Source organism: Tamandua tetradactyla, chromosome 14 (assembly GCF_023851605.1).
Source record: "Tamandua tetradactyla isolate mTamTet1 chromosome 14, mTamTet1.pri, whole genome shotgun sequence".
In the NCBI taxonomy this organism is placed as follows: Eukaryota; Metazoa; Chordata; class Mammalia; order Pilosa; family Myrmecophagidae; genus Tamandua; species Tamandua tetradactyla.
In genome coordinates this window covers 53,337,950-53,584,606 of record NC_135340.1, presented here as the reverse complement: position 1 = coordinate 53,584,606, position 246,657 = coordinate 53,337,950, and the positions used below count along the sequence as shown (strand labels likewise).

Genomic DNA, 246,657 nt, shown 5'->3' with positions numbered 1-246,657 from the left:
GGGAAAGAGGGAGCAGCTCAGCACCAGCACTTCACAGCGCAGGACTCCGAGGGGTCGTGAGGCCTACGACTTTGGGCCTCCTTGCTCCGGGTCCCTCTGCCTCTCTCGGCTCCCCTCCGCGCCTCCCTCTCTTCCGCACTGGGGCTGGGCACCTGCTCAGGCCAGGTCTTTCTTCACATTCGTCTGGACCCGGACGCGGGTCTGCGCCGCTCAGGCTGGAAGCCGCTACTCCAAGCGCGGAGCTTCTGGGGAGGGGGGGAAAGGAAGGGAGACCCTTGGAGGATCCCCAACTCCTTTTCTTAAAGTCACCCCGATCGCCAACATCCAATAGCCACTGACCCCAGGACACTTGCTGCCTCCGCTATTATGGAGGGAATGGCTGCGAAGTTTGCGGGAGGGGTGGGTGTGATGAGCTGTGGGGCAGGCTTGCCTAGAGTTCTGTGGCAGAACTGAAGAATCCTGCTGGGGAGAGAGGGTCCCAGATGTGGGATTTGGTTGGACAGAAATAGTTTTAGAGCAAGCAGGCTGTTGAAGGCTGAAGGAATGGGCTTGGGGAGTCAGAACCCAGAAACATTTGGAGTATTGGTAACTGTAGGATGTGTACACATGCCAGTCTATGCAAGGCACTGTGGGGATTGGGAATGAGAAAATCTGGAGGTGTAAAAGTGGTGGGTCGACCCTGAATAGCTTCTAGGCTGACTAGAGAGTAAGAGTCCAGCCCATAAGTTGGTGCTGACTGGATAGACTGTGGTCAGGTCCACGTGGTAATTGATATAAGCTGCAGAGAAGGGGGCAGTGTGCAAAGAGGGAGGACCTCTCTCTTCCAAATGATCTTTAGGGAAGGTTCATGGAGATGATAGAGCTTTGGCTGTCTTGGAAGGGTAGGGTTTGAAAATATGGAGCTAGGGGAGTGGGAATGCATTTCTAGTTGAGCTGGAGAGGAACTGGGCAAACAGAGTTAAGGAAACTGGAAAGTTCAATGCATTTTCAGGGAATGGTGAGAAATCCAGCTAGACAATAAGGAGTTCCTGAAGGCTTCTGATCTGTAGAATGATGCGTGTAACATTACATTTTGGAAGGTCCACCAGGTTAGGGTGTACAGGATGGGGTATAGGTGATGAAGCCAGACTTTCATGGGTGGGGACATAAGTGAAAAGGAAAGGAGGGAGGCCTTATACAATCGTACTCAGTAGGCACCAAACTTTTGAGAAGACCAGTTGGGTGCCCCATTTTCACTAGGAAACTCAGAGACCATGTGGTCCCCTGAGTGCCAGGCTGGATGTGAAGGAAGATGGGCTCTTAGCATTTGAGGGTGGCCTCCAGAAGGCTGTTTATTAGAAAGAGAAGATTCTAGTTCAGCCTCATGCCGGGTCGGCATGGCCAGCCGCTGAGACCCCCCTATCTTGTATTTGTGTCTTATGTCTTCTCGGTGATGTGGTCAGGGATTGCCCGTAGGACTCTTGGGGACCAGGTGGTTCCACCCAGAACAAAGCCTGGGGCTATGGCCAGGGGTGTGCCCTTCCCCTTGGCAATGCCGAGACCCATGGCTGTACCCCTCCATGGCAGTGCCCTGTTGAAAGCCAAATGAACAACGTCAGAGTCAGGTATCTGTGTCCTCTTACACGAGATCAACTCCCATCCTCCCTAGAACTGGAGAAAACTCAGGACTCCTGGGCATCAGCAGGAGTTCAGGGTGAAAGGCTGGGCAGCAAGGACAGCACATGACACCTGGGTCTTTGGCTTTGATGAAGCCAGAGCTCTGAACAGACAAAAGGGGAGGAGTCTAGATTTACTGATTCCCATTCCTTGAACTGAGCTATGACTCCTACCCTCTAGACCTCAGTTTATTTTATCTAAGAGACAGAATTATCTCATCTCCCTTCCCTCATCCAGGGACCCTTGAAGAATGATAAGAGATTTTTGCCATGGGAGGAACTGCAGGAGACTGTACTTAGAAGCAAGGGTGAGACTATGGGTGGCTATAGAGGGTAGAGGCGAGGGAGGCAGCTGGTGGGTGGGGTGGTGGTGGTGATGGTGGGGTGAGATGGGGGAAGCAGGAACTGAGGAGGAGGAGGGCAGCTGGAGGGTGGAGGGAGACCAAGGGCAGGAGGCAGTAAGGTGAGTATGTGTACTCTCTATATAGAGGGGATGCTCTCTATATAGGCAAGTTGTGTGTGTGTGAGTATACAGGGGTGTGTGCTGCATTACCCACAAATAGCCATCTACATCTATGTATGTTCATGTGGGTGGATGTGTGTACATGCCTGCTGTGTGCGCAGACACATGCACATGGGGTTTGCGTGCATGACTGCTATACATGAGAATGCGAGTGTATGCTATTCTTGAGCAGGTGCCAGACATAAGAAAACAGGAAGAACAGAAAGTAAAGTTAAAGCTTTACTGCCTCAGCCTAAAAAGGCCAGGAAGAGTGTGGTTTAACCTTTTCTCTTGGCTGTAAGCACTCCTGAAGTATTGAGGCCAGAAGAGTTTCTTTGCCTCTTGCCACAGGCCGATATGGGAGGAGAGACACCATCTTGCTTCCGGTGCGAGGACACTAGGACACAATCCCACCTGGGATAACTGCCCAGTCTGCTTCTGTGCTCCTAGGGCCTGATCAGGGCTTGCTACCCGTGGGGAAGAAGCAGGCTGACTGCTCCAGAGCTGGGAGCCCCCTGTGACTCTGTTATCGCTGACTTTGCCCCATCAGGGCTCAGCAATGCCTGGAAACAGCCATGTCCCACCCTGTCTGCCTCTCCTCCTGTTGCTCTTTCTTTGTGTGTGGGGGGGGTGGGGTGGGGCACAGTCCCAGGCCTAGGAGCTGGGGCTGCTGGTGGTAGCCCATGAGAAGCAGGGTGGAGGGCTTGCAGCCTCTCTTCCCTGGCAGAAGCAGGCCTTGGGGCCCCGCGGAGTGGTTGGGGTTTGGGAGCAAGCCAGCCATCTAGCCAGCCTGGGGGTGGGGTGGGGGTGGGGAGGGTTGCAGCCAGGAAATCAGAGAAAAAGAACAGGCGGAGAAGCAGCAGGAGAGAGGATGGGCTGCTGGGGCAGGGAGGGGGTGTGGAGAAAGGAGAGAGACAGATGGGAAAACAGAAGAGAGAACGCCAAGGAGAGGGCTATGGCAGGCAGGGGGGCGGGTGCAGCCCCGCCCTGTGGGGCTGAAGCTGAGCCTGCTCCCTTCGTTTCATTTGGGGGAGCAGTGGCTTCTCCCTCAGGGTCTAGGAAGGAGACCGGAGGTCTGGAGGACATGGAAGTGGGGAGGAAAAGGGGGAGAGGGATGAGGAACTTTCCTATCTTTGGACCTGTAGGAGACAGAAGAGAAAAAAGAAAACACAGCAGCTTTGATCCCTTGGTTTTTCAGTAAGAAACCTTGTCCCCTCCCTGGTGCTCATTTTGTGCCCGTACCTCCACCCCCAACAAGGGTCCTCAGTCTTGGTTGCTTGTCTGACACTCGTCCATTGGACAATAGCTATAAAGTGAAAGCCAAGACAAAGTTCACTTGTACATCTCTGTGTGCCCAAGAGCAGGCTGACACCCCCCACCATCACCGAGGTGGGATGGAGTCAGTTAGGGCTTGTGGGCTCTTGTCCCTATTCTGTCTGCCCTCCCATCATTGACCAAATGCCATGACACTGAGGGAAGCACTCCACAGTGGCAAACCCCGATTCTTCTATCTCCACCTCCAGGCAGGCCCTTCTCAAATCCCACTTATCTCAACCCAATCTCTGCTCAGCCCTTCTGTTAGCCCTGTTATTTTTTGACCCCTGCTTGTGACCTTCTACTCCCAGCTTTGGGCCTTTGTCCATGCCTTCCTGCAACTTGGAAATCCCTCTTGCTCAGCCCTGCCTTGCCACCCTGCAGGAAACACTTAGTAGGTGGGGCCATCCTGCCTGCCCAGCTCTGGCCCCAGTGGGCTCATTCTGTAATAGGCTCATTCCTTGGTGGGAGTCCTATACTTGATGAGATTTCTATTTCTTGAGGGCCAGGGTAGTCTTTTGCTCCTTTGGAGAGAACCCAGTGGTGCAGCTGACAACCTCATGGCCTCACTGTGAGCTCAAATCCCGCACTTCTCTGGGCCTCTTATATGCAATGAGACAAGACCTGCCTGTTTTACTCCCAAGGTTGAGGATATAGTAAGGTGAAGGATGTGTGGGCATGCCAAAGGATAAAGGCCTGTTTTCATTTTGGAACCCTGCCGCATCACACAAACACACGCACACATCCACTGGTTGGTGTGCAGTAGACATGGCAGGCTGGTTGCCCCAGTCTTCACCACTCTCCTTCCTTCTCCAGGCCTTCCACTCCACAGCCTCCCAGCCAAGGTGCTTACCTGACTCCATCTTTACCAGGCAAGAGCAAGCAGTGACATAAAGCACACCTGAGGTTTACCAGGTAAAGTTTAGTGTACTATAATCTAAATCTCAATCTCTTCCTCCTTCCCTTCCAAGGAGCCCCAGGCACCACCTCTTCAAATGATTAAAGAGATAAAGCAGCTCCTTTGGCAGGAACCTTTGCAATCAGTAGGTTCCAAGCTTGAGTATTGGATGGACACAGAGGGTTCCACCCTCATGGTAGGTAAACAAAGACACCGGAGAGTACCGTGCACTGGCCCCTGGACACCACACTCTCACATTTGACACCTGCATCCACCCCAAGACTCACAAGCATATGTTAATTCAATTCCATTTGGGTCAGTTTCAATCATGTGAATTACTCATGATGTGTGCCTGACATATGCCGTGTCATGGGTCCCTGTCCCTCCAGGCAGGCTAAACAGCTGGCATAGGTGAGGAAGAGAGAGGCTTGGAGATATCAGTGAACCCAGGGGCAGGCGGGGCAGGGCGGGGCAGTGGATGGGGACTTTGGGGGACTCCGGGGATCCTATGATCTTTGTCTTCACTGCACATGTTAACAGCCAGCGTTGCAGGGTCTGAGCTGCCATGTCCTGATGCCGCCCGCCGGGATTGGATCTGAGCCAATTTGAAATTTGTCGACAACCCGTGCCCTCAAAGGATGGGGTTACTGAGGTGCCCTCATGCCAAGGCTGGCCCAGTCTTGCTTGGGACTGGTACTCAGGTCACAACTGACAGCCCTGGAATGGATGCAGTGCAAACACAGGACATTCGTTATTATTTATTTTTTTTGGCCCATAAATCAGAATACAGGATGTGACCTCACGGCTCTCTGGAATTCATATGGTTGTTGAACATACAAACTCAAATGTTCTCACACACATGCACACACACACCTCTAATACAATAGCCCCAGCCTCTTGTAAGACATGCCCTCTGCAGCACCTCCAGAGCCACCCCTTTCTGTTACCTTCTACCTGTGCCACAAATGTTCAGCTGAGGTCAGCCTCCGAGTTGTGCCCATGACCCTCCCTCCCCTCCCCTCCCCCTCCCCCTAGTGAATGAGGGGAAGGGAAGACACCCATAGGCCTGGGCTTGGGAGCAGAAACAGTAAACAAAGTCTTAGGGCTGATCAGAATCTGGGTTAGAAGAAGGAGAAAAGAGGGGACAGGCCTCAGGAAGGGAGGGGCTCCTGGCTCAGGGCTGGAAGTGGGAGCTTCTCTCTCCCCACTTCAGGCCGAGGTATGTGAAGGACAGGTGGCGGCTGCTCTGGAAGAGATGAAACGCAGTCCCATCAACCCTCAGCTAAGCTCCTCTGCCTGGGCATGGCAGAAGCTGTAAATTAAATTATAATTCAATTTGAAATTTGTCAACAAGCCATGCTCTCAAAGGATGGGGTTGTTGAGGTGCCAGCCTAGGGTAGGGGCAGGGTGGGCAGGCAGGCCCCCCTGCAGCAGGCAGAGACCCAGATCACAGCACCCAGACACACATTGCATTCTTGAGAGGCACAGATCGATGCACATGGATGCACAAACATCTGCACAAAGACACGCAATGGCATAGATCCCAGTTCACTGTGTGTACACAAATGCAGAGGTGGGTTAGGTGCACTGGGAGGGTCATAGGGAGAATGTGAGGGGGATGATAGGGGGTGGGCTAATCCATAGTTCAGCAAAGAGCAGCTGGAAGCAGGATGGATGGGGGGAGAGCTCGGGGTGGGGTGGGAGGGTATTGGGAAACAGACTGGCCTGATAATAAGATGCCCTAGAACCAAGGTGGGGGCCCACTCTAAATGTTTGTGGAGCTCTCAATGAATGCCAGGCCATGCATTAGGTGCTTCGCCCACATTAACTAACCCCTAAATCCTACGAAATAGATAAGATTATCGCCTCCTTCCACCAGGTGGAGGAAGAAACAGTGACCCTGATGGAGCAACCCGGTGGAATCTCTGGCCTGAGTTCTCAAATATGTCCCCTGAACCCGGGGAGCTCACCTGGGAGTGGAAGGTGCATGAGCCGGAACAGGGGGCTTTCAGGATGGGGTTTAGATGAGCAGGAAGGGAGCTTATGGTTTTGGAGTCCAGGCTGCCAGAGAGCCCCGCATTCTGCAAGCTCCCAAGGCCCGGCCCCTGCTGCCCCCTCGGGCCTCTGCTGTGTGGGCTTCCGCGGCTTGTTCTGGGCGCCCTAGGACTGGCTTCCCCCTTCTGGCCTGCACACAGGCGGTGCCGCTGTTTCCTCCGCTGTCTCCTCATATTCTTTCCTTGGACGCCTCTTGCTCCCACTGCATTGTATGCTCCTCGACTGCAGGGAACAAGGTGGCCCTTAGTCACCTTTGGATTCCCAGGGACTGGCTCAGTGTTGGGCACATAGAAGGGGCCCAGCAAATACTTGGTGAATGACTATAGATTTGGAGTGTAGCTATTGTTGGATAATAACTGGCCTCCATTTTCAAGTTTATATTTTCCGAGTTGATTTTTTCTCTCGAAAGTATCTTTAAAAAAAGAAATTATTGTTTTTTCTGGAAGAGAAAGCAGCTGCAGTACCAGCTTGTGCTCTCAGTCCCCGGCCGACCTGAGCTCATGCTGCCGGCCCTTGGCTCACAGTGCTGTGCAAAACTGAGGCGGAGCTCTCCACCCTCGGCTGGGCCTTGTTTCAGTCAAGGAGAACACGAACATGTGAGATGTAAAGCATGCAATAGGAAGCAGAGAAGTTCACAACTGCTACCATTTCCAGGCTTGCCTGTAAGGAGCCTGAATGAACTACCTACATTTGAACTGTATTAAATTCATTTTATTAACTTATAACATCTATAATGGCATTCTTAATAATTGCCCCAAATTGGAAGCACCCAAGAAGCCCTTCAAAAGGTGAATGTATAACATCTATCCAGTGGAACATTATTCACTGATAAGAGAAATGATCTATCGAGCCACGAAAAGACATGGAGGAAACTTACATGCATATTGCTAAGTGAGAGAAGCCAATCTGAAAAGGCTACATACTGTGACATTCTGGAAAAGGCAAAGCTATAAAGCCAGTAAAATGATCAGTGGTTGCCAGGGATTTAGGGGGAGGGAGGGAGGGAAGAATAGGTGGAGCACAGGGCATTTTAGGGCAGTGAAACTATTCTGTATGATACCGTAAAGGATACATGACATCATGCATTGTCAAAACCCATAAAGCTGTACAACACAAAGAGTGAACTCTAACGTAAATTATGGGCTTCAGTTGATAATGATGCATCGATATTAGTTTATCAATTGTATCCTACTAATGCAAGATGTTAATACTAGGGGAAAATATGGGGAGGTATATGGGAACTGTGTGCTTTCTGGGTAATTTTTCTGTAATCCTAAAACTATTGTAAAAAATGTCTAAATTAAAAATATATAACAATATATACCCCCCCAAAATTGAAACTTAGGTCCTCTCAAGGTCTATACATGAATCTTCAGCACAGTGTTATTTGAATTAGCCAGAGCTGGGACCTAATCAAATCTCCAACGCTGGATGAATGCATAAACAATGCAAGTTGTGGCACATGCCTTCAGGAGAATGATACTCACTACAACACGACTACATCTCAAAATAATTATCCAGAGTGAAAGAAGACAGACAAAAAGAATACATACTCTAAGGATTCTGTTTATAAAGCACTATAATTTTATAAAGTTCTAAAAAAATGCAAACTAATTCTGTAGCGAGGGAAAGCAGATCAAGTGGTTGCCTGAGGACAGGGGACTGAGGGTGGGGAGGGGTAGAAGGAGGGATCAGAAAGGGGGCGAAGGAAACTTTGCGGGGGGGGTGGCGGTTTGAAGCTGTATGAGCCCCAGAAAAACATGTTCTTAAACTTAATCTATTCCTGGGAACCAACTGTTAGTAGAACATTTTGATGGGGTCACTTCAGTTAAGGTGTAGCCCATTTCATTCAGGATCTCTAAATCCTATTACTGGAGTCCTTTATAAACGGAACACGGAAAGAGAGAGAGACAGCCCCAGGGAAGCATGAAGCTGAAATTCAACAGAATCCAGTAGAGATTGAGAGGCCAGGAGAGACCATGTGTGTTGCCATGTGACAGTGGAGTTAAGAACCACCCATAGCCAACAGCCTGCCCCCAAATGCCAGTCTTGGGGAAGAAGACATCGCCTTGATTAGGACTTCCTCTTAGCCTCAAAACTGTGAGCTAATACATTCCCAGGTTTAAGTCAACCTACTGCATGACATGTGCTTGAACAGCCGGGGAAACTCAGACAGGGGGTCCTGGATGTGGCCATGCCCTTGATTGTGGCAGAGGTTTCACATGTGTATACATATGCCAAGATATATTACATTGTACATTTTAAATACATGCAGTTTATTTATGTCATTTTATCTCAATGAGAGGTGAAAGAACAAAAGCCACATAACCAGATTCAAAAACCATCTGAAAAAATAAGGAGGAGGAGTTTCCTTTATTTCCAGGTACTTTTTACAGTATGGATGATCTCATATCAGCTCTTGGAGGCAAGTGTTATTATCATTCATGGAGAGAAAACACTGTGGGTCAGAGAAGTTAACAAAGCTGTCTGAGCTTGCCAAGGTGTAGCAGTCCCAGCTGGGGACCGTCTGAGTCCAGGACCTGGGACCTTTCTCCACACCATGTCGCCTCTCCTTTTAGGAACGCTCTTTTGACAAATTTCGCCCATTTCGGTAACATTATGGGCGAAAGACTTGGTTCATGACGAGGCCGGGAGTTACTGATGCGTTCCGCGAACATCTGCTGCAGGCCTGCGGGGAGCCGGGAGCCAGGGCGGGGCGGGTGGGCGGAGCCTGCGGAGGGGCGGGGTTTCGGGGCTGCCGGGGACCTGCCGGGCCGCTCCCCCTCCAGCCCACAGCGGATCAGGGCCCACCTGCGGCCCCCCACGCCGAGCTCTCACCAGCCGCCCAAACTCTTCTTCTTTCAGAAATCCCCCTTTTCTCCTCAGGGGACCCACACCATGACCTTCCCACCCCGATTCCCCAGCCTTTGGCAGGAAGCCAAAAGGAGAGGTTCGCGTCCTTCCAGACCCCCAAGGAGGAAGGCGGGGCTGCCGTGCTGAGTGGGGGGGGGGGGCTCCATGCTCCGGGCTCCAGGTTTAGGACGGCAGTTCCCGACGACGGCCCTGGAGTCAGGGTCTGAGCAGCAGGTCTGTGGGACGGCCAGGCAGTGAGACCCGAGGCCTTGGGGGAGGAAGTAGAGTCTGCCCTGGTTGGGGGACAGGGCAGCCTGAGCAGCTTGGGCTGGGGCAGCCCGGAGGTGAGGTGGTTGCCGGCAGCAGTGGGCATGTTGGAGACAATTCCTGTGATTCCTGGGCTCTCTCCCCCATCCAATCCTAAGATTTTGAAGGCAAGTAGAGCTTTAACTATTTGTATGTCCCCTCTAACCTTTGGGGCTATGCCTTCCAGATAGTGTCACCAAGTGCTTGGACTTATTGCCTGGCTGAGAGAGGGGACACTTCCCTGTAAGAAAGCCACAGAGTGGAAAAGAAAGGAGCTCTATGGAGTGCGAAGATACATTTCCAGGGCGAGAGGCTGGAATTAGGGAGAGGAGAGGCTGAGGCCCTGGGTGGGGGGCTTTAGGTGGGTGAGGATTACAGGGAAGGACAGAAGGCAGGATATTGGCTCTCTTTGTGCCTGCCCCTGCCCCCCTCCACCTCCTTGCCCAGCAGAGCCAGCAAGCGTCCCCTGTCTCCTGGGCTGCCCTGCAGGTGGGGGAGGGAGGCAGACAGCCAAGTGCCTTTATACCATTTGGGTGGACAGGTTCCCCACTGCCTGAGGACAAATATGTCCCCGCCCTGGTCGTGGGCTGAAGCGAATGTGGACTCAGCGATCAGGGCCCGCCCTGCCATGGACACACTCCCCACTCCCAGGCAGGTCACTGACCTGAGCTTCAAGCAAAAGCTATTAACTCCTGCTCAGGGCTAATTCACAGGTTTCAAAGCTTGAAGAGATCAAATGACATCACATGTGTGAGAGGGTTTTGGAAGTGTCAGCTATAGGTGCAAGGTGCTGTGATCATTGCTATCAGGATAAACATTGATGACCTATTTGCTTTCCTGGCCTCATGATTCCCTCCCTTGTTCAGTCCCGGAGAACTTCCTCCACTGCAGCCTCGGCCTCCGGCATCACTATAGTGTGGCCCTGACAGGCTCCTGAGAGATTCCCGGCCTGTCCCCACATCCTCCCTCCCCCTAGGGTGACCAAACATCCAGTTTAACCTGAGACTGAGAGGTGCTCTGGGCCTAGGACTTTCAGTGCTAAAATAGGGATAGGCAGATCTGGACAACTGGTCACCCTCCTTTCCTCCCCACCCCAGGCTGTTCCCCCTCCTCTGTGGCAGCCGCCGCACCTCTGGCCTGGTTGTCCTGTGCCCCCTCACAACTGGCTGCCCTCGCCTGTCTTGAAGCCTCTGGGACTGGTGAAAGCCACCCAAGTTGTGCTCTCACAGCCACCCCAAAGGCCGTCTCTCTTCTCGCTGGGGCCCGGCCAGCTCTCCCCCACCCCTTAGCCTCCTGTGGGACTCTTGTTCTTCCCTCCATCCCTCGAAGCTATGTCAGCCCTTTCCCTAACTTTAGAGCATGTGACCCACCACCCCTCACCTCCATAAGGGGCCTCTGAGCCTCAGCATGACTGCAAAGTTGTGTGTGGGGGTGGGGGATGGGGTGTAGGGTGGGGTGGGGACAAGGCTTTCTGTCCCGTGTGAGCCTTCCAACCTCTCTGCCTGCCCTGATTGCACCCCATCATTCTGGCCCAGGGAAAGGAATGTCCTGGGACAGGCAAACAAGCCCGTTCTGCTCCCCGCATCACAGCGGGAGCTGGGTTGGTGTAATGCTGATGGGCTCCTCCCTACCTCCTGTGACCACCCCCGAACTGTGCAGTCCTGCTGAAACTCGGAGGCCCCCAAAGTCCCGCGTCATGCCTCCCCTTGCCTCCCACCCCCGCCCTCCCCACCCCACCCCACCCCCCGGCTCAGAGCCCACTGTCCTGCCCCTGAACGCTCCCCCCACCCCCACCGCCGTGCTCTCTCTCCCTGTATTGGACTCACGCTGACTTCAGCTTCCTAGGCCGCTATGGGGCCTTATCAGCCAGCTCCTGGGAACTACAGGATAAAGCCCTCAGCCTGCCCTCAGTGGCCTCCCCAATGTGGTCCCTACCTTCCTAACCTGACATTCTCTTGCTGCCAAAAGCCATGGCCATTTCCCTGCCTCTTCCCATGCCGCGCGCCTGCCTTCACCGAATGTCTTCTCATTACCACCCCCAAATCTTGCTCACCCCTTGGGAGGCTCGTGCCCCGGGAGACCCCTCGCTGGGCTGAGTCCTCCGTGGTCCTGGCGAAGGCTGACGCTGCCACCTATTAGCAGGTGCCTCTCAGATGGAGCCTGGACCTTTACCTCTCCTTTTCCTCACTGCCTCTGCCAGGTAAAGCACACAGGAGGCGCCCTGCTCATGGTAGCATCGAGGGCAAGCCCTGACAGGTGCCACACCCAGCTTCTGGCTGCGGCCATGTCTGGACTGGGGGGTCGAGGCAGGGATTTCTGGGAAAACACTGGGAGGCCCCTGTGCGCCCCACATAGAGAACAGAGCCTTGAAGGAGGCCCCAGGGGACACCTCAGCTCCACGTCAGGGTCCACCTCCCACTGCTGGAAAACCCATGATACCCCAGCTCTGGGTGTGCCCTGGAGAGCAGGATGGAAGAGCAGGTTTCCAAAAACAGCCTTCCCCCTGCCTCCTGGTGTCTCAAAGGGCCATGACCTGGGCCCCACCCTGCTCTGGTCTGGGTGTTCTCTGGAGGTGTATGGCCTAGATTATGTCCCTGGCAGCTGGTGCCCACCCAGGGCTGCTCCCACTTCATGCACCCGGGGTTCTCCCTGCTAGGGAGCCCCCTGAAGCCTGGCCTGACTTAGAGGTTTGCGCAAAGACCTCTAGTTAATTAGAGTCAGGACACAGTTTCTTGAGATGGGACTGGCCCTGGGGCCAGGGAGGGGCAGAGAGTTTGTAGGAAAGGAACACTACTTTAAGTCCCCTCTTGCCCCTTTCCTGTCCCTTCCCACTTGGAGGGTCCCTCGCCTAGCAGGCAGGCGCTCAGACAACCCAGCTTTGCCCACCCTCTCCTTTAACACCCACCCACCCACGCAGAACTGGCCATTGGAGTGGGGGTTTTGAAGGGTTCGGCTCCCAGCCAAGAAGGATGGCTCCTGAGCACTGGGGTGTGAGCCTGGGGCAGGGGCTGGTGGGTCCGGAGGTGGGGGCGGCACAGTGCCTGCTTCCAGGAGCACTGGTGCCCGCTGGGGAGAGACTGCCCCAGAGCTGGCAGGGGAATGGGCAGGGTGCACGCCCAGGAGTGGGGGGTGGGGCGGGGGGCGGGCAGGAGCCTGCTCTTGGAGGTTTTGCTGGGCAGGGGACACAGAGAGGGTGCTGAGGGGACCTCAGGATCCCCCCTTCCAGGTAACAAATGATTCTCAGAACCCGGCTGCCTTCATTGTGTTCAGGCCCCAGGGGGCTGGCAGGAGCCGGCCTCTGTGGCCCGAGCAGAGGGCACCATGTGGGCAGTGTCCGTCCATCCACTGGGATCCAGGCTGTCACAGAAATAGCTCAGGCAAGAAGAAAACTATTTTGAGCCTTACTCTGGGTCATACATTGTTCCAGATACAGGACTTGCCTGTGCCGTTTCATTTCATCCCCCCATGGCTCCGCGAAGTAGGCACACCCTCATTCTTTTGCGCAAGACCAGAGAGAAAGGGACTTTCCTACAGTCTCACAGCCAGGGAGATGTGAAGTTGGTTTGAAATCCACCACCCCATTCTGCCTCCTCTTATGACAAAGTGGAGGAGAAAGCCAAGGGCCCGAGGGCTTCTATTTTATTGATCCACCCTGGCAGGGGCCGCCGTTCTGGAAGCAGTGAATGAGGTCTGAGTCCCCCGGCCACCCCCCTCCAGGGGGTGGGGCTCTGCCCTTCCTCCTCTGCAGGCCTCTCGCCCCCTTTCTCTGCAATGAGAACCCCCCGACTTAGCCTCAGTGGGGGCTCCGGCGTGTGTTCTAAGGACCATGTTTTCTAAGCGGTGGGGCCATGGGCAGGCGGCCGGGAGGGTGGGGACCTGTCAGGAAAGGGAGGAGACCCAGCTCTTGCCCCGAGGTGCTGGGACAATCGGCCCATCTCTCGTGGGGGGTGGAGGGGGGGGGGAGAGTGAAAGATGAGCAGAACAGAGTTGGGGGGCAGGGGGTGGAAAGCACATTGGGCTTAACCCCTCGCCCCCTCGGCCCCCCGCCCCAGGCTTGTAGACTCAGGGCTGCCGCAGACAGGCTGTGCGGCCCTGGGGAGTCGGCGCAGCCTCCTGGGGTCTCAATTTTCTCATCAATAAAATAATGATTCTACTGTTGGGTGGTTTCTCTATTCTGGGAGGGTTGGGAGCAAGTTTCGGGGACTCGGAAGACAGGAGCTGGGGAGCACGAGGGGAGAAAGGGAAATCGTCCCGCTGGGACCCCATCCGCCGCTCACCAGCCAGGCTCCTGTAACTCGGCTGCCCCCTGGTGGCGGCAAGGAGTATGGGAGACGGTCTCACCCGGGAAAATCGCACCTGTCAGCCCCGTGCCTCCGCTGCCCCCGGGCGGGCTTCTCCTCAGGGGAGGGGAGGGCACGCGTAGGGTCCCTCACCACCCACCGCCTCCCTCAGGGCTGCGTGCGTTTTGGGTGGAAAAGGGAGCCACAGCCCATGCATAGGATACCCACAGTCAGGCACAGGATCGTGTAGGTCATATGTATTCCTTGTAAGCCCTGATGGAGGGTCTGTAGCTTGGCAGGAAAGGGTGCCAGGTGCTGGGATCCAGAGGCACGTGAAACGTTATTCCTGTCCTCAGAGAGTCCCAGCCAGAGTGGGAGCAGACCGGCCGACAGCGCTCTCTGGAGAAAGTGGGAGCGTGTGGGGCTCCTCGGAGGCGTGAGTACTGCCAAGGAAGCGCCGGGCCAGCACCTGTGGGCCCCTGTCTGTTCTCGCTGTTGGTCTGTCCTGGGCACATGGCTTTCGGTCTGCTGAGCCGGGAGAACTTTGCCTCTAGGTTAGGGGAGTCTCCCCCAGCAGGGCCTTCCAGAGGAGCTGGACCAGCCGGGCCTGCTGCTCCACTGGGTCCCGGGGCCGCCCTCCCGCCCCGGGCCTGGCTGGGAACAGGCGCTGGACAGAGCTAAGCCTCGGGCTCATCCCCGCCACCTCCTCAATCTATGCCTCTCCTTCCCAGAACTGCTCTGGGGACCTGGGTGCCAAACAGGGTGGGGGACTCTAGTCTTAGCTGCCATCTCCTCCTCCCAGGCTGGCGACCCGCGGGCCTCCCAGTCCCAACGACAGGCCCTGCCCCTGCCCCTACCCTTCTGAGGCTGGGCTGGGACTCGGCGTCCGTGGGTGGGAGATGGAGTGAGCGTGTGTGAGAGAGAGGGGCGCGGGCTGAGGAGCCTGGGTGCGTCACTGTTGCTGGGAAAGCAGAGGAGTCTGACTCAGTGGGAACATCCGGCAGGAAAGGAAGAGAGAGAGAGAGAGCAGTGTCACTTCCAAGCAGGATGGGAACTCTGGGGTGACAGAGATCGGGTGTAGTAGGGTCAGGGGTCCTGTGTGAAGGCCTGGATGGGAAAGGAACAGGTCATGTGGGGAGGAAAGGGCAGTTCGAGGGAAGCAGAAGCTGGACTTCTGGTTGCCTGGGCTGTTCTGGAGAGGAAAGAGAAGGCAGCTGGGCTTTCTGCCCTGGAGACAGAAGGTCACAAGTGGTGGTATGAGGTTAAGGAAACTGAGGCCCAAAGTCAATGAAGATTTGAGTTATGTAGGGGCTTCTGATGCTCATCTCAGGGCCTGGGTGTCAGAGCTCTGTAATTACTGAAAAAGACACCAGGCACTCCTAATACAGAGAGACCCCTCTCCCCACCCCCCAGCACCCACAAGCCCCAAGTTCCAGAGGCTCTAGGGCAGGACTGGTAAGGCAAGCTGCCTGCGGGGCAGGGAGAGCAGCCTCAGCTGCGTGGGGAAGATTAGGGCAGAGACTTTCCCAAGGGGAGGAGGGCTGCTGGAGAGAGGGCAGAGGTCCTGGCAGGTGGGCAAGTCCAGAGAGGCTGGAAGGGCCTGGCCCTGGACTGCAAGGCCGGGAAGAGCCTGGAGTTAGGAAGTCCGAGGGGGGAAGGCTGCGGGCCAGCTCCGAGCGGTGGTGGCAAGGGCCCTGGAGGCAAGGGCGCAGCTCCCCATACCAAGAGGACCAAAACCCAAACAGTGAGCCTCCAGGAGTGGCTGTGTTTTAAAATACAGAAAGGACGATGTTCAACCTAAAAGAATGAATGACTAATGAATGGTGTTATTTTAGGTATGTGGTAGTAGCTGGTGATCTAGTGGGATGAGTTTCTTGATCGGTTCAGGTCACTTAAACCAACACTGATGAGGAGAGTGAGCAGGACACATTTGGGCTGGGGGCCCTCGGAGTCCTGTAGGCCTTTCTCTGCCACATGGGAGGGAGGGACGGCACCTCCACTGGCTGCCCATCTTGTGCAGGCCGGTCCAGGCTGGCGCCCTGCTGGGGCACAGGGCTTCAGGTCAAGGCTGGGTCTGGGGCAGCTACGGACTCCTGTGAGGGCCTGACCTGCCAGGGAGAAGTCCCTGCCAGTCTGTCTGGGATGCCGGGGTAGGGCAGGGAGAGTTGCGGGGCAGGGCCAGCTGGCTGCCACTGGCCTGGTCCTCGCCCTCTGAGAGTGGATGGGTGGAGGCAGCAGCCGCTGCGTTCCTGGCTGGTTGCCCAGAGGAGTCTTTTGTAATCACAACATGATCTCGTGTGCTGAGCAGCGAAGCCGGCAGGGAGAGGCCGGCAGAGGCCCGGCTTCAGTGGCTCCGGCTTTCCTCTCTCTGGCTCCCCCGGGGCTGCTCTGGAATTCTCTCGGTGCCCGCTGTTGCCATGCATTCGGCTGTGAGTGGCACCTTGCTTTTGGTGGGGGGCTTCTTGGGGCTGGGAGTGGGCTGGGATATCAGGTAGCCACACTCCGGAGGCAGCTGGGGACAGCTGGGCCTGGAAGGAAGAGGCCTGTGCCTAGGTGGGTGAGGGGCTGGGCAGAGGCATTGGCCACGCAGAGAACCTGCAGCCCGTCGGGGAGATACCCGGAATCTCGCTGCAGAGGCACAGCTTGCCCCCAGGATGGCTCCTGGCTGGGCCTACCCACCAAACTCTCTCTCCTGTCCCAGCTACCAGCAGATCATGCCTGGAGAGGCTGGGCCTGTGGGAGCAACTCTCTTCCACTGGCTGGGCCCAGGCTTGGGGAGTGGGATCCAGGTCCTGGGAGTCCAGGATGGATCAGGAACCTTTCTTCTTTCTGTGGTTCTGGGCTTGGGAGCCAAACAGCTCCCCCCTCGACCTCCCGAATCCCCTGGCAGCTTCCCAGTCACGGCAGGTTCCGCTGCCAGAGCCATTTATAACTCCCATTCCAGGCTCTGCTCAGCAGTGGAGCTCCCTGGAGAGTGGGGGTGGGGGTGGGCTGGGGAGGGCCAGCCCACTGCTGGGAGAACCACAGGCCCAGGTCCAAGCCCCTGACCTGAGCCCCCCAAAGAGCCAGAGAGACAGGCGGGCAGGCCTAGCAGGAGTGGGGCCTTGCGTGTATCCGTCCTCTCCACCCCCACCCCCTTCCCCGAGAAGCCCTCTTCCTTCCTGCCTGACCCTCGCTCAAGGCCGGGGCCGCTCCTAGGGTGTAGGAGTATGGTTGGGTAGCCGAGTGTGAAAGTTCAGGAACTATCCAGGGGCAGTGCCAGCAGTCAGGAGCCTGGTTCTGCGGCCCTGACAGGGACCTCACGGGGCCGAGCCCCCGGTGAGCAGGCAGGAGGGGAAGGACGCGGAGCTGGATCGGAGGATTACCGCCCTGCGCAAGAAGAACCAGGCCTTACTCCGCAGGTACCAGGTGAGTAGGCTGCAACGTGGGCTGCTGGAGACAGACTGGCCTGGCCCACAGGCCCGACTGGCGTCCCTCCCTGTGTCAGCGTCAGGCTCAGGAATGTGTCTCTGGGCCTGGGGCCAGGTGGGGTGGGCACGGTCCCATCAGGGGTTTATTCAGGGTCTGGGGACTCTGCGATGAGGTGCCTCTGCCCCCTGGTGTCCCACTGGCGTCTCTCCATGTAGGCCTGTCATCGTCTGGGTCTCTGTGCGCCTGGGGGGCCATGGCCTGAGCTGACCCCGGGCCCTCCCACAGGAGATCCAGGAAGACCGTCGGCAGGCGGAGCAGGGGAGCATGGCCGTAACCCCACCACAGCTCCTCCAGCCTGACAGCCTCACGGTCACCATCAGCCAGGTTCCTGGGGTAAGCCTTACCTGGGGGGTGGGGCAGGATGGGACAGAGGTGCAAGGGATGGCGGCCCCAGCTCCTCTTCCAGGCCCAGTTACAGTTCTGGGGTATACTCACCAGCTCTCAACCTCATGCAGCCCAGGCCACTGCCGCCCCAGACCACAGCTGAAAGGTCACCAAATGAAGCCCCCTCATGCCCTTTTCCAGCCTCCCTGCCCTATATCTATACCCTAAAGCATATACTGTTCCTAAACCCTAAACCTCAGGAACTAAAACCCCTGTGGGAAGTGGGGGACAGAGAAGCTGAGGCTGAATGCCAGCGACAATGTCTGAGGGACAAAGCCCCATTATCCAAGTGCCTTGGATTTCCCAGCTCAGTGATGACGGACCGCTGTGGCATCTTGAGCCCTCGGGTGGGGGGCCATGGGCCTTGAATAACCTAATGCCATTGGCATGTGAATGCCTGCAGGAGTCAGCTTCTCTGTGGGCATTCCAGGGAGGGCCAGGGCTAGAACCTGGGCCTGGGGAACCACCCAAAGGACCCAGCACCCAGCTCTGCCCAGGTGGCCTGAGGGTGCAGGCACCTCACTCTGCAGGAGAAGCGAGTGGTCAGCAGACACTGCACAAGGAGTTCCCTTGGACCTGGCATGGCCGTTGAGGTACTTGAGGATGAGGACGAGGAGGATCACACCGCTTTCTGCTTGGGGGAGTGGGTGGAGCTGGCTGTGACCATGGAAAACAAAGCTGAGGTGAGCAGGGTGGGTGGTGGACATCCAGGCACCAGGCAGGGCAGCTTCTTCTTGCCTGGCTTTGCTGACCCATCTCATCTCCTCCAGGCCAAGCGAATGGTAAGTGAAAAGCCCACCAAAGCAAGGAACCAGGGAGCAGATGGGTCACCTGCAGGGGGCGTGGGCCAGAGCACCCCCATGCAAGCCATCATCTCAGATTCTGCATGGAAGGTATATCTTCAAGAAGGGATAGGGACATGAATGTGGGAGGGTCCACATTTGGAGGAGGCAGAGAAGCTGTCAGATATGTCTCCCATAGGCTGCCTTAGGCAGCAACCCCAAGATTTCCCACCCCTCCATCCTTTACCAGGCCAGTCTCCGCTCTGGGTGGCCTCGCAGAAGGAGCAGTAAGGGACTGTAGACAGTGGAGGCAGAGGTGTGATCCAGCCCCCCTACCCTACCTGGCCTAGCTGGATCTGAAACACAGGCCCCTTCTGGACCACTGGGCTAGCGGGTAGGGGGCACTGGCTATGTGCCAGCCATGACCTCTAGGTGGCAGTAGCCCCTAGCCTTGGTCTTGCTCACAGCCTCTGGGTGCCCCTCATACCCTGGGCCTGTTGATATACCCCTAGCAACAACCCAGTCGGATAGATACTATTATTATCCTCATTTTACAAATAAAGAAATGAAACAAGGCGGTGTGACGGTGGCTCGATGGCAAAGTTCTCGCCTGCCATGCTGGAGACCCAGCTTCGTTTCCCGGTGTCTGCCCATGCAAAAAAGAAAAGAAAAGAAATGAAACAGAGAGGTCAAGAAACTTGCTCTCAAAACATACAGCTTCCATGCCCATAGCAAGCACAGCTTGTCAGAGGTGGAATTAATTTTTAGATAGAGTCAAACCTTGAGAAAGAAAGGCGGTGGTAAAGCTCTGGATCTCCATTCCAAACCCAGGTTTTTTGTTTGTTTGTTTCAATCTCATAGGGTGGCAAAGAGTTTCCAAGTCCAGGCCTGCTCCCAGGCCCAGCTCCCCGGAGGCTACCGGGGGGTGCCTCAGAGGTGGGCTGGGACTATGCCCAGTGGAAGCAGGAGCGGGAGCAGATCGACATGGCCCGCCTTGCCCGGCACAGAGATGCACGGGGTGACTGGCGCCGCCCATGGGACCTGGATAAGGCCAAGTCCATGTGGGTGGCAGGGCCGGGCACTTGCTGGGATGACACATGTGGGACAAGGGGTAGAGCTAGCTGTGGGTGTGCTTAGAGGGCTGGGGGCCCCTCCCCAGGATGGTATGGCTGTGTCTTGGCCCTCTGGTCTGACCCAAGGCTGAGGGCTCTGTGTGGGTGCTGGGTCCCCCTGCCTGTCTTGGGCCCCGGTCTCCCTACTGCCTTCAATGCTGGGGCTAAGGTGAAGGAGGTGGTGTTGGGGTGGGTCCTGCTGCAGCCTCTGTCCGCCCTGCCACCCTACAGCCTGCCTCCCGCTATATGTCTATACAGGCTACAGGACTCTGGCAAGTCTAGGGAAGAGAGCTCGGCCAAGGGGGGCAGCAAAAGGGGTGAGTCAACACCCACCTCAGTCTCCTTTCCCACCTTGGCTTGTTTTTATCCCTTACCCCACTCTTCCTCTCTTTTCCCTGTCTGTTGGTTTCTCACTTATTTTCAGAGCTGAACAGAATCACTGAAGAACATCTTCCTTCCTCACTATCAAAGATGGGCACCATGACCTCCCCTCCCACCCTCCAAACCCACAATTCCTGCATGGGCTTCTGACTCTGGAAGGTCTTGGGAGGATGCACTTGTAGAAGTCTGTTCTGGAGTGCTTTTGGGGGTCGTTCTTTCATGGGTTGGAGTCCTAGATTTCCTGTCATTGCCCCATTGCTAGGAACAGATGTCTGTGAATTGCTAGGCTCTTTATGTAAAAAGAAACTGGGGCTGGAGAGGTGAGGTTGCTTGTTAAGTCACCAAGTGAGAGAGAGGCAAAGCTAGCACAGAGACCCAGCATCCTGACTCTAAGGGCAGGGCTTTTTTTTGGGGAGGCAGCAAAACCATAACTGGATCAAGAGAAGGACTGACAACATCCTGCTCCTGGAGGAAATGGTGTTTCTACTTTGGATCTTTTGCCATATAACCTATCCCCATTTCTTTTGCCCCGTAAGGTCCCAGGAGCCATGGGAAGCTGCAGCCCCCACCATTGACCTTTGATGGAAAAGGTGAGTTGGGGATGGAGGAGCAGGCTGCCATCAGCTGGTGGAAGAGCCAGGCAGCTAGGTCTCTCTCTTCTCCTTGACTTCGTGGGTCATCTCTTGCAGGTGCTACCACGAGGGGTGGACAATCTAGCAGACTCTCACAGGCACCAGCCATAGGCAGTAAAGCCCGGGGGAAGGAGAGACTGACTGGCAGGGCCCGCAGGTAACAGGCAAGGGAAGAACCAAGGGAAGGGCATCTGGGATTCCTGATTTCCTGGCTCTCCCCTGCCCTGGGAGAGCAGGACTGGCACAGGTCAGGAGCTGATTCCAACCCCCAGGACCTCTGCCTCTTGGCTGCCTGCTGCCTGGCAGCAGGTTAATGAGATGCTGGGAGACGCCACCAGCAGAGGCAGCAGCAGTAAGAGCCTGATGCCCAGGGAGGCTGTCAGTAATTACAGCAGTTACCTATCCCCAGGGAAGACATGCATGCCTTTCCCAGGCACTGCAAGCTGGGACATGCCTAGTGTCCCCACAGAACTCAAGGTACTTCAGGCTTGGCCATAAACAGCAGCTGGGAGCCTGGGATGGGACCAGGATGGGGGATGTTCAGAGGAAAGGGTTGGATTTGGGGAACAAGGTCAGGCTGGGTGGGAAACGTCCTGGAGCCTCATTCTGATTCTGATCCCCTTCTGAGAACCTTGGGCTTTAACTTCTCACCTGGGAACATGGGCCAATGGCTATGGAGGAGATGCTATAAAGTGGGGGTGAGGTAGGAGTAGGGCCTGCCACATGCTGTGTTTTTATAGGTGGGATACAAAGGAAGACAAGGAAGAGCTGGAGAGTCAGGAGGTGGGTATTTGGGGATAGGATGGGGTGGGCTGGGGACATGAGCCCTGAATTCACCAGCCAGCAGAACCTATCTCTTATTTCAGGGAAGCCAAAGTGCCGGACAGACTCCAAGTGAGGAAGAACATGCACAGAAGCCGGACATGGGCAAGCTCGAGAGTTCCCCAGCAATTAACCCAGCCCTGGCATCCCCGGAGGTGCAAAAAGGGGAGTCAGGAGCTTCCACAGCCACTTCAGTTCCTAAATCTCCACAAAAAACTGACTTGGCTCCCCTTGACCTCTCTCCAGGAGGGGCCAGCAGCCCTGGGCCTGGGGAGGGTATGTGCAGGCTCAGCCTGAGGCCTGGGCCCCAGGAGAGCCCTGTGTCCTGGCCAGATGATTCTGAGCATCCCCTGAGGTGGAACGATCACCAGGCTGAGTCAGAAGCCCAAACTCATCCTAAACCACAGAGAGGAGCGGGGCCCTTAGAGCTCAGAGAAGATAGATCTGGCAAGGCGGGGGCCCGGCAGGGCCTGGCACCAAGAACCAGGCCCCCAAGAGGAACTGGCCAAAAAGCAAGAGGCACAGGAGGTATGAGGAGCAGGACAGGGGTTCCTAACCCTGCAGGAAGATGCTGAGTAAAGCTCCTAGAGCTGGGGAGCCAAGATGGGGAGAGAAGGAGGGAACTCAGTCAAGAGTCTTCTGTGTGATTGCTGAGTCTCCTGGTTGCTGGTGGCTTGTGCCAGGCTGGCTGAGCAGTTTGGCAAACTCTCCAGCAAAACGATGCTGGAAGGGCAAGGAGCTGTCTTCTTCCTGGCACATGTACCTGTGCACATGTATGTTTTCATGTGCAGACTGAGCCCCTGGCGTATTCCCAGGCTGGCACCTGGTCTCTTAGGTTGGCAAGTTCTGGCCTGTACTACTGCTGCCTGGTCCACGGGAAAAGGCTTGGGAACACTCAGCACCTGGTACTCCTGGCTCCCCATTATTTGCCAGGACCTGGGCTCCCTCCTCAGCTGCCAGCTTTGGGCTCCTTGGTCCAGGTAGCTTCAGTGGCTGGCGTGGCAGCCATGGCCTGGGCCCTTTTCCATGTCCCTGCCTTGCACCCAATGACTCACAGTCCCAGACTCACAGAATGGCAGAACCAGGTGAATCTCAGGAGCTAACTGCCAGCCTCCTGCTTTTCTCAAAGAGGAGGGTGAGGCCTAGAGAAAGGAAGGCCAAACGGTTGGAACAGGGTGAGAAATAGAAAAGTAGAGGGCAGGTCTGCTCTGCTAAAGGAAGGGTCTCTGGAAAGGACTCTCCTCTTTGAAATGGGGTAGTGTGGGGTTGGGAACAACCTCCTCTCATCACAGTGGGATGGGAAAACTCACCACCAGGAACTCCCTCCAGCTCATACTTGAACCCTGAAATAAGGCCCTGGGTATTTCCTACCCATTCCTCTTCCCTATCATCTTCCCAACCACGGCCATGCAAAACCACAAACTCAGACAAGGACCAAGTGAGACAGAGCAGCAACGCCTCCAGCTAAATGCGACAACAGGACTTGTCTTTCTTACTTAAGTCTCCATTCCCACCCCTCCCCTGGAGCCCACGTCTGGTGAATTAACCAGACTCCGCACAAGCTGTGGCTTCCTTGCAATTCAACAAACATTTCCTGAGCACTCACTACGAGTAATCCAGCCGGTGGGCGATGGGGACTTTGCCAGCAAGAGGGAGGAAAGAAACCCAGTCTTGCGACAGATCTAGGCTGAACAGAGGTTGCTGAACAGGCATCTTGGCTGGGGGGTGCTCAGCAGTGGTAGGGGGTAGGATAGTGGTGGGAGCCCAAAGGAAACCATCCCACCTCAGATTGGCAAACGCAAGTGCTCCTCTCCTTTCACATGCTCTTTGCTTTCAGGCCCTGGCTGGATCTTGCTACATGATCCCCTCTGCTTGCCTCCTCTCTCCTGATGGTCCTGGGTCTCACATGCCCCTCTGAGGGATCAACAGTGTGTTCAGATCATCACCAGAATTTCATTGTGAGATCTAAGCCATGGGACTCCAGTCTGGACTTCTTCTTTTCCAGGGCTCACTGATTTTGACTCTACCAGAGGATCAGACTGCTTCGAGCAGTGCTTCTTACACTTTAATGTGCAGACTAATGCAAATTCTGTCAGTACATCTGTGGTAGGCCTTGCATTTCTAATAAGCTTCTAGGTAATGCCTATGCTACTGGTTCCAGGACCATATTTTTTCAGTCGTAAGAGTTTTGGAGGCTGGGGGACAAAGACAGACTCAAGACTCTAAGGGCTAGTTGCTGGCTATGTAGAGAATGGAGTGAAGGCTGCCCCTGCAGGGACAGGTGAGGGAGATGTCTCCCTGGCTTCAAAATTGGGATGCTGAGGCTCCTGGGGACGAAGCTGAAGAGGTGGTGTCGGTTTCCTAAAGTGGAAAGTGAGGAAGCTAGTTTGGAATGGGATAGGGTGAAGGGGAGTGGAAGAGAATGGTATGGGGTCAAACAGAGGAATTTTGTTGAAAGGCTTGGGGACTTTCCTATGCATGGGGGTAGAAAACCCCTGTGAGATGTGCCTAGCCCCAGGTGAAAAACTCCAAACTTGAGTTTTCCTCTTGTCTTACAGTCACACATATATGGATTTAGAGGGTGGCACAGGATCTGGAACCCAGGACCCCTAAAGGATAGTTCTGGGGTAGAACAGGTTCAGGCAGAGCCCTTAAATTTGGATGTCTTCAAAAACTATTTTGATCAACAATTCAAATTCTAAGAGTCACATAGCAACTGCTCCCAGACCCTCAGTGCTGCCAACTAGATAGCTGCACCTCCACTAAAGGGTATATGTCAAGGCACATCTGACCAAGGAGTGGGGAATACAGGACTTGGGTGGAGCTCTGGTTCAGTCCTCACAACAGGACCTAAGCAGGAGGGAAAGCTGGGCAGAAGGTGGGGGTAAACATCCCAAAGTTTATTAAGAAAAAGGGTGTCTTGGGGGTCATACAGTTTGGACAGAATACAGACTGGGCAAAGGGCATCTTTGCTGTAGGAAGATAACTGTAGGCAAACAACGCTGAGCTTCTCTCAGAACAGAGGCACTATTCTTGGGTATCCCAAAGCAAAAGCAACTCCCAGCTGTCCATCCAGATTGTGCCCCAGCCCCATGGTGGAACCAGCTATGGAGCAAAAGGGAAGCGTAGTTAGAAACCCACACACAAACCTCAGTGTCATGAAAGGCTGGTTGTATCTCTTCCTGGCTCCTTTCTTTAAAGATCCTGTCTTTAAAGACTCCCAAGACTTTTTTTGGGAGTCTTTCTCTTAGATGCCCTTCTCCTCTCCAACCAATAGACGAGATTGCTCGGTAAAGGTTGGAAGTTCTTCCTTTGACTAGTCTATCAGAAACCCAGGCACAGAACTAAGGAAAGGAGGTCAAACAAGTACAATAAAATGAGGATCCAGCAGAAGGATGACAGCTTTACTTAAGGCCTTGGAATGAGGAGGGCAAAAGACACAGAAACACAGAAGGTATCTGCATGCTGGGCCCATCTCACCTGGGCTAAGGCAAACACAATTTCAAGGGAGGAGTATATTTTGATGACAGGCAGCATGGTGGAGTGGAACAAGCAAAGGCATTGGAGACTGGCAGATTGAATCTGAAACCCAGGTCTGCCTCTGTTAACTGGGTAATCTCAGTCAATTTTAACCTCAATCAACCTCAGTTTCCTCATCTGCACAATGGAGCTAATAATACCTATCTTGAAGGGTTGTTGAGAAAATTAGAGATAAAAATAGGTAAAATATACCCAGCGTGCACTAGACACTCACAGTAGCTTAATAGACAAAAGGCTCTCAGTAAATATTTGTTGAATAAATGAAGTAGCTATTTGGTGTGATCTCTGTTGGCTTTGCTTTTTATCCTTTCCTTTATCTTCTCTATTAGTCTCATTTTCACCAGAGGTCAATACACTTTCAGGGCAATTTTGAGGTATGGTTTGTAAAGTTTTATGCAGCCCCTACAGAACACTGAGTTTCTTTTAATGCTGCTGGGTGGTCTGGTCTAGTTAAAAGCCCTAGGAAGTGACCCTGCTTGTATTGGGAGTGTTCTTTGCCCTGACCCACCGGTCCCACCGTAAGGAGGTCCTAATAATTTTGCCCTTAACTTCACACATTGGCTCTCACAGTTCAGAGTGGTTTCACTTCTTTTCTATTTATAGCCGTAGCAATTGTATGAACTCAGACCACAGCTTCTTTAATAATTTCTAAGGAACCAACCCCCTCATGAGTTTGCTGTTTGCTTCCTAGAGTTAACTGTTGTCGCCTAAAGAAGCAGCATGACTGCATTTTCTTATGGTCAAGGGACAAATAATTGGAGACCTCTGGAAGCAGAGGAAAGATCCCAGTTATCTAACAAGACACAAGCTGGAAGGTTTGGCCACCAATCAACTCCAGCTCCAACCTTGGCCACAGAGATAGGAGTAACAGGAAAAGATGGCTCTAGCCTAAAAAAGAACAAAGGAAATGGTGAAAATCCCCATAAGGCCATATCTTTTTATTTTAGGTACTAAATCAGAGAGGTCAAGAGAATACGAGAAACTGAAGACAGCATTTCGCTTCAGACCCTCATTAAGTCATTTATCAGTGTCCACAGGCTCTGGCACTGCACTTCTTTCTTTCTGAGCAAGGGTTATCAGGGGTTATGAGGAAGGCCTGACACAGGATGGCCACAGCCTTACTGATGGAGAGAACTCAGGCTGGGAAAGGGAATGAGAAGAGCCTTAAAGCATAAGCATAAGCATGGACCAAGGCTGCTTTCTCTCAACAAGTCTGCTGGGCCTTACGTCACAGCCCCTCATTAAGCATCCACTTGACTCCTCGGAGAGTGAAAGAGTGCAGACCTGGCACCAGAAAGAATAAATGTGGCACCCACTGCTCCTTTTAAGGACTGGCTGGAGGAGCCGCAGACCCCAGGGCAGGAGTTGAGGCAAACATACCAGTACGTTTGTGGGAGGGAGAAGGGGAACTCTTTCAGGCCAGCCTCCTCCTTAACAAGCTCTCCAGGATAAGTTCTCATGCAACTGTCAAATTAACAATGTAGGCTTTTCCCCTTTTCTTGCAAACTCTGGGTACATAGTGTTTCTTCTTCCCCTAGCCCCAAGCTGAGCAGCTGGCTTCAACCAAGACTAAGGGTTGAAAGCCACCTCCATAACTATTTGTCAAAAGAGAAATACCCTAACCCTAAGTTACAGAATCAGAGGAAAAGGCCAGGCCAGTGGTTCTCAAATTCAGTGCACCAGAATCATCTAGAGGCTGGTTAAAAAAGCATGCTGAGCTCTATCCCTAGAATTTCTCATTTAGTGGTCTGGGACAGGGGATGGGGCCTAAGACTTTTGCATTTCTACTAAGTTCCCAAGTGAAGCTGATGATACTGTTCTGGACACTGGTATAATGTTTGCCATGAACCCCTTCACATTTCTTTCCATGCATCAGTTTTGCCCAAAGGGACAGGCCTCCTTTTGAAATACATTAGCTCATCCATATACAATGCATTTGTATTTCCAAGATCTCAAAGCCTTTTCACACCTATTATCTCCATTTGTATTCATAAATTCCTGTTTGAAAAGGAGAAAACAGAGCAGTCAAGGGCCTTAACCACTGTCATTGCTGAGTGGCCAAGTTTTCTATCTTCCACTTCAGGGTTCTCTCCCAAGAACACACGGCCTCCCACCCAGGTCCTCATGACACTCTGTGCTGCCTACAGCTCAGACTGGCTGCTGTGACACTGACCAGACCACCAACAGGGAACTGAGGGGGCAAGTGGCTTCTGGGATACAAGTAGGGGGACCTAAACTAATGTCTCTCAACACGGAGGTAGCAGAGAGAAGTATATTTGAAAGAAAGTTCTCAGTATCACCATAATTTCTTTTTGGACAAGTTGGTTTTAAGACCTTACATGTCATCCTTACATTCTGGTTCATAATGTCACATAGAATCTGAGCCTCAGAGTACCATGCATGAAACACAGGAGGTTTTCTCAGCCAAGTTCAGCCATTGGTTTACAGGCAGATAGTTGAGGAAAATGATTTTCATAGTCCAGATTACTGAGGCCGATATAGGAAGCTGTTGGCACACTGTAGGCACTAATAAATAATTGTTGAATTAATGGTAGTTCCTAAGGAAATCTAAAATCTTATTGCTATTTAACTGATCAGCCACTGCAGGAACAGATACTAAAGTTAGGAAAACAGGGTAGTGACAGGGAGACTCTTGTCTGGCATGAGTATAAATCCTTGAAGGCAAGAACTATGTGGTAATTTTCTGATCCCTTAGTAGTAGCTTAATAAAAGTCCACAGAATTGAGTGGGGCCCTGGGGAACTGGTTTGGCCAGTGTGCTCCTTATGAATGAGGTGACCCACAAGCATTGTGTACCACTGGGAGCCTTGGCTGTTTCCACACCTAGAGTGGAAAGTCTGGGAGAGTCTGGGTGCATGGTTAAAGAACAAGTATTTAAAAAAAAAAAAAGCTACTGGAGGAATCAAAAAAGCATAACACAACTGGCAGCAGAAAACCACAGGTTATGTCAGCAGGTGAAACAAATGTGAATAACAAAACTGGCGACAGAGCAGGTGTTTTTATAGCTCAACAAGGGGCTGTAGGGCTGGAACAGAGGAGACAGTGAATGCGTCAAGCATCGTACATTGCCTCCATTAAGTACCACATGGAATACAGCTGTGGAAATCTGGAACTTGAAAAGAACCTGAAGGCTAAGCCCGAGTCCCTCAACTTGGAAACAAAGAAACTGGGGCCAAGAGAGGTCAGTGTAAAGGATTCTCTTTAGCAACCCAGCCCCTTGAACCAGTTTATGGGCTGTGGATATGGGTACAGAGGTGGAACACGACTGAAATATCACTGTGACACCAGGGCCAAGTCCAGTCAACACAGTCAACCAAGTGATCAACAAACACTGAGTCCCAACCACTACGTGCCAGGCACTGGGTTTAATGCTGGTCTCGTAAAGAAAGCAAAGCCATTTATTGTGGGAGGCAGGAAAAAAAAAGTACCCTTTGTTTCTGAACAGCAATTCCCAAAATACCTCCAGACTCTGCAGCGAGGACAGGAAGGATAATTATTACCCCTTTTAAATAGCTGTGGTAGCCCTAAAGCTCCAAACCTGACCTTTCAGTTCCCCTTGAAGAAACATGTAGAAACAAGTAGATGTTCTCTATTCAGTATTTCAAAACAGGATATAAATACTCAACTAAACAACATACTATCTTAGAACTCCCCAGTGAAAACTGAAAAACAAGGTAGATAGAAAAGTTTCCAAAGTTGTCGTCTTTTACCATGTAGAAATCTAGAGCTGTTAAGAAGAAAGAAATTTATGCTTGAAACTTCAGAGAAACACTTCTTTTTCCACCTCAGCACCAATGGAAACGCAACTCGGTCTAGAGGGTTGAGCTACTCCGAGAGCTCCCACACTCCAAAAATTCACTCTAAAATGAGGATTCTCTCTTCCTTCAAATTCAGGCTGTCAGAGAATAAAATCACCCAGTCACTTCTAAATAAACAAACACCCAGAAATGATCCTGCTTGTACAGCAAAGCAGTTTAAGGAAAGTAACCTGTCTTGGCACAGACCTCTCCTTCCTGGTTCAAAACTCGAGGGCAGTTTTGCATAATTTCTAATCACTGAAAATAAGCCATGCCAACCACTGCTCCCCAGCCAATCGGTTTCCATTCTGATGGAACAGCGCCCTTCTAATCAGCCAGCAGGCTCTTGCTGCACACACTGCTGTATGTGCCTAATGTGTGAAGCCCCGTGACATGCCACGGTCTACAGAAAGGTGGGGCTGACTGAAAGAACCTCAGAAACTCCTCAACCCCTTCTGCTCTACCTTATCAAGCCCTCTCACAGAGAGCCATTGTGTGGGCTGAGGAGGGAAATAAAAGAAGGGCGGACTTTTTCCCTGCTCCCCTGCAGACTACAAGGTGATGTAAAAGCACAGTAGCTAGCTTCCAACAGCTCTGGTGAAGTGCAGGCCTCAGGGGGCCCCACCAACACGGGCTTCTCGTTCGGATTTGTATTGGGCAGTATTGTCTAATAATGAGCTGAGCTCAATTCTTACCATGTATTCTGCAGGATAACTAGGACCTTAAATTTGTGTTTTTCACCCACATGTCTTTTATTATTTGCTTGAGGGGGAGAGAAAGCCTCACCTTTGATGCAATCTACACCTTCTCTCAGCCACTTGGCTCTCTCACCTTCTCTGTTGTAGGAAAAGCACTGACCAGGCTGTTGCAGATGCATAGGCTTGTCTGCCATCTTGAGTGATCTAAGGGTCAAGGGTTTAAAGGTGAGAACATTGATGTTATCTGGCATTTTATCTTTACCTCAGCTCTCAGTCAGCTAATGTTCCCAGTAAATCTTAATATTCACACTTACTGGTCCCTTAGCTTCATCAGTTAAGCATCTATTCAGAATGCCAGTAAAGCGGAGCTTTTTTCAATCCTTTTAAGGGTGGCAAAAGCTGGCTGAGCTAGATACCACTCTTCTTCAAATCCCATGATTGCTTCTTGACTAAGATGGATTCATGGCCATGTTCACTAATCAGTTCGGTCAAGCCATCAGCACCAGAGAACACCAAGGCAATTGCTTTTTATCCTAAACTTATTTACCACCATCCATCCACAGCTCAAACCATTCACTCTTTCAACTCTTCCCCTAAGAACTAATAAAAGAGAAATGATCAACTTACACAGGCTTAGGCAGAGTTCTTAGAATGTATTTTTGTTCACCTGAAAAATAAAACTTTTAAAAAATATACAGAATTTTTGAGTACAGGTATATTTTAAATGGCTGAATTATAAATAATGTCTCTGGTCATTTAGGCAGCCAGAGCTGGAGTTAATGTCTCAATTCCAGTGAAGGCTTTAGAGAGTCAGAGGAGACCAGCAGCTGGACCTATGAGTGGTTTCTCTAGACTCTCTGATCCATCCCAAGGTAAAATTAAGTAGTCCAGGATGCAGGGGTCAGGAGAGTAGACTTCCAGCTGTTCTCCTGCAAGTCCAAAGGATTCTTGAAATAAGGGATCAGTTTACAAATTATTAAAATATAGGACTAAAAATTCACACAGTAAATATAAATTACACGTTATTATTGAAGTTATAAAGGTGGCATTTTATGCTTTTTCCCCACTCCCCCCACCAAAAATTTTAAAAGGCCTCATAGGCTTCCTCATGACTAAAGCCGGGGTCAGCTGCTAAGAAATCTCCTCTAGCCAAAAGACCTTGGGGATGCTACCAGCCTGCTTGTAGGCTTTGACAGCTCAGTTGCTATTATCTCACCCACAACAGGACATGGCTTACAGCAAGGCTGTTGTCCTATAAACTGTGATCAGAGCTAACTCCAAAAAACTGGAGAGACAAACTGTTTCAGGACTCAGATGGATAAGCTTTTGTCTTTCTTTTGCTTTTTTTTGTTTGTTTGTTTGGGCAGGCATCGGGAATTGAACCAGGGTCTCCAGCATGGCAGGTGAGAACTCTGTCTGCTGAGCCACCGTGGCCCATCCTGTCTTTCTTTTTAAAAATATCTTACTTCCCAAAAGGAAACACTAAGGGGCTTGATATCTTGTCACTACCCACACTCAAGTGCCTAAAAGTAAGTGGCAGAAGGAAATGGAATCCAAATTGAGGAAGTAAAATTCTTGCTGTCCCAGAGCTAGACATATGTCATTCCCTTTATGTTTCTTATCCCTCAACAAAAGTACAGGCTGCACATAATAAGTAGGGCTTTTCAGGAGAGGTAAAGACAAGCTAATTTAACTTTCCCAAGGTTGTTCTATTAATTGGTTATCAAAGCTATCGATACTTAAGCACAGTTCTGAGTTTGAAGCCCATCTTCTAGCCCTTCTGATTCTGTCCAAAATCTCAAAACCAGAGTATGGTAATCAAAGCTCTGGTTCCACAACTGATTTCACCCCAATGTCAAGGCTACTTTGTGACTACAGGCTCAGGAAAGAGAGGAAGGCAAGGGTGATTACTGAAACAAGACAAGATCTTGAGGAGCAGAAAAAAAAAAGCTTGCTCTAAATGAACTCGGTGAAGAAAGGCCAAGGATTGGAGCACAGAGGCATTGCTCTTTCCTTCCTTTCTTCCCTGGCCCAAATCCAGATACTTAGGGCTGCAACAGGAAGCCTCTTTAGGAGGGACACTAGGGTGGGAAGAGGAGGGGATTGGTACATTCCCCATCTTCCCCACTGCTTCTTTTTCTTCACAGTCATGTCAACAAGTCTAAGAATGGTTATACTCCTTTGTGTAAAAATGTCAAAAATCTATCTTTCTGACATGGAAGGGGAAGGGGGGGAGTGGGTGATGGAAAAAAACGTGTTTGTGTCTTTCTGGCTAGCTGCACTTTGAGGGCCAGTCAACATCCCTTTCCTGACCCCATTGGTCAGTAGCTACCCAGGGTGTGGGAAGTTACATATAGTTCTATGTAATTATAGCTTCTGGTGCATATGTCAGCAACTATATACACGGATCTAGAAATTAAATGCATCTGTGGCCACTGCAATAGGTTGACATACCTGAGCTCCACTATTTTTGGTGCTCTCCTCCTTGTGAGAGCTTCAGCTTACTTAAAAAAGAGCCCCTACAGCTCCATCTTTCCCCTGGGTCTTGGGAGGAAAGTCCGAGTCACCCCTGCATGTAAGCTACCCAAGAGCGAGCAAAGCGGAAGGGTTCAGTGCTGGGATCTCCCCACTCCTCCCCCCATCCTCCTTATGGCTCAGGGCCCCGGCGAGATCACAGTCCTGGGAAAACCAAGCCCCGAGACCTCCGGCGAATCGCGGTCCCTCGGCTGAAGATCACGCTGCGGATCATCTGCCCCCGGGACGAGCTGGCGGTCGTGGACCGGGAGTTTACTCGCGCGGGGTCCCCAGCCGGTCTTGCTGCAAAGTCCTGCCTCTGGGCTGGGGAGGATCGTACTCGGCCGCCCCCAGCGCGGGGCGGGGACAGAAGGGGTTCAGCGGCTCCCGGGTGCCGCTGCCGCTTCCTCTTCGTCCTGGTCGGGCCCCCGCGGCCGCTCGAGTGGCCCGGCCGCGGCGCTGTCAGCAGGGGGCTCGGGAGGGGCGGGCCGCGCCGCCTGCAGCGGGGGTGCGTCGCGCGGCGCCTCGTGGCGGGACGACCCCGTGGCGTTGGGCTCCGCCGCCGCCGCCCCCGAAGTCCCAGACGGGCCGGTCGCGTTGGAGCCGCCGGGGTGCGGGCCGGCGGCTCCCCCCGAGGTCCCGGCGCCGACTGGTTGCCAAATGAGGCTGTAGTAGACGGCGAGCACGATGGCGGCCAGAGACACGGAGAGCACGTAGGCGAACACCGTGGCGAGCCGGACCCACTTCTTGTTGGTCTTGGCCGCCATCTTCGCCTTCTTGTCCCCGGTGTAGGTGGCCGGCTTGCCCCGCTCGGCCGGGGCCGCGTCGCGCTCCTTCATGGGGGGGCCCCGGCCTTTGCCCCGGTGCTCCACGGCCCCAGCTGAAGGGGGCCTGGCGGCCTGCGAGGACTGGGCAGGGGACGACCCGGCGCCCTCGGTTCCCCGCGGCTTCGCGCTCCGCCGCCGCTCCTCACGCCGCCCGTCCGCAGCCCGCCACCGCGTCGCCGCCGCCGCCGGGGCCTGGGCCAGTCACTGTCGCCAGCGCCGCCGCCGCCGCCGGCCCGTCAGCTGCTTCCCCGCCGCCGCCACAGCCACAGCCGCCACAGCCGCCCGACCCCGCGTCCCCATCCGCCGCTGCCGCCGCCTGCCCGGCCGCCGGCCGCCCGGTCTCCAGTGGCGGCGCGGATAGCGCGCGCTCCGCTCTAGCCGGGTTCCCCCGCCTCGCGCGCCGGCAACAGGAGGCGGGGGAGAGCGCCGCTGGGGGCTGCCTCTTAAAAGGGCGACGCCGAGGTCCGGAAGTGCTGGGCCGAGAGGCGGGCGGCTGTCGGGTGCCGGGAGCCCCGCCGGGACGCCCGGTTAAAAAAGAGGTGAAGGAGGCTGGCTCTTAAAAGGGCAACGCCGCCGCAGCCCCGCGCGGACTGGCAGGAGAAGAACGGGGGCTCCCGGAGCTACTTTAAAAGGGGAACGGCGTCATACGGGGCGGAGTGCGGAACTGTACCGGCGGCGGAGAGGGGCAGACTGGAAGCCGAGCTGTCAACTCTGGTACCTCCTCTCTCATCCTTTCCCGGCAATGACGGTCCGTAGCGGCAAGTGGAATAGCTGCGGCTTTGTCCCCCCGGACCTCAGTTTACCCCGAGTGGAGATGATACCACGCTCGCGCCCTCGGATGGCGTCCCGCTCCACGTGCCCTCCAGGGGTCTCTCGGGACCTTAACATCTAGCCATCCTGGCCCGCTTCCGCGTAGGCAGCCACGGAGCCTAGTGCTCGCACTGTAAGCACGGTGGGTCGCACCCCATCCTCTCCCCATCCCCTTGGGCTGTTCTTCGGGACTCTGCTGGAATCTTCCCTATTCCCTGTCCTCTTAGAGCCCCAGAATTCGGCTGCCCCGACTTCCAGGAGCTTCTGGGACAAAGATCCAGGCAGAGCTGGTTCTCCCACCTGGATCCAAAAGTTTGCTACAGGTCCTAGATTCCTTTTATTTTTATTTTTATTTTTTTCTGGCTTCTAACTTCCAGGTTTGGGCTTGATTTGAGCCCAGGAAGTGAGGCTCCCAGTTTTTTTCCTTCTTTGATATTCTCCTGGCCTCAGAGCCTAGGCAGTTGTTCCCTACCCACTTTTCCAAGTAAGATCTGTCCTCACTTGGCTTTGCCAGCCAGTGAGTGGGTTTTGTGCTTTGGCGTTTGGGTTCTCTCCGTTGGTGCTAAGGACCCTTCTACCAGTGGACTCTCTGTAGGAATCTTCCCTGTGCCACCCCGTGCATCCGACTTCCACTTTCTTCTTCTCTCCTCCGCACTCCCTCTCTGTGAGGCTGTCCAGAATTTCTGTTTCCCTCCTCCTTGAATTCCAGTTTCTGTGTTCTGAGAACTAGGTGTGTGGACAGTCCAGGTGTCTGAATGGGTGTGGGGAGAGAACTGTGGTCATGATGGCGGTTCTGTGGGTGAGCCCTCCCTCCTGCCTCAGCATATGTGAGAATAACTCTGTGGCTGCTGACCCTGTGGGGCAGGATCCTTCTGCCTCCATCACTTCCTCCTCTCCTTCACAGGAACCTTTTGTTTCCAGACACAAATCACCCCTCTCCCTACATGAGAAAGCCCCCTCCTCACTCAGGTGCCCCTACCTTCTCAGAGACACAGGTCAGGTGGCCACCCAAGTTGAGCATGCCGAATGACTGCTGGAACCACAGACCTATAGCCCAGCCCCTCAGTCCTGTTCCTGACAGAAGCCCAGTAGTGGCCAATTGGATGCTATTTCAAGGAAAAGTCTGCCTTTTTTACCTTCTGAGAAATTTCAAGGATTTGGAAGCTTGGAATGTTTATTACCTTCCGTGGGCTGATGAGGAAAGACAACCACTTCTTCTCCATCCTGCTTCCAGGTGGATCAGAATCGGTCTAGCAGGGTGGCTTTTTGAATCACAAACTCCCTGAACTGTCTCTAGAAGTTCTTGTCTCTCTTCTCCCCTGCTCTCTGGTCTTTCTGGCAGGACTGATCGTGAAACCATACCAAGGAGAATTATTCTTAAAGAGCCCAGGTAAGACCAACCCGAAGTCTCCTTCAATCCTCTTTCTTGAATGCATTCCGTATTTCTTCTGTTGAAAATTAAATTTCTTTCTTCTTGTTTGGTTCCCACTGGAGTAGGAAAACAGCATGTTACTCTTTTCTCTACTAACAAATAATATACTTGAAGCCTTTATTTTATTCCTTTCTTCTCATTCTTCTCCAAGCTAAACAGTGCCAGATTCTTTAACGTATCATCAATAAAGACTCTTTATTATCTGAATTTACATAGTGCCTTTTACCCCAGGAACTCAAAATGCTTTCAAATATAATTGAGTCTAATCTCCCTGGTGCCTGAACCATTAAGAAACCATTAGTATATTCCTGTTGCAGGCAACTAAATGGCCCCCTAGTGGCCTGAAACTGAATATAATTCTCTAAGTGCCTCCCCCCCACCTTGAAGGGCAGGCAGGAATCAGAGAATCAAGGCAGCTTGGGGATGGAAGGGGCCCCAAAGGTCTTCTTTTGTAAATACGTCCATGGACCTTGGAGTCCTCTCTACAGCATCCCTGCAGGGCACTCTCCAACATCAGCTAAAAGACCATCCATGATGCTGGACTTTATCGTCCGCTACCTGAGGCAACCTTTTCAACCTTTTCAGGCTTTGGAAGGTTCTGACCAGTTATGACAGCAGCAGGGACCATGCCCTTATGATATGCCAAGCACTATATCCAAAGCAGTTACATTCCCTGTCTCAAGTCTTGCAACAACCTATCATGTAAGTTACTATTTATCTTCGTTTTACAGATGAGGAAATGGCTTCCAAAATGTTAAAGAACTTTCCCAAGGTCACAGAAATAGAGAGAATTCAAATCAAACTGGAGTCTTTCGGATTCCAAGGCATTAGGTTCTTCGTCCTGCTCTACTCTGCCTCAGAGAAGGAGCTGAACGCTGTCTCTGTAGTGGAGGCTAGGGGGTACCGCCCAGTCACCTTCAGGACCGTCACACTTATTCCTCCAGCTACCAGAGGTGTTGGCCACTGATGGCGCACAGCTGAGTCTGTCCCTGGGCCTCAGGTGCCAAAGGGAGCTGCCTTTCCCTCCTGGCCTATCAGACCAAAACATCAGGGCAAGTTACAACATAACCCAAACAGAGATCTACTCAGCCTGCTGGGGAAGGAAGAGGGCTACATCCTGAAGGGGCTGCAAGAGTAGCCTGTGTATGCCACCAGAGCTGGGAGAGGCCATATAGAACTGAATCCCGAGTATGCATCAACTGGTTCAAGAGGGGCTGAACATAAGTTAAATAAAGGAGCATTTATTGATACAGGATTTAATACTCTGACAAGGATCCTGATGGAAAGGAGAAAGATAATGGCCCACCAAAGTGAAATGGAAATATCAGAACTGCCATGGCAGACGGTGGAAGAAAGTTTCAAAAAGCTCAGAGAAGTGGACATGTGTGTGCTGTATTGAAACTGTTATGTACCCCTGAAAAGCCATACTCTTTTAATCCAATCTTGTGGCCACTTATTTGTGGCTGAGATCTTTTGATTAGAGTGTTTCCAAGGAGATGGGATCCATCCAATTATGGGTGGGACCTTTTTATTAGATTATCTCTATGGAGATGTGACCCTTCGCATTCCAAGGTGAGTCTTAATTAGTTTACTGGAGTTCCTAAAAGAGCCCACAGAGAGCTCAGAGCTGATACAGAGAGCAGGTGCCTAGACACAGACATTTGAAGATGCAGAAGGAGGACGCCCCAGGGGATGCCAGAAGGATCCATGAGACCTGAGAGAGGCGTTTGAAACCAGAAGCCAGGAGAGAAGGACAGCAAATGTCACCATATGCCTTCCCATGTGACAGAAACCCTGGAAGCCATCGGCCTTTCTTCGGAGCCAAGGTATCTTTCAGATGCCTTAATTTGGACATTTTTTGACCTTAGAACTATAAACTTATAACTCAACGAATCCCCTTTGTAAAAGCCATTCCATTTATGATATATTGCATTCCGGAAGCTTTAGAAAACTGAAACAGCATGCTACAGGGTATTTTATGTAGACCAAAAACCCTACTTATGTTCTATGGAAAGGTCCAGAGGATACTCTGGTTATCAAAGCAAAAAGGTACACACTGAGAGGGCACTAGCATCACTGAGAAGCTCAGTTTGGGCTGTCTTCTTTGGGCCAAATTGATGGCAGTTTCTCTAGTAAAAAGTTACAATACCTTGTCCAATTTTCAGACCCAGATTGATTTTCAGATCCAGACCCCACTGAGTCAAGGAGAGCTCAGGTCCCCAGGAGGAAGGATCCTTTAATACTATGGCAATATAATAATGATTCTCCTAGTTCTTCCCCCAGAGGGGCCTATGGCCATTTACTTGTGTAACTGTACACTGGGAAAAGTGGAATAGGCAAACATTTTAAGGTCTAGTGGGTGTAGGGTCTCAATTGACATTGATACCTGGGCACCTGAATCATCATCCTGACCCCTGGGTTGGGTGGCCCAAGGTAAAAATATATACCAGGCTCATAGGCAGTGGCAAATGGCTTAGATTGTTAGTTAAGGGCCTAGAAAGAGAAGTATTGGAGGATTGGGAACAAGAATGTTTTGAGAAGAGGCCTGTGGATGTATCTATGGGAGTGAAGATCTGCATATTTCATGTTAATGGCAACCAGAGCAAATCCACCGCAGAGGTGGCACTAAACAGCCAAGTAGATAGAATGACTTGGCCAGCTGATGCTGGGTAGTCTTTCTCATTGACCACCCAGTGCTGGCATAATGGGCACATGAATTAAACGACCACAGTGAAATATGTAGAGGATACATGTAGATGTATGTGCCATGTATTGGCAGGGATAGGCCAACAGAGTGGGCTCCCATGCTGATCCAGCTACTGTCACTCTCAGATGTCTAACCTGCCAGCCACAGAGACCAAGGCTGAGTCCCTGATATGGCAGCATCCCTCAAGAATTCACTCAACTGATGACAAGTTGGCACTTTATCTGTTCTGCGATGGAAGGGGCAGAGACTCATCATGAGTTGAATTAATATATATTCTGGCTATGGGTGTGTCTTTCCTGCTCAAAGACCTCAACTAACACCACTCTCTGAGGGTTTAAAGAGTGTTTAGTTCACTGACATGAGATTCCACATAACATTGCATCAGACCAGAAGTCCCACTTTACATCCAAAGAGTTGGCACATGATCGTGGGATCCACTTGTCCAATCACATACATCCCCACCCAAAGCTGCCAGCTGAATAGAACTGACAGATTGGTAGCCTTTCAAGGTGCGGTTGAATCACCCTTCCAGAGATAATGGGACACCATGCTCCAGGATGCAATATGTACTCTAATCTATAACCATAATATGGTGCTATGCCCCAACATGTAGAGCACATAGGCCTAGTACCAAGGGGTGGAAGTAGGAGTGGTTCCACTTACCATCACTCCCAGTGAGCCTCTTAGGAGAATTTGTGCTTCCTGTCCCCACAATTCCAGGCACTCTGAGTTTAGAGGTTCTGGTTCCCAGAGGGAAAACACATCACAGGGGACAGAACAAGAATTTCATTAAACTTTAAGTTATGGCTGCCTTCAGTCCTTTAGACCCTCTGTGCCGAGAGACCAGCAGGTAAGAAAAGGAGTCATTATCCTGGTGGGGTGGTTGATTATGATCCTTTAGAAGCTATTGGGCTGCTGTTACACAATGGGGGCAGGAAAGAATATGTTTGGCACCCAGGTGATCCACTGGGGTGTTTTTGGTATTCTCTTGCCCAATTTTGATAGTAAATGAACAAGTTTTGCAGCATGGTCTGACAAGGACTGATCTGAATAAGCCACCTAAAGTAGCAGAAGTGCAAGATGAAGATAAGAGAATCTAGACTGGGTAAATGACCCCAAGATTAGCTGTAGCAGTGGGGGATGTAGTTCATCCCACTTACTTACCTTCTTGTAAGTTTCCTAGAGAAAGAGATCAACAGAAATATGGGGGAGTTCTTCCCAGTTAGAGTGAACTTACTTTATGAAACAAGTAGATCTGAGTAGTGTAAGGGGTGGACTGTCATGGTTGTGCCACCCAGATTCTGTCTGTAGGACGAAGACACTTATCCCTCAAGTTACTAGAAGTGTTGGCTGATAATGGCTCCCACCTGAGTCTCTCCCTGGAATTTCCTTCAGCCACCAAAGGAAGCTGCCTATCTTCACTTCTCGCTAGGGGCAGTCTGCTCACTCAGTCTGGTATTCGAAGATCCAGTCTCTAGTCTTAATTGAGGCCAACTCCGATCATCCCAACCCCAGAGTCTCTGTGGAGGAGTCCTTTGTTGTGAATGCATCAGTGACCATTTCATCCTCTACTTAATTCTGGATCCTTCACTCTCTCAGAGGTGTTGTTTCTGAGATACCTCCACCCCACCCCAATAAACTACCTGCATGCAAATCTGTTTCAGAATGTTTCTTGAGGAACCCAATCTAAGCTAGGTCCTGGAAACAGGCCCAGATTATAACCTTTGGAACCTCAGAGAACAAGTCTTATTGATCTGAAAGTGGACACCCTCGCCACTTGTGTCTTCTATGCTGTGGTTCCCTCTACTGGTCCCCACACAGTGTTGTGTGCATCCTACATCCTGGCCACTCTCCACCAAATGTCCTTCAGCTTGGGTGTGTCTCCATGATAAAGCAACCTAAACTGAATTCCCTGAGTTCTTTAGTTGCCGTTTAACATGCAAAGAATGAGAAAGGGCTTGAGACTTCCTTGGTTCTAGAGCCCTGGCTATACATTGGAACCATGGGTGAAGCTTCTTAGAAATCTTAATTTCTCACCTTCCTTCCTCCTTCCCCACCAACCCATCCCATACTGCTGATTCATAGGGTCTGAGCACAGCGAGGAAGATGCAGTGTCACCGAAGCTTCCCAGGTGATTCTGATGTGATACCAAGACAGAATCACTGGGCTCAGTACTTGACTTCAATTCAGCAGCCTAAGAGCCCGTCTACTTACTTATTTATTTATTTGGCAGGCTTGTCATTTGACTCATATGGAGCTGGCTCTCAGTGAAAACCCAGTTTTATTCATGCGTGCTTCTGCTAAGCCATTGCTTCCTCACCCTGCCCTTATACACTTGGTGCCTTGGAGCCAAGCCCAGATCTCAATTAAGCTGTGTTCGTTTTACCTGCTGAGGTTCGGGCCATTGCTCCAACAGATTGAGATATTTTTGGATCCGTAGTCTCTCTCTCAGCATATCGGCTATCCTTACCAAATTCTTGCTGTTGACAAAATTGAGGGATTTATCCTCTGGTTTTCAGAATGAAAAAGGTTTGCCACCTTTCAGAGGAAAGATGGTAGCTTAAGGTGACAAAGTTGGCCCTTTCGATGGGAAAGAGAGATACTTTCAGAGCTGGTACAAAGCTTAGAAATGACTAAAAGCTTAACTTACCAAGACCACACAGCAAACTTCTGCTCAGGTTGGAACTAAAATCTGGATGTCTTGAGGATGGATCCAGTGCCCATCAGATATCCCCCCAAGTGAGTTAGGTCCAACATGGCTCTTCAAAGGAAAACATACACATGATTGATTTTTGTCCACTGCTAAATTCTAGAAGGGCTTTGAATAGGAGGACAAGCCACATCTACTTCCTGAGTATCTTACAGGGAACTCTTGATCGCCTCTCCTCTCCTACCCAAGGGTTTAGAACTTCAGCACCTGCTACCCAGCTTTGCCCCTGCCTCCAGTTACACTCAGATCTCAGAGCTCAGAGAATAGTTGGATCTGGACAGCTGTACATACAGCAGGATGACCCCTTGTCCTCCCGCTCAGATTTGCCTCATCAGCTGTGGGGGCAAAGTGGCATGAAGGTGGGGGGAGGCTGGCACTTGTCAATGATTTGAGTACAACCCTGTGCTCCTGACTTCATGAGTTCAGACCACTTGAAAGACAGTTTGCCTCAAGTCCACAGCCAGAGGCATCCCTAACTCAACCCTCCGTGGGAAGGGAGGCCTGCCCCTGGGCCACACAAACTGCTGGGAAAAAAAAAATTCAAGCAGCATGTTAGTGAAGACACTTGCATAAAGAACAGCATATATGCTGAGAAGAAGTAATTAGAAATACTGCATTTCTCATGTCATTGTCTGCTAATAATATTAACAATAATGATAATGAAATTGAATACTCAAATTATCCATTATATTACTGGATCCTTACAACACCCCTATGAGCAATTATCATCTCCATTTTACAGGTGAGGAAGGCTAGACACAGAAAGGTTAAATGGGACAAGATAAACTAACTAGTAAGTGGCTGGTTTGTAGAGTAGTGAGTGTGATTTCCTCTGCTCTACTGCGAAATAGAGCCCAAAGGGTGCAACAACTGAGCCATCTTCATTCTAAAAGTTAGCCAGCCTAGTCCGGGCCTCTAGGCTCCCGAACCCCACTGCTTCATCGGGGAAGTCATGGTATCAGGTAGGAAGCCGACCTGATCTGACTCCCTCGTTTGGCTGGCAACTGCCTCATCCAAAGATCTGAGTCCGGCTTCCACCACTAACTTCGCCAACGCATGGGTCAGGAAACCAAAGCATAGCGTCACCACACAAAACCCAAGTGAGCAAGTGGTCTTGGGAACTGCCTCCTGAGTTCCAGGCTACCAGCATCTCCCCAGGAGGCAGCACTGTGTTGAATATAATTTCTTATGGCTCAAAGCTCGCACGTGCCAAACTCTCCAGCATGCCTGTCTCCACAGATTACAAATGATACAGACCCATCTGCGACGTCCCAGGGTTTGCCGGGCTGGGCTCCCGGAGCCTTTCCCCAGGAGGCACGTGCTCCCCAGTGCGTCCAGCAGGGGGCATCCTCGCCCTTCCACCGCCACCATGGGGGGTGCATTTGGCAGACTTACCCAGCTCCATCTAACTCCCCAAAACCTCCTTTCCCAAACCGGGCGTTCGTGTAATCTCTGCGATTTTCTCCATAGCCACTCTACTATTATTTACATATCATTTTTCAGTGTCAACTCACATTCAAAAAACCTAAATATATATATATGTATATATGTGTGTGTGTGTGTGTGTGTGTGTGTATGTGTGTGTATATCTTTTTCGCATGGGCAGGCACCAGGAATCGAACCCGGGTCTCCAGCATGGTAGGTGAGAACTCTTCCTGCTGAGCCACTGTGGCCCGCCCCTAAATGTACTTTTAAAAGGAAAAAAAAAACCCTTCTTGTAGGTTTTCCTGTTTCTCCTTGGTGCCTAGATTTCCCACATTCTCGGGACTGGCTTTGCAGGATGCAGGCAGGAGAGTTGGGGTCTCAGTTGGGCCAGGCACTGCCATCATTAAATAAAGTTGGACAAGGCCTTGTCCTAATGGGATCCAGAGCCTCCTCAACATTCCTGGGCAGCCTGAGACTGAAAAGACTAGAGTGGAGAGTCCTGAAATCCCTGCCTTCCCTGTGGAATCCCTGACCCTGTGAATTGAGGAGAGGAACCTGGCCTTTCCCCCTCCCCAGCTTAGAAGAGAGAGGAAACTGTATTTCTGGGTCCAAAGCGGAGAGGTGAGCTGATGGCTGCAGGGCAGACAAGAAGGAGGTTCTCGGGTGCAGGAAGCAGGGGAGGGCTACAGGTGACAGGTGCAGGGGCTTTGGAAAGGGACAGGATTTCCCTTGCAAAACCCATTCAAACAGAGAGAGAGAGGGAACCTGAACCTAGAAAGGGAATGTGGGGCCTAACCGAGGGGATGGGAGGGGCTAGCAGGAGAGGAGGAGTGAGTCCTGAGGGCAGGAGGCCACTACTCTTCCGTGAGGCTCAGGCCTTGCCCCAGGCTCCACTCCTCTGGTCTTAGATTGCTTCTCTGGGGCTTATTTCTGTGCTAGGAACCCCCTTACCTCCAGCTTCCCCCTGCCCATTTACTAAATCTATTCTTGCAGAAGAATGTCCCTCTTCCGTCCCCCATTCTCCTGCCCTGGCCCCAGCTGGCCAGCAGAGGCCGTTGGAGGGCCTGGGTGATGATCACACAGTTCATGGTGGCGGACGGGGGCCTGTGTTAGGACCTGGGGCAGAAAGCCAGGCCCTGAGAGGAAGGAAATCATGGGCCCAGCTCCATAGGTCCACAGCTGAGCTAGGAAGGGAGATAAGAAGGGCAGGTTAGGCAAGAGGAAGTGGGCTGGGGCTGAGCTGTGTTTGGACTGAACTCAGTTGGGCCAGGGGCAGTATTAGGGTCATGCACACTGAGCAGGCACCCTGAGCCGAGGCCTCTCTGGAGCAGCCCTCCTGCCCCAAGTGTTCTTGCCCCAGGCCCCCGGGGGGGTGAGCAGAGGGAAGCAGCCTGCCAGGGGGGCTCCAGGGCGGCAGGTGGCAAAGGGTTGCTCGCGGCAACGCGGAGTGTGGCGCGCTGGCTGGTCAGTGGAGGGTCCGGGCCCAGGCCAGAGCCAGCAGGCCAGGAGAGAGAGTCGTGTGTGGGTGGTGAGGGGGTGATTGCCTCACTTGCACCTCATTTTCATGGGGAGGAAGCATTGAGAAAGAGGAGCTGGGTGTCCAGTAAGCTTTGCTTATTCAAAACACTCAGCCCCAGCTGAGCCTTGTGCCCATTTCCTCGGTGATCGCAGCCCCCTGATGCCTCTGGAAAGCCTGCCGCCCTCCCCTGCTCTGGACCCTCCTGCTTGGAGGCCCCTTCCCCTGGTGTGCTCTTTGCACCTTCCCCTCAGGCCAGGCCTGGGCACCTGTGTCCCCACGTTGATCTTTGTCTAGCCCCCCACCCCCAGCCCCTGCACCCCGGCACCTCATGTGGGTCTGAGAAGCACCCCTGCGCCCCGTCCCCAGGCCACCAGGCTTCAAGACCCGCCTCTCAGCTCTGCACAGCGCAGGGAAGGAAACCCTGAGCAGGAAGTGCTGAGGCAGGGGTGAGGGCAGGGGCCTCCAGGAGGGGAGCCGGGCCACCCTGGGTGGGAGCAGTGACCCCAGTCCCCCATGGCAGGCAGGGCGGGCCGAGGCTGATTTACAAGGCAGATGGGCCTCAGGCTGCAGCCCTCAAGCCCCGCACCCAGCCACTGCCTCCCCGTGGGCTATAAGAGCACCCAGACTTCCTGACCGCCCAGGGCGGGTGCCATGTGAGGCCGGCTTGGCTCCCCCTCCTGCCCGCCCTCCTTCCTTCCCTCCTCCTGCCTGCCTGTGTCTGCCTAGCCTCTCGGAAGAGGGACCCCAGTGGCAACATGTCTCTGCTCAACCCTGTCCTGCTGCCCCCCGAGGTGAAAGCCTATCTGATCCAAGGCGAGCGCTTCATCAAATGGGATGATGTGAGTGGGGCAGGGGCTGCGGGCTGCCCAGGCGCTGGGCCAGCGGGGCCCAGGCCACAGTGGGGGCTGTGCGGGGTGGGTGGGTTGGTTTATGTTCGCCAGGACCCAGGCGCCTGTTTGGGTGGACCAGGCACAGCCACAACTGACAGGATAAACAAACTTGGGGGAGCGAGCGTGTGCCCCGACTGTGCGAATGTGCGTCCCTGAGCCCAGGGGCTGCAGCTCCGGGGCAGAGTAGCTGTGGCTCTGTGTCTGGGTGTGAGAAGGGGGTGGGCCACCTGGGGGGGCGGGATCATGGGAGGTAGTTTCTCTGGGTCAGGGTCTGTCCTCTCCCAAAGCCCCCGAGAAGAGCTGGGGTTGTTGCTCCCTCTCTCAGCATTAGTGGGAGGAAAGTGCACCCCAGACCTGAGGCATGGCCAGAAGCAGAGGGGAGCCAGGCCCCCACTCCCAGAGCTGACACCCACTCTGGCTTTGGCTGGTGCCCAGACTGGAGCCCTTCCCTCCTCCCCACCTTGCACTGGCTCTGCCCCGCTCTGCTCTGAGCTGCTACAGGAGTGGTAACAAACAACCCCTGAACCCCAAGTGAGGGCTAGAGACGCTTTGACTCCCGGGGGCCTGCAAAGGAAAGGAATGGCTTCTGTTTCCCCTTGCTGGGTTCAGCCTTGCTTTCTGCCGCCTGCCGCCAGGGAAGGAGGGAAGGCGCTGCTTTACCCTGCACCCCTGCAGCTGCTGTGTCCCCTCCTTCCCAAGCTGGGGCCTGCTTCCCAGCCCCTGGCCCTCTTGGACGCTGAAAATGTGGCCACAGGTCTGGGGTTCCCTCGAGTGGGCAAGGACAGCAATGCGGGCTGCCTCCTTCAGAGAGGAGAGGCGGAGGGCTGGCCTGGCCGGAGAGTCAGAGCGCTGGGCTGTTCCAGGAAGAGAAAGCGAAGGCTGTTTAGGGCTGGCTTGTCCCTCTTTCGGGCTGGGGTGAGGGGGCCCTGGGTCTGTGAAACACAGACCCTGCATGTCTAGGCTCAGCTCAGGAATCTGGTCTTCATGAGTCTGAGGAAGGGGCCCTATCGGGAGACATTTCCTGCCTGCTTTGGAGTAGTGTGGCTGAGGTGGTGCGGTGCTGGCAATGGTGGTAGGCATGTCCCAGTAGCCGTGGAATGAGGGAAGTGGCTCAGAATGAAAAGTGAAGCGGTCTCTCTCAGTTCCTCTGGGGACAGTGTGTAACCCGACTAGGCAGAGGGTCGCCAGGGGTGGGGACAGGCTACGTGGCCTTCTCCCCAAGCCAGCGCCTGTGAACCTGGCTGCCCCCTCCCTTTCCAAAGCAAGCCACCGCATCCCTAAATCTTGCTTTGCCTGAGTAGGCACCTCCCGAGCTTTATCTCTAGGAACCTGCCCCTGTGAGACAGGGCTCTGCTCTGAGGCTGTCTCCGCCCAGTTAGTAGGTGACATGTGGCGCCATGTTGCCTGAGCACGGAGTACAGGATGGGACCAAAACCCATTGCCTCTTTAAAATGTGTTTTGGTGGGAGAAGCTTTGTTTCTGCCTTTGGAAGAAAACGTAACAAGCCACAAGATGTTCCATTTGATTTTTAGTAAGAGATGGTCATGTGGTCACTTTTTGTCCCCAAACCTAATCTTATTTCAGAAATTCCAACCTGAATCCAGAATGACGTTTCCTCCCCTTCTCCCTCTAGGAATGGCTTCAGGCAGGCTGCAGATCTTCTCGAAAAGGCCTGTCATGTGCTCCCCTGTCCTCCTTCCCTGTCTTCCTGTGGTTGGGCCCCTTTAGGCCTGGGTTTCAGGGAGCAAGATGGGAAAGTTTTTGATTGAATGGGTCCTATGATAAAATGGCTCATGTTCTTTGAGGCTGGGGAAAGTTAAAGCTTTTTTTTCTTTTCGGGGGTGGGCTTTTTTGAGGATTCTTGGGGAACAGTCCCTGCTGAGCTGGGAATCTCTTACTTGAGGTCTTCTTGACCTCTCTTTATCAGGTGATATTAGTTCTTCAACCCCTTGGAATCAGTCTCCTGTGGCTTTGGGCTCTGCCCCTCTAGTAGCCCACACCAGCTCTCTCTCTCCCATGGGCCCACTCTGGTTGCCAGCAAATACTCATGCATCTGTTTCCACAGCACCCTCAGGGGTGCAGGCTCGTCAGTGCACCAGTCCATTGTCGCCCACTCTATCTCCGCATCTGCTCTGCCACACAACTGTAAGGGTCATGTTTTAGTTTCCTAGGCTGCTCCAAATAATGGGAGCTTAAATTCCCATTATTTAAGCTCCAAGACCATGAAATGGGTTAGCTTAAATAATGGGAATTTATTAGCTTACAGTTCGAGGCTGTGCAAATGTCCACATCAAGGTATCATCAAGGCGATGCTGTCTTTTCAAAGACTGGCTGCTGTTGATCCTTGGCTCCTCTGCCACCTGGCAAGGCGTGGGCGATGCTTGCTCGTGTCCTCTGTCTCCTCTGTGTTTTGTTGCTTTCAGCTTCTTGATTCCATGGCTTTCTCTTTCTGTGTGCATTCCCTTCATAAAATTAATCCCAGTAATAGAATTAAGAGCCGTCTTGAATGAGGTGGGTGACAACTTACAAAAGGTCCTATTTACAATGGATAGCTTTAAGCACATGCTTTTCTGGGGCACCTACAGTGCGAAACCACCACAGGCCTCATAAGCTCTCTAAGTCCAGTTTGAATCCCTTCATCACTAGTGAGAGGCCAGTTATTCCCAACTCTCACATGAGCTTTCTCCAGATTTGGCCTCTTTATAAAATGTTCTCTTTTCCCCTGACCTGAGAACCTGTTTTTGTAAATTCTGCATTTGGTCTGGTTTTGTATGCAACAACTCTTACGCCTTGTTGCCTTGGTGAAAACTTCACTTTTAATATCTTGTTTTTTATATAGAGAGAGACCATTAAGGTAAGAGGCAGCATAAGTGCTCTGGGAGTGGAACAGGAATTTAGAAGGAGGGTTCATTTGTTCATTCATTCATTCATTTGGCAAACATGGAGCAGCAAGCTCATGGCCTAGCACAAGCGGTTTCCCTGGAGATTGTGGGTCCCTGGGGATTTCCCAGTTGGCTCTCTGGGTTGGTGAACCAACACCTCCCCCAATTTTTTTTTTTTTCATGGGCAGGCTCCCGGAATCGAACTTGGGTCTCTGGCATGGTAGGCGAGAATTCTGCCACTGAGCCACCATTGCACCACCCTCCTCCCCAATTGTTACAGCATATTTCAGGGAAGGCTTTCATAAGGAGAGAGACGTGGGCTGGTCCTTGAGTGGTATTTCAGGCAGGGGAGGGTGGGGTGCTTAGGCTGGGAGGTGGGAGTGTGCTTGCTGTCTGTGGGACAGCCCAAAGGGCTGGTGGGGGCGGTTCAGGAAGGGCAGGACAGGCATGCAGGAAGTTAGGTTGCGGCTGGATTGCACAGGGCCTTGGGGACAGGTGCGGGAGTTCAGGTATCCTGGCTCTCGCTGTGTTGATGTCTCCTAGGTAGGAGCAGTAGATCCTGGGGAGAGACACCCTACCCCTTTGGTCAAGCTGTGAAAACAGGCAGAAGGGGGAGTCAAGACCCTATTTGGGGTTTAGAGGGGGAGCCTCCACTTAGGGTTTAGAGGAGAAACCTCTCATCTTCCAGAGATGCCATCTGCAATCCTCTATCCTCTCCACCTCTGGTTCAGAGCTTTCAAAGTTGATGCCCAGGCCTTCGCTCTGAAGGAAAAGAGAAATGCCCTCAGATTCCTAGAAGGGGCACCTCCTGGGAGGGTGATAAGGTCTGAAACCACTGGCCTCCAGGGACGCGTGGCCTGAGGTCTCAAAGCAGAGAGCTGACCCCTTCTCTCTGCAGGATACTACAGTCGCCTCCCCGGTTATACTCCGCGTGGATCACAAGGGCTATTATTTGTACTGGACATATCAGAGTAAGGTGAGGCAGCCTCTACTTACCATGGCCCTGGGCTTCTGGACACCACTCCTACTTATCCATCAAGTCAAGACTGATGTGGGGGTGGAAGGGTGGATGGTGGGTCTATAGAATTTCCTGGAAGGGTGGCTCTAGGGACTCTCCTGTGGGCTTGGCGTTAGGTCCCATGCCTGGGATGAAAGATGCAGTCACTCCATCCGGGGCACAGCTGCTTTGGCCTGAGAATCCCTTAGAGAGAGACAGAAGGGAAGAGGGTTGCTGCAGGAGGGTTATCCTCTGCCTGTTCCAGGTAAACTTAAGGGCTCAGAGAGGTCAGAGAAAGGGCTTGGCCGCTGGGCAGGGAGAAGGGGAGGGGAATCTGAGGAGAGTCCAGGATAGTGGCGAGAGACACAGCTCCAGAGTAACTCCAGTAGCCAGTGAAGGGCTGGACAGAGAGGAAGGGAGCATGGTCACCATAGGCAGGGGGAAACTGATGGGGGTCGGGGCAGACCATCCTGGGATCCAGAGAGGGCAGTTGGCTAAGACACGAAGGGGTGTGGGAGTCCTCTCTTCCCTGCCCTTTGGGCCCACATTCTTTCTTTACTTCTTCTGGGGGCCCTTCAGGAGATGGAATTTCTGGATATCACCAACATCCGGGACACCCGCTTTGGGAAGTTTGCCAAGATACCCAAGGTAGGTGGGCTCAGCAGCAGGCCAGCCTCAGCATGGCACCAGCTCCACGGGCCAAAGGCAGGAGTCACTGCAGGGGTTGGGAAGCCTGATCTCTGGTCAAGGGGAAAGGTTCCTGGACGGGGGGCACCAAGGATCGCAGCCCCAAGCCCAGGAAGGGGGTGACTGCTCCAGGTCCTGCCTGAGCGTTGAGCTTCAGAACCAGGGCCTAGTGGGTGGGGACGTTGAGGATCTGGAAGGAGACCCAGCTCCTGCCCCTAGAGTGCCCCAGACTGTCTGGGAGGTGCTGTGACAGTCCCTGTCCCTGAGCTGGTTTGCCTATATTTGCTTGATGCTGGTAGGAAAATGGGAGGAAGGAATCGGTGGGGAGCAGGATTCCCTGAGCCTGAAAGCTAAGCCTCCAATTCATCTACAAACAAAAACTGCAAACAAAATGCGCTGCACTCCCAGGCCCCGTTGCCCTGGTTAGTCTCTTCCCGCAGGCCTGGCCCTCCTCCCTGCAGCCCCTGGAGCCAGGAATAGGAAGATGCTGGGGCCTGTGGTTCCTCAGGCGGGGATGGGATTCCGCCCCAGCGGGACAGGGATAAAGCGGCTGGCTGGCAGGGGACAGGGGGAGCTGGGGCAGGGCTGGGGGCGCGCCCCGATCCTCCCTGTTGGGCCCCTTGCTGCAGAGCCAGAAGCTTCGGGAAGTCTTCAACATGGACTTCCCTGACAACACCTTCCTGCTGAAGACGCTCACTGTGGTGTCCGGCCCCGACATGGTGGGCCTGACCTTCCACAACTTCGTCTCCTACAAGGAGAACGTGAGCAAGGTGCGGTGGGCCGGGGACGGCTCCCATTTCCTGGGGGAGACAGGCCTGGGCTGCGGGGGCCGGGGGGGCGCCTGACGGCCGTGCTGTGTGGTCCCGCAGGCCTGGGCTGAGGACGTGCTGGCCCTGGTCAAGCACCCGATGACGGCCCACGCCCCCCGCAGCACCTTCCTCAACAAGATGTAAGTGCCCGGCTGCCGGGTCTGGGCAGGCGGGGCCCGGCGCTTCCCACCCCAGGGCGGTGACCGGCTGCCTTCTGCCCACAGCCTGGTGAAGCTCAAGCTGCAGCTCAACCCCGAAGGGAAGATCCCTGTGAAGAAGTGAGCCTGCCCTGTCCGTCCCCACCCTGCCGCCCAGCTCCCCAGAGCCTCCCCTCTCCAGGCCCGACCTCTCTCTCTCTCTACCTGGTCCCTTTCTCTGCTCCTGCAGTTTTTTCCAGATGTTTCCTGCTGACCGGAAGCGGGTGGAAGCTGCCCTCAGTGCCTGCCACCTCCCCAAAGGCAAGGTGAGCTGTGGCCTCCTCCGGCCCGCCCCGACTCGAGTGGACCACAGGGCAGCGTGGCCAGGCATGGGGGCCGGAGGGGAGGGCAGAAATGATCTCACAGTCCAGGTCAGCAGCCTGGAAAGCCAAGGAATCCGAGAGCCACTGGTGACTGATACCAAGCCCAGAGGTGGGGCCAGGGCAAGGGAGGTGAGACCCCCCAGGCTGAGAGCAGGTGCATCTGTACCCCACCCCATCCCCCCGAGTGGCAGTGATGGGAGGGGAAGGGGGTTGGTGGAGGGCGTTCAGGGCAAGCAGTAGGGGTTTGTGCAGCTCTCCAGCCTTGGGAATGGAAATGGAGAGTGCAGGAGCAAGATAAGGTTCAGCAGGGACAGGAGGCAATCAGCCGGGATCTGAGAGCCTGCAGGAAGGAGAGAGGAGTGGAACCAAGCTGGGAAGCAGCCAGCTTGCGGAATTCAGTTCAGTAGAGGAAAACATTTTCTCCTTTCTTTTTAATTAGGTAATTAATTTTTAATTACAACAGTTGTAAAAGTGCAGGGTCATCCCGTAAAGTGCCTGTGAGAATTACAGAAAGGAACCCCTGGGCAGATGCAGCCTTAAGCCAGAGTTTGAGCCTGAGAGGTGAAGTGAGTCCTCCGCCCCCTTTCCCCATTGGCAGTGCCCTTGTATAACCTGCACCCCACAAAACAATTTTTTTTTCCTGTTATGACTTTGAAATGTTATAAATAAATAAAATAAAGACCTCTTTGATCACCTGTCTGCACAACTCCCAGGAGGAAGACCTCCCCTGTAGCCACAGCTCTCCGGAGTTGGTGGCCAGCTGGTGCAGAATCTGTCACCCGGGATCCAAGCATGGGACGGAGGAGAGGCTGGGAATAGCTCCTGCCCGCTCTCAGTACACATTCCCTCCTCTTTCTCCTGCCTCCTGAGCGCCCACCTTGGCTAAGCTTATTTGTCGGCTCTCTTCCTGGCCCAGTTGAGTCCACTGACTAATCTTTGCTCGGGAGTTGCAGCTCCAAAGCAGGTTTGGGTTTGAGGAGATCCGGTCAAGTTCCCCTCCAACTCAGACGTGCTCCAAACTACGACTGATGTTGGCCTGCCAATATGATCCTATAAAATATTTAATGTTTTATTTTTATGAGACAGAATGCAAAGGCACAGAATTCCCAAATGCCACTAATCTACTTTCTGTTTCTATTTGTATGAATTTGCTTATTCTGGACATCTTGTGCAAATGGATTCATGCACTCTGTGTATTTTGTGTCTGGCTTCTTTCGTGATGCTGTCAGGGTTCATCTTTTTATCGACGAATAATATAATTGATATACTGCATTTTGTTAATCTATTAATCAGTAATTCGACATTTGGGTTATTTCCACTTTGAGGCTCTTCTGAATATTACTGCTATGAACATTCACATCAAGTTTTTGTGTGGACACATGTTTTCATTTTCCTTGGGGTGGAATTGTTGGGTCATATGGCAACTCTGTGTTTAACATTTTGAGGAATTGCCAAACTGTCTTGCAATTTAGCTGCACCATTTTACAACCACATCAGTAATGTATGAGGGTTCTAATTTCTCTATACCTTACCAACACTTGTTGTCTGTCTTTTTAAAATTTTAGCCATTTATTGGGTGTGAAGTGGTATCTCATTGTGGTTTTCATTTGAATTTCCCTAATGACTATGATATTGATCTTTTCATGTGTTTATTGGCCATTCGTAAATCTTCTTTAGAGAAATGTCTATTCACATCTTTTGCCCATTCTTCCAATTGGGTAATTTGTTTTTTTGTTGTTGAATTGAAAGAATTTTGGATATATTCTGGATACAACTCCCTTTAGATATTTAATTTGCAAACCTTTTATCCAATTCAGTGGGTTGTGTTTTCACTTCCTTCATTGTGTGCTTTGAAGCACAAAAGTTTTTCATTTTGATGAACTCCAATACATTTACTTTTTCTTTTGTCACTTGTGCTTTTGATGTAGTATCTAAGAAACCATGGCCCAATCCAAAGTCATGGAGATTTACTATGTTTTTGTCTAAGAGTTTTGCAATTTTAGCTCTTTCATTTAAACCCTTGATGCATTTTGAATTAATTTTTGTGAGCTAGGGGTCCAACTTGTTCTTTTTCTATGTGGCTATCCAAGTTTCTTAGTGCCATTTATTGAAATGACACTTCTTTCCCTCACTGAATGGTCATGGTACCCTTGTTGAAAACCAGTTGACCATAGATTGAGGGTTTACTTCTGGACTCTCAATTCCCTTCCACTGGCCTATATGTCTGTCTTCATGCCAAACACACTCTCTTGATTACTGTAGTTTTGTAGTAAGTTTTTGTAATTGGGAAGTATGAATACTCCACTATCATTCTTTTTCAAGATTGCTTTGACTATTCTGGTTCTTTTGCATTTCCATTTGAATTTTACAATAAGCTTGTCCATTTCTGCAAAGCAGTCAACTGGGATTTTGTGGTGAATCTGTAGATAAGGCTAGAAAATAATGCCATCTTAACATTTTAAGCCTTCTGAGTCATGAATGTGAAATATCTTTCCATTTATTTAGATCTTCTTTAATTTCTTTCAACTATGTTTTGTAGTCTTCAGTGTACGTTTTATATTTCTTTTGTGAAATTTATTCTTAAGAGTTTTATCCTTTTTGATGCCATTGTAAGTGAAATCATTTTCTTAATTTCATTGACTGATTATTTATTGCTAGGGTATAGAAGTGCAATTGATTTTTGGATATGGCTTGTATCCTTCAATCTTGCTGATCTCATTTATGTTTTGTGTGTGTGTGTGTGTGCATTCCCTCAGATTTTCTATATATGAGATCATATCATTTGTAAATACAGATAGTTTTATTTCTTCCTTCTCAATATGGCTGCCTTTTATTTGCTCTTCTTGCCTAATTACCCTGGCTAGAATCTCCAGTACAAGGTTGAATAGAAGTGGCCAGAGCAGACATCTGTGTCTTCTTCCTGAACCCAGGGGGAAACGCATTCGGTCTTTCACCATTAAGTTTGACGTTAGTGTGGGTTTTTCATAGATGTCATTTATCTGGTTTGGGATGTTCCCTTCTATTTCTAGTTTGTTAAGCGTTTTATCATGAAAGAGTGTTGGATTTTTTCAAATACCTTTTCTGTGTCTATTGAGAAGGTTGTGCCATTTTTGTTATTTATTCTATTAATATGGTGTATTACATTGATTGATATTTTTAAAGTTGAACCAACCTTGAATCCTTGGAATAAATCCTACTCGATCATAATGTATTTCCTAATATCCCTTGTGATTTCTTTTTTGACTAGTTGCTTAATTTCCACATATTTGTGAATTTCTCAAATTTCTTTCTTTATTGACTTCTAATTTCATTTCATTGTGGCCAGAGAGTATATTTTGTATGATTTCAATTCTTTAAAATTTATTGAGACTTGTTTCGTGGCTTAACGTATTGTCTATCCTGGAGAATATTACATATGCCCATGAGAAGAATGCATATTTTGCTGTTGTTGGGTGGGCTGTTTTATATGACTATCAGGCCCAGGGGTTTATAGTGTTGTTCAAAGCTTCTATTTCCTTGTCACTGTCTGCTGAGCTGTTCTAGCCATTATTGAAAATGGAGTTTTGAAGTCTCCAACCAGTATTGTTAAATTGTCTATTCTTTTTCTTCCTTTGGTTCTATCACTCTTTGCTTCATGTACTTTTTGCTTTTTTTGCATGGGCAGGCACTGGGAATCGAACCTGGGTCTCCGGCATGGCGGGCGAGAATTCTGCCACTGAGCCACCGTCGCATCACCCTGCTTCATGTATTTTGAAGTTCTGTTATTAGATGCGTGCATATTTATATTTAAACGGCTTCTTTTTGAAAAATTTGTCTCTGCTTAAAACAAAACAAAAGAAAATCCACTGCCCTAACGAGCAGCACCATTAACTTCTAACCTCTTTTCCTCCTTGTTCTGGTCAGTCTCTGCTGTACCCTGCAGCCAAGGGGACTGACTAGTCATTGTCCAAGCTCAGGACAGAAGCACACCGGAGAGACATGCCGTCTGCTCAGCAGAGAGCTGAAAAGTGCCTGCTCAGGGGGACTCCGAAGCTCCTGAGTCTGCCTTGAGCTCTGTCTCTCTCTGACTAGGCCCCTTCGCCCAGGGCTGGGAGTGGCTTGTGTGGTTTTTTTTTGGTTTTTGTTGTGTTTTTTTTGCTCTGATGAGGTGGGAGCAGGGTGATAAGGTGACTCCCCGTCCCCCCAGAATGACGCCATCAACCCTGAGGACTTCCCAGAATCCGTCTACAGGAGTTTCCTGATGAGCCTCTGTCCTCGGCCGGAAGTAGATGAGATCTTCACGTCCTAGTGAGCCTCTTGGGCCGGGCTGGGCATGGGGACGGGGTGGTGGCCAGCAGTCCCCTCTTCCACCTGTCAGGCTGGGAATCAGGGGTTTCACCTGAGAAGGGGGTTGTCTGAGCCCCTGCGCCTGGGTGCGGTGGCCCCACGCCCCTCTCTCTGCCCGCAGCCACGCCAAGGCCAAGCCCTACATGACCAAGGACCACCTGGCCAAATTCATCAACCAGAAGCAGCGGGACTCACGGCTCAACTCCCTGCTCTTCCCGCCCGCTCGGCCGGACCAGGTGCAGGGCCTCATCGACAAATACGAGCCCAGCGGCCTCAACGTGCAGAGGGGTGAGGACCAGGGGAGCCCCCACTTTCCTCTGCCCTGTCCTGCTCTCGCATCTGGGCTGCAGCCCTGACAGCTGTCCCCTGCCCCCCCAGGCCAGCTGTCACCCGAGGGCATGGTCTGGTTTCTCTGCGGGCCAGAAAATAGCGTGCTGGCCCAAGACAAGCTGCTGCTCCACCATGACATGACACAGCCGCTGAATCATTACTTCATCAACTCGTCACACAACACTTACCTGACAGGTGGGTCCTGGCGACCTCGCTGCTGGCCTCACCTTTGAGGGGAGGCTGCTCCCACTCCCTGAGTCTTCCACGTGGGGGCTGCCCGCCTGCTGCCGGCTGTGCCTGCGATGATGGGGCGGGGTGGGGTGGGGGTGGGGAGAGGGCTGGGCCGCCCTTGACTAACGCTCTGGCCCCGGCCCGTGGCACAGCCGGCCAGTTCTCAGGCCTGTCCTCGGCTGAGATGTACCGCCAGGTGCTGCTGTCTGGCTGCCGCTGTGTGGAGCTGGACTGCTGGAAGGGCAAGCCCCAGGATGAGGAGCCCATCATCACCCACGGCTTCACCATGACCACAGACATCCTTTTCAGGGTGAAGCTCGGGCTGGGGGAGAGCTGGTGGCGGTAGCACCAGGAGATCTCCGGGCCAGGAGCTTTAGTTTGGTTTGTGTAGGTGAGGCTAGAGGGGAGGGATGGCCTGAGGTCCTCAGGAACCTGTGGGGATAGGGGGCCAACAGTGGCAGTCCAGTTATATATGTGCATTGAAGCTGGACAAGGGGCCATTTGGTGGGTGGTGGGGTTATTGCTGGAGTGCTGACCGCTCTCTGCCGAATCCCCTTCCCCCCAGGAAGCAATTGAAGCTATTGCAGAAAGTGCCTTTAAGACCTCCCCTTATCCCGTCATCCTGTCCTTTGAGAACCACGTGGACTCGTGCGTATCCCCTTCGGCCTCATTCTCCACCCTGTCCCCAGCCTCGTGCCTGCGCCTGCTTTCCCCTCAACTGACCCCCGCCTCTGGCCATCCCCTCGGCACCCTCCTGGGTCTCAACACAATCTCTTTGGGACCCCAGGTTCTCTTACCTGGTTCTGTGACCCCGCCTCCCTGACCTCCTGAGCCCCTGATCTGGGGCTTTAAGGGCACAAAAGATGGTTAAGAGGGTGGGGGGGTGTGAGCTTCTAAGCTCCACTCCCGCTTCTGCTCCTTGCAGACCCCGTCAACAGGCTAAGATGGCCGAGTACTGCCGGACCATGTTTGGGGATATGCTGCTTACAGAGCCCCTGGAAAAGTTCCCCGTGAGTGGAGGGAGCTTCTCTGTGGGCATCTGAGCCTGGGGGCTGGGGATCCGGGGCAGGTGGGGGCCAGGTCAGGGAAGCAGATGTCCCCAGAGGATGTGGAGGTTCCTTTGGGAAGGTTGTGGGATTAGGGTCTTGTTACCTAATGTGTTAGGCACTGTGCTGGGCTTGGGGTGTATCAGTGACCAAGATACATCCGTGCCCTGAGGCTGCAGATGCTCTAGCAGGGAGGCAGACAGATAATCAAGCCATTAAAACCCAGTGTTTGCTAGGAGGGTACTTGGGGAGACATAACCTGGTCTTGGGGAATCCGGGAAGGCTTCCTGGAGGAAGTGACGTCTAAGCGAAAACCTGAGGAATGTGGTGGGTTTATCTAGGTGAGCGTGGGGAACGTGTCCAGGTAAAGTGTCTAGGAATACCTCTGCCTAGATTACATGTGACAGAGAACATCACTGTTTGAGGAACTGGAGTAAGTCTGGTCAAGTGGGAGTTAACTTATGAGTGGGGAGTGATGGGAGAAGAGGCTAGAGAAGCAGGTGTGTTGTGGGGTGGGGGTGGGGTGCGGCTTGAGCACGACTTGGCATTAAGGAGTTTGGGCTGCACTCTGACCCCCTCTGTCCCCCCATAGCTGAAACCGGGCGTCCCCCTGCCCAGCCCTGAGGACCTCCGGGGCAAGATTCTCATCAAGAACAAGAAGAACCAGCAGCTTTCTGGCCCGGCAGCCCCCAGCAGGGAGCCTGGAGGGGAGGCTGAGGGCAGTGGCCCACCCAGTGCCCCCGTGGATGAGGAAGCAGGTGAGGCAGCCTGAGGCGGGGGGGCCTGGGGGAGCCCTGTCAGGGAGCCAGCTGGTGCTGACAGGGCTGTGTGTGGCAGGGGGGGCTAGTGAGGAAGGGGCTGAGCTGGAGGAGGAGGAGGAAGAGGAAGAAGAATCAGGGAGCCTGGATGAAGAGGGAATGAAGAAGATGCAGTCGGATGAGGTGCGTGTGGAAAGTTCTGGGGCCCTTCTGCCGCCCTCTGCAGTGGAGCCCCTGGGGTGGGGAGGGGGGCGTGGAGCCAGGTTCCTGGGCTCTGCACTGACCTCCTCCCTCCTCCCTCCTCCCTCCTCCCTCCTCCCCAGGGCACAGCGGGCCTGGAGGTGACAGCTTATGAGGAGATGTCTGGCCTGGTCAATTACATTCAACCCACTAAGTTCATTTCCTTTGAGTTGTCTGCCCGTAAGTTAGTGTGGAATGGGTGTGGGGGACTGGAAATTAGGCTAGATTCAGGGGAAGTCGCCCAAGAAGTGTGTCCTGACACCAGGAGCAGCTTGATGGGTGGGGGTGAAAGGAAAGGCGGTGCTCCCCTTTCCTCGGAATTGGGGCCCTGTCTATAAATACCCAGCAGAGGAGTCAGGCAAAGGGCTTGCTTAAGTGGCCGTGGGTCCTGGTTTCCTGGCCTCGTTCCAAGGAACTTGGCATGAAGCAGCATGCTCTGGAGTGTGTTGGCAACAGGCAGGCTGCTTATGACAGGCCATCTCAGCCGGGCTGGCCCGGGGCTCCTGCAGCTTCCTGCAGCTCGGAGGCTGCACTGTGTCCTGGGTTGGCCCAAGCCCAGAATCCTTGGCTCCAGGGAATGAGACCTCTTGGGAAGGCGTGGAGGGCAAAAGAATCACCCGTGCACATTTGCCCCCTAGTACCCTTCACCTCCTCTGTATACCTGCACTCTTTACCAGGACTATGGACAGTGTGCTCCTCTCCCCCCATGCATGTCCCTGACATGAACCCCTCTTCCTTTCCCCACTTCTGCACAGTAGACCGCTAACCCTCTCACCCCTGCACCTACAGCCCGTTTCCCACCCAGACACACCCATGGAGTACCCTCCCTTGCTGCTTATCTTGACCCAGGTGCTCAGCTGCAGCTTCGCTCACTGTGCACGTCACAGCATGTACCTGAATCCCTGGGCTCATCCCCAGCACGCTCCCTGCACCCTGTGTACCCGTCCATGGGATGTACCCCTCATTCTCTGGGACCACAGCACATACCCCAACCCTGTGCTGGGACGCAAAGCCATTCCCTGCTTGGATTGGCGCATTCCCTCAGGGATTGGCCCCTAAAGCTCTCAGTCCTCGGTGGAAATGCTGGGTCACAGGTAGCCCTACGCTGGAGAGAAGGAGGGGGCAGGCTGATGTGGAGCCCACTTCTTTCCTTCCCTGTGCAGAGAAGAACCGCAGCTATGTCATCTCCTCCTTCACTGAGCTCAAGGCTTCCGAGCTGCTCTCCAAAGCCGCGGTGCAGTTTGTGGAGTATCCTTGAGGCCTCAATTGCCAGGGTCCCTGGTTGGGGTGGTGGGTGGGGAAGGCCAGAGGACTCCCGGGCGGGCTGCTGGTGGCCTGGGGCCGGCTCCTATACCCAGGCAGCTACAACAAGCGCCAGATGAGCCGCATCTACCCCAAGGGCACCCGCGTGGACTCCTCCAACTACATGCCCCAGATGTTCTGGAACGCCGGCTGCCAGATGGTCGCCCTGAACTTCCAGACCATGGGTGAGGGCACCCCCGGGCCTCTGAGAGCTCTCTCCCCATCTTCATTCCATTTCTGGGGATGGGGTGGGTGGGTATTTAATTCTGACTGGGGTGTCCTGCTGTGTGTGAGTGTGAGCTCATGCCGAGATAGTTGCATGTAGGTGAGCATGTCCGTGAAGGTGCCAAGGTGCTGGCATGGGTTCTGGCCGTCTGCCTGCTCCACCTGCCTCAGCCCCCACTTTCTAAGCTTGCAGCCAGGTCATGGCTTTGCTCCCTGCTGACTCCAGGCTGTGGACCCCTCCTGAGAGTGGAGAACCCCTAAGGAACCAGGCTGGGACATGAGAAACCCAACAACCTCTCCATTCCAAGACAAGAAAGACTGGGAAATGTAGGAAATGGAGACTGGGTGCAGGTCCGAGACCACGCCTTTCTCAGCGGTGCCCTTGTCCCCAGACCTGCCTATGCAGCAGAACATGGCCCTGTTTGAGTTCAACGGGCAGAGTGGCTACCTCCTCAAGCACGAGTTCATGCGCAGGCAGGACAAGCAGTTCAACCCCTTCTCGGTGGACCGCATCGACGTGGTGGTGGCCACCACCCTTTCCATTACGGCAAGGCCCTGGGGCAGCCGGGCGGCCGGGAGGGCTGGGGTCTTGACGGGAAGGCTGCAGAGCGCCCACACCTCCTCTCCCAACCCCCTCCCCTGAGATCCCAGAAACTTCAGCCCCAGCCACTTTCGTGCAGTAGCAAGTTGCCTTGGAAACTGCCTCCTCCTCAGCACTGGAGGCTGCTTCTTCGTCCCCATGGAAACCAAGGGGGAAGGGCTGAGGCTGGGATGAAGGAGGGGAGGAAGGGTGGGCAGAGCAGGGCAGCAGGAGCCCCGGGCCCCAGGGTGGGGCCCTTGCCTGGGGAGGTGAAGGGGGGGAGGCCTGCTGCTCTGCCCTGAATGCCGGAAGCACCCCAGATGCTAGCGATCGGCCATAACCCCTGAGCCACACAGCCTCTACCCGGTGGCCACGGCTGAAAGTGGTGCCTCGCAGCACCCAGGGGTGGATGCCCCAGCTCTTGGGAGCCGGAGGCCCTGCGAGCCTGGGGAAGAGGTCGGGTCCACGGAGCTGATGCTGGACTCCCGTGGGCGCCACCCCCAGGTGATCTCGGGGCAGTTCCTGTCAGACCGCAGCGTGCGCACCTATGTGGAAGTGGAGCTGTTCGGCCTTCCCGGGGATCCCAAGAGGCGCTATCGCACCAAGCTGTCACCCAGTACCAACTCCATCAATCCTGTCTGGAAGGAGGAGCCCTTCGTCTTTGAGAAGGTGGGGGGAGGGTGGGGGCTAGGGCAGGGCGGGTGCTGGGCTGTCCCTTAGGTTTTCGCTTCTACTCAGAGAAAAGAGAAAATAAATAAAGGGATTTCTGGATCCTTCTCCTCTCCCACTCCTCACCTGTGCCCTCCTGAGTTTCAAGTGTTCAAACACCAAGTTTACAGCCTACTTGGTGGGCAGGTGTGTGTGTGTGTGTGTGTGTGTGCGCGCACTTCATGTGTTCACATGATTAGAGGCAGAAGGATAAACCCCCAGCCCAGTGCAGGGCCCCGTGGCATCATGGGGGTCTTTTGCCCCCACTGCACACAGGGCTGTTGGCACCAGAGCCCCCAGAGCTTGCAGCTCTTCTCCCAGGCATGGGACCAGCCGCAGCACGGGCTGGGAAGATGTCTATGAATGTGGCCCAGCGTGTACCCCCTTCCTGTCTTCACCAAACCTGGTGACACCTGCCGTTGTTTTCACTCTGACCCTGAGACTTCTGGAGCCAGGGTGGGGGGCAGGCTGGCTCCCTCTCTCCACCCCAGCCTGTCCTGTCCTGAACTCTCCCCAGATCATGATGCCAGAGCTGGCTTCCCTCAGGGTGGCTGTGATGGAGGAAGGCAGCAAGTTTCTTGGACAGCGCATCATCCCCATAAATGCCCTGAACTCTGGTAAGGAGGGGTGGGGGGTCTTCCCTCATGCTCCCAGGCGGTCTGCGATGAAGGCCAGCACGGGAGCTGTCCAGAGAGTGAGACAGCCTCAGGCAAGGAGCCCGGAGACTTGGCCCAACCCTCTCAGGTTATCAGCTTCAGGAGTGTCTGAGTTTCTGAAACAGCTGGGGCAGTGTCCTAAGAAGCTGCCATTTATTGGGCACCCTCAGGGCTCGCTCAATCTTTGCCGTGACCGCATGAGGTTGATACTACTGTTCCCCTGTCACAGATGAGGAAACAGTCTCAGACACCTAAAGTGACCTGTCCGAGGTCACACAGCCAGGAAAGTGCAAAACCAAGCTCAAACTCTGACCTCTCTGACTCTAAAGACAGAAGTCTTGAGTACCGGGCTGCTCAGTGCGTGTGCAGGGAGAGGCAGGGCAGGCTGTAGCTCACCCGTGCGCCCTGTCACGTCTGCCAGGATACCACCATCTGTGCCTGCACAACGAGAGTAACATGCCCCTCACCATGCCCGCCCTCTTCATCTTCCTGGAGATGAAGGACTACGTACCTGACACCTGGGCAGGTAGGAGGTCCCTAATGAGCTGGGAGCCCCGGTGCTCCAACCCAGATCTTGAAGAGCTTGGGTTGGCACAGCCCCAAGATCAAAGAACACACAAGCAGAGGATTAGGCGTGGATTTTATTGGGATTTACGAACAGGAGAAGAGTTTTTCCAGTGGCGGCTGTCCAGAAAGTGGAAGTCAGTGCTCTGCAAAGGGGGCGGGGAGTGCAAGGGGTAGTTTATAAAAGTTTAGGGCAAAGACATTCCATAGGCATGAGAACAGAGTTTTCACAGGGTCTTGTGACACAGGGGTCTGGAAGTTTATCAACGGTGATCTAGGGAGGGATGTTTCAATGCTTTGTTTATAATACCAGCTCTACATTCTTCCCCCCTTGAGATCTGATGACCTTTAACTTGTCCTGGTCACTGTAGGTGGCTACGTGTAGCAACTTATTCTCAATAAGGAGAGGGTGCCGGGCCCTGGGTCTCCACACCCAGGCTGGGTGCCCGCTCCCTGGCCCACAGCCTCCCGAGCCAGGGCAGGACATGGTATCAGGGGTGGGTAAGGCCAGGGAGAGGCTCCAGGTACATCTCCATGACACCCCTATGCACCCAGATCTCACCGTGGCCCTCGCCAACCCCATCAAGTTCTTCAGTGCCCATGATAAGAAGTCTGTGAAGCTCAAGGAGGCCATGGGAGGCGTGCCCGAGGTCTGTGTCATCTGGCTCACTGCCAGGGGCCCACCAACGCTAGGTCTCTATGGGGGAGGGGGCAGAGTCTTGGGAGCCGGGAGAGGGGGCTTCGGCATGACAGCCACCTTCCTGTCCTGTTCTCCCTGCACAGAACCCCTTCACATCCAGGAGCCCCGCTGCGGGCCAGGTCAACGGGGCAACAGCCCTAAGAAGCAACGGGGCAGCAGGTAGGCATGGCCTCTCACCCACTGGAAAGGGCCTCCAGCTCTCTGGCCGTTCCCATCGGCACATCCCAGTCTAATAGTAGGTCTTTAAAATAAAGGCTTTCACTTGGGGATGAGCCAAAGAGGCCCCTAGGGCCCCTTCAGCCCATGTTGTGCCTCTTGCAGCTGCGGGGATCAAGACCGGGGAAGAGGCCACGAAAGAACCCGCGGGTAAGGCCTGCCGAGCCCCGGTGATCTTGGGGATGAGCCTGGGGAGGATGCGGGGCTCCTGGGGTTCGGGGGCGACGGAGCGTGGGAAGGGGCAGCCTGGACGGCGGCGCGCCTCATCGCGGCCCCCCGCAGAGCCTCAGACCACCAGCCCCGAGGAGCTGCGGGAGCTGAAGGGCATCGTGAAGCTGCAGCGGCGGCAGGAGAAGGAGTTGCGGGAGCTGGAGCGGCGCGGCGCGAGGCGCTGGGAGGAGCTGCTGCAGCGGGGCGGGGCGCAGCTGGTGGAGCTCGGGTCCCCCGGCCAGGGCAGGGACGGCTGCCGGGGTCGCAAGCTCGGCCCCGGCAAGGGCTCCCGCAAGAAGAGGTAAAGGTGCCGCGTAGTGCCGGCGAGGGAGGCCAAGGACTCAGGGCCTGTCCACCCACCCCACCCCATGGCCTCCGCAGAACACTGCCCTGCGAGGAGCCCTTCGTGGCGGTCCCCAGCGAGTGTCCTGAGGGTGCGGACTCGCGTGTGCGAGAGCTGAAGGAGAGGCTGGAGTTGGAGCTGCTGCAGCAGGGCGAGGAGCAGTACGAGTGCATCCTGAAGCGCAAGGAGCAGCACGTGGCTGAGGTGCCCGGGCAAGTCCCTGAGCCTAAACCGCACCCCCACCCATCCCCCAGTCTCCTTGCAGACAGCCCAAACCCCGTGGGTTACCCATCATAGGGGTGGAAACTAGCCCAAGGAGTACGCATGGGGGCCCGGGGAGGATGTGGGGGCACTGGGATCTGCACAGTCCCATGCCCTACGCACAACAAAGGGCTTTTCGCTAAGCCTCTCCTTCCTCTCCGCTCAGCAAATCTCCAAAATGATGGAGCTGGCCCGAGAGAAACAGGCGGCAGAGATGAAAGCCCTAAAGGAGGTCTCGGAGAAGTATGAGTGTTTCCCTCTCAGCCCCGACTTGCACCTCCCAGGAAGGGCCCCTCTAAACATCTTCCTGATGGCCTGTCTCACTGCAGTGACACCAAAGAGATGAAGAAAAAGCTGGAGGCCAAGAGGCTGGAGAGGATCCAGGCCATGATCAAGGCCACCCCAGACAAGATGGCCCAGGAGAGGTGAGGAGGGAGGCCCAGGACTCAAACGCCAGGCCCCGGGCTAAGCAGAGCTCACTCCGGGTGGGAAGGGGCCACCCTACAAGGGGATTCTGATTCTCTCCCAGACATGTGCCTCTACCTTGGCTCTCACACATTGATCCCACCCCTGCCACCTCCGGTGGGAGAATTTCTTCCTTAGGCAAAACACAGATACCAACACTATTTGAGCAGAGAAGGGCATGTGAAGGGCAAATCAAGCATGCAAAGAGGGACATGAAACCTAGGGCTGGGGAAGTCTTGATAGTTCTGTGTCCCACCTTCCCGCAAGCCTTGAAGGACAGTGTGTTTTACATGAGGAGGAGCTCCCCGTGACGCCCCTGCCCCCATTCTCTTTGGGCCCCTATGCTTACCTCTCTGGCTAGTTCCCCGCTTTAGGATGAGTTTCCCATTTTGCCCACAACCTTAGGTGGGCAACCTTAGGTGACTTTGTTTCACCCAACCCCCTCCTGCCCTTTCTGAAGCTCTGATCACCCCAACAGGTTGAAGAGGGAAATTAACAGCTCCCACATCCAGGAAGTGGTACAGATCATCAAGCAGGTGTGCAAGGGCCGCGTGTCCTTCCCAGATGCACGTATACACACATACACACACACACACAGAGTCTCTCTCCTTAGGAGGGAGGAGGTGACCCCAGGCTCTTACTTTGACCTTATGAGATGCACAGTACAGAGCTGCACATGCAACTAGGGGTGGGAGGAGGCAGTGCAGGGGAGGGGGAGCCCCTAGACCGCCCCAGGATTCTGGCCTGTGTGTTGAGGTTTGGGTGGCAGAATTTCTTCCTTCTTCCGCGCTCTCTGGCCGGCTGCCCTGGGTGGAAATCATCTGGGCTAGCTGGCCAGGGGAGATGGGATTGGGATGGGTGGTGAAGAGGTGGGGCTTCCTCAGGGTCCAAAGGGTCAGAAAAGGAGGAAAGCCCTGCTGAGAATCGACCTAAAGCTCACCCTGAGGTTTCTTAACAATAAGAACCCCATCCCAACACTGATAGAGTTACCATCTGCTGAGTCCTGACTTTATGCCAGGCACTGTGCCAGGTGATTTATATGTATTGCTTCATTTAATCCTTCACAATCCAGTGAGATGGGGACTATTTTCCTCTTTTTACAGATGAAAACAAACAAAGAACTATTCAGAGAGGTTAAGGAATGTGTCCAAGGCCTTACAACTGTTTAGCTGGGATTGCCGCTGGGATTCCAGCCCAGATCTGCCAGTCTTTGTGGGCCTCACCCTCTGCCTCTGATCCCCGTCTAGATGACAGAGACACTGGAGAAGCACCAGGAGAAGCTGGAAGAGAAGCAGGTGGCCTGCCTGGAACAGATCCGGGAGATGGAAAAGCAGGTAACAGGCCCCCAGCAGAGCTGGCCTGGCTCTAGGGTACGAAGGGGCCCTGCTTCAGGGAGCTGCCAATCAAGGAGAGGGGGATGGGGGTGGTCATAGGTTCTGGTTCCCGCAAGGTCCCAGGGCCCTTCCAAATGAGGCAGCTCTGCACGTCTCTGCGCCTCTCCTAAGAGGCTGCCTGCCGGCTTCCCTACCCCTCGCCCAAGCCTCTGGGGAGCTGAGAACAGCCTGGGAATCTCCCTGTGCCACTCTCCAGGGAGGAAGAGTGGGCAGCTGGCCCCTCCTGAGCCAGGCGGTGGTCCCTGTTTCCCTCCAGTTCCGGCAGGAGGCGCTGGCGGTATATGAGGGCAAGATGAAGGGCCTGGAGGCCGAAGTGAAGGAGTCGGTGAGGACCTGCCTCGGGGCTTGCTTCCCCTCAGACGAAGAGGAGAGATCCGAAAAGCCGTGGGAGACCTCCGGGGTGCTGTGTGAGGAGGACCCACTCACAGCAGCTGCAGACACCCAGGAGAGCCACCTCTGATGCCACATCCCACCGGGACACTCAGCAAGGACCTCGGGACCCTTCTCCGGGACGTGGCTCCATCACCCCAATGGGAAAGGGGCCCAGCCCTCTGAGGCTGCAGGAAGACGGGCCTCTCTTGACGCTAGAGCTCCCTCCTCAATGGCCAAGCTAGAAAAAAGAGGCAGGAGCCAGGCTCCATTAGGGCAGGGGCCCATTGGGGGCCTAGAATCCCTCCCCAGAGTGACTTTCTGCTCCCCAGCCTTACGCCCCATCCCTGAATAAGTATCACATATTTGTTGAGGGCAAAAGAACATGCACTGGGAAGCGGGAAATGGGGTTCCTGGCCCCGCTCTGCCTTTCCCGGTGCTGCAATTAGGGGTGCCCCACTCTGGTCTGCTTCGTTACCTGGAGGGCTGGAGCTGGCCTCTTAGAACCCTCTGGCACTCCATTTTAGCACCTGTGGTTCAAGCAGGACCAAACCCCTAATCCCCTCGCTGCACTGGGGTGGCTCTTCCAGCTTTAGGTCCCATCTCAGGGCTGCCCTGAGTTAGCCTTTCTGTCAACTTCCTGAGGCAGGGCTGGCACTACCTCCAAGCTCCCTGGGGGATGGCAGCTCCCAGGATCTCAAGCTGAGGTCCCTCCCCTTGCCTCCTGCCCGTGGGGGACTGACCACAGGCTGACAGGGAAAAGCTGCCTCAGCTGTCTGGCCCTCAGGCTGCTGAGAAATGTGGGACTGGGGCTGGTGTTGAGAAAAGTTGGGTGGCCTCACAGGCTCCGCCCTACCCTGAGCCTGCCTCACTCCTTTTCCTAGGCCTGGTGGGGGCAGTTCCTAGCATTTGCCCTCACTCAGGCTGCCTGACAAAGTCAGGGTCATTTTCTCTTCTGAATATGTGAGGTTTATTTATTTTTTTCTCTTTCCTATTCCTACTAAAGAACCCTGTCCCAATATGTTCTGCCTCTGCCTGGCCTCTATTCTACAGTTAGGAATTGGGGAGCAGGGGAATGGAGTATCCCCAAGATGAGGTGGGATAGGGGTGGGGAATAAAAGAACTCTTGGGAGCTGAACCTGGCTTAAGGTCCCTTACAGTGCAGTGGAATGGCCCTGCCTCAGGGCTTAAAGAAGATTCACTTCCTCTTCTTTCAGCCCCTGATGCCACAACCCCCAGAAAAAGATGTCACCTCCTCCCTGCCATCCCCTACCCAGAGGCGGCCCTTCCTTGTCTCCACCCTCAGAACTGGAGGCAGACCTAGTGCAAAGGGGGCCCCACCCCCTCAGGGAGTCCCGAATCTTCAGACCATCTGGGCCCCTTTAGGAAGCCTTAGAGAGGTCAGGCCAGTGGTCAGATTCTCAGAGCCCTGAAGCAGCTATGGGTGACCCCAAAACTTGTTGTAGAGGGACCTGTGGGCAGCCATTCGCTGCACCTATGGGTGAGGTGCCAAATCCCAAATGGGGACAGCACTGGCTTGGGAGAGGTGGGGTGGAAGTTGATTCTGGGAAGAGGTTGTTTTCTTCTCAGAGAGTTATAGCAGAGCCATTAGCTGTAAGCACCTGTGGCTTCGGAAAATAAACAGGACCCCCTACCCCCACCTCTCTGGGGACCTGATTTCTGGGATTTTACCTGTCCCCAACTGCAGGGCAGGGCTCAGAGGCTGCTCATTCATAGGACTAAGGCCTGTCATTGGTCAGCCTGCTCCCCTCTCCCCTGACATACCCAGTGGATACGCTGGGGGTGGGGCACACATGCATCCAAGGCCAGTGCCCTGCCTGTGGGCCTTCAGCAGCCGGGTGCTCAGCCGCCCCATCCCGCCCACCCCCTGGATAGAAACCTGCAGGGATGAGGATCCAGCCTAGAGGCACTTACCGACCCAGGCATGTGAGGATAAACCGCAGCAGAGCCCAAAGGAGCTCATTTGGGCAGCTCCGCAGTTTTTGCCACTGATTGCTCACAGGAGAGCAAGGAGCAGGGACCTGGCCTTGCCAGGTTGGGGCCTTCTCCTGAGGCCAGGCCCCGGACACCCATCTCCCTTCTTTCTGTCCTTTGAAAAGAGGCAAGGTGCTCCCTGGACAAATGCCATGGTGTCAGCCTGAGCTCTGGAAATGAATTCATCTCTGGCTGCAGGGGATGTGCAGAGGAAGAACTGATGCCCTCCCTGGGGGGCACTGGGGCTGGTGAAGGGCACCTGGGTTCCATTCCTGCTGCCTATCTATGGGGCTGGGCCAGGGATTCCTTTCCACTCATTATGCCTCAGTTCCACCTTTTGCACAAAGAAAAGGGTCCCTACTTCCTTCCCGATCTTGTTGCTGACTCAGATGCGAGAGTCCCCTGCTGACTCACAACCCCCCCTCCAGCCGCTCCCTGGATCTCCCAGCCACGTGCCACCAGGCCTAACTCTGCCGAGCTTGTGCAACGTGACAGGGTGAGGGGGCTGGTGACACTTGAAGAGGGAAGAAATGGTGGGGGGGGAGGCAGGTGCAGACAGACGTGACAGACTGCAGACCAGAGGCGGCTGTGGAAAGACGCCCTTTTGCCAGCCTAGGGCCTGCAGGGGTAGAGGCTCAGCAGGTGGGAGGGGAGGGGGAGTGTGGCGTGCCTGCCTGCTGCCTGCCCCCTGCCTGCCTCAGCTCCATCTCCTGTCAGCCTTCAGCTCCCTAGGCTTCTAATTCCGGCTGTTGGTGCCTCTGTGCTCTGCAGCAAAGTCGCAGCTTTTTTTCAGCTTTGCTATTTCTTTTCTGTTCAGAACATACTGAGCCCACAGGGAAGTCAGAGCAAAGGTTTCAGGGCCTGGGACCTGGTCCCACGCCACCACCTCATCCTGTTACAGATTGGCCAAATTGGGGATGCCATCTGGGGCAAGTGCAATCAGCTGCTCCCCGCAGTGCAGCCAGCTTGGCACTCTCTGCCAGGCCCGGGCGAGGCTCTGAAAGGGGACCCACCTTGGCTCTTCTTCCCTGGGACTCCCTCCATCTACTACAGGCAAGAGGGGCATAAATAAGGCTGAATCCTCAGGGCTGAGTGGGCCTGGCTCTTCACGACAAAGGAGGTGCCAACCCAGGTGCAGGCTGCTTCTCTACAGACTGAGAGGAGAACGGGGGAGAGACAGCCTGGCTTGTCAGATTCCCCCAGCCCTGGAAACACAGAAAGAAGAGATAGTAACAATTTCCCGTATGCTGTAGAAAAGAGAAATTGAGTCATAAAAGGAAGAAAAGCCTTTGTCCTGCTCTCTGAGTAAAGAGGGAGAACATTCCTGCTCCCTTACTAGGAGTAGAGAGTCGGTCACTGACAAGTCCATACCCACCCCTGGGCTATGTCCTAAGGGGACCCCACGGACATAAGGGGAGTGGCTATCACAGGGGGCCTGAAAGAGTCTCCAAATGGCACTCTCCCCGGGTCTGGGGAGCGGACTGGGTTTTGGGGGCTGCACTCGGAATAAGTACAGCTCTTTCCCTGACTCGCTCTCACTTGATCCTGCATGAATCAGACAGGGCTGGAATGATCAGTTTCATTGTGCAGATGAGACTATGCAGACTAGTAAATGCCTTCAAGCTGGGACTTAACTCTGACATCAAATATTGTACCCTTTCTATGACATCACGAAAGAAAATTAGCAAAGCCCTTGGTCAAAGCTTTAAAAATGCAAAAGAAAAGAAAAGAAAAAGGGAAGGGGGGGGGAGCTTCACAGTGTGTGCAGGTGTACACCACATGCTCCCCACGTGACAGAAGGGAAGTGGTAGCCCCTGCTCCACGGTTTGGGTTCTGGATTCCCATGTGGGCAGCACTGGAGCTTGCGGCTAGAGAAAGGTGACAGGCTCACCCTGCTGGGCTGAATACCCACTTTGCCACTCACCAACCTGAGTCTACTACTTTCTTCCCAGCAGCAAGTCCTCTCCTTCCCTTACACCCTTTCCTGGGCATCTCCTGCTGCAAAATATCTTATCACTGCTCTGCTGAGGCTAAGATTACCTTCCTTTCTCCCTTAATAGGAGGGAACCTGGTAAAGCAACTCATCAACCCTTTTCTTTAAAGGGGCCCTGTTTTTCCTGCTTCCCTACCCCCTGTCTGGAATATTTCCCCTATTTCTTAGCAACCAGTTTGTGCTCAGGATGCGGGGCCGTGTATCCCCATGCACATCCTTGAATGACCAACTCAGAAATCCTATTCTCAGAAGCCTCCAGAGCTCTCCCCTTCCCACAACTCCATCATTTCTTACAAGGACTGACTTGCTTTGATATTTAGCAGATGTCCTGGTCTTTTCTTCCTGCTTGAGAGGGTAGGTCTCTTTCAGTCCAGAACCCAGCTTCTGCCTCTGTATTAACCACAGCCAGGAATCCAATGCCTGGCTCATGAAAAGTCTCAGTAAAATTTGTACTTGGTACCTGGGTCACTTGTTACTTCATGAATACCCATCCGTATTCTCCCCTTTTCACCCATCCTCACCCCCACCCCCCACTGCAGGAGCCCTGACTCCCGAAGCCCAGGCTCATGCACCTTTCTCTCCTCTCTGCCCCATTAAACACACAGAGCTGCACCCAAGAGGGCTACGGTTTTTCTCTCCCTGACCTGTTGACTCTTCCCTTCTCCTAGCGGTCAGCTAATGGTCAGGGTCAGAGCTGGTTGTCTTGGGGGCGGTTTTGTGCTCAAGAAAGAGACGGGGGCCGTGGGGGGCGGGGAACCTTGCGTGTGTCCCTTGCTTTCTCCAGCATGGCCGCGGGTCCGGGAGTCACGGAAAGGCGGCTCCCGAGGACTGCTAAGGTGCCGCCGCACCCTCGGGTCCTAAGGCGCCCACTCGTCTCTGCTCCTCCAGCTCCGCAGCCGTGGGGCGTGTTGCCGGATATTTCTGAGATTGGGGAGCGTACCCTCCCCCTACACCCGCTCCGAGCGAGCGTGTGCGGGAGGAACAATCGTGTGTGAGTGCGTGATTCGCTGCACTTCGAGTGGCAGTTCCCAGCCAGACTTAGCGCACCCCCCTCCCCCAACGCAGCTCCTGCCTCCCCCCTCCTCCATGAGTCCTAGCCCGCCTTCGCCGCCGCCCTCAGCTCGCGCGCGGTCTGTCCTGGGGTCTCAGTTCCTCCCACCCTGGACCGCGGGTGACAGCTCTCGGTCTTCTCCGACGGGCCCGAGGTCCCGCCAGTTTCTAAGGAGCCGAGGGCAGAGACTCGGTTGGGGGCGGAGGGCGGGGAGAAGACTGCGATTTTGGGATTGGCCCACTGGGGTGCATGTGGCCCCCGGCGAGCAGCCCCCGCCTCCACCCCGCAACCGCCGTCGCAGCCCTTGGGGAGCGCGGAGGAGGCGCCGCTCTCCGATTCCGCGGCCCATGGAGGGGTGGGGGTCAGAGGCGGTCTCCCGCGCCCGGTTCCTCTCGGCCCTGACGGCTCAGCAGGCTTCCAGGACAGCCGCTGCCATGGAGACCCCCGAGGTGATAAAGCCAGGTATCCAGGCGGGCTGCGGCTCCCGCGCCACGGAGCCCCCGAAGTAAGGAGCAAGCGCCCCGGCGTGGCCCGGCCCCCGCGAGAAGGGAGGAGGCGGAGGAGCGGCGCCAGCAGCTTGAGGAGCGGCGCGCCCCGCCTGGGCTGGAGGCAGGCGCGTTCGGCGGGCGCCACCGTCTCAGCAGGGGAGCGGGGGCTGCCCTGCGTGCGGGTGAGTGGCGCGGCTCCAGTCCACGAGGGACTGAGGGGCGCCGGACGCGGGGAAAGCAGCAGGAGACTCAGGAGAGGACCGAGCGTTGGCTCCCGTCGTCTTGTTGCCGGCCAGGCGGAGCGGGGAGCAGCAAACGACCAACACCTCCAGGCGGGAAGCCCAGGGAGGGAGCAGCGAGCGAGACGCCGGGCGCGCGGCCAGGAGCGGCAAGGCCGCGGGAGCCGCGGGGTCGACCCGAGTGGGACCTCAGGACGCTCACCCGCCGACGCCCCCGCGCACAGGGAGCAGTACCAGAGCGCCGGCTTTGAGTCCGGAGGCCCGCGGGGCACCGGAACAGGGGCGCCCCCGTGCGGAGCTGCCGGGCCGCCCGGTCGCTGCGAGAGCCATGCTCAAGCCCAAGGACCTGTGCCCCCGAGCGGGCACGCGCACCTTCCTGGAGGCCATGCAGGCGGGCAAAGTGCACTTGGCCCGCTTTGTGCTGGACGCGCTGGACCGCAGCATCATTGACTGCCGCGCGGAGCAGGGCCGCACACCGCTCATGGTGGCGGTGGGGCTGCCGGACCCCGCGCTGCGCGCGCGTTTCGTGCGGCTGCTGCTCGAGCAGGGTGCGGCGGTGAACCTGCGGGACGAGCGCGGCCGTACGGCGCTCAGTCTCGCGTGCGAGCGCGGCCACCTGGACGCGGTGCAGTTGCTGGTGCAGTTCAGTGGCGACCCCGAGGCGGCCGACGCGGCGGGTAACAGCCCGGTGATGTGGGCGGCGGCGTGCGGCCACGGGGCGGTGCTCGAGTTCCTAGTGCGCTCTTTCCGCCGCCTGGGCCTGCGCCTCGACCGCACCAACCGTGCGGGCCACACGGCGCTGCAGCTGGCCGCCGCCCGCGGCCACGGGACCTGCGTACAGGCCCTCACCGGGCCCTGGGGCCGTGCCGCCGCCGCTGCCGCGGCCCGGGGCTCCAGCTCCGACAGTCCCCCGGGCCGCCCGGCGCCCGTGCCCAGCCCCGAGCGCCGACGACCCAGCCCCCGCCGCCTACCGCGGCCTCTCCTGGCGCGCTTTGCGCGAGCGGCAGGCGGCCATAGTGGCCATGGGGGTCACGGTGGCCACGGCGGTCACAGCGGCGAGGCAAGCTTAGGGGGCAAGGGCTCGGCCCGGCATCGGGCTCAGGGTAGCGAGCGACCCGAGCTGGGCCGGAGCATGAGCCTAGCGCTTGGTGCGGTGACCGAGGAGGAAGCGGCCCGCCTGCGAGCGGGGGCCCTCATGGCCCTACCACACTCGCCGCAGTCTTCGGGGACTGGGCGGTGGCGCTCGCACGAGGTGCTGGAGGGAGCGCCCGCGAGCTTAGTACAAGCCCCAGTGGGCCTTAGCCCCCACCCAGAGGGCGGCCCTGGCTCGGGCCGCCTAGGTTTGCGTCGACGCTCCACTGCCCCAGACATCCCCAGTCTGGTAGGGGAGGCGCCAGGGTCCGAGAGCGGTCCGGAGGCAGAGACCAATGCTCTGCCTCTCTCGGTGCCTGGGCCGCAGCCTTGGCAGGCTGGCACGGAGGCAGTGGTGCTGCACGCCCAGCAGTAAACCTTGCTGAAGCCTGAGTCTTGAGCCCCGCTTTGCCTTGCCTCCCTCTCACCTCTCCATCTCCTCTCCACCTGGATCTCTCCCTTTCTTCCAGATCTCTCACGTCCCAGCAGCTCCCTGGCTGGACCCCAGAACTTGACCCTGCTGCCAAAGCGACTCCACCCTCAGTCCTCTCTCTGTGTCTGAGAGAGACCCCCATCTTATTTCTTTTTTGTGTGTTGGTTGGTGTTCTCTGCCTAGGTCTCTTCCCTTTTCTATGGCCTGCCTTTCCTGTCCCTGGAAGACAAGGGATAGAAGGCAGGTTCATTAGATATTCTTCCAGCCAGGAAGATGGGCTCCCCTCCTCTAACCCTAAGGCTCAGTCCTTGGCCACCTCCAGATGTGGGCCTGCCTGGGTTCCTGTCAGGTTCCCTTTTCAGTGCTAGGTTCTCCCAACACCCTGGCAGCCAAGCAGGCAGAAGAGTTAATTTTGTGGAACAAACGTGGATCTCCCCATGGGGCCCTGAGGCTCCACTCTGCCTAGTGATCTGCTGACAATAATGCCACAAACAAAATCTCCCTTCCCCTGAAATGTTGGAGAAGGGGGCACAGAGAGGGGCCCCAGAGACTTTCTGGACAGGGAGGCGAATTAGGAAGGAATTTGGAGCTTAAGTTTTTCTGGAGGAGAAACTCTCCTGCCTTGAGACAATGAAAGCAGATTCGTGGGGTGGGCAGAGCCTCTGGTGTTGAATGATTTTCAGCATTCCTTGATCCAGCTTCTGGATGATTTTAGCTGTCTGCCTCTGCCTCAGACAGACCAGAATTCCACTTCTTCATTGACTTTGTGGGGCCATGAACTGCAAGTCATCCCTCCACTCCAACCCCTATCTGAATTCCTGGCTCCTGAGCCAGCCTGCTCCCCTTGATTTAAGTTTCATCTTTGAGGTTCAGTACCTCAAGGGCTCACCAGCCACAGGCTCTATCCACCCATGGCCTGGCTTCCCACCCCCCCCCCCCCGCCCCCCGCGCCCACTGGCAGAAACCGAAAGGACTTAGCACTTCGCCTGCCCGCCCCCACCGCCTCTCAGCTCCGGGGCTCTGCACGTGGTTGCTCCCGCAGGGTGGAACGGTTGCGAAGGCTTTGCTTAATTGTATTTCTTCCAATCCTCAAAGAACTCGTGTTTCGAGCCTTTGTATATAAAGCAAAAAGCAGCAGGTCTGATCCAAGGCTTAAGAACCTGACAATGTCTCTTTAAATAGAAGCTCCGCGAGGGGGATAATTGACTGAAGTGTTTGCCGCGTTAAACGGCGGCGCGCGGGAGTCGGGAGCCCACACGAGCCGCAGGTCCGGGTTTAAATTACATCAAACTCCGGCGAGAGCTGGAAGGGGGCTGTTAAGGGCTCCTGCTTCTCGCTGGGCCGTTAATGGAGGGTTGGGCGGATGATGGATGCTTGAAGTCGAGATCAGGGACCCCTGCCTCTGCCTCGCCGCGTGGGTCACAGGCCCGGCCCAGCTTCATTACTGGGCGGATAAGTGAGTCAGAGGCAACCGCGGAGAAGCGGTCACAGGCCCTTTCTCGGCCTCGGCCTTCATCCTCTTCCTCCCCGCCCCCGTCCGCCTTCACTTTGTCCCTACCAAGTGAAGGGAGGCTGGGGGCGAGGGGCTGGGGTGGGGGTAGGGTGGTAACGGCGCTAGGACCCTGCGGAAGCGCTTGAGCACGCCTCTGTGCGCCCAGCCCTTGGGGTGGCAGCGGGTGGAGGCTCTTTTTGTGAACCACGAAGGTTGAGCCTGCAACCCCTCGCCTGCTTGCGGTAGGGTCTTTTCCTGACGTCGATCTGTTTTTGCAGAATGGAAGGTTTCTCACTACTAACTCCGAGGAACTTGCTCGGAGCGAGAATGATCCATGGTGAGAGATTGGGCCTGAGGGTGGCGGGTTGGAGGTCGGGAGCGGGTCTTTTGCGGGTCCCACACCTCCGGGAGGGTGGGCCTGGCGGCCCAGACCGGCCCGCTGGGCGTGATCTCTGGTGCCCCCTGGTGGCAGCGGTGTGCTTTCCCCTCTCCGCTCTGGTTCGGAGTTTGGGATCGCCGCTGTGTACTTCTCCCTCCGTACGTCCTTATCCATGAAGTCCTTTCCTTTTGTAGAATATTAAATCCGGATACTTGAATTCATTTAGCAGCAGTGAAGTGAGGAACAATGAATCTCGCATTCCAGGTAGCAGGCGCCAGACCCTTCACTAAGGATCCCAAGATCTTCCAAGTTCCGGCTCTGCGGTTCAGAGAAGCCCTGCCTTCTTCTGGAAAACTGGAGCTGCCAACCCCTCCTTATGATTTCTGAACCTTGGGACTTGCTAATTATGCACTGTTTTCGTTTGATGATATTTGCCTTCGTTTCTGAGGTGTTTCATCCTTTCCCCATCCCCTTCTCCCAAAACGTCTGTCTCTCTTCAGTCCCACTGTGGTTAGCTGGGTGGGTAGGTGGAAGTGCCTGCAAAGCCAGAGGGAGTGGGTCTGAGGAGGGGTGAGGGATAAGTGGATACCCCAAGTGCAAATTGCTTTTTTCTGATCTTTGCTTGCTCACTTATTCCCTTTTTGACTGTGTGTAATTTTCATGGAGTTTTAAATTGTGTAAGAATACAAGTATTTTGGCTTCTTAAGAAACACCATGTGGTTTGGGTTGCACATTGTGTGGTAGGTGCTGTCATCTTTCCAGTGTGGCTGACATGTGGCTTTCTGGTTGAAAGTCACCTTGGCTCTCCTTAATTAGGTAAACAATCATGAGGACCCCTCTTAGTGGAGTTGCCATGAGCTTGGTGGTTGAAAGTAATGTTCCTAAAAAAAACGCAGCAGATTTTTCCTGTCTGAACTGAATGGTGTTTGATTTGCTGATCTAGATTTCTTACCAAGCTCTGCTCTGTGCAGAACTTGTAAATTTCATCCCCACTTCCCTGTCCTGAATTTCCTCTCGTTGTGGGTCCAAGGGCATGAAGACTGGGCTCGTCGCTCCCTCTCTCCACTTTAGAAGTGACTTTTCTAAACATTTTGCTTTTCCGACTCTTCTTGCTTTTGTCCTTGTGAAGAGTCACCCAGGCCACTGGAGCTTGGCGCTCTGAGATCAATCTCATAATTGATCTGCTTGGGATGCTCAGTGACATATGCACACCCTTTTAGGATGACACTGTTTGGTAGAAGGACTATTAGAACTTGAAAGAAGTTAATAAATCCAGTATTATCCAGTTGAGAGATTTTGCCTTACCAACCACTCCTGACTCTTGGCTACCTTTGGAGACATGGAAGGCTGTCTTGCTTCTCGCAAAGGTCCCTGCCCTTCCTACTGTGACAGTTTCCTGAGGTTAAGTCACAGGTGCAGCTTCCCACTGAGCAGGTGGGATTGGGGAACTGCCCATGTGGGGATGCTGTGGTGAGCAGGAGGAGGTCTGAAGGGCTCCTTACTCCCGGCTAGGAGTAAGAGACAGGCTCCGAGAGGACTGTCCGAGTTTCCGTGAACACTGAGTTGGGAGGTAGGTTGAGATGTCAGGGCAGGAAGTCACAGAATCAAAGCTGGAACTAGAAATTGAAAGATATTTTCACCCATCTCCCTCCACTTCCAGAACTAAAGCCCAGGTTGCTTGATTTCCAGCCCCCTGCACTGCTCTTTCACAATTCCAGGCTGTCATCCTCAAATCTGAGAACTAATGCAGAGACTGTTCTCCTTGGAGGTCTTCTCAGGCCATTTCCTACGGACAGCTGGAGGAGAGCAGCCTCTGCTTTTCAGGAGTGAGAAGCAAATGGGGGAAGGGAGAAGCTGATGCAAAAAGTGGTCATCAGCCACTGGGACGACCAACCCCCAGGGCCCCTGTGACTTTCCTGACCAATCTCTTCTTTCCCTAGGGAAGTAGTCCTGACTATGTCTCATCTTCTTCAGTCCCAAGGGCCTTTTCACTTCCTTTTTTCCCTCCTCTGCCCTCATCTTGGATCCCACTCCTACCAGGGGGTTGGTTTGTCTGCAGGCCACAGTGACCCATGGGGAGCTCATGTGGGAGAGGAGGGAGGGCACACTGTGCACCCCTTACAGGCCATCCAGTTCCAAGGCAGCCCAGCTTCACTCCCAAAGACAACAGGAAGCCCAGAGGTTTTTGAACACCCAGTTTAATTTAAAACAGGCACAAGTGCAAACAATTCACAAGTTTCTAGGGAAGATGCATTTGTTTTTAAAACTCTGACCTTTAAAAAAGTCCTTGAATTTTTTAAATTTTTAATTTTTTGCCCCAAGGCAGGCCACTAGGGAGCAGGGGAATCTAAAAATATTATCAAGATAGGTCCAAACTCCTGAAGTTCTTCCCTGGAATTCCCTGTCTCACAGCAGCTCTGAAGTGGGGAAGGAAGGAGGACAAGGGGACAGGTATCTGAGGAGGCAGCTAGGGGCAGACAGCTTGCACAAGTGGGGTGCCCATTCTCTTGACATGATGGAACCCCAGAAGCTGGTTCACCTCCCCCAGACCAGGATTCTGAAGAGAAGAATGGATCCCTGATGAGCTGGTTATTGAGATGAATTTCACAGGTAAAACAAAGTTTCAGGTTCCTTACCGTTCCTGTCTCTGGTTCTCAGACTCCATAGTACAGGAGAGACTCGGAAAGGAAGCTGGAAGCCACTGCCGAGCTCCCAGGATGTGCTAGACCCAGTACAGCCTCTTCACTGGTCAGGCAGAAACATGGGACTGAAGTGGGGAGGAGGGGGAAAGCCAGGCCAAGAATGCAGGTCCCTTCAGAGCAGAACTTATAGGGAGAGAGGATGGGGCGCCCTTACTGAAACTGGCTGTCGGTGACCTGAAGGGACCAAGGCTATTGCCGTGACCTCCTTGCCCTTACATACACACTTACATACCGACGCACGTGCACACACACGCTGTGTCCTCTATCCTGTAAAGCAAGACCACCTTACACCAGCCCCATTCTTTCTCTTTCACCCAGAAAACTCCCCCTAAGAGCAGGCTGGGCACAATTCTGAGCACGCGTATAAGGAGGGTGTGTGTCGGTGCAAATGGGCCACGGAATGAATTCAGGTGAGACTGTGCCTTCCGGAAGTTGGACACAAGGGAGGGAGAAGGATTCGGGCAATAAAAACCTTCCCTGTGTCTCTCTCAAGAGACCCCAAGGTTTGGCACTGGAGCTGAGAACAGACTGAAGACAGGCTGTCTGCCTGCTTGAGTGGCCTGGGATGGTAGGGTACAACTACCTTTAAAAAACGAGGGCAGCTCTTTCTGCTGCTTGGGCCTCAGTGGCCAAGAGTGCTGGTCTCCGCATTTCTTAGAAATATCCCTGTGCAAATAACAAGGGGTCATCCTGCAGGAGGGGTCTCCATCATCCCAAAGGCAACTGGGGCCTCTCTTGGAGGGAGAGAGGCCGAGGGGCAGGTCCGGCCTGGCCCAGTGGACTGAGGGGCAGGAGGGACGGGTGGGGCTTCACATTCAATCTTTGGAGAAAATACTGAGAGAATGAGGCAGGCAGGCCCTGCCGGCGGGCTGGCTGCCCAGTGTCCCCTGCCTGTGAGGCCAGGTGGCAGGCACACTCGGGGGGTGGGCTCAGCAGGTGGAGGTCTGCTTGCGGTAGAGCTGGATGAGGGGCACTAGGCACTCAGGCAGCCCCGTCTGCAGCAGGAAGGGGTGGTCCAGGAGCTCCTGGGCCATGGCTCTCTCCTGCGGGTCCCGCACCAGCATCCGCTCCAGGAAGTCTCGCAGCACTGGGGAGACCTGCGGAGACAGGCCGGGGAGAGGAAGCCACAATTGTAAGTTGTGTTATTGGGGTGACGTGTTGACTTGGTCCCACCATTGTCTGAAAGTCTTTAGTTCTCTGGTTTCTTATTTCCTGGCTCCTCCCAGGGTCTGTGCTTTTAGGATTAACAGGGAGGCAAAGAAGGGCAGCATCACTCCAGGGGAGGTGTCCAGTCTGCCTCCAGGGGGCGGTGCTGAGCAATGGAATTAAAGTGTCAGGAGCTCTGGGGACCTGAGCTCCAAATCCCGTCCACTCCCCACCCCTGCTTCTCAAGACTCGCAGCATTCAGCCCCTGCGGCCCTGTGGAAGGGACATGGAATTGCCATCAGGTAATTCAATCCTCAGTCTGAATCTGATCTTGGGCAAGTTGCAATTTTCTCTAGGCCTTGATGATCTCATCTGCAAAATGAGCTAATGATAAAATGTGCTTGCCCTGTCTGCCACATAGGGTGTTAGTGAAGATAAAGAAAGAGGTCAGGAATGAGGAAGCACTTTGAAGAACAGAAAAGAACAAGATGGGACATGGAAAGGAAGATTTCTGTTGCTCTTAGCCTTACAGTTTAAAGCAAGGGTTTATCTTGGTTCATTTTGAGCCAATTATTTTGGGATGAGGCTGAATCTTGGGCTGCCACGGAAGGCTACAACCTCTGGGAAATCAGCCAGTTGGAAATTCCCCCTATCTGTAAAAATTGGGGTCAGTAGTCTAGGCTAGGGTCCGGACACTTCCTTTGTCTCAGAAGGTTTTTCCTGTCAGGGAAACACCTGTTTTCCTGTGTTGGGACCACGGAACCGTGGGGACTAGGACCCAATCCCCAGGACATTTCTCACTCTGGCCACCAGGTGGCAGTGCCATTTGCAGCCCCTCCCCCTTCCAGCGCTGACCTGGCTGTCAGCAGGGGGCGCCCACAGTCCACAGGTAAGGCCTGTGGGTTTGGGGTATTTTTGGCAGAAAATGGTATTATACACACACGTGTGTGTGTATATACACACATATAGTTTTAAGGGCAAACTGGCTTGATGTGGTCAGGATGTGCAGTGCTGGAGGACAAGCTGGATTCGCCACGACAGACTGAACACCGTGCCATGTGTTGGTATGGATCCCCTGGCAAATGGGGTGGAGTTGTTTGTGTTCAGTTAGGCTTTGCTGGACTCCTCCCCGGGACATCAGGGACCCCTGGTCTCCTTGCTTTCCCTTTTCACAGGTATCGCTGAGCTCCTTTCAGGTTCTGGGTCCCTTGTCAGTTGCAGCAGGAGTGCCTGCTGCGGTAGCGGCAGGGGGGAGGCTTGCTGGAATAAACACGAGTGTGTGTGGTAGATGTGACACCACTGTCAGGTCCAGGTTTTGAGTGGAGAAAGAGGAGTGTGTTCCAGGTGCCCAGCCACCCTGCTCTGTGGAAGGGAGAGGCTGAGGCCCAGGAGCCCGAGTCTGACTTCCAAGTCTCAGGAAGCTTAGGCTCTGTGGGGACCACACCTCATGTACGACTGACCTTGTGAGAGTTTTTCAGCTTGGGTGGGGGATTGTCCCGGAGCCTCTTCATAGCTTGCACTGGGGAGTCGCTGAAGTAGGGTGGCTCCCCGTCCACCATCTCAATCACCATGATGCCCAGGGACCAGATGTCCACCTGCAGGAGTAGAATGGCCCTGACTGCACTGGCCTGAGTGTGGCCACTTGGTAGCAGTGTGCTGGAGGGGGCAGGGGCCGGCTCTCCTTGTTGAGTCCGTCTCTTTTCTCCTCTGGCCACCTGCCCTGTGGCCAGTTACTTCCTGCCCAAGTGACCACTGACCATCGGCACCAGGTTGTCAGCCATTCTCTGAAAAAGGCCCAGTACAAATGAGGACGTCTGGCCACACCCTACTCTGTCCTTAAGCATTTCTGAGACCAGTTCCTGCAAATCATAGGCGAGCGCAGCCTCATCCAAGAGGCAGAAACGGGCAAGTGAGGACCAAGCGGGGAGCTGGGAACCAGGGCTGTTTTGGGTGGGGTGCTCTGGAGGGGCCACAGAAGAAGTGTTGTGTGCTTCTAAGCCTCTTTGGGGAGGAGTGGGAGGTGGGAGAAACGGTTACCTCAGTCGCATACAGAGACCTGGAGATCACTTCGGGAGCCATCCAATAGGGGGTACCCACCAGGGACTTCCTCTTAGGAACATCTTTGCTAATCTGAGCACAGAATCCGAAGTCTGAGAGCTTTACCTGGAGGTTGGGGTGAGAGGGAGAAAGGGGATGAGTACTGAACCAGGAGGAACAGCGCTGCTGGGAGTAGGGAAGTGGGGGGACAGGTGCGCGGGGCGGGGAGGGGTCTACCCTGCCGTCGAGGGTCAGCAGGATGGAGTCGCTCTTGATGTCCCGGTGGATGACACCCTGGGCGTGCAAGTAAGCCAGGGCCTGCAGCACAGCCTCGCACACCGTGGCAATCTGCTCCTCGTTTAGCCTGGAGGAAGGAGGCAGGGCCATCGGCAGAAGAGAATGTTACTTTGGCAGGGTTGCAGGGCAGCTGGGCTGGGCAGAGGGGGAGTCCCTGGTACTGGGCCCTGGGCAGCATGCCTGGCAGCCCAGTCAGGCCAGAGCCCTGGTGGGGACCACCCTTCTCTCCCTGACTACCCCAAGACCTCTGGGTCTCAGTTACCCTGAACGGGCGGCTAGGGTGTCGAGAACGATCTGACAGGCTCTAAGGCCAGAGGCTGCTTGACAGCTCTCCCCGGGGCAACAGTGGGGGGCAGCCGGGACTTGGGGCCCCACCCTGCTAGCTGCTCACCTGACTTGGGAGACGATGTCTGTGAGGGCCCCGCCCTGCAGGAACTCCATGAGCACCCACAGCTCCTCGCCCACCAGGTAGCTCTTGTACATCTCCACCACGTTGGGGTGCTGGTAGTCCCGCATGATCACCACCTGGGGGGCGGGTGGGGGCGCCTGAGTGTGGGCCGTGTCCAGGAGGCCTGCCCCTCCCACCTCTACTGCTCCCAGATGGCTGGGTCCGTGCTCCCCGCCCCCCCCATGCCCCCCTCCATCCACACCCCACCCTCTCCACCCACCTCGTTAAAAAGCAGTTCCCGGCGCTGCTGCTTCCTGAGGTCCATCATCTTGACGGCCACCTGGCGGCCCGAGTGTTTCTCCCGCGCCAGGCAGACGATGCCCGTGGAGCCCTCGCCGATCTTCACGTAGCTGTCCAGCAGTAGCCGGGGGTCCCCCTGGTCCACCACCATCCTGAGCGCAGCCTTGAACTGCTCGTGGGTCACGATGCCCGCGTCCTCGCCAGCCAGGCCTCCCTTGGCGGCCGCGGGGTCCTGGGGCAGGTACAGGTTGCTGGTGCTGATCTGGGCGTGCCGGGTGCGGGGGGAGCCCGCCGGGGAAGACCGGCCTGGGGGCAGGCCCACGCGGAGGGACTTCTGGGGGCTGCTGGTATCCAGGGGGGCCAGAGGGCTGAAGTTCCCCACGGACTTGTCCGACGGCAAGGACTGGGCCTTAGCCACCAGGCCCGGGGGCGAGTCTTTCTGCGGTGGTCGGAAAGAGGAGCTGAGCTGCAGGGAGAAAGAAAGAAAGAGATGGGAAGGGGGTGGTTGTGGAAGCACATGGAGCCACCTGCCCAGGAATGACCTCTGGACACTCCCAGACTGGGGAGATGCTGTGAGCAAAGACTGTCCGAGTGAGCCGAAGGCGGCCTGTAGCACTGCTCGGCGCTCAGGGATCAGCCCCCAGGCTCCGAGGCGAGCAGGCCACACAACAGGTCTTTACATCCACCCTGCTGCTCCCGGGAAGACAGAGAGAGCCGAGTCCCTGGGGTGCCCTCACACTGGGTATTTCTTCCGTGGTAATTGGCAGCTGGACCCCAGGGAGGCCTCCAGGAGGCATGGTCTTCCCTGTGAGCTACAGGGCCGCACAGGGGATCTGGGTCTGAGACGGCTACACCCAGGCTCGCCCATCCCACCTGGCCCCAGGTAGCCAAGGGCCGTGTGGAGAGGCCCTGGGCAGTGGGGTGGGGGAGCGGGGGGCAGCCGTGCCACCGCCGGGGTCTGAGAGCCCTGCCTGTGCCTCACAGCAGGGAGCCAGTGCCGCATGTCTGTGCTGGGAGGGGGTGACCCCAACAGAGTACCACAGAGCCGTGTTCCTGTCCACGGGTTCTTCGGGGTTCCTCCCGGGCTGAGGACCTGGTGCCAGAGAGATCTGGAATCAGGAGGGGAGGCCCAGCCAAACCCAAGTCTTGGGGCAGAGATGGGGAGGGAGGGGTCTCAGTGCACTTTGGGGCCTGGACCCCCCCCAGGAGCCCTGCTTAGGCCCAGCCCTGGGAGCCTCCCAAACCTCCTGCCACCCCTGGCAGGGAAGGAGCCCATCTTTGGTTCTCCCCAGGGTATTGCTGATGTACCACACAACTCCTCCTGGGGATCAGGTGTTTTTTAAGGGGGTGTCCTGGACAGGGCCATACGCAACCTCACGGGGGACACTGCAGGGGTAGGAGGTCAAGGACTGCGAAGGAGAGGACTTCTCAGAACATCTCCAGAAACTGTCCCATGAGTGGTGGCCTAGGTGCCCCGTGGGAGCTGGTCCTGATGCCCAGAGCCGAACTGCGGTACAGGAAGTCTCAGGTAGTCAGCTCCGGCTAGGCCATTTCCTCGGGGACCTGGAGCCTGGGCCTCGGGCCCTCCAGGCTCAGCCAGAGCCTTCTGACCTCTTCAACATTCCCCCGAGGCTTCAGGGCGCCCACCCCGCCCTAGTCCCTGGCCCTGCCTGCGGTGGAGCATGTCGGGGGCCTCTGCCCGCAGAGAGCCAGGCTGCGGGCAGGCTGTGCCAGCTCAGGCCCCACCTCTGCAGGGAAGGGGACAGGAAAGCCTCCAGACTGCCGCCACTTTAATCCATCCCTGGTGGGCAGATTCTCCCACGCCTCTGCCAGCCCCAGACCCTCATCTTTTCCTTCTCTGTGCAGTGGGGGGTCAGGACCTGGGCTCCAGTCCTGCTTCTGCTCTGACCTACGATGAACCTGAAGCAAGTAGTCCTCTCGGAGCCTGTCTCCTCTGTAAATGAGAGGATCGTGTGCAAGTTCCTGGGCTCCCGGGACTGGCTTGGTAGGTCTGTATTTTAACAGGTTCCCTGGTTTCTGATGTAGGGGGACCACAGAGACCCCTTTGAGCAGCTCCGGATGAATGGGCCCTGTGATTCCATGACCTCAGGGAGGGCTGGGGCTGGGGCTGGAGGAGGACCCATGCAGGCACTAGGGGAGAGGTGGGACAGGGCTCGCTACACGGCACAGCCACCGAAGCTGCCCCAACCCCTGTAAGAAGGCTCAGGGCTCTGAGGCAGCGGCCGGCTGCCTTGTGAGGTATGGAATTAACCAAAAAAAGGTGCTCTCTGAGCGGCCAAGTGGGTGGGGCAGGGTTTTGGGACCACCTGAAGCTGCTCTGAGGTTGTTGTAATGGCCCCTTGACCTCTCTCCACCCTGAAGTTTCTAACGCAGACTGTAATGATTTCCTGCAGTTTAAGGGCTGCTGGCCTTCTGGATGGGCTCTCTCTGCTCTGGGGATGTATGAGTGTGGGGTGGAAGCGGTCGAGCCACCCAGAGGTTGGAGGTGGGAGAGCCCTCCTCCCCAAGAGTCAAGGCCCTGTGGTGACTCTGCTGCTGGCATGGCTGAGCTCAGGGACAGAGCCTGCTCCTGGGCCGGGGAAGAGATGAGTGAGCAAAAGACAGGCAAGAGCCCAGCACGTGGGACTTGGAGGCGGAGGGGCTGGTTCCATCTTCACCCCAGCAGGGTCCGGTCCCAAGGGACCCTTGTTTGGCCTTGCTGTCTGTCTACATGAGGAGGAGTTTCTAGTGAACAGATGACCACAAGAAAGGACCACATGCAACTTGTTAAATCATTGCAAGAAAGGGAAAGGAGGATGCAAAAAGGGAGTTAATTAATTGCTCCAGGCTCTGGATTAATTGTGGAGTTACGTGTGTGACTGAGACCTCTTTTTTTGTGAAGGAACCGCTATTAGAGTCATGCCTGGGGCTACAATGATGACCCCTCTTCCTCCTGGGCCACGGGGACAGGGCAGGCGTCAGCAGCTGTGGGCTGGGGGCTGTACTGCAACTGCCCTTACGGCAGAGGCCATAACATAACCTTGAAAAAAAACCCAACCCCCTGCTTACCATTTTTGCAAGTACCATAAATGCATGATCACATTATCTTTGTGGATGAGGGGCTGAATCAAGAGAACCTGGAGCCACATTCACCCCCGCTGTAGCCACACCTGGCCCAGCTCAGCCATGGGAGGCTGGTCCTCCCGGGGCGCCAGGGCACTGACCGCTACCAAGGGAGTTGCTGCGAGAGCCCAGAGCCCACCCCTCTGGGATGTGCCGAGGTGCAGAGGGCTGCCCACTAGCATGACATTGTAGCCCCAGGCATGGCTCTAATAGCAGGTCCTTCACAAAAAAGAGGCCTCAGTCACACACGTAATTCCACAATTAATCCAGAGCCCGGAGCAATTAATTAACTCCCTTTCTTGCAATGGTTTAACAAGTTGCATGTGGTCCTTTCTTGTGGTCATCTGTTCACTAGAAACTCCTCCTCATGTAGACAGACAGCAAGGCCAAACAAGGGTCCCTTGGGACTGGACCCTGCTGGGGTCCCTGGGGTGGTGGGGAAGGAGGAGGAGGAGGAGGAGGAAGGAAGCCCAATATCCACCGACTGGGCAAGGGAGTACCTAAAGCAGTGGTTCTCAAGGAGGTGTGATTTTGCCTCCCCAAGGAATATGTGGTAATGTCTGGAGACATTTCTGATGATCACAACTGGGGGCAGTACTGGTACCTAGTGTTTAGGGCCCAGGGACGTTGCTAAACCTCCTGCAATGCACAGGAGAGCTCCCCACAATTACCAGCCCAACATGTCGCTAGTGCTGAGAGGAAAGCCTGGAGCATCTCAGTCCTATTTTTCAGGACTGAGAGTATTTATTTAGAAAGGCATGTGCAAGGTGCCTAGAAGGACACCACCTGCCTGGAGTTGGAACTGTCGCTTCTCTGAGCACAAAACCACCCCCTGGCTTCCACAGACATGGGATGCCAGCACCCCCAGTAGCAGGGGCCCATGGTGCGTGCTCAGTAAACTGGAAGGATGGACAGGCAGACAGAGGCCGGGAGGACAGGCCTGTTTCCTGATGTGGGGTGCTGGCAGGAGCCCAGAATGACACATCAGTACCCAGCCTAGTGCTGACACCCCGTTTCTCTAAATCCTTGACACCTACTCGGCAGGACTCCTCAGAGGCCAGAGAGGGGTCGGTGTCCAATACTCACCTCCCTAGCTGGGTGCATTTTCTTGCCCCCAGAGCAAATGTGGAGTTTTCCCAGAAATGTCTCCCCACAGGCACAGCCTGCCAGAGACCCCCCCAGCTCCCAGACACCCATGATCATCACACTGACACATCAAGCCACATCTCATTATCTGTGCATCCCCCAGCGCTCCACCGTGAGTGGCCCCAGCCCACTGTCCTCTGTCCCAGTGGGGGGGCTCGGAGCCAGCCAGAGGGCATGTGGCCTAGAGCCTTGGTGGGTGCCAGCCCTGGGTGTGGCCCTCAGGCTCTGGTCAGTGCCTGAAGGCTCGAGCTGGCGGTGCCTGGGAAGGTCCTCACGCCACCCCCTTCCCTCCAGGCTAGAGCGCACTCCAGCCATCGCCGACAGGGGAGCACCTGGGCTCGTCCTTCAACCCCGCCGGGGAGGAGGCTTGATGATGACCCCTGCCACTGTCAGCAGATGTCCCTTAGGTCTGGCTTGAAACCCTCATGCCATAGCCCAAGCCCCCTGCCGCCTGTCCCTCAAGAAGGAGCTGGACAACAACTGGCTGCCTCAGTCATGAAACCTGCGTAAGCAGGAGGAGCACTGCTCCCTCTCCTTCCCCGGCTCCCTCACCATTGCTGGGAGTCGTCTCACCCTCTGAGTCAGTCTTCTCGTCTGCCAAATGGGGCAAACGACTGTTACTGTAACTACGGACGGGAGGTCATGAAGCATGAAAAGAGTGAAAAACAATCTCCAATCTGCCTGCCAAGGTGCCAGAATACCACCATTCAGGCTCGATACCCTGTTTCCTTTTTACAAGAAAAATATGTGCCTGTGAGGCTGTCACATGTGCCAAAAGTCAGCTTTCCTGCTGCTCCAGGGCCCGGGCAAATGCAGCCCTGTAGCTTTTCACCTGGTACACACATTCAAGAACAAGTCAATAAAGAAATCTGAACAAAACAATCTTAGAAAAGGAAAGGGAGGGGAAGGGAAGGGAAGGGAGAAAATAGTCCTCACTAGGAAAGAGGGTTCACGTGAAAATGTGTGATGCCTTAGCGGGAAGGCATCGTGGGAACCTCTCTGCGGGCCCTCAGGAGAGCACAGTGCAGATGGGAAGGAGCGCAAGGCAGAGGCAGTCAGAGGGAAACGCTGCCCCCCGCCCATGGCCTGGTGGTCCTGTGGGCATTGGCGGCAGTGGGAAGGTCTGCTCTGGGCTTGTGATGAAAGGTGCTGCTTTTCCAGGGGGGTGTCTGCCTCCACTGTGACCTCCCTAGCCACGCCCCCGACGGCAGGAGTGTAAGACAACACAATTCCACAAGCTGCTCTGAGGGTCCCCTGGAAAGTGACCCCCCCTTGCAACCCCACATGCCACTCACGTCCTAAGCCTGAGTAGATCCCTCAGCTGAGCCGGCTCTTTGATCAATTTGGACCCACAGGCTCTCCCCGCCCCGGCCCCTGGAAGCAGGGATGGCCGGGCAGAGCTTGGTCCCCTGACACCCACAACCCAGCAAACATCCTGCCAGGCCCAGTCCCCTGCCCCCTGCCCCCTGCGAGTGGCCTGACCTACCTTGCTCTGTGGCGGAGGGCCGGGCTTGCCACTGCTTGGGGGGGCCGCGGCCGTGGCAGGCGTGGACAGGAACATGCTTCGGAACAGCCTGCGCTTCAGGCTGCTCTCCTGGCTCTTGGGGCTGGGGCTGCCCTCCCCGCCTGGCCTGCCCGAGGCCGAGCCCACCAGGCAGGACTGTGGCCGGGCCTCCTCCGAGCTGTGCCTGGCCATCTTGGCCCCACGCCGACCGGTGGCCACGGGGGATGAGGCGCCCAGTGGAGAACCCTGCAGGCAGGCACCCAGCTGCAGGCAGCGCTGCGTGGCACCCTGGAACTCGGTGGGGCCCAGGGACTGCGCCTTCGTGGCCAGCCCATTGGGCAGGACCCGCGGGCTCTGCGGCTCGGGCCATGGCGCCTGCCAGCGGCCTGCTGGGGTGCCCCCGTTGCAGCTGAGGTAGAGGCCATGGGGGTCGGTGCGCTCGGACTGGGGGCTCTGCAGGTACATGTCCGGGTCAGCCTCCCACTGCTCATCCCCCAGGAGCCCCAGGGACTGGGCCCGCCGCCGGCTCGTGGGGCTGCGGCCGCGCAGGGTGTTGGAGCTGATGACCGACAGCTTCTGGATGTCCTTGAGCAGGCCGGAGATGTAGCCGTCCGTGGGCGCGGAGCCGCCACGCACCACTGTCTGCAGGGGAGGAGGGGGGGGCAAGGGTCAGCGGGCTGCCCGTGGCAGGGAGGGGGGCCTGGAGGCCGAGGGCCAAAGAGCACAGCGAGAGGGGTGGGGCCGCGGGGCCTTCGGGAGGCGCACTGCCCCCTCCCCTGCTGCGGCATCCGTCCTTCAGCCACTCACGGGCGCCCATGGTCGGGCCTGTGCTGGTGCAGGGACACGGAGTGAGTTTCAGGCCCGTTCTCATGGCACGTGCAGGCCGGCAGGGCACAGAGGGTAGTAACCACACAGTCACGATCCCCATGCCAAATGAGGGTGTTGGCTGAGCTTGGGGAGCGGAGGGAGCCTGGGTGGGGCGGGGGGCTCCGGGATCCAGCCTGGGGCCGGCTGCCATTCTCCAGCTCGCCTGACTGGCAGCCCTGTGAGGAGGCAGGGACCCGCCCAGGACTCCCCACCACACACACTGACTTCTCTGTGGCCTCCGAACCCTGACAGGGCTCCTGACCCCAACCCCCCTGGGCTCCCGGACCTACCCTTCTAGACCCACACAACTCAATTCCCCTGCTCCGGAAAAGCCCGCAGCCCCTTCTGGGATTTGGCCACCTCGGATGCCATCTGCTTTGATCTTGCATGGGGAGAGAGGGAAATCGGCTTTACCTTGAGCCTATCCAGTAGGGTTGCCAGATAAAATACAGAACACCTGATTGCTTTTGAATTTCAGATAAATAATGAATACTTTTCTAGTACAAGTATATCCCCCAAATTGTACAGGACATACTTATGCTAAAAGGTCATTTGTCATCATTTGAAAGGCAAATGTAATCGAGGTCCTTCATGGTTTTTTCCAAATCTGGCAACCTTACCGTCCAGCAGAGAGGGACAAGCCAGACCCTCCTCCCTGGGTCACTGAGGGACAGAGCAAGAGACTGATCGGCAGGAACTGAAACACCCAGCTCACGGCCAGCCGGCCAGCGGCTCTTCCCAGTGGCTCTGTGGTTCATCAGGCAGTTTTCTGGAGAGTGGGAGGCACTGAACGCCCCCTCCCGCCCCTGCCTGGCCCACCCGCCGACCCCGCACCCTCCGGCCGCCCCACCCTCCGACCGTACCTTCATGGGCTGGAGCTGCACCCGCGTGATGCGCGAAGGGTCCACCACGGGCTTGGGGCGCCGCAGCGTGTCCAGGATGTTCTGCCATTGCGGGGGGAGGCCCACAAACTTGCCTTCTTTGGGGTCGAAGGAGGTGTGGACACGGTGCTGGAAGTTCTGCGGGGCTGAGATCTCGGGGCGTTTCTTCTTTTTCTTACGGAACATGGCGTCTGCGTGGGGAGGGTCAGGCTGAGCTTGGGCGGGGGTCCGCCACAGACTGGGCCCAGGAGCCGGGGGTGGCTGCCGGGGGTGCAGGGCCACCAGGCTCGGGGCTCCCTTCCTGTCCTCTGCTGGGCACAGTGCCCCCGCCCCCCACCAGGGCTCCCCTTCCCCTCCCTCTTCCCATCACTACTTCCTCAGGGGAATGGCTGGCTCTCGGCAGAGAGTCCCCAGAAACAACAAAAAGCACCATAAATAAGCCAACGCAGACTGTAAACAAGGAAAAGAGGTGTCTGTCTCCTTGTCTGTGCCAAATCCCCTGCGGAGGAGGCAGACTCTGGGGGTGGGTGTGTTTTTATAAAATCCGAAGCCCATTACAAACAGCATCTCCCTGCTGAAGAATTAGAAGAGGGAACCTAGGAGGAAAGCTAGTCAACTCATTTTATAAAGCTATCATGACCTTGATCCTTGAACCAGATAAGAACAGCACAGAAAACAAAAATTTGAACATCATGAGCATAAGCATGAACATTCTAAACTAAACTAGCATGTTGAATCCAACAGTACATGAAAGGTTTTGGGTCTTTTAAAATCACAATCAACTCAAGTTTGTCCTGGGAAGGTTCCACAACCAAAAACCTGTTAACATGATACACAACATTAATGAAGTCAACCAGCTGACTCCTAGACATGTCGCCCACTCTGGGGACCAGGGAACCCCAAAAGGGTCCTCATGCTTACTTCACTCTGAAGTTAGTGCTCTACCCTAACTTCAGAAAGGCCATGTGACAAAGGGACGGGGTTAAACTATCCAGGGAAGAGAGAGGGACCCTTTCTCTCAGGTCTCAAAACTCTGATGGCACAAGGCGTCACTCGCAGTGGAGCCTCCAACCCTCGCCCTGCTGATTTTGGGTTTGCTTAAGGAGTAGGAGTCATTACTGAGCTCTATCAATGGTTAGGAGTGACATGGGAGTGCAAAGGTTAACGTGACTGGATTTGAGAGTGGGAAACTGGAAACTTGGGAGGCAAAGTGACTTCCAAAGGGCTGCCCTAGCCTCACCTTTGGGGGAGCCCTGGGCCTCAGACCACGTGTTGACAGAGGACAGGGTCATAGGTGGCCACGTGAATGCATTTGCATCTGAAGTGGTTCAGAACAGTTCAATGGGTTCATATGTCACTTGGAAAGGCCACGACCAGGTTTTAAGAAACAATCTCAAACATGTGAGAAACTCTCCACACATCTGGAGTGCATTTGGAGTGTTCTGGAAGCTCCTGCTCTGGAAGCCGTGTTTCTCTGGTCACTTTAGCAGGTTCTCGAGCAGGTCGCAGAACTAGAGTGGTACCCACTCAGAAAGAAGCAGGACCCCCAAAGCCACTGCTTCCAAAGAAGCCATGAGGAATGGGCAAATCAACCTAAAACCATTTCCCACTTTCTGGAATGTAAGCTACTCTCAGGACCTTGAGGTTCAGGTGTCTACTAAACAGTCCCCAAGGGCAAAGCCACGTGTGCCCTCCCTGGTCCCTGAAGACCAAGGACTTTGGAGTGAAATATACCTGTTTGAGTTGCAGCTCCACCACTAACGTGGGAGGCTTTGAGCGAATTATTTAAACAACTCAAACCTAAGTTTTCTTTCCCCCATAAAATGAGGTTAATAACCAAGTCAACAGGCCAAGCCCTTGATCTTGAGGCTTGCTCTTGTGAAGCCTGTGTATGTAGCAGAGAAGCTTAGCCTACCTACAGGTACACCTGACAGTTACTTTTGGAGGACCTCTTTTATTGCTCAGATGTGGCCTCTCTCTCTAAGCCAGACTCTGCAAGTGAAATCATTGCCCTCTCCATTATGTGGGACATGACATCCAGGGGAGATAGTCTCCCTGGTGGTGTAGGACATGACTCCCAGGGATGAGCCTGGCCTTGGCACTGTAGGAGCCACAATGCCATAGTGACCAAAGGGGGGAAAGAAGTATAACAAATAAAGTACCAGTGGCTGAGAGAGTTCAAATAGAGTCGAGACTACTCTGAAGGTCACTCTTATGCAAGCTTCAGTTAGACACTGCTGCCTATCATAACTTGCCAAACCCCAATCAAAACCATTCCTGCCAATCTTAAAGAACACCTAGGGCATTATATAAGATTCTACAAATGTCCATGTGTTAGGGTAACTTTCCAGAAACCTACAACCTCCAGATGGGTCCCTGGACCCAATGAGTTCTGAAATGCAGAGAGGCCAGTCTCTCCAGAACATCATTAGTTCCACCCCCCTACCCCATATTATTGGCAGCCTCTTCCAAAATGAAAAAGTTAGAGTGGGCATAGTCTAAATACCCCTAAAGACTGGGAGGAAGATCAAAGGTGATGGTGGAGTTAAACAGAGAAGGCAGGGTTTAAGAAATGAGTATATTACTGAATTGTTATATGATATTTCTTTTAGTCTCCACTACCTTAGAGCAGCTAGAAGTGAAAACTTAAAACTGTGGAACTGTAACCCACACCAAACTCTGAAATCTGTTCTACAACTAATTGTTGTGCTGTGCTTTGAAATTTATTGCTTATTTTGTATTATGTTATTTTCCACAAAAAAGAAAGAAAAGTCTATTGTGATGATAAATGCACAGCTATATGATGATATTGTGAACCACTGATTGTACACTTTGGGTGATTACATGGTAAGTGAATATACAGCATATATTAATAAAAACTAATAATTTTTAAAATGAGGTTAATAAAAGATATCTCACAGGGTTAGGGGGTATTGAGTGAGCAATTTCCCAGTAAATGGTAGCTGTAGCTCTCGCTATCTTACCTCTCTCTGTCTCCCTCTCTCTAAGTGCAGGACTCTGCAGATGCCGGGACCCGGGGAGGGGACTCGTCGAAGAGGATGCTGAGCTCCTTTCCCCTCAGATTTACCTGTGGAGGGAAGAGGTCTAATTTCAGGGTTTGGGGGTCTGGGAACCTCACTGTATTTCCCTTATGTAGACCCTTTATGGTTTGGTGAGAATTTGATCTCCTCCGCCTTTTCCTTTTGCTATGGGAAAGTCTTCATTCAGCAGACCATCCTCACAGCCGTGGGCAGACCTTGGTCCCCGGACTAGTGTAGCAGACTGTTTCAGCCTTCTCCCCAGCTCTCTGAATTCTTCTTGAAGAGCAGAGACACACTCCAGAGTGGAAGAAGAGCTGGCCGATGCTTCTTCCCCCAGAACATCTGTCTCCCCAACCCCTGCCCGACCGCACCAGCCCTCACCCTCGACTCCACCCGGTGCCCAGCTTCTACTGCAGGAACGCTGGGAGAACACCTGCAAATGGTCTCAGTGACTCTGGAATCTTCCTCCTGAGTCCACTCCAATAGCAATCTCAGAACAAATTCTTCCTAGAGACAGCAGGAAAAACCTGAAAATAAACAGACCAGAGCCCTAGGGTGGTGGTAGTGACGGTCACAGTTGGGGAAGCAATGGACTGAGCTCAGGCTTTCGGCTGGGGGGAGTGGAGAGTCAGAAATCAGAGCTGATCATTAGGTAACAGGACGTTAGCCTCAAGGAAGGTTAACACTCATCTGAAATGTGTTACTTCCTGGGACATGATTCTACATAGAGAAAATCCAGAAGAATCTACATGCAAACTATTGGGGTTAATAACCAAATTTAGAAGATCCCTGATCAAGACAAACAGATGAAAATAACAGCAACAACAAAACAATTATATTCCTACATCCATCAAAAAACATAGAAAGTGAAAAACTTTAAAGATACCACTTAGGAGAACATTGAAAATATCAAATATCTAGGAATAAATCTAAGGAAGAATATGTAAGACCTCTACATTGAAAAGTACAAAACATTAAAGATATTAATGAATATTCATAGATGGAATTTTCATATTGTAAAGATGTCAATTATTCCCAAATTAACCTGCAGATGTCTTCCAGTTTTAATTAAAATCCCAGCACATTTATTTTTGTAGAAGCTGGTAAACCAATTCTAAAGTGTACAGGGAAACGTAAGAACCAGGAGTAGCCAAGACAGTCTTGAAGAACAAAGTTGGAGGATTACATCGTTAGATGTCAAGATTTATTATAACTACAGTAATTAATCCAGAGAGGAATCAGTGGAAGGACTGACAATTTAGACCAATGGAACAAAAGAGAGTCCAGAAATAGGCTCATTTGTATAAGCTTACTGGATTTACGACAAAGATGACACTGCAGCGTGATAGGAATGGAATGAGCTTTTCAATAAACGTTGCTGAAGCAATTAGACATCCATCTGGGGAAAAAAGTGGATCCTGACCTCTAATTTATAGAATGCTCAAAACTTAATTTGAGATAGATCATAGCCTTAGAAGTGAGGGGTAAAGAACAAGGTTTTGGGTGGGAGTGAGGGTGCCGGGGGTGGGCCGGGCATGTTTCAGTCTGGTCCTGAGGGATTACGTCGGTGACCCAAGGTGTGAGTGACAGTTTGGTCACTTTCCTGGAGCCCCTGGGGCCCAACCATGACTGCTGGGGCCCAAACCCATACTCATCGGTCCCAGAGTCAAACTAAACTTTACCGAGTTTTCTTTGTCTGAAGCAGAAATCTTGGTGTAGGCTAGGAGTAAGGAATTATTTTTAAAGATTTCGTCTCCACTAGTTTGCTAATGGAGTATGAATACAACTAATATATAAATCGCAAAAAAAAAAAAACTCATCATGGCTGGTGAGGCTGCAGGTAATTTCCCCCACTCCTCCTTTCTACTCTTCTAAAATGTTCTTAAAGCCTATGTATGAACTGCTTTTCTAAAGAAGAAAAAAGAATTTTTTTAAGTAATGAAAAAAGGGTTCATGAAGACTGAGCTCCTAAGACACGCTCATCCTCTTGAGGGCCCAGCATTAGCCCAGTCACCGGACGGGACCCCCCTGAGACACGAACACCTCTGTCCGCCCAGCAGCGGGGCCTGTGTCCTCGGAGCACACCCACCTGCTCGGCAGGGGCTCTCCAGGGCCCGTTCCGAGTCTCCACGTCCCACCCCAGTTCCCTACCCTCTGAGCAGGCCCAAGGAGCCCCGGGGCGAAGGGGAGGTGGCCTGGAGCTTCAGCCCGCCACCCTGTCCCCTAAGTCGGGGTGTCAGCCTGTGAGGCTGCTCCGCTGCCATCCCCGTCTCTCCGCAAGCACACTCGATTCGTCCCCCAGGAAGACACCCTGGGGAGGCAGAAGGGCTATCCTCCTTCGGAGAGCCAGTCCCTGCCTTTCCTTCTGCCCAGCCTGAAAGAAACGACATGGGCCTAAGACCCCGAAGCAAAACCAGGCAGACAGGGGGCAGCAGCGGAGGCGCAGGGTGGTGCCCGGGGGCCCAGGCCGCTCCCACAGGACACCCCGCCCAACACGGGACGCAAGGCAGGGGTGCACAGCGGACTTCCCTCTTCTGAGCGTGCGGGCATCGCCTTCTAGCTGCCAGCCTGCCCGGGCCTGGGAACACGGGGTGCCCGGGCCTGGGGGAAAGCCCAGCCCTGACCCGTTTGAGAAGGAAGCTTGGCCCAGCTCCGCTCCTGCTGCTGCGTCTGCTTCCTCCTGCCGGATCCCCACCACAGCGGGGCACGGCCAGGTCCGGGCAGAAGCTTTCTAGAGGAAATGCGGTCACACCCAGTAAACCCCAGGGTGGAGCTGGTGGGAGAGTGGAGGGAGCCGCGGGCAAGGGGTCACTGACGGGTGGCACAGGGGTGTGGGAGAAGCAGGAGACTGGGTGAAAGGAAGGGAAGGAACTTTTTTGAGCGCCTACTATGGGCTAGGCCCTTACCGAGGATTAGCTCATTTAATTCTCACAACAAACAACTCTGGAAGGCAGGAGTTATTACCATCATCCACAAATCCAGATAGGAGTCAGAGAGATTAAATAACTCATGCAAAGTCACCGAAGGAGAAAATAACTGCATTGGGGGTTGAACCCGATCTGATTCCAGGCTGTGGAGGGAGCTAGGCTGCTCTTCACTCCTTCCCTGGTGTCTACAAATAGGATGGGGGCTGGGCAACCTGACGTACACTCGCGGGGGGGTGGGAGGTAGGGTGGGAGTACGTGTCTGAAGGTGGGGGGCCGGGCCGGGCCAGCTCCCTCCACCAAGATTCTTTCCTGACTCACAGGCTGACCCTTACCCGGTGTGGAACCAGAAAGGGTGGGTGCAATGTTTCACCCCTTGCTGGGGGCTGCGGGGGCCAGGGGTTGGCATCTGCGAAAAGCTGCAGAAACAGCATGCATGTGTCCTCTCCAGCCCACTAAGAGTCCAGGTCTCCTCTGCAGGATTTCAGCAGAGAAACAGGCAACCTGCGGGGCTTGGCGAGAGGAGTGGAGGGCAAGGTCTTTTTGGCTGATGCTACTTTATGACAGGGACAAAAGTTTGGGTGGTGTTTCCTAGAGCTGTCAGTGGGGTCCCTGGAGCCCAGGTGAGCAAAGTAGCTGCAGTGTGAGCAGGCCGCTCTCTCCAGCTACTCCTCCTCTGGGGAAGACACCCAACTCCTGGGGTCTGGGATGCCAGGGCCACCCAGTCCACCCCAAAAAGGGTGCCACAGACCAAGGCAGAACTATGGCACACAAGTCTACCTTTATTCCTCAAACCAGACCTTAGGCAGGCAAATGAGTGTTGCCATTTGAGGCAGTTCCCCTTGGGAGAGTATCTGCTCCAAACATGCTCTGGTATTTCCAAAATTCCTCTTTGGGAATCACCTTTGGGGCCCATCTTGAATCAACATCAACTGTCTCCTCATCTAACTGTTCCCCTTGCTTTTCACCCTAAATAGCAGTATCTGTTGTGGTGCCCCACCTTACCCTGCAGACCTGGCTTTGAGTGAGTTTTGGCTGTTTGCAAAAAAAAAAAAGAATCTCTTTCAAGGAAGGGTCACTTAGCCCCCTGCAGGGATTCATAAGCATGTGTGGCAGGCCAGAAGGTGGTTTCCAGAAAGAGAATCCAAAAAAGTTTGCAGCTACTCTGAAGGAAGTAAAATTTGGTTGATTGTGTAAGTCATGGGATATTGTTAAGCTGTTTACTAGGAATAAGGCACTGAGCAGCAAATGGGGGCCAGAGTCTCATCTATCGCTGGCTGATAGGGAAAAGAGGAGGCAGCTGCACCAGCTCCTGATACCCAGAGCCTTGGATACCAAGGCGGGAAGCACCAGTGAGCGAGCCTGGGGAAGGGTGCCTCAAAGGGAGGGCCCCCTCTGCTTGTCAGAACTCACACCCAGGGCCACCAGGCTGAGCGCAGCTCTGTGTGAACCTTGGGGCTTGGTGCTCCTAGGGGCTGGCTTGTGACCTTGACGTCCTCTCTTCCTCTGGGCCTCTGCATTTATGCTGGTGACAGGATAGTAGACTCAGTGGTCTCTGCCAGCTTCTCTAGGCACAGTGAGGGGAATAGCCAGCAGCCGTACTAGCTTAAGGACCAATTTTGAGTATTTTTAATAATTGTCACTCAGGGAGTGCTTCAAGTACCGAGCTCTGATTTGAGCATTTTTTGCACACGATCTCATTTAACCCTCACCACAGCCTGAGGTAGGATTATGATTGTTCCCATTATACAGATGAGGAAACTGATGTTCAAAGAGATTATGTGATTTGCCCATATCTGCCTGACCCAGACCATGAAGCAAACATCCTATACACTGCTAGCAGCCCTATACTCCATGCCGACCCATGTCATTTTCAGGCACCCCCAAGACACTTTTGGTGAATCCTAGATTCACTGGCCAAGTTCAAAAGAGCTTGGAAAAGGACCCCCACACCGCCACCATCCGCTCACGGAGTGGCCTGCAGCAGAAGGTACCGTCATCTCTGGAGCTGGGGCAGAGACCTCTTTAAACCCCTTTGGGAAAACCGTCATCCCACCCGCCCTTCTACAAAGAGTGACCTTGCCTCTCCCTGGTTGAGAACGACTGTGACCAGGACACAGAGTTTCATGGAAGCCAGGAAGATTTCCCTCAAACTTTATTTCCCGGAGTCCATTTAGACATAAAAGCACATATTATTCATTCATTTATTCAAAAATAATTGTTGCTTGCCTACTCTGCTTTGGGCTGTGGGTGACCATGGGGAACAGGATGGAATCTGTGCTCCCGTGCAGTCTAGTTTCCTTCAGAATAGAAGTTGTTCCACAGCCAGAAGACACTGGTGCACGCCTGCGGGGCTCACGGAGGAGGTTCAACTTCCCCTCTGCCCCCTGCCCAAATTTCTGCACCCCTGTGGCATTCCTAACAGAGGCCAGTCCATGCTCTGCTTGAATGCATTCAGAAACGGGGAGGCCGCCACCCCCATCTCCCCTGTACCCTCATTGCTTGTTGCTAGAAAGTTCTCCTCTGGCTGAAAACTACCTCCCATCAGCCTTCCCCAGGGGTCAGGGCCTGCCATCTGCCCCTCTTCATGTGACATGACAGTCAGGAGAGGTGGCACCCAGCCCCTTTCCTGGCCCCAAAAATGCACCAGGGGAAGGGCCTGGTGAGAATTTCATCTGACTTTTTGACCAGTAGTCACCAGCAGGATGGGGGGGGTCATCCTCCCCATCCTCCTTGTCCACAGGCTTTATAAGCTCTGCCCAGGGCCACTGAGCTGAAGTGTGGGCGTCCCCAGAAGACCAAGCAGTCCCCTGAGGCTCTGCTGTCCCACTGGAGTGCCCCAGTGAGATACCAAGGAGCAGGCCAGAGTGGAGGGTGGAGAGCACAGAACAAGCCAAAAGTCTGGGTTTCCCACCCTTCTGGCCAGTCCCATGCTAAGATCCCAGGGGATCCCCAGAGGAGAGCTAATACGGCTGCTGTTTAAAAGAATACGACGATAAAGCTTGTTCAATCACTTGTGTCAACACTCCCACTGAATGAGAGGCTGGAGGGCCAGGCTGACCAGTCGTGGAAGGTCAGTATTGACAGGGGCCGCTCTTCGGGCCCAGCCAGGCCTGCACTGTCAGTGTCTAGCCCTCAAGCCTCCAGACTCGGGCCAGACCAGTCCTCTGACCTCTGTTCTCTGCACTTAGAACTTTAACCTTTGCCCCTCCCTCTCCCTGGTCCTTGGCCCTGGGCTTTCCTTGGCATGGGGTTAGCTGCAAGGGAAGGGTCTGAAGAGTGACCTTCCCAGGAGGGCAGCAGCCCACTGTCCCAGAGGCCCGAGTCCTCAATGCCTAGCCAGAAAGGACCTCGAGGGCCCCTACTCACAAGATGGCCTGATGTCTTCACAGCCCTTAACTTTTCATATCTCTATTTTGTTCACCTCCACACTTGATGCTCATGATACACGCTGTGTGATGGGCCGAACCTGCTTTACTATGTCCCTTCTAAAGACAGCAGGAAGGAGAAGAGAAAGGGAATATATGCATATAAAGTACCCATCCTGTGTCAGATACTTTGCTTTTTATTAGTTTACTTAATGGTCACAACAACTCTATGAGGTAGGTATCATGAGCTCCATTTTACAGATGAAGAACCCGAGGCTCCGAGAGGATAAGGAATTATCAGAGATGGTAGGTATGAGGCTGGGATTCAAACTCAGATCTGACTCCAAGCTCTGTGTGCTCATCCCCCATGCCCAGTGTCCAGAGATGACAAATGGCTCTTCAGAGCAGAGATAGGACTGGAAGCTTCAAGTCAGAGGTTCCCTCTACCCTGGTCAGCACCTGTACTAGCGGTACACCCAGGGTCCCTGTGGACTTGTGGACACCTGTGAAATGTCCTGGGGGCACTGTTCATCTGCTGCCAAGACTGGATCCCCTTCTGGAAGTGGCCCCTTCCCAGGCTTCCACGAGATCCAGAGACCTTGAGTTGGGGTCTCCCATGACCTGCCCTCCATGGACCCTTTGCCTTTACTTTATTCCCATTGCTTTGTTCTAACACCTTGTGACAATCTCCTGCCAAACAGCCAGAGCATTCTCAAAGTTCTCCAAAAGAGGAGGGCTCAGTGTAGTTTAACCTTTTCCAATAACAACAACTGGAGGCTGGTGTGGTGCCCCAGGGATAGGGTTGTAATAATTTATTATTAGAGTAACTCCTCACAACCGTCCTAGAGGAAGGTATCATCACCCCATTTTACAGATGAGGACATTTCAAAGTTTAGAGAGGAGTCAAAGACAATGACAGGATTCAAACCTAGCTCTTTCTGTTTCCAAATGCTGTGTTCTCAGCCACTGTCCTACATACAGCCTGAGAAAAGCTCACGGTATTGTAACGTGTGCTGCAGCAGCCACAAAAATGAGCACAAACATGAACCTGAGCCCCCCACCTCTCTAGAAAAACAAGCCATGGGAGCCTAAACAAACCCCTGCATGGGGGCAAGATATAGAAAATGCAGCTTACATACACCCTGGGGACTCTTCTTGGGCCAGCCCTTGGAGTCCCTAGTAGCATCTACATTCCAGATCCAACTGTGTGTGGGAAGGGCTAGAGTGATTCTAGTAGGTCTGGAGATCTGGGGGATGAGCTGGCAGGCTGGGATAGGCTGAGCAGGCACCTTTGCCTGTGGCTTCCTGAGGACCTGTTGTCTCATCCTGCCTAGCTCGGCACAGACACTGGACCTGCCACACAGCCCTTCCTGTCTGGAAGCATGAATTCAACAACGTGCACTGGCCTGAGAGACACTGCCTAATCTCAGACAGGCATCAGACCTGATGAAAAGCAGACGCTGGGCCAGTGGGAAGGGCAGGGCATCTGAAGCCCTGGAAGTGACCTACTGAGCACCCACTAAGGATTGAGAAATGGCACCTGAAATAAAGGGACCAGTGATGCTGCCTAACAGCACCAGGATAAGACAGCTCTGGGGGGTCACCTGCCTGCCTGCCTGCTGTCCCTCCCAGCCTGTCCCTCAAGATCTCAAGAAGGCTCCCCGACACCCTACCAGGACCCAAGGTCCATCACTCACCGCCTTGGGGTGGCCTTCCTCGGCTCCTCTTCCTAGTTCTCCTCACTCTTCAGCAGGCAGAACTCTCAGGAACCCAGGAGAGGGAAGACCAAGGACCTTTCTGGGCCGGCCCTCCGCAGCAGGCCTGGGCTGAATGAGATCAGAAGCGAAATGTGACAAATGTAGCATTCCCACGGATCTTGCAACTGGCGGGGATCCAGGGCATTTGGAAGGGCCCCACGCCCACCTCGCGACGGAGCGACCCACCTCAGGTGGAAGGGAAGGCAGCAGCTCTCCTGCCCGCCGGGCGCCCGGGGAGCCGGCACAGTGGGCGTAGCACCACTTCCGGGGCCGCCCCCTCCCTGCTGGGCCCCCACCCGGAGCGGCCCACCCGGGGGCCCCCCTCCGCGCTCACGGGAGAGCTGCGCCCTGTCAGGGGCGTCGCCCCCACCTCCCGCGCCGGGGACACGGCGGGACAGTAGTCTCAGCGCGGCGCCGCTGCAGCCCCAGTCCGCTGGGGGGCGGGGGCGCCGGGCACCCAGCGGACTAAGTCCCGCTCCCAGGGGCGCCGCGCTCCGGGTCCCGGTGCTCCAGGCCTCTCCGCCCGGGGCAGCACCCCGCGCGCACCCGGCGCCGGCCGGCCGCGAACTGCGGGGAAGGGACAGTCGGAGGAGGTCCTCCCACCTCCGGGGCGGCCGGCGCGCCCTCGGCACCCAGTTGCGGAGCGGGAAGCCCCTGGAGAACGCGGCGGGCGCCGGGCGCCTGGTCCGCCCTCGGCGGGAGGGGCTTGGCGCGGGGCACGGCCCGGAGAGGCCGCGCTCACATGTTTGCACAGCGCCGGTTTCACCTGGCCTTGAGTTTGATTTCAGGGTGTGGCCTGAGGTAGGACACCGGGAACATGGAGCCTGGGAGAAGTACCTGGGAAACGTCGCCGAGGAGCCCGGGGCCGCGGAGAGGGCTCTCTCTTGCTCGTGGGGCGCCCCTTCCTTCCAGTCCTCCGGCTGTCCCCGCCGCCAACCCTTTCCCTCTGACCTTCGGGCCGGCCTTTGGCCTTCCCACCCTGACCCCCGCCGGGCCCCCTGCGACCTACCAGCGATCCCACAGCCCTTCGGGCCGGGCACGGCCCAGACCCGTGCGGTCTGGGTGTAATTAAGTCACTCATTCACCTCGCGGAGGTACGCTTCGGAGGCCCTGGGCCGGCTTCTCCCGGATGGGAGAGGCGCTGCGGCCCACCCACACACGTGGAGACCCCCAGCTGGAATCGTAACACCTAGCACCTTGGCCTGTCTGTGCAGTCTGGACAAGATCCTTAAAGGTCCCTGGGTACCCGCCTCTTGCACAGGCAGGAAAGCGGGATTTAATGGGACTCCAATTCCTTTGTCAGACCGTGCTCTGTCCTGAGAGCCTTCTGGTCTCAGGATTGCAGGGTAGGGGGACTCTGGGAAAAGCAAGCTTCCAGGAGCTCTGTACCCCCCAGATGGTGGGGCCCTGCTCCTGAGCCATGAACCTAGGTTTTCCTGTGTTGGTTCTAGAGCCTGCATCCCCTGATTCTCCCTGGTGCCCAGAGTGCTGGCCTAGCCTAGGATGACAGTGGCCATGCAGAGTGGCTCAGGCCTGGCTGCCCTTGCCCTGCTCCCTTTGGTTTAAAAAGTGGGTTTCCACGAGTCTATATGGGGGAGAGGGGACAGGCACCACCCTGTCTGGCCCTTCCCCAAACAAGGAAATGAGAAGATCCCTGCTGTCCTTGACTTGGGCCCCAGAGTAGGTAGTGTCCTAGCTGAGTGCTGAGGGAAAACTGGCTTGGACCCTATATGGCTGCTCTCATGCTGTGGCTGGGTGTCTGTCAGGGTTACAGAGCAGGGGCCAAGGGCAGCGCAGGCATTTTTATCATCGCCAGGCACGTCAGGTTTTAGTTATTAATTGTAGGACACTAGTGCCACATAGCATTTTTGTTCACTGATTCTTTAGACATATCAATGTTATTTATGGGTAAATCATTTGCATTATGGGCTCTGTAGCTCATACGATTTATTCTAAGGCTCCCATCAAACAGAGACAAGGTGGCCACTGCAAAGTTGCCAGCCCTAAGCAGGCCTGTGCTGTGTCTGGCTGCACCACAGCCCCGATGTCCTCAGTCCACCTGGGGGAAGGCATGTGGCCAGGTGGAGACACTGGCCCTGTGTGCCCTGGATGGGTGGTGCTGAAGCCAGGGCAGCAAAGTACAGGCCCTCCCCAGTGCCCCCTCCACACACCCATTCTCAAGGGTGGTCTCTGGTCCCATCTCCTGACCTCTGCTCTCCTCCTCAGGAGAGAATTGTTCTCTTGAGCCAATTCTCTTTCCTCGGATCAGACACTATAGGTCTCTTAGCCCATCCCTCAAGCCCTCAGGCATGCTGACTCCTGAGCCTTGGACAAGGGAATCTTGCTGGGCATAGTGGGTGAGGCAAGTACAGCTCTCCTCACAGATCAGTTGCCTGAGGACTTGGGTGCACTGACCAGAATGCCATGAGAAACAAGCTGTGCAGGTGGGGGTAAGGGTGCTGCTGGTTGCTGAGCATTTGAAGTGATCTGTGAACCAAAGCTAGAATGAAATGCATTACTGTCCTGAAACTAGATCAACACCTGAAATATTTTCTACTGATTCACAAGTGCATACGTGAATTATTTTCTTTTAATAAAATGCCTTATACTATCAAAACCACAGCCCTGAGCAGTACTTTTGAACCATTAAACTATAATAAAGTGTGAACATTAGAGTATTTTCAGAAATGAATTGGTATTTAATTTGGTTTGAGTCTAGGCTTGGGTATTCCAAAAAGGCTACTGGCCAAATCCCCTTCACACCCTGTAGGAAGTCTAGGAAACTCTGGGCTCATGCCCACTTTGGGAGCTGCAATGGGGTTTGGGACCTTGAGAGAGGCAGAGGCTCCCAAACAAGTCTGTCCAAAGAAGTAATGAATCCCCCCATCACTGGAGGTATTCCAGAAGTCAGATAACTATCAGTCAGGCATGTTAGAGAAAAGATTCCCATGCTAGATACAAGGCTAGATACAAGGGGACCTCTCGGGCCTACAACAATTCAAGTTTCTGCAGTTCCAGTCGCATTCACCTGTGGTTCAACTGCACCAGGTTGGATGACCCTCTGCATGTTGGGATAACTGGAATGTGGGTCTCGAGTTGGTCATTCCTGTGTGTGCCTCTCCCTTTCTCTATCCTCCTCTGAGCCGGGTCTGACTCAGCCCCGTTTAGAGAGGAGAGGGCAGGACAACAGCACGGGAGGTAGCAGGAGCAGTCCCTGTGCCTCCCCCGGCCTCGTCCCAGGATGCCGAGCTGAGCGCGGGGAGGGGCAGCAGGCACACCCTCCTTTGAAGAGCCCTTGCCTCTGGCATAGGCCTTCTGCCTGCAGGGGGTGTCCAGGCCCCGCCCTTCTACAAATTAGGTACAAGCTCCGGACAGGGGCATGGCGAACAGACACCCCACCACGGAAAATGGCTCTTGAAGCCCTGCCAGCTCCCGGGCATTGGCCCATCAGTGCGGTCTGGGAGGGCAGAGGGTAGCTCGTTGGGTGGGGCGGGCACTTCCCGGCTGTCTCTCTGCCTGTGGCTGTTGGGGCCTGTTGTAACATCATGAGGGCCAGCAGCCAGGGCTGAGAGCCCATATAGAGGACCGATATGGATCGACTTGTGGTTTAGAAACACAAACACATTATCCTTCCCTTTGCACCTTTGTGCTGGGTGACAGGCAAGTCTTGCTGAGGACCAGGAACTCTGCTGACAAGCTCACTTAGTGCTGTCAGGCTCCTTCCTCTGGATGACTCCACCCTCCTCAAACAGCACTTGTAATAATACCTGACAATTACTGTGTGCTTCCTATGGGCCAGGCCAGATGCTAAGCTATTTCCACATATTTTCTCCTTTAGTCTTCACAACCACCCTGGGACTAAGTACTGATCTTATCCTCATTTTACAGATGAGAGAAACCGAGGCTCAGAGATGTAAAGGAAGTAGCTGAAGGTCTCACAGTTACTCAGTGGTGGAAAGAGAATTGAATCCCAATATATCAGACCCCAAAGCCTATTCCTCTAACTCTGTACTGACAGACACCCAGTCTGATAAGAGTTGGCCTGTGTGGGGTCCATTCCCTGGGGACACTTGGTTGGAGGAGGTAACTGACCTCCTTGTGCCAGTTCAGACCACTCCCCAGGATGGGTGAGCCATGTGAGACACAAAGACGTGTGTTTGTGGGGGGGGGGGGCGGGGGGATCCCTCCCCCATTTCTGACCAAGGCATGAGGACCCTTACATGACACTGGATGTGAGGGGCAGAGGGGTCCTCAAGTTCCCCTGCCCTATCCCTATGTCCCCTACTAGGAACCAGGTGGTGGGACACCTTGGTGATGAGCCAGCCCTGTACCTGAAACCCCCCCTCAGGTCATCTGTCCTTTATGGACCCAGAATGGGCCCAGCAATAGCAGGCAATACGCAGGGTCTGCTGGAGGGGTGCAGGTCAGCACGCCTGCTCACCACTGGCCGGAGGAACCCCTCTGGAGTCTAGACTCCAGAAGTGGCAGCTACTCACCTTGTAGCCCCCAGCCCCAGGAGAGAGGCTCTCTTTGGACAAGATTTCGTCCTCCTCTGCTCTTCCAGGCTGCCCAACACTGTCCCTTCCTGCTCTGGGGTTGGCCTGGGCCAGCGCCCCCCACCCTGGGGCAACCATCCGTCTCCCTCTGCCGATGGGGCCAAGAGGCAGGTGCAAACTTTCAGAGGGAACGGGGGCATGAGTTGAGGGAACTGGCATTGCCAAGCCCATGGTGTCCATAGAAAGGAGGGACATAGGGAGAGCCTAGCTGCTGTGGGCGTGGATTACCGTAAGACTGGGGCCCTTTCGCCTCTCTAGACTTACAGCATATCCTCCTCGGCCTCAGTTCCTAGGTATGTTTAACGGGAGAAATGGTGTCCCTCTCGCTTGGTGATGAAATTCTGTGGTCCAGAACATTGGGGGTACAGAGACCCTGAGGACAGCACCCCCCAAATAGGGTGAAAGGTTCCTGACCCTCAACTTCACAGCTGCTAAAGGGACTGATCAGAAAAGCGCCCCCAAGCCCACCCCATGCAGCACACAGTTGCCCCAGGCAGCAACAGAGTCCAATTTGGTATGTCGCAGTAGTTGAATCCTCCGATTATTCCAGGAGATGAGGCTACAATTTGTTAAGTCAACCCAACCGCTCTGTCCACTCCAGATCCTGGAGAGAGAACCTCGGCCCTAGGGTCAGCCCTGGCTGGAGCCCAGTTAGGTGTTTAGGAAAAGTCCATGTTGGACAGAAATGTGCCCTGCCGATACCCTGGGCCTCAGCAGAGGGAAACCACCACACCCAGAAACCTCAAGCCTCTCTCTGCCTGCGTTTTCCTTTAGTTTTGCATCTGTACTAGGCTTCCTGTGCCTAGGAATGCCTAAACCTGTCCTCCCCAAACACAAACTCACACTGGGGGCTCGGCCCGCCTGACAGTGTCAAAGGGGCCTGGTGACCTGGGACAAACAGCTTAAATACAGGGACCACTGTCCACCTACCTCAAGGACCTGAAGCAGGTGGCAGGGCAGGCTGTAGCACCCTTTCCAGGTACATGGGGGAATGGGCTGAGCTGCTTGCTCTGGGGATGTCCAGGGAACAGAAAGAGCCACTCTGCACTAAGGACACTCATTTAGAAACATGACGAATTCGTTTAATATCTTCTAGCTCTGACTGCTGTGCTCTTAATGGCCTCCAAAGTTCTATCCAAATGTCTTTTGCTGGCAGTTTAGCTCTCTGGCTGGCATTTTTGCAGGCAGAACAGCTGCAAGCATCCTTGAATGGCAGCCCTGCAAGATCCTTTGCTCTCTTGTGAGCCTCTAGCTGCCACCCAAGGTCTTAGGCTGAGCAGGGGCTGCGACTGTGGCACCCATACTCTGGACTCCAGGGTCTGACTTTCAGTAATGACAGAGAGGTGAGTGTGGGGGAGGGGAAGTCCTGTGCCTCATCAGGTCAGGGCTAGGCCAGAGCCCCCAGGGAAGGAAAGAGTCTGAGGAAGCATGACGTTGGCTGCCCATGCCCCATCCACCATCCTGTGGACAGGACACCTTACCTTTAAATGCACAAAATTCACAGGCTCTGAGCCTCATGGCCCCCTGGGAGCACTGATCTTACGGTTAAAGTGTAAAATGCTCCCCGGGACAAGCAGAACTTAAGTCACTCCATTTATAGATTGGTTGGATCTGTTCATCGAAGAGTGGCCTGGTCCCTGGGAGTGGCTTGGGTGGAGTAGGCAAAGTCGGATTGAACACTCCGAGGACTCCCTTTGGCTCCACTGTGCTGCAGCCCTCCGAGTTGGCACCTCCCTCTGGGGCAACCCTTTCCTCCTTGGAGTCCCTCCCCCTCCCCAATCTGAGACTGTGCTTTGGACCTCCAGGAAGGCTGTGGCATAACTGGTTGCTTAGCTCCCTCTGCCCTCTATGCCTCCTTGTTCAATTCCATATGGAGCCTCATTTGAAGCTGAAAAAAAGAAAATGGAGGCATGAGGTGCTCCAGGCCAGGAAGCTGAACCACAGAACTTGTCCTCCCGGTTTTAACCTGCTGCCGCTGCTGCAGCCTTCAGGAACCCGGTCACCAGGCAGGCAGGAGGAGGCCTTGAGCAAGGTGGCTGGTTTATTGCTATTTGTTCTGGGGTGAGTGGGCTGGTCCTTGATGCATTGGGGGTGGAGACCAGAACTTGCCAGCTGACTGTGCCCTCTGAACCTGCTTCTCTGAGTACCCAGAGGACCCCTTTTCAGGTTCTAGGATGCTGGGCATGCAAGAAGAACACAGCCCTGCTTTCACCCCTGAGCATGAGGCTAAGGGAGCTCAAACGTAAACCAGAACCCAGCAGATTGTTGTCTGGGCAGAGAAATGCTGGAATTTGCTGACCAAGGCAGCTCTTTGGATAGAAAGGTTGCCCAGAGAACCCACAGGTGTACAAAAAAAGGTCATCATTGTCCGTCTGCAAATCCTGGGGTTGCTACACCCACCTGATGTGTCATGATTAGGTTTTATAGAAAGTGCTGCCCCACATGGGTGTCCCTGCTCCAGGGCTGTTATAGCTGCTCATCTAGTTAGGAGGGAACCCATTTTTTGCACGCTGATTCCCCAGCACATACAAGCTCGTCATGTTCTGGCATCAACAGTACCTGGGATTGCCTTTCCTAAATTCATAGAACACATAACTTTTTGGTAGGAAAAGCCAAAAGTCCCTGAGACTGAGCCTTATGGTTTCCAGACATTTCCAAGTCACTTGCCAGAGTGGTCAAGGGCCCTGCTGGGGTCTCCAGTCTGGGCCTCTGCATGCAGCATCTCCAAGTTTGTGCTTTGGATGGAGCTCATTAACACACAGGTCCTCAAGGAAGCTGGGGGCCAGATGCCAAGATTCCAGGCCCAAAGAGGAGTAGGACCAGGGCCTGGTCTCTTAACTCCATCCCTTTGTGCAGCCCATCTCAAGACCTGGAACTCCAGGAAAGGAAGCTCTTAATGGGTCTGAGTAATTCCTTAGGGAATCTCATCAAAAAATTTTCTATTCAGAAAAAACTGGTTCTGGGTTTGAATTTCTTCCCAGCTTTATTGGGCATGGATTTTTCAACAATCTGAGAGCTTTAGCATCTCTTCAGGGGAGGGTTCTTCAAAAGCCACCTCCTCTATGAAGCTTCTTTCAATTCCCCTAAACCAAGTATTGTCTTTCCCTCCTGATGCTTTGTTCCTCTAACATTAATAATCATCACAGTTATCTTTTACCAAATGCTTATGTGCCAGCATCCTGCCAAGAGAGTTCACATACTGCCTTACTTAATCCTACCAACAACCTTACCTGGTAGGAACTACAATGATCTCCATTGGGCTAGAGAGGAGCCTGGGACCTGGAGAGGCTAACAAGGTTATCCAAGGTCACCCAGTCTGGAAGAGGCAGAGCTGAGCCCTGTTGACTCCACCCGCTTAGCCACCCCACCACCCTATCTCTTTTTGCACTTACATATCTTCCCGTGTACTTGTCTGCTGTCATAACAGATAATATAAGCTGCTTCTTCCTTTGTCTTTCATTCTCAATTAATTTTTTTTTTTGATAAATCTTTATAAAATTCCATGTTAAGAACCACCTCCCAGGATTGGTCTATATTTACAAATTCTCTGGACCCCAGAGAGGGCTGCTGGGCAGGTTGCTGAGCATGGCTCTGCAGCTCGGCTTGTTCCTGGCTGGTTTGGCCCCACATGCTCAGCTCTCCTTCCCTTTTCTCTGTTGAAGGTCTGTAGGCTCTCCAAGGGCAAAGGCTGTGTCCTCTTTATCAGCACTTCCCCCCACCCCCTGTCCCCACTACCAGTGCTTTGTACTTAATAGGCAGGCAATCCATGTCCCCCGCCTGGCAGGGAGTGAGCCAGAACGAGCTGCCAATTGCTCTCTCCAAGGGCTGTTTAGGTCCTGCATCTGCCAGGGAAAGACAAGATCCCCTTTATCTCACACCTCACACTTCTCACCTCAGCCCATCATGAACCCTGGGGCTGAACTCTCATGGGGCAGAGGGCTTCACAAAGGGGCAGTTTCCAAGACCAGACAGGCTACCTTCTCTGGCATGCAGGCAAGTCTTGGCTTCAGGAGGCTGGGCACTCTTTCTGCCTAGAAACTTCCATTGTCTGCACTGTACTCCAACCTATTGGCGAAGTCCAGATAGCCCACTTCCTTCCATCACTCCCGGCTCACAGAAATAAGCTCTCTTCTTGAAGACCCCAACAGGGCAGGCTGCACAATGCTTGTCTCTGAGGGAGGGTTGCCATCATCCGTCCTACTAGGAGTTGCTCCTGGTCCTGGGAATTTCCACTCAGGACTCTGGTGAGGAGGACATGCAACCGGAAGGAGACCCAACCAGAAGGGACAGGGGAACCCAGGAAGGCCTCATTCCCAGAGAGATGAGCTTCTGTGGTGGCAGCCCAGAGCTTATTCTCTGCTCCTGGAACCCAGCTCTCACCAGCACCAGCTCAGGAAAAGACCCCAAGCAGAAATGCAGGCACCTCTGATGTTGGTGAGTGATGCTAGCAAGAGAACCAACACCAGGCCCCAGGACAGCTTCCTGTGAGTCCTTCCTGCCTTCTGTACCCAGGACGGCATGTGATGGAAGCATCCTGGGGCTGTTTGGGTGAGGAATGCAGTCTTTCAGCATCTCCACTCTTCCCTGTCTGGCCCTGCCCCCTTGTGCAGGGGCCCTCCCACAGAGGCAGGTAAGAGTAAGAAAGTCAGTAGTCCAGAACACTCTCTGAGCCCTCCCTGAACCTCCTTAAAACCCCAGGCAGCTTTTCCTTCTCCTGACCCCTATGCCCTGGCCTGTCCTCAGCTCTGCCAGAGCCCAGCCAGTGAGCCCTCTGCCCTCTGCTCTGTCCTGTCCCAGCCAGCTGCTGCCCTGCTGGCTGCCTGGGGCTCAGTAGCCTCTGCTACTCTGGCCCTGTTGGGTCCCAGTGGCTGCTCAGCCCGGCATACCTGGAGGACTCCCAGGCTGGGAGTCGCCTTTGGAGGGGAAGCAGAAAGTGCCCCCACAGTGGGTCATTTTCTTTAACCCAGAGTCAAGTGCAGGAATGAATTTGAGTGGGACACATTATGGGTTCATCCTGGCTATGGTCCTATGGGCTCCTCCAGGCCAGGGGACATTCCTTGTCATCCCTAGGAGTTGGGCACAGTGGGGACTTGGCCTTGGACTTGGAGACCCTGGGCCCAGCCTGCCCCAGAGAGCTCACAAAGAATCTGTCTGTCCCTGGGGGTCCTGGCAGGTCTTTGTAGTCCCCACACCCCCGAATCACATGCTTCCAGACGGGGCTGCTCCTGGCACCAGAACCACTGCCAGGGAAGCCTCCCTGGAGAGGGACCCACTTGCTTGGCCCGAAAGCCTCATTCCCAGATAGATGAGCTATGGAGCAGTCCAGAGCTCGTTCTCTGCTCCTAGAACCTGGCTCACCAGCCCCAGCTTAGGGAAAGACCCCAAGCAGAAATACAGGCACCTCTGACCTTGGTGTGTGATGCCAGCGAAAGAACAAACACCAGACTGCAGGCATTAGCCTGGCTTCTCCATGGGGCCCAGCACATTCTAACCCCCACAGCAGAGGTGGGGAGCACAGAGCCTGGGAGGATGGAATTAGCTTGGCCAGGCAGCCCCTGACACTGGCCTGATGCTGAGTTTCAGAGTCAGATTTTGCCCCAGGTCAAGTTCAGCACCAGGGCTGAGCAGTTGCTCCGTAAATATTTGAGGATGAATTCATGAGGATGTGTCCCAGAGGCAGAGGGGGTGAGAGGGGCTCCTGTAGGGGCATCCTAGTGACACTGGCCTGGCCTGGCCGAAAGGACAGGTAAACCCAGGAAGAGCAGAAACCAGCATTTCTCCCTCTGGCTAGGGAGCAGAAGCCAACTTTGGCTGGGGTATTTCAAAATTGATCTAGAAAGGGAGTGGTAAGTTGGGCGGGGCATGGGGCGCCTTAGCCCAGGCACCCATAGCAGAGACTAGGACTGCAGAGTAGTCCTCTCCTGACCGCAGATGGGGGGGTGGCCTCCATGTCGGGGCACTGCCAGCCCCAGCCTGGGAAGCCAGAAGCTGCAGTGGGGCAGTGGGGACCTTACCTTGGCCTTCCCTCAGGGCAGCTGGGCCATGCCCTCTCCCACTGCAGGTTGTTGCTTGTCTCTAGCCCAGGAAGTGACACTCCTTTCAGGCAAAAAAAAAAAAAAAAAAAAAAAAAAAAAAAGAAGAGAAAGAGAGAACCTCAGTGCTTTTCTCTCCTAGCCACTTCTCCTGAAGGCTCCCGGTTGGTATCGTCCCCTGTGTGAGCACACAGCCTCCCCCTCCCTCCAGCAGCTTACTCACCAGTGTGCCCGCGAAGCTGCCAGTTGTGGGGGGGAGGCGGGGGCCCAGGCCGCTGAGCCTGACACACACTGGGACATGCCCAGTGGGGCCAGAGGCCTGAGGTCTGGCCTGAGCACCGGGTCGAGCCGTGGCCCCCGGCAGGTCCTGAGGACTCAGAGGCTGTCCTCCGACCAGCACCCTTCTCCCTGCCTGTGTCCCCCATGAACTCAGCCCAGGACCCATGTAGGTGCTGACTGACACTGCATGGGAGAGCGGCGGAATTCCTCAGTAGGAAGCTGTTTTGTTAGTGCCACCACTGTCAGGAATAGGGGCAGCCGATGTATGGCCCCTTGACAGGCTGGCCACGGGCCCTATGCCTAGCCAGGCTCTCTGGACCACCTATCTCTTGGGGACCCAGAGTGGGCCGGGGCCTGCCAGGCTGGCAGCCACTCCTCACCCTGCTTGGGCCCACGTGCTTGGAGCCCTCTCCCCCCAGCACCCCTCTCAGGGCCGGGGCTGACCCAGCACCACTCAGGTTGAACTGCTGCCAAATCCCCCCACCCAGCTCTTCAATGCACCCGCCTGCTCCCCTCAGCAGGGGGACCGCACACACTCACACACTCACACATGCGCACACACATCCTTACACACACGCTCTCCCATACACATAATACACATGCTGTCACACTCTCCCTCACCCATACACATAATACACGCACACATATTCTCATACACATACTCACACACATACACACTCACATTTACACTGTCACACGTGTGCACGCCCAGCACGGGAACACCTACCTACCTGTCCAGCCAGCCTAAGCTGACCCAGCCTCTCTCTCCAAATGCCACTCTGATCCTAGAATCCGCTCATTTACAGAACATCCCCGTGGGAAGTGAGTTCAAAGCCAGCCCAGGAGGAGTCCGGTTGGCGCGGAGGAGACTCCCCTGCTCTGCGGACACCTCCGGAGGACACGCACGCCGGCAGCCTGAATCACCATTTCTGCTATTGCACTCCACCGGCTGGCCCCTTTCCCGAGGCTCTGCCGGCCCCTACAGCGTCTTGCATCTCCTTAGGGGGTGACAGGAGACTCACAAGTCCCATCTTCCTCGGAGCCCAAGGTGGGGGTGGGGCCGGGAGCGCTAGAGAGGGCGGAACTCAGGTACAGCTCCAAGTTCCCAGATCCCAAAATAATCAAATGCCAACGCGAAGGAAGACAACCTCTGGTGGACGAGCGGGTGACTCAGTGCCAGGGGGCGGCTTAGTCACCTGGATGGCTTCTCCCAGCTCCTGGCGCATCAGGAAGGGAGCGAAGGGGCCCTCCCCCACCCCGCTGCCGGCAGCAGCGGCTATAAAGGGAAGCGTGGCCGCAGAGACTGCTCAGCCCCGGCTGCCTGGCGGGCGGCCCCGCTGGCTCCGGCTTCCCTTCTGCCCCTCCTCCGCCGCGCACACCGGCTCACTTTTTGATTTCTCAATTGAATCCTCCGGCAGCGACCTGCTCGTTTGGGGCGCTGAGCTGCTCCAACGTTGCTTGGCAATTTCTATATCGTCGGGAGTTGCCATGGGGAAGAGGGTGATGTCATTGACACACACAAAAAAACCCCACTGAATTTACAAATCAGCTGGGGCTGGAGCTATTTATAAAAACACGTTTTTCTCTGCCTTCCTTTACTGAGGGGGAGGGAAAGCTGCCTGCCCCGCTCAATCTAAGCCTCCCAACCCCCACCCCACCCCACCCGGCCCTTGCCCCCAGAAGCCAGAGCTCTTCTCCCATCCACCACCTATATTCCCTAAGCTGCCAGATTCGAACTTGACCAGGGTCCTTGGCCTCAGCTGGGCTGAGCGCCCATCTTGGGGTCTCATCTCCTTTCGCTAGGGGGCAGAGAGAGAATGCATACAAGCAGTGCCAGGCAGGGCAGGTGCCAGCATCCTGGCTTGGTGGGGACCAGAAGCCAGCCCCTTAGTTTCACAGCCCCTGGTCAGTAACAGGGGCATTTGCAGGTAAGTAACTTGAGTTAGTGGGTGCTCCCTGAGAGCCGCAGCTGGAGCCTGGGGTTTGCACAATGCCCAGCCCGACTCCTTTACGGGCTCCCATTCGTCTCCCAGTGTCCAGTTATGGGGTGGCCAAAGCCCAGGTTTGGGCGCCTGCTCTCCACACTCCCCCATCACTCCTGTTGAAACACTGTCCTTTTCATGGCTTTGACCATCAACCTGGCAATTGCTTGTCCCAAAGCCCATGGTTGTGGCCACCCCACTGAACCCACATGCACACACCCACTGTCCACTGCAGTTGGCAGTTCACTGTTGAGATTGAGTCATGTCCCCTATAACAGGTATGTTCAAATCTTAATCCACGTTTCTGTGGAGGTGAACCCATTCGTAATAGGACCTTTGGAAAGATGTTATGATTAGTTAAGATGTGGACTCATTTGTGAATATGACCTTCAGAAATCCTTTTTAATGAGGTCAGATTGAACCAGGATGGACTTTAATCCATATGACTGGAAGCCTGATAAAGAGAGGAAATTCAGATACAGTTAGTAAGTAGAAGGGGAAGCTAAAGAGAAAGAGCTCACCATGTGGTGGAGGAGAGCCAAAGCCAGGATACCACAGGTGTAGGACAGGCATGCCTTGCTGACATCTTGATTTGGGACTTCTATCTTCCAAAACTGTGAGCCAATAAATTCATGCTCTTTAAACCACCCCATAGTGTGGTATTTGCCCTAACAGTCTGGCAAGCTAAGACATTCTCCTTGACTCTTCCCACCTGCCAGCCAGCGCCTCACATCCAATGTTTCCCTTAATAGGTTATCCGTTCCTTTTGGACAGGAACTCTGTATTCTCTTCTTTTTGTTTCTCAACAGAATTTTGTGAGTAAACTTAGTTATAAATAATCCATGTCTGCTCAGTCTCACTGGGGATCTAGGAAATGTGAATGAAAGCAAAAAGGTTATACTCCCCTTCCCCCTGATTATATAGGAAGAGAAAACTATGGCAGGTGGGAGAGTGAATTGGTACAATATACTTAGAGGGCAATTTCACAGTCTTAATACAAAATGTAAAATGTGCAAGCATTTTGTCATGCAAATGAGCTTCTAGGAATTCATCCTAAGAAATAGTTGCACACGGGCCCAAAGATCTTTGTATGAGAATATTCATTGCAGCATTATTTGTACTGCAAAAATTGGAAGCCACCAAAATGTCTATCAAGAGGGGGCCAATTAATGTGTAATGGTACATGCCCATGCAGTGGAATGTTGTGACGCCTTAAAAAAAAAAAAATGAGGTTGAGCAGTATGTGTGCATGTGGAAGGATGGCTGTGATAGTCAAGGAAAAAGAGCAAACTGCTGGACAATGTGCATGGCATGATCCCATATTTGTTTCAAAATAAAAGATATTTTTATATCTCTATATTTACCACCAAACTGTTCATGGTGGTTCCCCCTGGGGAGTGGGAGTGATGAGGGAGGTCTTTCACATCTGGCTTTTACAGTTTAGGATTGTTTGAAATTTTCAGTGGACATGTCCCATTTTTATAATGTAAAAATTACAAAATTAAAAATAAATAACAGAGTGTAAGTTTACAAAATTAATGAACTCAAGACTGGTGAAGAATACTTCAAACTTCTACATTTGAATTTTTTTCCCCACAAATTCCACTTTAAGGGAATGTAGGAAAATGGAAAACCCCTTTTTTCTTTGCTCATGTCTTCTAAATCTCTATAAATGTTATGTCTTAGAGGGATGGGCTTCATCATATACATGTGAAGGAGCTAAGGCAGTACATAAAGTTGATTATATTAATTTTAAATAGAGACTTAATAGATAATAATTAAAATTATTCTCTTTAAGAAATGTAACATTTCTAAGTTTTTGCCAGTTTCTGAGACGCCAGCAGACATTCTAGAAGAAACCATCAATAATGTCATAAACCAAGAAAAATGACATGTTCTTCAGATTTCTGCTACAGTATCTAGCCTATAGAGATAGTTGTTTTATGAGAGTAACCGAGAACTAAACAAACTTACTTCCCCTTGGCAAGCTAGTCTCTCTGTATCAGTCACATCCTCTACCTATCGGCCAAGGAAGCCCATCTTGGCTCTATCCCGAAGAGGAAAGGTATTGCTGACCATCAGGTAACTCCTAGAACTGAATTAGAACAGAAGCCAGGGCAATCCCAGGCTCTCTATGCATCAAAACTTTCCAGATTGTTGGATGGAAGTCAAAGACCAAGTAAAGAGTCTGACTGACAATAATAGGCAGAGTGCCAGAAAATTCACAAATATATGGAGGCTCAACAACACACTCTTAAACAACTAGTGGGTCAAGGAAGAGAATTAGAAGAGAAATATCTCGAGGCAAATGCAAATGAAAACACAACATATCAAAACTGATGGGATGCAGCAAAGGCAGTGCTACGAGGGAAATTTATTGCCCTAAATGCCTATATCGAAAAAGAAGAAAGAGCAAAAATCGAGGAATTAACTGTTCACTTGGAAGAACTAGAGAAAGACCAGCAAACTAACCCCAATGCAAGCAAAAGGAAAGAAATAATGAAGATCAGAGCAGAAATAAATGAAATTGAGAAATAATGAAAACGATTGAGAAAATCAACAAAACCAGAAGTTGGTTCTATGAGAAAATCAATAAAATTGATGGACCCTTAGCAATGTTGACAAAAAAGAGAGAGGATTCAAATGAATAAAATCAGAAATGGAAGAGGAGACATAACCACTGACCCCACAGAAATAAAGAAAGTAATGAGAGGGTACTATGAACAACTTTATGCTGATAAACTCGGCAATGCAGATGAAATGGACAACTTCCTAGAAAGGCATGAACAACCGACATTGACTCGAGAAGAAATAGACAATCTCAACAAAGCAATCACAAGTAAAGAAATTGAATCAGTCATTAAGAAGCTCCCCAAAAAGAAAAGTCCAGGACCAGATGGCTTCACATGTGAAGTCTACCAAACATTCCAGAAAGAACTAGTACCAGTCCTGCTCAAACTCTTCAAAAAAATTGAAGAGGAGGGAAAGCTACCTAACTCATTCTACGAAGCCACCATCACCCTCATACCAAAGCCAGACAAAGATATTACAAACAAAGAAAACTACAGACCAATCTCTTTTATGAATATGGACGTAAAAATCCTCAACAAAATTCTTACAAATCGAATCCAACAGCATATTAAAAGAATTATACACCATGACCAAGTTGGATTCATCTCAGGTGTACAAGGATGGTTCAACATAAGAAAATCAATTAATGTAATACACCATATCAACAAATCAAAGCAGAAAAACCACATGATCATCTCGATTGATGCAGAAAAGGTATTTGACAAAATTCAACATCCTTTCCTGTTGAAAACACTTCAAAGGATAGGAACAGAAGGGAACTTCCTCAACATGCTAAAGGGAATATATGAAAAGCCCACAGCTAACATCATCCTCAATAGGGAAAAACTGAAAACTTTCCCCCTAAGATCAGGAACAAGACAAGATAGTTTACTATCACCATTGTTATCTACATTGTGTTGGAAGCTCTTAAACAATTAGACAAGAAAAAGAAATACAAGGCATCAAAATTGGAAGGGAAAAAGTAAAACTCTCATTGTTTGCAGATGATATGATACTATATGTCGAAAACCCTGAAAAATCCACAGCAAAACTACTAGAGCTAATAAATGACTACAGCAAAGTGGCAGGTTACAAGATCAACACTCAAAAATCTCTTAGTGTTTCTATACACTAGTAATGAACAATCTGAGGGGGAAATCATGAAAAAAATTCCACTTACAATTGCAACCAAAAGAATAAAATATTTAGGAATAAATTTAACTAAAGAGACAAAAGACCTATACAGAGAAATAAGAAATTGCTAAAAGAAATCACAGAAGACCAAAATAAATGGAAGGGCATACTGTGTTCATGAATTGGAAGACTAAATATAGTTGAGATGTCAACTCTACCTAAATTGATTTACAGATTAAATGCAATACCAATTAAAGTCCCAACAACTTACTTTTCTGAAATAGAAAAATCAACAACCAAATTTATCTGGAAGGGCAGGGTGCCCTGGATACCTAAAAGTATCCTGAGAAAGAAAAATGAAGTCAGAGGTCTCATGCTACCTGACTTTAAGGCATATTATGAAGCTACAATGGTCAAAACAGCATGGTACTGGCATAAAGATAAATATATTGACCAATGGAATTGAATAGAGTGTTCAGATATAGACCCTCTCATCTACGGACAACTGATCTTTGATAAGGCAGTTAAGCCAACTCACCTGGGACAGAACAGTCTCTTCAATAAATGTTGCCTAGAGAACTGGATATCCACATGCAAAAGAATGAAAGAGGACCCATATCTCACACCCTATACAAAAGTTAACTCAAAATGGATCAAAGACCTAAACATTAGATCTAAGACCATAAAACTGTTAGAAGAAAATGTAGGAAAATGTCTTATCAATCTTATAACAGAAGGTGGCTTCCTAGACCTTACACCCAAAGCATGAGCATTGAAGAAATAAATAAATAAATGGGAACTGCTCAAAATTAAACACTTTTGTGCATCAAAGATCTTCGTCAAGAAAGTAAAAAGACAGCCTATATAATGGGAGACAGTATTTGGAAACGATATATCAGAAAAAGGTCTAGTATCCAGAATATATAAAGAGATTGTTCAACTCAACAACAAAAAGATAACCCAATTACAAAATGGGCAAAAGACTGAACAGACACTTCTCAGAAGAGGAAATACAAATGGTCAAAAGGCACATGCAAAGATGCTCAACTTCTCTGGCTTTTAGGGTAATACAAATCAAAACCACAATGAGATATCTCACACCCACCAGAATGGCCATTATCAATAAAACAGAAAATGACAAGTGCTGGAGAGGATGTGGAGAAAGAGGCACACATCCACTGTTGGTGGGAATGTCAAATGGTACAACTGCTGTGGAAGACAGTTTGGCAGTTCCTCAGGAAGCTAAGTATAGAATTGCCATATGACCGGCAATACCACTGCTAGGTGTCTACTCAGAGGACATGAGGGCAAGGACACAAACAGACATTTGCACACCAATGTTTATAGCAGCATTATTTACAATTGCCAAGAGATGGAAGCAGCCCAAATGTCCATCAACAGACAAGTGGCTAAAGAAGCAGTGGTATATACATACAATGGAATATTATGCAGCTGTAAAACAGAATAAAGTTATGAAATATATAACAACATGGATGGACCTTAAGGACATTATGCTGAGTGAGATTAGCCAGAAACAAAAGGACAAATACTGTATAGTCTCACTGATATGAACTAATATTAATGAATGAACTTGGATAATTTCAGTTAAGAACAGATGTCATCAGGAGATAGAAATAGGGTAGATACTGGGTAATTGGAACTGAAGGAATACAGATTGTGCAACGGGACTGATTGTAAAAATTCAGAAATGGGTAGCACAATAATAATGTTAGAACACTGAATGAAGCTGATTGTGAGAATGATAGAAGGAGGAGGCCTGAGGGCACAAATGAAATCAGAAGGAAAGATACACGATAAAGATTGAGATGGTATAATCTAGGAATGTCTAGAGTATATAATGATAGTGACTAAATGCACAAATTTTAAAATGTTTTTGCATGAGGAAGAACAAAGGAATGTCAATAATGCAGGGTGTTGAAAATAGATGGTAACTAATATTTAAAAACTTTAATTTATATGTGAGATTAAAGCAGAAAATGTTTATCTGGTACAAAATTTATATTTTGACTAGTGCATTTCCTAATGTAACTTACATGGACAACTTAATTGAACACCATAAGTAAATGGAACCTTGAAAAGGGCATGAGATTTTGTAGGTTTGTCCAGAGTGATGCCTCGATAAACCCCAGAGTGATTTGAACAGTGAATAAAAAAGTATTTGCAAAGTCCCCTTGGGGGAAAGGTGAGAAAGGGGAAAATTCAACTTCCCCAAGTGGAGAACTCTTGATATTCTCACAAGGAGTGGGGACAACTAAAGCAATAGGCTGAGCCCCTAGTCTTGGGGTTTGTTCATATGAAACTTAACCCTGCAAAGAATAGGCTAAGCCTATGTAAAATTAGGCCTAAGAGTCACCCCCAAGAGAACCTCTTTTGTTGCTCAGATGTGGCCTCTCTCTCTCAGCCAACGTGACAAGTAAACTCACTGCCCTTCCCCTCTCTATGTGGGACATGACTCCCAGGGTTGTGGACCTCCCTGGCAACGTAGGACAGAAATCCTGGAACAAGCTGGGACTCAGCACCAAGGGATTGAGAAAACCTTCTCGACCGAAAGGGGTAAGAGAGAAATGAGACAAAGTAAAGTGTCAATGGCTGAGAGATTCCAAACAGAGTTGAGAGGTTATCCTGGAGGTTATTCTTATGCATCAAATAGATATCACCTTTTTAGTTAAGGCATAACAGAGAGGCTGGAGGGAACTGCCTGAAAATGTAGAGCTGTGTTCCAGTAGCCATGTTTCTTGAAGATTATTGTATAATGATATAGCTTTCGCAATGCGACTGTGTGATTGTGAAAACCTTGTGCCTGATGCTTCTTTTATCTACTTTATGGACAGATGAATAAAACATATGGATTAAAAATAAATAAATAATAGGGGGAACAAATGTTAAAATAAATTTAGTAGATTGAAATGCTAGTGATTAATGAAAAGGAGGGGTAAGGGGTATGGTATGTATGAATTTTTTTGTTTTCTTTTTATTTCTTTTTCTGAATTGAGGCAAATGTTCTAAGAAATGATCATGATGATGAATATACAACTATGTGATGGAAAAAAAAGAATGTTCATATTGTATGTTGATTGGTTTTATTAATAATTTTTTTTTTTTTAATTCTGATTGACTGGCTCAGCTCAGGGGCTCACTACATCCTCCTTTGGCAGAAGGGAGGGTGTCCTGGGTCCAGCGCTTCCCTTAACACACATGATATGGGGAAGAAAATTAGGGTGCTACTAAAGGGGAACGGATGCTGCAGACCAAAAACCAATCTAATAGTCACCACAGCATCTTTTGACACTTTTTGTAACCATTTTCAGTTTCTGAGCATGAGATCAGCAATCACTGATTCTTTTATCCTTATTCTCTTTATGGACATCTGAAAACTGGTGGCCTGTACAAATTCTATCATGATAAATGATTTCTAGATTTGGTGAGCTATGTGCAAGCTTAGATCATCAGTTGTAAAAAGGGGGGTTATGCTGGCAGTGGGAAGCCTGACAAAGGTTTGGCTGCAGATGTCTGTGCTCCAGGACTGATGGTGAGTCCCATGTTCTCCTTTATCCCCACGGAGTCACCTCTCTGCCAACCACAGTAGGCCATGGGGTCTCCAGGGCAGGAAACCCAGTGTGACACCTGGCACATGGTGGATGCTCACGCAAAGTTTGTTGAAGGAACAATTGAAGAGGCTCTATGCTCTACCCACCCTTGGAATACGCTGAACCACAGAATGAAATGGATTCTACAATCTCAGCCCCACCCCTCTTACAAGTGAGAAACTGCAGCCCAGAGAGATTGACTCAACAAAGCTGCAGAGGAAATTAGAGGCAGAACCGGGACTGGAACTCAGCTTTCCTTCCTCACAGGCCATGTTCTTTCCTAAGTGTGATATGCCTGCAAGTCAATTAAAGGCTGATGGAGCTGCCATGGTGGACAGTCCTGCCTGTTAATCCTGGCTCGCAGGGAGTTGTGGCAATGTGAATCGACTAAGCAGGTCCCTACGACTTAATAATGCCTTTCACCTTACTCTCTTCATCTGCACCATCTTGGCGAGTTGGGATTAGCTGGAATGACTGCTTACAACAATGTTGTACCATTGCAGTTAAAAAAATAAAATCGTCTGGGGTTGTTTGAAAAGGCCATCTAAAAATGAAGTTCTAAAATATTCATGAACTGGTGATTACCAAGTGTATTCAAAGAAAACTTTCAGAAACAAAGCCTAGGTTTGTAGTGTGCAGGGAAAGTTCCCTGTTACTGTCAAATTTGTCTAGGTTTTCAGATTCTTCCCCACACCCTTGTCCTGCACATATAGAGGTGCTTTTCATAGGCCTGTCTGACGGCTGTGCGGGGCTTGTCTCCACCTGCCTGCACACATCAACACTCTCACTGCTGGGCCAGAAAGGGAGGAACAGATTCTACCTACCTCCACCCCTACCTCACAAGCCAGGGCAGGATCCAGAAAGGAAGGGCTTAGATTAATAGGCAGGTGTTGGCCTGGGAGGTCTATGAGTCCCGCACTACAGAGCTAGCATTCCATCAGAGGTGCCCCTAAACTCTGCGCCTCAAGGAGCCATAGACCAGAGGCAGAGGCCCCACCCTCACGAGGATTTCCCAAAGGGCTTCCTGCATGACTGTGCAGCCTGATACCTCAAGGGCATCCACTGGCCTCCCAGGTGTTGGCAGTAAAGAGGAAGATGGCCAGAGCCCTGAGAGTCTGCAATGGAAATGGCTCCAGGTCCCAACTGTGCCCTTTCCCAGTATGCTCCTTCTTCTCTCCCGTGGAGTGGGTTGGGGACACAGGATGATGAGACATCTTGGTGGCTGGATAAGATGTGTTGAGGCAAAGGGCTGAAAGCATGATGGTGGTATTCTCTTCCCCAGGTTCCCTTGGAATAGGAGTTTCTGTCGTACTGAGGATTAGGGGATTTCTCTGAGAACTTTTCCTCAACAAAAGCAACATTGTGGAGAAGCCCAAGAGGAGTTACTGCTGCTGCTGACCAACAGCCTTGCTGCGCAGTCATTGCCCCTCCATCCTTGATCAGAAGGCCCAGTGCTGGCTCTCTGCTTAAAAATGAACAAAGGGGGGAGGGCCGCGGTGGCTCAGCGGGCAAAGTGCTTGCCTGCTATGCCGGAGGACCTCGGTTCGATTCCCGGCCCCAGCCCATGTAACAAAAAACGGAAAAACAAAATACAATAAAAACAAGAAAATGTTTAAAGTTGTTTCCCTTTCTTCCTTCCTTCCTTCCTTCTCTCTGTCTTTCCTTTAAAAAAAAAAAAATGAACAAAGGAGGTTTTCCAATCTCCTATTCTTGGGTACAGAACCTGCCTGGATCTTCAATGGCAGGGGATGGGGCCAGGAGTGGAGGGGATCATAGCATAGTCTGAGAGAAGACAGATTAGTCTTCTGTCTAAGCTGGTTTAGCTCCCCCTTATCTCCGTCTCCAAAATGTCCTTATCTCTGGTGCAATGGAGGCAGAGAAGGAGGTAAAAGAGGGTGACAGGGACATGGTGAGTGAGGAGACAGATCCAGAGAAGTAGACAGTGTCCAGAGATAGGCAGATGATCTGAGCAGGCAGAAGGTGGGTACAAATTTGTATGGTCTTCCCTTCTTGCCCAATCCCTGGTCACAATGCTATGGTGGGGGATGGGGAAGGGGTATAGGAAGGGAGCATAGACCAAAATCTCAATGGATTAGGGAAGGCCCTGGCAAGGGTCTCTGCAGGTCACTACCCAGAGGGATGCTCTCTTAGAAGAAATGGGATTCCGCAAGTGAATAGGGAATGGCATTCTTTTTCCAGGACCTTCTAGGAAGGTGTTTAGAATTGTGAAAATAGTTTCAATATTATCCTGATTTGGATAGATGAGGAATCTGAGGTTGAAAGTGTTTTAAAAACTTGCCGCCAATCAGCTAAGAAAGCGGCGAAGTCATGACCTCATTCCAAAGCCCTGGCTTTCATTGTGATGCCCCATAGCTGGGGCTAGAACTCGGTGAGAGCTCTGGCTTGACTGTTTCTGGGTGACATTGCACAGATGGCTGAAGGCTGAATGGGAACCAGTCAGTGAGGGCCTGGCCCCAACCTGCTTTGACAGGGGGCTATGAGTGCTGCTGGAAGGATGGGCCTGCCAGTGAGGCTAGTGTTTACATCTCCATGGAATAGCAAGAATGGGGGCCATTAACTCTCAAGAGGGAGTTAGCTGTCAATACCCAGAAGTTCAGCGGCTGGCAGCAGGCCAAGTAGAGGCATTTCCTATCTATGAACCTTTCCTGGCAGCAGCCTCTGTGGGAGGGACTGGCCCATCCCTTCAGAGAAGGGGAAAGGAGTGGCTAGTGGAAATTGGTTTGCACTTCACTTAGCGACAGGGGAAAAAAGAAAAGCCTTTTAAAGTCAGAGAGAAATGGTACCTCCTCCATATTCTGTCTGAACAGCTTTAAAAGTGAGTTAGCCTGGTCCAGGAAGGCTTCTGGGTTGACCCTGAGGAGTTATCAGGGCAATTTGAGGTCCTGCTCAAAAACTGGTCAGATCAGAGTTGCAAACTGCAGAATCCCAAGTGTGTCCTCTTCTCAGCAGAGGATGTGATGGGCCTTGCCTACACCAGCCCCAGTCCACCAGGAACAGAGCCTTCTTGACACACTTCAGCTTCTATGATGAGCAAGGGTTAGTGATAAAGTTCACAATATCTCTACAATTACTGTGGCTAAAAGCTATCTTTTTTTCCCAGCACATACTATAAAATACTATGCTAAGCCCTTGCCATATATTAAGTCACTTAATCCTCACAACAATCCAATTAAATACATCCAAGAAATATTGAGTACCTAGTAGATATGATACTGTACTAGAGTGGGGATAACTCACAGAACAAGACAAGCCCCTGTCCTCATGAAATTTACAACCTAGGGAGGGACTATTATTATTTCATTTCAGGGAGGTGGAAACTAAGGTCGAGTGAGGTTAACCAACTTGCCCAGGTCACTAAATGGCAGGGCAGGAATTTGAACCCAGGCAATCTGATTTCCTCTCCTTACAAATCCTTCCTTTTTTTCTTCCAAACACTACCTATGTGGAAGACATTGTTGGTTGCCTTTCTAAATCCTTCTCATCTCTTGCCTTACTGCTGGAAGAAACCACATTTATTTGGCTGTTCACCTTTCTCCTAGGTATATGCTCAGGGAAGGGGCCCCTTCCCAGCCTCAGCCCTAGGGGATGAATCCTTTTTCAAAAAATTTTTATTCTAGTAACATTTATACAACCTAAAATTTTCCTTTTAACCACATTCAAATATATAATTCAGTGCTATTAATTACATTTATAAAATGCTACCATCACCACCGTCCATTAACAAAATTTTTCCATCACACCCAATAGAAACGCTGTACAATTTAAGCATTAACTCTCCATTCTCTAAACCCACCCTGGCTCCTGGTAACCTATATTCTAGTTTCTGACTCTGAATTTGCTTATTCTAATTATTTTCTATCAATGAAATAATATAATAATTGCCCTTTTGTGTCTGGCTTATCTCACTCAATGTGACGTCTTCAGTATTCATCCATGTTGCCATATGTATCAGAACTTTTCCTTTTTACAACTCAATATTGTTCTATTGTGTGTATATGTCACATTTTTTTGTTTATCCATTCATTGATTGATGGCCACGTGGGTTGCTTCCATCTTTTGGCAATCTTAATGCTGCTCTGAACATCAGTGTGCCAGAACCTGTCCAAGTCCCTTCTTTCAATTCTTTTGGGTATATACCTAGAGGATGAATCTTTTTTTAATTTTATAAAATATTTTTATTGACAAATCTTCACACACATACATTCCATACATGGTGAACAATCAATGGCTCTCAATATCATCACATAGTTGTGTGTTAATGACCATAATTTCTTAGAACATTTGCATCACTCCAAACAAATAAAAAGAAAAAAACTCATACCATACGCCCTACCCCTCCCTCTCATTGACACTAGTATTTCCATCTACCCAATTTATTTTACCCCTTATCCCATTATTTATTTTTTAATCATATATATTTTTTACTCATCTGTCCATACCCTGGACAAAAGGAGCATCAGACACAAGGTTTCACGATCACACAGTCATATTGTAAAAGTTATGTTTTTATACAGTCGTCTTCAAGAATCAAGGCTACTAGAACACAGCTCAACAGTTTCAGGTATTTCCCTCCAGCTACTCCAATAAAACATAAACTAAAAAGGGGTATCTATATAATGCATAAGAATAACCTCCAGGATAACCTCTCGGCTCTGAAATCTCTCAGCCACTGAAACTGTATTTTTTCTCATTTCAGAGGATGAATCTTTATTAGTCTAAGCCAATTTTGGTAATTTCATTTTCCTTGCCAGTGACTAGTTTAGGCTTCTGGCATGTGACAGTAATCTGGCCAAGAGACATGAGGGGAAATCTGCTGGGAGGGTTTCTCGGGAAAGTTTTCTTCTGCTACTTCAAGTTGTTGTACCTGCAACACTGTCATAGCCAACTGCGGCTCACAAAGGGACCAGCCTGAGGACAAGTCAACATGCTGAGGAGCACAGAAAAAGATGGAAACAACTTGGGTCCTTGACAAACTGCTGATCATTATGGGAAATAACAGATGTCCTTACTTCTTAAGATATTTTAGATTGTTTTTCTGATTCTTGTAGCCAAATACTCCTTATCTTTTACAGGCTACTACAAGTCCTGCATTCCATGATGGCTTCCAGGGACATCCCAATCTATACTGCCCACTCTTCCTCTGAGTATTCTAACATATTATCGGCTCCATTCCTTTTCTCTTGGTCACGGCTTACTTTGAGATGTTTTCAGCTGACTTCTCATGTATTTCTTAGCTTTCCACCTGTTATATCTTGTTTTCCTAACAAAATTATAAACTCCCTGAAGGGAGCATGTCTGATATGTATATCTTTCATGGTACCTATCATTACAGTGGATCCCATCATAAAGTTTAAAAATATTTACTGGCTAATCTTCTTTGCCACATTCCAAGAGATTATTTGCTGCTCTGGAGTGGGTAAATAAACATGTTTCAACAAAGAGGAAAACAGGAGTCAATGGGTTGCAGCTGGAGGCTGAGTGAATAAGAATGTCAGGTATCTTGATTGTGGCTTAGATTCAACATTGAGTCACATCATTTCTGTTGCCTCCTGTGTGCCCAGCTCTGGGCTGGGAGCTAGGGAGTGGAGATGAATTCAGTGCTTCTTATCTATGTGCCAAGAAACTTCATGTTCACCACATCATGCTGTTTAGTTCTCAAAACAGTCCTTTGGGATAGGAACCAACAGTCTAGTTTATGGAAGGGAAAAAAGAGGCAGGCTGACCTGCCCTGACCAAGCAATTGGTAAGGAGCAGAATTGGGATTTGAGCCCAGGTTTTCTAGTTCCTGAACTGAGTTTATAGGGCTTTCTTGTTAGAGTAAGTCAACTGTAAGAGGAAAACAGAGAAACAGTCTTTCAAGGGAACAAGGACATAGAAAAAAAGACCAATTTCTTGCTACTGAGATGAGCTGGTGCCTGCACAGATTAAATGGCTGGAAAACTCTTGTTAGCCCCCACACAGTGCTCCCTAATACCCTAATAACGTGGCACCACCAAAGAGGCTGGCTTCCTGCATCAGGGCTTGCTTGGAATATGTATCTGGCAAATTACCTCTTGCTGAGAGCCCATTTTCAAGCCTTTTCATCATTTCTGGCTATGTGTACATGGCTCATAGTTTAAAGGTAGGAAAGAGAAAAGGTGCATTTCTCTGGAGGGGTGTTGGTCATTCATTTAATGGGATGAAAACCTATTAAGGAATTAAATCCCCAAATAAAACCAATGCCACTGCCACTCAACCACTGCTGATGTGGAAGAGCAGGGGCTTGGACAATTCCTGTGGGTTATGGCCCATGCTTTCCTGTGTCAAAGAGCAGACACTTGTCATTTAGAAGGCAAATGTGGCCAAGGGTCCACTTTTGTAGACCAAATGCTATTTCTGGATTCACTGCATTGTTTGATGCAAGGTTGGTAAACTTTTTCTGAAAGGACCAGAGAGTAAATATTTTAGGCTTTACAGGCCACATATAGTCCTTCTCATATAAATTCTTCTTTTTTGTCACAACTCTTACAAATATATATATGAACGATTCTTAGCTCAATGACTGTACAAAAACAGGCATTGGGCCAGATTTGACCCTTGGTTTAATACACAGAACCCACCATAGAGAAACAGAGGGGCAAGGATGGAAAGGCAAACAAAATTAGTATCTTCATTTAGTTGGCCAAATCCATTGTTCAAAGGTACACAGCTAATAAGTGGCAAGCCTGGATTAAAAACTGCACTGAGTGACTCCAAAAACTGTATTTACATAGTGAAATAATATTTGCAGATATTAAACCAAGGGTTTCTCTCCATATTCCTCCTTTCCCTTTTAAACAAGTGGCCACCTCTATTCATTGACTCAGGAGAGGGATGTAGCATAGCAGCAAAGCCTAAGCTCTAGCAAGAGTCTCAGGAAGAGACTAATATCTTGGCCTTAAATGAGGTGAGTATGTTCTGCTCCCTAAACTAGAAAGCCATTTCTCCTGGTGGGGAAGAGGGAGAGCAAGATGCACCTGCAGGTGGCTAGAGGGGACCTACCTTCTGCTTCTACCACCGTAGGCAATGAAACCCTGTCTTGTGTACCAGAGCAACCAGGACGTCAGGCATCTTTTTAAAGATTCCTGGGCCCTGAATATGTCACAGAAACAGCAGAGAGCTGTGAGCCAGCAAAGATCCTTTGGACTGAAGACTGGGGATCAAATGGACCTTCTGATACTTTGAGTACATCAGTGGCTGATCTTGAGACTATCTTCTTTACATACAATTATTTGGCTTTCAGAGGGTGGCACCCAATAGAAACTGAATTTTCCCTATTTTAGTTTACAGAACACCATGTCTCTTTTACCTACCTTTATTTTATTACAGGTTTGCCTAAACTGTGTACTATTCATTAAATCCAAAGACAGTGAGGCACCAATCAACTTGCTGGAATCTCATCTATGTGAAAGGCTTCGAGAGAACCTCAGAACCATTAAAACAACAGAATCAATCAATATAAGTATTTTCAGTTCTCGATTTCTGTAAAGTAGGTTCACTCTTCATTATCCTCTTTTTATAGAGAGGACATTGGCTCCAAGAGGTTAAGTAACTTGTCAGTGCCACACAGCTAGTACCAAGGACTAGAGCCAAAGCACTCTGGTTCCAAAGGCAGTGTTTCCAAATACTATGTTAGTGTTTGGTTTGGCACTTATAGGCAGAAAGCTACCTCAATACTGAGTAAGCGCTACTGGGCCCTGAGCCTGTGAAGTTGACCATGTTAGTACCACATGCAAGTCATAACTAGGGTATAAAAAGACACAGATCTCGGAGAGGTAAGGCATGCACATGTACAAATACAAGTTAAGTATTGTAACACACCAGAGGAATAGGTCAGGTAGGAGCTATGGGGCCGCCCCCCGCCCCGACCTACATCATAAAACCTCGACCATTGGTCCACATGCTAGGGACCAATGGGACAGACCTGTTTGGGCAGGCCCTGGGCAAGACCTTGCCTGTTAGTGATGGGGTTTACTTGTTCTGGAAGGTCCTTCTTATCAATGTTAGTAAACTTTTGTCTATTCTGCCCAGCTCATTTCTGCCCTTCCAAACCCCTAGATTTGCTGGGACCCCTTGGTTTGCTGTATCACACCTTCACTCACCCTTATCTATATCATTTCCTTGAATAAGCCAACCTCATTGGAGCGTCACGTGTCATCCTTTTCATTTTCTTTTGTCACATTATTATGTTACAAGATTTCTTTTTCAACTTTAAGATGCAAAAGCAAACAAATGTACATCTTTTTTTAATCACATAATTTAATGAGTATTTGTCTTTATGTAATGTCATTCTTTCTTTGCTAATTGCAGGACTAAAGCAATTAAATAAAATGTGTCACATGAGCAGACCAGTAAGATTAAGCTACTTTGTACTGCATAATAAACTGGCTCATATAACTGTTTAAACTGAATGTGAGGCTGAATTGAACACAGAAAATAAAGAGGTACATATCTTGATGGAATAAATACACCTATAAATATAACATTCAATTCTGAAAGGAGTAAATAAGTCTATCACAATGTAAGCCCAGCAGTCAACTACAACAGGTTAAAGAAACATGTACAAAGTGACACCCTGAAGAAGGATGTGAGAATACGATTCCAGCTACATTTAGAGCCCGTAACACATATTTCCCTCTAATCAAGGCTCCAATATAACTTGTTTTTGAACCTGCGGCTGCTCTTTTCCAGTATTCTAATTCAGTATTTACTTTTGAATACTATGTGCTAATCTCTGAGTACATAAAATTAACAGAACATAATCTCTTGCTAATAAGAGGTTTAAAAACTAGCAGTTTGATTGGATAATCATTATTTCTCATGAAGAGATCAATCTGAACTTATGGGACAATACTGCCTAGCAGCTCAAAATTTACCACATGAGCCTCTAAGGGAAAAAGATTACTGGAAGTAGTATGTTTTGATGGAAAAAATAAAGTATGTATTTATAGAAGTTCAGCTTAAGTCCGTTGTTTGTTTCTTTCTTAATCACACATCAGTCATAAAGTAGTAGTTTGTCCTGAAAAAAAGTTGAATTTTATGTAATTCAAAAACATCATAGAAAATTATAATAGGAAGATGGAAATTTTAGGATATGTATCTCTAATAAGAACATTATAAAGCATTTAAACACAGATAAATTTTCAGTATACTAAAGACAGAAGTTTAGATATATTACCTTCAATGACATAAGATTATTTTCATTCTGCTTAAAATTCCAAATCAACCTTGCTTTTATATTTAGATGCTAAAGCTTCCTAAATTTCCTAGTTTTTTGTTTTATGCTTAGGTGAAAACAAAACCTAAGACATCACAGGCTCTACACAGTCAGGTACTCTTTTCTCCCCTTTACGAAGAATGGTTGGGGCTGGGGGGATGGTGAATGAAGAGAGGAGTGGCAAAAACAGTTGGGGGTTCTCTAATAAAGAACCTTCTCAGTTTCTCCTCCCTTGGCTCAGGAGCATACCTTCAGAAACAAAACTTCATCCAGACAGAAGTGGTTTGTCATTGCCAGCCTTGCTATCAAAAGCAAGATGCAGAACAATTCACTAGATAGTAGCTGAATCTGTTGAGTATCTAAATTCATCGTCCAGTCTCAGAATACTGACTTTATACATCAAAGCAGTGGATTGAGAAATTAGGAGAAGAGAGGTAGATGTAAAATATAGAAGTATATCATTTTATAGTATCAGTACAAGAAGCAAATGTGAGACTCTCTGAAGAGCTATATTTTGGTTAAAAGCAAAGATTTGTAAATTGATTATCTTTCAGGTCCAAGTTACAATTCAGTGCTTCAACTATATACGCTTAAATATATTTAGTTGAGATAATACTTAGAAGATTTTCTGCTAACAACCTCAGAGTGCTAATAGTGACAACTAGAGGGGAAAAAAAAATCAGGCACCAGCAGGAGGATACATTAGCTAATTGTGTTAAGGGCCATTCCTTACCCCTTTCTACCAATTTCCTTCCCTATCCCCAAGTTGCCAGGTTAATTTATGTTCCCCTTTAGGTATCCAACACTTCATCTAGACCTAGTCTCTCCCACGTTATTCCATGTTTCAAAGCTATCTCTTTATTCTGATGTTCTACCTCCTTCAAAGCTTTGATACAATAAAACCCACCCTATTTCCTTCACTGACCCCTGCCAACTCCAAGTAATTCTGTATGTAATAAAACTGAGATTATTCCGTTTCTGAAAGTTTGCTGAACCTTGTTTGAAACATATTTTCAGTTTTAACAGCCACATTCCTAATCAAAAGACTCAGTGGCAGTAGAACCAATAGATTATAAAGATAGATCCAGGGGCTTGATGGATTACAGGTGAAAACATTAAAATATGAGCCACATGGACAATTTTGCCATTTGAAATTTAAGAAAATTTGGTATTGGGTAAAAATTTTACCTAGTTTTCAATCACATGCTGAAAGGTAGGAGCAGCTAAAGGAATGGGTAACAATTCTTGTCTTGTCACAATCCTATCGTAACACCTCTAAATCTAGGATATATAAATTTCCATGGTGAAGTACCCATGTGCAAAAAGTAGATGAAATGTTAGAAACACAAATTTAACAAATACTATTTTATTATTTACAAAATACATGGTGATCATAAGGGTACATATCACAAAATTTATAAAAGGGAAAAGTAGAGACAAATGTGAGTTAATGGAAAGGTAGCCATCCTTATAGAGTCTGTTTAAAATAAAAGTTTTCTGTGTTAAAATTACACAAGGCCAAGAGTAGTGACACTGTTGTGTAAAAAATGCCAGTTAACTAGAAACATATCTCTACCAAAAAGTAGAAAAGTATTAGCAATGTATCTAGTGTCCCAAATTAAATTATAGCAATATACAGATGCAGCGCTCCACCTCCACAATACAACAGCACTGCTTTCAGGCAGGAATCTCTGAGAGACTTGACAGCCTATTCTGATGGAAGAGCAAAGCCCCAGGACTGATTACCATCCCCACCTTCCACAAGGCTTTGTTCAGGTGACTCTGGAACGCAGTGTCAAATACCCCACTCATTTCTGCGGAAAGCTCCCTCAGAACAGACACTGTGGACTCACCACTGGTATTCAGAATCCGCACAAAGAACTTATTCCACAATTCATCATCTTTTAGCCTAAAATTATATAAAACCATTTCCATCAAGATCAAGCACATGAAAGTCAGAATTCTTTTTTGTATTTAACTCAGTGGTATGTTTATGCACCAAAATGCTTTAGAAGAAAAATAAATTTTGTCTCCTCTTCAGCATCCCTAGGGCCTAGGTCATTAACAAGACTAGAATCTTTCCCCCAAACCCCACCAGTAGTTTATTATCTTTGTAATCCTCTGAGAATTCTAAACCTTACAGAAGTAACTACTGCTTAAACCTATGATGGCTATACCTTTTTTTTTTTCTTAAATCACAGAAATTCTATTATTGTATAAGGCAGGCTTTTAGGAGACCCCAACTGACACCATCTGTTTTGCTTGTATTAACTGAACCTGCTTGGGTCCATAGCGAGCTGGAGATGCCTGGATCTATCCCTACACCTCCTACATTGCTGTCCAACCCTACCTTTTAAAGTACATGTAAGAGACAAATAAGATTGGCCAAATTCTGAATTAAACACAAAGAAATATACAATTTAATTGTTGAGAAGAGAGAATGGACAAGGGACATTAAATCTTCAATAGTGACTTTTTTTAATCTAAGGATGTGCCAGTAGTGACAGATTGGCAAGCGTGTGCTGGGAAGTTATTAGCTATGATAAGCTGAAGTGGAACATGGGATATTTATTAAGTTTTATGAGCACACTTGAGGGAATATAAGGTTCTGAGCCCAAGCAGCTCTCATTAAGAGTTCATTTACTTTCTTCACTAAGGAGATTCAGTTCTTCCCACTCATTAAATAAATAGTAGTCTAAAATTAGCATATAATTTAAAAATTTAACTCTCTCAAGAGATGTTTATTAATGTTTGATCACAATAGTTATTAAAAATGAGTTTAAGACTAAAACCAATTGGTAGAAAATTATTCTTATGAAATGGTTCTATTAACACATCTACACTGAGAGGTTTCCATATTAAAGTCACAGTCTGTGTGATATACCCTGGTCAGAAATCTGACAGCTGCAGTCTTATTTTTACTCAACGATCGCTTTATCTTGAAGTTGGTGTCCTCCATGTACTCTAATGAAAAGTGGGTGAAATTACTGTATTCATGGCACTTGGAATAAGAAAATTAAGGCTATCAAAGTAGAGGGGGCATCCAAGAAAAGAAGAGAATTATTTGTATAGGAAAAATCCCTGAAATCACCAATACTTACTCAGAAATATTCTGGCTAAGTTTCCAGAGGGACCCATCCCAGAGGACCTGTAGGTGTTCCTTGAACAATAGTAAATGTGCTAAATCTGCTATACCAAACAGGTCTACCTGAAATCACAAAAAGCACCATCAGCTAAAATAATTCTCTGCTATTATCATGGTAGCCTATTTACATGGGAAACTGAGAAGTACTGCTTAACTAAGTTGATTTTATGACATACATTTTATTAAGACTGTTCTTTGCCCTTGCAGTAAAGGGAGATGCTCCCCAAAGAGCTGATTAATAGAGCCAACCCTAGGAATTACCCTTGGGACAAAAGATGACAAAAATATCTGGACTATCAAATCAAAATTTGAATTTGCATGTACTCTAGCTGTGCTCTAAATATGGTCCACATGACTAGTTCATGTTCATGTCATTTGTCCAGGGCTGAGCCAGAAGGGATTTTTTCATACAATGCCACTGTATAAACACTTTATGTTTATCCTAATTTTTTTTATAAACAGTATTTCATTAATCACTCACAAAAATTCTAATGTGTAGAGGTTGTTATTCTTATTTTACAGAGAAGATCACTATAAAAGACCACATGGATAGTAAGTGGTAGAAATGCCCCAGGCACTCAGGTTACTGAGTTAGTCAAGTCCTGTGTCTGCACGTGTATGTGTATATCTTCAATGTTGTGACAGAAAAATGGTACCTTTTGCTTGACTTGGTGATATTTGAAAAGTAGGTCATATGTTTCAGGAGAGACGATACCAGTAAACACTAGCTTTCATAGCTTATCTAGATAAGACAGGCATTAAGAAACCCTCTCCATATTTGCCCAAGCTTGTTTTATGCTTACCTGGTAGGGAGAAGAACAGTTAGCCAGGATCTTTTGTCCTTCCAGGATCTGTACCGTCCGAAAGCCGCTGAGGGTAAAGACGTCTAGCTGTGCCCTAAGGTCGACGCTATAGGAAAAGTCCACTATCTTCAAAGCCTGATTGTTCTTATTACAATCATAGGGATCGTGGATTCTGGGCCCAGATTTAAGAGAAAGAGATAATAAAAATAGGCCATGAAAGAAACTGCATAGCTGTTTTTTTTTAAAGATTCTGCAGGTGTGTCTTAGTTTTTGACAACAGCTCCCTCCAGTGGATAGTTATGAAAAATGCACCTGTAAGAGCAGGGACAGTTTCCACCCAAGTGGGAAATGTCAAGATTAGTTCAGTGACACACAGTTTATCTAAATCACAGTGCATCATGGCAACCACACAACATTTAAGTTTCCATATTATGCAAAATGAGTACTGGAATGGAAGTAGAGTACAGGCCTTTTCCTTGAACTGAATACACTAACATGTACAACAGCAATAATTTATACATTGATGAGACTTATGGAGGAAATCAAGCTTTTATAGAAATCATAGGTTCTCTTGTTTACTATTATAGGTTAGGTTTTCCAAATATCATTCATATTTTTAATTTCCAGAATTTAAATGAAAATACAAGGCTGTTTTCTGTAAAGTGCCACCTATTATAAATTTTCCTGTTTCTATTAACACATATTCTATTTTACTCAAATTATCTGTAATCCCAACCTATATCCTCCTACGAGAAAAAAAAAGCTTTAGAACATGAATTCTCTACCAATTAATTACATTTTCTTGTTTTTAGCTATTCTATCCCATAAAGCTATTCTTCAAAGAAATATAGGAACTAACATCTCAGATAAAAGAATGGATCATTTTCACATGCTCCTTTTGTGTCTACTTGTATCAACTAGTTCCCTCAAACCACTGATTTATATTGGTGGCAGACCACAAATTCTTAAACATAGGTTTTGACTAATTCAAATACATACCCCATAGCATAGAACTTATTTTACTTTAAAATTTACAATTGCTCTGCTTTTTTTTCTCGACACAAGATCCTAATCTTCCTTGGCCATCCAATTATAATTCCCTTCAAACTTGGAAGAAGTAGGGAAGATTAATAAAAAGTAGCAAATCTCCTAGCCCTCTTATATGGCCACTAGCTTTCTGTAAACATTCTACTTTTTTGACTCTCAATTTTCTTACAAATATGTAGTGGTTGAATTAAATGTTTTCATAAGGCTTTTTGGCTTGTTACTCTATATGAAATTTCCTGTCAAATCTGATAACCTCCCTTTAACACTATGTACTTTCTTGGGATCCCGTGGTGGTGGAGAGAAGGGATATCTGAACACACACAGCTCAAACACTCAATTCTAAAAAAAAAAAGCTTAGAAAAGCTATTGCTTTTGATTCTTATAGCCTTGAAAACTCTAGCACTATCCTCCTAAACTTTCAGTGTTGTGGAATGGGGTGAAAAACAAAAACAACTATACCAGGGAATCTCAACTGGGGTGTTACCACCTACATATGGAAACACTTAGGGATTTTTTATGCTCACCATGGCTGGGGGAATGCTGCTTGCATTTAATTGGTGGGGGGGGGGGGTGGAATCTAAAATATCCTGCAATCATTATATGGATAGATCTATACAAAGAATTGTTTCATCTAAAATACCAATAATGCCGTGGATGAGAAACACTGCTATGTTATATCTAGAGAAGCCTTTAGGATTAACAAAAATAAAAGGTGAGACTTTCCAGCTATTTTGTTTTGAAATCCAGAAATACATTGAGGGTTCTCTTAATTTCCATTGCAACTATGATTTAGAATCTAATTCATTCTCCTCTTATAAATTTAAGTAGTCAGAAAAAAATAAAGAATGATTCTAGCTATTAGTATATCATAACAACATGAGGGAGAAAGCTAACAGCTTACCCAAGATACATTAGGGGCAGACAAAGCATCTTTAAACTAGGCAGCTTACTCACACACCTAAAGAGACTAGTAATAAAAAAAGGGGTGTGCTAGTCCTCTAAGACCTTTTGACAAAACAAAAATTCTTGGACCTCATGATGATGAATATGCCAACTATGTGATGATATTGTGAATTACTGATTATATGTGTAGAACGGAATGATCAAAATAGGAATGTCTGCGTTTGTTAGCTGTTTTTTGGTATTTAAAAAAATAAAATAAAATAAAAATTCTTGGACCACTTCTGCCTTGCTAATATCTCAGTGTGTTTCTATAATTTTCTCAGTTCGTCTTTGACTTCATTTCTCATTTCCTACTCTGCGCTCATCCTTTGAGCCCTGGGCATAGTTCGCATTTGTACTCTGGTTTTATCCATTCTCTTGGCAATTCCTCAATTTGGCCTGACTTAAGCTTTGTCTACGAAATTGAGCAGTCCTTTAAGTATCATCACTGGATCTGCAGTGGCTACACTCAAAGGCTTAGACAACTACTTCAAATTTTACAAAATATTCATTGTATTTCTCTTCTGGATAAGAATAATCACAGTACTCAGAATGGTTCATTCTTTTATCTGAATGTATTTCATCATTGTGTATTTTTTTCTCTGAGTTCTTTCAAAGTATTTCCAATGATTATGACTTTTTAGTACCAAATAGTCTCAACATAATGTGTTCATCACTATGGTACTTATCAAAAGGCCTAAGAAAATGGCAACTACCTACGCTTTTGAAGAAAGCTGACAGGCTTTTAAGAGAAAGAAAAGGACCAACCTGTTTCTAAGAATCAAACTCCTTGGACTCAAGTCACCATGGACTATATCTGCTTTGTGTAGTTTTTCCACTATTGCCAAAAGATTATATATAATCAATACTGTTACTTCATGGGTAATACATTCACTGTGTTGGAGAAGATCCTGGAAATAAAAGGATAAAACTCAATGACTAAGTTGGGTGGAAGGCACACAAGTATGTGTTTTACTATTTTTAAAACTGTCCACACAAACTATATATATTCTTTAGCATGTATATTTCACGTGAAAATGTGAAAAAAAAAAGACAAAAATATTTGTTCTTATTCTCTACTGTATTTCTATTTACCACCTTGATGATTACTACTTTGCACTCTTCCTTACTGTCCTCTACTAAAATGTAAGGTCTTGTAGGCTGGGTCTACATCCCAGTTTTAACAACACAGTGATGTTCCCACGAGGTTGTTTATAAGGATTTAATGAAATAGTGGATAAAAAGCATCAAGGATGAGTCTGGCCCCATTTAGATAGTAGTTTGAAAATACCCTCATTCAAAGGCTGTTTGATATATATAACCTAATATTTAGAGATAAGAGCTAAGCTGAACAGGTTGGGTTTAAGTAATTTTGAACACAGGGGTAAAGAAAGATAGTGTCTATATTTTGAAACCACACATACTCTTTGAGACTAATGGAAGAAAGGTTTATTGGGTCTGGAACTGAAATTTTCTGTAGGGCATAATCTAACTCAACCTATCTGTATAGCTCATTTGAACAACTGAAACATAGGGAATCGAGAATAAGAAAGAGGTCCTTTAATCCTGTATAGATTATTGTAATACCTGGATACATCCTAGAGTATATTAAGTAGATAATCAAAAAGTATTGGCTAAGTCCCCTGAGGGATGGGAGAAAGAATATGGACAATTAAATCTTACCATCAGGGAATCCCCTGATACTGTGTCAAACTTTAGGGACACAAATCAATAGGCCATGCCCTTGATCATGAGGCTTACTCTTGTGAAGTTTATGTAGGTAGTGGACAAGCTTCGACTACTATAGGCACACCTAAGAGTTGCTTCTAGAGGACCTCTTTTGTTGCTCAGATGTGGCCTCACTTTCTCTAAGCTCAACTCTGCAAGTGAAATCATTGCCCTCCCTTCTACATGGGACATGACATCCAGGGGTGAAAGCCTCCCTCATGATGTGGGAGATGATTCCCAGGGATGAATTCAGAACTGGTACTGTGGGATCAACAATTCCATACTGACCAAAAGGGGGAAAAGAAGTGTAACTAATAAAGTATCAGTGGCAGAGAGTTCAAATAGAGTTGAGAGGCTACTCTGAGGGTTGCTCTTACTCAAGCTTCAGGTAGACCTTGCTACCTATCATAACCTGCCAATTCCCAAACAGGACCATTCCAGCCAATCCTAAAGAACATCTAGGGAGATATATAAGATTCCACAAGGGTTCCATGCACTAGAGTAACTTTCCAGAAACCTACAACCTCCAGATGGGTCCCTGGTCCAGAGAAGTCCTGAAACCTAGCCCAGCCTCTCCAGAACATGAGATAGTTCCATCTCCCTACCCATATTAGTGACAGACCCTTTCAATATCAAAAAGTTAGAATGGCCATAACCCAAACACCCCTAAAGAGAAGGATGGAAAGATCAAAGGTGATGGTGGAGTTATACAGAGAAGAAAGGATTTAACAAATGGATATGAATGTTGAATCATTAAATTGATACCTCTTTTAGTCTCCAGTATTTTATAGCAACTAGATGCAAAAACTTAAAATTGTGGAATTATAACCCATGCCAAACTCTGAAATATGTTCTACAACTAATTGTGGTGCTGTGCTTTGAAATTTATAGCTTTTTTGTATATAAGTTATTTTTCACAAAAAAAGAAGGAAAAAAAGTTGATTTTAATGATAAAAAAAAAAAGTTCTAAGCCCTCTAGCCTCCTATATTCTGGAGCAGCTAGAAGGAAAAATATGAGAGGATCATATGGTAGCCCATGACAAATTCTGGGATCTGTCCTGTAACTCTTGTTGAATGAAGAGTGTTCTGAAAACTATTGCTTTTTTATTTCTTTGCTTTGTATACATGCTACACTACACATTAAAAAAAAAATACCTTCATTCCAACAACTTTAGAGAATTCATATCACCATCAACATACCAAAGAATAAAATGAAATATTGTGTGCAGGTTTTAAAAATAATCCAGTGGGGGTAGTGTAGATAAAACAAGAATGCCCATGAGCTGATGATCATCATGGTTAGATGACTGGCTCATGGGAGTTCCCTGTACAATTCTACTTTTGTATACGTTTGAGGAGTGACATAATAAAAAGCTAAAAAAAAACCAAAGAGGTTGGTTCTTGGTCAAAATAAGCTGGGGAAAGAAACTGATCTAGACTTTCTCTTAGGTGCATGGTCTGGGAATCAATGGAAGGTGAGCATTCTCCCACTGAACAACATGTGCATCCCCAAACTAGACTTTAAATTTACAATTTAGTTGGTCTATTTCTAGAAGTTAGGCAGGAATTTTGTACTAAATTCCTTTGCTAAATGGAGAACAAATCTACTGGAGAACTTTAAATGGTATGTTTTAGTATTATTGCAAACCTGAAGGGTAAAGCAGTTTATATATTGGTGCCAAACAATATAGCCATCATGGTATTGATAACAGCTGCACAAATGATCATATTCCTCATTTAAACGTTCCTTTAACTTGAGGTTGACATAGAAGTCCCATGGGACAGGTAGAGAAGATACCTGTAAGACATTATATTTTAAGAATGAGATCTATGAGCATGATTGGCAGGTTAAAAAACACATTTTCTCCAACCCTTGTGATATCTCAACAGATATGAAAAAAGACATATTTTAAAAGGAATAAATCTACAATAAAGAAGAGGACACCACAGCAACAAATTCTAGAAGATGGAAACAAAATAACAAGAGGTAATAATTCATTTAGTAGACCTGAAGAAAGCTAATTCTAGAAGTAAAGAAAGGTGAAGAGCAACCAAATTTACACTGTAGTATCATCTCCCTATAGTATATATCCAACTATTTCTGGACGTTCGAGTGAGGGTGTTGGAGTTAAAATAAGAATAGTGAAAAAGTTTCATGCTAAGGTACAAGAATTAAGTGACAAAAGATTTCAAAAGCAACATTAGAAGTTAAAATGAATGGGATTCATTTTCAAAATTCTAAGAGAAAAAAATCCAAAGCTAGAATTCTATATCTAGCCAAACTATCAAGTAACTGTGGAATAAAGAATTTTCTGGCATGCAAGGTTTCAAAAATTTTACATCCCATGTATCCTTTCTCAGGAAACTACTGAGCAATGTGCTCCCCAAAATATGAGGAATTAAACCAAGAAAGAAAATTTGAGATCCAGTAAACTGGGCATCCAATATAAGAAAGAAGTAATGATGATAGTGAATAGAAATTTTAAGGTAACACTACTGTATATCAAGCCTAGAGAGTAACTTGTCTAGATTGCAGCAGGTCAGACAATTTCAGTAGAAATTTCCTCAAATAGATTAATTTGACAGAATACTTAAAATATTTAAACATATGGAGAGATTTACACAATAGTCTCTCATTTTTATATATGATCCCAGCCTTAGACGATGACTGATCTCTTAATGGCTCACTGAATTTCCTACAATAGCTTACATACTATTAGAAGGATCTGACGTACCCTGTGGCCAGAGTAATTGCTTAAACCCACATTATTTACAAGGTAGTTGAAATTACAAAGAACTGGTCCCACCTTTATTATGGTTAACTCTGAAGAGTTTCTTGGAGCAACCCAGAATAACTTGTAATCTTCACATATTAGGTTTTCTTGTTGAATGCAATAATCCTCATTATCTGTTGAAAGATTTAATTCCATTTAAAAATCACTGTGAACACTTATACCCCCCTAGACTTTACCTCCTGGTTTAAGGGCTAGAAGCACTGTTAGATTCACCAGCCAGTGGCATCTAGAATGCTTTTCAAAATCATTTGTTAAAAATTTAAAGAGAATATATCATTCTTATCGTTATTGGGATGTGAACTTATCATTGTATTAAATTCAGTTATGCTGTTTCTTATGCTCATGGTATATCTATAGTGCTCAAATATCTAAACACAAATTTGTATACTGTCATATACAAAAAGAAAAGCATTCAATAATACTTACCTAATTCAATTTCCTTTCCTATTTCCAATTTAGGCATTGGTCTATCTTCTACAAAAAACTCTGTAGAGGGATTCAACTCTGGTAGGGATTTTAGTAGCTGTCTGCGATGCTGTGAACACCAGGGTGACTGAGTAGGGTTTTCTGGGGGAAGGGAAAAAGTAGAAAAAAACATCACCCAGAAACCCAATGCTTAAAATGGATATTATAATATGAGGAGGTGAAAAAAACAAGATTACACAATCAACACCACTAGTCTAACTATACTAATCTGTCACAGGTCTTTATGATACTGAGTTCAGCACTACTCATTTATTTTAGAAATTCCACAATTTATGGCAACTTCTCTGGAGAAGAAAAACATACAGACCAGTTTGCTGTAATAAATAAATAAATGTTCACTAGGCATGAATGCAGATGTTTGCTCGCAAGTCATACGTACAGCTAATCCTACCTGTAATCTCATTAGTAAGCTCCAGTTTCTCAGGAATTTGAAGACATTTGATGGAAGAGGTGCTTGTAACTGAGGCAGAAGATCCAGAAAACCCAGAGGAGTGTGTGGCTTCATGACTATCTTCAATAATTGGGCTGAAAGAACCAGAAATGAGTCAGCCCGCACAGGGATAACATATACAAACTTATCTTTGTTACCATTTTAACTACTATTCAATAATATCATTTTTAAAGTACATTATTTTCCTGATACAGAAATAGGTTCATAATCAAAATCTAGGTAATTTCATTTACCCTGGTTAACAAACAATGCCCAGCATTAGATTTCTGGATTTATTCCTTAATTACCTAACCTATAGCAAATGTCTCTATATCTATTCTAGACTATTGAGAAACTAAAACATCTTCTTCCTCTTTATCCCCTTTGTAGACATTTTACTCTTCAATAAGAAAGGGTTGAGAGAGGAAAAAGGGAACCCAAGACAGATACATGATAGCAAATATGATAAAAAGTTGGTCAGGGAAAAGTTTGAAAATGCAGTTTTAAAATCACAAATTAGTGTACTTAAGAATATCCCTAAAACCAGAGAAAAGAGAAGTTTGTTTAAATTAGCAGATTTTTAAGTATGTATCGATCACAAGGCTCAATTCCTGGCTCTCTGTGCCTTTCCCTCCTACCTATTCCCTAATTCATTTTCACTTCTGTCACCTCTCATTTTCACCTCTCTATCAAAAGGCACTTTGTCTTTAATATATCTCTAGTTGTCTACTGGAAATCAATACCAAAGCTATTTTGCCATTATTTTAAACTCAATAGTAAAGGAAAAAAACGAATGCATTCTCTTTCTCAATCATGTACATTCTGCTGAGTTTTCTGGAAGGTACAATAATTCTCCCAGACCTCTTAGTTTCATAACCATCAAATTTATTTTTTTCTAACCCTCACATCCAAATCAATCACTAAATCCCACTGACACTTTATCTAGGGGGAAAAAGTCTTTTGTCTACCCAGCACTTATTTTTTTATAGTTAGTAAGGTCCTAATCATTGCAACCCTATAGGTTATCAAAATTATGGGTCTTCACATTAGTCAGTTTTGAACAAAGCCAATATGAAGACAGTGTTTAAGAAAGAAAAATGATTTACAGCTTATAAAATAAAGTAAAACAGGAACTAACCAGAAACTCTTTATTTACTACCTGCTCATTGTATTCCAAGTCTTTGCTCAGAATGTCTGCCCTTGCCTATTAGGCCCTATTATTTTATAAAGCACTTGGCACAGTATATGGCAGATAGGGAGAGCTTGATAACCGATTGCTATACCTGACAAGCACACACAGAATAAGGGAGCAATCCAACAATATGGCTTGTATGTTCAGTAATCCCCAATTACCTCAGCTTCTTAATGCTGAGAGTTTGATTGTAGACAATTCCAGAAGCAGTTTGATGGTCCTCAGAGGTCTTGACATCTAAATCCTCTTCTTGCAAGAGTCTCTCAGAATCAGAAGGGAGATCCTTTAAGGATATTATCTCATGAAAAGGAGTGGATGCAAAACGAGCTGCTCTAGCGAAGTCACAGGTGTCTTCGGGGTTGGGACAAATAGTTATATTTCTGAAACCTGTGATAATGGCATCCTCACTCAAGGGCTCAATTCCTGTAAATTCATCCTGAAGTAAAGAACATATAAAGTATAAATTAAATACTTCAATGATCATATGAATGGCCTTTATTTTTTACTTAGAGAGATACACATCAGATCAGTGATTTCCAACACAGGGTACAGGAGTAGCATATCAGAATCTCTAGAGGATGATCATTTTAAAAGGCACATTATAAACATTTGAGACAGATTTTTATCACGAAAACATCAAACCGTATTTTATCAAAGCACACTGTGAGGAAAGTAGTGTGGGGTTTTCCACACAAGAGAAAACACTGGACATTCTTCCTCAACCAATTTCGCCTAAAAACCAGAGTATCAATACTGGTTTTCTTATACCTTTGGCCTAGAAAATGTTCTGATAAATCTACTGTCCTAGTTTTTAAGTCTTCCTCCTAAAATAAAATTATTTTATTTTTTAAAGTTAATTCATGATCATCATTAAAAATAGGAAAAAGAGAAAGTATTAGTAAGAAAAATCATCTAAAACACTATTTCGTAGAATATATACCCAAGAGGGGAACTGCTGGACCATGTAGTAATTCTATGCTTAACATTTTGAGGAACTGCTAAACTGTTTTACTATGCATTTAAAACACAACTTTTGTCTTTAAAAGCAATATATGTATATGGTTTTAAGTCAACTAGTTTAAAAGGATATTCTTTTATTTTGCTAAGGCTAACCAAATGCCACACACCAGAGATGGATTGGCTTTTAATAATGGAATTTATTTAGTTAAAAATTCACAGTTCTTCAGAGGAAAGGCAGATAGTGTTGATGTGAGTTTCTCTCTCTGTCACATGGGAAGGTACTCCTACATCAGCTGGCCTTACTTCCTGGCTTCTGGGTTTCAATGGCTTTCCCTGGGGCAATTTCTTTTTGCATCTCCAAATGCCTGGGCTGAGCTGTGAGGCTGGGGTGAGGTATGCTGAGCTGCTGAGCTCTCTTCTGACCTCTCTTTAAAGCCTCCAGCTAATTAAATTAAACCTTACTCAATGTGGAAGGCACTCCCGTTAGCCTACTGCAAATGAAATTAGCTATAGATGAATTTTACATACCGATGATTTAAGTCCACAGAAACAGAACAACAGGGAATTATCACCTGACCAAGTTGACACATGAACTTAACTACCACAGATAAATAGTGAAAAAGTCTCCCTCCTGCCCTCAATCCTGCCCTTTTACAAATCCTACTGTCTAGAGGCTACCACATTACCATATATATTTGGTAGGATATATGCACAAGAATATTTCCAGCATTTATAACAAGTGAAATTATAGCATATATGCTAGTAGGCATAAATTTCATTATCCCAGAAGAGCTGCTCAATTCCCATTCCAGCTATAATCAAATGGAATTTCCAGGGATGAAGCCCAAGCATGTATTTTTGTTTCAAATACTTCCTCAAGAAATTTTGATAGCTTTTCTACTGATATTGACTGCTGTGAAAAGACAATAACGTAGAAGAGTAACTATATACTGCACTGTGAAGACTACCACCAGGGAGTATAGATAACGTGAATTTGGAAGCAGTGGTTCTAGGTTCAGTTGATCAGGGATAGGCTAAATTATTACAGGAGTTAGCTTTAACCTAACTTTCTCTTATTCTTTGGCAATTCCTAATTAACTTTCCCTCTCTATGAGACTGCCACTCTGGACATTTTATACAAATGGAATCGTTCATTGTATGTGGTCTTTTGTGTCTGGCTTTCGCTCTGCATGGTGTTTTTAAGGTTCATTCATGTTGTAGCATGTATCAGTACTCTATTACCTTCCATTGTCAAATAATATTTTATTGTATGGATAGATCACATTTTGTTTATCCATTCATCAGTTGCTGGTCATTTGGGTTGTTTTCACTTTTTAGTTATTTTGGATAATGCTATGAATATTTGCGTACAAGTTTTCTTTTTTTTAAATGAGCATATGACCTCAATTTCATAGAATATATACCCAAGAGGGGAACTGCTGGACCATGTAGTAATTCTATGTTTAACACTTCGAGGAACTGCTAAACTGTTTTATAAAGTAATTCCCACCAGCAATTATGATTCCAATTTCTCCTCATTGTCTCCAACACTTGTTATTGTCCTTTCTTTTGTTTTTTTTGCATGGGCAGGCACCAGGAATCGAACCCGGGTCTTTGGCATGGCAGGCAAGAACTCTGCCTGCTGAGTCATGATGACCCACCCTCATTTTTTAATTATAGGCATCCTAGTGGGTATGAATTGGCACTGTAGTTCTGATGAGCATTTCTGTTTAATGACTAATGACGGTGAGCATCTTTTCATGAGCTTCTTTCAAGTCAGTGATTTTATTCTAATCTTAAACTTCTGTGAGAATTGAATGAAACCACCCACTAGTACAGGTATATTAACTTAGGGATACTGGTACTTACATAAACATCTGGAGACACATCTTCATTTGAGGTGATGCTTTCTGAAGTTTTGAGAATTGCAAGAGGTCTTCGTTGGGCTAAAACCTGTGGGGGATCTCCAGGAGGACTGGAAAAGGTATGCTCCAATGAGCACTTTTAATTACTTAAAAAAAAATCTAATTCAACTTCATTTATAATAATAGAAAATCTTTTAAGCAAAAATAAATAAGCAAAATCAGACCTGATATTCTTTTTTTCTGAATGAAGAAACTCATCAAAAATGGAGAAAGGTATACTGGGACCTACAGAAAAAGAGACTAGATTCATACTCTGAGTAAATGCTGTACTCTTCAAGACAATTAGATAAATTAATATTTTATGTTCTTGGTCTTTCTGTTTAAAAACAGGAAGGTAATCTGCTTTTTTTTAAAACAATATAAAACATATAAAAGTAGAGATCATTTACTAATTTAACAATGGATGATCGTTTCATCTATGCCTTCACAACAATCCACCATCGCCATTGCTCCCCAATCCTGCCCCAGATTATTTTGAAGCAAACGCAAGACATTATATAACTTCATCTGTAAATATTTCAATACATATTTCTGTGAAGCTCTTTTAAAAGGAGCATAATCTCAACACCATGATCATACCTATAAAATTAATAATTTCTTAGTATCAAATATCTAGTCAGAACTTTCACATTTTACCGATTCTTATAAACAATGTTTTCCCCCTAAGTTTGCTTGAATTGAGGGGCAGAATAAGAGCTAAATTTTGTGATTGGTTAAAATGTCTTTCAAAACTCTTTTATTCTATAGGTTTCACTTCCTTATTTTTTCCTTATAATTTTTTGTTGAATAAACTGAGTCATTTGTCCCATAAGTTGACTTTTGCCAATTATATCCTCTTATGCTACTTAACATATTCCTCTATGCTTTGTATTTTCTATAAATTGTAGGTTAGACTTAGAGGTTTAATCAGATTAGGTTTTAATTTTTTTTTCAAGACTACTTATAAGTGGATATTCAAGTTTATACCACTTTTAGTGTTTAAAAGTGTTCACGAATGGAAAAGAGAACTAAACTGAATATAAAGTGGTTTTTGTTCTAAACTCTTTCTCAAAAAAACCCACTTTCCTTTAGCTGCTGATTAATAATGATAGCTTAGTGGACAGTAGCTACTGTGGAAGATTATTTGGTAGTTAGTACAAATTTCAAATTACATTTCAGCTCAATATTTCAAAGCACTGAGGACTCATAAGGAAATACTCCTTCAAATATGTCTATCCTATCTTTGAATAATGTGCTTATACTCAATTCCATAATTCAGACAGAGTAATACTTTAATTTCCTCGTTCTGCCTTCTTTAACCCCCTGTATTATAAATAAAAAAAGTATTTATCATTTGCCACACGATGCATTTAGTACACAGCATGTATTTCACACTTTATTAGCAAGTTTTTTCTTGAGACTGTTAAATCCAACTCACCTTTAGAGTGAGATTGTTCTTGCCAAATGTTTTCTGCAAGTGAAGTTTCCCTATGAAGAAATTTGTTTTAAAACAAGTGCTCAGTACCCATACAAAGAGCTGTTTAATTCTCAAAAGACTTCAAAAGGCTTTTTAATTAAATTCTAGTACTGTCAACCCAAATTCTTGAGGAAGATGGAATCTTCAGTTGTTAAAATGTTGTAAAAATATTTTTGATAGATGTTGTTATATTAACAGTATAAGCAGACTGTAAAATGTTAAAACTGTCATTTCCATAAAAACAAAAAGTGAACACAAAAGAGCTGTATCAAAATGTTAACAGGAAGTTTCCAGGTCAAGATGGCGGCTTAACAATATGTGCATTTTAGTTCGTCCTCCAGAACAACTACTAAATAGCCAGAAACAGTACAGAACAGCTCCTGGGGCCACGTCAGTGACCAGACACACAGCATATCCCAGTCTGGACCAGCTGGACCGGCTGCGAGTACCCCGCAGAACTGTGAGTTCCCTAAGTTGCGGCGGCCAGCGCCCCCCCCCCTCCGCCAGGCAGCTTCCCAGAGGGGAAAGGAAACGACTTTACCAGCAGCAGGGACTGGGCACAATCAAACACCAATTGTGGAACTAATTAACAAATTCTGACTATTAAAAATAGGCACCCAGCTTAGGTGAAACAGATCAAAGCAGAGGTTGCTCATTTTTGACCCGGCGCCAAGGGGGCATGACTGACAGAAAAAGGGGGGAGAAAAAAGAAGGAAACAGAGGTTTTTGTGGCTGTGTATCTACAAAGGCTTGACTGCCTCTGGACACAGCTGCAGGACTTTTCAGGCTGCAACTGCCCCAGGCATAGGCAGAAGTGAGCTCTTTTGGGGACTTATCTGGAGCCAGTGCCTTCCCCAGGGGAGGGGTGAAGCCCCACCCAGGTGGAATCCCTCCATCAAGGAATTCAGACACCAGGGCTTGGTAATTTGAAGCCATTAAAACCAGCCCACAACCTCTCCTCTGTCTCCACCATGCCCCCAGCAGGGAGAGTCTGCAAAAGTTAAAGGTACCGCATCATCTTATGCTGGTGGGACCTGCAGGCAGACAAGCGCCACACACAGGGCAGGATAAGAAAAACAGAGTCCAGAGACTTCACAGGAAAGTCTTTCAACCTGCTGGGTCTCACCCTCAGGGAAACCGATGTAGTTGACTCTTTCCTCCTGATAGGAGGCCAGTTTGGTCTGGGAAAATCTGGCTGGGGTCTATAATATCTAAGTAAACTCTCCTAAGTGTGTGTGTGTGGGAGGGAAAGGCACCACACAAGCAGGGCAAAAAACAAAACAAGAACTGAAAAATTCTCCTCTGTTAAATAAAACTTAAGCTAAAGGTCCAGATAAAGCTGAATGGAATGTCAAAGAACAGATAGACAACAAATTCATCCAGCAAGAAAACCCTAGATAAAAGAAGTGAAAGCAATCTCCAGAATAAACTAATTAAGGTAATTAAATGCCTAGACTCCAGCAAAAAATAACAACTCACACTAGGAAAATTGAAGATATGGCTCAGTCAAAGGAATAAACCAACAATTCAAATGACATACAGGAGCTGAAACAATTAATTCAGAATGTACGAACAGACATGGAAAACCTCATCAAAAACCAAATCAATGAATTGAGGGAGGATATAAAGAAGGCAAGGAATGAACAAAAAGAAGAAACTGAAAGTCTGAAAAAACGAATCACAGAACTTATGGGAATGAAAGACACAGTAGAAGAGATGAAAAAAACAATGGAAACCTACAATGGTAGATTTCAAGAGACAGAACATAGGATTTCTGAACTGGAGAACAGAACTTCTGAAATCCGACAAAAAACAGAAACTATAGGGAAAAAAATGGAAAAATATGAGCAGGGACTCAGGGAATTGAAAGACAATATGAAGCGCAGGAATATACGTGTTGTGGGTGTCCCAGAAGGAGAAGAGAAGGGAAAAGGAGGAGAAAAACTAATGGAGGAAATTATCACTGAAAATTTCCCAACTCTTATGAAAGACTTAAAATTACAGATCCAAGAAGTGCAGCATACCCCAAAGAGAATAGATCCAAATAGACATACTCCAAGACATTTAATAATCAGAATGTCAGAGGTCAAAGAGAAAGAGAGAATCTTGAAAGCAGCAAGAGAAAAGCAATCCATCACATACAAGGGAAGCCCAATAAGACTATGCACAGATTTCTCAGCAGAAACCATGGAGGCGAGAAGACAGTGGGATAATATATTTAAATTACTGAAAGAGAAAAATTGCCAACCAAGAATTCTATCTCCAGCAAAATTGTCCTTCAAAAATGCGGGAGAAATTAAAACATTTTCAGACCAAAAATCACTGAGAGAATTTGTGACCAAGAGACCAGCTCTGCAAGAAATACTAAAGGGAACACTAGAGACAGATATGAAGACAGAAGAGAGAGGTGTGGAGAAGAGTGTAGAAAGGAAGACTATGAGTAAAGGTAAAAAGAAGGAAAATTAGATATGACATATAAAATCCAGAAGGCAAAATAGAAGAGAGTACTACCCATGCAGTAATAACACTAAATGTTAATGGATTAAACTCCCCAATCAAAAGACATAGTCTGGCAGAATGGATTAAAAAACAGGACCCATCTATATGCTGTCTCTACTCAAAAGACAAGAGGTCAAGGACACAAATGGACATTTACACACCAATGTTTACAGCAGCATTATTACCACTTACCAAGATAGAAACAGCCAAAATGTCCATCAACAGACAGTTAGCTAAACAAACTCTGACATTTACTTAGATGGAATACTATGCAGCTGTAAGACAGAATAAAGTTATGAAGTATGTAACAACATGAATGGACCTTAAGGACATTATGCTGAGTATGATTAGCCAGAAACAAAAGGACAAATACTGTATGGTCTCACTGAGATGAACTGACATTAGTGAATAAATTGGAATATTTCCTTGGTAACAGAGACCATCTGGAGATAGAAATTGGGTAATTGGAGCTGAAGGGATACAGATTGTACAACAGGACTGAATATAAAAACTCAGAAATGGACAGCACAATACTACCCAACTGTAAAACATTGAATGAAGCTGAATGTGAGAATGATAGAGGGAGGAGGGCTGGGGGTACAAATGAAATCAGAAAGAAAGATAGACGATAAAGATTGAGATGGTGTAATCTAGGAATGCCTGGAGGGTATAGTGATAGTGACTAAATGTACAAATTTAAAAAATGTTTTTGCGTGAAGAAGAACAAAAGAATGTCATTACTGCAGTGTGCTGAAAACAGTTGGTATTTAATATTTTAAAATTTCAACTAATGTGTGAGACTAAAGCAAAAAATATTTGGTACAAATCTATACTTTGAATAGTGCATCTCCTAATATAACTTATGTAGATAGTTGATTGAACACCTTAAGTACATGGAACTTTGTATAGGACATAAGATTTTGTTGGTTTGTCCAGGTGATGCTCTGATGAATCCCAGAGTGATCTGATCAGTGAGTGGAAAAGTATTTGCAAAGTCCTCTTCAGGGAATGGTGAGAACGGGTGAAAACTCAACTTCCCCAAGTTGAATTCTTGATATTCTCACAAGCAGTGTGGACAACCAAAGCTATAGGCTGAGCCCCCCGTCTTGGGGTTTGTTCATATGAAACTTAACCCCACAGGGGATAGCTCAAGCCTACTTAAAATTAGGCCTAAGAGTCACCCCCAAAAGAACCTCTTTTGTTGCTCAGATGTGGCCTCTCTCTCCAGCCAACACAGCAAGAAGACTCACCACCCTCCCCCTGTCTACGTGGGACATGACTACCAGGGGTGTGGATCTTCCTGGCAACGTGGGTCAGAAATCCCAGAATGAGCTGGGATTCAACATCAAGGGATTGAGAAAAACTCTAGAATGAGCTGAGACCCAGCATCAAGGGATTGAGAAAACCTTCTCGACCAAAACGGGGAAGAGGGAAATGAGACAAAGTGTCAATGGCTGAGAGATTCCAAACAGAGTCGAGAGGTTATCCTGGAGGTTATTCTTATGCATTAAGTAGATATCACCTTGTTATCCAAGACGTAATGGAGAGGCTGGAGGGAAATGCCTGAAAATGTAGACCTGTGTTCCAGTAGCCATGTTTCTTGATGATGATTGTATAATGATATAGCTTTCACAATGTGACTGTGTGATTGTGAAAACCTTGTGTCTGATGCTCCTTTTATCTACCTTGTCAAGAGATGAGAGGAATATATGGAATACAAATAAATAATAGGGGGAACAAATGTTAAAATAGATTTAGTTTGAAATGCTAGTGATCAATGAAAGGGATCAGTAAGGGGTATGGCATGGAAAATTTTTTTTTTCTGTTTGTTATATTTTTCTGTTGTCTTTATTTCTTTTTCTGAATTGATGCTAATGTTCTGGGAAATGATCATGTTGATGAATATGCAACTATGTGATGATATTGTGAATTGCTGAGTGTATGTGTTGGGAATGTTTGTGTTTCTCGTAATTTTTTTTAATTAATAAAAAATTTAAAAAAAACGTTAACAGGAGAAACGAATTCCATTTACAATTGCAACCAAAAGAATAAATATTTAGGAATAAATTTAACTAAAGAGACAAAAGACCTATACAAAGAAAACTACAAGAGAGTGTTAAAAGAAATCACAGAAGACCTAAACAGATGGAAGGGCATACCGTGTTCATCAACTGGAAGACTAAATACAGTCAAGATGTCAATTCTACCTAAATTGATTTACAGATTCAATGCAATACCAATTAAGTCCCAACAACTTACTTTACTGAAATAGAAAAACCAATAACCAAATTTATCTGGAAGAGCAGGGTGCCCCAAATAGCTAAAAGTATCCTGAGGAAAAAAAATGAAGTTGGAGGTCTCACAATACCTGATTTTAAGGCATATTATGAAGCTACAGTGGTCAAAACAGCATGGTAATGGCATAAAGACAGATATATTGACCAATGGAATCGAACAGAGTGTGCAGATATAGACCCTTTCATCTATGGACGGTTGATCTTTGATAAGGCAGTCAAGCCAGCTCACCTGGGACAGAACAATCTCTTTAATAAATGTTGCCTAGAGAACTGGATATCCACATGCAAAAGAATGAAAGAGGACTCATATCTCATACTCTATACAAAAGTTTACTCAAAACGGATCAAAGACCTAAACATCAGATCTAAGACCATAAAACTGTTAGAAGAAAATGTAGGGAAATATCTTGTAAATCTTATACTTGAGGCAGTTTTATAGACCTTACACCCAAAGCAAGAGCATTGAAGAAATAAATAAATAAACGAGAACTCAAAATTAAACACTTTTGCGCATCAAAGAACTTCGTCAGAAAGTAAAAAGACAGCCTACACAATGGGAGACAATATTTGGAAACGACATATCAAATAAAGGTCTAGTATCCAGAATTTATAAAGAGATTGTTCAACTCAACAACAGAAAGACAGCCAATCCAATTACAAAATGGGAAAAAGACTTGAACAGACACTTCTCAGAAGAGGAAATACAAATGGCCAAAAGGCACATGAAGAGATACTCAACTTCCCTGGCCACTGGAGAAATGCAAATCAAAACCACAATGAGAAATCATCTCATACCCACCAGAATGGCCATTATCAATAAAAAAAAAAAATGACAAGTGCTGGAGAGGATGTGGAGAAAGAGGCACTTACCCACTATTGGTGGGAATGTCAGATGGTACAACCGCTGTGGAAGGCAGTTTGGTGGTTCCTCAAAAAGCTAAATATAGAATTGCGTTATGACCCCGGCAATACCATTGCTAGGTGTCTACTCAGAGGACACGAGGGCAAGAATGCAAATGGACATTTGCACACCAATGTTTATAGCAGCAATATTTACAATTGCAAGAGATGGAAATAGTCAAAATGTTCATCAACAGACGAGCGGCTAAAAAAGCAGTGGTATGATGGAATATTATGGAGCTGTAAGACAGAATAAAGTTATGAAGTATGTAACAACATGGATGGACCTTAAGGACATTATGCTGAGTGAGATTAGCCAAAAACAAAAGGACAAATACTGTATGGTCTAACTGATATGAACTGGCATTAGTGAATAAACTTGGAATATTTCATTGGTAACAGAGATCATCAGGAGATAGAAATTGGGTAAGTGAAGAGTGAAGGGATACAGATTGCGCAACAGGACTGAATATAAAAACTCAGAAATGGACAGCACAATACTACCCAACTGTAATACAATTATGTTAAAACACTGAATGAAGCTGAATGTGAGAATAATAGAGGGAGGAGGGCTGGGGGTACAAATGAAATCAGAAAGAAAGATAGACAATAAAGATTGAGATGGTATAATCTAGGAATGCCGAGAGTGTATAATGATAGTGACTAAAGGTACAAATTTTAAAAATGTTTTTGCATGAGAAAGAACAAAGGAATGTCATTACTGCAGGGTGCTGAAAATAGATGGTAATTCATATTTTAAAATTTCAAAATTATGTGTGAGACTAAAGCAAAAAATGTTTATTTGGTACAGAATTTATATTTTGACTAGTGCATTTCCTAATATAACTTATGTAGATAGCTTAATTGAACACCATAAGTACATGGAACCTTGAGTAGGACATGAGATTTTGTTAGCTTGTCCAGAGTGATGGCCCGATAAATCCCAGAGTGATTTGATCGGTGAATAAAAAAGTATTTGCAAGGTCGCCTTCGGGGAATGGTAAGAATGGGGAGAGATTCAACCTCCCCAAGTCGAATTCTTAATATTCTCACAAGCAGTGTGAACAACCAAAGCTATAGGCTGAGCCCCCAGTCTTAGAGTTTGTTCATATGAAACGTAACCCCACAAAGGATAGGTCAAGTCTACTTAAAATTAGGCCTAAGAGTCACCCCCAAGAGAAGCTCTTCTTGCTCAGATGTGGCCTCTCTCTCCAGCCAACACAACAAGCAAACTCACCACCCTCCCCCTGTCTACGTGGCACATGATTCCTAGGGGTGTGGACCTTCCTGGCAACGTGGGACAGAAACCTAGAATGAGCTGAGACTCAGCATCAAGAGATTAAGAAAAACCCTAGAATGAGCTGAGACTCAGCATCAGGGGATTGAGAAAACTTTCTCAACCAAAAGGGGGAAGAATGAAATGAGACAAAGTGTCAATAGCTGAGAGATTCCAAACAGAGTCAACAGGTTATCCTGGAGGTTATTCTTATGCATTAAGTAGATATCACCTTGTTGTTCAAGATAAAATGGAGAGGCTGGAGGGAACTGTTTGAAAATGTAGAGCTGTGTTCCAGTAGCCATGTTTCTTGATGATGATTGTATAATGATATAGCTTTCACAGTGTGACTGTGTGATAGTGAAAACCTTGTGTCTGATGCTCCTTTTATCCATCTTGTCAACAGATGAGTAGAACATACAGAATAAAAATAAGTAATAGGGAGAACAAACGTTAAAATAAATTTAGTTTCAAATGCTAGTGATCAATAAAAGGGAGGGGTAAGGGATATGGCATGTATGATTTTTTTTTTCTGTTTTCGTTTTATTTCTTTTTCTGTTGTCTTTTTATTTCTTTTTCTGAATTGATGCAAGTGTTCTAAGAAATGATCATGATGATGTATATGAAAATAAAAATGATCATAGTGATGAACACACAACTATGTGATGATATTGTGAGCCATTAATTGTACACCATGTATAGAATGTTTGTATGTCAAGAATGTTTGTACGTTTGCTAAGGTTTGACAAAAAAAAAAATTTTTTAAAATAAGTTAAAAAAAATGTTAACAGGAGTCATCTCGGTGTTAGAAATGGGATGGATTTTACTTTAAAAAATTATTTATATCTAATTGTTTCTATAAGAAACATTTTTTTTTAAAGTGGAAAAAAGTCAGTACCCTCTCTTCTTTATCAGTATCAAAGCTTGTGTCATGGCAGAGACTTAGAAAAATCATGTCTCAACACTAAAACGTCAAGGAGATTTCAAGTCACCAAGAGAGTCAAAGGTTGGTTGTAAATACCTTATGTAAGCACTACCCCTTCAACCAGTGTGGTCCTGGGCATCCTACCTGGCACAAGAGTTCACTGGACAAACAGAATTAGATACGGTCATTCCTGACAATTCCTCAGACTCAGAAGCAATTCTCAGTTCAGTCGTTTCCTTTGTAGATGCCATCTCTTCTTGCTGTTCACAGTAAATAGGCAGATCAGTATGTTACTCCCATCCAGAAAGTGTTACCTACTCAAGCTCTCGCTCCAATATTAGCTTTACCTGACTCTTTCCCTAGATATCCACTAACCACATAAAGTGTCAGTACCACAAAAGTCCTTTCCAAAAATTTTTGTTTCTAGTATAAACTGTTGTACTAAAGTGAACAGTGTGAAGGATATGCTGAGTTTCTTTAGTATCTCATTTTAATGGAAAGTAACTAGAATAAAAAGCTATAGTCACAAGTAACAAAACGATGGTTTTGAATATAGCTGAAAAAAAAATCAATAAATTACATCATTCATGTCACATGCCATAAATTACATTTGAAGTCACCTGTTAAATTACTTTGCTGATCAACTTTGCTACTACCCATTGGGTAAGAAACTATCAGAAACTCTGAATAGGGTTGGGGAGGGCTTTTACCTTCTATAAGTTTATGTTGTCTAAATTTGTTTAAATTGTAGAATAAAAAAAGAAAAATTACCTGATCACCCATTCTTTCTTGCTGAGTGGTTTGGATTTGTTTTAGTTTCTTTTCCATTTCTTCAATCTGTTTCTGCATTTCTTCTCTCTTCTTTGCACTGGTCAGAAGTTCCACTAGAAAGTCAAGTTGGCTGAGGCATTATTCCTCATTGCAGTTTATTTTGTCAAAACTGTATTGGGTACTCATATTCTCAACATCTATATAGATATAGATGTTGTAAAGATTTTGTAAAATATTACAAAATATATACATGCATATATTTATATATATATAAATATCATAGATGAAAATGAAATAAGTGGAACAAAGACCTTAACTTGAAGTCTAGGCTTCTTTTCTTTTATATACTCAGTGAACAAAAAATAAAACAGCCAGGCAGAACCCTGAATACTTAGGTTTCACTGATGCATAATATGAGGAAGGTCCTTGTGACACTAACATTTTACTGGGGGAAGAAAAACACACACATACAGATAAACATACATGTGCACATGAATTAGGAAAATCAGTGCTAAGAGAATAAAATAAATGATGTGAAAATGTGTAAATGGGTAAGGGGATAAGGTCAGGAGTTACTTAAAACTGCATGATCAAGAAATAGCATACTGATGAAGTGATGTTAAAGCTCTTATCTGAATGACAAGGGGTCAGTCATATAAAGATCTGGGGCAAGAAAATCAATAAGATTGATGGGCCCTTAGCAAGATTGACAAAAAGAAGAAGAGAGAGGATGCAAATAAATAAGATCAGAAATGGAAGAGGAGACATAACTACTGACCTCACAGAAATAAAGGAGGTAATAACAGGATACTATGAACAACTCTACGCTAATAAATACAACAATTTAGAGGAAATGGACGGGTTCCTGGAAAGATATGAACAACCAACTTTGACTCAAGAAGACATAGATGACCTCAACAAACCAATCACAAGTAAAGAAATTGAAGCAGTCATTCAAAAGCTTCCTAAAAAGAGAAGTCCAGGACCAGATGGCTTCACATGTGAATTCTATCAAACATTTCAGAAAGAATTAGTACCAACTCTCCTCAAACTCTTCAAAAAAATCGAAGTGGAGGGAAAACTACCTAATTCATTCTATGACGCCAACATTACCCTCATACCAAAACCAGGCAAAGATATTACAAGAAAAGAAAACTACAGGCCGATCTCTCTAATGAATATAGATGCAAAAATCCTCAATAAAATTCTAGCAAATCGTATCCAACAACACATTAAAAGAATTATTCATCATGACCAAGTAGGATTCATCCCAGGTATGCAAGGATGGTTCAACATAAGAAAATCAATTAATGTAATACACCATATCAACAAATCAAAGCAGAAAAATCACATGATCATCTCAATTGAAGCAGAGAAGGCATTTGACAAGATTCAACATCCTTTCCTGTTGAAAACACTTCAAAGGATAGGAATACAAGGGAACTTCCTTAAAATGATAGAGGGAATATATGAAAAACCCACAGCTAGTATCATCCTTAATGGGGAAAAATTGAAAACGTTCCCCCTAAGATCAGGAACAAGACAAGGATGTCCACTATCACCACTATTATTCAACATTGTGTTGGAGGTTCTAGCCAGAGCAATTAGACAAGAAAAAGAAATACAAGGCATCAAAACTGGAAAGGAAGAAGTAAAACTATCACTGTTTGCAGACGATATGATACTATACGTCGAAAACCCGGAAAAATCCACAACAAAACTACTAGAGCTAATAAATGAGTACAGCAAAGTAGCAGGTTACAAGATCAACATTCAAAAATCTGTAGTATTTCTATACACTAGCAATGAACAAGCGGAGGGGGAAATCAAGAAACGAATCCCATTTACAATTGCAACTAAAAGAATAAAATACCTAGGAATAAATTTAACTAAAGAGACAAAAAACCTATATAAAGAAAACTACAAAAAACTGCTAAAAGAAATCACAGAAGACCTAAACAGATGGAAGGGCATACCGTGTTCATGGATTGGAAGACTAAATATAGTTAAGATGTCAATCCTACCTAAATTGATTTACAGATTCAATGCAATACCAATCAAAATCCCAACAACGTATTTTTCAGAAATAGAAAAACCAATAAGCAAATTTATCTGGAAGGGCAGGGTGCCCCGAATTGCTAAAAACATCTTGAGGAAAAAAAACGAAGCTGGAGGTCTTGCACTGCCTGACTTTAAGGCATATTATGAAGCCACAGTGGTCAAAACAGCATGGTATTGGCATAAAGATAGATATATCGACCAATGGAATTGAATAGAGTGCTCAGGTATAGACCCTCTCATCTATGGACATTTGATCTTTGATAAGGCAGTCAAGCCAACTCACCTGGGACAGAACAGTCTCTTCAATAAATGGTGCCTAGAGAACTGGATATCCATATGCAAAAGAATGAAAGAAGACCCATATCTCACACCCTACACAAAAGTTAACTCAAAATGGATCAAAGATCTAAACATTAGGTCTAAGACCATAGAACAGTTAGAGGAAAAGGTAGGGAGATATCTTATGAAACTTACAATTGGAGGCGGTTTTATGGACCTTACACCTAAAGCAAGAGCACTGAAGAAGGAAATAAATAAATGGGAACTCCTCAAAATTAAACACTTTTGTGCATCAAAGAACTTCATCAAGAAAGTAGAAAGACAAGCCTACACAATGGGAATCAATATTTGGAAACGACATATCAGATAAAGGTCTAGTATCCAGAATTTATAATGAGATTGTTCAACTCAACAACAAAAAGATAGCCAACCCAATTACAAAATGGGAAAAAGACTTGAATAGACACCTCTCAGAGGAGGAAATACAAATGGCCAAAAGACACATGAAGAGATGCTCAATGTCCCTGGCCATTAGAGAAATGCAAATCAAAACCACAATGAGATATCATCTCACACCCACCAGAATGGCCATTATCAACAAAACAGAAAATGACAAGTGCTGGAGAGGATGCGGTGAAAGAGGCACACTTATCCACTGTTGGTGGGAATGCCAAATGGTGCAACCACTGTGGAAAGCAGTTTGGCGGTTCCTCAAAAAGCTGAATATAGAATTGCCATACGACCCAGCAATACCATTGCTGGGAATCTACTCAAAGGAATTAAGGGCAAAAACTCAAACAGACATTTGCACACCAATGTTTATAGCAGCGTTATTTACAATTGCAAAGAGATGGAAACAGCCAAAATGTCCATCAACAGACGAGTGGCTAAACAAACTGTGGTATATACATACGATGGAATATTATGCAGCTTTAAGGCAGGATAAACTTATGAAGCATGTAATAACATGGATGGACCTAGAGAACATTATGCTGAGTGAGTCTAGCCAAAAACTAAAAGACAAATACTGTATGGTCCCAATGATGTGAATCCACACTCGAGAATAAACTTGGAATATGTCATTGGTAACAGAGTTCAGCAGGAGTTAGAAACAGGGTAAGATAATGGGTAATTGGAGCTGATGGAATACAGACTGTGCAATAGGACTAGATACAAAAACTCAAAAATGGACAGCACAATAATACCTAATTGTAAAGTGATCATGTTAAAATACTGAACGAAGCTGCATCCGAGCGATAGGTTCTTGTTTTGTTTTGTTTTGTTTGTTTTGTTCTTATTATTATTACTTTTATTTTTTTTCTCTAGATTAACATTCTATATTTTTTTCTGTTATACTGCTAGTTCTTCTAAACCGATGCAAATGTCCTAAGAAACGATGATCATGCATCTATGTGATGATGTTAAGAATTACTGATTGCATATGTAGAATGGTATGATGTCTAAAAAAAAAAAAAAAAAAAATGGTCAGCACAATACTGCCTAACTGTAATGTAATTATGTTGGACCGCTGAATGAAGTTGCATCTGATCTATAGTTTTTTTTTCTTTCTCTTATATATTTTTGTACTTTTTATTTTTATTTGTGTTTTCTCTGTGTTATCACTTTATTTCTTTTTCTGTTGTCGTGCTATTTCTTTCTCTAAATCGATGCATATGTACTGAGAAATGATGACCATACACCTATGTGATGATATTAAGAATTACTGATTGCATATGTAAAAAAAAAAAAAAAAAGGCTATGGGGTAAAAACATCAGAATCAAAACAGTGAGAACTAACCTCTACCAATGACATCAGATATCTGAAAGAACAAAAAATGATTTTCCTTAGAAAAATCTCCTCTGAACTTGAGTTTTCATCTCTTTCAAATGAAGATGTTTGAATAGATTATTTTCCTCTTGTTTCTAAAGTTTGATAATGATATGATTAGTCAAATAATTCTTTAATTTTTTTAACTAAAAAATTTTAAACCTAAATTTGAAGACAGTATCAATGAAAGTAAGTCAGAAATAAACCCAGGGGAAAATTCATTTCTGGTCTCATAATATGAAGATATAGGCAATTAATCAAATAAATGACATAGTCAAATCCATGAAAATATTTTGTCAGTTTGATAAATAACAAAAAAGATTTCATTTTTAAACTGAGCCCAAAAGAAAATCCCACTTTTCACTTTAAAGTTTTTCAAGATGGAATATAAAAAATCCTATTAAATCTATATGAATAGTGAAGTTTGTTGTGAAACCACCAAAATCTGATGTTTTATATTTTGTACTGGTGGCCAGAGAAAGTATTTTAAATTTCATGTAATATTAGAGTAGATACTTCATTCAGGGCATGATAAGATAATAATGCACATTAAGGAAATAAAAAAAAGTTACTAATCAAAAAAAAAAAAAAAAAGAGTGCTCGTTAAACTGGATTAGCTGGAGGCATGTCTCCACCCACTTGGGTGGATCTTGATTAGTTTCTGAAGTCCTATAAAAGAGGAAAGACTTTGGAGAATAAGAGAGATTTCTGAGAGAGCAGAGAATAACATAGGCACGAGAAGCTGAAAGTTTACCAGCCAGTGAGCTTCGGAGATGAAGAAGGAAAATATCTCCTGGGGATCTTCATAAAACAAGAAGGCAGGAGAAGAAGCTAGCAGATGACACTGTGTTTGCCATGTGCCCTTCCAGATGAGAGAGGAACCCTGACCGTGTTCACTATGTGCCTTTCCAGATAAGAGAGAAACCCTGACTGTGTTCACCACGTGCCCTACCACTTGAGAGAGAAACCCTGAACTTCATCAGCCTTCCTGAACCAAGGTATCCTGCCCCGGATGCCTTAGATTGGACATTTCCATGGACTTGTTTTAATTGGGACATTTTCTCAGCCTTAGAACTATAAACTAGCAACTTATTAAATTCCCCTTTTTAAAAGCCAAAAAAAAAAAAAAAAAAAAAAGATCTGGGGCAAGATTTTAAGCCAAGGGGCTAGGTGGAAAAAAGGCCCTAATGTAGGAATAAGATTGTTATGTTCAAGGATCCAAAAGAAGACAAGCATAGTTGCAGCATAATAAGAATGAAAATAATAAAAGATGAAGTTGGAGATGTACGCAGAGGCCAGCTCATATGGAGCTCTGAAGGGTGGAATAAAGAATTTGTACTGTATCTAAGACAATGAAATGTTACCAGAGAATTTTAAATAAAGGAGTTACATGTTCAGCTTACTTTTTTATAAGATCATTTTGGATACTATGAGGAAAACAGATCTGTGGTAGAGCAAGAATGAGGAGAGAAAGTCTAGTAGGAGGAATCCACCTAAGAGATTGTGGTTTAGATTAAGGTAATACTGGAAATGGTGATAAAGGAAAGATTTGGGATATATTCTGGTGACAGTGCCAAATAGGTTTATTACTCATTAGATGTAGGGGAATGGAACGGAAAGAGGAATCAAGGGTGACTTTTAAATTTGGGGGCTTGAACAACTGGGTACACAGGGATGCCTTTTATGGAGATGGATAAGCCCATGGGGGGAAAGTACAGGGGTATTTTGGGGTATGGTTTGTGGCAGAAATCAGTAATTCTGTTTAGGCTATACTGAGTATGAAATGCCTATTAAGACAACCAAACACAGGCAACAAAAAGGAGTCTGGAGTTCAGATGAAATGGCCTGAGAGTTCATTACTTGTAAACAATATTGAATTCAATGGGATTACTTAGAGATAGTTGTAAAAAGAGAATGTAATTAGAATAGTCCAGGACTCTGACCTGGATGAGAAGAACAGCAATGAAAGAAATTAAGAGGGAATACACACCAAGGAGGAAGTCAAGAAAAGCATTTCATAAAGACACGCATCAACTATGCCAAAAGTTGCCAAGAGGTCAGGTAAGATTAGGACTTAGAAATGGCCACTGGGTTTGGCAAAATAGAAGTTTCTGGTGACCAGAGCTGTTTCACCGGAAAGAAAGAATGGTTGAAGAAATAACGGACAGTGAAGAAGATAAAACTAATTACATATCTCAAGAAATTTTGTTTTGAAAGGGAATAGAAAAATGGGATAATGGCTGACAAAGAACATGGTGATAATGGACAACTTAAAGAAAAGAGGGACGGACATTTTGAGTATATCTGTTTGATGGTCACAATGGTTTAGTAAAAACGGAAAAATGCTAGATGGAGGAGAAAACTGTAAGAGCTAAATCCTTGAGAAGGTAAAAGAAGATAATCTCTAAACTCCAAATGGATTTGATAAGAAGAGAAAATTTAACAATTTTAACAGAAAGAAAGTCAGAATGTATGGGTACAACTGAAGATAAGATGGTAGATTTGGTGGTTATAAATGGAATTACCATTAGATTGCTTCTGTTTTCTCAGTGAACTATGATATGAAGCAAGGTCATCAGCTAAGGAGGGTCAGGGAATATAGAATATATGAAAAGATTAGAGAAAATGAAATTGCTGTTTGGTAGAAAGAAATTAACCTACTAGAGAATTGTAGTAAGACTGCTAGGCACTGGTGAAAACCACTTGAGATCTGTGATCACGAATTTAAAGTGAGATAAAGCCACAAGTTGCATTTTTCACCAGGCACATTTAAAATGCTTGGATGTAGGTACAGAGTAAGCAAGTAGTTGGATTGAACCAGCAATGAGACTGTATTCAGCGGAACAACAACAGAGAGACAGACGGATAAAAAAGGTTAAGGGCATTTGCAGTGATTATAATGACATCATGGACTCTAAGCTGAGAAGATGGCAGGTCATAAGCATGGAAAGGAATAGTAAAAACAAAAAACAAACCAAAGTGGTAGGACTGGGTTCGCAATCTCAAAGAGGCCAAGGAATTTCAGGACTGGAACCCTAAAGCAAATGACCTGGAAGGAAAGGTAGAAGTCAACAAATAGAATCTTTAAAATTTATGAAGGTGTACAGTTATTGAGTGATAAGACCATGCGGGGGCAGGTAATGAGTATGACTGAGGAAGAAATGAGGGGGCAATGAGTAGGGTTGAGGAAGAAATCACTGGAAGTATGAGGAAGAAATGAGGGGGCAATGAGTAGGGTTGAGGAAGAAATCACTGGAAGTATGGTTCTAGGAATTGAGAAGTCACTGTAATAGAGTAGTGGCGGAAAGGAAGATATTGATGCAGGTGCTTAATTAATGAATGATGACGAGTGACTGGAAAGTCTCAAGTGAGAATATAAAGGAGGGTTACAAGCAGAAAAAAAATTGGAGGACACGCATCTCAAAGAAGCTGGAATTTTTGAAGGAAGAGGGAAAAAATTGTGGGAGGTAACAATGGGAAGAAATCAACTATCTTATCTCCAGGTTCTGGTAGTGGCTTCTCTTGTTTCTTCCATTCCTCCCTGAGTGATAGTAGTAATCAACAATAGTCTTTGATTCTCTCTCCAGCCAATACAGCAAGCAGAGTCACCACCCTCCCCCTGTCTATGTGGGACATGACTACCAGGGGTGTGGATCTTCCTGGCAGCGTGGGACAGAAATCCCTGAATGAGCTGACATTCAGCATCAAGGGATTGAGAAAACCTTCTCGACCAAAACGGGGAAGAGGGAAATGAGACAAAGTGTCAATGGCTGAGAGATTCCAAACAGAGTCGAGAGGTTATCCTGGAGGTTATTCTTATGCATTAAGTAGATATCACCTTGTTATCCAAGATGTAATGGAGAGGCTGGAGGGAACTGCCTGAAAATGTAGAGCTGTGTTCCAGTAGCCATGTTTCTTGATGATGATTGTATAATGATATAGCTTTCACAATGTGACTGTGTGATTGTGAAAACCTTGTGTCTGATGCTCCTTTTATTTACCTTGTCAAGAGATGAGAGGAACATATGGAATATAAATAAATAATAGGGGGAACAAATGTCAAAATAGATTTAGTTTGAAATGCTAGTGATCAATGAAAGGGATCAGTAAGGGGTATGGCATGTAAAATTTTTTCTTTTCTGTTTGTTATATTTTTCTGTTGTCTTTTTATTTCTTTTTCTGAATTGATGCTAATGTTCTGGGAAATGATCATGTTGATGAATATGCAACTATGTGATGATATTGTGAATTGCTGAGTGTATGTGTTGGGAATGTTTGTGTTTCTTGTAATTTTTTTAATTAATAAAAAATTTAAAAAAATAGTCTTTGATGCAGTTTTCAATAGTATCAAGAACCTACTTTATTACAGGCAGTAGGATTTATAAGAATACAATCTATACAGTGGTGGGAATTACAGGTTCATGAACTAGATTCATAGGCCAGCTTAGGAAATGAGTATTTAAAAATCCTCAGAGGTATGATAGCCCCTGACAAACTCTGGGATCTGTCCTGTAACTACTTATTGAAGAGTGCTTTGAAAATTATTGCGTTTTCTTTCTTTGCTTTGTACATATGTTATATTAAATAATAAAAAAGTTTAAAAAAAAGAAAAAAAATCCTCAGAAGGCAATACCTTTTTCACCTACTCAAATCCAAAATAACTCCAATAGATGCCCTTCTACGGCTAGCTGAGAATTAAACGTACCTTCATCTTCCTTCTGTATCTCTTTGGTGTAGGCTACATTTTTCCCTCAAGGAAACCGTAGTTTTTACATAGGTACTGAGTTCCTTTTCAAGCCCATATTTGACCATACCTGCAGCCTATATCTTTTTTGGGGGGTGATTTCAAGTTTTTAAAAGTTTTATTCAACTTGCTTCTCCCTTTCCAACCATCTCTTCTTTCCTACCTAGACACATAGGCTCCATATTTCAATATATTATTTGAGCCCAGAGCACTTTTGGCAATTTTGGTAAGTATTCATTTACCATTACTAGTTGATGTAACAAATGGAGATACAATCCCAAACTTACTAACTGTGTGTTTTATAAAAGTTTGCTTCTAATTTGTCACATGGAACTCAGAAATGATTTTTCCACAGAAATAAATTATAATTAATGGTTATGTTCCTCGGCTAGCCTAACACATGTCTCATCTTTTAAAAGAGTTGAGCTACAATAGTAGGTTATTCTGGATACTCAAGTCAAAAGAAATATTTCCTACTTCTTTCTTGGTATAATTCCTAGTCAAAACGTCTAAATGGATAAAATTTATTTTTGCCCCTCCCACACCTCCTTTTCTATACTCTGTACTTTTCCTCATCTTCTTACCTTTTGACCCAAGTATTCCAGGCTCCACAATCATTCTCCCAAAATTCCAAGTTTCTCAATTTAGAGTAAAGATTACCTTAATTTAGAAAGAAGATGATGTCTTTAATAAACAATACAAATAACTATCACCTAAGGGACTGAATATGAGATGTGACTGAGTATGTTAACTTAAATAATCCCCTGGAGAAACTTCAGGCAGAGTCTCAAAGGCTAAGCGAAACATTTCAGGCAGTATTAGGGAAATTATCTAATGGGGGAGACATGGCATGTACATATGTGCATGTCAGGGATCACCACTGCCTGCTAATTGCACTGCAAAATAAGAATTGTTCCTACAGTTCACAGCTTCTTCTCCTTTACAATTTGGTTTTTCTGTTTGTTTTTTGTTTTTGGGTGCATGGTCCTCCCAGGTCTCCTACATTGAAGGTGAGCATTCTACCACTGAACCACCTGTGCACCCTACTACTTGGTTCTCTTTTTAAATTTTTAAATTAGAGAAGTTGTCAGTCCTCCTCTATTTCTGAGCACAGACTTCTTTCCCCCAGGGGTTTTCAAGGAAAGCAGGAATGGGAGGATACCAGTTTGAAAGGATTATGTGCCCTAGAAAAGCCATGTTTTAATCCTGATCCATCTTGTGGTGGAAGCCCTTTCTTTTAATCCCTATTCAGCACTGTTGGCTGGGAACTTGATTAGATTATTTCCAAGATGTGACAAGCCCAATTGTGGGCATTAACCTTTGATTAGAGGGAGATGTGACGTTACCATTCCAGGTGGGCCGTCATTAGTTTACTGGAATCCTTTAAAAGAGGAAACATTTTAGAGAGCCACAAGAGAGCCACTAGAACTACAGAGCCCATGCAGCCAGAAAACTTTGGAGATGAAGGAAAATGCCCCCGGGGTAGCTTCATTAAATAAGAAGCCTGGAAACAAAGCTAGCAGATGTCGCCATGTTCACCATGTGCCTTTCCAGTTGAGAGAAACCCTGAACTTCACTGGCCTTTCTTGAGTGAAGGTAACCTTGTTGGGGCCTTAATTTGGACATTTTTATAGACTTGTTTTAACTGGGACATTTTCATGGCCTTAGAACCGTAAACTTACAACTTAATAAATTCCCCCTTTTAAAAGCTTCCATTTCTGGTATATTGCATTCCAGCAGTTAGAAAACTAGAACAGGAGTTACAGTTAAAATGTAGATAAAATAATATAACCACAGAAGCATCACAAACGTACAAACAATGGAGCGATTTTTCTGAGTCTTAATATATCAGCTTACTGTTTGTATATAACCCAGTCATTCTCAGAAACCTGAGGTATCTATGTGACACCTGAGACTCAGAGTTAGAATTCTGAAGCTATGAAAGTCTGCACTACCCCATACAGGAACTGTTTAAAAAGTTGAAAAACAGATCAGACTTCGACTAGAGATAAGAATGAAGCTGATCTGCTTAGGACTAAGAGAGATCGAGTTGGTTTGTTCAGGTTAGTGTGATACCCTGATATACCCCAAAGTAATCTGGGCAGTAAATTAAAATGTATTTGCAAAGTCCCCTTGGGGGATTAGGGAGAAAGGAGGAAATGTTCAACTTCTCCATGTGGAGAATACCTGATATTCTTGCAAGGAGTGGGGACAACCAAATCAATAAGCTGAGCCCTTGATCTTGGGGCTCATCCCTATGAAACTTATTCCTGAAAAGGACAGACTAAGCCTACTTATAATTATGCCTAAGAGTCACTTCTAGAGACCCTCTTTTGTTGTTCAGATGTGGCCTCTCTCGCTAAGCCAACTTGACAGGTGAACTCACTGCCCTCCCCTCTACGTGGGACATGACTCACAGGGATATAAATCTCCCTGGCAACATGGGACATAACTCCTGGGATGAGCCAAGACCTGGTATCATGGGACTGAGAAAGCCTTCTTGACCAAAAGGGGAAAGAGAGAAATGAAACAAAATAAAGTTCAATGGCTGAGATATGTTAAAGAGGTCAAGAGGTTATCCTGGAGGTTATTTTTATGAATTATATACATATCCCTTTTTAATTTATGGTGTATTGGAGTGGCTGGAGGGAAGTACCTGAAATTGTTAAGCTGTGTTCCAGTAGGCTTGATCCTTGAAGATGACTGTATAACAATATAGCTTTTACAACATGACTGTGTGGCTGTGGAAACCTTGTGTCTGATGCTCCTTTTATGCAGGGTATGAACAGAGGAGTACAAAAAATATGGATGAAAAATAAATAATAGGGAGCTAAGGGGCAAAATAAATTGGGTAGATTGAAATACTGGTGGTCAATGAGAGGGATATGGGATGTACGGATTTTTTCTTGTTTCTTTTTATTTCTTTTTCTGGCGTAATGCACATGTTCTAAAAATGATCATGGTGATGAATACATAACTATGTGATGATATTGTGAGCCACTAATTGACACCATGTATGGACTGTATGTGTATGAAGATCTTTCAATAAAACATATATATATATATATATATAAGCTCTCTCTTCCTACAATGAAGTTATTTTCACAAACCTGAAATAGATCAATATACACACCTTCCCTTTGCTCTTTTAATTTCTTCCGGAAAACTTCAGCCCGTATTTCTTCAAAGGAGAACTCTCCTACTCCCGCATAAATCTTCTCCTTACAATACATCATCTTTTCTTTCTTCTCCTGAGAGTCTTGGTGATGGCTCTGAACCCTTTGCAGGGGATCTCCTTCCTTTCCAGGCTTTCTGGTGCTTAGAATGTGGTTTATACTAGGTTCAATCTTACACGGTGTCCTAAAAGAAGTAAAATAAGTATTGTTCACCATATGGGTCAAAAAGAGTTATTTCTTACATGTTTTGACAAAGCACAGGGACAATATAGGTAGCAAGACTATAAAGTGATTAATTTCAAAAACAAAACAAATTATGTGAAAAGAAGCTAAAAATGACTTGTAAGGGTCATCTACAATTGTGTTGAATACTACCTCTGCTATGATGAGGAAGGAAATAAGCCAGATAAGTTAGGATCCTCAAGTAGCTTATACTCTTAATAAATGAAAAAAGTGTTAATATTGCATCTTAATCTTAATATTCCACAAAACAGTGTATGGCATTTTGCTAACACCCAAAAGAATTAGTTAGGAATACAGCATTAAGGAGCTGATGATATGAAGTTCAAGGCTCTCAGGTGAGGGGGAAAATTAGAGCAGTAGTACAGGTCTGAAAAAAATGAAGCATAAGATACCTCAATCAGGAACAGCAGATGTTCTCAACAATGGCTATGGATCAGAACCTTATATGCCTTTTTTACCACTATAGGTACTTGATCCTCACCCCAGATCCACTGAATCAGAACCTTTAATGATAGGATCCAAGCATCTATATATCTAAAAAGTTTTCCGAGCTTCCTCAACTTGTAAAGGGCATCTACAAAAACCCCACAGCTGATAATCATACTCAATGGTGAAAGACTAAATGCTTTCTCTCTATGATCAAGATTAAGACAAGGATGTGTGCTTTCAACATTATACTGAAAGTTCTAGCCAGAGCAATTAGGCAAGAAAAAGAAATAAAGCCATTCATATTAGAAAGGAAAAAGTAAAACTATGCCTATTTGCAAATGACATGATCTTATATTTAGAAAATCCTAAGGATCTGCTAAAAATCTATTAGAACTAATTAATGAGTTGACCAAAGACACAGGTACAAGATCAATATACAAAAGTCGACTGTATTTCTATACACTTATAATGAACAATCTGCTAATGAAATTAGAAAACAATTCCATTTAAAATAGCACCAAAAAGAATAAAATACTTATGAATAAATGTAACAGAAGTGCAAAACTTATACTCTACAAACCACAAAACACTATTGAGAGAAACTGAAGATCTAAATTAATGGAAAGGCATCCCATGTTCATGGATCAGAAGTTCTTAATACTGTTAAGATGACAATATTCCTTAAATTGCTCTACAGACTCAATACAATCCTTATTTGAAATACCAGCTGGCCTTTTTTTTTTTATTAACAGAAATTGACAAACTGATCCTAAAAGTCATATGGAAATGCAAGGAGCCTAGAATAGTACAAACAATCTTGAAAAAGAAGAACAAAATTAGAGGACTCACATTCTAATTTCAAAAGTTGTTACAAAGCTACAGTAATCAAGACTGTGTGGTACTGGAATAAGGGCAGACATATAGATCAATGGTACAGAGTTTAAAGTCCATTTCTAAAGCAACACAGTTAATAGTCAGTTGATTTTCAACACAACTGCCAATCAATTCAATGAGGAAAGTATAGACTTTTCAACAGACAGTGCTGGGAATCCTGTACATCTAACATGCAAAAGAATCAAAATTGGACCCTGTGCCCGTTTGAAGCTATTATTTACCCAGAAAAGCCATGTTCTTTAATCCTCATTGTATATTGCTGGGTGGGAGCTTTTTGAACGTTTCCATAGAGATGTGACCCACCCAACTGTGGTTGGCAACTTTTGATTAGATGGTTTCCATGAAGATGTGTCTTCACCCATTCAAGGTGGGGTTGCTTACTGGAGCCCTTTAAGAAGGAACCATTTTGGAAAAAGCCAAGAGCCAACAGAATCAACAGAGCCTACACAGCCAGAGATCTTTGGAGATGCATAAAGAAACACCCCCTGCCCCCCTGGGAAAGCTGTGGAAGAAGACTTGAAAACAAGCAGATGTGACTTTCCAGCTGAGAGAGAAACCCCAAACATCACTGGCCTTCTTGAGCAAAGGTACCTTTCCCTGGATGACTTAATTTGTATAGTTTTATAGTCTTGCCTTAATTTGGATAGTTTTATAGTCTTGCCTTAATTTGGACATTTTCACAGCCTTAGAACTGTAAACTTGCAATTTAATAAATTCTCCCTTTTAAAAACCATTCTGTTTCTAATATATTGCATTCCAGCAGCTTTTACAAACTAGAACAGACCCTATCTCACAACATATATAAAAGCAACTTGAACTGGATCAAAAATCTAAATGTAATAGCTAAAATAATAAAACTCTTCAAAGAAAACATAGGAATAAATCTTCATGACCTTGGGTTAGGCAAAGCCTTCTTAGATACAACACCAAATGCACAAGAGACAAAAGATAAAAATACATAAATTAGATTTCAACAAAACTAGGAAATTCTGTGCTTCAAAGGACACCATCAAGAAAGTGAAAAGACAAGTTATTGGTGATATGTTTGCAATTTATATATCTGTTAAGGGACTTGCATCTAGAATATATAAAATAATCCAACTGAAAAGTAGACAAAGGGTTAGGATAGACATCTCCAAAGATATACAAATGACCAACAAGATCATAAAAGAATGTATTAGTTATTTGGGAAATGTAAACGAAAACCACAATGAAATACTGCTTCACACCTACTCATTAGCTATGAGAAAAAAGACAAAAACAAGTGTTAACAAGGATGTGGAGAAATTGGAAATCACACATATGGTATAGATGTAAAATGGTGCAGCTTCTTTAGAAAACAGTTTGACATTTCCTCAAAATGTTAAATGTAAAGTTACATATAACCCAGCAATTCTCCTAAACATATGCCCAAAAGAAATAAAAATAGAAGGCTGCAAAAAAAAAAAAAAAACATATACACAAACATTCATAGTGGCATTATTCATAATAACCGAAAGCGGAAACAACTCAAATGTCCATTAACTGGTGAATGGATAATAAAATGTAGTATATTCATACAATGGAATGTTATTTGGCGATATAAAGGAATACAGGGGATGTAACTGTAAAAATAAATTTAAAATAAAACAAAACATGAGTTCTGGAAAGATGGCGGAAAAGGATAGGTCATGTTCACCCTTGCTTCAAGGAACAGTTAGACAAGGGATGAAAGGATGCCTGGGACGGCGATTCTGGGGTGTAAGTGACCTGAAAGGGTCTTCTATACCACATAGGGAAGCCCTGGTTGCAAAAGCTGAAGAATTAAGACAGAGAGAACCGGAGACTGTCGAGCTCGCGCAAACAGCCTAATGCAATTCTTTCCAAATGGAAGTCCAGAGCCCTTAGGAATGTGAGGACAGGGAAACAGAGACTAGGAAGTAAGCCAAGCCACATTCCTTGAATGTGCTACCCTCACTTGCCACCCACCCTGCCTGACTCTCCTCCACAGACAACTGACAGCCCTGCTCACACACATCTGCCCCAGCCTGACCTACCACTCCGGTGCAAGCGCATAGTCTCGCCCTGCCCCTCCCAGTATCTGCACTCTGATGTCCAGCCCCACAATACCCACCCCCCCTCCCTGCCCCCTGCAGGCAATCACAGGCACCTGAAAGTGGGTGCTCACCTTCATACCCGGGCCACACCTGCCCCCAGCCCATACTGTAGTAGGTCCTAAGATATACAAAAGCTTAAGATGGGTGAACAGTTTGCTAATAAGGTTGAACTTAATTGTAAGGGAAGATAGAAGAGAAGGAGGTTCACTAGTGGGTCTATAAGTAATATTTCCATATCAAAGGGGAACATGATAGAAAGGGGCTGTAAAGACCCACGTGACCCACCAAATAAGACTACAAATATAAATAAGTTCTTGCATGAACTACTCCAAAGGTATAAATCCTGTACAAAAGTGTATAAGCTCAGAGTATAGAGTGAAAACTGCCATTGCATGCTACGGGCTATGTTTAACAGAACATCAGCAGTACCATAGCAACACCAGGGGTAAATCTGGGGAGGGACAAGAGTTAAGGGGAGGTTTAGATTTTCTATTTTGTGAGGGTGTGTTTAATGATTATCTTTCTCTTGGGAACAATGAAATTATCTAAAATTGAGAGTGTTGATGGACTGTTGACTTAGGACATTATACATCATGCCTAATGAATGGAGGTGGCTGAAGGATGCACTGCACTGACTGAGCAGTAGATAGGTAAACCATGGTGCATACATATGATCAAATATTGTGCTGCTACAAAAAGGAACAAAGCTGTGAGGAATGCAACATTGTGAATGAACCCATGAGGCAAAATAAGCCAGAAACAAAAGAGCAATTATTGTATGCTCTCATTCAGAAAGAAAACGGGGGCCTAGATTTATAAGCTCTCATAGCAGTTACATTTTGTCTGGAGTAGCAATTATTATTTCTGGATTTTTAGAGGTTGTTTTATGTATGTATAATCTGGTATTCAGAGATAAGAATGAAGGCAATCAGGTCAGGATTAAGGTAATTCAGGACACAGGAGTAAGGAAGACATTGTCTATATTTTAGAACCCTACCTACTCTTTGACACCAAAGAAAGGTTCATTTTGTCCAGAACTTTAATTTTCTGTAGGACATAATCTAACTCAACCTGTCTAGATAGCTCATTTAAACAATCGAAACACAGGGAGCCCAGAATAAAGATGAGGGCCTTTAATGCTGTATAGTTTAATGCAATGCATGGATATATCCCAGAATATATTAAGCAGATAATAAAAAGTTTTGGCAAAGTTCCTTGAGGGATGGGAGAAAAAATATGGAACTATTAAATTTTACCACCAGGGAAACCCCAGATAATGATCAGGGACACCCAAATCAATAGGCTTGATCTTGAGGCTTGCTTTTGTGAAGCTTATGAACGTAGTGGAAAAGGTTAGCCTACTTATTGGTGTGCCTAAGAGTCACCTCCAGAGGACCTCTTTTGTTGCTCAGATGGTGGCTCCATTCTCTCTAAGCCCAACTCTGCAAGTGAAATCACTGTGTCCCCCAACATGGGACATGATATTCAGGGGTGAAAGTCTCCCTGGAGGCATGGGAGATGACTCCCAGGGATGAGTGTGGCCCTGGCACTGTGGGATCAACAAAGCCATCCTTATGAAAAGGGGGAAAAGACATGTAAAAAAATAAGGCGTCAGTGGCTGACAGAGTTCAAATAGAGTCAAGAGGCTACTCTGGAGGTCACTCTTATACAAACTTCAGCAATCTTGCTACCTATCATAACTTGCCAAACCCCAACTAAAACCATTTCAGTCAATTCAAAAGAACACCTAGGGCAATATATAAGATTCTACAAAGGTACCATGCACTAGGGTAACTTTCCAGAAACCTACAACCTTCAGATGGGTCCCTGAACCTAATAAGTCCTGAAATCTAGAGGGGCCAATCTTTCCAGAATATCAGCTAGTTCCACATCCTGAACCCTTATTACTGACAGCTTTTCCAACATGAAAAAGTTAAAATGGGCATAGCCCAGATAACTCTAAAGAGTGTAAGAAAGATCAAAAGTGGTGGTGGAGTTACACAGAGACAGTAGGTTTTAATAAACAAGTATGATTGCTGAATCATATATTGATATTTCTTTTAGTCTCAAGTATCTCAGAGTAGCTAGAAGTAAAAACCTAAAATGGAATTGTAACCTACACCAAACTCTGAAATCTGTTCTACAACTAACTGTTGCAGTGTGGTTTGAAATTTACTGCTTTTTGGTATATATGCTACTTTTCACAAAAAAAGGAAAAAATCAATTTCTTCTAGCTCCCAGTGTTTTGGAGCAGCTAGAAGGAAAAATCTGAGATAGCAGAATGGTAACTCAAAACAAACTCTGAAATCTGTTCTGTATCTACTTATTGAAGTGTACTTTGAAAATCACTGCTTCTTTTTCTTTTCTTTGTATATATGTTATAAATTTTAAAAAAAAAATTTTTAAAGCAAGGGAAAAAGAACACAACAGATTATGGGGTGGTGCGAGGGTAGTTCAGTGGTAGAATTCTCACCTATCACGTGGGAGACCCAGATTTGTTCCCTGGCCCGTGTACTTGCAAAAAGAAAAAAATTCAACAGCAACAAAAATAAAATAAACAAAACCAAAAAACCACACTCACAGGGCTGTTTTGAGGATTGAGGAAGATGATATATAAATAAACCTTATATTGCCCAGCACATATTAAATCCCAAGTGCTTAATGAATAGTAAATATTGTATTATTATTTTTATTATCATAATTATTATCCTCATCAGACTAGGCCCAAAAACTGGGTTTTCTTTTTTTTTTTTTTTTTAACATGGGCATGCACCGGAAACTGAACCCGGGTCCTCTGGCATCGCAGGCAAGCATTCCTGCCTGCTGAGCCACCGTGGCATGCCCTAAAACTGGGTTTTCTTGATAATCTATGCCAATTAGGCAAATGACTCTGGGTAAGCAACTTAACCTTTCAGTACTCTCGTCTCCTGATCTAATGTAATGGTGTTCAAATTCCCCTCCAGGACAAGCAGGGCTTGTGCACAGACCATGGAAAGCATTCCAGAATGCCCGGGGTGAGGGGAGGGGGTCATTTTAAAGGATATCGACAAAAGGTAGGGTAGGTGGAAAGGGTGGTTAAGAGGCTGCTCTATTTCAGTGCTTCCCAGACATAAATTAGGGAGGAAAGAAGCTTTTGAGAAAGGAATGAAATACTGATATATGCTACAACATGGATAAACCTTGGAAACATTATGTTAAGTGAAAAAAAGTTACAAAAGACCATATATTTATATTAAATGTCCAGAATAGGCAAACCTGTAGACAGAAAGTAGTTAGCAGTTATCTAGTGCTGGGGATGGTAGTGATAGAGAATGGGGTATGATTGTTAATGTGTACAGGGCTCTCTTTGGGGTGATAAAAGTAGTCTCGAATGAATTGTGATGATTATGTGATCCCAAGAATATACTCAAAACCACGGATTTGTACACTTTAAATGGATGAATTGTAAATTCTATCTCAATAAAGCTGTTTAAAAACAACTTCCCAGATCATTCTAAATGTATAGATAGGACTATAAACCACTGGAATAGAGGAACAGGGATACAGAGGGAATGAGAAAGAAGAAAAAAAGAGGCCACTAAAACGATGAAGTATAATTAGATCTTCACATATGTCCTATTCATTATTTTTGTAGTCACACCTTACAGTTTTGGTTTATAGTGTTAGTTATTTATACAGCATGACCTATTCATAAAAGTAAAAGAAAATAATAAATTCCATACTAAGTATTAAAACTTACTTAAAGTAAAGTTGAAGGGACAGGGAATCAGAGTAGCAACTTCTGTATGAGGCAGTATATTAAAAAGTATACATAGCTCAAAAGAACTGGCAGGGGTGGGCCACGGTGGCTCAGCAGGTAAGAGTGCTTGCCTGCCATGCCCAAGGACCTGGGTTCGATTCCCGGTGCCTGCCCATGAAAAAAAAAAAAAAAGAAAAGAACTGGCAGTCAGAAAACTTGGGTTCTAAACAGGATCTGTCACTAACTAGCTGTGACTGAGAAATTGGTTATATGATTTTCTAGCATTCAAATCTGTTTTATCTATCTCATAAATAGCACAAAAAACAAATTTTAAAAACCCAGTCTTACCCAGGGATGAAAGTCTCCCTGGCAATGTGGGTGATGACTCACCGGGATGAATCTGGCTCTGGCACTGTGGGATCAACAATTCCATCCTAACCAAAAGAAGTATAACTAATAAAGTATCAGTGCCAGAGAGAGCTCAAATAGAGTCGAGAGGCTACTCTGGAGATTGCTCTTATGCAGCTTCAGGTAGACCTTGCTACCTGTCATAACCTGCCAACCCCAAACCAGGACCATTCCAGCCAATCCTAAAGAACACCTAGGGTAATATATAACATTTCAGAGGGTTCCATGCACTAGAGTAACTTTCGAGAAACCTACAACCTCCCATGGGTCCTGGACTAGATAAGTCCTGAAACCTAGAGGGTGCAGCCTCTCCAGAACATCACATAGTTCCATCTCCCTACCCCATATCAGTGACAGACCCTTTCAATGTGAAAAAGTTAGAATTGCCATAGCCCAAACACCCCTCAAAGGTGATGGTGAAGTTATTCAGAGAAGACAGGATTTAACAAATGAATATGAATGCTGAATCATGAAATCGATATCTCTTTTAGTCTTCAGCATCTTAGAACAGCTAGAAGTAAAAACCTAAAATTGTGGAATTGTAACCCAAGTCAAACTCTGAAATATGTTCTACAACTAATTATGGTGTTGTGCTTTGAAATTTATTGCTTTTTTGTATATATGTTATTTTTCGCAAAAAAGTCAATTGTGATGATAAAAAAATATTTAAGCCTTCTTGTCTCCCATATTCTGGAGCAGCTAGAAGGAAAAATTTGAGGATCGTATGGTAGCCCATGACAAACTCTGGGATCTACTTGTAACTACCTGTTGAAAAGTGTTTTAAAAATTATTGCTTTTTTATTTCTTTGCTTGGTATATATGTTATACTATACAATAAAAAAGAAAAGAAAAAGAAAACCAGTCTTTCTGTTAGAAAACTTCGTATATAAATACTTTGTTTCCTAAACTGAGATATCTATACAAAATGAATTGACATCACATGAATTTTAAAGCTAGTCAGAATGCTTCTCACATAAAATGGGATTTGAATTTAGTTTGGAACAAATTAAGTTGTTTTTTTTTTTCAATTTATATTTTAAAAATTTACGGAGAATAATGTCCAAAGAAAAGTCAGCTTACTAAATACAACGTGGTAGCCTGGATTGGTTCCAGGAACGAAAGCATCAGTGGAAAAACTAGTGAGATCCGAATAAAATCTAGTTAATATTAATAGTATTTTACCAATATTAATTTTTTACTTTTGACAATTGTACAATGGAGATATAAGATGTTAACGTTAGGAAAAATTGGATAAAGAACACACAGGAACTCTCTGTATTATCTTCTCAACTTTTCTGTAAGTTTAGAATTATTTCAAAATAAGTTTATTAAAAGAAAAAGCTTAAAATTAGAAGAAACAACTTAAAATTAAGGAAAATAAAACAGAAATACTTCTTGGAATCCAAATAATTTATGTATTTAAATCATCTTTAGAATAGCGAGGGCTATACGCAATATATTTCCAGAAATACTTTATTTTGTAATCCCATCAATCCAACCATACAATAAACACTTATTTAATAACTACTCTATGCCAGGTACTAGAATTAATGCTGGGAGAGACAATCCCTGACCAAAAGGAGGTCACACTTCAGTGGGTAAGAAGAAACAAAAGAAACAAGAAGAGATATGATAGGAAGTAAACATAATGATCCAGAGCATAGAAAAAGTACAGGTAAGGAAGAAGGGCAGGGAGTGGTGTGAATGGTTGATGGTGATGGAAATGCTTCCAAAAAGGTTTTCTGGAGAGGACATATGAGCAGAGTCCTAAAGAAGGAATAAGAATTAGTCAGGTGGAGAAAGAGAAATAATGATAGCCACAAGGCTATTTCATACAAGTTCAAGAACTTGAAAACAGTCTAGTGTGACTACACGGGTAGACGGGAGACTGTCCCCATTTGTTGGCAGAGGCCAAATCCTAAGCAGTTTGGGCTTTATCTCAAACTAGCAAGGAATTCTGAACAGGGAAATGACATGGAGCAGATTTGCATTTTAGAACAGTAACAGTTTGGAGAATGGATGGGGAGGAGTAAAACTGGAGGCAGGGAGATTAACTCAGTTGCAATAATTCTAGCAAAGAATGACAAGGACACAGAAGACTGTTAAATTTGACAGTACCTCAATTAAAAAGTACATTTATAATAGTTACTGCTATGCAAGGTGAAAAGACAAGTGAATAACTAGGGGAAAACACTTGTAACTCAAAGATTTTAACTAATTTTCTTAATCTATAAGGTGCCTACATCTCACTAAGAAAACATAACCTAAAGCAAAATGCTGCATCCTCCAGTTCTATCCCAATCCCATATTAACACACAGCCCCTCTCAATGTGAAAACAGTTAGAATGAGTATAGCCCAAATACCACTAAACAGTGGGAGAAAGATCAAAGGTGATGGTGGAGTTATACACAGAAGGTAGGGTTTAACAAATGAGTATGATTGCTGAATCATCATATTGATATTTCTTTTAGTCTCCAGTATCTTAGAGTAGCTAGAAGTAAAAACCTAAAACGGTAGAATTGTAACCCATACCAAAAATTTTTTCTACAACTAATTGCTGCAACATGCTTTGAAATATATTGCTTTTCTTGTATATACGCTATTTTTCACAACAAAAAACATGTTGGAATAAAGAAAAATGCTGCAGAGAGATCAAATAAAACACTCATAAGAGTTAAAATAAAATAAAAATAAAATTCAAAATTTTCTATTCCGTATTTATTTTGACATAATTCATAATGTGATTTGAATCTACAAAGTAATTTGAAACATTAGAAAAATTAAACACCCATAAATGTGTGCCTATCACATACTTCTGATAATCCTTCGTGAAGTCTACATGATTTTCTTAAAGATAGCCTTCCCTAGGTCGGGCCATGGTGGCTCAGCAGGCAGAGTTCTCGTCTGCCATGACAGAGACCTGTGTTAGATTCCCGGTGCCTGCCCATGCAAAATAAATAAATAAATAAATAAAATTTAGAAATAGCCTTCCCTGTACTGAGCTCTTATGAGACAGAATTTGTGCTCAAAATATTATTTATTTTTGCACTTCAATACTACCTAGCATACAGTGGAGTTGCAAATTAGTTACAAGGAAACTCTGTACTGTGACACAGAATTTAATCTAGTACTAAATTTAGCAATGCTACACGTATTAGACTAAATCTACAGACAGGCCTGATTATCTAACCATCATGTACCATACTTTCTCTTACAATTACTACTGATCAGGAAGAAGGGGAAAAAGACATTCAAAAGGAAAAGAGTAGGATGAGAAGGAAAACTATCACAATTTCTAATCACTGTCAAGAACAAAGGCAGAAAATCAAATTCAGCAGCACATTTAAAGATTTATACACTATGACCAAGTGGGATTTATTCCAGGTATGCAAGGTTGGTTCAACACAAGAAATTCAATTAATGTAACACACCATATCAATAAGTCAAAGTGGAAAAATCACACTATCACCTCGAATAATGCAGAAAGGGCATTTGACAAAATTTAGTATCCTTTCTTGATAAAAGCACTTCAAAGGATAGAAATAGAAGGGAACGTCCTCAATATGATAAAGGGAATATATGAAAAATCACAGCTAACATCATACTCAATGGGGAAAGATCGAAACCTTTCCCTCTAAGATCAGGAACAAGTCAAGGGTGTCCACTGTCATCACTGTTGTTCAATATTTGTGCTCGAAGTTCTAGCCAGAGCAATTAGAGAAGAAAAAAATATATAAAAAAAAAATAATAATAAATATATAAAAATACATAAAAAATAAATAAAACTAGAAAAGAAATATAAGACATTCAAATTGAAAAAGTAGAAATAAAACTCTCACAGTTTGCAAATGACATGACACTATATGTCGAAAATCCCAAAAAAACTACAGCAAAGCTACAAGAGCTAATAAATAAGTACACGAAAGTGACAGGATACAAGATCCACAACCAAAAATAGGTAGTGTATCTATACACTAGTGATGAGCAATCTGAGGAAGAAATAAGAAAAAAATTCCATTTACAATAGCAACCAAAAGAATCAATTGTCTAGGAATAAATTTAACTAAGGACACAAAAGACCTATACATAGAAAACTATAAGAAATTGCTAAAAGATACCATGGAAGACCTAAATAAATGGAAGGTCATACCCTGTTCACTGATTGGAAGGTTAAATATAGTTAAGATGTCAATTCTACTCAAACTGATTCATAGATTCAAAGCCATACCAATTAAAATTCCAACAACTTACTATGCAGAAACAGAAAAACCAATAACCAAATTTATTTGGAGGGCAAGGTGCCCAGAATAACTAAAAATATCTTGAGAAAAAAAAATGAAATGGGAGGTCTCAAACTACCTGACTTTAAAGCATATTACAAAACTACAATGGTTAAAACAGCAGGATACTGGAATAAAGCTAGATTTACTAATCAATGGAATTGAACTGAATGTTCACAAATAGACCCTCTCATCTATGGACAACTGATCTGTGAGAAGGCGATCAAGCCAACTCACCTGGGAAAGAGTAGCCTCTTCAATAATGGTGTTTGGAGAACTGGATATCCATATGCAAAAGAATGAAAGACGATCTGCATCTCATACTTTATACAAAAATTAACTCAAAATGGATGAAAGACCTAAACATTAGAGTTAAGACCATAAACCTGTTAGAAGAAACTGTAGGGAAATATCTTGCAAATATTGTAATAGGATGGTTTCTTAGACTGTACACCCAAAGCACAAGCACTGAAAATGAAATAGATAAATGGGATATCTTCAAAATAAAACATCCAAGGACTCTGTTAGGAAAGTAAAAAGGCAGCATATACAATGAGAGACGTATTTGAAAACCACATATCAGATAAGGGTTTAGTATCTAGAATAAATGAAGAGATTTTTCAACTCAACAATAAAAAGACAAACAACTCAATCAAAAAATGGGCAAAAGACATGAATAGTCACTTCTCAGAAGAGGAAATACAAAGGCTGAAATGGACATGAAAAGATGCTCCACTTCACTAACTACTAACTATTAGGGAAATGCAAGTCAAAACCACAATAACCCCTCCTTTGATATGGGCTCCTTGGAAAAGAGCTACAGATCATCAGTACATTTTTTCTGAAGCCTCAGATGTTGCTTGCTGTAAGACACAAGGATTAAAAAAAAAGTGTTAAATTTTGTGGGGTAAATATATACATATGGGGGGACTGAATACCTGAGATCTTGCCTGAAATTTTATGTTTTATATAATATTATCCATCTGGGCCCTATTTTACAGTCTCAATTTTTAAAAATTCCACTGTGAATCCTTTTCTGAAACAGGACCTGCCTTTCCAAATCTGAGTAAATTCTTGTATATTGAATTTTTTTTAATTTTTTTTTTAATGTAGGGCTAAGAGTAAGGGACACCCAGAGTGATGTGAACAGTGAATAAAATAGTATCTGCAGACTTCCGGAGAAGATGGCAGCTTATTAAGACGCGCGGGTCTTAGTTCCTCCTCCAGAACAGCTACTAGAGAAGTAGAAACGATACAGAACAGCTCCCGGAGCCATGACAGAGACCAAGAAGACAGCGTACCCCATTCTGGAATGGCTGACTGGCTGGGAGAACCCGCTCTGATGAGATCGCGGAGGGGCGCAGGCATCCCCGGGCTGGGGCAGCAGGCGGTCGGAGTCCCTCCCTCCCTCCTTCCCAGGCCAGCTGGGAGAATTGGACAGATGGTCCCCTCAAGCCTAGGCGGCTGTCGCCCCCCGCCACGAGCAGCCCCTCGGACCGGCTGGGAACGGTGGATAGGCACTCCCCCAAGCCGCTTCGGCTGGCGACCCCCACCTACAGCGAGAGTTTTCCAAAGTTAAAGGAGCCACAGCATCTTTTACTGGTGGGACCCGCAGACAGATGAGCGCCACGAGCGCCACCTACTGAGCAGGATAAGAAAAACAGAGCCCAGACTTCCGGAGAAGATGGCGGCTTAGTAAGACGCGCGGGTCTTAGTTCCTCCTCCAGAAAAGCAACTAAAGAAACAGAAACAATACGAAACAGCTCCCGGAGACACGACAGAGACCAAAAAGACAGCGTACCCCACTCTGGAACAGCTGAACAGGCAGGGAGAATCTGCTGCGGTGAGATACCCGAGGGGTGCGCGTTTTCCCGGCCGGGGCGGCTGGCGACAGGGGTCCCCTCCACGCATGTGGCTCCCCGGTCTGACTGGGAACGTTGGATAGCGGGGCCCTCCCGTCAAGCTTGGCGTTTCGGGCCAGCTGGGCAATTAGGACCGGCACTCTCCCAAGCCGCGGCGGCCAGCGACCCCCGCCTTCACGCCCGGTTTCCCGGGCCGACTGCCGTGCAGACAGACAAGCGCCACCTACTGGGCAGGAAAAGAAAAACAGAGCCCAGAGATTTCACAGAAAAACCTTTCAACCAGCTGGGTCCCACACCCAGGGAAATCTGATCAAATGCCCAGACACCAGCAGAAAATAATGGATGACGCTCGGAAAATTGAAGATATGGCCCAGTCAAAGGAACAAACCAATAGTTCAAATGAGATACAGGAGCTGAGACAACTAATGCTGAATATACGAACAGAAATGGAAGAAGTCTTCAAAAACCAAATCAATAAATTGAGGGAGGACATGAAGAAGACATGGGCTGAACAAAAAGAAGGAATAGAAAATCTGAAAAAACAAATCACAGAACTTATGCGAGTGAAGGACAAAGAAGAAAAAATGGAAAAAACAATGGATACCTACAATGGTAGATCTAAAGAGACAGAAGCTACAATTAGTGAACTGGAGGATGGAACATCTGAATTCCAAAAAGAAACAGAAACTAAAGGGAAAAGAATGGAAAAACTTGAGCAGGGGATCAGGGAACTGAATGACAATATGAAGCGCACAAATATACGTGTTGTGGGTGTCCCAGAAGGAGAAGAGAAGGGAAAAGGAGGAGAAAAACTAATGGAAGAAATTATCACTGAAAATTTCCCAACTCTTATGAAAGACCTAAATTTGCAGATCCAAGAAGTGCAGCGCACCCCAAAGAAAATAGACCCAAATAGGCGTTCTCCAAGACACTTACTAGTTAGAATGTCAGAGGTCAAAGAGAAAGAGAGGATCTTGAAAGCAGCAAGAGAAAAACAATCTGTCACATACAAGGGAAACCCAATAAGACTATGTGTAGATTTCTCAGCAGAAACCATGGAAGCTAGAAGACAGTGGGATGATATATTTAAATTACTAAAAGAGAAAAACTGCCAACCAAGACTCCTATATCCAGCAAAATTGTCCTTCAAAAATGAAGGAGAAATTAAAACATTTATAGACAAAAAGTCACTGAGAGAATTTGTGACCAAGAGACCAGCTCTGCAAGAAATACTAAAGGGAGCACTAGAGTCAGATACGAAAAGACAGAAGAGAGAGGTGTGGAGTAAAGTGTAGAAAGAAGGAAAATCAGATATGATATATATAATACAAAAGCCAAAATGGTAGAGGAAAATAGTATCCAAACAGTAATAATACTAAAAGTTAATGGACTGAATTTCCCAATCAAAAGACGTAGAATGGCAGAATGGATTACGACCCAGCAATACCACTGCTAGGTATCTACTCAAAGGACTTAAGGGCAAAGACACAGACGGACATTTGCACACCAGTGTTTATAGCAGCATTATCTACAATTGCAAAGAGATGGAAACAGCCAAAATGTTCATCAACAGACGAGTGGCTAAACAAACTGTGGCGTATACCTACGATGGAATATTATGCAGCTTTAAGACAGACTAAACTTATGAAGCATGTAGTAACATGGATGGACCTAGAGAACATTATGCTGAGTGAGTCTAGCCCAAAACTAAAGGACAAATACTGTAAGGTCCCACTGATGTGAACCGACATTCGAGAATCAGCTTGGAATATATCATTGGTAACAGAGACCAGCAGGAGTTAGAAACAGGGTAAGATAATGGGTAATTGGAGCTGAAGGGATACAGACTGTGCAACAGGACTAGATACAAAAACTCAAAAATGGACAGCACAATAATACCTAGGTGTAATGTAACTAGGTTGGAACACTGAATGAAGCTGCACCTGAAATATGGTTTTTTGTTTGTTTGTGTGTTGGTATCTTTTGTTTTTGTTTTTTTCTTTTTCCTTTTTATATATATATATGTATTTCATCAGTATTATTATTTTAATTCTCTTCTCTATATTAACATTCTATATCTTTTTCTGCTGTTTTGCTAGTTCTTTTCCTAAAGCGATGCAAATGTACTAAGAAATGATGATCATACATCTATGTGATGATACTAAGAATTACTGAGTGCATTTGTAGAATGGAATGATTTCTAAATGTTGCGTTAATTTCTTTTCTTTTTTTTGATTAATAAAAAAATTTAAAAAAAAAATTAAAAAAAAAAAAAAAAAAAAGAAAAACAGAGCCCAGAGATTTCACAGAAAAATCTTTGAACCTGCGGGGCCTTACACCCAGGGAAATTTGATTAAATGTCCAGACGCCAGCAGAAGATAATGGATCACACTCAGAAAATTGAAAATATGGCCCAGTCAAAGGAACAAACCAATAGTTCAAATGAGATACAGGAGCTGAGACAACTAATGCTGAATATACGAACAGAAATGGAAAACCTCTTCAAAAACCAAATCAATAAATTGAGGGAGGACATGAAGAAGACATGGGCTGAACAAAAAGAAGAAATAGAAAAACTGAAAAAACAAATCACACAACTTATAGGAGTGAAGGACAAAGCAGAAAAGATGGAAAAAACAATGGATACCTACAATGGTAGATTTAAAGAGACAGAAGCTAGAATTAGTGAATTGGAGGATAGAACATCTGAATTCCAAAAAGAAACAGAAACTATAGGGAAAAGAATGGAAAAATTTGAACAGGGTATCAGGGAACTCAAGGGCAATATGAAGCGCATATATATACGTGTTGTGGGTGTCCCAGAAGGAGAAGAGAAGGGAAAAGGAGGAGAAAAACTAATGGAAGAAATTATCACTGAAAATTTCCCAACTCTTATGAAAGACCTAAAATTACAGATCCAAGAAGTGCAGCGCACCCCAAAGAGAATAGACCAAAATAGGTGTTCTCCAAGACACTTACTAGTTAGAATGCCAGAGGTCAAAGAGAAAGAGAGGATCTTGAAAGCAGCAAGAGAAAAACAATCCATCATATACAAGGGAAACCCAATAAGACTATGTGTAGATTTCTCAGCAGAAACCATGGAAGCTAGAAGACAGTGGGATGATATATTTAAATTACTAAAAGAGAAAAACTGCCAACCAAGACTCCTATATCCAGCAAAATTGTCCTTCAAAAATGAGGGAGAAATTAAAACACTTTCAGACAAAAAGTCACTGAGAGAATTTGTGACCAAGAGACCAGCTCTGCAAGAAATACTAAAGGGAGCACTAGAGTCAGATACGAAAAGACAGAAGAGAGAGGTATGGAGAAGAGTGTAGAAAGAAGGAAAGTCAGATATGATAGATATAATACAAAAGGCAAAATTGCAGAGGAAAATATTATCCAAACAGTAATAACACTAAATGTTAATGGACTGAATTCCCCAATCAAAAGACATAGACTGGCAGAATGGATTAAAAAACAGGATCCTTCTATATGCTGCCTACAGGAAACACATTTTAGACCCAAAGATAAACATAGGTTGAAAGTGAAAGGTTGGGAAAAGATATTTCATGCAAATAACAACCAGAAAAGAGCAGGAGGGGCTATACTAATATCCAACAAATTAGACTTCAAATGTAAAACAGTTAAAAGAGACAAAGAAGGACACTATCTACTAATAAAAGGAACAATTAAACAAGAAGACATAACAATCATAAATATTTACGCAACAAACCAGAATGCCCCAAAATACGTGAGGAATACACTGCAAACACTGAAAAGGGAAATAGACACATCTACCATAATAGTTGGAGACTTCAATTCACCACTCTCATCAATGGACAGAACATCTAGACAGAGGATCAATAAAGAAATAGAGAATCTGAATATTACTATAAATGAGCTAGACTTAACAGACATTTACAGGACATTACATCCCACAACAGCAGGATACACCTTTTTCTCAAGTGCTCATGGATCATTCTCAAAGATAGACCATATGCTGGGTCACAAAGCAAGTCTTAACAAATTTAAAAAGATTGAAATCATACACAACACTTTCTTGGATCATAAAGGAAAGAAGTTGGAAATCAATAATAGACGGAGTGCCAGAAAATTCACAAATACGTGGAGGCTCAACAACACACTCTTAAACAACAAGTCAGTCAAGGAAGAAATTGCAAGAGAAATTAGTAAATACCTCGAGGCGAATGAAAACAAAAACACAACATATCAAAACCTATGGGACGCAGCAAAGGCAGTGCTAAGAGGGAAATTTATTGCCCTAAATGCCTATATCAGAAAAGAAGAAAAGGCAAAAATGCAGGAATTAACTGTCCACTTGGAAGAACTGGAGAAAGAACAGCAAACTAACCCCAAAGCAAGCAAAAGGAAAGAAATAACAAAGATCAGAGCAGAAATAAATGAAATTGAAAACAATAGAGAAAATCAATAAAACCAGAAGTTGGTTCTATGAGAAAATCAATAAGATTGATGGGCCCTTAGCAAGATTGACAAAAAGAAGAAGAGAGAGGATGCAAATAAATAAGATCAGAAATGGAAGAGGAGACATAACCACTGACCTCACAGAAATAAAGGAGGTAATAACAGGATACTATGAACAACTTTACGCTAATAAATACAACAATTTAGATGAAATGGATGGGTTCCTGGAAAGACATGAACAACCAACTTTGACTCAAGAAGAAATAGATGACCTCAACAAACCAATCACAAGTAAAGAAACTGAATCAGTCATTCAAAAGCTTCCTAAAAAGAAATGTCCAGGACCAGACGGCTTCACATGTGAATTCTAGCAAACATGCCAGAAAGAATTAGTACCACCTCTCCTCAAACTCTTCAAAAAAATCGAAGCAGAGGGAAAGCTACCTAATTCATTCTATGAAGCCAACATCACCCTCATACCAAAACCAGGCAAAGATATTACAAAAAAAGAAAACTACAGACCAATCTCTCTAATGAATATAGATGCAAAAATCCTCAACAAAATTCTAGCAAATTGAATCCAACAACACATTAAAAGAATTATACATCATGACCAAGTAGGATTCATCCCAGGTATGCAAGGGTGGTTCAACATAAGAAAATCAATTAATGTAATACACCATATCAACAAATCAAAGCAGAAAAATCACATGATCATCTCAATTGATGCAGAGAAGGCATTTGACAAGATTCGACATCCTTTCCTGTTGAAAACACTTCAAAAGATAAGAATACAAGGGAATTTCTTTAAAATGATAGAGGGAATATATGAAAAACTCACAGCTAATATCATCCTCAATGGGGAAAAATTGAAAACTTTCCCCCTAAGATCAGGAACAAGACAAAGATGTCCACTATCACCACTATTATTCAACATTGTGTTGGAGGTTCTAGCCAGAGCAATTAGACAAGAAAAAGAAATACAAGGCATCAAAATTGGAAAGGAAGAAGTAAAACTATCACTGTTTGCAGACGATATGATACTATACGTCGAAAACCCGGAAAAATCCACAACAAAACTACTAGAGCTAATAAATGAGTACAGCAAAGTAGCAGGTTACAAGCTCAACATTCAAAAATCTGTAGCATTTCTATAAACTAGTAATGAACAAGCTGAGGGGGAAATCAAGAAACGAATTCCATTTACAATTGCAACTAAAAGAATAAAATACCTAGGAATAAATTTAACTAAAGAGACAAAAAACCTATATAAAGAAAACTACAAAAAACTGCTAAAAGAAATCACAGAAGACCTAAACAGATGGAAGGGCATACCGTGTTCATGGATTGGAAGACTAAATATAGTTAAGATGTCAATCCTACCTAAATTGACTTACAGATTCAATGCAATACCAATCAAAATCCCAACAACTTACTTTTCAGAAATAGAAAAACCAATAAGCAAATTTATCTGGAAGGGCAGGGTGCCCCGAATTGCTAAAAGTATCTTGAAGAATAAAAACGAAGCTGGAGGTCTCACGCTGCTGGACTTTAAGGCATATTATGAAGCCACAGTGGTCAAAACAGCATGGTATTGGCATAAAGATAGATATATCGACCAATGGAATCGAACAGAGTGCTCAGATATAGACCCTCTCATCTATGGACATTTGATCTTTGATAAGGTAGTCAAGCCAACTCACCTGGGACAGAACAGTCTCTTCAATAAATGGTGCCTAGAGAACTGGATATCCATATGCAAAAGAATGAAAGAAGACCCGTATCTCACACCCTATACAAAAGTTAACTCAAAATGGATCAAAGATCTAAACATTAGGTCTAAGACCATAAAACAGTTAGAGGAAAATGTAGGGAGATATCTTATGAAACTTATAATTGGAGGCGGTTTTATGGACCTTAAACCTAAAGCAAGAGCACTGAAGAAAGGAATAAATAAATGGGAGCTCCTCAAAATTAAACACTTTTGTGCATCAAAGAACTTCATCAAGAAAGTAGAAAGACAGCCTACACAATGGGAGACAATATTTGGAAACGACATATCAGATAAAGGTCTAGTATCCAGAATTTATAAAGAGATTGTTCAACTCAACAACAAAAAGACAGCCAATCCAACTACAAAATGGGAAAAAGACTTGAACAGACACCTCTCAGAAGAGGAAATAAAAATGGCCAAAAGGCACATGAAGAGATGCTCAATGTCCCTGGCCATTAGAGAAATGCAAATCAAAACCACAATGAGATATCATCTCTCACCCACCAGAATGGCCATTATCAACAAAACAGAAAATGACAAGTGCTGGAGAGGATGCGGAGAAAGAGGCACACTTATCCACTGTTGGTGGGAATGTCAAATGGTGCAACCACTGTGGAAGGCAGTTTGGCAGTTCCTCAAAAAACTGAATATAGAATTGCCATACGACCCAGCAATACCATTGCTAGGTATCTACTCAAAGGACTTAAGGGCAAAGACACAAACGGACATTTGCACACCAATGTTTACAGCAGCGTTATTTACAATTGCAAAGAGATGGAAACAGCCAAAATGTCCATCAACAGATGAGTGGCTAAACAAACTGTGGTATATACGTACGATGGAATATTATGCAGCTTTAAGACAGAATAAACTTATGAAGCATGTAATAACATGGATGGACCTAGAGAACATTATGCTGAGTGAGTCTAGCCAAAAACTAAAGGACAACACTGTATGGTCCCACTGATGTGAACCGACATTCAAGAATAAACTTGGAATATGTCATTGGTAACAGAGTCCAGCAGGAGTTAGAAACAGGGTAAGATAATGGTAATTGGAGGTGAAGGGATACAGACTGTGCAACAGGACTAGATACAAAAACTCAAAAATGGGCAGCACAATAATACCTAATTGTAAAGTAATCATGTTAAAACACTGAATGAAGCTGCATCTGAGCTATAGATTATTTTTGTTTGTTTGTCTGTTTGAGTCTTTTTTTTTTACTATTATTGTTATTTTTATTTTTTTCTCTATATTAACATTCTATATCTTTTTCTGTTGTTTTGCTAGTTCTTTTCCTAAATCGATGCAAATGTACTAAGAAATGATGATCATGCATCTATGTGATGATGTTAAGAATTACTGATTGCATATGTAGAATGGAATGATTTCTAAATGTGTTAATTTCTTTTTTTTTCTTTAATTAATAAAAAAAAAAGTATCTGCAAATTCCCCTTGTGGGGATGGTGAGAAAGAGGGAAAATTCATCTTACCCAAGTGGAGAATTCTTGATATTCTCACAAGCAGTCGGGACAATCAAAGCAACAGTCTGAGCCCCCTATCTTGGGGTTTGTTCATATGAAACCTAACCCCACAAAGGATAGGCTAAGCCTACTTAAAATTAGGTCTTAAGAGTCACCCCCAAAAGAACCTCTTTTGTTACTCAGATGTGGCCTCTGTCTCAGCCAACACAACAAGCAAACGCACTGCCCTCCCCCTCTCCATGTGGGACGTGACTCCCAGGGGTGTGGACCTTCCTGGCAACACGGGATAGAAATCCTAGGATGAGCTGGGACTCAGCATCAAGGGATTGAGAAAACCTTCTTGGCCAAAAGGGGGAAGAGAGAAATTAGACAATATAAAGTGTCAATGGCTGAGAGATTCCAAACAGAGTCGAGAGGTTATCTTGGAGGTTATTCTTACGCATTAAATAGATATCACCTTGTTAGTCAGATGTAATGGAGAGGCTGGAGGAAACTGCCTGAAAATGTGGAGCTGTGTTTCAGTAGCCAAGTTTCTTGAAGATGATTGTATAATGATATAGCTTTCACAATGTGACTGCGTGATTGTGAAAACCTTGTGTCTGATGCTCCTTTTATCTACCTTAGCAACAGATGAGTAAAACATATGGAATAAAAATAAATAATAGGGGGAACAAATGTTAAAATAAATTTAGATTGAAATGCTAGTGATCATGAAGTATGGTATGTATGAATTTTTTTCTGTTGTCTTTTATTTTTTTCTGAATAGATGCGAATGTTCTAAGAAATGATCATGATGAATATGCAACTATGTGATGATATTGTGAACTGCTTATTATATATGTAGAATGGAATGATCATATGGTAAGAATGTTTGTGTTTGTATGTTGGTATGTCTAAGAAAATAAATTAAAAAAAAAGAAAGAGTAAGGGACACCTCTGTTTTCCCTTAGCTTCTGAGCTGATAGGCTGTGATGGCGTTGAGGGATGCTAAAATGTTAATGAAGATATGAACCCTAAAAGGAAGAGCTATTTCCTATCACAGACCATAGATTCTCAACAGGGATAGAAACTGATTCCTGGAGGGTCAAAGAAAATCTCAGATATGATGGTCTGTAACCTTCTAAAGGACCACAGTACATAAAACTACAGAGTATATCTGTGGAATTAAAATTTCATGGTGGGAATAATTAAGAAAAATATTTAATGATGTTTCTTGGGATGATAATGAGAAACGGGTTCAAAGACCCTACAGGCAATCACTTCCTCAGTCTCAGTCAAAATGTCACATTGTTTCCTTCCTGGCAGTCACTTCCAAATGGGCTTTGGCTCTAGGACCATCTCCAAGCTACACCCTTCACTTAAATTTGTGCACTACAGAATTCATGAAGTTACGCTTTCAAATGACTGCTGGGGTGGATATGTGGGGTAGACAGCTTCTTCAGGAAGCTAAGTATATAATCCAGCAACCTTATTACTAGGCCTATATTCATAGGAACTGAAGGTAAGGACACAAAGGGACATTTGCACACCAATGTTTACAGAAGCATTATTTACAACTGCCAAGAAATGGTAACAGTCTAAATGTTTCCATCAATGGACAAGTGGCTAAACAAGCTGTGGTATATACATGTGATGGAGTACTACACAGCTGTAAAGCAGAATAAAATCATGAACCATGCAACAATATGGAAAAAACTTGAGGACATTATGCTGAGTGAAATTAGCCAGAAGCAAAAGGACAATTACTGTATGGTCTCACTAATATGAACTAACATTAACGAGTGAACTTTGAGAGTTACAGTTGAGAACATAGTTATCTATCAGGAGATAGAAAGAGGGTAGCAATAGTGCATTTGGTGCTGAAGGAATACAGAATGTAGAACAGGACTAATTGTAAAGATTCAGAAACGTATAGCACAGTACTATCTGATGGTGCACAACAATATAAGTACATTGTATGAAGCTGGATGTGAGATTATGCTGAGGAAGAAGGGCTGGGGAGCATGTATGACACCAGAAGGAAAGATAGAAAATAAGGACTGATATGGTATAATTTAGGAATACCTAGAATGGACAATAATGGTGATTAAATATACAAATTTGAGAATGTTATGGCATAAGGGAGAACAAATGTTGTAACATGCTTTCATTGAATGTAACAAAGGAAATATGCCAAAACTAAATGTCAATAAGCAGGGGGTATGGGGGAGGGGTATGGAATTTTTTGCAAAAGAAAAGGAAATGTCCTCATATAGAAAGTGGTGGCAAAGGCATGGTTATGTGAATATACTAGAAACCACTGATTTTTTACTTAGGTTGGACTGTATGATGTGTGAATATAACTTCTGAAAATGAAGAGAGATACAAGTGTTGGAGAAAGAGATGTACCTATTCACTGATGATAGGGAAGCAGAGTAGTGCAGCCTCTCTGGACGACAGTGTGGTGGTTCCACAGGAAGCTAGGGGTGGGGTTACCATATAATCCTGCAACCTCATTGCTAGGTATGTCCCTGAAGGAACTGAGAATGGGGACACGAATGGGCATTTGCACACTGGTATTTATGGCATCAGTGTTCACGATTTTGCAAAGGATAGAAGTGGCCTAAAGGTACAATGAGCAATGAAAGGGGGAAATGTGGAATATACATTGCAATGGACTGCTGAGCAGCTGCAAGAAGGAATGAAGTTGTGAGGCATGCAATTACATTAATGAACCTTAAGGACAATATGTTGAGTGAAACACCAGAAACAAAAAGACATATTATCATGCCTCATTCATACGGACTAACTATAACATACAAACTCGGAGAATTGAAGTTGAGAGCATGGGTCATAAGGTTGGGGCCTACTGTAAAGGTTCCTAGATTGTAAGCTTTTAGAGCAGTCACATCTACTCTGGAGTCATTTCTAAATTCTGAGATGCTGACTATTTGCATCTGCAGGGGCCAGGAAATGACCTGGGAACCTGGTCAGGTATTTGTGTGACACCTGAGACTCAGAGTTAGAGTTATGAAGCTATGAAAGTCAGTATTATCCCAAATAAGAACTGATAAGAAGGTGAAAAAGTGATCAGACTTCAACTAGAGATGTGAATAAAGCTGATCTGGCTATGACTAAGAATATGACTTATTTGGTCCATTTGGAGGTTGTAGATTTCTGGAAAGTTATCCTAGTGCATGGAAACTTTGTGGAATCTTAGATATTGCCCTAGGTGTTCTTTAGGATTAACTGGAATGATTTTGTTGGGGTTTGGCAAGTTATGATAGGTAGCAAGGTCTAACTGAAGTTTGGGTAAGAGTAATCTCCAGGGTAGCCTGGGTTTGATTCCCGGTGTCTACCTATGCAAAAAAAAAAAAACACAAGGACAATTAAAAAAACAAACAAACAAAAAAAAAAAACAAGGACAATAAATAAATGGGGGGGTTAAGGGGTAAAAAAAAATTGGGTAGATTGAAATATTAGTGTGTTCAATGAGAGGGAGGAGTAAGAGGTATGGGATGTATGGGTTTTTTTTTTCTTTTATTTCTTTTCCTAGAGTGATGCAAATGTTCTAAAAATTATCACGGGAATGAGTACACAATTATGTGATGGTATTCTGAGCCAATGATTGTATACTTTGGATGGAGAGTATGGTGCGTCAAGACATCTCAATAAAAATAAGAATAAGAAAAAAACAAAGGCAGAAATCCCATTACTAGGTATAAATTCAGAAGAACTGAAAGCAGGGACATCAATACACATTTGCACACCAGTGTTTATGGTGGCATTATTCACTATTGCTAGTGGATGGAGGTGGCCCAAGGGTACACTGATTGATGAGCAGAAGAGTGATCTGTGTTGTACACAAAGATGGAATATTGTATGGCTGCAGAAACGACGTCATGAGATTTGCAATGAGGTGAATGAACCTTGAGGACACGGTTGAGTGAAATAAGCCAGGAACAAAAGGACAAATATATCACTAATATAAACTAACTATAATGAGCAAACCCTGAGAATTAAATTCGAGGGCATAGGTAATCAGGAGATAGAAAGTGGACAGATATAGGGCAATCAATGATTAAAGAGTATAGAATGTTCAATGAGGCTCATTGCAACAGTTCCTAGATTGTAAGCTCTATAGTAGTCACATTTACTCCTAAATTTTAACTGTTGATTTCTATATTCTGAGATGCTGTGCTCTCTGTGTATAACCTGGTAGATCACTGGAACTTTGAGTATCTGTGTGACATCTGAGACTCAGAATTCTACAGTGCTGACAGTCAGCAATACTCCATACAAGTGTTAAAGAAGCTGAAAAAGAGATCAGACTACAATCAGAGATATGAATGAAGCTGAGCTAGTTAGGACTAAAGTAAACCAGAATACAGGGTAAAGGGTGATATTGTCTGTATTTTAAAACTTCAACTGTCATATGAGATCAAAGGAAGAGATGCCTATTTTGTCCAAAATTTAAATTTCCTGTAGCACACTATCTAATTTACCCTGTCTGTTCAGTTTATTTAAACAACCTAATGACATCAAGCCTGAAATAGAAAATGAGATCTTGTTATTCTGTATAGTTTAATGTAATACTCTCATACATTCCAGAGTATTTTGGGCAGAAACTAAAAAAGTATTTGCAAAGTCCCTTGAGGGACTGGAGAAAAAATGTGGAACCATTAAATTTCCTCACCTGGAAATTTCTTGATATTCACTCAAACATTAGTGACTCACAATTTAATAAGCCAAGCCCTTCATCTTGAGGCTTGCCCTTATGAAACTTATTTCTGTAATGGCAAAGTTAAGTCTACTTATAATTATACCTAAGAATCACCCCAGAGAACCTCTTTTGTTGCTCAAGTGTGGCTACTCTCTCTAAGCCAAACTCTGCAAATAAACTCACTACCCTCCCCCCTATGTGGTATATGATTCCCAGGAGTATAAATCTCTCTGGCAACATGGGACAGGACTCCTGGGGATGAGCCTGGTCCTGGCATTGTGAGTTTGACAGTGCCTTCTTTTTTTTCGCATGGGCAGGCACCAGGAATTGAACCTGGGTTTCCAGCATGGCAAGCAAGAACTCTGCCTGTTGAGCCACTGTGGCCTGCACGACAGTACCTTCTTGACCAAAAAGGAGGAAAAAAAAAAATGAATCAAAATAAAGTATCAGTGGCTAAGAGATTTCAAATAAAGTTGAGAGGTCATTCTGGAGGTTACTCTTATGCAAGCTTCAGCCAGATATTGTAAATTGCTATAATATGCCTAGCCTCAACCAAGAGTATTCCTGAAAACCCTAAAGAATACCCTTGGCTCTATCTAAGAATCTATAAAAGTTTTACTGATTAAGTATATTTTGTCAGAAACTTTGTCCAGATTGTTCCTATGTCAGATAAGCCCTGAAACCCAAGGACAACAGTCTCTCCAAGAATATCAACCAGTTTCATTCCTCTACCCTATAATTTCAACACCCTTTTCAGCACTAAGAAATTAGAATGGTCATTGCCCAGGTATCCCTGACGTTTGAGAGAATGATCAAATGAGAGGGAAGAATCGTAACTGAAAAGTTAGGATTTAACAAATGATTATGACTACTGACTCACTATATAGATATTTATTTTTAGTTTCTAAAAAGAAATTTTAGTGTATTAGAATAGCCAAAAGGAAATACCTGAAATTGTTGAACTGTAATCCAGTAGCCTTGATCTTTGATAACTATTCTATAACTATACAGCTTTTATTTTGTGATCATGTGATTGAAAAACCCTTATGACTGACATCTCTTTATTCATTGTGTGGGTAGACGACTAATAAAAGTCATGCATGAAAGAAAAAAAGGTTGGGAATATGGGGGTAAAAATACCCCTAAGTAAACTATGGACAATAGTTAATAGTACTACTTTAATAATCTTTTATCAATTGTAACAAAGTTAACTACTGTTAAAAAAATTGTATAATTACCAAAAAGTGCTATCATTAATTGTAACATTTTCTACACCAATGCAAGTGTTGTTGGTGGTGTGGTGTATGAAAATCTTGTATTTTATACATGATCATTCTGTAAACCCACAACTTCTCTAAAAAAAAAATTAACTTTTATTTTTAAAAAATGCAAAAAAAAAGAACATCTCACTAAAATCACAGCCTTCATGTTTAACTAAAGCACTGTAATATGTAGATATAAATCTAACTAATAAGTTTATTCCTTAGTATTACCAAATGGCTTTTTATCTCTAACATAACCAAAGGAATACAAACACAAAAGAAACATGAAACTTTGGTTATTTCATCCCCATAAAAAAGAAAATACCTTTGGAGACTAGGATAGGTGCTTATGCCCACTCTTCATAATTCCCATTTCAAAATTATCTGGAATTTAAACTCACATAACTGGCTGCTGCACAGTCTCTTCCACATATGGAGTAAAACTAGGAAGCATAGGGGGTGTAGCTGCCACAGAAGCTGTATTACCACGAGGCTGGCAATGAAGAAAAAAACTGAAATCACCATGGTTTTATATTCTGATACAACATATGCAGTCTGCATAAACATTCAAGAGGGATTTAAAAAGATGCTAAGAATAGTCTCCTAAATCTGAAGTCTTTGGCATGGGGGCAAGACTGAAGAGTCCTTACCCTGTATTCCAGGGGCCTGCCTGTGTTCCAAGGTCCTGCTTTCAGCTCATTCTCTTTAGCCCTGGGCACAGGGGGTGCTATCCAAGGCTGGACAGTAGGTTTAGGCAATTCTGCTTTAGAAGCCTCATCAGCATTTTCATCAAAAACGGTAATTCTAGAATTACTAAGCATCTGTTGAGGAACTGGATTTTGGACTCCTCTGTTCTGGCTTGGAGCTAGGAGAAAATTATTAAAACTTCATATAAAACCTTTAATTATCAACTTAGATGCCAGCTAAGGTACACCAACTCTTCCCCAAATCAAGGAGATCACTTCCACCATAGAATCAGAGATTTCAAAAAACAAGAATTAAAAAATTCTTCATGGAATAACTTCTTTATCCACTCTGTATGTTTATTATACTCTTCCTGTTTCTCCTTCCCTCCTCCATCCCTGCTCTCCAATCTCTTATTCATAGACTTTCAAAAAGGAACTCTATATTCTTCCAGTTATCATTCTAACACTGTCTAATTTTAACAGAAACAAACTTAACCTAAATATTCATTATTCAGTTGTAAATGTTCTTTCAGTGAAGATGAATAGCAGCTGAAACATACTGAATTTAGAGAACACAAATCAATCCATTTATTAGGGGACTTTTTTGCTGTAAGGCAGGTTATTGCTTACATCAAACATCATCATGATATGGATAAAATATCTTTTAGGATTATATGCCCCCCTCTGCCCTAGCTGTAGAATCTCCAAGCAACATTCTGACTAATAAATTTAGTTCCCAGATAAACTAATATCAGGAAAAGGATAAGAAACAAAAACCATTCTGGTATACATGTCTAATTGCTATAACCTTAGTGATAAAAGATTACTGTTGATTATCTTTGGGTGTTCCAAAAGTCTAATTTCTGGCTTGAAAAAGCTGAAAATGAGATTCTTCATCATATTAATACCATTAATACCATTCACTGAAGCTTTGGAAGTCCTAAACTTTCCTCTGACTATACCTGCTATATTACTGAGCCATAAAATTTTCTACAATAACATTTAACAAAATTACCCTTGAGAGCACCACCTATGCGGCTGATTGGAGCTCTGGCTGTCTTTTTTCCTTTGCTTTTTAGATCAGCCAATGTGCTTCGCTGTGGTCCAGAAGATTCAAAAACTTCCTCCTCTTCTTTCTCAAGTGTCAACAAAGTTTGTCGAGAAACTCGGGCTTGGAATTGTCTAAAATAAAAGAATAGATAACTAAATTTTAGTGACATGACCCCTACTCACCAGATTTAAAAAAAATCTTATTTGTTAATATAAACAAACAGGAGAAAAGTAGGACAAGCAGGACAAATATAGAATTATCCCTAAAGAAAGCTTTTTCTCTTAGGAAGAAAGAGAAGCACTTTGAGAGCAGAGAAGATTTGGGCTAGAATGATTTAGCCTCCCCTTAAATTTCCAAGTTTGACTTAACAAGCAATGAAAAATATTCATAGGATCACCATTAAACTAACTAAGGACTGAGATTCTAAAATTTATAAAAACAGAACTCTCCACCATCAACTTTTCATTATAAAACATTTAAAACTTGCAGAATAATAGAAAGAGTAAAATGAACACCCATTTACCCTTAGATGCACCAACTGTTAATATCTACCATTTCTATTTGATCACTGTCTATATGTCTCTCTCTCTCTTTCCAAACACACAACACACTGCTTTTGCTGAACCATATGAAATGAACAGTGCACACAACATGACATTTACTTTAGCTAAGCTGGCAGAAGTTTGAAGACTGAAATACTTCATCCTATGCTGCTGCTACACTTGTAAGTATTATCAGAAGGATAAAAAGCAATAAATTGCAGTTGCAGATCAATATGAAGTAACACCATTACAGTCTTTACTGGTAAGAATTTAAACTCTGGGACAAAATACAAAAAAGAAGCAAGTAACTGAGGAAACTGACAAGTAAACAAAAATCGACTGTGGAGAGGAATCAAAATTTGAAGAAGCAACCTACACAGGGTTGAATTTCCTGTGTTTTGTTTTGTTTTCTCTTTTTTTCTCTCATAGCTTTGAACTACTTCAATGGTTGTGTGGGAAGCTAAAACTCCTAAGGAAAAAAAAAATTCTTTCTGGCCAGAGGAGTGGGAAAAGGGATTCTGAGGGCCAAAGGGTATAGAAGGAATACTTCACAGGAATAAAGTGAAGAAAGGAATTGAATTGGCACAAGTCCCAGGCTCACTCATGAGCTGTGCATGTACCCAGATCACACAAAGGAGCACACGACAGGCTTTGAGAACTGAACTATGATATAAACCACTGGCCAAGTCCAAGGCTAACCCCTGAATAGCATTGAGAAGGCCTTGAAATGACAATGACATTGGAAACATGATCATATAAAGTGAGGCAGAACTTGTGATCTGAAGACTGGTTGCCTACTAAGATAAAAACATCAACATTGTCTTGAGAATATCAACAGGACCTAGAGTCTCATACATAATGTACAAAATGTCCAGGACACAATTCTAAATTAACTGACATACAAAGAAACAGCAAAATGTGAACAATTCTCAAAGGAAAAGACAAGAGATGCCAAGCTCAAGATGACCAGATGCTACAATTTTCAGACAAACATCTAAAAGCAGCTACTATTACTGTAGTCCGTGAGGTAAAGATGAAGACATCTGGAGAGGGGCCAAGATGGCAGCTTAGCAATGTGTGCGTTTTAGTTTGTCCTCCAGAACAACTACTAAATAACCAGAAACAGTACCGAACAGCTCCCGGAGCCACGTCAGTGACCAGACCCACAGCATACCCCAGTCAGGACCAGCTGGACCAGCTGCAAGCCTCCCCAAAACCGTGAGTTCCCCAAGCCCCGGCTCCCGGTGCCCCTCCCCCACAGGTGGCTTCCCAGAGGGAAAGGAAAGAGACTCTAAATCTGTTCAAGGCAGAGGTCGCTCATTGGGCTCACGGAAAAAGAGGAAAGGGGAGGAAACGGAGGCTTTAGTGGCTGTCTCTCTACAGAGACTTGGCAGCCTCTGGATTCAGCAGCGGGACTTCTCAGGCTGCAGCTGCCCCAGGCATAGACAAAAACGGGCTGCTTTCAGGGCTGTCTCCCACCTGTGCCTTCCCCAGGAGAGGGGAGATTCCCAACTCAGGAGGACTCCCTCCATCAAGAAACTCAGACCCCAAGGCTTGGCAATTTGAAGCCATTAAAACCAGCCTACAACCTCTTCTCTGTCTCCACCACGCCCCCAACAGGGAGAGTCTTTCAAAGTGAAAAGAGCTGCAACATCTTTTGCTGGTGGGACCTGCAGTCAGACAAGCGCCACATACTGGGCAGGATAAGAAAAACAGAGCCCAGAGACTTCACAGGAAAGTCTTTTAAACTGCTGGGTCTCACCCTCAGGGAAAACTGACACAGGTGACTCCTTACCCCTGATAGGAGGCCAGTTTAGTCTGGGAAAACCCGGCTGGAGTATATAATACCTACGTAGACCCTCCTAAGGGTGGGGGGGGAGAGGCACCATACAAGCAGGGCAAGAAACAAGAAAACAAGAACTGAAAAATTATCCTCTGTTAAACAAAACCTAAGCTAGAGGTCCAGAAAAAGCTGAACTGAAGGTCAAAGAACAGATAGACAACAAATTCATCTAGCAGGAAAACCCTAGGTAAGACAAGTGAAAGAAATCACCAGAATAAACTAATTAAGGTAATTAAATGTCTAGACGCCAGCAAAAAACAACAAATCACATCAGGAAAATTGAAGATATTGTCCAGTCAAAGGAACAAACCAATAGTTCAAATGAGATAGAAGAGTTGAAACAACTAATTCAGAATATACGAACAGACATGGAAAACCTCATCAAAAATCAAATCAATGAATTGAGGGAGGATATGACGAAGGCAAGGAATGAACAAAAAGAAGAAATGGAAAGTCTGAAAAAAACAAATCACAGAACCTATGGGGATGAAAGATACAGCAGAAGAGATGAAAAAAACAACGGAAACCTACAATGGTAGATTTCAAGAGACAGAGGTTAGGATTAGTGAATTGGAGGACAGAACATCTGAAATCCGACAAGATACAGACACTATAGGGAAAAAAATGGAAAAATATGAGCAGGGACTCAGGGAACTGAATAATATGAAGCACACAAATACACGTATTGTGGGGGTCCCGGAAGGAGAAGAGAAGGGAAAAAGAGGAGAAAAACTAATGGCAGAAATTATCATTGAAATTTTCCCAACTCTTATGAAAGACCTAAAATCACAGATCCAAGAAGTGTAGCATACCCCAAAGAGAATAGATCCAAATACACATACTCCAAGACACTTACTAGTTGGAATGTCAGAGGTCAAAGAGAAAGAGAGGATCTTGAAAGCAGCAAGAGAAAAGCAATTCATCACATTCAAGGGAAACCCAATAAGACTATGTGTAGATTTCTCAGCAGAAACCATGGAAACTAGAAGACAGTGAGATGATATACTTAAATTACTAAAAGAGAAAAACTGCCAACCAAGAATTCTATACCCAGCAAAAATGTCCTTCAAAACTGAGGGAGAAATTAAAACATTTTCAGACAAAAAATCACTGAGAGAATTTGTGACTAAGAGACCAGCTCTGCAAGAAATACTAAAGGGAGCACTAGAGACAGATATGAAAAGACAGAAGAGAGATGTGGGGAGAAGAGTGTAGAAAGAAGGAAAATTAGATATGACATACAAAATACAAAAGGCAAAATGGTAGAGGAAAGTACTACCCAAACAGTAATAACACTAAATGTTAATGGATTAAGCTCCCCAATCAAAACACAAAGACTGGCAGAATGGATTAAAAAACAGGATCCTTCTATATGCTGTCTACAGGAAATGCATCTTAGACCCAAAGATAAACATAGGTTGAAAGTGAAAGGTTGGGAAAAGATATTTCATGCAAATAACAACCAGAAAAGAATAGGAGTAGCTATACTAATATCCAACAAATTAGACTTCAAATGTAAAACAGTTAAAAGAGACAAAGAAGGATACTATGTACTAATAAAAGGAACAATTCAACATGAAGACATACCAATCATAAATATTTATGCACCGAACAAGAATGCCTTAAAATATGTGAGGCAAACACTTAAAAGGGAAATAAACACATCTACCATAATAGCTGGTGACTTCAATTCCCCACTCTCATCAATGGAGAGAACATCTAGACAGAGGATCAATAAAGAAACAGAGAATGTGAATATTACAATAAATGAGCTAGACTTAACACATATATAGGACATTACAGCCCACAACAGCAGGATACACCTTTTTCTCAAGTGTTCATGGATCATTCTCAAAGGTAGACCATATGCTGGGTCACAAAGCAAGTCTCAACAAATTTAAGAAGACTGAAATCATACAAAACACTTTCTCAGACCATAAGGGAATGAAGTTGGAAATCAATAATAGGCAGAGTGCCAGAAAATTCACAAATATGTGAAGGCTCAACAACACACTCTTAAACAACAAGTGGGTCAAGGAAGAAATTACAAGAGAAATCAGTAAATATCTCAAGGCAAATGAAAATGAAAACACAACATATCAAAACTTATGGGATGCAGCAAAGGCAGTGCTAAGAGGGAAATTTATTGTCCTAAATGCCTATATCAAAAAAGAAGAAAGGGCAAAATACAGGAATTAACTGTCCACTTGGAAGAACTGGAGAAAGAACAGCAAACTAACCCCAAAGCAAGAAAAAGGAAAGAAATAACAAAGATTAGAGCAGAAATAAATGAAATTGAGAACAGGAAAACAATTGAGAAAATCAATAAAACCAGAAGTTGGTTCTATGAGAAAATTGAGATTGATGGGCCCTTAGGAAGACTGACAAAAAGAAGAGAGAGGATGCAAATAAATAAGATCAGAAATGGAAGAGGAGACATAACGACTGACCCCACAGAAATAAAGGAGTTAATAACAGGATACTATGAACAACTTTATGCTAATAAATACAACAATGTAGATGAAATGGACAACTTCCTAGAAACGCATGAACAACCAACTTTGAGTCAAGAAGAAACAGATGACCTCAACAAACCAATCACAAGTAAAGAAACTGAATCAGTCATTAAGAAGCTACCCAAAAAGAAAAGTCCAGGACCAGACGGCTTCACATGTGAATTCTAGCAAACATGCCAGAAAGAATTAGTACCAATCCTGCTCAAACTCTTCAAAACAATTGAAGTGGAGGGAAAGCTACCTAATTCATTCTATGAAGCCAACATCACCCTCATACCAAAACCAGGCAAAGATATTACAAAAAAAGAAAACTACAGACCAATCTCTCTAATGAATATAAATGCAAAAATCTTCAACAAAATTCTAGCAAATCGAATCCAGCAACACATTAAAAGAAGTATACATCATGACCAAGTAGGATTCATCCCAGGTATGCAAGGGTGGTTCAACATAAGAAAATCAATTAATGTAATACACCATATCAACAAATCAAAGCAGAAAAATCACATGATCATCTCAATTGATGCAGAGAAGGCATTTGACAAAATTCAACATCCTTTCCTAGTGAAAACACTTCAAAGGATAGGAATACAAGGGAATTTCTTTAAATTATAAAGGGAATATATGAAAAACCCACAGCTAATACCGTCCTCAATGGGAAAAAACTGAAAACTTTCCCCCTGAGATCAGGAACAAGACAAAGATGTCCACTATCACCACTGATATTCAACATTGTGTTGGAAGTTCTAGCCAGAGCAATTAGACCAGAAAAAGAAATACAAGGCATCAAAATTGGAAAGGAAGAAGTAAAACTATCACTGTTTGCAGACGATATGATACTATATGTCGAAAACCCAGAAAAATCCACAGCAAAACTACTAGAGGTAATAAATGACTACAGCAAAGTGGCAGGTTACAAGATCAACATTCAAAAATCTGTAGTGTTTCTATACACTAGTAATGAACAATCTGAGGGGGAAATCAAGAAACGAATTCCATTTACAATTGCAACTAAAAGAATAAAATACTTAGGAATAAATTTAACTAAAGAGACAAAAGACCTATACAAAGAAAACTACAAGAAACGGTTAAAAGAAATCACAGAAGACCTAAATAGATGGAAGGGCGTACTGTGTTCATGGATTGGAAGACTAAATATAGTTAAGATGTCAATTCTACCTAAATTGATTTACAGATTCAACGCAATACCAATCAAAATCCCAACAACTTACTTTTCAGAAATAGAAAAACCAATAAGCAAATTTATCTGGAAGGGCAGGGTGCCCCGAATTGCTAAAAGTATCTTGAGGAAAAAAACCGAAGCTGAAGGTCTCACACTGCCTGAGTTTAAGGCATATTATGAAGCCACAGTGGTCAAAACAGCATGGTACTGGCATAAAGGTAGATATATTGACCAATGGAATCAAAGAGAGTGATCAGATATAGACCCTCTCATCTATAGACATTTGATCTTTGATAAGGCAGTCAAGCCAACTCACCTGGGACAGAACAGTCTTTTCAATAAATGGTGCCTAGAGAACTGGATATCCATATGCAAAAGAATGAAAGAGGACCCGTATCTCACACCCTATACAAAAGTTAACTCAAAATGGATCAAAGATCTAAACATCAGGTCTAAGACCATAAAACAGAGGAAAATGTAGGGAAATATCTTATAAATCTTATAATTGGAGGCGGTTTTATAGACTTTACACCTAAAGCAAGAGCACTGAAGAAATAAGTAAATAAATGGGAACTCTTCAAAATTAAACAGTTTTGTGCATCAAAGAACTTCATCAAGAAAGTAAAAAGACAGCCTACACAATGGGAGACAATATTTGGAAATGACATATCAGATAAAGGTCTAGTATCCAGAATTTATAAAGAGATTGTTCAACTCAACAACAGAAAGACAGCCAATCCAATTACAAAATGGGAAAAAGACTTGAACAGACACTTCTCAGAAGAGGAAATAAAAATGGCCAAAAGGCACATGAAGAGATGGTCAACGTCCCTGGCCATTAGAGAAATGCAAATCAAAACCACAATGAGATATCATCTCACACCAATCAGAATGGCCATTATCAACAAAACAGAAAATGACAAGTGCTGGAGAGGATGTGGAGAAGAGGCACACTTATTCACTGTTGGTGGGAATGTCAAATGGTGCAACCACTGTGGAAGGCAGTTTGGTGGTTCCTCCAAAAGCTGAATATAGAATTGCTATATGACCCAGCAATACCATTGCTAGGTATCTACTCAGAGGCCTTAAGGGCAAAGACACAAATGGACATTTGCACACTAATGTTTATAGCAGCATTATTTACAATTGCAAGGAGATGGAAACAACCAAAATATCCAATTTAAGACGAGTGGCTAAACAAACTGTGGTATATACATACGATGGGATATTGTGCAGCTTTAAGACAGAATAAACTTATGAAGTATGTAACAACATGGATGGACCTTGAGAACATTATGCTGAATGAGACTAGCCAAAAACTAAAAGACAAATACTGTGTGGTCTCATTGATATGAACTGACACTAGTGAATAAACTTGGAATATTTTGTTCGTAACAGAGACCATCAGGAGAGAGAAATAGGGTAAGATAGTGGGTAATTGGAGCTCAAGGGATACAGACTGTGCAACAGGACTGGATACAAAAACTCAGAAATGGACAGCACAATACTACCTAACTGTAATATAGTTATGTTAAAACACTGAATGAAGCTGCATGTGAAAATGATAGAGGGAGGAGGGCTGGGGACATATTGAAATCGGAAAGAGAGATAGATGTTAAAGATTGAGATGGTATAATCTAGGAATGCCTAGAGTGTACAATAATAGTGAAATGTACAAGGTACAATTTTAAAAATGTTTTTGAATGAGGAAGAACAAAGGAATGGCATTATTGCAGGGTACTGAAAATAGATGGTAATTAATATTTTACAATGTCACCTTCTGTGTGAGACTAAAGCAAAAAATGTTTGTTACAAAATTAATATTTTGACTAGTGCATTTCCTAATATAACTTATGTAGATAGTTTGATTGAACGCCATAAGTACTTGGAATCTCAGGTAGGACATGAGATTTTGTTGGTTTGTCCAGAGTGATGCCCCGATGAATCCCAGAGTGATTCGATCAGTGAGTGGAAAAGTATCTGCAAAGCCCCCTTTGGGGAGTGGTGAGAATGGGGAGAAATTCAACTTCCCCAAGTTGAATTCTTGATATTCTCACAAACAGTGTGGACAACCAAAGCTATAGGTAGAGCCCCCAGTCTTGGAGTTTGTTCATATGAAACTTAACCCCAAAAAGGATAGGTCAAATCTACTTAAAATTAGGCCTAAGAGTCACCCCCAAGAGAGCCTCTTTCATTGCTCAGATGTGGCCCCTCTCTCCAGCCAACACAACCAGCAATCTCACCACCCTAACCCACTCTACGTGGGACATGACTCCCAGGGGTGTGGACCTTCCTGGCAACGTGGGACAGAGATCTTGGAATGAGCGGAGACTCAGCATCACGGGATTGAGAAAAACCCTAGAATGAGCTGAGACTTAGCATCAAGGGATTGAGAAAACCTTCTCGACCAAAAGGGGGAAGAGGGAAATGAGACTAAGTGTCAAAGGCTGAGAGATTCCAAACAGAGTCAAGAGGTTATCCTGGAGGTTATTCTTATGCATCAAGTAGATATCATCTTGTTATTCAAGATGTAATGGAGAGGCTGGAGGGAACTGCCTGAAAATGTAGAGCTGTGTTCCAGTAGCCATGTTTCTTGAGGATGATTGAATAATGATACAGCTGTAACAATGTGACTATGTGACTGTGAAAACCTTGTGTCTGATGCTCCTTTTATCTACCTTGTCAGAAGACCAGTAGAACATATGGAATAAAAATAATAATAGGGGGAACAAATGTTAAAATAAATTTAGTTGGAAATGCTAGTGATCAATGAAGGCAAGGGGTAAGGGTATGATAGGTATAATCTTTTTTTTTTCTTTTCTGTGTTCGTTTTATTTCTTTTTCTATTGTCTTTTTGTTTCTTTTTCTGAATTAATGCAAATGTTCTAAGAAATGATGAATATGCAACTAGGTGATGATATTGTGAATTACAAAAAAAAAGATAAAGACATCTGAAATGAACGAAAAGATGAAGGTTCTCAGCAGAGAAACAGAAAGTATAAAAGAATTAAACAGAAAGTTTAGATCAGAAAAATATATATGAAATAAAAAGTTCACTGAATGAATTCAATTATAGAAAAGTGATGAAAGAGGTAAGAGCAAGTGAACCTCAAGACAGGTCAATAAAAATGGGATAATCTACAAGGGGCTAAATCTATATCTAAATAAAATCTAAATCTGGATAGTCAGAACAATCTTAGGAAAGGGAGAACAATGTTGGAGGACTCATGCTTCCCAATTTGAAAGCTTAAATAAGATACAGTAATCATAAATGTTGTACGGGCATAAGGAAAGACAAACAGACTACCAGAATAGAATTGACAGTTTAAAAATAAACCTACACTACTATTGTCAACTGAACATCTACAAGGATGCCAAGTCCACTCAATGGGAAACGAATAGTTCCCTCAACAAATGATATCGGGAAAACTGGATATCCATTATGTAAAAGTGAAAGGAGACCACCAACTCACAGCTTACACAAAAATTAACTCAAATGGATCAAAGAACTACATTATAACCATAAAATTCTTAGAAAATCTCCAGGACCTTGTATTAGGGAATGGAATCTTAGACGTATACATCAAGAACACAAGCAACAAAAGAAAAAATATATAAATGGGACTCATCAAAATTAAAAATCTTTGTGCAAAGGACATAAGAAAGTAAAAAGGCAAACTAGAGGATGGAAGAAAATAGTTGGAAACCATGTTATCTGATAAATCTTTAATATCCAGATTATACAGAATTCCTAAAACTCAGGACTTGAATAGACCTTTCACAAAAAAAGATATACAAACAGCCAAAAAGCATATGAAAACATGCTTAACATCATTAACCATCAGGGAAATGCAAAGCAAAACCACAAGGACATCAGTTGATCAACACGGTGGCCTACGATATGTCAGGGTACCATTCCCCAATAGAAACTTTGAACAACTAGCAAAAACTGGCCAGAGCCATCTTCCACAAAATCCAGAAAACAGTTAAAAGGGTTGCAGTACCTGGGGGGAATGCCACTCTGGCACATATGGAGCCAGTCTGTGAGCCCAGCGTAGGTCTGCAGTCCTTCTACAGACTGAAGGGGGTTTTTTCAGACTGAAAGGCAGGATCATTAGACAGAAGGCTGAACTGTCAAAAAGAAATAAAGACCTCCAGGAAAGGTAATGATATGGGAAATTATAAATGCCAGTGGGTCCTGTTCCGGGGGAGCATAGGAAACTTTAAGCATGTACTGGCAATTCTATAAGGAGAAGGAAGATAGAAAAGGACAGAAGGAATGGTCAAAGAAACAATGGCAGAAAACTTCCCAATTTAATTAAAAATCTGAATATGCACATTCATGAAGCCCAATGAACCCTTCTGGAAAGGTAACTATATGAGAAATTATAAATGCCACAACTATTTTATTGTAATATTTTAGTATAAAACTCTATTTTTTATATCTTATGTATTCGAAAATGCAAATGCATAAAAAGTAATGACAAATCTATGGTTTAGGGAATAGAGTGTATAAAGATATAATTGGTAACAAGTACAAAAAAGGGGGGAAGAACTTGTGAATGAATATGCTATTGAAGTCATATTAGTATCAAATCAAATGTGATTTTACAGATTTAGGATGTTAAATTTAAGCCCCATGGAAACCATAAAGAAAACATCTGAAATACACATACAGAAGGAAATGAGAAGGGATTCAAAAAATGATATGCTACAAAAATCAGATAAATATCAATGCAGGTCATAAAGGATGAACTGACAAACAAAAATGGTATAAAAGGTGGACTTCCGGGCCAAGATGGTGGCTTAGCAATGTGCGCATTTTAGTTTGTCCTCCAGAAAAACTACTAAATAACCAGAAACAGTACAGAACAGCTCCTGGGGCCACGTCAGTGACCGTACACACAGCGCACCCCAGTCTGGACCAGATAGACCGGCTGCGAGCCCCCACAGAACCATGGACATCCCAAGCCACAGTTGCCGGTGTCCTTCCCCCACAGGCTGCTGCCCAGAGGGGAAAGGAAAGGGACTTTACCAGCAGCAGGTGCTGAGCACAACCAACCGCCAATTCTGGAATTAATTAACAAATTGTAACTACTAAAAATAGGCCCCCAGCTCAGGTGAACCTGGTCAAAGCTGAGGTTGCTCATTTTTGCCCCAGCGCCAAGAAGGCAGGGCTGACAGGAAAAAGAAAAGAAAAAAAAAAAAAAAAAAAGGAAACAGAGGTTTTGGTGGCTGTGTTTCTGCAAAGGTTTGACTGCCTTTGGATACAGCAGCAGGGCTTCTCAGGCTGCAACTGCCCCAGGAATAGGCAAAAACAAGCTCGTTTGAGGGCTTGCCTGGAGCCTATGCCTTCCCCAGGGGAGGGGTGACCTGCAGGCCAAAAAGCACCACATACTGGGCAGGATAAGAAAAACAGACTCTGGAGACTTCACAGGAAAGTCTTTCAACCTGCTGGGTCTCACCCTCAGGGAAAACCGACGCAGTTGACTCTTTCCTCCTGATAGGAGGCCAGTTTGGTCTGGGAAAATCCGGCTGGGGTCTATAATACATAAGCAGATCCTCCTAAGGGGGGGGGGGGGGGAAGGCACCATACAAGCAGGGCAAGAAACAAGAAAACAAGAACTGAAAAATTCTCCTCTGTTAAACAAAACCTAAGCTAGAAGTCCAGAAAAAGCTGAACGGAATGTTAAAGAACAGACAGACTACAAATTCATCCAGCAAGAAAACCCTAGGTAAAAGAAGTGAAAGCAATCTCCAGAATAAACTAATTAAAGTAATTAAATGCCTAGAGGCCAGCAAAAAATAATAAATCACACTAGGAAAATTGAAGCTATGGCCCAGTCAAAGAAACAAACCAACAATTCAAATGAGATACAGGAGCTGAAACAATTAATTCAGAATATACTAACTACACGGAAAACCTCATCAAAAACCAAATCAATGAATTGAGAGAAGATATAAAGAAGGCAAGGAATGAACAAAAAGAAGAAATCGAAAGTCTGAAAAAACAAATCACAGAACTTATGGAAATGAAAGGCACGGTAGAAGAGATGAAAAAAACAATGCAAACCTACAATGGTATATTTTGAGAGGCAGAACATAGGATTAGTGAACTGGAGGACGGAACATCTGAAATCCGATAAAAAAAGGAAAATACACGGGGAAAAATGGAAAAATATGAGCAGGGACTCAGGGAATTGAAGGACAATATGAAGCACACATATATATGTGTTGTGGGTGTCCCAGAAGGAGAAGAGAAGGGAAAAAGAGGAGAAAAACTAATGGAGGAAATTATCACTGAAAATTTCCCAACTCTTCTGAAAGACTTAAAATTACAGATCCAAGAAGTGTAGCATACCCCAAAGAGAATAGATACAAATAGACATACTCCAAGACATTTACTAATCAGAATGTCGGAGGTCAAAGAGAAAGAGAGAATCTTGAAAGCAGCAAGAGAAAACCAATCCATCACATACAAGGGAAGCCCAATAAGTGTATGCATAGATTTCTCAGCAGAAATCATGGAGTCGAGAAGACAGTGGGATGATATATTTAAATTATTAAAAGAAAAAAACTGTCAACCAAGAATTCTATATCCAGGAAAACTGTCCTTCAAAAATGAGGGAGAAATTAAAACACTTTCAGACAAAAAAATCACTGAGAGAATTTGTGACCAAGAGACCAGCTCTGCAAGAACTACTAAAGGGAGCACTAGAGACAGATACGAAAAGACAGAAGAGAGAGGTGTGGAGAAGAGTGTAGAAAGGAAGACTATGAGTAAAGGTAAAAAGAAGGAAAATTAGATATGACATATAAAATCCAGAAGGCAAAATGGTAGAAGAAAGTACTACCCGTGCAGTAATAACACTAAATGTTAATGGATTAAACTCCCCAATCAAAAGACATAGTCTGGCAGAATGGACTAAAATACAGGACCCATCTATATACTATCTCTACTCAAAGGACATAAGGGCAAGGACACAAATGGACATTTGCACACCAATGTTTATAGCAGCATTATTTACAATTACCAAGAGATGGAAACAGCCAAAATGCCCATCAGCAGACGGGTGGCTAAACAAACTGGCATATACATATGATGGAATATTATGCAGCTGTAAGACAGAATAAAGTTATGAAATATTTAACAACATGGATGGACCTTAAGGACATTATGCTGAGTGAGATTAGCCAAAAACAAAAGGACAAATACTGTATGGTCTAACTGATATGAACTGACATTAGTGAATAAACTTAGAACATTTCATTGGTAACAGAGACCATCAGGAGAGAGAACTAGAGTAAGACATTGGGTAACTGGAGCTGAAGGGATACAGACTGTGCAACAGGACTAGATATAAAAACTCAAAAATGGACAGCACAATAATACCTAATTGTAAAGTAATCATGTTAAAACACTGAATAAAGCTGCATCTGAGTTATAGGTTTTTTTTTTTTGTCTGTCTGTCTGTTTGTCTTTCTTTTTTTTGTACTATTATTATTATTTTTATTTTTTCTCTATACTAACATTCTATATCTTTTTCTGTTGTTTTGCTAGTTCTTCTTCTAAATCGATGCAAATGTACTAAGAAATGATGATCATGCATCTATGTGATGATATTAAGAATTACTGATTGCATATGTAGAATGGAATGATTTCTAAATGTTGGGTTAATTTCTTTTTTTTTCTTTAACTAATAAAAAAAAAAAAAAACAGAAATGGACAGCACAATACTACCTAACTGTAATACAATTATGTTAAAACACTAAATGAAGCTGAATGTGAGAATGATAGAGGGAGGAGGGCTGGAGGCATAAATGAAATCACAAAGAAAGATAGACGACAAAGACTGAGAGAGTATAATCTAGGAATGCCTACAGTGTATAATGATAGTGACTAAAGGTACAAATTAAAAAAATATTTTTGCATGAGGAAGAACAAAGGAATGTCATTACTACAGGGTACTGAAAATAGATGGTAATTCATATTTTAAAATTTCAACTTATGTGTGAGACTAAAGCAAAAAATGTTTATTTGGTACAAAATTTATATTTTGACTAGTGCATTTCCTAATATAACTTATGTAGATAGGTGGTTGAACGACATGAGTACATGGAACCTTGGGTAGGAGATGAGATTTTGTTGATTTGTCCAGAGTGATGCCCCGATGAATCCCAGAGTGATTCAATCAGTGAGTGGAAAAGAATGGGGAGAAATTCAACTTCCCCAAGTTGAATTCTTGATATTCTCACAAGCAGTGTGGACAACCAAAGCTATAGGCTGAGCCCCAAGTCTTAGAGTTTGTTCATATGAAACTTAACCCCACAAAGGATAGGTCAAGCCTACTTAAAATTAGGCCTAAGAGTCACCCCCAAGAGAAGCTCTTCTTGCTCAGATGTGGCCTCTCTCTCCAGCCAACACAGCAAGCAAACTCACCACCCTCCCCCTGTCTATGTGGGACATGATCCCCAAGGATATGGACCTCCCTGGCAATGTGGGACACAAATCCTAGAATGAGCTGAGACTCAGTATCAAGGGGTTGAGAAAAACTCTAGAATGAGCTGAGACCCAGCATCAAGAGACTGAGAAAACCTTCTCAACCAAAAGGGGGAAGAGTGAAATGAGACAAAGTGTCAATGGCTGAGAGATTCCAAACAGAGTTGAGAGGTTATCCTGGAGTTATTCTTACACATTAAGTAGTTATCACCTTGTTATCCAAAATGTAATGGAGAGGCTGGAGAGAACTGCCTGAAAATGTAGAGCTGTGTTCCAGTAGCCATGGTTCTTGATGATGATTGTATAATGATATAGCTTTCACAATGTGACTGTGTGATTGCGAAAACCTTGTGCCTGATGCTCCTTTTATCTGCCTTGTCAACAGATGAGTAGAACATATGGAATAAAAATTAAAAATGGGGGAACAAATGTTAAAATAAATTTAGTTTGAAATGCTAGTGATAAATGAAAGGGAGGGGTAAGGGGTATGGTATGTATAATCTTTATTTTTCTGCTGTCTTTTTATTTCTGTTTCTGAATTGATGCAAATGTTCTAAGAAATGATCATGATGATCATTGTGATATTGTGAGTTACTGATTATATATATAGAACAGAATGATATGTCAAGAATGTTTGTGTTTCTTTCTTGTAATATTTTTTTAATTTAAAAATTAATTTAAAAAATGGTATAAGACTTACAAAGACAAAAGAGCAAAATGGCAGAAGTCTTGTATTATCAGTAGTTTATTTAACTGGAAATGTATTAAACTCTCCAGTAAAAAGGCAGAGATTTACAGAATGGATTAAAAAAAAAAACTATATGCTGTTTACAAAGATACAAGGTGGATGAAAAGGAAAGGATGGAAAAAAAATTTGCCATGCAAAGAATAACCAAGGGACATCTGGGGTGGCTGTATTAATATCAGATAAAACAGACTTTAAGCCAAAAACTGTTATTAGGGACAAAGGTCACTGTGTACTGATAAAGGAGTCAATTCAACAAGACAAAACAACAGTTATAAATGCACATGCTCCTGATGGAAGAAGTCCAAAATATATGAAGCAAATATAGATTTGAAGAGAAAAATTATACAGTTCTATGTTAGTAGTAGGAGACTTCAATACACTACTTTCAATAATGTATAGAATACCTAGACAGAAGATAAATATGAAAATAGAAGACTTGAACGATGTTATAAATCAACTAGACCTAACACATATATATAGAACAATACAGCAGTAGATTACACATTCTTCACTACTATTCATGGGATATACTCCAGGATAGACCATATGTTAGGTCACAAAACAAGTCTCAATAATTTTTTTTTTTAAATAGTGAAATCATATCATGTATTTTCTCTGACCACAGTGAAATTGAAATCAATAACAGAGGGAGAAATGGAAAGTCTACAAACATGTGGGAACTAAACAACACACTCTAAAAAAAGAAGAAAGCAGAAGGGAAATTAGGAAACATATTAAGTAAAACATAAAATATAACATACCAAAAACATATGGGAGGCAACAAAGGCAGTGCTGATAGGGAAATTTATAACACTAAATGCTTACAATAAAAAAGAACAAAGACTAAAGGGAGTTCTACAGGCTGAAAAGAAAAGACAGGAGAGAGAAGCTTTAAGGAGAGTGTAGAAATGAAGATTATCAGTAAGGGTAACCAAAAGGATAAGAGAGAAAAAAAAAAGGATATGACAAATAAAAGCCAAAGGGTAAAATGGTTGAAGTACTGCTTTTACAGTAATAACATTGAATGTTAATGGTTTAAACTCTCCAATAAAAGAAAAAGACTGGCAGAATAAATAAAAAATATGATCAATCAATATGCTGTCAACAAGAAACTCATTTTATCCCCAAAGATACAAACAGGTTGAAAGTAAAAGGCTAGAAAAAGATATTCTACACAAATAGTAACCAAAAAAGAAGTAGAGTAGCTATACTAATACTGGACAAAATAGACTTTAAATGCAAAAATATAAATTATAAGAGACAATGAAGGACATTAAATATTAATAAAAGGGGCCATTCACCAAGAAGAAATTACAATCATAAATACCTATTACTCTAACCAACGTACCTCAAAGTACATGAGGCAAACACTGACAAAACTGAACAGAGTAACAGACTTCTCTACAATAATAGCTGGAGACTTCAGTACAACACTATCTATTAACAGATAGAACATCTAAACAGAGAATCAGTAAGGAAACAGAAAACCTAAATAATATGATAAATGAACCAAATCTAAAAGACATATATAGAACATTGCACCCCAAAACAGAACATACATACTTCTCAAGTGCTCATGGATCATTTTCCAAGATGGACCACATGTTAGGTCACAGAATGGGTCTCAGTAAGATTGAAATTATATAAAGTACTTTCTCTGATCATAATGGAACAAAGCTGGAAATCAATACCAGGCAGAGAAATATAAAATTCATAAATATATGGAGGTTAAACAACAAAGTCTAAAGCAATCAATGGGTCAAAGAAGACACAGCAAGAGAAATCAGTAAGTTTCTCAAGACAAATGAAGATGAGAACACAACATATCATGGAGTAAAGGCAGGGTTTAGAGGGAAATTTATAGCCCTAAGCACCTACATTAAAAACGAAGAAAGAAAGAAAGAAAAAAAAAAGGAAAAACTAAAAATCAAAGACCTAACTGAACATCTGAAGGAACTAGAAAAAGAACAGCAAACTAACCTCAAATCAAGCAGAAGTAAAGCAACAACAAAGATTAGAGCACAAATAAATGAAATTGAGAACATTAAAAATAGAGGGAATCAATAAAACCAATAGTTGGTTCTTTGAGAGAATAAATAAAATTGGTAAACACTTAGCTGAACTGACAAAGAAAGAAAGACAGTAGATGCAGATAAATAAAACCAGAAATGAGGTGGGTCATTACCACTGATCCCACAGAAATAAAAAAGATCACAAAAGGATACTATAAACAATTGTAAACCAACAAATAAGACAATTTAGATGAAATGAACAATTTCCTACAAACACATGAACAACTTACACTGACTCTTGAAAAAAAGACCTCAGTAAACCAATCACAAATAAAGAGATTGAATCAGTCATCAAAAACCTACCAACAACAAAAAAACCCCTCAGGACCAGATGGTTTCACAGGTGAATTCCACCAATCACTCTAAGAATTAATACCAATCCTGCTCAAATTCTTCCAAAAAGTTGAAGAGGAGGGAACACTATGTAACTTACTTTATGAAGCCAACATAAAAAACTAATACCCAAGCCAGATAAAGATACTACAAGAAAAGAAAATTACAGACCAACCTCTCAAATGGAAATAGATGCAAAAATCCTAACAAAATACTTGCAAATTGAATCTAAGTACACATTAAAAGAATTATACACTATAACCCAGTGAGTTTTATTCCAGGTATGCAAGGGTGGTTCAACAAAAGAAAATTAATTAATGTAATATACCACATTAACAAATCAATGGGGGAAAACCACACGGTCATCTCAATTGATGCAGAAAAGGCATCTGACAAAGTCCAGCATCCTTTCTTGATAAAAATATGTCCAAGGATGGGAACAGAAGGAACTGCCATATGATCAGAAATCCCACAGCTGGTTATATACTCAGAAGAACCAAAAGCACAGACATAGACATTTGTACAGTGACGTTAACAGCAGCATTATTCACAATTGCCAAAATATGGAAGTAACCCAAGTGTCCATATCCATGAATGGATAAACGAATTGTGGTATATATATATATGATGGGTTATTATTTGGCTGTAAGAAGGAACGAAGTTCTGATGCATGCGACAACTTGGATGAACCTGAGGACATTAAGTAGAGTGAAATAAGCCAGGCGTAAAAGGACAAATATGGTATGACCTCACTAATATGAACTAAATATAATGAGTAAGCTCATGGAGTTAATATCTAGAATATAGGTTGCCATAAGATAGAATGAAGCTAGAGAAAGGGGAACTGATGCTTAATTGGTACAGAATTTTTTGATATACTGACTGTAAATGTTTGGAAATGGATAGAGGTGATGGTAGCACATTATCATGTGTATAAATAATGGTGCTAAATCATGTGTGATTGTGATTGAAAGAGAACGTTTAGGATCCTGGATATCACTAGAAGAAAATCTAGAGAATGAAATGAGGGACTGTATGACATAGTGAACTCCGTAGTCTATGATGAAAGTGATTAACAGTACAAATACAAGAATGTTCTACCATCAGTTAGGACAAATGTTATGTCACAACTACAAGGTGTTAATAAGGTGGCACATGGGAAAAGATATACCTAATGCAACTATGGACTACAGTTAACAGAAATATCTTAATGTTCTTTCATCATTTATAACAAAGGTAGCACACAGATGCTAAATGTCAATAAGGGGGTTTAGGGACACAGGGTTTTTCTTTTTGGAGCTATGAAAAAGTTCTGAACTTAATTGTAGCAATGAAAGCACCTTTGTGGTTATACTGAGAGCCACTGATTGTACACTTGAGATGGAGTGTACAGTGAGTGAATAAAACTGTTCTGAAAAACAACAAAGATCTCAAATCAGAGACCTAACCTCATAATTGGAGGATCTAGAAAAAGAGGAAAAACTAAGCCCAAAACAAGCAGAAGGAAGGAAACAACAAAAATTAGAGCAGAGATAAATGAAATAGAGAATATAAATAGAGAAAATCAGCAAAACCAAAAGTTGGTTCTTTGAAAAGATCAATAAAATTGACAAACCCTTAGTTAGACTTACAAAAAAAAAAAAGATGCAAATAACTAAATGTGGTATATCCATATAATGAAATTTTTCTTAGCAATAAAAAGGAACTATTGATACATGCAAAAATATGAATGAATCTCAAATACATTTTGCTAAATGAAAGAAACCAGATTCAAAAGGCTATATACTGTCTGACTCAATTTACGGAACATTCTGTAAAAGGCAAGACCATAGGGCTGGAGAATAGATCAGTGGTCAAGGGCTGGTACTGAGAATAGGTAATTGACTACAAATGGACAGCACAACAGAATTCTTGTAGGAGATGATGGAACTGTTGGTTGTGGTGGAGGTAGCTACACTATCATTCATTTGTCAGAACTCCTACACCATGGGGTGAACTTTACTGGATGTTAAATAAAAATTTTTAAGTATCTTGATAATGATTGTATAATGATACAGCTTTCACAATGTGACTGTGTGATTGTGAAAACCTCGTGTCTGATGCTCCTTTTATCTACCTTGTCAACAGATGAGTAGAGCATATGGAATAAAAAGAAATAATAGGGGGAACAAATGTTAAAATAAATCTAGTTTGAAATGCTAGTGATCAATGAAAGGGAGGGGTAAGGGGTATGGTATGTATAATTTTTTTTTCTGTTTTCATTTTATTTCTTTTTCTGTTGTCTTTTTATTTCTTTTTCTAAATTGATGCAAATGTTCCAGAAATGATCATGATGATTATGCAAAAAAAATTTTTTTAATTTATGTCTTGATTTGAATAATAAGTAAGTAAATTTGCCATTCCATTGAAGAACACATTATTCTATTAATTTTAAAGAGTTAGACATGATCCAGAGAAGACATGGTTTACCGGTGCTGCAACTGCAGTCTTTCCAGTGGTTCAGCCTTCCGTTGAATTCCTTCCTGAAATATCATATCTGCTTTCTTAAAGTTTTCTCTTGTTTCATATTCTTCAGCCCATGAGATATAAAACTGAGCAAGTGAAATACCAATCCCTTGGTTGTGTAAGTAACTGTACATGTCCAAAGGTTCATTGCATAAATGCCCCTGTAACAAATTAAAAGCATCAACAGTTAACCAATTTCAAGTCACTATTATTTGCCTAAATATGTGCCAAACAATCAAGAGAAATAGTAGTCATTTTAATTCCTGCGCTGAAGAAAACGTATCTATTATAATGTGATAAGGACTATACTGGGAGAACATAAACAGCAAAAGTGAGAAATTGATTTGGAAATAAAGAGGATGAAGAAGAAAAGATATATGAACTAGTCTTGAAGGAAAAACAGGCTTTCACTAGGAGAATGGGGAGGGAAGGCCTTCTAGGTAGAGTAAATAGCATACACAAAGACAAAGAAGACTAAGTATATGGGTTGTAAACAAGATATGAGTCTGGAGAAAATGTTTATAATAGGTCTTGAATGTTGAGCTAATCAATTTTTTTCTTTCTTTTTTTATTATTCTTCTGAGCTAATCAATTTTTTATTTATCTCATAGTTGATATATGTTTGTTGGAAAGGGAAAGCTATAAGTAAAGAAATGACCCGATCAGATCTGGAATTTAGAAGAAACCTGGTTAAGTCCAGATACAATGTAGACAACTCTAACAGCAAGAAGAGGAAAAAAATAAAAATCCCAAGCAATAAATATTTTGATATATTTTCTTAAGGAAAATAAGAACAAATATACATGTATGCATACAATTATGTATACAATTTTAATCATAATGAATGAAATCTGATTTTATTCCACTTAATATTACATCATACATTTTCTATGCAGTTGCTTACTGTTTATTATTTTTAAATTGCTACACAATGTTCCATCTAGTAGATGTTCCATAATTTAATTACTCTCCTATCTCTGGATATTTAAAAACTGACAATTTTTCCCAATTTAATACCATAATACATATCTTCATGATTACAAATTCCAAGTTTTATACTATTCCCTTAAGATAAATTCCTAGAAGTAGAACTATTTTTTAAAAATAATAAATTGCTTTCTAAGTTTCTAAAGAGGGTTGTACAAATTTAAAATACTAGTAGTAATAATAAAAAATGCTAGTTACACCAGAACTTTATCAGACTTAAAAACTACTAAAAAAAGAAGTTTCTAATTTCATAGAAAAATGGCATCTCAATGTTCTAATTAGGAGTTCTTTTACCACTAAGGAGGCTAACATTTTTTTTCTTTTTCGTTATGCATTTTTCTTTCATATCTATCTGTTTCTGATCTATTCCTGACTGAGCCTAGGTTAAGGCCTCTTTGTATTTGTTCCCATGGAACTCCGTACTTTCACTTTTGTTAGAATTAATAATCAACTGCTTTATATCTGTGGAGCAAGATAACTAAGCTCCACAAAGGCAGAAACTATTACTATCTACTATATTCCAGTCCCTATCCAGGGTCTGGTACAATAAATATTGAATAAATGTATGTTTCATTTACATCTTTGAAAAGAACAATTTGTATTTTATACAAAAATTTTATTTTTTAGGTACAAGTGTGGCTCAGAGGTAGAATACTGGCCTGATATGTGGGAGACCTGGGTTCGAGTCCCAGACTATGCATAAATATAAATATATATATATATATTTTTTCAAAGCAAAATTGTTTAATGTGTACCTGGTTAGCATCTATAATGTACAGATTATTGCTGATCAGTCTAGGGCTGATCATTTGAATTTAAGAGTTGTCTAGTCCAGTGCACCTCAAATTATCTGTAGTAAAAGTATCATTTTTTTCAAAAAAAAGCTTTTCATTCCACTGCAAACTGACATTTTTGTAAAATCCAATAAAAATAAACATTACTAGAAAAATGATGTGCTTGCATGTTGCATAATATCAAATTGTTATCCAAGTTTCTAAGTACTTATTCTCAATTTTTGTACTTATTTTTTATAACCTGCACCATTCTTTCTGTAGCACTGGTCTAGAATACATTCTTTTTAATTTATGATAATCTCATTGCTCTTATGTACTAGCACCAGGGTAGCATGAGTAAACATAAATTTTAAAAGTCATTTTAGAGGTTCATCTAGTCCAACCTTGTAATAATTACATATAAAAATATTGAATATTAGTCTTTTGGCTAACAAATCTATTTAGCAGTCTTTGGGTGCCATCCTTTGTTATAAATTTCTATAACTAATATCTCTAAGGTAATTTTCCAACCATAGATAAGGATTCCAAATTGATGTCAAATGTCTTGCTGATATCAAGACATATTTTGCCTTCAGGATTCACCTATTTTCCTAGACCAATAGCTATTTGAAGTTTAAAAGCCCTCCTTGGGAAATACATTTTATTTTATTTTATTTATTTATTTTTTACATGGGCAGGCACTGGGAATCAAACCGGGTCCTCTGGCATGGCAGGCAAGCATTCTTGCCTGCTGAGCCACCATGGCCCACCCGCGGGAAATACATTGTAGTCAATACATTTATTGATGAATTTCAAATGTCACTATTTTGACAAACTACCATGGCTGTGAACAATTCTAAATATTTTTTGCTTACTTTTTTCTAATCTCTTTTTGGATAAAAGTAATACAATTAATGTCTGAGAAACCCTGGTCATTAATTTTATGAATATGTTTACACGAAAAATAGAGGAATGTTCTAGAAATAAAAGAAATTCATGTCAAGTGCGACTGTACAAAGTGGTCAGATATTTTTCACTCTAGCAGTATTCTAAGTGAAAGAAACCCAAAGACTGATAAAGAACCTAAACATCAGTTTTTTATGGTGATGTTTCTCAAAAAGGGGAGAAAGGGATACCAAAATCACCTACAGAGCCTTTTTCCCCAAAAATCTACTGTTTCCATCTGTTGGCACCTTCATGTCCTCTTCCAGTCAGTTGTATGGCCCCATGATGGTTAAAATAAATAAACAAATAACCCACGATCCATGGAGAGATATATAGGCCTGTGATCAGTCTTAAAGGGATAAAAAATATATTTCATTCCATACTTAAAGTAGAACCAATTTAATAAATAATAAGTATGTACCAATGCTTAGTATCTACTGAAGGGCTCAGATTTTGCCATTTTTTTGGTGTACTAGAAACCTGTAGAGTAAATCTCTTCATTTAATATTTTAAACTCAGATAGTACTTGAGAAAGACTTACCAATTTAAGCCAGAGACTGAGAAATCGAGGATCACTATAATATCGTTTTTCTCCTTGTAGTGCTTCTACAGCTCTTTCCAATAATGTTGACATGTTACTTTCCTTCCCCCCCTGAGGATAATTCTGCTCTGTCCAGTTGATATACCTAAATGGAAAGAAAAAAAGTATTTTTAAGTTAAATGTGTATTTTTGTTCTTGCTCCAGGACCCATTTTGTATTCCTATAGGCAGAAATATCTAATATATTAAAAATGTTTATTTAGAGGTTCTCAATGATATACCCTAAACCAGTATTTCTCAAGCTTTCTAAAGTATCTCTAATATGTGCCTCTGGGGATGACTAGGGATGGGCATGGGAGTGTGCGCCACAAACTAGAATTTCTTCAGTCTTATCATACTAGAATGATCTTCAGTCAGATCAAAGTATACCATAAGATATACTATGATCATTTTAATTCTTGATATACCTAAAACACTTCTTTCTACTCTGACACCGCTTTGTACACTTCTGTTTGAGAAGCATGGTCACAAGTACTCAAATGTTAGGTTTCTGCTGCCCTTGTTAAATAAAAAGACCTACCTATCCCACACATCCAGAGGGTCATCTCCAGTGTAAAATCTAATTTCAGATTCAAATGTCCTGAAATTTAAACAGAAATTGTTAGTATATGAAATAGTAACAAGAGCCAAATGTATAAAGATTATGTCCATTTTTATTCACATATTAAATGTTTTATTATCAATCTAACTAGATGCAGTGAAGTTTATTAAACAAAAAGAAAAAGAATAGAAATAATTCGGATTCTTTATTGAGTAATTATGCAACATAACAGGAGGGATAAAACATACAAAATTAACTAAATCAATTCCAAGACACATATAGAAAAGCAGTATTACTCAGCAGTTGAAAGAGCTGGAACGAGACACCCTAGGTTCAAATCCCAGCTCCAACAGTCTAATGAATGATACTGACAACCTACTTAAACTTTCAGTTTTCAATTCTTTCATCTGTAAAATGGGAATAATAGTATCTATCTTATTAGGTTGATTACTGTTAAATGTTAAGTGTTTATAACAGTGCCTGATACACAGTGAAGTATTCAATAAACGATAGCTATTATATACATGTACATGACAGCACTCAGCAAACTGTGTGCGTGTACACACACACACACACACACACACACACACACACACACACACACCCTCCCCCAAATATAGAGAAATCAGAATCTTAAAGTTAAGGAAAAATACCATGGGTAAGATGTACTATTAGTCAGAGAAGAATAAGATCATGTATTTGGGGGGAATGTCTTAAAGAGTAAAATATGACTTTGAAAGGCAGAGGGCTACGACTAAGTTAAGATTTACCAGTTACAACAGAGGGGATGTACTAGATAAAAATCACAATTTGGTTAAAAGATCAACAAAAAATATATTAAGAGGTTATGTTTGATATAAAGAAAAATTAAATAGCCCCTTGACACAAAGGAATTATACCATGATAAGAAAAACAAGATACACAAATGAAAAATTTAACAAACAATACAAAGCAGAATAGAATATTACAAATGCCAGGAATGAATAGTGAAGGCCTTAAGGAGTCAAAAGAGAAAGAGGTATTATAGAAGCAGCTTCAGAAGACAGAAATGTGAAAGAACCATAAGATTTGACAGAAAAAGGGAGATTTCCAAGAGAGAGAAATCAGTATTGAATAAATGAGGGGAGTATTTATCCAAAGAAATTTAAGTGGACCAATTTGAGTGAGCTTTAAACTGTAGCATAAAGTCAGTATTGGGGAATAAATGGATATATATGGAGAGGTAAGAAGGACATGCTTTAAATGTGAATTTAAAGACTTTGGGATTCCATCTTTCAAGTCACTATTAGTTCTTTAATTGGAAAATATCTTGAGTATGATAAGTAAACATTTAAAAAGATTAACCAAGCAACATTATAGGAAAAGGAAACATTAGAAGAAAGAGGCATAATTATGAAGTTAATATGGTGATTTAAGTATGAGAAAATGAGAAGAGTACCTGCAGAAATGCTTTAAAAAAAAAATCCAAGAACAGTATTGATAAAAATCAGCAAACTTCCAAACTGGCTAAAAAATTTGATGCCATCCAATCAGAATCCCATCAGGCTTTTTTCAAGACACTGACAAGATGATTTAAAAATGTATTTGGAAAAGCAAAGGACCGAGAATAGCCAAAACAATTTTGAAAAAGAATCACAAAAGTTAGGGAAATCACTTTCTACATGGGATATGACTCCCAGGAGTGTAAACCTTTCCAGCGACGTGGGACAGAAATCCTAGAATGAACTGAAGGAATGAGCAAAGGATTGAGAAAATCTTCTAAACCAAAAGGGGAAAGAGAAAAATGAAACAAAATAAAGTTGTCAGTGGCTGAGAGATTTCAAACAGAGTCAAAAGGTTATCCTGGAGGTTATTCTTACGTATTTTACAGATATCCCCTTTTTAGTTTAAGGTGCATTCGAGAGGCTAGAAGGAAGAACCTAAAAATGTAGAGCTGTGTTCCAGTAGCCATGTTTCTTGAAGATGATTTTATAACAGTATAGCTTTTGCAATGTGACTGTGTGATTGTGAAAACTTGTGTCTGATGTTCCTTTTATCTACGATATGGACAGATGAGTAAAAAAAACATGGATTAAAAATAAATAAAGGGGTATGGTATGTAAAATTCTTTTTTTCTTTTTCTGTTTTTGTTTTATTTTTCTGTTGTCTTTTTATTTCTTTTTCTGAATTGATGCAAATGTTCTAAGAAATGATCATGATGATGAGTACGCAACTATGTGATGATATTGTGAATTACTGATTATATATGTAGAGCGGAATGAGCATATATTAAGGATGTTTGCATTTCTTTTAATTTTTTTAATTAATAAAAAATTATAAAATAAACAAATAAATAAATAATAGGGGGAACAAATGTTAAAATAAATTGGGTAGATGGAAATATTAGCGGTCAATGACGGAGGAATAAGGGGTATGGTATGTATGAGTTTTGTTCTTTTTTCTTTTTATTTCATTTTCTGGAGTGATGAAAGTGTTCAAGAAATGATCATGGTGATGAATACACAACTATAGGATGATATTGTGAACCACTGATTTTATACCATGTATGGAATATTTGTACATTAAGAATGCTTGTGTTTTAGCCCAAACAACCCCAAAGAAAGGTATGGAAAGTTCAAAGGTGATGGTGAAATTCTACATAGAAGATAGGACTTAACAAATGAATATGAATGCTATATCATCAAATTGATATTTCTTTTAGTCTCCAGTATTTTAGAGCAGCTGAAGTAAAAACCTGAAATTGTGAAATTGTAACCCATGTCAAAGTCTGAAATATGTTCTATAACTAACTGTGGTGCTATGCTTTGAAATTTATAGCTTTTTTGTATATATGTTATTGTTCACAAAAAAATAAGGGAAAAAAGTCGATTGTGATGATAAAGTATTTAAGCCTTCTAGCCTCCCATATTCTGGAGCAGCTAGAAGGAAAAACATGAGAGGATCGTATGGTAGCCCATGACAAACTCTGGGATTTGTCTTGCAACCACTTGTTGAAGAGTGCTATGAAAACTATTGCTTTTTTATTTCTTTGCTTTGTATATATGTTATACTATACAAGAAAAAAGTTAAAAAAAAATAATGCTTACGTTTGTATGTTGTTTATCAATTAAAATACTAAAAAAAAGTTAGGGAAATCACTCTACGGGACTTTAAGACTTATTATAAATCTACAATAATCAAGACAATGTATTATTGGTAAAAGGACAGACAATTAGATCAGTGAAACAGCACAGAAACAACAGAAATAACCTATATATATATAGTCAAATAATTTTTGACAAGGGTCCCAAAGCAATTCAATGAAGAAAAAAAAAAGAATCTCTTCAACAAATGACGCCAAAACTATTGAATATCCACTGGGGAGAAAAGAACTTTTACTCCTAACTCATACCAGATACAAGAATCAATTTAAGATGTATCCTAGACCTAAACTTAAAAAATGAAAAGATAAGCTACTAAGAGAAAACAGGAGAACATCTTTATAACTTTAGATCAGGCAGAGAAGACACAAAAACACTAACCACAAAAGAAAAAAAAACACTAATTGAACTTAAATTCTGCTCACAATAAAATACCACTAAAACCATGAGCTGGGAGAAAATATTTGCAACACATATACATGATAAAGAATTGTATACAGAATATATAAAGAATTCCTGAGCCCAATTTAAAAAGTGGGCAAAATATCTAGCAGTATTTACCACAAAATAAGATTTACAAAAGGACAAGAAGCACATGAAAAATGCTCCCCATCATTAGTTATCAGGGAAATGCAATGTAAAACCATAATAAGATGCCACTATATATCTACTAGGATAGCTAAAATGAAAAAGACTGACCAAATATTGGAGTGGATTTGGAGCAACTAGACTCTCATTAAGTATTGACAGGAGTGAAAAATGTTATAACCACTTGAAAAGCTAGGAGTTTCTTTTAGAGTTAAACATGCATCAATTCTACAATCAGCAATTCCATTCTTGGTATTTATACAATAGAAATGAAAATCTGTATCACAAAAACCCTTGTACAAGAATGTCCATAGCTGCTTTATTCACAACAAAAAAACCTGGAAAGAATCTAAATGTCCACCAGTAGATGAACAGATAAACAAACTTATGCTACTTAGTGATAAAAAGGAGCAAGCTACTGATATATGCAACATGAAAAAGCCTTGAAAACATGTTAAGTGAAAGAAGTCAGACACAAAAAAACACATATTATACGACTCCATTTATATAAAGTTCTAGAATAGAAAAAAATAACCTATGGAGATAGAAATCTGATGAGCAGTTCCTTTGTGAGGGAAGGAGGATTAACTGAAAGGGACAAAAGAAAACTTTCTGAGATAGTACAAATGTTCTGCTTGAAATGCATTTATCAAAATTGATTAAACGGTACATTAAAAAATCTAAGCATTTTACCTTAATTATCTATGACCAATTGATTTTTGACAAGGGGTACAAGTCCACTCAATAGGGAAACAATAATCTCTTCAATGAATGGTCCTGGAAAATCTCAATTCTATTTGCAAAAGAATGAAAGTGAACCCTACCTCACATCATATACAAAGATAACTCAAAATGGACCAAAAACCTAAATGAAAAAACTAAAATTTTAAAACTGTTCAAAGAAAATATAGAGGAATAACTGCAGAACCTTGAATTAGTCAATGGATTATTAGACTTTATTATTAGACCTATATTATTAGACCTAAAGTACAAGCAAACAGAAGAAAAAAATAAATTGGACTGCATCAAAATTCAAAACTTTTGCGCATCAAAGGACATTATCAAAAACATAAAAAGGTAATCTGCAGAATGGAAGAAATATTTGGAAATCACATATATTCTGGTTTAATATCCAGAATATATAAAGAACTCCTACAGAAATGCAAATCAAAACCACAATGAGATATCATCTCACACCCACCAGAATGGCCATTATCAACAAAACAGAAAATGACAAGTGCTGGAGAGGATGCGGAGAAAGAGGCACACTTATCCACTGTTGGTGGGAATGTCAAAGGGTGCAACCACTGTGGAAGGCAGTTTGGCGGTTCCTCAAAAAGCTGAATATAGAATTGCCATACGACCCAGCAATACCATTGCTAGGTATCTACTCAAAGGACTTAAGGGCAAAGACACAAACGGACATTTGCACACCAATGTTTATAGCAGCATTATTTACAATTGCAAAGAGATGGAAACAGCCAAAATCTCCATCAACAGAAGAGTGGCTAAACAAACTGTGGTATATACATACGATGGAATATTATGCAGCTTTAAGACAAGATAAACTTATGAACCATGTAATAACATGGATGGACCTAGAGAATATTATGCTGAGTGAATCCAGCCAAAAACTAAAGGACAAATACTGTATGGTCCCACTGATGTGAACGGACATTCGAGAATAAACTTGAAATATGTCATTGGTAACAGAGTTCAGCAGGAGTTAGAAACAGGCTAAGACAATGGGTAATTGAAGCTGAAGGGATACAGACTGTGCAACAGGACTAGATACAAAAACTCAAAAATGGACAGCACAATAATACCTAATTGTAAAGTAATCATGTTAAAACACTGAATGAAGCTGCATCTGAGCTATAGGTTTTTGTTTTGTTTTGTGTTGTTTTGTTTTGATTTTACTATTATTACTTTTATTTTTTTCTCTATATTAACATTCTATATCTTTTTCGGTTATGTTGCTAGTTCTTCTAAACCAATGCAAATGTACTAAGAAATGATGATCATGCAGCTATGTGATGATGTTAAGAATTAATGATTGCATGTGTAGAATGGTATGATCTCTAAATGTTGGGTTAATTTCTTTTTTTCTGTTAATTAAAAAAAAAAAAGAGAAGGGATAATTGGAGATGAAGGGATACAGACTGTACAACGGGACTGGATATAAAAACTCAGAAATGGACAGCACAATACTACCCAATTGTAATGCAATTATGTTAAAACACTGAATGAAGCTGCATGTGAGGTATAGGTTTTTTGTTTTTGTTTTTTTTGTTTTTTTTTCTTTCTATTATTGTTTTAATTCTTATTCTGTTGTCTTTTTATTTCTTTTTCTAAATCGATGCAAATGTACTAAGAAATGATGAATATGCAACTATGTGATGTTATTAAGAATTACTGATTGTACATGTACATTGAAATGATTTCTAATTGTTTTGTTAATTCTTTTTTTAATTAATAAAAAAAAAAAAAAATAAATAAAGAACTCCTACAAGTCAACAACAAACAGACAAACAACCAAATTAAAAAATGACTTGAACAAACATTTCTCCAAAGAAGATATACAAACAGCCAAAAAAGCATATGAAAAGATGTTCAACATCATTAGCCATTCAGGAAACACAAATCAAAACCATAATGAGATGCCATTTTATACCCACTAGGACGACTATATTTTAAAAATGGAAAATAAGTGCTGGTCAATGTGCAGAGAAATAGGAACCCTTGTGCATTGTTGGTGGGAATGTAAAATGGTGTAACTGCTGTGGAAAACAGTTTAGCTGTTTCTCAGAAAGTTAAGTATAAAATTACCAAATGACCCGGCAATCTAGGTAGATACCCAAAATAACTGAAAGCAGGGATTTGAGTAAGTATTTGTACCCCAATGTTCATAACAACATTATTCACAATAGCCAAAAGTGGAAGCAACCCAAGTGTCCATCAAGGGATGAATGGATAAACAAAATGTAGACTATCCACACAATGGAATATGATTCAACTGTAAAAAGAACTGAAGTTTTGATACCTGCTACAACATAATGAACCTTGAAGACATTATGTTGAACAAATCAGGCCAGATACAAAGGGACAAATATTGTATGATCTCATTTATATGAAATAACTAAAACATGCAAACTCATAGATAAAAAGCTGATTACAGGATGGGATGGTGGGGACTGGGGTACCCAGTCAATGTACCCATGCTCAGTGGGTACAAAGTTTTTATTTGGGGTGATAAAAAAATTTGGGTAATGGATGGGGGTGAGGGTAGTTATGAATGTGATTTACACCACTGAACTGAATACTTGAAAATAGTTACAATAAAAAATTTCTTTAATAATCTAAGCTTTTACTACCTGTAAATTATACTTAAAAAACAAAATACGCATACATTAGTCCTTAGTGACTGACTAAATAAAATTAGGGTGAAAGAGTAGTGAGTAAGATCATTTCAGGAAAGAAAAAAGGAGGTCATACATGTACTTACTACATTAAGTGAAACATTTAAGTAATTATATACTATGAGCAGGTTAAAAGACATTTAGAAGGCAAGTAAAAGATGTAAATAATAGCTGAACAATTCTGGAAAATTTCAATATGGAAGGAAAGCAGAGAGCAAAGAATTGAGATTTAGGTAAAACAGAGTAGGAAGCTAACAAGAAAAAAGAGAGGGTGGTTAAATATGAAAAAAACTAGTAAGATATCACAGAAGCTAAGAGTTAAGAAGAACAGAAGGAAGAAATCCAAAATATAATGAAGGCTAAAAAGGGGGGGGGGGGGGGGAGAACACCACCATCTCTGAAATAAAAAAATAAACTCAATGCTCCTAAACAGCCAATGAGATGGACCAGGATATACATTATAACAAAAAAGTATGATAATTTGCCCATGACGGCAGAGTTTTTGTCAGACTGTGGGTAAAAACTAGTTATTTTGTTCTATTTTTATTTTTTTATGCATATTTATCAAAACATGTATTAGGCAAAGGAGAGTAAGTTTTTTAGGTCCATTTGAGTGATGGGGAAGATCTTTTTTAATCTAGAAAGTTTGTGAAATCATTATTGAGAAAATTTCCAATATAAAACCAATTCCTCTAAGGTTCACATTATCTTTAGAAGCCATATTCCCAAAATACTTTCCTACAAAGTTAATAACTGAATACACATGAAAGATAGCAAATTCACTTTCTCAGTACTCAGATCCAAGGAAACAACCTGTCTAATTGATTATCATCAAAGAGTTAAGTCTGTTTAGGGGTCCAGAACAACATATTACTTTGGCGAAATATTATTATACTTGCTTTACGATACTTATCATTACCCCCTCTATAAGATGCATTTCAACTGATCCAGCAGTTTAGCTACTTCACAATGAAATAAATCCTGTACTCCTTGCTCTTAATCATACTTGAGGCAGTCTTTAGATTGCTGCAGTATGATGAGAAAGCAGGCGGGGAACAGATCCACATTTTTGAGGAGAATTCCTTAAGCCATCCTTAAGTATCCACATTTACATCTTCTCCCAAGTTGGGGAAGAATGCTGAAATTTTAAACCCCAACCATGCTACACACCGTTTCTGATGCTGAAGAGTAGTGTTACAAGCAGATTCTTGCTGTGCCAATGCTCCCTGAAGTGTGGACATGATCCGCCCTTGCCTTAAGGGTTGTACATTTTCTTTACTCAGCTCCCATTCATCTCCCTCCAGGGACATGGCTTCACTGTGAAGAGGGAAGCAAAAGTAAATCTCATACCAACACTGACTTATTATGGCACTAGCTTATTATAAATAGTTTCAGATAGGTGATTATTCATGACCTTTAGGTTGAATATGAATGGGCTGGCACAATAGTGAGTTATTACACTACTGTTTCTGAGACTTTTTGTCATCTGCTTTCCAAGTTAGTGGAGATAATACTGCCTGACAGAAGACAGAACTCGGAAGGGGTATTGGGGACCATACTATCAGACTGAAGTTTAAGTTAGGAAGAAAAGAAGGAAAAAGTATTATAAACTTACAAAAGGCAGCACTTCATACCTACTACTAAAAGCATCGTGTAGTTTAGTTTAAAATTAGCACAGCATTGTCAGACTAATAGTCCCTGCTTGATGACTTAAAACTGAAGTTTGAATTCACAGGTAACCCAGAGTAGAAGCAGACAAATGTACAGTTCACGGGTCACAACTGACTCCCCCAGATTCTATCATCAGAGGAATCCCCAAGAATTATGGGTCATGGATTCTGTGGTTCAGAGCTCTGCAATGGTCAGATGGAAGCCTACTTCTGACCAAGAGACATTTTCTCTGTAATAAAAACAAACACACACAAAAAGGCAAGGGAAAGGCAAAATCTTCAAAAAATAGAATGTACAATAAACGTGACCTCAATCTGGATGGGAGCTGAAAACTCAGGAAAGTAACCATAAGTGATTAATAATTAGGTTGTAACCACTCACATCCTTTTAACTATAGTGTGAACCTACAGAATCCAGTGCACAGTAAACATTGAATAAACGTTTGTTGAACACATGTGAATTTCTTCTCTTGCTCTTAAAATAGCAATTAGGCTATCTCAATCAAGTGACCCAAACTGAGCAATTCGCTACTGCCTCCTCCCAGTCCCAGTCTTTCCCCACCTCAAATAATGACAATTCCATTCTTCCAATAGCTAAAGACAAAAAAAAATCTTAGTGCCAACCTTGGTGCCTCTCTCACATACTCCCTACCCAGCCCCACTCCACCCCCAGTTAGCCAGCAAATCCTGTCCACTCTACCTTCAAAACATATCCAGAAACTAACCTCTTTTCATCATCTCCATTGCTTACAGCCTTGCTCAAGCCACCATCATCTCTTGCCTGGATTATTTCAATAATCTTTTAACTGGTTTCCCTACTTCCATCCTTTGCCCACTACAGCCAAAGTGATCCTATTAAAACTCATGTAAGATGACATCTTTCCTTTGCTTAAAACTTTTCAATGACTTTCAGTCTCACTCAGAGTAAAATCCAAGTTGTTAGAAAGCCTGCCCTGCATCCTCACCTTTTACAATTCATTTCTTTCTACACTCTTGTTTCATTCTGCTCCAGCAACACTGGCTTTGAACAGGCCAAATACAGATCCATCCCACACCAGGTGTTTGTATTTGCTGTTTTTTCCCCAAAATACATTGTGTTCCTTCAAGTCTTGATCAAAATAACACCTCCTCAAAGGCTCTCTATTCAAACCCATCTAAAGTTGCACCCCCAACACTCCCTATCCGCCTTTCTTGCTTCATTTTTTTAGTACATACTGTACCATCACCTTTTATTTTACTTATCTTGTTTATTGTCTGTCTCTCCCCCCTCTCATACCACCTCAGAACTTAAGCTTCATGAAGACAGATTTTTGTGTTTTTTATTCGCTGCACCTAGCACTTAGTAGGCACTCAATAAATATTCGCTGTATGAAAGAAAGCACTATAAATATGCCATTTATGTAGGTACTGTGTACTCTACAATGAAAACGCAATACAGAATTCCAACCCAGAAGAACTTAAATTCATAAGGAAAAGTAGCAAACATGGAGAGTGGCGCATTTTCAGACCTTTACACTATTGGTATAATGATAACACCTACCATTTTTTTTTTTAGCACTTATTTGGTGAGTTACTAAATAAACATTTTAAATTCTCCCAAGAACCCTGCAAGGTGGCATTAATATCAGCATTTTCCATATTAAAAAGATCCTAGCAAATGGCTGAGCCTCATGTGATACAAACACAGACCACTCTACAAATTCCATGCTTTTTGGATCACTGGAGTCCCACAGCCTCCTTTGCTTTGAAGCTGGATGCGGCTGGATGCAGCTGGCTTCTCACGTGTCCTCACCCCATTAAGATCAACGGTCATCTAATGTCTTCACCTTCCGCCCCCTCCGTCCGACTCCAACAGGAAGGAGACTCCGGCAGGACCTGCTTTGCTAACCTGGCCAGTTCTTTCCCTAACTGCTATCGGCAGAGCCGCTCTCACCTCCAAGCACCCTCGGGTTTCACAGGCCCAGTTTCCAGCAGCCCTTCCCCCGCGCCTACCTCTGAGCGCCTCCTTCCTTCATCGCCGCCATTCTGCATTCCCCGCTCGAGACCCTCCTTTTAGAGCGGGCCTTTTTTCAGGGCCGCAGGCCGTTTGGTCTTACTTCCGCAACCTGCCCTTAGAGGTACCGAAGTGACCAGAGGGTGTTCTCCGACAAAAGCATGCATCCCACTCGATCACAAACTGGTCACCTCAAACTCACATCCGCAATCACCAACTTTCAAATTTAACGGTCCCGCGCGGGCGGCGTAGCCACGCCCCTCCGCTCCTCCGTGCTGACGTCTCTGGCCCAAGGCATGCTGGGGATTGTAGTTTGTCTCAGGCTTAGTCCACGCGCTCGCGGTGTATAAAGGAAGTTGGAGTTCTGGGGATATTGTGGCTGCTGCGCAGTTGCTATAGGCTTTGGGCGCTGTAAGGTGCTCCCGGAGAACTGGCTCTAAAGCGAGTCTCTGACCCGAGCTAGGGATGCTTTACGCACCGGAATTTCCTTGGTGTTCTGAGTGTAGGGAGGCGTTTTTGAGTCCTTGCTTTTGGCCTGACGTTTCTAGGGTGGCTCAGACGGGCTTCCATCATCACCTGCTCTCTGTCCCAAGTCTTCCCTGTGTCCATGGTTCTCAGGCCTCTCTGACCCAGCTGTTGGCTGCCCTACTTTTTGTTTGTTTGTTTTTGTTTTTGTTTGTTTCCTGCCCTACTTTTTAATTCAAAAAAGTTGGATTCTAGTTCTGTACAATCCTACCAAATGTGCAACCTTAGGCAAGTCACATAACCGCTCCGACCCTCGAGGGTTTTTCTTCATCTATAAAATGGAGATGAGATTTTCTTGCATTCTCTTTTCTCTTTTCTATTGTCCGCAAGCAGAAAACGTAACCATGTTATGGCTCCCAAGGATTTGCCTCTTTGCCCCTTCAAGGGGCCACTCTGATGGACACTGGACTCTTTTTTAAAAAAAAAAACAAACATGGGCAAGCACCGGGAATCGAACGCAGGTCCTCTGGCATGGCAGGCAACCAGTCTTGCCTGCTGAGCCGCCATGGCCTGCCAAAACATTGGCCTCTTAGTGCCAATTCTCATTTCCCAGGGAAGGGAGCTGTGGTGGATTCACTGGTGACCAGGGGGCAGGGTCTTTCGTACATATCCAGCTACAGGGAGTCCTCCTTGATGACATGGGAGTGGTGGGAGAGGTGGAAATTCACACAGGAGGGAGCCAGGAGTAGATACCCACTACCTCCTGACTCTTGTTTCCCAACTTTCTCCATCTTGGTTCATACTATATAAACTCCTCCTTACTCTAAATTATCAGCATGCTGGATTGCTAAAGACTGGAAATCCAATTCAAACTGGATTACTCAGAAAAAGGAATTTACTGGCTCTTATAAATAAAATACTTCAGGACACTAACCTTGGACTCATGTGGTGTCATAAAGACTGGGCCTCCTTCCATTTCTTACCTCTGCTGTCCTTCATGTTAGTTTGTCATTCTCCGGGTGGCAATAACTTTAGGTCTTTACCTTCAAGTTCAGATTCAGGAATCACCCTAATTCGCCCCCTTTCCCTCTCCACCCCCTCCAAAACAATCACTGGGCTCTGATTACCCTGACCCAAATCATATGTTTCACCTTGAGACTGAGAAAGGGAGGGTTCCCACAGGAAGTTCTGTTTACTCTTTCTTTCCAAGTGTTCTATATCCAGGAAGGCTTCCTGGATTATGGGATGTGGTTCATTTTATCTTTTCCCTTTTACCAATACTTACCTAGTACCTTACTTCCTTTCCCCCAGGGTATCCTATTCATGTCTACAATGTCTTAATTTTGACTCCTCCCTATAAACCATCTTGGAAATGTGGCATTTGATTATTTGATTTCAGTCTCTCTTATAGCCTTGTGAGATGCTCCATGAACTGTGACATAACAGAACAATTTTGGGGCTAAAGCCTTTGCTTGTTTCACCAGAAAAAAAAAAAAGGGAGGTAGGTAAAAAACAAACAAAAAAAAAAGGTGTATGACTGAAGAGCTCTGTAATCTTCTTTGGAATATGAGCTCTTGTTAGGCTGGATTGTGGCTTCCCCAGTACCCACCAGTGGTGAGGAAAGTCAGGATTAAGTTCTTACATGCTTATGTTGAAAGAGGACGTGACCAAGACTCAACCTGGGTGCCTCTGGTATCCCAGGCACGGGTGGGACATGGAACATGTAAACAATGAACTAGACAACAGTTCTTGCCCTCAGGAAGGTCAGGCTAATGGAAGAAGCAGACAGAAAACCAGACAATTTTGGTTGATTGCTGCCATAGTCAGAGATTAAGTGCAGGAGACCATGGAAACACATAGGAGAAGGTTTCAGACCAGTCCTGGGATATGTGAAATTTTCCTAGAGAAGATGATGAAGCTAAAGAGAAAAGAGGTCTTGGCATAATCCAGTAAGAGCAATAACACAAGTTGTATAGTAGCTGAAGTTCTCTACAATACGTGCCCACCTCTTCTCTCTGTTGAGTTCTCTCAACCCAAGCCTCACCCCTTTGACCTCCATGCTTGCCCATCAAAACTTACTTGTCCTGTGTATCATTGTCACTCACCTAATTGTCATGTTGAACATAAGAGTGAAATCATAATAAGATGTTAATTAGTTAATGTTCTAATGCAATATTTTCTCCATCATGTTCTAAGATCTTAATAGATGTTACGTGGGTATAGAATTTGATATTCAATAAGTTTCAGAAATGCTGGGTTAAGTGGGTATCTTTTTTTTTTGTTAGAGAATTGTGTGTTTACAGAACAATCATGCATCAAATACAGGATTTCCATATACCATCCAATTATTAACACGTTGCATTTGTATGGAACTAAGTGGGTGTCTTTACTGAAAGGCTCCCTAGAGCCCTTAATGTATCAGAGTGTATCATGAATCTCCAAGGGAAGGGCTGCATTGGTTTTCTATTGCTATCATAATAAATTACCACAAATTTCGTGGCTTAAAACAATACAACTTTACCTATCATAACCTGCCAACCCCCAACCAGGACCGTTCCATCCAGTCTTAAAGAACACCTAGGGCAACATGTGAGATTCCATAAGCATTCCATGCACTAGAGTAACTTTCCAGAAACCTACAACCTCCAGATGGGTCCCTGGTCCTGATAAGCCCTGAAACCTAGCCCAGCCTCTCTAGAACAACAGATAGCTCCATCTCCCTACCCCATATTAGTGACAGACCCTTCCAATATCAAAAAGTTAGAATGGTCAAAGCCCAAACACCCCTAAAGATAGGGACAGAAAGATCAAAGGTGATGGTGGAGTTATACAGAAATGATAGGATTTAACAAATGAATATGATTGCAGAATCATTAAATTGATATCTCTTTTGGTCTCCAGTATTTTAGAGCTGCTAGAAGTAAAAACCTAAAATTGTGAAATTGTAACCCATGTCAAACTCTGAAATATGTTCTACAATTAATTGTGGTGCTGTGCTTTGAAATTTACAGCTTTTCCGTAGATGTTATTTTTCACAAAAAAAAAAAAAGAAGGAAAAAAGTCGATTGTGGTGGTAAAAAAAATATTTAAGCCCTTTGGCCTCCTATATTCTGGAGCAGCTAGAAGGAAAAATATGAGAGAATCGTGTGCGCCTCCTGTAATAAGCCCTGGGATCTGTCCTGTGATTACTTGTTGAGGAGTGCTTTGAAAACTATTGCTTTTTTATTTCTTTGCTTTGTATATATGTTATACTATACAATAAAAAAAGTTAAAAGTTAAAGAAAAACAAAAAGCAATACAATTTTAATATCATACAGTTGGGTCAGAAATTTGTCGCTGATCTCACTGGGCTAAAATCAAAACGCTGGGCTGCGTTCCTAAGGCTCTAAGGCAGAATCCATTTCCTTGTCTTTTCCAGTTTCTAGAGGCCTCTGGTATTCATTGGCTCATGACCCACTTCCTCCACCTTCAAAGCCAGCAATGTAGCACCTCTCTGACTCGGCTACCATCACCATATCTCTTTCTCTTACCAAAGTCAGGAAAAGTTCCCAACTTTTAAGGACTCCTGCGATTCCCTTGGGCCCCCTGGGATAATCTAGGATAAGGTCCCGAACCTTACTCACATCCGCAAAGTCCCTTTCATCATGTGAGGTAACATAGTCCCAGGTCCCAGGGATTAGGATAAGGACTTTTTTTTGTGGAGGGGGGATGGAGTGGGGAGCGTTATTCTGCTTCCAACAGGGGGTGCAAAATATGCTAGGGTTTCCAAGCGCATTTGACTATGAAGAAAGTCACGTGGCACATCTTCTTTCAGAACAAATTTGGGAGATGCTACTCAGTGTATTGCCTCCTCTAGGGCTTTTTATATTTTAACAGGAGGCTCCAGGAGAAGAAAATTCATGGAAGAATAAATCTTATGGTGTAATTTCAGTACAGTGGCAACTGGTAGCTTAGGGGACTGTTTCAGCAAGTCCCTCAATTTCATCTTTTTATTTCACATGCAAAGCCATCCCTACTTGCCTCGGTGGCTTGTTAGATAGATTTAGTTATCAGAGAATCTATGTTTTCTTACTTGGTCTTGCAGAGATGGATGTGTGTGCCTGAATATGTAAAAGCTGATTTTCCCCAACTTTAAGTTCATATAAGATATAAAATGAAGATTTAGCAGGCCAAACACTCCAAAGATAAAAACTGCTGAGTCTCCAGGGAACCCTTAAACTGACTATTTAGTGTACAACCACAGGAGGAGGGAGGGGACTACCTGAGGGTGGGACGAAGGTCAAGTGGGGGAAGAATGGCAGGGGGAGGGGATTTTCTGGGCCAGATGGAGACCACATCTGGGAAAGTAGCATTGCCATGCTAGCCTTTACCACAGCAACAAATCAGCCAATTAGAGCAGCAGCTGCATCTTAAATTTATCAGTGATGAGTTGTCTTGAAGTAAAGGAACCAATGAGAAGACCACAACAAACCAAATCAACTTTTGTTGCCAGGAAGAAGGGAGGTGAAGGGTGAAAAGATGCATTAAGCCTAGGGCTAGGGGTTGCTAGTTGCTGCCCAGTTGCATCTGACAGTAGCTGTTGCTGACAAGACACTAGGGAAATCATTAAGGAGCTAGGTTGACCTCTTTTTGATTCCACAGAAACTTGTTTCCAAATACTGTCTCTGATTTCCTACAGAAGTACCCTGTTTTTCATAGGTCTTCTCAAAACACTGAAAGTAGCCTGACCCAGAATTTTCACACTGATATATGCAAGAAATATGCGTGCTGAATGAGAGCTAGTAGTTATCAACTTGCATCTGGCAGAAAAGAACCAAAAGGTCAGAATGGACCACAAGCTGAGAAAGAAGCAGTCATAAGGCAGGGCTGTTAAGAAACAAGGTACAATGTGGAGCTAAATACACTGTGTAATCAGAAGTGCAAAAATATTGTTTTGCCCTGGCATTATCCTGATCAGAGTTTTGTGCTCCAGGAAGGTCTTAGAGAATATAGAGAATTCTCAGATATTCATTATGTGCTTATTTTACACATGGGGTAATCTAAACTCAAAGAAGTAAAGTGGTGATGAGAGTCACCCACTGAGGAAGAACAGAGCAGGATCTGAATGTTGCCACCTTCTTACTCTAAGCCCAGTACTCTGTGTACCACAAACCTCAATTATAGATTAAGGGATTTGACTTGTCCTAAGGTTTAACATACTTCAGCCTCCTTCTGGGGGAAGGATCCTTCTTCAGCATCGTTTGTAGTAGGAACTTCCAACACATTATGTTAGGCATGTCCTGTGAACTGATGGATGGGGCCACAACTGGCAATTTTGTTTGCCTTTGTGGAAGAGGAATGGTGAAGACAGGAGGGTTTTGCACATGGGTTTGGGGGGACTGGAAAGGGTCAGACCTTGGCCTGGCCCCAAGGACTTGAGGCCTTGTGGAGAGAGAGCCTGCAGGCAGAGGCTGCAGGAGCTGGCTCTGTGTGGCGCTGGCCTCCAGCAGTACTGCCTTCATGCCCAGATGTGAGGGCACAACCTACCTCTAGCATCTCAAGGACTGGTCGTGCTGATAGGGTCAGGTGACTTGCACCCCCCTCCCCAGGACCAGACCTCAGCATTCTCACAGTGGACACCAGCAGAGGTCAGGTGTCCTTGTACTCTAATGACCTTAGAGATGGAGACAACCAACTGGGGGTGGGGGTGGGGGGGTAGGGGCAGGAGCAGGAGAGAAATAACACACCAGATGCAGGTGGATTTTATGGAGCTCCTAGTGAGCATCCTGACCCCCAGGAGAGGCTTTACAGGGGGAGGGGGCTGATCCAGGTCACGGGTAAGGTTGTGCAAATTATGCCTGACCCAAGAGTGCATGGCTAGAGACACAAATAGGGGTGCCTTTCCTTTGTCCACTCAGAGGAACGCCTTTGAAAAATTCGTCTTCCCAAAGGGGCCGCCCTTTTCTAATTCACACAAAGCACTGGTGCTGGAGGCCTGCGGAAGAGCCAGTGGAATTTTCATTGCTAGCGTACATGAGACTCCACAATGGTGAGGCTTGAGGAAACATGTTCTATGCTAGTGTGTCCTGATGCAAGCAGGTGATGGTCCCTCATTAGGTTAACAGCAATGGGAAGGCTCCTAGCAGAGCCAAACAAGGTGGGAAAGCTGAGGAGAGGATAGTGTCTGGGGGGTAGATATATCAGTGCTCCTGACATTTCTCCGCTAGGCATGCTTCCTTTGCTTCTCTCAGACATGGCCTCCTGGGGCTCAGTGCAAACTGCAGAAAGTTTGCTTCTGACATTCTGAGGTGCCCAGCTGTGGGAGGCATCCCTGCAGATCTCTGCATTGCACTTCCCAAGAAAGGCTGGAGATCAGAGGTCCCTGGCTGCGAGGGGTAGGACTATTGGAAACAGTTTAGTTTGGCCAAATGTGGGTACCAAGCATCGAGATGTTTGGGTTGCCTGGTGAGAAGCTGGCCACTAAGCTAGGTGTGAGACGATTCAGAGAAGAATTAAGTAAGATGTCGAGCTATCTGGCCTCTGATCTCACCTCTGTCCCCTTCGCTAGAGGTTATTTTGGTCTTGCTTGGAGGTGTGAGTCCAGCCAGGATTGGCCAAAACTCTTCCCTTTTTAAAACAACTTTGGTGAGCCTGGCCCTGGCACTGTGGGATCTGCATTGCCGTCCTGACCAAAAGGGGAAATGAAGTGTAACAGATAAGGTATCAGTGGCTGAGAGAGTTCAAATACAGTCAAGAGGCTACTCTGAAGGTGACTTTTACACAAGCTTCAGTTAGACATTTCTACATATCATAACTTGCTAAATCCCAACCAAAACCATTCCTGCCAACTCTAAAAACACCTAGGGCTTTATCTGAGATACTACAAAGTTCCATGCATTTGATTACTTTCCAGAAATCTACAACCCACAGATGGGTTCCTGGGCTGGATTTAAGTCCTGAAACCCAGAGGGGCCAGCCTCTCCAGAACATCAACTAGTTTCATCTCTCTACCCCATATTATTGACAGCCCTTTCCAATATGAAAAAAGTACCGTGGGCATAGCCCAAATAACCCTAAAGAGTGGGAGAAAGATCAAAGGTGATGGTGGAATTATACAGAGAAGATAAGGATTAGCAAATGAGTATGGTTGCTGAATCATTATATTGATTTATATTTCTTTTAGTCTCCAGTGTCTTGGAACAGGTGGAAGCAAAAACCTAAAATTATGGAATTGTAACCCAAACCAAACTCCGAAATCTGTTTCTACAACGAATTGTTGCAGTGTGCTTTGAAATGTATTGCTTTTTTGTATATATGTTATTTTTCACAATTAAAAAAAAAAAAAAAAAAACAACCTTGGGAGACTAAGGGCCAGTGGGAAACCAAATCTGGGGCCTTAGTAGAGCAACTTCGGGGGAACTCTTCACATCTCAGAATCCCAGACTCACCCCTGGGCTTGAACATATGAAGATTAAGACACTGTCTCTTGAGCCAGGACCAAACCACCCTTCTTCCCCGTGGAGCTCTTCGGAATGCCGTTGCCTTTCAGGAGTGTCAATACCTTTCTTCCGACAGGCTCCCCAAGCTGTAGCGAGGAGAAAATAATCCGGACACAGTCCAAGTTAGAAAAGACATCCCTTCCTAACAGTAGAAGACAGCATGGAGAGCTGCAAAATGCTCTGGATCAATTTGTCTTCTTTTTGATTTCCTCCCCCCCCACCCCAACCCACACACACACACACTGTAAGGAGTGCTAGAAGGGGTGGGCAGATCGAGAGAAAGAGGCAGGATGTTGGCCCGATCTGGTCCCCCGCATTTTCACCAGGGTATTTGAGAGGCTGGCTTCTCCCAACTGTGAGACACATGCCTGGGACAGACTCAGACCCTGGACACAGATTACCTGTGGCAGCTGTCACGGGGAAGACCCTGCCACACGGACAGGTAGGAGAGAGGCTTATCCCTTCCACCCATGGCCTGCAGTTCCCTTAACTGAAAAAAGAAAAGAAATTGAACCAGTTGACTCCCTTCTAGTGGCCAAAGGCTCTGGGATCCTTGATATTTCCCTCATTAGAGTGTACGAGCAAAGAGGCAGGGTATTTGGGTTTTGGCTCCTCGTTGAATTCCTAGGACCTGGCCCAATACAGGTGCTTTATAAATACTGGTTAACTGACTGACTGACTGATGGAAATGAATGAAAGAGAATAAATAGTTAGCATATGCTCTTGTTGGACCAAGCACCCGAGGGCACCCCTCCTTCATTTATTCATTGAAGAACATTTATTAAATCTCTATTTTGGGTCAGGTGCTGTGCCAGGCACCAGGGGAATAAATATGAAAAAGGCATGAGCCCTATGCTCAAAACAAAACAAAAACCATCTCCAACATAGCAGCGTGTCCTCTATAACCTGGTTGTGTGCCTGGAGTTAGAGGAACTTAAAAGAGGATGCAACCCTCCCCCTCCTCCAACTGAAGCTGGGAACTAAGAGAAGGGGAGGTCCAAAAATGCTGCCAAGGAGGCCTTGACGAAATGAGTAGGAATTGGCTAGAAGGAGAGAAAGGGTTTTCCAGGCAGCAGGAACAGTCCATCTGAATGCACGGAGGCGGCGAGTGCACGGGGGCCTGGGGAACTGCAGGTAGTGGTAGTGGTAGGAGCTTAGGGGAGGTGTAGGGACCTGGCAGGAGGTGCTGCTGGCTCACTGGGTCTGGCAGGCAGCAAGGTCAGGAGGCAAAACCCAGCCTCCTCTGTTCCCAGTCTAGGGCAGACATCCAGCTGAAGCCGGCTGGCCTGGAGAGCTGGCACTCTTCCTTCTGAGCGCTCGAGTTTCCTACCTATTGAGTCACCTAGTCCTCTGGCCTCTGGGAAGGGCCTGCAGGTCTCTTTCTCCCCCTGCCCTGGCGAGAAGGGGCGGGTGGGGCACAGAGGGGGACTCACACCTGGCTGCGTTCCCTTCCTCAGCCCAGACACAGCCTTGGATGCCAAGCTGTTTTCACTTATTTACTTCATCCCGGCCAAGCCATGGAGGCTGCCAGGAGCAGGAAGGCTGCCCCGGCTCGTCTGACGGGTTGGGCTGCGCTTCACGGCTCCTTTCTCTCCCAGAGGGGTTAGGGCTCTGCTGCTCCACTCCTCGCTGGCCTCAGCTCTGACGTGTCCCCATGGGCTGGGGTATGCCCAGCTCCCGGCCCTGGCTCCTTAGCCAGCGCTCCCCACCTGCTGGCTCCCAGCCCCCACCCCTGCCCCGAGGGCATGATGAGGAGCACTGGGCTGTTTTAATTTCTGCCTCTCTCTTTGCCTCTCAGACCCATCTGCAGATTGAGGTGGTGCCGCTGTCAGACAAATTCTTGCTTCCACCCAAGTTCTTGGGAGTGGAGGAGACTCTGCACTGCAAGAAACGATCCTCCCGGGGCTTCACACCTGGGGGCGGTTCTGTTCCCCGGAGGGGGTCTGGACAAACTTGTGAGGGTGTTTCTGCTTGTCCTGAGGCCTGGGGAGTTCTGGCGGCATTTAGTGGGGGTCGGCCAGGGATGACCTGCAAGGGGAAGGACAACCCTACACAACCGCAGACTGTTCCAGTCAAAATGGCAGGAACACCCCAAGGGGCCACTTCAGTTACAGAAGTGCATCTGTGTACTCTCTACAGCAGTGCTTCTCAAACTTCATCGCCCGGATGAGGCTCCTGGGGATCTTGTGAAAAGGCAGCTCCTGTTTGAGTAGGTCTAGGGTGGGGCCTGAAATTCTGCATTTATATACAGAGCTCCCCGGTGTCGTTCCAGCTGGACCACATTGCAGGGCAAGGCTCTCCAGCATAAATGTGCATGTATTTAGAGCTATTTTCTTTGAGGGAGGGGCATTATATTTGCAGGACATTTCATCAGCAGAATTTGTGAAGCTGCATATTGCATGGTGGTTTTTACCTGGAAGAGACATTTTTGATTGTCACGACTCGGGAGAAGGCGGGATCACGGGAGTGCTACTGGCACCTAGTGGGTAGAGGCCAGGAATGCTGCTAGAAACATCTGCAATGGGCAGGACCGCCTTTCACCAAAAGAATTATTCAGTCCAAAACATAAGTAGTGCCGAAGTTGAGAAACCCTGGCTTAGAAGAAATTAAAAACTGGTGTGACATAGATTTGTGAGCAGTGTGAGATTTGTGAGATTCACCGGGCGTTGACTCTGCCCCACAACTCTGTGTACACACATCAGGCCTTACTGAGCTCCAGCAAATTCAGCCAGTTAGAGCTTGGAAGCACAGGACCATGGTCCAAGTGAATTTACCACGGCAAATAGGCATGATACTTTGTGACACGTAGGGATTACGTTTTTTTTAAATGGACCAGGACATAAAAGCAGGCCATGCTTGGATCAATGAAGAAACAGCATTACAGACCAAGGTTTGTGACTAAGCCATTTTTTAAACCTGGGATTTAAAAAAGAACCCGAATCACCTATGGTGAATGACTGATAATAAATGCATACCATTGTACTCATTGCAAAAATGTCTGTGAGGGAGAGAGAAGGTGCCAGGCTATGCAAAAAGACAAAGGTAGGGGATGTGGGAAGAACGCCATGGGCATTGTTTTTCCCTGCATATGTGTGGTGGTTAAGTGCATGTGTCGCCTTGGCTAGGTTATAGTCCAGCTGTATGGTCAAGCGAGCCCTGGCCTGAGTGTTGCTGGGAGGATAGTGCATGGATTTAAATCATCAGCTGCTTGCATTTATGTCTGATTACATCTATAATCAAATGAGGAGACTGCCATCAATAATGAGAGAAGCCTCATCCAATCAGTTGAAGGCTTCAAAAGAAGTGATGGGGGAGGCCACGGGGGCTCAGCAGGCAGAGTTCTCATCTGCCATGCGGGAGACCCAGGTTCGATTCCCGATGCCTGCCCATGCCAAAAAAAAAACAGAGAGAGAGATGATTTTAGCAGTCAGAAGGGAGAGTTTCCCTCATTGAAAACCACTGGAGTTCCTAGTTTGAGGCCTGCCCGACAGGATTCGAACTTACCCATCCCTGCAGTTGTGTGAGCCAATTCCTATAATAAATCTCATAATATTTACATTACATATGTGTGTGCCTCCTGACGGTTCTGTTTCCCTAGAGCCTGACTATGGGGAATCAGGAAGGCAAGGGGCAGATAGGCTCTTCCCTCTTCCCTTCAGTTCCAGCCATGCAGGGACCCGGAAGACTGTCCCTTGGGGTTATCCCAGTGAAACACAGAGGGCTGCAGGCCTGGTCTTCCTGTTGCACAGCCTGAAAACCCGCTGCCTAGAGGGGGCTCCTGTCAGGTCTTTTGGCTACCCTGCCAGGAGCAAAGTATCAGCTCCTGCTTCACCTCAGCCCACGGCCCTACTGCAATGCACAACTTGGTTCCATTCATGTTCAGTTATTCTGCTGGACAGACATGGAGAATTGATAGCATTTTCTTCGCCATCTTCCTTGTCTGTCCAGGATCCCCCTCTGTCCTTATGCCCCCTAGGCTCCATTTACTGGGGCCCTTCCCTCCTCTTTATCTCTTGCAGAATCTCAATTAATCCCAGAGTACCTGGAGAGTATATTCTGCTTTAGACTTTCTTTACTTCCCACCCACATCCAAACTTACTTGTCCTATGTCCCACTACTTCAAGACATTTTTCTGAGACCAGCTATTCTATAAATGTCCAGAAAATTATCTTTAGTGAGGCTGATAGATTTTTTATTATGAAAACCTCCCCATACAGTATATGTGCATTTTAACAGGGGATATCTGAATAGCTAGTATCTCAATCCAAAGAAATCATTCCAGTGGTGGGAGTTCTATGGTCTTTGGTGGGAGATAAAAATCACCAAATGTCAGAAAGAGAAGAGGTCTTATAGATCTTGGGGTCTCTCAATTGTCAGACAAGGAACTGAGGTTTAAAGAAGTTAAGGTATTGCCCAAGGTCACATAGCATATTGAGGGCAGAGTTGACAGCACAACCCAACTCCCATTCTGTCATCCATTCAGTCAGCCACACAGTTAGCAAAGCCTTTTTGAACATTCATTATTACATGCCAGGCATGAACTAAGCAGTGGGGAAACAAACACAGACAAGACAAGACTGTTGCTCCTAAGAGCCCCCAGTTTAGTGGATGAAGACAAATTAGTGTAGGGAGATAATTCCAATAAAGTGAGGCCAATCATTCACCAGAATGATCGGATGAAGGGTGGGCTCATGGGGAAAGGAAAGAGAAATCCTGAGGCTGCTGCGTAAGACTCTGCAGAAGAGTCTTCTGACTCTGTCTAGGATTTCCCTCTGTATATAGTCTCGATAACATTCACCAAAACGGGAACTGGACACCAAGCAGTTTTAGGGACAGTGGGTCTTTAACCATGCCCCCATCACTGGTCACAGGCATTACTCTCTGCCAGTTTGTCTCAGTAGTTCATTAACAATCACCCTTGGGTCCAGACTGCATTCCCAGCCTTAAGATTCTTGGCTGCAGTCAGCAGTATTAATGGCTGAGCTAACACCAGTTCCCCTACTCACCTTTACAAATAGGATGATTTGCTGGGATGGCAATGTGCTCTGTCTCAAGCATTGGATGATGGGTTGCCCAAACCAGTCATGATAATTCTTGTTCTCCAACTTCGCAGTCTCCCATGCAGCTAGGAGTGGTTATACGATACAGTTCCAATCTTTAAGGAAGTCTGTAGAGAGTGGGGGTGGGAGAGACACAGTTGGCACAGCCCTCTGGCTTTTCTTCCTATCCTGGATAGCAACATGATGTCTGGATCGTGAGGCGAAAGCATGAAGATAAAAGCCCATGTATTAAGGAAAGCAGAATGGAAAGGTAGAAAGAGTTTGGCTTTGTGACAGCATCGTGGAGTTGTTGCACCAGCCTGGAACTACTACTTCCACACTTCTTGTTAATAATGTGAGAAAAATAATACACTATTTATTTAAGCCGCTGTTTGACAGGATTCCTGTTACTTGAAGCCAAAATCAATCCTAGTGGAGACACCATCTGTATCAGTCAGGGTCTTAGGAGGAAACCAATGACACTCTGAAAACGAAATTTAATAAAAGGGTAATTTACAATGGTTGTAAAGGGTTGACAAGAACCAATAATGAAATATCCAGGGATTAGCAACAGTGGAAAACTGTTACCCCTAGTTCTGATGGGGCAAGGGTTGTGAGCTATTCCTGGATCCCAATGGAAACGTAACAACGGGAGAACAACTGCCTGGCCTGGCAGTGGCTTCAGCTGTGACTGGAGGTGGAGGAACACAGTCATTAACCAGCAGGGCATCGCTGAGGAATAAATACGCCAACCTCTCTCTCTTCCCACCTCTAGATCTCCTGCCGGGGTCTCCCACCAGCCAAACTAACCGGAAGCCAGAAGGCACAAGCACCTGATACAGTCCTCCCAGGACACTGTTGGGGAAAGAGTGAAGAGGGAATTAGGAGCAGCAAATGGAGAAGACCCAGCACACCATCTCACGCATGTTTCTGATTTAGGTTCTTGCTCTGGGATAATGTGATTGAAAACAGTGAGTTTGCCAGGGATAGCCCTGGGACCAGGACTCTGTTAACCCACACTTCATGGCACAATTGTCACCCAATTTTTATTAAATGTGTGGTTGTTTGAAACTGTTATGTGCCCCAGAAAAGGCCACGTCCTTTTTTTTTTTTTTTTTTTTAAGGCCATGTTCTTTTGATCCATTCCTGCGGGTTTAGATCTATTGTGGGTGGGACCTTTTGATTAGGTTCAGTCAAGATGTAACCTGTCTCATTCAGGATGGGTCTTGATTCTCTTGCTGGAGTCCTTTAGGAGAGATGTAATAACATAGAGAAAAGCCCCGGAGTAGCCCCATAAAAGCTCAGAGAGGAAGCCGCTGGAGCCAGAAGCTGTTGGCAATGAAACCCAGGAGGAAAGGACCAGCAGCTGCCAGCCATGTACCTTGCCATGTGACAGAGGGATCTCAGATGTTAGCAGCCTCTCTTCAGAGCCCAAGATTATCCTGTTGATGCGTTGAGCTGGACATTTCATGGTCTAAGAATTGTACATTCTAAGCTAATAAATCCCAATAAAAGCCAACTCATTTCTGGTATATTATATTCCAGCAGCTTTAGCAAACCAGAACAATATGCCTCTAATTTATTCATTTAGTCTTATTTGAATGATTCTATACTTTGTCGTTTATTATAAAGGTCTCAAATTATTTTTGGAAATAAGTGGAATATGAACAACAAATCCTAATATACTTGTACCAGTTAGGATTCTGCTTGTCGGTGGGTGGCAGATTCTCAAGCATAGCCTCGACACCGTAAAGGCTACTTGTCTCTTCAGCGAATGGCTGGAGGTCGGCAGGTGGCTCTGCTTCACGAGGTCCTGCAGAGCACAGGCCTCGGGGGTGCGGGGCTGCCAGCTGCTGCCAGGTCTTCTCCTGGATGGTCTGCCAGGCTCCTCCCCAAGGTGAGGGCTCCTCGGCTGAGTAGAGGCACCCTCCCCAGGCCTCACCCCAGGACTGGCACACCCCTAAGGTCCAATGGCCTCACCGGGGCCGCAGGAACATTTCGGGCTTGGGATGAAGTTTGCCTCACCTTGGAATGAGGCTGCTTATGATGGTGGGGAGAGGTGGGTTGGATCAGGACCCCAGTCAGGTACCAGGGAAGGGCAGAAACGTGACTTCTTCAGAGACAAATGCCACACTGGGGTGTTTCCCCAAGGCGAGTCTGGCATGTAATTCCCTGGGACGGGACCTTCTTGGGGACCTGTGGCTGAATATGCTAGAGCCAGTACAAGGAGGCAGCCTGCAGCACGGTAAGGAGTACATATAGTGATATCGTTGTCCTAATTACAGTCAGCTCATGTTGGGGTGGTATCCTGGCCTTCCTGTGCTCAGATTCATCACTACACAGTCGCTGCTTTCTCCCCGGCCCCTCCTCAACAGGGGAGGGGCTTTGCCTGCAGCCCTTTGCTGACTACCCTACCCCATGAGGGTGTTATATCTAATATCACATCCAGGAAGTGTGTGCCTTGTCCCAAGCCCTGGTGCTCCCTAGTAGAGGAGCTTTG

General features: G+C 45.5%; 6 protein-coding genes across 18 annotated transcripts; 3 read left to right on the top strand and 3 right to left on the bottom strand.

Moving 5' to 3' along the window:
- The first annotated feature begins 16,153 nt into the window (after positions 1-16,153).
- On the top strand, positions 16,154-26,170 carry CCDC9B (coiled-coil domain containing 9B). Of its 3 annotated transcripts, none has more exons than XM_077127446.1 (12): positions 16,154-16,292; positions 17,158-17,271; positions 17,560-17,667; positions 18,249-18,401; positions 18,489-18,611; positions 19,362-19,561; positions 19,871-19,929; positions 20,530-20,583; positions 20,683-20,782; positions 21,366-21,408; positions 21,492-21,519; positions 23,285-26,170. In XM_077127446.1, the coding sequence occupies exons 1-12, from the start codon at positions 16,281-16,283 to the stop codon at positions 23,335-23,337; spliced, it is 1,047 nt and encodes a 348-aa protein (XP_076983561.1). In that variant the 5' UTR covers positions 16,154-16,280; the 3' UTR covers positions 23,338-26,170. The 3 variants fall into 3 exon arrangements, with proteins under 3 accessions (XP_076983561.1, XP_076983559.1, XP_076983560.1); XM_077127444.1 differs by having other exon boundaries at positions 21,492-21,975; XM_077127445.1 differs by having other exon boundaries at positions 21,492-26,170.
- On the bottom strand, positions 24,259-32,949 carry INAFM2 (InaF motif containing 2). Of its 3 annotated transcripts, XM_077127448.1 has the most exons (3): positions 30,130-32,949; positions 29,591-29,706; positions 24,266-24,552 (listed from the first exon to the last, which is right to left on the bottom strand). In XM_077127448.1, the coding sequence occupies exon 1, from the start codon at positions 32,853-32,855 to the stop codon at positions 32,394-32,396; it is 462 nt and encodes a 153-aa protein (XP_076983563.1). In that variant the 5' UTR covers positions 32,856-32,949; the 3' UTR covers positions 24,266-24,552; positions 29,591-29,706; positions 30,130-32,393. The 3 variants fall into 3 exon arrangements, with proteins under 3 accessions (XP_076983562.1, XP_076983563.1, XP_076983564.1); XM_077127447.1 differs by having other exon boundaries at positions 24,259-24,552; positions 29,591-32,949; XM_077127449.1 differs by lacking the exons at positions 24,266-24,552; positions 29,591-29,706 and having other exon boundaries at positions 32,028-32,046; positions 32,205-32,949.
- An 11,124-nt stretch (positions 32,950-44,073) lies between these two features.
- Positions 44,074-66,241, top strand: PLCB2 (phospholipase C beta 2). Of its 4 annotated transcripts, none has more exons than XM_077127443.1 (32): positions 44,074-44,285; positions 48,117-48,194; positions 48,795-48,863; positions 49,532-49,663; positions 49,772-49,851; positions 49,936-49,989; positions 50,099-50,174; positions 54,418-54,518; positions 54,679-54,845; positions 54,936-55,082; positions 55,271-55,428; positions 55,684-55,766; positions 56,044-56,128; positions 56,757-56,922; positions 57,002-57,105; positions 57,246-57,342; positions 58,326-58,410; positions 58,525-58,649; positions 59,082-59,236; positions 59,774-59,938; positions 60,495-60,594; positions 61,055-61,159; positions 61,753-61,847; positions 61,981-62,056; positions 62,219-62,263; positions 62,396-62,624; positions 62,705-62,870; positions 63,094-63,170; positions 63,257-63,352; positions 63,871-63,928; positions 64,640-64,726; positions 65,043-66,241. In XM_077127443.1, exons 1-32 carry the CDS (start codon positions 44,202-44,204, stop codon positions 65,244-65,246), a joined length of 3,549 nt encoding a protein of 1,182 aa, XP_076983558.1. In that variant the 5' UTR covers positions 44,074-44,201; the 3' UTR covers positions 65,247-66,241. The 4 variants fall into 4 exon arrangements, 2 of the variants coding, with proteins under 2 accessions (XP_076983558.1, XP_076983557.1); XM_077127442.1 differs by having other exon boundaries at positions 49,532-49,672; XR_013162340.1 differs by lacking the exon at positions 63,871-63,928 and having other exon boundaries at positions 49,532-49,672; positions 65,043-65,065.
- Positions 66,242-71,249: 5,008 nt separating this feature from the next.
- Positions 71,250-72,428, top strand: ANKRD63 (ankyrin repeat domain 63). 2 transcript variants are annotated; one of them, XM_077126632.1, is made up of 2 exons: positions 71,250-71,955; positions 71,992-72,428. In XM_077126632.1, exons 1-2 carry the CDS (start codon positions 71,250-71,252, stop codon positions 72,426-72,428), a joined length of 1,143 nt encoding a protein of 380 aa, XP_076982747.1. The 2 variants fall into 2 exon arrangements, with proteins under 2 accessions (XP_076982747.1, XP_076982746.1); XM_077126631.1 differs by having other exon boundaries at positions 71,250-72,428.
- A 4,114-nt stretch (positions 72,429-76,542) lies between these two features.
- PAK6 (p21 (RAC1) activated kinase 6) lies at positions 76,543-112,316 on the bottom strand. 5 transcript variants are annotated; one of them, XM_077127439.1, is made up of 13 exons: positions 111,432-112,316; positions 110,408-110,489; positions 99,778-99,906; positions 92,170-92,315; positions 91,732-91,835; positions 88,730-88,938; positions 86,982-87,641; positions 81,207-81,692; positions 80,930-81,063; positions 80,479-80,605; positions 80,242-80,367; positions 79,665-79,799; positions 76,543-78,155 (listed from the first exon to the last, which is right to left on the bottom strand). In XM_077127439.1, the coding sequence occupies exons 6-13, from the start codon at positions 88,931-88,933 to the stop codon at positions 77,988-77,990; spliced, it is 2,040 nt and encodes a 679-aa protein (XP_076983554.1). In that variant the 5' UTR covers positions 88,934-88,938; positions 91,732-91,835; positions 92,170-92,315; positions 99,778-99,906; positions 110,408-110,489; positions 111,432-112,316; the 3' UTR covers positions 76,543-77,987. The 5 variants fall into 5 exon arrangements, with proteins under 5 accessions (XP_076983554.1, XP_076983552.1, XP_076983555.1 ...); XM_077127437.1 differs by having other exon boundaries at positions 111,436-112,316; XM_077127440.1 differs by having other exon boundaries at positions 92,222-92,315; positions 111,436-112,316.
- Positions 112,317-130,605: 18,289 nt separating this feature from the next.
- BUB1B (BUB1 mitotic checkpoint serine/threonine kinase B) lies at positions 130,606-231,459 on the bottom strand. Its single transcript, XM_077127435.1, has 23 exons — positions 231,175-231,459; positions 228,683-228,829; positions 220,345-220,404; positions 219,766-219,910; positions 216,484-216,680; positions 196,242-196,408; positions 195,191-195,405; positions 194,942-195,033; positions 166,878-167,104; positions 154,833-154,945; positions 154,206-154,321; positions 146,126-146,175; positions 144,873-144,933; positions 144,653-144,758; positions 141,985-142,259; positions 140,593-140,726; positions 140,142-140,282; positions 139,728-139,828; positions 138,569-138,718; positions 135,961-136,103; positions 133,204-133,375; positions 132,357-132,463; positions 130,606-131,164 (listed from the first exon to the last, which is right to left on the bottom strand). Exons 1-23 carry the CDS (start codon positions 231,204-231,206, stop codon positions 130,933-130,935), a joined length of 3,183 nt encoding a protein of 1,060 aa, XP_076983550.1. The 5' UTR covers positions 231,207-231,459; the 3' UTR covers positions 130,606-130,932.
- Positions 231,460-246,657: the final 15,198 nt, after the last annotated feature.

What these genes read in the sequence shown, in the direction of transcription:
- CCDC9B (XM_077127444.1), top strand. An exon ending in CTGGATAAGGCCAAGTCCAT is followed by an intron (nt 19,562 to 19,870) that starts GTGGGTGGCAGG and finishes ATGTCTATACAG; the next exon opens with GCTACAGGACTCTGGCAAGT. An exon ending in CAAGGGGGGCAGCAAAAGGG is followed by an intron (nt 19,930 to 20,529) that starts GTGAGTCAACAC and finishes TTGCCCCGTAAG; the next exon opens with GTCCCAGGAGCCATGGGAAG.
- INAFM2 (XM_077127447.1), bottom strand. Translation starts at nt 32,855, where the DNA reads ATGAAGGAGCGCGACGCGGCCCCGGCCGAGCGGGGCAAGCCGGCCACC.
- PLCB2 (XM_077127442.1), top strand. Translation starts at nt 44,202, where the DNA reads ATGTCTCTGCTCAACCCTGTCCTGCTGCCCCCCGAGGTGAAAGCCTAT. An exon ending in CTAAAGGAGGTCTCGGAGAA is followed by an intron (nt 63,171 to 63,256) that starts GTATGAGTGTTT and finishes GTCTCACTGCAG; the next exon opens with TGACACCAAAGAGATGAAGA. An exon ending in GACAAGATGGCCCAGGAGAG is followed by an intron (nt 63,353 to 63,870) that starts GTGAGGAGGGAG and finishes TCACCCCAACAG; the next exon opens with GTTGAAGAGGGAAATTAACA.
- ANKRD63 (XM_077126631.1), top strand. Translation starts at nt 71,250, where the DNA reads ATGCTCAAGCCCAAGGACCTGTGCCCCCGAGCGGGCACGCGCACCTTC.
- PAK6 (XM_077127439.1), bottom strand. Translation starts at nt 88,933, where the DNA reads ATGTTCCGTAAGAAAAAGAAGAAACGCCCCGAGATCTCAGCCCCGCAG. An exon ending in GGGAACTGCTTTTTAACGAG is followed by an intron (nt 81,064 to 81,206) that starts GTGGGTGGAGAG and finishes CCCGCCCCCCAG; the next exon opens with GTGGTGATCATGCGGGACTA. An exon ending in TGCTGACCCTCGACGGCAGG is followed by an intron (nt 80,368 to 80,478) that starts GTAGACCCCTCC and finishes CCCAACCTCCAG; the next exon opens with GTAAAGCTCTCAGACTTCGG.
- BUB1B (XM_077127435.1), bottom strand. Translation starts at nt 231,206, where the DNA reads ATGGCGGCGATGAAGGAAGGAGGCGCTCAGAG. An exon ending in GCAGGCCCCTGGAATACAGG is followed by an intron (nt 195,034 to 195,190) that starts GTAAGGACTCTT and finishes CTTCATTGCCAG; the next exon opens with CCTCGTGGTAATACAGCTTC. An exon ending in GCTTACTAATGAGATTACAG is followed by an intron (nt 140,283 to 140,592) that starts GTAGGATTAGCT and finishes CCCTTCCCCCAG; the next exon opens with AAAACCCTACTCAGTCACCC.